General features: G+C 38.4%; 4 protein-coding genes and 1 long non-coding RNA gene across 5 annotated transcripts; 1 reads left to right on the top strand and 4 right to left on the bottom strand.

The window, feature by feature from the left end:
• Positions 1 to 752: 752 nt before the first annotated feature.
• Positions 753 to 4886, bottom strand: LOC121864228. Its single transcript, XR_006088568.1, has 3 exons — positions 4793 to 4886; positions 2036 to 2250; positions 753 to 1663 (listed from the first exon to the last, which is right to left on the bottom strand). It is a non-coding gene; the product is annotated as an uncharacterized LOC121864228 (long non-coding RNA).
• Positions 4887 to 14679: 9793 nt separating this feature from the next.
• Positions 14680 to 93986, bottom strand: LOC121864227 (eIF-2-alpha kinase activator GCN1-like). Its single transcript, XM_042363272.1, has 44 exons — positions 93860 to 93986; positions 93660 to 93762; positions 89911 to 90106; positions 87891 to 88125; positions 86222 to 86377; positions 85164 to 85365; positions 83853 to 84031; positions 82075 to 82272; positions 78123 to 78278; positions 77283 to 77448; positions 76887 to 77125; positions 73090 to 73255; positions 72322 to 72458; positions 70373 to 70539; positions 69226 to 69423; positions 67696 to 67904; positions 65510 to 65645; positions 63428 to 63672; positions 60574 to 60740; positions 59165 to 59317; positions 57868 to 58032; positions 55716 to 55949; positions 55361 to 55555; positions 53258 to 53476; positions 50711 to 50975; positions 47528 to 47707; positions 46232 to 46395; positions 44341 to 44466; positions 41175 to 41324; positions 40099 to 40284; positions 38621 to 38769; positions 38067 to 38178; positions 35707 to 35922; positions 35222 to 35424; positions 34253 to 34472; positions 32412 to 32644; positions 30394 to 30574; positions 29980 to 30094; positions 29197 to 29426; positions 26722 to 26915; positions 25392 to 25603; positions 23595 to 23848; positions 20100 to 20330; positions 14680 to 16591 (listed from the first exon to the last, which is right to left on the bottom strand). The coding sequence occupies exons 1-44, from the start codon at positions 93872 to 93874 to the stop codon at positions 16466 to 16468; spliced, it is 7983 nt and encodes a 2660-aa protein (XP_042219206.1). The 5' UTR covers positions 93875 to 93986; the 3' UTR covers positions 14680 to 16465.
• Positions 93987 to 95011: 1025 nt separating this feature from the next.
• On the top strand, positions 95012 to 103741 carry LOC121864226 (26S proteasome non-ATPase regulatory subunit 14). Its single transcript, XM_042363271.1, has 8 exons — positions 95012 to 95119; positions 96493 to 96591; positions 96752 to 96901; positions 97897 to 98113; positions 98743 to 98855; positions 100102 to 100166; positions 101761 to 101896; positions 103147 to 103741. The coding sequence occupies exons 2-8, from the start codon at positions 96499 to 96501 to the stop codon at positions 103306 to 103308; spliced, it is 936 nt and encodes a 311-aa protein (XP_042219205.1). The 5' UTR covers positions 95012 to 95119; positions 96493 to 96498; the 3' UTR covers positions 103309 to 103741.
• Positions 103742 to 111106: 7365 nt separating this feature from the next.
• LOC121864225 lies at positions 111107 to 149803 on the bottom strand. The gene is made up of 11 exons (XM_042363270.1): positions 149715 to 149803; positions 145606 to 145681; positions 143184 to 143296; positions 137687 to 138966; positions 133308 to 133922; positions 132075 to 132170; positions 127769 to 127897; positions 125456 to 125537; positions 119803 to 120922; positions 116404 to 116583; positions 111107 to 115659 (listed from the first exon to the last, which is right to left on the bottom strand). The coding sequence occupies exons 2-11, from the start codon at positions 145648 to 145650 to the stop codon at positions 113983 to 113985; spliced, it is 5337 nt and encodes a 1778-aa protein (XP_042219204.1). The 5' UTR covers positions 145651 to 145681; positions 149715 to 149803; the 3' UTR covers positions 111107 to 113982.
• Positions 149804 to 157684: 7881 nt separating this feature from the next.
• On the bottom strand, positions 157685 to 240228 carry LOC121864224 (complement factor H-like). The gene is made up of 30 exons (XM_042363269.1): positions 239902 to 240228; positions 225516 to 225656; positions 224966 to 225169; positions 224462 to 224580; positions 216590 to 216740; positions 216196 to 216257; positions 210527 to 210635; positions 209279 to 209379; positions 207375 to 207462; positions 201785 to 201881; positions 201398 to 201496; positions 198104 to 198182; positions 195683 to 195782; positions 190442 to 190608; positions 189264 to 189322; positions 188545 to 188744; positions 183591 to 183678; positions 182730 to 182857; positions 181758 to 181976; positions 180202 to 180381; positions 176195 to 176377; positions 175512 to 175694; positions 172855 to 173031; positions 170292 to 170474; positions 166716 to 166913; positions 166053 to 166247; positions 163250 to 163447; positions 161388 to 161576; positions 158868 to 159047; positions 157685 to 158263 (listed from the first exon to the last, which is right to left on the bottom strand). Exons 1-30 carry the CDS (start codon positions 239960 to 239962, stop codon positions 158019 to 158021), a joined length of 4383 nt encoding a protein of 1460 aa, XP_042219203.1. The 5' UTR covers positions 239963 to 240228; the 3' UTR covers positions 157685 to 158018.
• Positions 240229 to 244825: the final 4597 nt, after the last annotated feature.

The raw sequence follows: 244825 nt of genomic DNA, 5'->3' as shown, positions 1-244825 counted from the left end.
ATGCCCCTAAACTTTCCTAGTCAGAAGACATACGGTAATAGGGGTGTAGGAAAAGCTGGAAATAAGTTATGTTAGGTGGGGAGAGGGGGGTAGAGGTCGTCCATACATTATTCTGATAAAGGACCAGCCCATTATCTTTTTCAAGAGATGAGCTGCTACAATCCTTGGTTGCATCAAATAACAAGCAAGACAGAAAAATGTATGCCAAGTCCAGGAACCAAAGCAATTCAGGTTGTAGAAGAGCATTTAAGGAGTTATGCAAAATTTGAATTGAACACATTTGTGGAGTATCAGATCTGGACATGAAGATGAAAACTGCGGGTTGGACCAGAAAAATTAGGCATGGGCACGAAATAAATTATTTTCCTCTGTGTTTATAAAATCCTGTAGGGTGCGAACTTCCATGTTTTTTATGAAAAACAGTTCAACACAACACTAGTGCATATTCAGTTCTCAGAAGAGTATGATAGGTTTAAATTGTCTGAGGTCTAAGCTCTGTCCATGATAATGTACGCGAACAGTATATCCAAAGTAGTTGACCCTCTGTTAGAGTGACAGGCTTGCAGAACTGCATAAAATCCTGCGAACACCACAACATGAACAACTATAGGCCGGTGAGTTAAGAATATAAGAACCTAAGATTGAAGGAAACTACAGTGACCCTATTGATCCATACTAGGCTAACCAGCTGATCTGTGGTTTAAGAAGATAAGTAAGGTATAAACTGACTGGATAAAAATCAAAACCAGAGAAAGGCAGAATATTAATTTATTCTAAAAAATGTGCAACTTGTAAAACTACGCATTATTTACATCTAATACAACTTAAATGAGTACAACTTACAGGGTATTTACAAAGAGCAGCAGCACTTAAAACTAATATATTACCAGATTCCTAAAGAATATTACTTATATCCTGTGATAGTTGGACTAAAAAAAGTGACAAGAGGAATATTGTCATTTATATCTAAGAATTAATACCAAAAATTACTAAAATACCAACACGAAATAACTGAAATAATCAACAGGCCATGGGAAGACCTAATATTACACTCTCCTAGTAACACAGAAACCATCAAAAAACTCTCAGGTTAGTTCTCTGAAGCATATGAGAAAACTCAAATTTCCTACTCTGTGAACCTGCAGTCAGGCTAGTGCAGAATAAAGTCATCTACCGATGATAAAAGTGATGGAAGCAGTCAATCTTTTAGATTTGAAGCTGATACTCTAGTTACTGCTAGTGGGCCTGGCGGAGTATGGCCTTAATGACATTAGTAGGATTAGTGATGGATGTATATTTTTCATAACCATAGTGGACTGTGGCCCCAGTGATGGTACCTAGGTTTCATGGTGATTGATACAGATAGTGACCTAGCCTAGAGGATGGTTAGGTGTGGAGTGACCTAGCCTAGGGGGGTTGTGGGTGATGAGTTGGTGCAATGTAGTTGTTGTTGAGATGGTGCAGAGTGGTTTAACCTTGGTAGTGAGTAGTAGGGGTGGTTCGGAGTGAGCAGCGCGTGACAAATGAGGATTGGAAGGCGAAGGATGTTTGGGTAACGAATTCGTCCTCAACACTGGTGTGGGTGTAGGTCTCATACACCACATACTGGGAGGTGACCGTCCGGGTCAAGTAGTATGGCACACGCTCAGTCTGGGTCACATATCTGCATGAGGAAATCCAGATGATTGAAATAGATTCAGCTGATGGTGTAAAAATTTATGATTAATCAAAGCTCATTAGCCTGGATATGCATCCATATCTGTTTTGAACAGTATTTACTGTAAATAATCCATCTTTGAGTTGCTCCGATTGTTATAAATGAGAAACTGTATTAATTTTGTGACATTAAAGTGGGACCAAAACCAAGGTAGACTTGTTGTCTATAAAATCTGAGTGAGTTTGTAGTAAGAATTTTACCATTAAGATACAGTAATACAGTGGCAAAAGCCAGCAATGTCCTAAGGCAAAATTGGAGAAAAATAATTGGGAATTTACTTCTGATAAAATTTGGGATGATTGAAGATGGAAAACTCACTGATACTTGGTGGCGGTAACTACGAAAGTGTCTCTCTGGAGATGGGTGGATGTGAGGGTGGCAGTGACGGTGTATAGAGACGTGACTGGGCGGGTCCTGGTAGCATAGTCCGTGACAACTGCTGTGTCCGTATATGTCTTCGACTCTGTTTTCGTTATGTATTTTGTTTCTGTCTGGAACTGCATCTGTGTGACATACCTGGTGCCTGTCAGCTTCTGAGGAAGGCACCGAAGGAGATGTGGTCTCAGTACAGAAGACTGAAAAAACTTATTTATATTCCTTAACTAAGCATATGTAGCTGCTTTGAATGGTTAGTTTTGTTTATACTGTTAAAAAAAAGCAAATGTTAAACCTATTCAAATTTTTCTAAGGAACCAGAGTGAATGAACCAGTAAAAGAACAGTTGAAGGAGAGAGGGAGAGAACAAACTAGTACAACCCATGAGGGAGAAAACTGGTAGAATCAGAGGCAGAGAACTAGTAGATTCAAAGGAAGAGGGGCTGACAGGAAGTTTGAGGGCCTGTCATTAGCTGGCAAGCAGATGTTCGAAGGTTCTGCTAAAAAGTTCCAGTCCCCTTAAAATGACAGAAACCGAGCATGCACTTCAAGCGACACCCCAAGCTAAACTCTCTGAAATGGCAGTTGTTAGCAGGATGAAAACTGTACAACATAATGTCCTACACTGGTCCCTTAAAAAATGCAATGAACTGTCTAACCTATACTATCAATTAGACCCAGACATTATCATGCTAAACAGTACTGGCATAAAGGACGAAAGTAAGCTGAAGATTTTTGGCAATACTATACCAGAGGAACAAGACAGGTGAACTGAGTGATGGTGTCGGTGCAGCCGTTTGGTCGCGGTTGAGTCGCAGTGTGTTGCTGGACTTCGAGGACTCCATTCTAGGAGTGCAGGTGGAGACCACAAGAGGACCCATCATCATATGCATGATGTACCTACCTCCCAGATGTCCTTACTTACCCGAACAAGACCTCAACCAGCTACTGCGCCATAAAAAACTAACATACATCATAGGGGACTTAAATGGGCGCCACGTCATACTCAGACAAGGTAATGAGAACAACGTTGGTGCAGCAGGGGAAAACTACAACACCTTGAGCCAGATTTCTAGACACTGATCAGACGTGCCAGTGCCACAACACCCGATATAATCCTCTCTAACAAAGAGGTCTTCCAGAACAGGCACATAACAGCTGGACCCATCCGTACCAGCGACCACCTGCCAGTCACCATGACATTCTCATTCAATCCTATTATGCGCTCCACCAAAGTCAGGTAAAACTTCAAATGGGCAGACTGGGACTCCTTCAAGGAATCTCTCAGTCTCAAGAAGGGGAGGAACCTGAAAGAGGACAGCTGCAATGACATCGACGACAAGGTCGAGCAATGATACACCACCCACAGGACCATTCCCCACCCTCACACGGCTGAAGTAGGTAATCACAAGAAACAGCTAGCCAGTATCCACAGATGGACACAAGAGCTGAGGGACCTGTACCGAGAGCTACAGACGGACATCCAGCACAAGAGCAAAAGTCTACATGAACAAAGCTGGGCCACCTTGGTGTGGGAAGCAGCCAACAACTACCTCGACTCTGCCGCCTTCAGGAAAGGGATCAAGTGACTCAGACTCACTGCTTGGGCAATAGAGGATATCTTAGAGTATGAAAAGAAAAGGAAGATAAAACAAACAAAACAAAATTTGAGATCATAACTATAACTATAGCTAAATTCAAGCCGGCCCCATTGATGATTGACGATGAACAGATTGGTACTCTAAACAAGGCAGGTTGCTAGGCCTCACCATCTCTCGGACGGGCATCACGTCCCACATCAGGGACCAACTAAAGAAAGACAAAGTCGCCACCGCCAAATTACAAATTTTAAACTGTTGCCTGAGAAGATACAAATCCACTTGTGCAAGGCGTTGGTGAGGCCAAAGTTGGAGTGCCCACACATCCCACTCGTCACGCTTGGGAAGACCAGAACTTTCAAAACAAGTGTCAGCCAGTGGCCAAGTGCCACGATTCACCTTAAATTAAAACTCAGATGATATAAGATCATATTTAACAAGTCACAATCTTGTGAGTCCATAACGTAATACAATAGTAGGACTTTCATAAGCGTGTAATTTGTAAAATCCAACTTGTCATTGCCAACCAAAGTAGCCTTAAGTGCAACCTCATCCCAAATCCTAGGTTAGCCAACAAACTGTAATATGTAAAACAAGGGGCGTCGTCCCCCTCTATTTATTTCATTGAATTTATTTTCCAACCTTTCCCCCCACAACTATCTGTCGTGACTTCTCTACCCTTCAAGTTTGGGTGTGCCTTGAGCCTCAGCATGCCGGCATGCCTTACATCCCTTTTCCCACTTTAACGTAAAAGAACAAAAAGAAAACTAGTAGAACCAGTGAGGAAAAGATCAAGTAGAACCAGTGAAGGTGAGAACCAATAGTAGCATTACAGTAACAAACATTATAACTAATTGAGGGAAGAATCAGTGTGAGAAAGAACCAATAGAAGCAGTGAGGAAGAAAACCAGTAAAATGAGATAGAACCAATGAGAAATCTCGTAGAACAAGTAGAGAAATTATGTAGGAGTACAAGTGATAAAAAGTCCGGTACCTTATAGAACCAGTATGAAATATAAGGAGCAGAATTAAGAGAATTCATAAACATAAGTGAAGAAAACCCATTGTGGCCAGAAAGAGCGGGCGGGAACCAATAGAATACCTGCGTTGTGGTGATGAGGTGTGGTGTCGGGTAGGATGTGACGGTCTGCGTTACCAGCACAGTGGACGACTTAACTTGCCATTGAGTCACGTCCTGTAACACAAAAACAGAAACTAGTGTTATTTACTGTTGTGTTGCACTATCTCATCACTTTCACTGAAAAAATATCTACTATTGCACATCACTGCTACAGTGCTACTGTAATACATCACCTGTAATGCACCACTCTTGCTGTAATGCATCACCGTTACTATGTATCGCATCGCGTTACAATATATGTAAACTTTGAATTAGTGTTTGAACATACGTATGTACAGTCCCCTTCACTAGCACGTATACAGGGGCTCATCAGGTTTTGTGCAGTGTGGCAGGCTGGAAGCCCTGTGTTTTGCATTCGACGGAAGGAAACTCGCAATAGTAAATATACTGTGGAATCAGAGTAAAACAACTTTAAAACAAATATCTCAATGTAATTATTTATGGAGTGTTTATATGACGAGCCCCTGTAAGCGCACTATTAAAACTGAAAGGAGCTGTACATAGCACGTATGTGTAACTCGCTCCAAAATGTATCGTTACGATTTTGTGACATAATATGACACAACGGACAAAGAATCTTGACAACACCTCCGTATAGATACCTTTAGGGGCGAAAATAGAACGTGTGTGCATTGTATGTGTTTTCGTTTACATATGTATGCGAGTAAATATATAAGGGGTGGGTATATTTGTGTATAACCCTTTAGTTCCCAAAATGTAACTTTGTACAAGTAAGTAGCAATAAAGGTTTTATGCAAGTGTGTGTACAGTATGTTGTGTACAGTGAGCTTGGGATGAGGTGTAGCACCTGGATGATGGTGGTAGGGATGTTGAGGATGGAGGTGCCATAAAGGGTGGATGGGAGGACTCTGGTGGAGGTAAGAGTGATAAAGTGGGTGCTGGGAAGACACACGCTCCCCTGTCTTGTTCCACCTATCTCCACCCCCAGAGACGACAGTAGCTTTCCTCCTGGGAAGTGGATTTCAGTACCATGAACGCCTAGAGTCACGCTCACACACACCAGCACCACTACCATCAAGGACGAAGACATCCTGTAAGGAAGAAGGAAAGAATTAACAAATAAATTATGAATACAGGTACAGCTTGATCCCACAAATTATTAATCATTGAGATGACAAATACAGTAGGATACAACATTCAGCAAGAAAGGGGCATTTGAAAAAATAATTTATTTCATAGTACAGGCATTATATACACACAAACACGTGGATTCGAGTAGGTAACTAGGTACATATGGTAATGCATATTTTGTTTACTCTGGTTTGTATTTGCATGTGCGCTCTTGGGCAGAATCAAACAAGCAATTAAAGATTACCTAGATTGTAATACAAATATGCGGTTCAACTAAGAGTGTGGAAAGCACAAAATGTTGAAATCTATATCAGTTAACATGTGTAGCAACACTCCACTGCCGTCAACAACAATAGGTTACTTTATCAGTGCCTTCTTTTGCGCAATATCTCCTGATTTTTTCTTCCTGCTTCCACATTCATCAATCTCCGCCTATACACACTCTCAGTGTACCTTTTTTTTTAGATTTATTTCTCTGCTAGAATTCTACACTGTCTGGTTATCTTTTTACCCAGCTTCAAAGCCTTCTAGCCATATATTTTTCTCTACCTACAAGGGCGGGTCCAGGGGGGGGGGGTCTGGACTCTCCTTTTCATCAGAAATTCCAATACTCAGACGTTTTGTTATAGTAAAGAGTAATTACTATTGATCTCATAATGTCTCCTAATATCAAGTGAACATGCCTTCAAAATGGCTTCAAAATGCCCCTGATATTGGTCAGCTTTCAAAAGTATTCTGGAGGGCTTACAGCGCCCCCCCAAAAAACCCCCATATATATATATATATATATATATATATATATATATATATATATATATATATATATATATATCCCTAGCTGGGTGGGCTTGCTGTGCTCGCTATGTTCCCTCACCCACACAGGAGCGGATCCAGGGTGGGAGGGGGCCCTGGGGGTCCAGATCTCCCATTTTCACCAGAAAATTCCAATACTTTTTCTTTAATGTACTACTGCACTCAGGCGTCTTTGTATAGCAAAAAGTAATTACTACTAACCTCAGAATATTTCCTAATAGCAAGTGCGCATGGCTTCAAACTGGCCTCAAAATGCCCATGATATTGGCCAGTTTTACATATTTTCGGAAGGGGGGGGGGGGGCTTACAGCGCCACTCCAAAAAAAACCAGCTGGGCTCGCCATGTTCCCCCCACCCACAACTTCTTGGGTCCTCCTTTTGATATTCCTGGATCCGCCCCTGACCTATACTGTATCTCAATCTACACAACCATTTATCTCACTCTTCACATCTTTTCTACTGGTCTAGTTTATTACATTTCTATACCTCTCATTTCATAACTCTTCACTCGTCACTTTCACGCCCGCCTATCTCTCCTTCCCCTTTAATATTTCACTATTTTTCCTTCTATTTCTCTTTTCGTCAGCGAGGCCCCATCATCGTGTAATCATGAGGAGGGTTCAATCTGTTCAAAACACTGAGCGGGAAGGTCTACTAAACAACAACGAAAACCAGGTCAAGGAGGTAATTGGTCCAACAGGCTCCAGTCGTAATAAGCACTAACCAAACCAAGCCATAAGGACTAGAAGACAGTCACGTGGTCAGGAGATTAAATTAATTTTGAAATCTAATATTCATCTAGAACAGAAATATGAAAATACTTTGAACTTAATGAAGTTGACTGACATGAGCCAAGTTACAGTAATTACCAAGTTTTAGGGTTCGGACCTTCATTTCTTTATATGTATTAAATTGAAAATTATACATGAGCCTAAGTGCGAAAAAAATGTTAGCGTAAACAATGGCCATAAAATGTGTGGTGACGTGTTATGTCACAAGCTGTGGCCGATCTTGATCACACGAAACCTAATACATTAATAGTCACTAATGTCTAAGGCAGAAACATCATTAGCAGTCCATCATGAAGCGCCAACTCACACCTGAAAGGGTGTGCATATTTTTTTTTCATTAGGCCATTCATTAGTATTGTATTCATATCGTGAACCCAGTTTCATATACAGTAATTATATCGAAATGTGAGGCTCAAAGATCGAAAAAGAAAAGAAAAGCGGAGAACGACCACAACGCTTTGTGGACGTTTTCAAACTAACTAGGTGAAATTGCATTTTGGGCTTTACCCATGCTTAATGTAACCTAACCTAACCTAATGAGACCAAACCTAATCTAACTAAACCAAACTATACCCAATCTAAACCAAACCAAACCCAATTGAACTTAACCTATTTTAACCAAACTTAAACTAATCTAGTCAAACCTAATCTAACTCAGTCCAAACTAACGTAAACAAAGGATGCACCTGGGGCGTACTAACGGTAAGGAGGCGTATCATATGTCCCAACGGGATGAAGAAACTGCACTATTTGAGACTGAATGTGAGGACCTAGGTGTGTATGTTGACAATGAGCTGAAGTTTTCGGGCCATTGCGAGAAGAAGGTAAATCAGGCAAATAAATTATTGCGTCTTTTAAGAAGGTCGTTCAGATGTCTAGACGGTCCGTCCCTCGTAACGATCTTCAAGAGTGAAGTGCTTCCTCATCTGGAGTACTGTCACCCCATCAGGTCCCCGAGATATGCTAGGGACTGTCAGTTGGTTGAAAATGTTCAAAGGAGGGTCACCAGACTGGTACCTGCACTTCGGCACCCTAACTACCCTAAGGGATTTGAGCACCTGAACTTGCCTAGCTTATACTACAGACGGGCAAGGGGTGACCTAGTTGAGGTGTATAAGCATCTCAAGGGGCACTACTCAGTCGAGTCCTTACTTGGAGCTGGCGGACGTTCGCCCCACAAGGGGTCACAGCTCAAGATTGAAGAAGCCGCAAGTCCAGAAAACTGTGAGGGCAAACTTTTTCGTAGTGAGAGTTGTGAACTCTTGGAACAATCTACCAGAAAGTGTTGTGACGGCACCGAGTGTGAGCTCTTTCTAGACAAGACTTGACCAACACTGGAGCGGGTTCAGGTACATTCAGGAGCCGGTGCATGACCAGTACTTGCCAACAGTGCGTAACTGAGACGTGACCGATCGCCCGGGCGGCTAACGAGCCGATCAGTGATGAAGAGGATAAAAGTAAAAGTAAAAGCAAACCTATTCTAACCTAACCTATAATGAAATTTTTGCCTTCTGGTTATTTTCCAAACAACCTCAACGCAGTGTGGTATTTTTTTTTTATCTTTGAGCCTAACGGACATAATAGTGGATACTTAATTTAGTTACAATAGTTCACACTATATTAAACTACGTTGTATTAAGTAAAGTCATGCTGTGAAGTTTAATTGATAATGTAAGGCTGCTTAATTGAACCTATAGTTCCGGTTGGTTAATGAGTTAGGTAGTGATAGTTAAACACAATTAAGTTCACCCTACATATGAGGTTAGACTGGTGAGATAAGGTTACGTATTTAGATCCGAATTTTTTGTAGTAAACGTGTAATATTAGTACAGACGTGTGGTACCAGTGCTACAATGATAGTGCAAGTGTTTCATTAAACATGAAGAATGTATACCACACCTAGCCAAGTAATGTCTACCATACATAACAAGTAATTCCTATCACTAGTTTAGTAATGCTTAACCTCACTCGATTACATAGTGCACCGTGATAACTTTTACACAATATAAGAGACAACATTAGCAGCTTCTTACGAATGTGTTTTCATATGAAAAGAACAAAGGTACTTGTACTCCCATTCCTTACCTGCAAAAGGTGTGACCTGCAGTTCTAGGTAACGATCACTGACCCAGGATGTCCTCAGCAGGCCCTTATATTCCTCCACCGCGGCTACTTTCACCCATGACCCCGTTATCAGCACAGGTCAATCCAGGTTAGACGCGATTAGGGAAAATGCTTTCATGAAGCACCTTAAACTTCGTTTTCACCGAACAGAAGATGTTTAAACAGTGAAAGTGAAATGCTCTTGGATATTTTCCAAGAGCATTTCAGTCCTCGTTTATAGTTTACTTACAGTAAATTGTGTGGACAAACTGTTTGTCACAAACACAAACCCGGAAACAAGAGACGGATTCCTTAAGTTACCCCCCCCCTCCTCCATTTACTCCCAGTGTATCCGTTATCACCCTCGGGCTGACGTCCACAACAACACCAGGATGACGCTCCTCCCTCCCCTTTCTTCCTCCTTTGAGGGTAGAGGCAGTCTTTGGTAAAGGTGTCTACCCTGTATATGCGCCACCCTACCAGGAGACAGTGAAAACCATCCACCAAAGAAATAAAACAGAGGCCCTCAACGTCAGGTTCCATCGCCTAGGGAAGAAGGTTTGTGACAAGCTCCTGGACGACCCTCACAGCCCAGACCACCTACGCGGGGAAGTTGCCTCTGAAGATGTCTTGAATAAAGACGAAAGCTAAGGTGCTCCGTTGTTTCCCTTTATCTTATCCACGTTTTCATTGTGGATCTACATGAAATATATATATATATATATATATATATATATATATATATATATATATATATATATATATATATATATATATATATATATATATATATATATATATATTTATTTATTTTTTTATTTTTTTTTTCACGGGGATTAGCCCACCTGGGCACAGGTCACTGACCCACACCGAAGCCTAGGGGGCGAAAAGATGATGATGATGATGATAATAATAATAATAATAATAATAACACTGGAGCACGTTCCGATATATTCAGAAGCCAGTGCATGCCCAGGATTTGCCAACAGTGCGTATCAAAGATGTGAACAACTGCCCAAGTGGCTAATGAGCCAATCAGTGGCAAAGAAGATAAAAGTAAAAGTACAGGTAGGTACGGGGTTGTCGTGGGATTTAAAGGTCTTTATCACCTGTACACTGGATATCGTACACCTTGAAGGTCCTCAGTCAATCAAGAGTACCGCCCTCATATCTGAGGGTTGGTGACCACAGTCCTCCACTCAAACATTCTTGGGCTGTTTTTACCAATCCTCTAAGGTGTTTTATCTCGCTGGGGACCCAGTTTTTAATTTCTTTCATCCATCCCAGCCTCTGCCTTTCCCTGGCCCTTCTACCCTATATTATCACAAATACTCGAGAATGACTGTAGCACATCAGGATTTGTAACAAAGCGAGGAAAACTCCTATAGATGGTAGAGCCTTGACTCAGAGAAAGCAATGAAAGGTACACTTAAAATCTCAATTTGCGCATCTAACACTGTCCGCTTCACACAAATGTTTCAATGAGATCTGCCCTATTTTGCCTTGTCTAGAGGATTGTCACTTGGATAATTGAGATAACATAGTTCAGGAATCATATTAGCTGCTGTGATGAACCTTTTCTAGGAATGTAAGGTCTTTCTGGAGATAGGATACTGACAGAAGCTGCAGAAGAACAAGATATTTATACAGTTTACCTCAATGAATTAAGGGGGTAAAGAAACATAACATAACCTATCATTTTTTTTTACCGGATTAGATAACCTGTCATCCCAAAGACCCAACTTACCTCAATCCATTTCAGCTTGATGTTGCCCATTTGTACATTTTTTTTTGAGCATTAGTAAATCAATTCTGGGTAATGTTCATTGCAATTTATTGAATATTAAAAAGATATTAGACAATTTACCTTCCAGTTAGTAGACTATTTCCACCAACCCCTTCACTATGGGGATGCCACTTTGAATATTTTGTTTTGCTAATGCCAGATGATTTTATTCAGCTCAAGAGGGGCCCAGTATACAAAGGGATAAAGTAAAGACTTTGAATGTGAATCTAAGATAAACGTGGATGGACCAGATAAATAGGCAAAATAAAAATCTTGCACAATAACCCTCATATAAAGGAATCTTTATATACAGTACAGGTATCCCACTATTTACAATGTGGTTATGTTTATGAAAAATCCATAGCAGGTCGAAATATTGTAAATCAAGATCATTATAGCATGGGTTCAATGGGATAAGTTCCTTGCCACATATATCAAAGAAAATAAAATACCTACAACATAATTAAACAATACTCACCACATTATTATGAACAAGGCTGGTCATCATTACATGTCTCCTTTGAGGCTAAGAGGACTCTTGAAGGTGGAGTGGAGATGACACTCTCATTCCCACACAGCCTCTGGGTAATCTGGGGAGTCGGGAGACAAAGTGGGGACTGGAGGTGTAGGCTTCGGCCTGGCCTTAAAGAAGGTGAAGTTATTGGGTGGGACTGGAGGTGTCAAGATGAAGAGGGCTCTGCATGGCTGGTGACCCAAGGAGTCAGAGGTTGTGACTGTGACAGGGGCTTGAAAAAGGAGGTAATTGTTGTTTAGCATGCCTTCTTCTCCAGGTACATCTCCCTGTAGCAAAGCATGACCTTCTCCAAAATTGTCCTCGGACACAAACTCTTGTTGAAGTTGTGGTCACTTAGCCAGCAATCCATGGCAGAGCTCACACCATCAATGGCAGTGCTCAACACCTTCAGTCAGAATCATGGGTGCAGGGTTTTCCTCACTGACTGACTTCTCCACTGCCTGCTGCTGTTTTTGGAGCAGTAGGTCCTCAGTACTGAGCTCCTCAGAGTGGCTCTCAAAGACCTTAGCCACATTCCCTTCGGCAACCTCCTCAAAGCCGGCCTCCTTGGAGATGCTGGGGATGTCGGGGTGATTCCACCAAATTCGTTCACTCATTTAAGCCACACTTTCCTCCACATGTTGTTCTTGCAGCTGTGTAACCTCTTTCCAAGACTGCTTGATGTTGTAAATGAAAATGTACGTAAGTTCTTGATGTGGCATCATGGTTATATAACGAGTGTATGAGAGACGAGCAGTCATTTTTTTATTTGCCTTCCTCGCATACCAGGCACTACTGTACATGTGTTATTGCTAATACTGACATTCTTTGACAAGAGAGTGGAGTTTGAAACACTACTGATGGTACATCAACCAAAGTATAGTTGGTCTTGTAGAACTATTGTACAAAAACAGGAGAATCGAACCAGAGAAATGTGAGTTCAATATAGATGGGTATGACTCATTTATGAACCTTTCCCAAGAAACTTGCAAGAAGGGTGTGGTTATCTATGCTAGGCAAGATCTTAGAACGAACCAGGTGAGGATGTGGAAAGAGGATGTTTTCGAAGAATCAAAGTGGTGCAAAATTAAACTGAAGGGAAGAGACTAACTCATTGTAGGACATATCTACAGATCCCAAAACTGTAGCGCATTGAACCAGAGGAACTTGAGAGCCTTAATTGAAATTGGAATGGCACTAAACCCTAGCCACCTCCTTGTCATGGGGGACTTTAATTATGGCGACATGGACTAGAGAAATGAATACATGCTAAACGACCTAAATAATCCAGCCATTCTTTATGTAGAAACTCTTGAAAGACAATATCCTATACCAACATGTTAAAAATCCGACTCACTCCAGAGGGTAGGAAACACCTAAACCGCTGGACCTCATCATAATAACTTATGAGGAGGGTATGGAGGCAAATCTGGAACACCTATCCCCAGTTGGCATCAGTCACCATATAAAGCTGTCTATCAGATTTAACTGTTACAGTACTTGGTTCATGACAAAACCAGGTCTAGTTCCGGAGCATATGACCTCAACTGATGTGACACCATTACCCACACTGCCCTGAACCTGTTTTTTTTTTATTGAACCCGTAACCGCCCCACAAGAATTACTCCACGGGTACTTGCACACTCCTCACAAGTAGATCGCTCAAACCTTTGCTCTGTACCCAGTGCATGGCACATGATAGGTCAGCCAACACAAGTATCTAGCAAGTCACGAGACAATCGGCAACTCTTGAACCTCTAATTCAGGCATGGGCAACCTTTCCTGTCATGGGCTGTATTACGATTAGGTATTTTTCTGCGGGCATACTCACCAAAATATATTGTATTACCACAGACAGCTAAACAGTCTATCGCTACATCCACCTTATGATATTTTCAGTTTACAATCACAGTTTTTTTCCCATTTGTGAAACAAATCCATCATTATTATTTTTTAAGTAATATGTTAATGTTTCTTGGTATTTAACAGAAGATGAGTGAAACAGTCTTATTTATGAGACACCCACCAGAATAATGTAAAGAATAAATAGAAAGAACAGACAGCCATGCATGAAGGATGAGGTACCATGGAGACAGACAGTCTGTCAACAAGGAAGAGACCTTTACCTTTGACCTGTATGACCACTGCCTATGATCCCACTTGGACTTACCCAACCTTAGTTAATTCCCAAGTGACCCACTACCACATAGCAGCTGATTCATCAAACAGACCGCACTGAACTTGGTATGTAAACTCACACAAGTTAAAATGCTTATATTGTTGACAATTTATACTTGTTTCATTGTTACATTTTTGTAGTTACTTATTCTTAGGTGATGAAGCAGTAATGAATTGTGTGTGTGTAGATTATTCTTTATATAAATATTGCTTTACTCACCAAAAGCTAGACACGTTAAATGGATTTCCTCAATCACTCTGCGGGCTGCACTAAGACTTGGTTTGCACTGGCGGTTGCCCATGCCTGCTCTAATTAATCAGTCACATTTCCGGTAACAGTAGTCGGGGAATACAGGGATTCCAGATATGCTGATTAATGTTGGTGGTTAAATTTGAGGTATCAAGTGAGGTGTTACAGATATTCAATTACATTACACAGGCCTTCGGTTATGTGCACTTCTCTTGTACACATAAATGACATAGAAGTGCACAAAACCATCTAGTGTAGCCAAGGCCCCATATGAACACAAAAAACAAACACATACACAGCTTAGGATAATGAAAGACTAACTCAAGAATTCTTTTTTTTTTTTTTTTACTTTTCCTAAGAAACATCTTTTACCTGATATAAAACAAGGAAAAGTATTTTTTATTTATTTTTCCTTCAAACCCTTTATGGGGAGGGGAAACTGTTATTTTACTTGTCTTATACTTAAAATATCACTAGTATGTGGTTCTAAATAATAATAATAAAAAAAGTTTAAGACTGGGAAAAATCTTACATGTGTGACCTGGACCAAGAAATGGGATACAAGTGTCAATACTACTGTAAGTCTAAAAGGATGTTCAAGTAAAATACAATGAACTCAAATGAAATTATACTAACTTACCTATATCATGACCATACTAACAATCAACATTTTTATTAACCGATTTTGGGCCAAGCCTTAGCAGTTAATGACCCCTGATTTCGAGCCTTGGTATACAGTATTTAAAGACTGAGAGGATATAAGAGTAATATTAATTAAACTCCAAAGGAAAAAGACGCACACTTACTAGTTCTGCGGCCTTACTGATCATCACGGATTTAGCTCATAATAACTTGACATTTCGGACCACCTTTCTTCGATCAGGTCACCAGCTAACCTTATAATGCAGATTAAAGTCCTTGAAAATTCCTCATGCCAAATAGCATAAAATTATAATAGCTTGATAGTCAAAATTTGGCCTCAACCATCTTTTCTCTAGTTAAAGAGGAGAGAAAGAAGAAAATTGAGAATGAAGAAAATTGTGAGACTGAAAGAGAGAGATTAATGATGTACTGCTAATCTGCATCAATATTAATCAGTTACAATCCAACAACAATGATACAAAATAAATGATGGTAAGACAAGTAAAACAACAATTTTTTTTTCACTTCCATGGTTTCTTGTGCAGTATACCCTCGTGCACTCACCCTCCTTAAGAATTACTTGGAAAATATAGCGCTTACTAAGTGAATTTAACTTTCTTCTGTGTTGATGACGCTCAAGGTACACATCATATTTCTTGACCAAAATCTTAACTCAGGACCAACTGGGCACATAAACAAGGTCTGACTTCACTCATGAATTGAATTAAACTCTTTTGTTTGAGAGAAATGGCTAGCGATTACTGCATGATGGACTCTTTTTACAGAATTAAAGACTGGGGAGGCAAATCAAGCAAATATATATATATATCAATGTGTGCTATATAAACTACATATTTACCTAAATGTGCCCTTAAATGAACGTATTACGATATTAGGCTGAGAAAATAAAATACGGCTGCATTAAGAGTTGTGTCAAACAGTATTCCTTGGCACACACATACACACACAAAACCTATGTTTGGTTAGATTCTTGGCAATGTGCTGTAAACATCACAAAAATATTTTTGTTCCAAATAAATATACCTAAATCCAGTCCATAGTTATATTCAGAATAAAGACCAAGTTAGTCAAAACACTACTGAAGCACCATCATAACTGATGCTCACCAGAAATCATGGGTCCCCAAACTATTATTATTACTGTATTATTATAATTTTTATGATGCAGGTGAAGATACAGTATCAAACTAGTTGGTCTTTTTTTATGTGTTAGGATTACTGACCCCCAATCTTTTCGGAAGAAACAACAAAAATGGACGAAGGAGAAAAAACATGGCGTGGAACCTTTGTAGAATTCCAGAACCAGAGTTCAGAGCACCAACAAGGATGTGTGCATCCAGTGAGTTAACCAACATGAATGCATCTCCTGAATACAACTGTTTGTCTCTGGTGAAGTTGTAATAAGCACCAGCAGAAACCTCTCTATACCAGGAGCAGCTGATGAATCAAGTAAGAAGAGTTGGGTCTATTTCTGCAGGAGTCACTGGTATGTATGTGGCACGGCGCAGAGACTTATTGATCACCTCATTTAGAGAATCTCTCCCACCTCCTTCTAGTGCACCCAGCATTACCTGAAATTTCATTGCAGAAATAATAATTAAATGAACTTAAGAGCAGGATTTACATACAGTACTTCAGATTTAAGCAACTGTCTATACAACACTGCAGTATGTATTTAACCTATTTTTTAACCATTTATTATCCTTAAAAGATTAAAAAATCCCTTTAATTTTGATGTACAACTGTTATTGTGACTTTTGATTTCTTAATTTCTTGGGAACATTCAAATTCATTCAGAAAATAAACTATTTTTTGTTGTAGATTTCTTGGTGCCACACTTCCAAATTAATCTTCATATTCATTAAAGTTTTTAAGGCAGTATTCATCCTCTACACATCCTACATGTTATGGATGCTGCCCTTACACAAATGAATACAGTAGGATCTCAAGTTTCGCGAGTTTTAGATTCGCGACATTTTTTAAATTTCCAGCCTCTCAAGAATAGTGATTTTCATTACCAGTTTCGCGAGTCATTGTTGAGTGAACAGCGCGCATTGTTCTGGTCTTTTGTTATCCGTCGACCCGCCGAGTGTTTTTTGTTTACGGCTTAACAGCAGTTAGTTTGAATGAGCGAGCGGTGCAGTGACCTTGGATTATATCACCCATTGTGCTTATGTTCGTGAGATTCTTGTTTAACTATTAACAATTCTTGTGTATTAACAATTCCTGTGTAATAACAATTCTTGTGTATTAGCAATTATTGTATATTAGCGACTCTTGTGTATTAACAATGAGTGAGGTGCGTAATGTAAATGTCGGGAGCGGTTCTGGTGGTAATGATGGCCATTGAGAAGGTCAACAAGTAAAGCCCCCCAAGCCAAGTGTGACTACCGTAAGGGGGTCTAGAAGAGGAAATACACCCTTGAAATGAAACGAGAGATGTTTGAAATGATCAAGTGGTGCTCGTACCTGTGAAATCATGCGAAGGTTCAACTGTCCCGAATCAACCATACGTTCCCTTAAGAAGAACAAGGAAGCCTTAACTGCTGCTGTGAATGTATTCTCAAGATTTTCTAGTAACAGGACATTCTCCAATACTTCACAACGACACCTACTGCTTGTTATCACAAAACATTACCTTCACAAGTGGGTCGAAAGAAGAAACCGTGAGCAAGGCGACCTGTCTAGGCCACAGATAAGGCATCAAGCACATGTTTATTACGCTGCTGTTGCACAGAAGAAACGTGTTGACTCTCCATCACCGTTCAATGCTTCTGTTGGTTGGTTGGCTGCCTTAAGAAGTGTTATGAAGTCAAGTTTGCCCATTACCACGGGGAGAGTGCATCGGCTGATGTCATAGCAGCAGAAAAATATCTACTGTACTTGTCTTTCAAGCTCTTGTGAAAGAGGGTGGTTATTGCTGAGACCAATCTTCAATTATGACAAAACTGGCATTTTCTGGAAGCACTCACCTAAGACCACTTTCATTGCCAAGGATGAAAAACAGGTAAGGGGAGTAAAGACTTAAAAGGACAGGATTACAGTTTATTCACAGATAATGCAAGTGGAGATTTCTTGATGAAACCCCTGGCGGTTAACTGTGCTGCCCGTTCCAGAGCCTACCGTCATGCCAATATGTCGCAGCTCAATGTTTATTGGACGTATAATAAGAAAACTTGGGTTAAGTCTTTATGCACCGATTGGTTTGACAAGCACTTTGTTCCTGACGCCCAACAGTACTGTCGGAGGAAGAACATTGACTTCAAAGTGATCCTGGTGATGGATAATGCTCCTGGGCACTCTTAAGTTTCTAATTGCACTTCACCCTGATGTACAAGTTATTTTCCTTCCTCTAACCACATTGCTTCTGCAGCCACTTGACCATGAATTCATCAGTAATGTTAAACTGTTCTACTATCCGTCACTCTTTGAAGACTTTCGTCAACAGACTCATTAGTTGAGTTACAGCAAATCAAGGCAGAACTCTCTAACAGTGACTAGGCTTTACCAGCTAACCAGGAAGAGGAGGAGGAGATGGTAGATGACCCGACTCCTAGCACCACCCCACAACCACGAAGTGTTATCAGTTTGTGAATTTTGAAAGAAATATAATATTAAAAATGCAGTGGAGAGAATTGTTGAGACATGGCATAAGATTAATGTTGCAACAGTGCTACATGCATGGAAGCCTTTATTCACTAACTCTGAGATATGTGAGGCAGAGCAGACCAAGGGAAGAAGGGAGAGGAAGTCCGTGGCGGCAACATTTATAAACACAGCGGAGGCAGCGCACTCAGTCCCAGCACTGGGATTTTCAGATGTTCAGGTTGAAAATTTGCAAGAATCGTTGGTCAACATCAGCAGCAACCAGCAATTAAAGAAATGTTGGAGGAGGATGAAAAACAGGAAGAACAGCAACCAACACAAGAGGATGACATTAAGCCTGGTGAACCTACAACACGCCAGCTGACTGAGTTGCTAACAAACCTTGCACACGTCTGTGAACAGTTAGAAGAATACGATACCAGGCCTCATTCTAGGAACCTTATGTGCTCTTCCCTTGAGAAGGGTATGGAGGAACAGAAGGCTTTCTACATGTCCCTTGTTAATGATCGTCAGCAGGCCCTTATTATTTGGTACCTGTGCAAGACCCAGCCTGTTAATGCCTTGGCAAACATCACTTTAGGAGATGATAATGGCACCACCGATGATGATATTGAAGTGTTGGGTGACTTACTGGTGGAAGAGCTACCTCAAGACTTTGAGGGATTAGATGCTGAGTCTAGAGGAGGTGTAGAGGAGGGAGCAGGGAGAAGCAGTAACCAGCCCTCCCTGCCTTGGAACCCATCAACCAGCCCAGTCAAGCATTTCACCAATTCCATCAAGGTAAGTTATTCTACAGTATTAGTGTATATAAATATTGTTATTAACAATATTATATGAATGAATACATTACAGTAATATCATTTTCTTGGAGGGTTGTAGGTCATTATAGGGGGGAACTGATTAGGCTTATTTACATGTATTTCAATGTCACTCATTTCACGATTTTAAATTTCACGACGCTAAAATCGGTACCAATTAGTCGCGAAACATGAGATCCTTTTGTACTAATCCTTTCTCTTCTTTGATTTATGCTGCTTCCCTAAAATCTTTACAAAACAAAATTACTATGTACAGTTACCAGCAAAAGTCCTCCCACAACTTGCTACACAGGGCTGTGGGAGAACTCAGCATGATGTAAAATATTTCATCTTTACCACTCAGATAAATATTACATTACAACATCATTCTGATCCTAGTTATGTTGGAAAGTCTCCTCAATGATGGATGGCATGTTTACTTAATAGATATTAAGCATCCAGAATGACCCTTGACTTTCTTTGAAAACACATTCTTTTCCAAAACTATAAATTTGTTGCAGTAAACATACCACCTCCCTCCCCACTTTTGTAAATTCTGGATCCATACTGTTGTAGCAGTGTTAAACTTGAATATACTGTATTAACACTTATTTTGTACACTGACATTTCTCAGAATGTGGTTATGAAGTTATATGTACACAAACAACAACATTACCTGTGTTCCTTGGTCCCCTTCCTTTAAATGGAGCACAGCAATTAGAGCCATTTCTGCAGATGATCGCACTACTTGGTTCTTCTCCTTTGTGCCATTAACCAACATTGGTATAAGAGGGCGGGCTACTTCAGTGGGCAACAGGGAGCCTTTAGATGTTGCTAATGACTCGGCAGCATATTGACTGGCTCGGCACATGCCCTGTTTCACTTCATTACTACTGTGGTTGATTAGCTGATGAAAGAAAATAGTATATATATATATATATATATATATATATATATATATATATATATATATATATATATATATATATATATATATATATATATATATATATATATATATATATATATATATATATATATATATATATATATATATATATATATATATATATATATATAGTATCCCAAAATACATCCCTAAAGGAATTCACCAGGTTCCTAGCTCTTATAGATTTCAAGGATATTACTGCACTTGATAAATGTCAGGAAGCAAAAAGACATCTATATTAGGGATAGAGAGAATCAGGAGTTCCCAACCATTACAATTCAAAATACTGATATTTTGTTGGTTGCCAATTGATCCACATTCCCACATCACCAGGTGTGATTCAAATGCCAATCAGCAACCATTCAACTGTCACATGTTGTGATGGGTTCTACAGATGCCAAAAGTTGGAGGAACTGGAACTTTGTCAATAGGTTACTCAATTTTATTTTGCATAACCCTCATTAGTAAGATGTGAGTCCTTATCTTTGCTGTCAATGCTATATTAAGATATAGCACTATACATTTCACAAAGGTCTAAAAAAATGTTTTGAAGGAAGATTTTAAAGGCTAAGAACATTTCATATTAAAGGGGGTTACCCAAACTCTATCTCAACTCATAACATGTCAAAGAGCACAGTATGAACAAAAAATACATAGCATACTTGACATTACCATAAGATATACAGTAATGCTTTCCAACCTGAAGTGAATTATTTAAAGTCCTAATTATTTGCCATCCAGAAATGAAGACACCCCTAATAAACATATACTGGGTACAAAATGATTTCCCTCATGACCATCTGAGGCACTATTATCCCACTTAATACTTGAGATATTATGTAAGTGCTCCTCTACTTAAGAACATTCGACTTATAAACTTTCAGACAAACAAACATCATCATGGAGGGGGGTTACCTTCCACAGCAGGTGTTAAATGTGGATGAGACCGGATTATTTTGAAGGAAATTCCAGAAAGAACATGCATTACCTAAGAAGAGAAGAAGGAGCCAGGTTTTAAGGCTGTATTTTAGGGTATAGCTGTACTAAACAGCCATTAGCGTCTCATTTTTTAAAATATTTTGGTATCTACAGGAGTAAAGTTGGACTTCCAAACCTTAGGAACATAACTCGTTCGTAAGTAGGGGAGCACCTGTATTTTTGAGATGTTATTCATACATGAAAAGTGAAATAAGAAACTAAATACACTCCTCGCCATTGCATTATGCGAGAGGTGGCCAACGGGAAGTGATCTTTGCTGAAGTGTCTCACACCCCTCCACGCCAGCCAGCTGTGGCTGAGGCAGGTATTGTAAGTCTGGCAGCGAAGGGAGACAAGTCAACCAGCAATTATAACGTTCACCAGTTGCCTGAGTAAATTTTGTGATCGAAGATTCATGAGTTTACCCCCCGACATTGCCCCTATTTATTGCCACAACGCCCGTTGTTTCTTTGCTTTTTTTACCAAAATGGGCAAGAGGGAAGATTTAGCAATAGAACAGACAGCGTCAATTATTAGTCTGCATAAGGACAAGAAACCTGTAAAGGAAACTTCAAGAATTGTTGGTGTTAATGAACGATCAGTTCAGATTTGGATTAAAAAATTTTGAGATGACGGCGGGTTGGCAATACAGGTGCACAGCGGACGGCCAGGGAAGGCTCGAAAACTTCCCAACGCACGTTAACTGTTCTTAAGAGGAAACTTGATGCTAATCCACGTCTGTCAGCACGGAAATTGAAAGAAAAAACCATGTACTTCTAGGTGATGTTTCTGTAAGGACCATTCACCACCACATCCTTGACGACCTGCAGTTTCGCAGCCACCGCGCACGCAAGAAGCCACTCCTCACCCTTGTCCAGAGGCAGCGTAGGGTTGCTTTTGCCAAGGCTAACGCTCAGTGGGATATGACCAAGTGGCAGCATGTGCTGTGGGGTGACGAGGCAACGTTTTCTTTTACTTGAAGTCGTACTTTTAATGTGTACAGGCGCCCCGGGAGTGATTCGCTTGACCCCAAGTTCACTTTTAGCACAGTTAACCATCCTGAGTCACTAATGGTGTGGGATTGCTTCTCGTACTTTGGAACTGGTGACCTTGTTGTGCTACCTAGGAATGTGATGATGAACCAATTTAACTACAGTCTCTCCTCGACTTATGACATATTCGACTTACGACAACCTGGACATACGACGGCCATGGTCGTATAAAATATTTTTCACATTACATATTTTCAAGTCCCAACGTTAGTGATAGCGCTGTGGACTGACAAAATTTTTGTTTGTAATTCCCTTTAAAATGGCTGGCAAGCGTAAAAGTGAGTTCTCGTGGTGCTGAGAAGAAAAAGAGCCACCCATTTTAGAATTTCTATGTCTTATTTTTGCCTTTTTGACTTACGACCTGGTCATCGGGATGGAACCCCGTCGTAAGTTGAGGAGAGACTGTACTTGGAGCTGCTTTGTGATTATATGCCTGGGTCTTTTGAAAGATGCCACGCTAATGTGTTTATGCAGGATGGTAATCCATGTCACACAGGAAAATCTGTAATACAATGGCTTGTTGACTGTCAGGTAGACTTCATAAGTGATTGGCCAAGCAATTTGCCTGACCTTAACCCGATAGAAAATAATTGGAGCATTATCAAGCTTTGTCTACAGGGCAAGAACACAAATACCGTCCCCAAGCTGGAGGCAGCCATTTGTGAGGAGTGGAATAATTTAGACCCACAAATAATCCACAACTTGGCAGAACTCAGTTCCTTCATGCCTGCAGGAGTGTATCAGGAGAAAGGGGAGGCCTATAGACTACCGGAAGTTTGTTAACTTCTCGGATTAATTTTGTATTAATATTTCACCTTGTTGTTTATGTCCGTCACGACCCCGCGCATAATGCAATGGTGAGGAATGTAAACTGAGCAAAAACTAATTGAAATCTCCCAACAAGCGATTCCTAAAAACAGCTACAGCTGGAGGAAGTTTAGGGAGGTGCAACATGTTCTAAATGTAGAAGGAGGAGAACCAGGGGTAGCCTGTCAAAAATTACAAAGGGAAAGGTTGTAAGCAATAATATAAGAGTTGAGAACCTTGCAAGAGTAGTTGCTAGAGACTGCACAGCATGGAGAGTTGCCATCAGACAGTCATGGGTAACCCACACAAGTATGGAAAGTGGCCATTAAACATTATTGATGCTGATGAAAGTCCACAACTATAAGAGTACAGTACATGAACTCACCTTAGCAAAAGTTTGAATAAGGGATATAGGCACAGTATCACCATTGATTAGTTGATAACTAACGAAGAAGGAAACACCAGACATGGCATTCTCCACTAGGGCCAAACGATCAGAAGATAAATAGGAGAGCAGCGTTGAAGATATCTGATCTGCAGTGGCCACCTCTAAAACTTTTGTGGGTGCAGATTTCAAAGCTGAGAAGAGCGCTGCAGATCTTCCATGGCGAATAGTCCAATCTGCATTGGAATTATCCTCTGAAAAACAATGAAATACTTATTTAGTTTCATTGCAATGGTAAATTCATCCTGGAATCCTGCTGTACAACTGATTTGGAATTGAGCAGCTCCATATTCCAGGCAAATCTTGGAGTTTTATCCCTCGGCCTCAGGGCCCTGACTTGTGTTACCAAGATCTAAAATTCAAATAAGTTTGAAATACTACACCTTCTTACCCGAATCCTGAGGAATAACCACTTAGCACAAAGGTACCTTAAAATCGAAGAAGGCTGGAAATGTTTCCCTCAATGCATAAATATTTATACTCCACTCCCTACATGTCAGAAACATACCGGTATATTTTTAAATCTTTCATTACCTTTCATCTGATTTTTTTATCTTTTTGTACTTTATACACATATAAATATTAAAAGCAAATTATAAATCTTAAAAAATAATTCTAAATAACATACAAAATAAAGCAAAAAATCAAAGGAAGAAAGAAATCTTGATCCCCAACCAATACAACATTTTTACTTAATCAGAACATTCAATTGAGAGCGAGAGAGAGAAGAGGGGTCTTTCCCTTTTTTTACTTTACTCCTTCCTTGAGTGAAAGGAAGACTGTCTCACACCCTCTTCTTTATTCTTCTGGGAGATGGGCAACAAGAGGGAGAAAAGAAAATAAGTTACTTTTTCTTTTTTCTCAATTTCCCCCCCCCCCTCTCTACCCCTACCTCCTCTCTTTTCTTGAGAAAAGTGCACTGAAGAGTCATGTCAGTCATATTAAAATAAAACATGACAATTCAGCTGATACACCCAGAAAAAGATGGGGCTGGTGGTGCTCCACACATCTCAAGGGGGTCATGGGATATATATCATGTCCTTGTACCCGATGAATTTATAGAAATATTTTTAATGCAATTTATTCCCAGTGTATTTCTAAAAGAACACGTTGAGTGAAAATAGCAATTATCCGGAGAAATGATGTGAATTCTAGGATAATATTTTGGGACTTGATTTAGAATTCACAATGTCTGCAATCTCTGGTGTCTATTGAAACCTAACCCTACAGTTAAGATCGGATTTACTATACAGTATATACTCAACAGAAAATTCTTTACTGTCTCAACCATATTCAAGAAAGCTTTTTGAAATTTGGTCAAGAAAAATATGAGCATTAGGTAAACTAGTTTCAGTCTATGATGATAATAGTCTTACTCCACACACATACAGTATACTAAAGTCATCCATAAATTCTGATCTTTTATTAGGAACAAGTTTTATTGCTGAATAAATTACCTCTAACATATTAACAAGAAAATTTTAAAAATCCACAAGTAATCCTTTGCAATGCTTCTAAGAGTAACAGTGCTTTAGGAAGTTATTCATAATATTTTCTACAATATAAATTACAAATGATACTAATGTAAGAGCAATGACATCAAGTAATAGAATTGCATGCAGTTACAATGGCAAGCTTTGTCATTAAATATGAAAGTTTTGTTTATTTTTTTTAATTCTGAAATGAAATACAGCCAATTATTATCATCATATACTGCTGTTTATCACCTTCCCTTACCTAAAACATGATGAGTAAGAATTGAGCGTAGTTCATCAGTAGGTAACCAAGGTAGAAGAACACCCAAGGCCCCAGCAGCACAGAGGCGTGTGGAGTCATCATCATGTGTAAGAAGACCCCCAAGTGTTGTAACCAAACCTCGCCTAACACCTTCACTCATCTTATTTCCAGCAGGTTTCACAACACACCTCAAGGCTTGGATCATTGTGTCCCTGAGAAACAGAGATGTTTTGTCAAAACAAAATGAAACTGCAAGGAAGAAAGTTTACAGTAATACAAATAATTAGGTAGGTAGTACAGGAAGTAATATTTTGTAAATCTCATATCCCCCTGGAAGTAGCAGGGTTGACAACCCCTTATCCTTAATCCTTGGGGCCAGATGTGTTTCAGATTTTGGAATATTTTGGATTTCAGAATGGTTAGGTTAATTTATTATTATTTTTTTTAAACAGGGATTAGCCCACCCGGGCACAGGTCACTAACCCACATCGGGGCCTGGGGGGGGGGGCGAAAATGTAATAATAATAATAACAATAATAATAATAATTATTCACAGGTCTAGGTTGTGTTTCTTACTTTAGGTTTTTTTCATTTTTGTATTTCTCTATTATTATTGTTATTATTTTCATTATTATTTTATTATTATTATTATTAATGTTGTTATTGTTATTTTTGTTATTATTATCATCATCATCATTATTTTATTACAGTATTATTATCTTCATTATAATTCTATTATTATTATTATTATTATTATTATTATTATTATTATTATTATTATTAATGTTGTTGTTATTACTTTTGTTATTATTATTATTATTATTATAATTATTATTTTATTTTTGCATACAGGTATTTTTATTATAAATATGTGATGCTCTACGAAAAAACTTTCGGTTTTCAGAGGTTTTCGGTTTTCAGAATTTTGGATAAGGGATTATCAACCTGTACCTTCCTGTAGACCTTTCTTTTGTTCATGGTTTCCTTTGGCTTCACTTAATCCACCATACTCTGACACTTCACCACAATCTATACTTCATATCTTTTATATTTTACTTTATTTTCTCTTCCCACACATTTTCCTGCACTTACTTATCCCATTCTATCCAGTTCCAAGACTATTTGGTTCTTTGGCTCTGTATAATACCCACCTGCTAGTACAAAACCTGAACTTAAACTAACATATCAAGAGGCTGTCTAATAAGCAGGTACACAATCCTAAGATGTTAGTAAATCTAGCTATTGTAAGCTGTTGCTAATGACCAGCATAACTTTGATTTTGGCAAGTAATGTCATTCATAAAATAACTTACATTAGGGTAACAAATTACCTGATGGAGGTGTCATCAGCAACCTTTACTGCATTATGAAGCTCAGTAAAAAGTGGGTCTGGTTTAGTATGGATTGTGATAAGATGAGCCAGTGCCTCACCAGCCCGTAATCTAACACCTCGATGGGGATCATGCACTGCTTTAACAAATGTTGTCTGCAGTTGTGGCAGGAAAGGTTTCAGCATAACACCAGTCTATGGAAAGATAAATAATAACATAGTAATTAAGTTTTGGATACGAGGAAAGTATCTGTTGTACTGTATATGTGAGAGAAAATGTGATCAAACTGAATATACTTAAGTTTAGGAATATTTTTACTTCATAATGTGCATGGAAGACTGCTGAATGTTATCATAATTTTGCACCAAAAAATAATGCAAGTGGGAGCAGACGGTATATAAAAGAATTATGAAAAATATCAAGGTTATGAAATGTTACTTTGGTTCAATAAATATATGGATGGGGCAATGTATGATGAGAGTGAGACTGGATGACTAAATCATGATGATGATGCAAAATGAAATTTATAATGGTTTCTATATATACTGATAATGTCATTATATAAAATGATAACTATGTTATTGAAGCTACCTGGTTTTGATGAAGTTTATCAAAGGAAGATATTGTAGGTGACTGTTATCTTAGTGTAATGTTTGTCTGAGTAGGCTGGAACTAAGAGTGGTAGATGAATTTGCAGATTTACTGTCATTTCAGTAAGACCATTGGTAGGACAGTAACTGCTGAAAATGGAGCACAGTATTTCAAGGAAGAGTTTAGGTACCAAGTGAGCCTTAGTAAACAGGAAAATGTTACATGTAGGATGTGCTCTCATGGATAAACTTTTTAAAAATAATATCTACATCAAGATTATGAGCAGTTGATATAACTTCTGCAGCAATGCTGGAGTTATGAGAATTAATTGAATAATGGGTGAAGATGTGGGAAATAATGAGTTGGAATTGGAATGTGGAGTGGATGATGAATGAAAAAGGATATCACAGAAAATAGAAGGGAAAAATAGACTACAAAAAGCAGCCAGGAAAATTGAGCAGATCCCTTGCTATATAAAAATTATGAGAGACAACTGGACAATAACAACAGAAAAAAATTATTAAAATTTATAAGATCATCTTCTCATACATCCACATAACATGTTTAGTTAAAATCCATTGCTATTTGTTCAAGTTATTGTGTTTACAACTCTCATCATCAATGTTTAACAGCTATTTTCAACTCTGCGATTATCTGATGGCAGCTGTTGGATAAAACCAGAACAGGAGGCCTCCCACTCACCACTGAAAATCCAGGGCTACCAGCCCAGAAAATACAGCAGAGACCAGGGGATGAGCACAGCTCTTGTGACCTGGTTGCCATAAAGCATGTTGAAGCAAAATTTTAAAGCTGGATGTCCTCTTAACACCAACCCACAAGGTAAGGACAGCTGGCAAGACAGGATTGGAACTCCCTGAGGTAATCAAAGACTACCCACCTACATGTACCATAAACAGATAAAATGAACAGAGCAAAAATTCCCAAGTCCTCCTTCTGGTATGGTAATTAATAGATAAAAGTAAAGCAACTGAGTTGTTAAAGTGTAAGTGTTAGTTACTAGAGTATATTATGAGAGTGTCTTGACACTGACACAAGTGTAAGAATTGTGTATGAAACTGGAAGAGTGAATGATGACAGAATGATGTACTTCAACTCAATCAATGCAGATTGAAGACAGTTATTTATGCTTACTTCTTTCTAGTAAACTGTATACTATACTCTTTTCAAGACAAATTCCACACCGTATATCTGGTAATGATGCATGGATGGCAGCCAAAGATAGGTCATGCATCAATTTCAAATTTACAGTTACAGCTAGCAAGCAAAATATCTATTCAACATGTATATCCATTTAGCGTTTACATCAATTCCACGTCACCACCCTTCTCTTAAGCTCCTCTACGTGTGTGTGTTGGTGTGGGGATTAGTGGATGTCATCATTATGACCTGACCTCATGTTTTTAAGGTCACCCTGTATATTTAAGCCTCTCTCTGTCCATGTAATCCAGTTGCCTCTGAAGATGTCTTGAATAAAGACGAAAGCTAAGGTACTCGTTGTTTCCATTTTCCGTGTGATTTTATCAAGATTTATCTTATCCACGTTTTCATTGTGGATTTACATGATATATATATATATATATATATATATATATATATATATATATATATATATATATATATATATATATATATATATATATATATATATATATATATATATATATATATATATATATATATATATATATATATATATATATATATATATATATATATATATATATATATATATATATATATATATATATATATATATATATATATATATATATAATATATATATATATATATATATATATATATATATATATATATATATATATATATATATAGATAATATTTCTTCACTTCCCTCATTCTCACCTTGGCCAACAGGAGAGCCAATGTATCTAGAACAGCCACCTTCACATTCCAAGCAAATCTGTCACCTAAGATGCGAATAAGAGGTCCAGTGACATGTACAACTGAGGGTTTGAGAGCATCAGAGCTGGTGAGGCGAATGACTTCTGTAAGGCCATTGGATGCTGCCTCCTTTAGCTCAGGTTCCCCATTCAACACAGCCTCACGGAAGATGGGTAAAATTGGTTGGATGCCTGTAAATAAAATACACATTATTTTCATTATGAGGATTAAATTTCCTCTAAACTTATTAAAAATTCATTAATAACATTAAAATAGAGTGTATCAAGAAATTTGGGGATGGATGTACCTGTATCGGTAAATGGAATGGTGAGTGATCAACTGAACCAGAGAGAAATGACATGTTAAACTTAAATTTAGATTGCCTAAAATGAGAAAAAATTGCCACTGTAGCTATCCCCATCATAGAGTCAACACCTAACCTGTTTCTCTTGAGACTTTCAACACGTAAGTTTAACCTGTACTTAAGTTTACACAGGTAGACTGTGTCCATTGCATCGGTTATCATTGTGACAACATGGAAATATGGCAAATTAAGTACTCATTATAAGTGTTAAGATTATACTAATTACATAGCTATGATTGTTATGTTACAAATATGCTGAATACTTATGTGAATGATGTTAAAATTATGCTATATACATATTTAAGTAGTTAAGTAGGTGAACAAGCAGAGATTAATAAAATCTTGACAAATATCATTAAACACAGGCTCTCAATCAGTACCTTTAGGTAGACAGAAACCAGGCATCAAGTCTTCACCCTTCAAATCAGAAGCAGCAAATTTCACAGCTTGACGAACATCAGCCACTAGAGAACGTTGATCAGCTGCATCTAAACTCTGTAAAATTTCACCACTGAGTATCACTAAACATATCTAAGAAGAGTAATATTAGAAATATATTAACTAATTTAGTTTCACAAAGTAAGAAAATAAAGGAGGAAGAAGAGGAGACGGATGCTCTAACTTTGAAGATGGGTCTTAATTACAAAGATAACTATTACAGTACAGTCAAAACACAAGTCTACTTCTTAAAATAATGAAAAATAAAAAAAGATTTCTAAAATTACTAGAAAATCTTCATTAATATAACACAAATTAACACAAATACCATAAAGAGTGCAGCACCTATAACCCACCTTAGTAACGGCATTTAATGCAAGCCAGGAAGTTTTGAGTATTTCTTCGTCTTTGTGAGTGAAAAGGTGGATAAGGCCACGCAGCAGTTGGGGTACATAATCACTGTAGTCTGCCCGTGTGTTGGAGCAGAAGGCCAGCAATAGAGCAACAGCTGCTTGAGCTACACCCAAGTTACTTCCCCTACAAAAATTCACACAAGAAATGTTTTTTTAAAAAATTAAATAAAGCTAGTATCATCCTTAGAACATATAATTTTACTAGCATCAATTAGTTCCATGAATAATAATCCTGAGATTGATTTGGTCACTCCTGTTTAATACTAGAAGCTAAATGTTAAGCACAAATAATCCTGGCAAGATTCAATTTAAGTTTGGCCACCCTGCATTACAACAGAAAAAGGTTGAAAACTTGGGAGAGGGGGGCAAATAGAAAACTAAAATAGCACACCTCCTTCTAACTGGACATTTCAAAAGTTTCTGATTTTTCCCACAAAAGAGCATGGACATAATACTGGTTAGTTACAGTCTAGGTTTGTAGGGATTTATTGTGTTTAGCTCATAATGCATATAAATATTAAACAGATAAGCATCTTCCTTTAGCTTTCATCTTCCTGCAAATAGTTCTAAAATGAGCTACATTTATACTAGAAATAAAAGACTTATGACTCTCATTGAAACCATTAAGCATTTCATTGTTCTTGGTTCAGTTTAGTGCACCGTGATCCAACATACAGAGATTAGATAAGTGTCACTGATAACTCTATTAACTGAGCAATCCCCTTGCAAAAGATTTAAAATATTTGAAGGAGGGCATTATTTTGGAGTACATTGATGTTATATGAAATATGAAAAAGAGCCTGTGGGAGAGTCCCACATAGTGGTAGTGTGGAGTATAAATAACCTTTGGATGGCAGGAAGTTAAGCAAAATTTAATTTCAGAAGACAAGGCATGGGCCTTCCTAAATGCCCATGGAGGGTGTGTGGTGAATGCACTAATGGGTACAACTTACAAGAAAAGTGACTTGAGAAGTATCTATTTCACAAAGTGTTGAGATATCCCTAAGAACTGTGCAATACTGGATGATTTTCTGGTGAGATTATTATTATTTTTTTTCTTCAATACTGGTCCTATGAGGCAAAGTACCCCAACACCACATCTAACCCGCAGATGACTGTAGTATTCCATCTGGTAGCTTACATGGTTTACATAAATGACTGTGAAGTAGGGATTGGCTCTGAAAATGAATTCATGCTTCAGTGAAGTAGTTTTGGCCAAAACTCTGAAGAACTTGAGGTATGGATGATGCCTAAAATCTTAATGTTTTTGTAAGGATGGGATAATAATGTTGTCAAAATTTAAGACAAATTGTAAAAGAAATATGAGAAAGTAGACTGGCCTCCTCTTCAGAATTGAAGATCACAAAACTATCTTGTCAATTGAGAAGATGAATGGCTAAATACCTACTGAAGATTGAGATGATTGTATTATAGGCAGACCAGAATAGTTTGCTACTATTTAGGTTGTTCAGCAATCTTGATGATTCTTGTGAAGCATGATTCATTTGGATAACATAACTGCTTTAGCATGATTTGTTGCAATAGGACTGGATTTGTGATTATGCAATTTTCCTTTTTATTCACAGTAGTGGCACAAGAGTATTTGAAAAGTTTAGAGGAGTTTTGACATCTTTGAAACATCACAGTGGGTAAGATTTCCTTCACCCCAACCTAGATCATACCAGTGATGTCTTCAGCAGTAGTGAAAGGATTCTCAGGAAAGATGGAAAGCTAAGGAAGTGATAAACAGGAATCCAGAGGATCATTCCAATCTACACAATCACTATTCCTGATGTAAACTTAAAAATTTCATTGGTTGAGCTTTAAGACATAAAAGTTGGCTATAGAGATGAGGTAATGGTCAGAAGCTCCATAAGGAGCTAAAAATTTTAGACACTAAGAATTATAGCAATTAAAAAGGTAAGCCATTCCTTTCCATCTAATCACACCCAATAACCTACTTTGAGTGCTGAAGGAGTTCATCCACAATTGTAGTCACTCCAGCCTCATCAGTAACAGCAAGAACAACACCCTGACAGTGACTGAGTGCCTCATCATATTCTGGAGTGCCAGCTGTATCACTCAAGGCACCAAGCAAGGCCACAAGTATCTTGCTTAGGTGTCGTGTAAGTGTGTCACCAGCAACTGAGGCGAGGATACAGAGGGCTTGGGTGTTAACTGGTGGTGAAGTCAGCTGTAGGTGAACAAACAAAGACTTCATCAATTGAGCATATGTAAACACACACAAATAGTAACCTCATCCATTTATACGTCCAATACAGGTATCCCTCATTTAACGATAGTTCACTCTTAGCAATTTTTCAGTCAATTTAAATTTTTTAAAACCCAATGTTTAATGATCTGCAATTTTCAGTTCAGTGATCTTTGACTCACAGGGAAAAATTCCTGCCAATTTTGTAAAGAGTCATTATTTTAGGGTACAGTATCAGCACAACATAGTGGAGTGGCAGGATTGTGACAGCATATATGAAGTAAAGCTTTACAATAGCTATAAATTTGTGCTTTGTCTGATAGCATATGTCAAGTACTGACTCCTAAAAAGTGTCTCAATGAATAATACAGTACAATCCCAGTTATCTGGTATCTGGGCAACTAGTAGATTCAACTAACCGGGACCAAAATAAAATAATAATAATAAAAATAAAAATTCCTCCAAAATCAGTTAGAATCGTAAGTTTAAATACCGCGCACATCAGGGATGAGCTGCCATATTTATTATTTGTTATGATAAAAAAAGGATACATGGCACATATTTTATGTAAAAAAAATAAATAAAAAAGCTTCTTCCACACTCAAACCATCCTTTGGGCAATGCATTCCAGTTGAGACAGTCAACCAGCTGACTCAGATGTGTGGCTGCCGTGCTATCTGTGTGTATGCCATGATGTCACATCGAGAAGGAGCACAGCCATGCAGTTATACCCCATTAACCCACCTATTTCTAAGCAAAATTAGAGTACTGTAATGATATTTTGACAACTTTTATAGTTTCATTACTATTAACAATAAACACAGAAGCTGGGCTGGCGAGTCGGTAAGAAGTTATAGTGTAGTGGATACTCTCCCCTACAACTGCTAGTTGATCACTTGCCGTCCGCTTACCAGCCAGCCAGCGGCGAGTTCCTAATGTGATGGGCCTCACCTTCGGACTGCGCGGTGATTGGCCAGTTATCGCCTGGGAACCGTCTTCACCTCAGCCAATCAGCAGCGCCGCTCACTTCACACTTCTCAACCCGATCTGGCAAAATCATATAAATACCCACCAGCCTCACCGTGAAGCTCATTCTACTCAACGCTCTCAAACAAACAAGACCTCCTCACCACACAGCAACTCCCTAGCACTGCATTGTACATACAATATATATATATATATAATATATATCGAAAATGCCATTGTGAGTTTCCCTTATCACCCCAATCCTTAAGTGCGAGATCTCCTACGTGTACGTATGTGTGTGAGCCTAACAAAGAGAAAATAGACAAACACAGAGAAATTTGACAACTGGCCACATACTATACACTACATTAACTTACCACCTCCACACATGTTCACTACTCACACATACAAACCCATACTCTTCATTTTTTTTTTTTTTTTTTAAGCTACCGTAGAGTTCTGCATCGCAATGATGATCACTTGGAGCACAGAATCCCCAGTTTTCCGACTTCCCTCCCCAATTTTTTCCAGTGAGTCAAAGATCGCTAAACAACAAACGAGAGATCCCTGTACCAATACAGTACACAATATACGCCTATGAAGAAAATTGATGTAAAACATTACCTGTGGAACCAGGTAAGGTAGGACAACTCTGCTTTTGATGGCCATGACCTGCTTGAGGCCATCCAATGCATATTCTCGTGTTTCATCTTCATTTTCTAGCTCTGCTAATAGGGGCGGGAGGATATCTTCTAGGGCTCTAAAACCAACAGTTCCATGTAAGGAGTCAAAGGTTTGAGCAGCAGCTTGACGCACAGATGATAGAGGATCACACAGAGCCCGCCTATAAATAGTAAAATGAAAATAATTATATATATTTTTTGAGTAATAGATTATAATGTCATACAGTGGAATATACAACAAGAGTGAACAGCAAATGACACTCTTTTTCCCGGGCCGGTGGAAGTTGTTTGGCCATACTTCCTAGCCCCCATTAGTCCCTGTTCACCTAGCAGTAAAGTAGGTACCTGTTGTAAATCAAAAGTTGCGAATTCGTATTCAGGGAGTTGTTGGAGCTTCCAATAACTTGATGACATAAAAACCATTGATTCTTCAGGATTCTACGCCCTTAACTCATGAGACATAAAGGCAAGCATGAACTTGGCATGCTTCCCTGTTGGGAGCTGTAAAACGCTTCTGCGCTTCACCTTACACAAAAATGACTAAGTACAAGCTCAAGTATTAAATATTCATGAAGATTATACGGTTTACTCTAATTGCAGTTCTCAAAAAGGATGTTGTACAATTTGTTTCCACTTTAAACATTATATAACTGATATTTTTGACGAAGGAAGGGGTAGATATATAAGATATGGAATCTTAATTATGAATAAAGTTTAAAAAATTATTACAATAACTATTAGAAAATTTTTAAAGAGTGGCTGACACATATAATAGCTGTGTACAGATGCAGTGTTAGACAATTTTCAAAGGAAATTTCTGTTACAATGGGAAAAGGGTTATAGGAATGAAAACTCCTCCTCTGATACCCATTAGCAAAATTCATATTTCATAATATTTTCAAAATCTTACCTTACAGTAGGAACAAGATTGTCAGCAAAGCAAAGAACCATATCCTTGCTGGTAGATGCCATTATCTCGGAGAGACCAATACAGACACCCTGTCGCTGATCAGCCTCAGGTGACCCTAAGCCAGCCTCTAAGATTGGAATGATTTCTGGGAGTACACGCTCACCTAATTTACGAACCAAATCTCCGAGAGTGCGTGCTGCAACCTTTACAAAATAAGAAAAGGGAGTCATGTCCAGTGAAATTAAATATACTGATGATATAAACTACAAGGATTTCAAATGGATCACTGAAAATGCTGTCACATTGCAAGAATGATGGGAAAAATCACAATTAAATTTGGTGCTCAATCACAACTGGGCAGACTTAAGGTGCTCTGGGCATAAACCCTTTGATCAGGGGGCAAGTTTTGTATCCACTCAGCTACACATATGCAAAAGGGCAGTGAAAATACACAAAACTCAACTTGGTGAATATATGAATCTTACCTGTCTTTTATCATAGCTGGTAGAGGCCAAGTGCCCCAACAGAAGAGAGAAAAGTGTGGGAAGTATCTCTCTTAGAGTCTTGGGAGTGTTAGTTACCACAACCTTCCACACATGGAGAGCTGCTTGTCTCACTAGCACAGCAACATCTGAACGTCCCATATACAGTCCGGCTAACACACGGTTACGTCTTTCTTCACCAAGGATGTCAATGATGGCCTAACAATTATAATACAAAGTTAATGAAAAAATATAGACAACATGATGATATCCCCTTCCTTTCCTATTTGGTGTTATTTATTCCTGGGGATACACAACCACTGTTTGTCAAAGAACTTCAACATTTTTTTTTTGTGAGACAAAGTTCTAAGATCTACATCTACTCATAAAATATTTATTGCACAATTCACCAGAAATAAACAGCATATGAAATTGCTAACTTCAATACTTGAAAAAGAAAAAAAATCAAGATTGTCATTAAAATGTAGTGGCAGTAACTTAACAACTACTCTCTATACTCAGATACCAGCCAGCTGACTTGACCCTACCTGAACATCTTGCAACACTTAAGCTACAAGTTAACTAGGATATACGAATTAAGATTAAGAAGATGGAATAATACTGCTGCATTTTGTTTTCCAAATAAATATTCAAAATAAATAAGAACACTGGGCTATCTGAGTGCTTCATTGATGGAGTGACTGCCATTGTTTACATGACTACCACTCACTGGATGTTTGTAATTACAACACTTGTGAGTATTTAGAGAAAATACTGCTAATTAACCATTTGTCCTGTGGCAACAGGTGTCTATGCACTAAAAGTGAGTTTAGGCAGTCCCATTATTTACTCAAGCAGATGATGTAAAGGCATAACATTCACCTTTAAATGTTCTATGTCATGGTAAACAGAAGTGCAATGAAAAACTTTTTTTGGCAGTGATGCTCAATTGTGCTTCCCACCTGTGACCGATCACGGGTCACACTTTATTGAAATATAACTTCATGAATTTTATTACCTAAATAAGTATGGGTTCCAGAAGTAGATACATCAAATTTCCATAACTATCTACTTTCCAAAAGCCTTTTGGTCACAAGCATTTGGGATTCCTGAGACTCAAGTGTATTAGCAATTGGTGCCTATAAATTAACTTTCTAATTGAATAAACTGTAATGGCTTCCAGTACTTTTATTCTTTAAGACATAAGTATCATGATACACAGAACTTTAATTCTGTAAGCCTTTATTTTAATGATGTTTTTCAAGTTACTTTAATTTTCAAAGAAACTTTTGAAAGCAATACAATATAATAAGTCATGCATAAACAGAGACTTATCTATCACTAAAAAATAAGTAAGGAAATATCTTGAAACTTTTTTACATAAAAGCCACAATACAGTGAACCCTCGACCAATGCTAGTTTATCCAACGAGATTTTGACTATACGCGTTTAAATATGTGACCAAATAATTTGACCGACACGGAAAATTTGAATATAAGGGGGTTAACAACGCGCTGCCTCCACCTTGCTCCTTTCCCCTCTGCTCTGCCTCACCCACGTGCCAGTTGGAGATGCCCGCCAGTCTTGCTTGCATACTAGTACTGTAACATCAACATTGTACTAAAGCTGCTTTGGAACTTTGTGTTTTTGCATTACTTTGTGTGTTTTCCCTTGCAATATGGCTCCCAAACACCGAGGTGATGCTTGTGATGGTAGCAAACCCAAGAAAAGTAGAAAAGTGACGACATTAGCCAAGAAAATAAAGATTATAGATCGGCTACGTAATGGAAGGCGTGTAACAACGCTTGCCCATGAGAACTTTGCAAATGAATCCACTATACACACAATTCATAGTTGTGAGGAAAAAATATGTGCAAGTGTGGAAGTATCTGCTTCTCTTAGTGCTAAGGTGACCTAACGTCCAAGGGGGGATCGATACTTAGAAAAAATGTTAAACTATTAGTTGTTTGGATCAGTGGACAAGTGAATGAGAAGGTACCTGTTGCTGCTAGAATAGCAATATGTGAGCATGCTCATGTTGTGAAAACTGAGGGGGGCAGGGAATGATGCTGTGACTGATTTCCATACGCAGCCACAATCACGCCATTACATTTTTTCCGTAAGAAGTTAAGTTTGCCCCAAGTGATTTTGCCCAAAATGCAGTTTTCGAGGAACCTAACCCCTGCGTAGGGTGAGGGTTTACTGTACACAAGGAAATACCGTAAATCACAGACAAAGTATTCTAAACAATTTGATGAAGTATGAAACTAGAAGAGGATATTAAGGCATGAGCTACAGAAAATTGGCTTTAGATATTCCCCTCCATAATGACCAAACAAGTGGTAAGAGTTCATGCTACCTACCCTTTGAGAATGTTCTGTACCAAAGTTGTCATCCTCATGAGCAGTGTCAGTAGTCATTTTACCAGAGACCCCTGATACCTTAAACAACAGATCACCCAGCAGTTGTACAGAACTGGAAAAGCACACATATGCATAAGGTTTTAAATATTGCAAAACATTAGCACTTTGGATGCCTGCCTATCAAAATAAGAGAAGTCCATAAAGTGATGTAAGAAAGCTAATTAGCTTGATCGTTCATCAAGGACATGTGAAAGATCCTGCAAACTTCAGTGTCTGTACCTTGGAAAGTACCTCATCAATACTTAAAACTAATTTTATTTTCCAAAATAGAAATAGCTATGTTCCATATGATCAAAGACAGAAGATACTCCTAGAAAAAGATTGATGAAACAGACACAAATACAAGATACTCCCAATATAAAATAGAGTTTGGTAACTTCAGTAGTTTCATTCTTGAGTGAATAATTTTCTCTTTAGTTAGCTTATTATGGATAAAATAGGAATACATTCCTAGACTGCAAAATTATTCCATATCCCTTTTAAAGCACTCTTACCTGTATCTGATTCGCCAGTTATCGTGGAAGAGTCCAGCCTCTAGTTCAGGTAGGAGTAAAGTAATGGCTGATTCTGCATATGTATTAACTATTCTCTGACCAGCCTTCAGTGCAGTTTCTCTGACAAATTCATTTTCATCTGCAAGAGCCTGAAAGAGATTGGACATGAAAAATGGTATTATTATTTGCTTGATTTCTAGTGGGTGGGGCAGTGGTAATCCTCTAGCTTATAGAGTTGTATGCATTTCCTTCTATCTACTTTGCACTTGGTATGACAAGCCAAATTGTCACTCCTTAGTGGGTTCTAACAAGGAACAAAACTCCCAATAATCATTGAACTTCCTTAATGATCCCCTACTGCACCTGGAAATAAGGTTATAAACAAGTCATGTTGAATAATGAAGTTTCATTGAAGGAATTATGCTTTGAAAAATCTGAAAAAAAATATTACATATTTTTTACACTGGATGTGAATGTCTCATAAGATTTTGGTTACTAAATACAAGTATGGGACCATTTATCTGGCATCCTGGTATCTGGAACACACACACACACACACACAAAAAAAAAGAAAAAAAGAAAAAACATATAAATTAACCCCTACGCCCCGGGCTAGGGTGCCGCTGGCTGTACTCCCCACGCGGGGTAAATTGAGAAAAATCAACTTTTCCAAAAATGATTTTTAACCCTTTTAAAAGACAAAACAATAAAAAAGAAGTACAGTACAGTACACCTTCCAGTTTGGTGACTTTTTGTTTGGCAAAATCAAAATTGGCGGTTAAAATTCAAAGCACCCTGCCCTCCATTTTGGCAACCAAACCCTCACCTTTGGCGAGTTTAAATTTATATGCAATCACAACTTCCATAATAAATCCGTATAGATTGCGAAGCTATGTATGATATGTGTTAATGAAGATCATAATGTTTTATATTATCATATTATTATACCTCTTCAAGTGAGATATGCATACGCTGGAAAACAGTTCACTGCTAAGTTACGAGTTCAAGTTGAAGTAAAAAGTCATCAAATATATTGTATACACAAAAATCATTTCAGTAGCCAGTAAGCTCCTGTACTGCAGATCTACATTCTGTTTACACTGAAGTTTATTGTACTTATGTATTTGTGTATATTTCTGTGATTAATAAGTGTTTAATGTTTATTAATAAACATTAGCACAATGTGCGCTTACAGACTGTGAGGAGTGGCGGCTGGCAGTGAGCTCTTGCCAATCAAAAGATAGCTGCCACGTGGCTGACAGGCTTCACTCACTTGAACGGTCTACATCGCTCATGCCGCCTCCACCCTATACCTCCACGATTAGAACCCCTACTGTTTACCTAAAAATTTGGTCTTAAATCTCAACCTATACAGTACTTGAATATAAATTTTAAGTCTTTAGCAAATATTGGAAATTATTTATTGTTAATGAGGTCTGAATGTAGACACACAAAGATACTACGGAATGAAGACTGACCTTAAGTATTGGTGGGATGATCTGCCCAATATAGGGAGTGAATTCATCTTGGAAAACTGTAGGAAGGAATATGAACATCATGATGTAACCATCCTTTACATGAGGGGCGATGTCAGAACGCTCAGCCGTGGCAATGATGTCTGGCATGAGGCGGTGAAGTTTCTCTGGACCAAGACCCCCAACCACCTAGGATAGAATCATCATCTTAATCCTGTATTGTATAACATAAAATAAGTGGATTGTACTCAGTGAAATCATTTATACACAAAATTGTCAACACCAAGGTACATGATACATGAGAAGTGGGGTAATAGGAGTGACAGTAAGAATGACTGAGACAAGACCAGGTGTAATTAAAAGGGATAAGAGTTGCAAAAGGGAGATGATTTTGATGCTACATGCAGATGGCATTTGAGTGGGTAATTACAATAAAATCAGCTCAAATGTACACAAGAGTGAGAGAGATGTTTCAGATAACTGAGTGGATATGCCAATGATTGGAATGAGGGTTAAACTACAAGTAGATGAGGAAATGCAGGTAATAGTGCACTGAATAATATGAGGAGAGTGAGATCTGTGCTCAATGAAGGGAAATACAGTATAGGAATAATAGACTATATGATCTGACATTACTGTATGGATGCAAGTCACAGGCTCTTGATGTAAGAGGAAGTGGTAAGTTAGAAATGATGGAAATGGTTTGCTTTAGCTGTATTATGTAGGAGACTACGGAAAAAAAAAGATGTGGACGTGAAAGGTTTATCAATCAGAGGGCTGATCAGGGTTTGCTGAAGGGGTGGTATGGGCACATAGAGAGAATGGGGAAAAAACATTAAAAGGCGTGTTTGATTCTGAAGTACATGGTTAGAGAGTGAGAGGAACATTGAAGCAGGTGGTTAAAGGGTGAAGTGAATTAAATACTGGATAGGACAGAGATGAACAAGCAGGGATAGGAGAGATGGAAATCTTGGGGTTTGTGTTGTGTAGTGGGAGTGCCATTGCTGAATACAAGGTGTTACTGGAGTTGAGGGTCATAATGTATTTTTTGTTAAGAGAGAGAGAGATAGAAAACTGACCTCAGCAAGTCCCTGGGCAGCACCTGAGCGGTCGACACTGGATGATTCAGAGGTAAGTGTCTGCATGAGCCATGGAAGGAGGTCATCAAAGCTGGATTCACCCATACCTTTAACCATGGCTCCTAGTGCTCGAGAGGACACAGAGCGAACCTGGAGAGAAAAAAATAAATAAATAAAAATATATTAAAACTTAAAAAATATGATCTAATTCTTAACTTTCTTTTTGACCATGGTAAGATACCCTGAAATTCAGACAGGAAAGGCATGAAATATCAATCAATATATCTACATAAGGGTCCTCAGTATATGTTGCACCGATTTACAGTACATCATTTCACACATACTTTGCTAATAAATATAGGAAGAAATCTTCATTATATATCAATTGTTTCGCATATACATTGTCTGCATCATCCCTGTTTTATACTATGTCTGCGTTTACCCAAATATGATGCATAAATACAGTGATCCCTCGGTTAACGAACGCCTCGATTAACGAAATTTTGGTTAATGAATTACCTGCCATAAGATTCTTCACTTCGGTTAATGAATTCCTTACGAATTTTTCCAAACATGTTTTTGTCTGCTTTTGCCTGCTCACCAGCTGTAGTATTAGTCCGCCAATACAGTAATCGGTTTTAGGGCTTAAATTCGTTACCATTTGAGTAAATATCAAGAAGGTTGTACTATTCAATAATTTTCCAAGTCTTATATTGAAGTTTTTAGTCATTTTAACAATTATTTAACATAATTGAAGTACAGGGAACTAGTTTTTAGCACGCCAAACAGCCGCTTGACTCCCCCCAGAATGGCGTCATTTTGTGTGTCTGCTCAGTGGAGGAAGCATCTTGCTTGACTCTCTCTTGAACATAAACTATTTTTACATTTTTACAGTACAATTATTGGTCATTCTGAAGTTTATATTACATATTGACAATATATAATGCAGTGCAGTGTTGATTTAAAGAAAATAATCTTGAATTACACCGAGTGAACTAAAATTTTATGGGTGAAATGGCAGCATGGGGTGACTTCTCTTCCACCCTAATGCCTTCTCTTCTCCCTTCTCCTCCACCCCCATTTTAATTCCCATCATCATCATCATCATCAACCAGGAGCCTTCTACATGCACACCTCAAAGTAAGTGTACTTTACTGCATTTATTTTTAGTTTGTATGTAATTTTTGGTGAGCTGGAACCAATTACCCAAAATCCCATTGAAACAATAGTTTCAGTTAACGAACGACCTTCTGGAACGAATTGTGTTCGTTAACCGAGGGACCACTGTAGTGCTAAAGGTACATAATATAATGTAAAAATAACCATAATAAGTAATAAAGGTGCCCTACAAGTGTTAAGATTCTACCACACCAAAATAAATCAGTCACCTCTCACATGACTGAACACTAATGCCATTGTTATGTGTTGCTTAACCACAGAATTTATGGAAAAGTAATTTCAGTGTATTAGTGTGCTTTAAGAATAAAGAAAATACTGTATGCTGTACAGTAAAATATAGATATAAGGTAAGGAAATAAATAAAAAAAAGTGTGTGTGTGTGTTACTTACTCTCTCTCACACACACATATCCAAAGTGAGCCTTGCTGTTTAACTGTATGGTGGCGAATTAAAGATCAGCTGTTGCGGAGCGCTTGGCAACGAGGGTTTATGTTGCCACTCCTTCCCACTCCGTGTCTCTAATTACTCACACCTTTCCACTTTCTCACTCCATATTTTAAAATGTTATGTAATGTAATGTTGAAGGGATACAACTTTGCTCATTTATACTTTATACTTATCACAATCTCCCTAAAAATACTTTAGGGAGACAGGAAAGCACTCCCCCTCCTCCCATGGACACACAGAGCGTTTATTCTTTGTTTTTTACCTTATGTTAATCTTTTTTCTTTTTTTTTTGCACATTCTGTATGAATGATTGTGTGCATGAAACAGTAAAAAAAAAAAAGAAAAAAATAAGAAAATCACATATATCTACCTGAAAATACTGTATGAATTAAAAAATAACAATAACACAGCTCATGAAGCTAGGCCTGGTAGGGGGAGAGCTAGGGGGATGTAGCTACAGGGACAGTCTAACTTGGTGACATGCCAAGCCCACACACATGTTCACTTCACATACATACACACCAATGCTCTTTATTTTTCTTATTTTATAGCAACATGCCATCTCCACAGAGATGTACTGTAAAATCTATATTCCTACAGTAAGCCCTCAAAGATCTGGACCCGGTAAATCGGATTTCAAAAGATTCGGACAAAAAATTTGGGGATTCTGGGCTAAGAAGCTTCCCTAAGAAGCATTCCCAAAACAGGGTGAAGGTAGTTTTAGGCTTAAAGTTTTTATTTTATGAAATGTCACAGACTAAACCTAGCAGAATATAACTTGCATTGCTGGAATTCTTGCAAGATAGCAAATAATTTGAATATAGACATCATATATTTTGCACAGGCGATAAAATTTTAGTCCTTTAGTGTAGTACATTTGAGTACAAAGTGAATACAGGAATGCATTGCTCAAAATTATGGCTTTTTCACAGGAAAAAGTCTGTATAACTAACCCCAGTGATCAGGATAATATTTACTGTATTTTTGGTGTATTTTCATATCATTATCTATCGGTTTTATACATTTAGTACATTCACCGGAAGATTCGGACAGGTGGTCCCCCCCTTTTAGTCCAGATCTTCGAGGGTTCACTGTATTCAATTTATATTTAACTACCTGTATTTATACGTATTTGACAAATTTTATTAAATAAACAATACAGAACAGTAAAGGAACAGGCAACTTCGGCTTTGATGAAGGTTTTCTATGGCCATGAAACCTAACCCCCTATTTCCCATAAGCCTTTAGTCTTGCCAACTGTGGATTTGCCAACCACAGGGTTTTTCAAGAACATAACCCCTGTGGTTGGCGAGGAACTACTTATATGTTACAATGACCCCATTGGGAGGTGATCTGCTGAGATTTCAAGGGGTATTACTGTACTGTACATGTTGGAATGCATATACAGTACCCCTGATTAGATTAATTCTTATGGGGAAAAATTCATTATAAAACATTTAATTATGTAAATTTTCTCTGAAACACATATAATGAGGGCCCCTGTAAAATAAAATTTTAGACATCAAATACTTATGCATACCTTAGGAACAGGATCAAGCAGAGATGCCTTGAGGCCTGGAATGATACCTGGCAAGTAAGGTTGGAGGTCCTTCTGGTCTGTCAGCGAGTACATGTTTCCGATGATCTGAGCTGCCATCTTTCGCACCTGGAATAAAAATAAATTTCCAAAATTATACCTAACTATATCAATTTAAATATAAACATCAAGTTATATACTAATGTACAATACTGGAGCTGGTAAAATGTTAAAACAAATGCTGTAATTTTCAATAACTTCTCAAGTACTGTACCAGGCTTGGAAGTCCTACATATAATGCCGAGCTTCCACTCTGTATGTGAGTTGGTGATAGGAAGGGCATCCAGCCGAAAATCTTGTTTCAACTCTGTCTGACTGTAATCAGGACACCACACCATGAAGTAACAAGAGGTATGGAATAAATCAGCTGGCCAAGATAGTATGTAGAAGAATTCGGGAGTTTTCATATGGAAATAGCAGGAGGTTGACTTCTTCATTGGGTATAACTAGTTTAATAGTAATGTTGGCTTTAAAAGGACCTTTATACATTAATGATGTGCAAATAAACCTTTACTTGTGCAGTGGATTGTATAAAACTTTGATGATACTCTGGTTTAGGATCGTAACCTTATCAGAGAAGGTCCGATACTGTGCAATGTAGCTTTTGGAAGCATTAATCAAAATTATATATTCCAGTCCTAGACAATCCATAAACTAAATCTAACAATAAAATACCTAATTATCCCATTACATGAAGCTTTTTGAGCATTCAGACTATGTTAGGAGCATACCAAATGAGACGTTGTTGCCTCCCCACCACTACTTTTGAGGATTGGCTTGATTTTAAGATCAATCATCATTATAACAGATACAGTATTATGGCTAAGGTGACTCGAGTATGGTCAAACCAGCAACTGATAGTACAACGAGAAGATGGACACACAATCCAAATAATATAGTGACTTAACTCTTTATCCTGGGAATCATAGTAGAGCTTACACTATTGGTTTGGTTCCCATGTGCCAAGCAGTCCAACTATGTAACACAATCTTTCAGATACCTTAAGGTGAACACTGTCTCTCCATGTCAATACTCCTTTCCAGAAGACTGACTTCAGAGAAGCACCCATTTGGAAGGTGAAAGAAGATACAATCCCCTGAGGTATGCATGCAACAGATGCAACCTGGTTGAGTTTATCACCCCTCACCATACCACTGGAGAAAAGTTCTAAAGGTTCCACACTCATACTGATGTTTCAAAATCAAAGCCTGTAAATTAAACCCATCTTCCAACTAAATGTCACTATGAATCCCATAACTGGGCAAATGGAGCAATGAGATTCCCATCCAGATTTCATGCCCGAAAGACTTTTTTCAGGCTAAACTCAGGAAGTCAGGTTGTTGAAAAAACTTATGACTTGGTTGAAGTTTGACCCAAAACAATGATGAAATTTGAAAAACAAATTTATGGCTCTTCTCTAAGCGTGAAACTCAAGAAACCCTACCAAAGACAGAAGTAACAGTGTTCATGTACAAAAGCTCCAGCCCTCGATGTACTGTACGCTGCCAACCCCCCCCCCCATTATGTCTCCAGGTGCAATAAGAAGCTGTAGTGAGACACTCAGTGATTACTCTATTTGTTTGTCATTTTGAGTGTTTTGTTGTCCAGGTGATATCTCAAGACACTTTTTGAGCTACGAAGTTGAAAAATGGACACAATAATGACCAGGTGCATTGACCCCAATTCTTTTATTTATTTTTTAATTTGCCCCCTGGTATAGTACAAAGTTCAAGGCGATGTACACCGAATGTATCGCTACTTGTGTTCATAAATAAATTTGGAGAGGTTATCAGCCCTAGAGGGAAGAAAATTACCAACATCATTCTTGACATACCTCAGTTGAGCGGTCCTGGAATGCTCTTTGTACTACAGGCATGATGAGGGCCAGGGATGGAGCATCAATAAAATGTACAAACTTGGTCTCCAGTAAAGTCTGCAAACACATTGATGTGTTTTTGGTTGGGTCCTGGAGAGCTGCTAACAGCACTGGCACAATGGCTGGAAGAACAACAACAATAAGCATTAAAAAAGTCCACCCTTACAAGCCCTCTCCCCAAGGCTCTGCTGTATGATGTACAGTTGTGAACAAAAAGAATTTGGTAGACAGGGAGTGGGGAAGGTGATGAATGGGAGGGTAGGTGGAAACTTGGCACTGTCACATAGAAGTGGCAATTAAAGGTCTGTGATGTTTTTTTCACACCACAAATATATATATTTTTTTTAAGTTTAATTGTGTGGCAAACACTGCTTACACAAACAATATGCTGTAAATAAAACAATACATCAAAACAACCACAAAAATTACACAAAAGTTGATTGTTTGAGAAGACTTTTCACCATCACCCCAATGTGTCAGTACCAAGTCTCCATCTATGTGCCATACCCTCCAATATACCACCATTACCACCTCCCTCCCTGCTGAATTCCTTTTGTCCAAAGCTGTACAGTCCCAGACAAAAGTTCTCGACACAGTCAAGGTGGAGGGTGCAAAGTCAGCCCCCACCCTTACTTGACATAAAGCTGATAAATTATAACACTTGATTACAGCCTACCAACAATCTCAATTAATCAATGACATAATTAACCATAGGAGCTTGAATTAATCTGATCAAACTTGTTTCTGCAACAAAATTTGCATGTAAAAATAACTGTCATTTTAACTTCTTGGTAAGATGAACAAAAAGCAAGCCTTTTAAACACTAACATTCCTTAGAAGTGGTTTACCTGTTAAATTTTCTATTGATTATGTTTCAGTTGAATGAGAAACACTTCAACACTTGAAGGACAATTTTATTAATCATTATGGTTATTCTTACATTATATTAGATGCTTGACACTATTTATGCATCATATTCAGATCACCTACACTTAGTCTAAAACAGTGGATGATGCAGATGTGGAACATAAGAAAGAAATGAAGTACAGTACTGTATAATGAAAATTTCTTCCCATATCTCTTTGCGACATACATAAATTTCAATTATTGGTATAAAAAAAATAAAAAATAAAATAAAATATTTGAATCATGATTTTTTGCTGAGACATATCCATTAAAATCACAACAACCCTGAAATTGAATTTATACATTTAAAAAGTTTTAATGAGAAAACAAAGAAAAGTGTACAGTTACCTTGGATCTCTGGGTTCCTTATAACAGAGCCAATTAATCTTAGCGCCTGACCACCTGCTTTCTGCACCTTCATATGAGAATCGCTCAGAACTTCAATAAGCCTAGGCACAATAGATGGAAGGCACGAGGAGAGCTGCTTTGGGGCACAAAATGCCATGTTTCCCAACAGCTCTACTGATCCTGAAATATAATAAGAAGTTAATTGCTAAAATTAGTTTACTACACATTTAAAATTGTATGGAGTGTGGCTCTAGGAACACACACACAAACTCGCACGTACAGAGTACCTTGAAGCAGGACACTTATTGGGGGGAGACCCATCTGGAGAATTTTTAAGTCTGAAAAAAGTTAATATATTGGGGGAACATACCACTGCTTGTCTGGACTGTTTCAAGGAAATCAGCTGTTGTTATAATTTATTACTGCTTTTCAACAACTAAGGTCTTTAAGTGCATAAAAAGTTAGTAAAACAGCATTACATCAACAATAAAAAATTGAGATAGATCTCTCTGGGTTGAAAGTCAGATTAAGTCTGATTGTTGATCACTATTTTCACTGAGAAGATTGTTTCATAAAGTGTTATAAAATATGTAAGTAACCACAGATTTTGTTTTATGAATAAAGAGAAAATTGTATACTGATAGTACTATAAAGATAAAAATAAGAAAAAAGTGTAGGGGTAAATTCTGTGTGGGACATGAGAGCATCTGGGAACAGCAAGTGGGAGGGGCTTCCCCCTTTCCCAGGATCCATTTAACAGAACTTTACACAATTTCACCATAATTCTCATATTATTTATGTTCACTTGGTGCCAGGTTGATTAAAAATTATAGTAAAATAATTAACCTTCACCTAAAAAGAATCCGACACTCAACACCACGAGTCACTGCATCTTATTAAATTCCCCGTCATTGTTTACAAAGTGCTAACAGCTGATCGTCCTATCTAGCTAGCTACCTCCCTCTCATGCTTACCACAGCATCTGTCTTCAGCACTTAGTAAACAGTACTGTACAGTACGTAGTGTATTTATCCGCACTTAGTACAGGAGTAAATAATATTGTAGTAAATTAGGCATCTGCATATTCCTTGGTTTATTCATTAATCAGTTGTTTTAAGTGTACAAGTAGCCAAGTCGAGCAACGATGTATCACTCAAAAGTAAGAAACAATGTTGTTTGGAAAGTATCTTTATATCAAATGCCATACACCTTATTTACGGCATATAAGACACATTTGTTTGTCTGAAAAATGGCTAAAAAGATCAGCCAGCATCCTAGATGTGAAGTTGAGGTCTCCCGTAAGCTAATGAATCCCACAGTTGCTGCTTCCGGAAGCTAAATTCTACTTAACCCAGCTCCAGAATTAAAAATATGTTATTTCTTACTTAAACACAATATTATTTTTAATTAATTAAAAAATAATTATTGTAAATATAAAAGCTCGAATTATAGCTACTGGACTGATGATGATAAAGTGAGACAATTAACATCTGTACCTAGTTACATGCACACACCATCCTACATACATATTGTGAAAAATGTAAAAGAAATAATTGTCCTAAGGGCAAACACAAAGGAAATATACATTTCTTTGCACATGAGTTAGCTGACTTAGTGGCGGAGCGGGTGGAGGCGAGGTGAGGCGTGTGTTGGGGGGCGCTGCTAGGTAATCTGCAGAGGCAGCATCTGCATTGCTATGGTAAACCAAGGAGTATATGCAAATGGCCACTGTGTTATTCTTTAATTTAGCTTTTATTTACTGGCTTGGCAATACTACAGTACCGTATTTTTTTGTAACTTATTTATTGGTATTATTTTTATTTATTCCTCACATTTACTGATACTGTATACTGTATATATTATTAAAAAAGAAAAAGAAAATATGGCTACAGGAGGAAAATACACACACAAGTTCTTTCTTAAATACTCCCTGCTAAAATGTGTGGTACTGTAAGCTGATTTACTGAAACCTCTCACTCCAGGAATGCGTCCTGAATGAACACCTTGCATTACAGCTTATCCTTTTATTTTCAAGTAAGATTACAAATTATATATTGTATTTTTTTCTATTATCAAAATTTTATATCAATAATGATGAATCACACACCATAAGAGGCTGATCATCAATCGATCAGAGTACCGTCCTCATTTCTGAGAGATGGCAACCACAGTCCTCCACTCTAAATATTCTTGGCCTGTGTTTACCAATCCTCCAAGGTTTTGTATCTCTCCCTGGACCGAGGTTTTCATTTCATTCATCTGACCCAATCTCTGATTTTCACTGATCCTCCTACCCTCAACTTTGCCCATTAATATTTATGTTATTATCCCCTCATCCCTAATTATATGACCAAAGTATTTAATTTTTCTTTTTCTGTGCATTACAAATATTTCTCTTGAAGTTTTTGCTAATCGTAGTACTTCATTTATTTTCCTGTCAGTGTAGTTTATTCTTAGCATTCATCTATAACACCACATTTCAAAGGCATCCAACCACTTTGTGGTGTCTGCTGATTGTACGAGACAATAATACTGAATAAATAAATAAACCAGGTGAATAGAGCAACACCTGATCAACCCCACCTGCAACCCCCAACTTTCGTTAGGTCTACACCACTATTAAGTATTCAGTGAACAAGAGTTGTTCCTTCCATCCAATTTTTTTTCTATTTTTACCCATTTCTTAAAATACATACTCTACATTATTTTACCAATTTCTTAAAGCCCGGGTACCCTGTAGCACAATGGTATCGCAGTCAGCTCACAACCGAATGATCTCGGGTTCGATCCCCAGGCACGGTGAGAAACTAGGCTGGTCTTTTTATACCTGTTGCCTCTGTTCACCCAGCAGTGAGTAGGAACCTGGTTATAAGACGGCTGTTGTGGGTCGCATCCTGGGGAATGGTGTAATGCAATAACATCTAAGGAACACAGAAGCAAGTAAGACAGGTGTCCTACCTGGGTGTATGCCTAAACCACGGAGAAGTAGCCCCATTAAAGATAATATGTACTTGACATAAAAAGTTCACATAAGTGAGTGTAGGTAACGAGGTGCAATACACTGATATGACAGATATGAATGCAGGACTCGACTGAGACATGTGAGTCTGTATTAAAGAAAGTATTCCATCCTGTTATCATGTTAATACTGCACTGTACTGAACATCAGCTCAAATTTCTGACCTGTCTTAGTTCTCCAAGAATCTTCTTCGAGAGCAGCAAGAAGAGATGGAAGTACCAGCTTGACACCATGGGCAGATAGTTTACTCATGACAGCCTTAGCCGTGTCATCGGTGGCCTCTCTTACATATTGGTTGGTGTCACCAAAGCAGAGAAGCAAATGGGGAAGAATATGCACAATATATGGCTCAAACAGCTTTCCCAACATGTTGCATAATTGTTCCAGGGCAAAGAGAGCCCCTTCCCGGTACCTGTAGTTCTTCTTGTCCTGAAAAACAAAAGTATAGTCTTCTTTACTGCAAATATTAGTTTCTGTGAAAGGTATATAGTAAATAAAAATGGCGATTAACACCCAAAAACAATATTTACATTGTCTTATGTCATACCTACAGTCCAGCAGGGATTAATTTTCATGTAGATATGAAACATCAAACCAATATCAAGTGGAAAATTTTAACAAGTTACAGTTCAAAAACAAAAAAGTCTAGCAAGAACAACAATGGCATGGACAGGCATTGAATTTATGAAAATATTTTGAATGAGTTTTGCAGACTTGTATCTTGGAAAAATCAACGAGTCCTGCCTCATAATCCAATTTTAATCGTTTTTTTACCCGGAAATACATAACGTACAGTACAATAAAGGGATTTGAGAAGAGATACAGGCATTAACCCAAGACTGTCACACCCCAGTTCAATCACAACAATGTCTGACAAATACTAATAACTTATTCAGGATCACAAAAAAAGTAATCTCTCTGTTAGCCAGAACCCCAGATCCCCGGAACTTTCCAATAGCCGGAACCGAAATTGGTCCGGAAATTTTCCAGAAAAATTATCTCAATTCCAGGTCTGGGGATGAAAATCATAATTTTCTCGCAAATTCAGAGAAAATCTCCAAACCCCTCTGTTTTGGGCCTGGGAACAAATTTCCGAGATTGCATCATAATCCAACGCGATCCCAAGTGCCAGGCACATGAGTGGCCTAGCTGCATGGATCCTTAGTTATTGATATTGAAACAGTTTATTTAGCCAGAAAAATACAGATACAGTGTGGATAATATTAACAATATTGACATGGCTAAGCCAATTGAGAGCCTGTGCTCTCTTAGTGGCACCTGATATATACCCTGTACTGTACATTTAACTCAAGGAAGTATTATGTAACATTTAGTACACATAACATGGTGTTAGTAAGAATCATATGGCAATGTATCCATGATCATCACTTCGTTATTTATTTAATTTAATTTTTTTTCATTTATATTATAAGTACAGTATACAGTAAACCCTTGCTATTCACAGGGGTTAGGTTCCAAGGAATGGCATGAACTGGCAAAACCGTGAATAGCAACTTATACTACCTTATCCGTGGATTTTTACTTTGCAGATGACATCCTGGATGTGCCCAAGAAAGTGTGTGGGTAGTTTTAAAGTTGCCGGCATTTTTGCGGCTGAGACAGGGAGCCATTCGTTCTAGAGACAGTAATTTCCTTTACCTGTATTGTAAAAGTGTGTGTGTGTGTGTGTGTGTGTGTAGACACACACACAAAACATACAAATAAATCATAATTGGAAAATCCTCTCACAAATAATCAGAAACAAATTTATTCAAAATGTGAGTCTACCCTCAAGTCTGTTCTTTATTACAGTACTTTATTAATAGAGCACGGACTTGGGGGTAGACTGTCAAATTTTTAATAAATTTGTTTCTGATTATTTATGGGAGGATTTTTCAATTATTATTTATTTGCATGTGTTTTGTGTGTGTGTATTTGAATACACGCACACACATACATATACAGTGGTCCCTCGGTTAACGAACGGTTCGATTAACGAATTACCTCCAATTAGGTTAACAAACAAAACTTCGATTAACGAAATCCTTACGAACATCACGTTTTGTTGTGAGCATCAGCTGATCAGGTGATGGGCTAGTCTGCCAATTCAGTAATCTGTTCTATGTTTACATTCGTTTCCAGTGGGGTAAATATCAAGAAAGTTGTGCTCTTTAATATTTTTGCATTTTTATATTAAAATTATTAGTCAGTTTTAACATTTAACATATTGATAATATATGCAGTACAGGGAACTATTTTTTTGTGCACCCATCAGACGCTTGACTCAGCCAACAGGCGTCAGTTGGGCTTTGTTAACAGTGGAGTGAACATCTATTTTGTTGGTGTCTTGAATATTTTGCATTTTTCATTGAAATTATTGGTCATTCTGAAATTTAGTTAACATAATGAAAATATTTAGTGCAGTGCAGTGTTGATTTAAATAAAATAATCTTGAACTACACCTAGTGAACTTAAATTTTATGGGTGAAATGACGGCATCAAGCATGGGTCCCCTGAAAGGTGATTTCTCCTCCATCCCCACTTCCTCCTCCTCCACCCCCACTTCTAATTCCCATCATCATCATCAACAAGGAACCATCTACATACACACATCAAAGTAAGTGTACTTTACTGCATTATAAAGATTAAAATAAAATATAGTCACCTTTTTGCTTAATGTTTTGTTAAGCCCAAAAAATTTTTTCTCATACCTGTATAGCATTTGTCAGCTGATTCATGATATCCAACTGCTTCAAGGCTAGAATACCCATACCCTTTACAAGGGAAGCCAACCCGTAAGCAGCACCCTTGCGTTCTCCATAATTCTCAGATTCCAAAAGCACAGTCATGAGTTTGGAGACCAATTTGGGGCACTCATCACGGATTGCTGGCACTAAAGGATGCAGGCAGTTGGCCACTGCTTCTTGAACCTGGAGAATCAGAAATAAAAAATGAGCTCATGCAATAAAAAATACTGTACAAATTTTTGGTATAGTTACTTATAATACTTCCCCTTTAACTGACACTATTTCATCATCATAATTCAATTACTGAATTGAGGTGGGACAGTTATTTTTCAAATACTTTATGAGACTTATTACAGCTATTCAATAATGCATCTTTATATTAAAATACAATACTTACCATAATGATACACTCATATCCTATCACTGCATTACAATGAACAATATCTAAAGAACTTTGAATTCATTATTGTTTTCCTAAAGCCTAAGCAGTTATATGTGCAGTGCAGCTAAATGCCATAAGATTAATGAAAATTTTAACCAGGGTTCTATTGAAATAAGAATGTTCCCTTAACAAGTGTAAGATACTGAAGTTATAAAAGACGAGAGAAATTAAATGTTCTCTAATCAGTGGGTGCATGATGGTGACAAGGTCCCTTACAAAAGTGCTAGGACAGATAAAGCTAGTAAGGTTTGGGTGAATTTAGTTGAATTTATTCTATGAATATCTTACTAGAATAAAAAGGTCAATTGCAAAAAACTAAATTTTTCTTCATTACAGAGTGACTAGGTCAGTCCCCATCACTATATTGATGACAAATGATAAACTCTTTTAGAAATGAAAGAGGAATAAATGACTTTCAAGACATATAAATGCTAAATTCATAGTCTTATTCTAAAAAGACGCACCAAGACAAGGAAATCTTGATGATGGATTAAACACAACATTCACATATTGACATTAGATTTTCTTTTACGCTCTAAAATCAAATTTGCAAATTAAATTTATTAATTTACTGCTGACAGAAAAACAACTGCTCAACTTATAACAAATGACAGAAAACTATAGACTTAGGCTGACAAGTTAAAAGGTGCTTCAATAGTTTCAAGTTAATTATTATACCTCCATATAAATATCATCCCATCCTAGTTACTGCAAATTCCTTCATGTCTTCACTGCAATGCTAAAATTATTAAATAAAATTGTAAACATACTGTATTCTTTTCTGAAAACTGAACCAACTCTAGACCAAATAATATTACAGCTTAAACTTGAAATAGCAAACTCAAACAAATATTTTCTAAAAACACATTTCATCTCTTGCCTTTTCCCACTAAGTGACAATGTGGCTGGATGTAAGGGCATAGACATACCATGTTTCCCAGCATATCAGACGCACTGCCATGGAAGATGCACTTTTCCCTAAAATGTCTCCAATATTTACCCTGCATCTTACATGATGAAGGTTAACTCTTAGAGGGAGGAAGACCCTGACTAAAACCAGGATTCTAATATTTAAAGACAGTAGCCAAGGTTAACCAGCTGCCATTCAGTCACCCAGACTGCTGGTACACCCCAGTAAACCATTCAACTAAATACCCTCTAATCATTCATGTGTTCTGCTTTTTTCCTGGATGTCCATTCTATCACCACTTACATTTCTTTCATCCCAATTACCATCCATAAGAATGTATGGTAGATCCATTCCTGTTTTACCAATCAGAGTTTGGTGGTAAGTTACCAAGGAAATCCAATTAGATGGGAGGATATAGTGAGCGAAGAACTAGAAGTGAAGGGGAGGGACATCAACGAGGCAGCAGATGTGAGAATGATAGAAGAGTAGAGTATGATTTCAGGTGTTAATGGCTAAATCATAGCAACTAGATCTAATGGAAGAAGGCATGAGAAAGGAAAGTCAATCTTGTTCACGATTCCTGCCAGTTTGCTCAAGAGCAGTTAAAGGATTGAAAAAAATTAAAAAATCTTCTTAGCTTACAGACATTAATACAAAACAAGGCTATGTTCCATCTGGAGTTACATTACAAAAAGTGATCAAGAAAATTAATTACCTGTTGTGAGGGTGTGTGCAGTGCCTCAACCAGTTTGACAACAATGGGCTTAATTTTACGATCACTGTGCTCCAGATGTTTTGCTAGAGAACCCATTAGAATGATAACACTCTGTCGCACAGCATCACAGCTTGCATGATTGGGTGCAGTGTTAAGGAACTTCTCAAATACAGGTAGGAGGCTGTTCACAGTTTCCTTGATAAATAATAAACACAGATATATTGATAATTTTTTTTATAAAAGGATCAATATCACATATTTTGCAATAAATATTATTTGACCATTATAAAATTCTCAAATTCAACAATTGCCAGAAAATACGTAGTAAAAAGTACAACTCCTGATACGTCCTCACCTTTCCATGTGAATTGACGACAGCCATGGCAGCTTCAAGCATCTTGTTTCTAACTTCAGTATTACGATCACCAAGGGCATCAGGTACAAAGAAGTTGGCAAGTGTGACAACAGTGTCAGCTTGTAATAGGGGTGCTAGTTGCTTTAAAGCCAACGCTACTCCAGCACGACCTTCCCATAGGTCAATAGCTTCCATAACAACACGGTCATACTGGTCCTTCACGGCTGGAGTCATCTGGAGAAATACATAATTCATTAAATAACTTTTAAAATGAATGGGAAAGTTTTCCAAATTAAAAACAAAAAATTGGTATCAAAGTTCTTTAGGAATAAATCCCTTTCAATAAATAAAAGGACCAAGTTAATTAGAGAAAACCTTCATTATTGGTACAGTACCCTACTCTGAGAAGTTCACCTGACTGGCAAATTTGTGGTTATGTGGCATGGACGACAACAACAATAACATTAATAATAATAATAATAATAATAATAATAATAATAATAATAATAATAATAATAATAATAATACCGTAATAATAGTAATAATAATAATAATACAGGTTGGACCCCGCTAATCCGGCAGCTTCGATGGTTCGGGACGCATATAGTGAATACTTAATCTTATGGGGAATATTAAGATACGTTCCACAACTACTAAAAGTCAACAGTAATGCTATAAATGTGTGGAAAAATTATTACAATTATCACAACCTGTACTCAAATTTATGAAGTTAATTACTAAAAAGCCAAAATTTTAGCAACATATTACTGTACTCACTTTGTACTCAAATGTACTAAGTTGAAGGACTAAAATTTTTATCTCTAGTGAAAACTATGGGATGTTTATACTCAAATCAGTAGCTATGTTGCAAAATTTTAGCAATGCAATGCAAGTTTGCTAAGTTAAGTCAGTGCCATTTTATAAACAAAAAAATTGAACTCCCTCTATTGTATAATCCCGAATCTCCGACCACCGCCACTGAAAACTACACACTTGGTTATCTCTCTGCCTGGCTGTCAACACCTCACCTCCCCCCCCCCCCTTCTCTCAGCCAGAAGGCAATAAGGACTTAGAGGGTGATAGTAGTTTTAGGCTTAAAGTTTCTCTCTTATAAAATGTCACTGATTTGACTTAGCAGAATATAACTTGCATTACTGGTATCCTTGCAAGATAGCAATTAATTTGATTATAAACATCAAATAGTTTGCACAAGATAAAAATTTTAGTCCTTTAGCTTAGTACATTTGAGTACAAAGTGAGTACAGTAATATGTTGCTCAAAATTATGGCTTTTTCACAGGGAAAAGTCTGTATAATTAACCCCAGTGGTAATGATATTATGGCATTGAATGTTACAGAATATTTCAGATAAATTCTCTGTTTAGTTCTGTACATATATGCAAATTCCCTTATCATGAATGTGCATAAAGCAAGGGTACAGTGTACATTAAGTTTGTGCCATAAAAATAACACTTTGTCATAAAGAGGTCCAGTTAGCCTGCGCTAGATGTAAGTTGTATTGGTACCAGTAATACAGCATGCTCTTCAAATTCACGGGGGTTAGGTTCTCAAACTGGTCTCGAATAACCAAATCCTCAAATAAAATTTGCTGAAAGGGGGGGGGGTACAATTGTACTTGTGTACAAAGAAATGTATATTTCTTTAATGTGTTTGCTCTTAGGACAATTATTTCTTTTACGCGCGCGCGCACACACACACACACACAAATAATAATGGGAAAATCCTCTCACAACTATTCAGAATTAAATGTAGTATTAAAAATGTTGAGTCTACCCTCAAGTCTACTCTATGCTTTGTTATCAATAAAGCACGGAGTAGACTTGAGGGTACACTCAACATTTTTAATACAGTAGAACGTCGATTAAAAGCGATTCAATGCTTTTGGGGCTGAAGAAAAACATCTACTCGGTATGCTATTACAGAAATGTGATATGAAATTGGCAAAATTTAAATTTTCATATATATCAAAGGTAATATCACTGTCCCTTTCTGCAGCAAATTCTACTCGTGTACATTAAAATTAAACAGGTATCAGTAGAAAAATATAAAGTAGGACGATTTTCATTATACTTTTTTTTTAAACTCAAAGCTCATACTGCACAATTCATGAGATTTAGTGAAGAATATTTTACCTCGGTCTTTTCCTTGAATATCTCAATTAGCTGGAGTGTGATAGGTGCTACCAGGTCTGGGTTATCCTCAGCTAATGCAGCAAGAGCAGCTGCACCAGCTGCCCGTACAGCACTCACTGGGTGTACCACATCTCCTAAAATGCCTTCACTCAGTGCTCCATCTGCCTGAAATATAACACAATTTGTGAGACTATTATTAACTTACTTTTAGAAAACTTGTCAGGGAAATCTTTATTATAAAAAATTCAAAATCATTACAAGTCAATACCAGTATGCTATGATTAGACAAGTCATATCTACATTAGTTGCTTAATGTTCCTCACTAAACATGGAGCAAGGGAGGTTAAATGCCGAGTGTTATCTTTCTGAATATTTGCACATCAATGCTTACAGCAAGATGAATCTTTCTATTCAGCTTGCTAATGAAAAGTTTACCATCATCTTTTACGAGATAAAGAGAAAGATGTTGTGGTCACAGGCAAATATTACACTTTCAAGCGCTGATGAAAATGGGATGCTTGAATTATACACATTTCTCATTTATTATTTCATCTATTATTATATATTTTTAAATATTATTGTTACACTACTAGTTTATCAAACTTATTTATTATGCTGCATCAAATGTGTATGCAAAGAAACCCATAACATTACAGAGCACTAGGCTAATATACCATTAATTTATCAACCGTCTACTTAACGGGAAAATATATTTTCTAGCATGGCCCTGGTCTCAAGTTTGCCAAATAAGAGAGGGTAAAACTGCACTTGGTGTGACTTTGGGGTGTACAGTATATACATATACTGTACATATAACCAGTAAAGATTTCTTAACTATTTACACAGAATCAGATTAATTTATCTTTTCTTTTCTCACTGGAATAACACAATTCACAGAAATAACCATTTCGAACACAAAAACTTGATTATCTGTGAACCTTCAGCAAATTCTTAGATCTGAAATATGAACAGTTTAATGTACAACACTGTACAGCTGTTCATAAAATGTTAGGAAAGATCTATTTGGAGAGTTTATACCTAGGAAAATGAAACAAGGAACTTTTTTCTTAAACCCTTATTCTTTAGACTCCCTTCCTCTCAATTATACAAATTATTTATGTTCTACTGCAAAACTATTCTATTAGAACCTGTCTGTGATGTGTGATTCCAGGGTCCCTTGGATGATATTATGGTTGGAAAATGTCCAATGTAGGAGGCTATGTTATCATAATGGGCAATTCCTTATTTTTCAATCCAACCTAAAAAGCAGTGCAATGTCTTGAAATAAATTACTTACCTCCAAATTGGCAGCTGTCCACAACTCAGATGCCAGGTGAGCAACTTCCTCAGCTACATCATGTTTTGCTACCCAAAGTCTGTGGGCTACACGTAGCCATCCCTCGATATCAGTTTCAATTTTGGGTAGTGACTTCACAACAACAGACAGTCCCTGTTGCAACGAGGAAAATCTTTCATCAACTTTATTTATTTTATTTTATTTTATTTTATTTTATATATATATATATATATATATATATATATATATATATATATATATATATATATATATATATATATATATATATATATATATATATATATATATATATATATATATATGCAAATAAATCACTGTAGGTGCGTGTGATCCAAGTATATGCTGATAACCACAAGGAAAGAAGAAAACACGAAGTTCCCAAGCGCTTTCACATCTTCAGGGGGGAGTACAGACTAAGGAGAAATACATAACAAGGCTTATATATACAGTAGAGGAAGGTGAGATCAAGTCCACAATGGTCCGGTCACTAGGTAGTGACCCTACTAATCTTCAAAAGCACCGCAGCAGTTCGTAGTCAGGTCAGAGGGTAAGATGGCCCAACCTTCTCACCTGGTAACAAATCTTCTTAATTACGAAATTATCCAGTTTGTACATACCATTACTCAAATTCATGTTGATGGATTCTGTATGTTTAATGAGACTGGATTCTATAATATTCCTACTGTCAATTGAATTACAAGGTAATATTGAGGAGGCATTATCCCAGTCAATGCAATGCTTATTATCCCTCAAATGTACAAACAGAGCATTGGATTCCTGGCCTGTCCTAACACTATATTTATGTTGTTTAAGTCTAGTTACAAGATCTTTACCTGTCTGGCCTAAGTAAAACATATTACATTCCTTGCAAGGAACCTTATAAATGCAGCCACCTGTGTTGTTGGGGAGTTCTTGATTAACATTTGTTTAACAGTGCATGAGTTTTTAAATGCACATTAATTTCCAGGTTTTTAGTTGTAAAGAAATTTGAGAAATTTTTGTGAAATGGTAATTAAGAGATTCTTATGGTCATGGGTGGGCTTGGGATCAGTTCTATAAAAAAAAGCGCTTGGGAACTTAGTGTTTTTTTATATATATATATATATATATATATATATATATATATACTCTTATATATATATATATATATATATATATATATATATGTATATATATATATATATATATATATATATATATATATACATAAGATTTCCAATAGCTTTAGTGTTCAATACCTCTCTGCACTTTCAGTGTTAATATTTTTTTAATTCCCTCTACATTTTCAGGATTTTTCATGTTTTAAAAACATCAACACAATTTTTTTTTAAACCTCAGTCCAATTCCACACATTCACCTCAAACATGTTAAACATTACTGTTCCTTACCCTCAATGCAGCATCCCTGACAGACTGTGCTGGAGCCTGAAGTGTGTCAAGAAGAACAGAAATCTCTTCTGGTGAGGCAGTATCACAGCCAATTTCACCTGAGCCACATCGACACACCTCCTGTAGGACAGCACAGGCATTCTGTTGTGTTCGGCCAGTACTTTCACCTGAAGAAAAATTTGGATGTGTTAAAAGTTATGATTTAAATGAGAGAGCTGTCTGAGGACAATGAAGCTTACCTACTGGTACATTTGTTTCACCTTGTACAGTACTTTCTTTCTGAAAGGTGACATTAGCTGATCATGCACATGAAGTCTGTTGTCAGTAGCAAGTTACAATAATGTAGAACTGTAGTTGACAAAATTAAATGTGACTTATATATAGTACCCAAATGGAAAGTTACTAAGACAGTTTTTAATCAAGGTAATTAAATGTTACTATATCATACATATGTAGTTACCATATATACTCGAGTACAGGTATAGTGCAGTCTCATATATAGTTCAACCCCTGATATTTTGGTAAAAATACTTGAGTTTTTCATATACCTGTTGAGTAATTCAACCCTAACTTCTGAAAAATACTAGGTATAATCATACAGCAAGCATGTACTGTACTTGGTAGCTATTGTTCACCATAAATGATCCATGAAAATGCATGAATTCTAACCCCTTAAAAAATACAGTTCAAATCCCTACTTAAAAAAAAAACAAAAAATCACTATACTTGTGTATAGTACAGTAAACCCTTGCGATTTGCGATTTTGACTATTTGCGGTAAGCAGATGGTGGCTAGCTTGCGAGCCTTTCCCGCAGTACATGAATCACCCCACGCCCCGCAGCGTTTCCTCTCCCTTTGTTCGCGCTCAACCATTGCCTGTGATGCAGCACCTCGTGTTGTTTTCGCAAAACTTTAGTGTTTCTGTGTGAAAATGGCCCCTAAAAGACTGCCTAGTGTCAGTGCTAATGGAGTGAAATATAAAATGTAGAAGTCAGTGATGACCCTGACAAAGAAAGTTGAATTATTAGACAAGTTAAAGAAGGGGATGAGTACTGCCATAGCTGGTCAGTTGTTTGGTCTGAGAAATCAACCAGGCATTGGTTCCCTATCAGGAAATGCTTGAAGATCTTACAGCCAAGAGGAAGCAACTACCAATCACGATATTTTTCAAGAAAGAACCAGTCGCTCGCTCAGCTGATTCGTCTCCCTCTCTCCCTCACTCAGTCAGCTGATGCCACCGCTCCACCACCCTCCTCCCAGCCACCTGCCACCTCACCTACCACCTCCCCGCCATGCGCCACCTCCTGGCCATACGCCTCTCCACCAACCGCCTCTCCACCAACCACCACACCACCACCCACTTTGCCACCAACCACCACTCCACCAACCACCACTGCCTCACCCTCTTCCAACAGTGATCCTGATGATACCCCTATGCTTCAATAACCAGTCTTCTACCTATGTACAGTACACCACCTCATCAAGCTCCAAACTTCCACATACGAATATAAGTAATATCGGTGATATAAGTTTTTCATACACAGTACTGTATAGGTATACAGTCGTACATTAAGGTAGTATAAGTTGCTATTTGCGGTTTTGCCAATTCGCACCATCCCTTGAAACATAACCCTTGCAAATAGCAAGGGTTTACCGTGTATGATAAGTAAATGTAGCATATTGCAATGGTGTAGAGCTATGGTTGGCCATCTGGTGGGCTGTAAGATCTGGCAGTGCTGAAGAACCAATGTTGTTCATAAAACTGTTAAGATAGGGTGGAATCAAAGGCATTTCGTCTTATTAACTCTCCTCCTTTACTTGATAATCTCTCTTCCCTTTCTCTTCGCCGCAATGTTGCTTCACTCTCTCTCTTTTACAGGTACTTTAACGGGCAATGTTCGGTGGATTTGGCACCGTGTACCGCCGGCAAGGCAGCGGGCTCGTAACACTCGTCTTGTCCACTGTGCCCATTGTTTCTGTGTGGAAGTCGGTCACACTAGAATAACCCATTATAGTACATCCTTCTTTCCTCACACAGCCAAACTGTGAAATGTTCTGCCTTCTTCTGTGTTTCCATACTCTCACAATGTCTCGCTTCAAAAAGCTGGTTTTCCGGCATCTTCATGATGTATATTAATACTGTTTAGTCTTTTTCTCTTATATTTTTAATATCTTTTTATTCTTATTCCCTCCCCCCCCTCCCTCATTGTGGGTCGATGACCTGTGCCCAGGTGGGCTATTCCTAAAAAAAATATATATATATATATATATATATAAAAACGTAACAGCAAAAAACCATACAACCTGTCAGGGGAGATGCAGACCCAAACATACTGAGGGCTATGTTTTTTTTTTGTGTGTTTTTTACACACAAAGAGGCAGTACGGCCAAATCAGGTATCCATTCACAGCTGGGTGGACTTGTATTTTACAGAGCATTAACCGGTGACCTGGACTGGAGGTTAATGCTGAATTCACGTACCTCCCATACCCTTCCTACTAGCAAGTTAAAAATTACTTTACATGATTAACAAACTTTCATCCATTTCCAATTATCATTTACTCAAAACTGTTTTTTTTAATTTGCCATTTTTTAATGTTATAGCAGCAATTAAATACATAAGTCTGTCCTTACTACCTACATAATACAGATGAGATCAGTCTGTCAATAATTCAGTTTCGTATTTGTCCACAAATATGTCAAATTTGAGAGCATTAGCAAGAAAAACGATACTAAAAAGACTTTTTAAGAATATAAAGAAGGATGAAAAGAACAGAGAGATTCAGGTAGAACAAAAATAATATATAAGCATACATTTTAAAGGTTCTTTACATACACCTGAAATCTAACTTACTAATAACATTTATGACGAGAGAAAGAAGCTGTTTGCGTGGCAGGAAGCGTGGATGGAAAAGATCATTGTCATCAGCTCCTCTCATAGCCATATGTTCACTAATCACTTGTAATGCCTGACTTGCCACTGCTTCAAACTTGTCATCACCTCCCAGTCGTTTCTTCAACACCCACTCCAGGAATGGGAAACAATAAACAAAGCCAGGAGCACAGTAGTACTTTTCCTCATCATCATCTTGAGCGGACCTGTTTGGTAAAATTGAATCAGTAAATTTGTGCGGCTTTTCTGAACAAAGCTATGTATATACAGTAAACCCTTGCTATTTGTGGGTTTGCGATTCGCAATTTTGACTATTCGCGGTGAGCAGATGGTGGCTAGCTTACGAGCCTCTCCTGCAGCATGAGTCAGTCCCACGTGCCCCCAGCGTCTCCTCTCCCTTTGTTTGCGCTCAACCATTGTCTGTGATGCAGCATCTCTTGTGTTACACTCAAAATTTTAGTATTTGTGTGTGAAATAGCCCCTAAAAGATTGCCTAGTGTCAGTGTTATCTGCCCCCCCCCCCCCAAAAAAAAAGAGGGTGGCATTTCAAATACTTAAAATTTACTCTGCTCGGGCTCGTTCGTTGAGCTGTCGAGCAATGGCATTGTATTTATGGTATTATATTGCCCTCACTAAAACCCAATTATGTTAAGTTTAAATTCAGTTAAAAATATTATACTGTATTGTAGTTTATAATTATCATAATTATTTTATTTGTTGCTTAGTGATATTATTAGGGTTTTTTTAATAAAGAAGTTAACCAAAAATTTTATTCACCTGAAATGGCTCTGGTTCCAAGCATTTTGTATTTTTAAAGTACAACCTGTATTATGCGGTTAAAATTGGAAATTGTAATTGATAATTAAAAACATATTACATTCAAAAGTTACCATTTTACTCATATAGTGTCATTCAGCTCACTTTTTAACAAAAGTATGATAATTCATTTCCTAAGAATCACAATGCAGTAAGACAACTCCTTATATCAAACATTAACTCTGGCACTATATTGAGTGTGCAGGGGTAACCAAAACTTAGGTAGTTATCAATGCCCTGCCACACAGGATCTTCACAGTTTTACATGATATAACAGAGAAATGTATATAGTAACCTCTTAAAAGAGAATACTATACTATATACCATCTGATCAATTATCTAGCAGGAATAACAAATATTAACATCCCCTCCAGTGTGAATCCCACTATACTGACTAAAGTACTAAACCACTCCAGAATTCCACTTCATTGACAGGTGCAGGTTCTACACAACCCAAGATACAATGTATCAAAACTACTTAAATAAAAGCAGCACTGAGATTTGCACCATGGTTCTGGAATGTAATCTACACTATGCAATGGTTAGCTCATGACTTACTTAATCATTATACCTGGTCTGACTGATTTGCTTGTCAATTAAGTAACACTTGCAATATAGATGGTAAAATACTGTATATTCTTACCAAAAATGCAACATATCATCAACTATTAATGCCCCAAACACTCTTAAGAGGTTAGCATGTATCATTCTAGTTTAGTGGAGAGCCGAGATCTTTTTATTGTTGTGGTGCCTAGGGAAATGACTTATGAGGTCACATACCTTTAGTTTCTTTCTTATCTCTTCTTAAGGGCTAGAGTTGGTTGTCGGGAAAATGTCTAATCTTTGAATTATTGCCCCAGTCATCAGATCAGAGTTTCCCTTGGTCTTAAGCCCAAAGTCTTAGTGGTCACATTCACATGTTCATGGCAAGCTTAAAGCATCGGGTTAAAACACTGAAATTTACTTTGTTTTGTTCAAAAGATTAGATATGAAGTATACTAGTGTCTCGAGAGCTGCACCTATTGCACCCAATCACCTGGGAATGATATAGGGCTGGCAGAGTGTTTACCACCTTAAAAGACATCCTCAGATTTCCAGATTTCCACTCTTTCTGCTAAGTTCAGATAACACTCACCCTTAAAGAAGCAGCCTAACTAACAACTTCAAAAAATATATATACATAAGTCAAGGAATGGATTAAAATACACTATCAAACAAAATACAAACTTCTTTGGTACAGTAGCAGTATGGATCATCTTTAATGTTCTTAGGACTGCATCATCCAGAGGTTCTCCAAGCCAGTCCTCTGGCAACTTCATGGCTGGCTCACACACTCTCACTGTGGTGCGGGCCAGGGTGTGTGCTGTAAGATAGACATGACTTTACTAAACTTCAACATCAAATCATAATTCTAGTGTACAGTAAGATACCCATTAAAAAAAAAAATGATCCAGACATCCCATTTTATGATTGAGCCTGGAAAACTTTTGACTTTATTAACTCCTGAAAGATAGGACAACCTGCTCATAGCTGGGTATTGAGAGTACAGTGGTCCCTCCGTTAACAAATGCCTTGGTTAACAAAATTTTGGTTAACGAATTACCTTCCATAAGAATGTTAATTCGGTTAATGAACAAAAATTTGATTAACGAAATCCTTACGAATATCACGTTTTGTTGTGAGCATCAGCTGGTCAGCTGATGGCCCAGTCTGCCAATTCAGCAATCTGTTCTAAGTTTAAATTCGTTTCCAATGGATTAAATATAAATAAATTTGAGTTTTTTAATATTTTTTAATGTTTTATATTAAAATTATTAGTCATTTTAACATTTATTTAACATATTGATAATATATGCAGTACAGACAACTAGTTAGCTGTGCACTCATCAGATGCGTGGGTCGGTCACCAGGCATCAGTCTGGCTTTGTTTTCTGTGGAGAGAGCATCTATTTTGTTGGTGTCTTGAATATTTTTGTATTTTTCATTGAAATTATTGGTCATTCTGAACTTTAGTTAACATATTGATAATATATAGCACAGTGCAGTGTTGATTTAAAGAAAATAATCTTGAATTACACCTTGTGAACTTAAAATTTTATTGGTGAAATGAGGCATCAGGCATGGGTCCACTGAAGGTGATTTTTCCTCCATACCACTTCCTTCTCTTTACCCTTCTCGTCCACCCCACTTATAATTCCCATCATCATCATCATCAACCAGGAGCCTTCTTCATACACACCTCAAAGTAAGTGTACTTTACTGCATTTTTTTTTACTTTGTATGTACTTTTGGTGAGCTGGAACCAATTATCCAATATCCCATTGAATCAATGGATTCGGTTAACAAACGACCTTCTGGAACAAATTGCACGCACGCACGCACGCGCACACACACACACACATATATATATATATAGTGATTTAAGGGCAATTTAGGAGTGGTGTAAAGCATAAACACCAGTTCATATCGATACAAGATACGGTGGAACACTTGAGAAAACTTGACCGTGGAGTTTCGGTGCGACAGGTGTGTGACCAGTATGGTATTGGTTTGTCAACTGTGTATGATATAAAGTAGCAAAGAGAAAAAGTATTGAGATTCTATGCAGAAAGTGATTCCAAGAAGCAAATGTGCATTAGGAAAGCAGTGAAGATGCTAAGAGTACTGAACATATTTGTTTAATTTAAGTTTCTAGAGGCCATGGTGCTTTAAAGATACTGGGAGGTGTATAGCTAGTGGGTCAGAGGTGTATTGCTTAATCCGGCAAGGCTCAGAAACCAAAGGTGCCGGAAAATCGGTGGTGTACCTGTACATACATACAGTAAAGAGCAAATGTGGTCTTGGGAAGCAGAACAACTGATGAGGTTACTGATTAGGACCAACATATTTCAATGATGGCAATCAAGCTCCTACGTTATAAATAACATGATAATGACCATACTATAGTGTACAAAAATTTTCTGCATTTTATGGTTTTTCTTGCTATAATGAAGGTGGCCAATAGCAAGTGCATATGCTTACTCTTCTTTTTACTGCCGTAATAGATATACCCTGTACTGTATATATCTTGTTTTGGTGTTCCCATTCTATAGCAAAGTTCCAAGATAATCCATATGTTTTATCCTATTTGTTTCATTTAGCCAATTGTAACCATAAGGAGGGTTTCTTCACCAAAAAATCTTTTATCGATTTTTTACCAGTTACCCAACCTACCCTTCAAATTATTAAAACACTTTTGTATTCAACATATGGTACCGAAATCTTATGTCATAAAGTATTTATTGCCCACTCAAATTACTGGGTAGTTTATATGAAAAAATTGCTCTCCTCCAATCTATGCTCTTATACCTTTTCTAAGTTTTTGGAAGAAATAATACTAAATTTGAAATGTAAAAACTGAGATGACAACTTACCATAAACTTCATCCTCTGAATCGAAGACTGCAGAGCGTAGGCTAACATATAAATTGCACATCTGTGGAGCTATTAGGGTAGAGCTAAGAGCCCAAGTGAGGAGTGGAATTAAGGTTGTGAAGTGTGGAGACAGTTCCTCTACGTTACCCACTACTGCTGCCTCCAGTAGTGAAACTGAACTTGTTACACTTTCCAACAAATCTTTGACTCTGGAAAAGAAATTTTAATTTCATTCAAAATTATGCTGTATCTCACGCATCATGAAAATATGTAATACTTTTGTATTCACTAATTCCTTGATGAGTTCTAAATATTTCTCAACTAAGAACAACACATACATAAAAATTTAGCCGAACAGGCATGTTACACTATAATTACTATGCTATTAAAACAGGACTACTTTTCCCTGAAAATCAAATGTGGGTTACATTTTGTATCTCTACATTCAGAGGAGGATAGAGGGGAGAGACAAAGATCAAGGACATCCAAGAAGCAGAGGTGTGTGTGAAATAAGAACAGTGGTGTAGTTGGTGGTACAGAGGGTTAGTAGTGTACAGGTGGTGGTGCATATGGTTAATGGTGTACAGTTAATGGTGCAGATGGTTAGTAGTGTACAGTTAATGGTGCAGATGGTTAGTAGTGTACAGTTAATGGTGCAGATGGTTAGTAGTGTACAGTTAATGGTGCAGATGGTTAGTGGTGTACAGTTGATGGTGCAGATGGTTAGTAGTGTACAGTTAATGGTGCAGATGGTTAGTGGTGTACAGTTAATGGTACAAATGATAAGCAGTGTACAGTTGGTGGTACAGATGGTTGTACAAGACAAAAATCATGAGGAATAAAGAATTAACATAATACTTACATAGTAAACAGGGTAACATCACAGGATCATAGAAAAAAACTGGCAGCCAGCAATGGATCCATGGCTACCAATGCATACCCAACCCATGTGACACCTGAACATACCCAACCCATGTGACACCTGAACATACCCAACCCATGTGACACCTGAACATACCCAACCCATGTGACACCTGAACATACCCAACCCATGTGACACCTGAACATACCCAACCCATGTGACACCTGAACATAGCCAACCCACGTGACACCTGAACATACCCAACCCACGTGACACCTGAACATACCCAACCCACGTGACACCTGAACATACCCAACCCACGTGACACCTGAACATAGCCAACCCATGTGACACCTGAACATACCCAACCCATGTGACACCTGAACATACCCAACCCATGTGACACCTGAACATACCCAACCCATGTGACACCTGAACATACCCAACCCATGTGACACCTGAACATACCCAACCCATGTGACACCTGAACATAGCCAACCCACGTGACACCTGAACATAGCCAACCCATGTGACACCTGAACATCGCCAACACATCTGTAACATCCAAAAATGCCCCACCCAACCCAACCCATTATTCTTGGCTGAAAAAAAAAGAATAAATACTGTATACTATTCTTGGGAGAGAAACTCATGAGGCAATCTCTTACCTATTCCGAATGGCATTTTCTTTCTCTGTCTGTGCCTTCAATACTTCTTTTTGCTTGGGTGTTAATTCCAATCTTCCTTCTTTCCTTTTCTTCTCTAATTCCTTCTTCCGTTCTTCTAGCATCATTATCTGTTCTTTGTGGCTATATACCTTGTTGGATTTTTTAACATTCTTAATGTTAAGATGATCTTCAAATGCTCTGTAAAGTAAGGAATTGTAATACTTTTTAAGAAATTATAGGATATTAAAAAATGGAGGCTGAAAAAAATAATTCTATAAAAGGTCTAATGTTAAAAATATCAGGTTTGTGGAATAACATAAAGAAAGTAAATTTTTCTTGGCTCTCTTTTAACAACAGGACAATGACACGTGAAGTCCACTAAGTCTGTCTTCTTAAATACTGTACAGTACTGCACTTGAGGATATATCGAACTTCAGACAAACTCCCTTTGTTTCTTGACAAAATAAAGACAGTACCAACAGTTACGTTGGATAAATGACCAGTTCTTTCTACAGTGCTTAACAGTATACTTATTTGTATGTTCTTATTCACAAAGAATGCCGCCAATTATGCAGAGCATAAAGATACATTACTGTCTACCCAATGAGAAACTAAGCATAAAATGTTATCTTAAGGACAGGAATTCAAGCAAGCAGTTACCCCTTGTGGAGGAATCTTTATATACTGTATGTTATTTTCTTAAAGATCTTGATAAATATGTTTATTTATTGGCTGAGAAGACAATATCTTAGAACCCTCATGAATGAATCTTAAGTTACTTTTCAGTAAAGTTAAAATCTTTAGTTTTCTCCATCTAATACCTGTACTGTAATTAATTAGGACATACTCCTGTTCTTATGATAGTCTCTGCTTCACAGATACAAAGCCAGTGGACCTCAGGTAATGAGTGATAACCACTGATTACTCCAAGAGATATTTTGTGAAAGTTATCCAGGAGGATGGTAAATGTCAAGCATGTGTGGCAGGACTGCAAAATAAACAAGAGTGAATTTGGGATGATTTAAATATGGCAGTTTAAAGATGGGTGGGAAACCACATTTATAGATAAGATAATTGCCTATTTAAGTTCTTCCTTAAAACAAGTAACAAAATCTAATTCATACTTAAAAAATACATTTCAACTCACTTTTCAACAACTGACTGATTGTATAATGTTCCCTCCGGGGTCATATATATGGCGTAATCCACATCAGTCACCTGCACTAGCTTGGTATTATTTAATCGACTAAAAACGAAGTCCACAACAGGGGGTAATATGACTCGACCCGCAAGACGACAAAGCCCCGAGAATATCTGGAAGAAAGACAAATGAGGCAACAGTAAATTAATGATCTTGCTCCACACCTCTCATTTGTGTGGTCGACTAAGCTCCAATCACCCTGAAAAAATCCTTTTAATTTGTAAAAGTTCACAAGTTGATGGTTGTCAAGTGAGTCAGGATACCATAATGACAAATTGAATCTGTAGATTTGGTTTCACGAGTCAATCAGCAAGCAGTAACCCCTACAAAACTAAGAACTGTAAAGCTTACTAAAGAAGCATGTGGTGGGTGAATACTCAATAATGAAATAGGAATATAAAAATTAAATAATATATGATCATTAATCTTTCCTTTTTTGACTCAAGAAATAAGGGAGTGATCTTGAAATCCCATTTTATACCTGAACATAGATTGGGTAACTCAAACAATGCATCAATAAGCTTGCAGGTTTGACCCCACGGTTTTCGTACCACTTATGTTACGGAAACTGCATTTCATAAAACGTGTATGATAAGCATATAATTTAAAGTACAGTACAGTAATACCCCAATTAGCTCTCAAGATACGTTCCTGGAAAATGGAGTGCTATCTGAAACAGTGCTCTACAGGGTCATTATATCATTGCATATACAGTATGGAGATGGGTTCCTGATGTCGTTATTTTTTACCAATGATATATACACAGTATTGTATATGGAAGGTACAGGTATTAATAAAAACAGATTATTACAGTAGTATCTTTACTAATTAGTGAATAACAAATGAACAATGAATGACAGTCATAAAAGAACGAGAGAGAGAGAGAGAGAGAGGCAGCATGCTGGCGAGACGCAATGGATATCGTACGGATTTGCTCTGGCTGAAGCTAATCCATCACTGCATTATCTGAAGATAATGAATTTTCCCGACAAAAAATCCCACACTCAACCCTAGATGAGTAATGTGTCATATTAAATTCCCGGTGGCTTTGTTTACATTGCACAAAGAACTGATCGCCTGCCGTCTCTCACCATATTGTAAAGTTTACCACAACATGTCTTCAACACTTATTAAAGAATATTGTAGAGTATTTATCAGCACTTAACAAATAATATTTTAGTGTACCTGTATTATGCATCTCCATATACCTTGGTATATTTATTTATCAGTTGTCTTATTATACAAGTAGCCAAACTGAACCATCTATCACTCAAAGATATCAAATAATCTTGTTAGGAATGTATCTCCATATCAAATATTATCCAATACAGTACAGTATGTTATAATGCTCTCATTGTAAGCTGATTTGCCAAAAGCTCTCTCTTGGAACATATCCTGAGCTTTCAAGGGGTATTACTGTACAATGTGGAATGCATATACAGTACCCTATTACATTAATTCTTATGGGAAAAAATTCCTTATTATAAAATGTTTCACTATAAGTTGCATTTCTCTGGAAAACATCCCTGACAGATAATGAAGACCCCTCGTAACCCTGTGCATGTAGCTCTGTGTTATGAATAAGGCAGTGCCAGTGGACGTGTTAATGCAGTACAATACTTGAGTTGTCACACCTACAGCAACAGTTATAAAACAAACTAAAAATTGGTCCAGCTCTGTAAAATAACTTGTGAAGTAAAGGTAATCATAGAAGTAGTTAAGGATAAGGACTTTTTATAGAAAGACATTTTAAGAATGACCCAAAAAAGATTGCTATTAGTTAGAAAATACTGTACAATTTAAAAATAAATAACATGGTCATTGGTTACTCAAAACAGCTGACACTAACTAACTTCTTTATCAACAAACTTAAACATCTACAGTACCAACATTACCTCTTCATTAATTGGTGATGGACTGTAGTCTGTTGTGAATTGCTGTACAAGTTTATCCTTTTGACTGGCTATCACATCTTCTGCTTTTAATCCTTGAGAGCGACACACTTGCTCCCATAGATTTGGGTTTTCACGAACTATTCATTGGGGAAAAAAATTATGAGTCAGTTAAAACAATAAATGTCTTAACCATTTCTCTTAATCCACTGAACTGCAGCACCATATGTAAACAGTTATGGAGATACAGAAGATTTTGTTTCTATGTAGCTCTGGTATGTTACATGCCAGCAAGAACATTATATACTCGTTAGAAACACAGTAAGGATTTAATGGATTTTGCATGTGAGGGCAAGGGGTGAAGATGGCAAACAAAGTCTACATTATTTATAGAGTGTTCACATGTCAGACACCATAGCCATTGTGTATTCACCTTCTGTATTAGGGTCTCTGTTTTTGTTACTCTTTGCTTCTTTTTGGGGGGGGGGGGCCTCTGTATAGATAAATGTAATAAATTTTTTGGGAGAAAAAAGTTTCTAATTGGATAATCAAATCACTGACCAGCATCTCAACATATTTATCAAAAACAACTGGCCTTAACAAAGACCCTCTTTCCTGACACTAAATTATCTTCTTTCAAAGTGGACTTGTTTTTCTGGAAATTTCATGTACCCATTCATAAAATTTTTATGCAATACAAAAAATACCTGGTATCAGGAAAAACCCTTGTCAACTCAAAACTTTAATCCTTGTGTTTATGTTGTAACTTACCAAGGGATGGGTGGAAGGCTGTAGGGAGGGCTAAGAGGGCCAACTGTTCCTTCTGTTGCTTGTCATGACTGCTGGGAGAATTAATGGTGGTGAGAGCTTGAGCCACCCCAGCCGGGCTCAGCTCTCCCCCTCCACTTCCTCCCCCAGCATCCTGTTCCTCTGTTTTCTGCAATGAAAATGTCCTTCTTTAGAAATTTTTTAAAGGCCATAATAACAAACCCGTGAATAGTAGTCTCACCCAAAAGTTCATTAACTCTCCCAGCCAGCTATTACTGCACTGCCTGCTTCAGATGTTTGAAACTGTCTCCGTACCAACCAAAACATGAAACCGATACGAATGAATTTAACGGTTCAAGGTAACAGACTCAACTTCATACATCTGAAGTGGGCAGTGCAGCAATAGCTGGCTGGGAGAGTTAACGAACTTTAGGGTGAGACTGTACCATGTAGCAATGCGCACACCGAGAACCTCAATGATCTGACTTGCATAGGAAAAAGGGTAAGTGAGATACACTGAAAATCCGGACAATAGAAGGGGGAAACCACATACAGTAGAACCTCTATACAGTAGAATTCGTTTTTGCTTTGTTTTTTTCAGACTCTGAGATGCTCTAGACTGCCCCTCTATTCACCATAAATATTTTTATTAAGTCCAGAAAATCCAGCTTCAGTCCAGACAATTTGTGTGTTCGCGTGTGCAGTTGAACGTCTGTGCATAGGTGTCGCACTGCACATCTCATTCTAAGCCACAAGCAGATGCAATCACCATGGAACAAAGCCTGGGACTGTAGAGCACCGGGTGGCCGCAGGCGGGTCGATGAAGCTGCGGCTGACAAGTACAGCCATATGATGACCATCATTCATGCAAAAAAAAAATTATCATATATATAGGGAGGTGGTCTTTAAACATCAACATAATTAAAGTGAAATACCATAAATTGGGTGATACCTGTACTTGCTACCTCTTGGTGGCACACTGCCCACCAGCACGTTTATTGTATCTGTCCAGGATTGTTTAACGACAAGAAATGATAGTCATGAGAATGGACGAGTTGATGGTTCTGGGTAAACACAAGAAATAAACTATGCCATGTTCGTAGAGTGATACAGTACAAATAATTTGTAATAAAAGTTTAAAGTCCTGCTATAATAGTCGAGATAAGTTATTTCTCTAAAAACAGGGTCGCCATTTGCAATGACGTCACTACCTTCAAACTCACCGCTGCAGTCAGAGGTAGTAGAAAGGATGGCCTCTTCAGACCCCAAATGCCACGTTCAGGTAAGTTTTAAGGATTTTTTTTTTTTAGGGTCTAAGTCATGGACATTTCGTAAGTGAAGAAATGTGCCGTGAAGAGCAGCTTCAAACATAGGTTGGATGGATACATATGAGCGATAGGGGTTGGGTGTAAATGGGACTGCCCAGAGGCCCTCTGCAGTTTCCTCCATTCTTATGTTCTTTTGTTGGACATAAAAAACTCCCATGTTTACACCAAATCAGCTGTCATGTACTCTTACCTGGTAGACTTCCTCATTTTTTTCAGTGCATCAACAGAGTATATCAGTACTAGATGGCGATACGACTAAATTTAGAAATACAGTCTCTCCTCGACTTACGACGGGGTTCCGTCCCGATGACCAGGTCATACGTCGAAAAGGCGAAAATAATACATAGAAATTCTAAAATGGGTGTCTCTTTTTCTTCTCGGCACCACGAGAACTCTCACTTTTATGCTTTCCAGCCATTTTAAAGGGAATTACAAAAGAAAATTTTGTCAGTACACAGCGCGATCACTAACGTTGGGACTCGAAAATACGTAATGTGAAAAATATTTTATACAACCATGGCCGTCGTATGTCCGGGTTGTCGTAAGTCGAGGAGACTGTAACAAAATTGTCTGGACTTTGTTTTGAGAATACCTGTACCTGATGCTAGGTAAACATGACAACATAGTACTGTTATTGTTTTGATGATTCGCTAATGAACCACTGGGATATATCATCATTTATATTAATTTATGGGTAAAACTTTACTTTAATTACCATAAGTATTTTGATGTTTAAATTTGAGATAGGCTATATTGGGTACATTTTAAGCTTTGGTCATCCCTGTACTTAGACATGCAGACTGGTTTTTTCTGATGGTTTTCAATGTGTTATAAACGATTTGGATCTTCATTTCTATCATAAATCACTAGTTTTGAGTTACTACCGCCCCTTACTGATGTATGTTAAGCTAACCTTATAACTCATCATACCCTCACCTAACCTAACATATGATCTGTATTTTCTTATGCGATCGAAAATATTTTGCGACAGAAATCCTGTAGAGATAATGTGTCTTATTGTTTAAAGGACTTAATCCCATAGTTAGAATCTTAAGGTTCCCCAGATGACTAAAATCAAAATAAAACCACTATTGTGTGTAATGTTTATACTATGAAATTTGTTGTATGGGCAGATAATATCCATTGATTTAGTTTATGTGCCTAGTAATATTTATATATTCAAAATAGTATTACTGTGTTGTACAGTAAAGCACAACTAATTATCTAATACAGTGTAATATTTATTTACAGAGCCGATCAGCCAAGAAGGTTGGACAACTACAGCTGGATGCCTCCCGCTCTGCGGCTCGCCCCAGCCAGTGACATCACAACCAATCACAGAGCTTTTTGCAATCACATGACTTTTTAGCAACTTTAACCCTTATTTTTTACACTTTTTGTCCCAATTTATTAAAAAATACCATTACCATAGTTAATTTAAGCATTTTCTTTACCCATTGACCTGCCATCTTACAAAAAAATTCTGACTGTAAACTCGTCCATCATGGCCCGAGTAGACACTTGTCAAGTGAAGTGAATATTTCTCCATCCCAAATGACATTTTTCATTGTTTTTAGTAAAAACTGCTATTGACTTTAAGAAGGTTCGTGCTGCCCATCTTGATGACTAGCAATTGTGGGGACAAAGCATTTCCATTGCCCTTAAATATTACATATATATTTTTGTTCTCTTTCCTTAGTTTTTACAGATTTTTGAGAGAAAATAGCTCCGAATTTTTTCAAGAGATTAATGTTTGAATGTGTTCTGTAAAATGTAATTTGAATATAAAGTAACCTCAGAGTTCCAATGTTGTTAGATTTGGAACTTTGTACCGTATATGTTTGAAGCTGCTCTTCACTGCATATTTCTTCACTTACGAAATGTCCATAAAAACACCCTTAAAACTTACCTGAACGTGGCATTTGGGGTCTGAAGAGGCCATCCTTTCAACTACCTCCGACTGCACAAGTGAGTTTGAAGGTAGCGACGTCATTGCAAATGGAAGCCCTGTTTCTAGAGAAATAAACTTATCTCGACTATTATAGCAGGATATTAAATTTTTATTACAAATTATATATACTGTATCACTCTACGAACGTGACAGAGTGTATTTCTTGTGTTTACCCAGAACTGTCAACTCTTCCATTGTTGAATTTGTTTGGTTATAGGTAATTTTTACTGATGAATTGCCAATTCAAATGCGATGAAAAAAATTTCCTTAAAGTCAAAATAAAACCATTCTGTCATATCACATAGTATACCTTACTTCAACATGAGAAATGTCAAAACGAAAAAAAATAATCAAAATTTTGAACAATTCATCGACCTGGCAATTTAAAAAAAATAAAAAATAAAAAAATAAAATAAATAAATGGAATGAAAAAAGGTAGACATATTTTTCAAACAACTTTACAAAAGCATTTCACTACCCCAATTAACATTACCAGAACCAACAAAATGTCCATTACTCACTTGAATTTTGAAGTTGACAGTCATGGCTGACAGAGTCTTCAAAAGATCTGCAGCTAACTTTGCTCCTCCCAAAGATGAAACAAGTTTCTTCGTAGATACCTGAGCTGATATTCGGACTTTTGAATGAGAACATACAAGGCACCACACAATTGCCTGATGGATGGCATGACTTTCATTGCCAAGTCGACCAGTATGTTGAGAGAGAAGGAGTTCGCACCACATTACCAGCTGTAGCAAACCTGGTGAAAGCCAATGCTATATATATATATATATATATATAGGTTCAAGAGAAGGCATAAAGTCAAAGTGATGAAGTTTTCAATAAACAACACGAATTAAATATAACTTTCGGTTGCTGTGGTAGGGAAAGCAAATACTGACTAGATTCCAACTCACCATCCTCTGGAGATTGTGTGAAGAACTTTTCTCCTGTGAAGTAACCCTTTTGAAGATCAAGGGCAGTATTCCACACTGGAGCAACTTTCTCTTCCAAGCTAATATCAGCAGCACTTAACTTCAGCAGCAGCACTGATGAAGTTAGGACTTCAACTAACATCAAAATCTGGTTTCCATCAAATAGAGAGAGAGAACAAAAAAAAAAAGAAATCAATAAATATCACCATGTACATTATAATATATATTTAATCATTGGGATATAAATATGGAATTACCATATTCCAATTACAATATGTACAGTCTCGTTCAAGATTCTTCGAACACTGCTGGAGACAGCTGGCAACTCAAGGCCATTTGTTTACTATAGTAAGTAGTATAATATACTGTAATACGAAAAAACAAAGCTCAACCATTAATTAAGCAACGGGGAACTAAGTAACCAGTCACTGATCACTTTTACATTCATTCATAATTTTTACTATGTACTATAGTAAACAAACAGGCCTTGAGTTGCCAGCTGTCTTCAGCAGTGTTCGAAGAATCTTGAACGATACTGTACGTTGTGGGAGTTCACAGTTTTACATTTTGTAAATTTATTTCTAGTTCCATTTTTCAGGCTGACAAGTTAAAAAGCTATGGATTCTTAAGGTGTCATGACCATGAAGGTGATGATGTATCTAACAATTGTGTGAAGCAAGCTTTATATTTTTGTGATATCAAATTCCTCCACAAATACATACAAGAAACATGAAAAACTGTTTACAGTAATACCAGATGACTTCATAAATGAGAAAGAGAATGTTTCTTACCTGTGTATCGGTAAGGCAGTGTGTTACTTACCTGTGTACTCTGGCCTAGAGCTTTATCAATGCCTGTCAACAAGTGGGGAATGATGCATGCAGCTTTAAAAGCATTTGAAGGGGTCACACATCCTAGCATACATCGGAGGTATGCAGCTCGTACACTGGTTGTAGACGTCTTTAACATCAACCCTTTCTGTGGGATAACCAGTTGTTAACCCTAATATCTGGGAACTAAATATAAAAATCTTTCTCAAACTAAACAGCTTATCCTCTCTCTTGGCTTATATTCTATCCATGCCTTACCCATTACCGGAAAGACATGTAAATACAGCAGAGCCTCAATGTAAAGCAAGAGGGCAGAGAACTGTCGCACATCATCAAACCTTGTTATATCATCTATGTATTTCACTAGGAAATATAGGACCGTAGCCCCAAAACATAACACTTTAACACTAACACAATCATTTCAAAAGAATTTTTAACAAATGAAATTAATCTAAAGTCTAAACAATTACTTCCTGGACTGAAGTAGTTCAAACTCAAGATGAGACAGAGCAATAAAACTTGGGGTGTAATGAGTCATACGTGATCTGCATCGATGCTGCAGGCCAGTACTGTACAGTAAAGCCTCCGATAACAACAGTTCAACCAACAACTTTTCATATTTAAGACCCTAGTTAATGTAGGACCCAATTCAATTTACGTCCTTATTTCATTCGTATTTACGGCCAAAATATAATACAGGTTGACAACCCTTTGTCCGAAATTCCGAAAACCGAAAAGCTCTGAAAACCGAAAGTTTTTTTTGTGGGGCTTTTTTTTTTTTTTTTTTAACAGGGATTAGCCCACCCCGGCATAGATCACTGACCCACATCAGGCCTGGGGGGCGAAAATGTAATAGTAATAATAATTATAATAATAATAATTATTCATAGTAAATAAAAATTTTAATAAAAATACACCAAAATAAAATAATATGATAAATAATAATAATAATAATAATAATAATAATATATAATAATAAAATTAATAAAAATAACAATAATACAGGAGTACTGTAATAATAATAATAATAATAATAATAATAATAAAGAAATACAAGAATGAAAAAAAGATCAAAAGTGAGAAACACGACCTAGACCTATGAATTATTATTATTATTATAATTTTTATTATATTTTCGCCCCCCCCCAGGCCCTGATGTGGGTCAGTGATCTATGCCCGGGTGGACTAAAAAAAAAAAAAAAAAAAAATTCAAATACGAAATTCCTCTGGCCCCAAGGATTTCGGATAAGGGATTGTTAACCTGTAAAAATAAAATAAAATTATATTTTCATATTAATAATTGCTAAATCCCGATATGTAATAGAAAAAATAAATAAAATGAATAAAATACTGTAAAAAAAATGAAGAGCACCTTGCGTAAAGAAGGTACCTGGCAAATGAGTGGTAATGCGCTTCCCCAGTAAACAACAGTCAGAGCTTGGCGGTCCATTTGTTTTCAAGCATTTGAACAGGTACAGGAGAAAAACTTTCTCAGGTTTCTTACAACACATTTGCATCCCTATTCAACATGAGCAAGAGAGCAAGTGATGGTAGTGCTGTTTCAAAAGCTATTAGAAAGTGCATAAGCTTAGCTGAGAAACTAGATGTGTTAAAACGATATGAAAAGGGTGAGAAGTCTGTGGATATTATATGGAGGAAGCAATGAACATATTTTCTGAAGTGGATCCATTAACAGAACAAAGCATTAAAATTTAAATAATTGCAAATGACCTCTACATAAAGATGTTTAATGAGAAAAGACAGCAGCTGTGTAAGGTTCTTTTTACAGCTTTATTATTCAAAGGCCTAAACCATCAACTTCAGCTACATCAAATTCAGCATCATCATAAGCAGCTTCAACATCAACTTCAGGTTCAGTAACAGTTTCACTAACAGCTTTATGGAAAGCTACAGCTTCAGCCAGAGTTGAACCTGATGACTTCGTCATCTAAGTAAAAACTCGCACAATATTCATTGGCTGTCCATATGTTTTAGCCTTTACCACCATTGGTGAGTAGAATTTTTTTTTACATTCGTAAATATTATTCAAAACATATATGAACAGTAAATGTGTTGCTTTCATATTCATATGTAGAGAAATGACAATATGTTTTCACATGTACGCACTTACTCTTCATACATTGGCGTTCCCAATCGTCTCACTTTATTTATTTACCATTACTTAAAACATAGAGTATATACAAGTATTAATTTTTTTTTAAATTAAGTTCACTACAGCTACAACCAGGGTTTTATTTTCTTCAGTTTCTTATGTAGAACCATCGTCACTCACGAAAACAGTGCCGTCTTGTCTCCTCATTTGTGTTTTAATATTCTACGTATTATTAATGAATTGCATTGTTCACTTCACATATATAAACATTAATTCAATTAAATACATATTCAGTAATAAACAATAATGAATCTTTTGTACATATTCTTAAGATAAATGACTGTTTCCTTGAGTGCGCACGTATTCATTGGCGTTCCACTATCAGTATCACGTTTTTCTCTAATATCAGTGGTTACTTCTACTGTACATTAAATAACATGAATTAAAACATACATAGTTTTTACATTAATTTTACTACAACAACAACCAGGGTCTTATTTTCTTCAGTATCAGGTGGATAACTGACATTATGGGTGTAAACACTGACAACAATGCCGTCTCTTATCCTCTTGTGTGTTTTAATATTCTAAGTAATATTAATGAATTGTATTGTTCATTTCGCATATACAATATAAAGAATAATTCAATAAAATATATATTCAGTAATAAACAATAATGAATCTTTTGTGTATATTCTTAGAGAGATAAATGATGCGGTATCCTTAAATGCGCACGTATACGTTGGCGTTCCCAATCTATCTCTTTTTTGTGGCCATTTGTGGTTAACTACTTCTATTGTTCCATTTATTAACATTAAATAACATTACTTAAAACATGTATATTATTTTTTTACATTAGTTTTACTACAGCTACAACCAGGGTCTTTGTAAACACAAAAAAAAACAATGGCGTCCCATCTCCTCTTGTGTGACCATATTATTATTCATTTATATTGTATAAGGTGCATTCAGAAACATTATTTAAAGAATATAGTTTACAATTTTCATTAATTGTATCGTTTTGGGGGGAAAAGAGGGTAAAAAGTCACACAAAAGATATGAAACCGTCACACTTGGGAACGCATCTCATTATTATTGCTTTATTTTAATGGTAATTAATGATTCGGGATACGATGATTCATCTTACACTGCAATATTGGAGGACACATTACCGTCGTTATTCGAGGCGTTACTGTACTAGAAAACAATGCTCCCATGCTGCCATCTAATAAGGACAGGGGAAAATTTAGGCCTTTATTAATTCATCAATTGATGTCATTTGATATAAAAAAAAAATGTGCTTCTGTAAAACATGAAAAATTAAAAAAATATTTGAGAGATTTCTCACCCCAAGGGTCACATCCTCATCTTAAAGAAGTCACAAGTACAGACAAGTATCTTCAGCATGGGAGTTGTGAACTGCTGTAATAACCAACCAGAGAATGGTAAGACAGTAAGAGTTGTGATCCATTGTAAACACCTGTCAGAGAATGTTGCAACAGTAAGAAATGTGAATTGTTGTAATAGCATGCCAGAACATTTTGTGATAATAATGCCTGTAAACTGTTTGAATAACCAACCAGAGAATGTTGTGACAGCACTGAGTGTGAGCTCCTTTAAGACCAGACTTTACCAACACTTGCACATATTCTGGTACATGGAATTGTGTAAGGATTGGGATATACAGCATACTAAGAGACTATAAAAGCCATTCCAGTGAAAGTAGATGAACATAAATTAGTGTTTGTAACTCACCAGCTTCAACAAAATATTCATCACAATACAATTGTACTTAAGTACAGTACTACAAAATAAAATAAATATAAACTCACTGGTAAAAAGTCAAGAAGTTTCTGAGGAATATCTGTTGTAAACTTGGTTGACCATGCTGTAAGGGCTGCAAGTGCCTGCACTAGTGTTCCTTCGTGGCTTTCAGTCTCCAAAACCTTAACCATTTTTTCCAATACAGTCATCGATAATATATATGCACTGCTTCCTGTAACACTGTGCTCACTGACTGCTTCCACACCCTGGAAATCATATACAGGTACTGAAATCAGAAACTTCAGAAGAAATTAATAGGTAGGGAAAGTTCAAGATATAAAGATGTAAGATTTCTATCCAGCTGTCAGTCAATATAGGTTGAAGAGAATGATAGCATCCCATAACCAAATCTTGAAACTAATAATGATATACAGTAGTTCTGTAGAAAAACTAAATGAAATCATAGTCGGCTGACTGTCTGAAACTACTAATTTCTCAGCAATTGATGAAGTTTTATCCTTCCAACAGGACAGAACACTCCCTAAGAAGAAACAAACAAGCAAGCTTCAGAGTAAGAGATCTCATTTGTTACTCTGGCCTCAGCTACCGGTATATGTTTCTTAAAGAAGAACTGGAGACATTTGCACAATAAAGTCATATGAAGTCACTTACAGTTTACACAGGTAATCATTTCTGTACATGTTTAGTTTTCATGCTGTTTTCCCATGTTTTTTTTTTACTACAAGGAATAAATGGTATAATTCTTGAGTGTGGATAAACTATGGCTAGTGAAGGTACGTATATATGATTTGGGATAAAAATTTGACAACGTAATTTGAGATAAGAAAACTTTACCCTTTGAAGGATGAAAGACGTTTTATACCATTATGATTAGAGAAGGATATCAAGTTGCATCCACATCAAAGCTTATATGTACAGTAAAACCTCATTAAGGCAGACCCTGCTTAAGCCAGACAAAATTATTTGCCAAAAAATAATTAATTAAAAAAAGTGGGGGGGGGGATTTTCCTCAGCTGACATGTCCATGGTTCACCCACGTCCCCCATGCTGGTAAACAAAGAGATATGGTCAGTCATAAATTAGCATCGCTCGTGATAGCATCTCTTCCGCTCTCTCGCTCTGTTGATTGTGTTTTATTGCCATTTAGACGCCCTGAACTTTATTTTAAAATTTATTTGACACTGCCAATAATGTGATTATGTAGCATTCATATTGAAATATTAGACAATAACCATGGCCCCTAAGCGAGTGCTTGGTGTCTGTAAAGGTGGTGAGAAGATTAAGCCTAAGACCTTATCAGTGACTGAAAAGTAAGTGTACAGTACTTCAGGTATATTACCTTTTTTAATTTAGGTTGATTAAAAACCATGTATTTCTTTCAGTAAAATAGGATACATTGGTGTTGTACTCATTTCTTTTTTTAAAAATAGATGTCTTTTTGAAAAAAAAATGCTTTAAAGTAGACAACCTCTTACCCTGGACACCCCTTCTCCCAATTAATCCACCTTAGCGAGGTTTTACTGTACTTATTTTACTCCGACAATCCAAAGGACTCCTTCAAGATATCTGTCTCAGTTTTCTCCAAGAGATTCACAAAACAAATTACTCTGAGTGTAAATTAAGGATGTGGCTTTTAGATTTATATCTTCAATGTCAATGAGTTGTAATTGAGTTTTTATATGAATTTTAGAATTAGCAACAGAAGGATTTACCTTCACTCTGATTCTGGATCTATTATGACACAAGCTAAGCAAACTAAGTCACAATGGTCTGGTTAGGTATTCCTTTCAAATTATCAAAATAACAGCAAAAAAAGGTTACTCACCTGAAGAACTGACACCTTATGTGTTGCAACAGTAAGTTTTCCATCAGAACCAAAAAAGACATCAAACAGAAGCTTCACAAAGCCTTCAACAGCAGAAACATCACTACATTGTTTTGCCAGTTGCCGACAAACTTCAACTGTATCATCTCGAACTTGGTCCTCCTTTGCATGAAGTGGGCCTAAGGAAGTAAATTTTGTTAAAAATATAATGTATAATTTAGCAAATTTTAAATTTGAGATGACTAGCTTTTAATCATAAAGTTATACCAATCTATTAACACTCTTGGGGTTTTCATATGCCGAGTTTTATGAAATTCCGAGTTATCAAATGCCGAGTTATCGAGGGTTTAAAGTATTAATTTTTCACGACTTTTTAGTAAATATGTATGCTTTATAATGGAATAAGGTTCATACTGCAATCACATGAAATAACAAAGGTATAAAGTGATGTATAAACATTTTCATAAAGCATAAACAAAAATTTTGTGTTCTACTCACACATACATAAAGAAATACTTATAGTAATTATTTTATCGTGATTAATCATATACAGTGGCCCCTCGGTTAACGAACACAATTTGTTCCAGAAGGTTGTTCGTTAACCGAATCCATTGTTTCAATGGGATATTGGGTAATTGGTTCCAGCTCACCAAAAGTAAATACAAAGTAAATAAAAAAAAAAAAAAATGCAGTAAAGTACACTTACTTTGAGGTGTATATGTAGAAGGTGCCTGGTTGATGATGATGGTGGGAATTAGAAGTGGGAGTGGAGGAGAAGGGAGAAGAGAAGGAAGTGGGGATGGAGGAGAAATCACCTTTCAGGGGACCCATGCTTGATGCAGTAATTTCACCAATAAAATTTTAAGTTCACTAGGTGTAATTCAAGATTATTTTCTTTAAATCAACACTGCACTGGGCTATATATATATATATGTTAACTAAAGTCCATTTTTTGCGAGGTCAGCCTGTAGCACTGTACATCATAGGATTTATTGGAGGATCTTAAGAGTGAAATTCAACTAACCGGTAAATCTCTTTATCCGGGACCTCTCAATTCCCATTGGTGCTGGATAACCAAGATTCTATTGTACCACCACCGAAGGACATAATCACCCAAAAACCATGTCTTGCCTAATGGTAGCACAACATATTTCAGATCCAAAAAACATTTCAGGTGTCCACCTAGCAGCAACCTCATCCCACAATAATACAACATACAGTACTGTACTAGATGTCCCAAAGACTCGAATCATGTGTACCAGAAAGTTATCTTATTTAATAAAAATTCAAACCAGTGATAACTGAACTCACTTGCCAGTGTCTTGGTAATGTCAACCACATATTTGCTAAGATCAAGATTAAGTCCAGAGCAGAGGTAAGCCACAGCCTGGAGAGTGACCTCTGGGTTACGCAGAAGAGACTTCTTAGCAGCTGGCAGTACCATGTCTGAGAATTCTTGGTGTGTCAGTTGTCGCAGAAGGGGTCGTGTATGTTCCAGTATGAATGGCCATGGCTATAAAAGAAAATTCATTCTAATTATCATATTAACGAGCATCTTAACAATATTCAGTGTGAGATGATAGGGGTCTACACTAGGACTAATTATTATTGATAAAGCAAATTAAAATTATCAGTTAAGATATATTGGGACTGCCATTTTCCTAATTAAAGGTTATAATCTGAGAGCAGTCACAATTCAGTATTACTTGGTGGTCTGAAATTCATTTTAAATTTCTTGATTCTAAACTTACATTTGCCAAATTCTTGCTTTCTATCTTAAATCTGCCCTCACTAATACCTATATTCTAACAGTAATCAATATATTTTACTTCCTCCTTTGTGTTTATCTGGTCGGCGACACTCAATTTTTTACAGTAATCAAGAGGCGATTACTGGACTTCATGTATGTGATGACAACTTCTTTAGATTGAAGACTTCAGCAAGCATTTCTGGCTCAACACTTGATGTGTAAGACAGGAAGACACCTAAATGTTCTGTAAGATTTTGTAAACTCTCTAAAATGTAAAATAGAGTTAGCATAAAAATAAGACACAAAGAAGCCCTTATTGATAGATAAAATTGCTGGATAAGACTGTATCCTAATCCCACGCACATCATTTATCAATTGGCTAATTAGGAATCAGTAAACAAGGAGAATAAAGTTTGTGCAAGTAATTACGATACTTCTCTTTCAAACTGCTTATGACAGATACAATAAAATCAGCCTTAAGTCTTAATATTTCCCTTCTCCACAGGGATGTCAACCAAAAACTAAAAATAACAAACTGTACTAGAAAATACAAAAATACCACTCTTGTTTGGCTGCATATCATTTAATTCAACCAAAAGTTTAAAAAACAAAATCTTACTTTATTTCTTGATTGCAGAACATGTTTGACATAGGCTTCTGTTAGAGCTTGCTTGAAGTTGTCAATTGGAGGCATTAGTTTAGCCTCAGCCATTATTTGCAACAAGTGGCCACCCAAGATAACTCGATGAATGGTAACTTCACCGCTTATTATAGCCTGAGGATCAAGAAATATTTTAATTTAGTAAAGAGTACTATACAGGTAGTTCTGCTATAACGCGATAATTGTGTTCTTGTAAAATATCGTGTTATAGAAAATCGCGTAATAGAAATAACAGGGCTTATGGAGAAAATAGGGTTAGGTGCAGATTACTCGAAATCGAAAAAATTTAGTAGTTAGCCTAACACAAAGGATACCACAGTCTAAATAAATGTTACATTCATATCTAATAATGAAATCATACGGTAAATGTAACACTACCTTGAAAAAATATGAATGTAACTTGATGGGGGAGAAGGGTGATTTTGAGGTTGATAACATCGAGCTTCTCCAAGTGTTATATCCTTTCTTTTACGATCATCACCGGAAATTCTATTACCAGAACGCTTCTTGGAGATATTCTTCTTTACCATATTCACAATTAATACCACAAAATTGGAGAAATAGTAAGCAAAAATCGCGTTATAGCAAACAAGCGTTCGCGTTATACAAATATCGTTCCTAATTCATAAATCGCGTGAGAGCAAATTCGCGTTATCAAAACACGCGTTATAGCAGAACTCACTGTATACTAAAGGTATTTCAACCATGCACCCTTAGTGTAAACTTAGAATTGAAACATACTTGCTACTGTCTTCCGCTTTTGTATAAATAATTTTTGTTATTCATACTAAGCAAAGCTAAGCAAAACTACAACATAAAACACTTGATATTTGTCATGGTCATCAAGCAGTCATTCACAGTGTACCAAACAATAAAAGCTTCTATGAGTACAGTACAACTAATATACAATGGATTAACTGGAGAAGACCCCAGTCCAGAAAAAGCAAATCTATGGGGGAGGGGGAAAGAACACTGCTTATCTGGACTGTTTCAAGAAAATAAGTTGTTGTTATAATGTTATTACTGAACTACAACAACTTAGGTCTTTACACCCATAACAAGGTTAGTAAAACATTACAGTATTACAGAAAAAATTAAAAATTATGAGAAAAAGAACTCTCTGGGTTGAAAATCAGACTGTCAGGTAATCAACAACTGTTTTCACTGATGTGATTGTTTTGTACTGTTGAGTATTATATAATTATAAATTATTATATGATTAAGGCGACTTACCATCTATTGTATGATATATGCGACACCTGCATTATCTCTTTGAATCAAACTTATATTATTGTAAAAAAAAGTAAAGTAAAAAACTGACAAACCAGTTACATAAAAAAAAAGACAAATTTTAATAGATGAGTACAAAATAGTAAACAAATTCTTGGTCACTCAAGGATCTGTATGGATATAACACATTGGATACTAAACCTTCAGCATTTAAGGAGGCACCATGGCCAGCACTGCACTTCACTTCCCCAACTTTTAAAGTTATGTGCCCATTTACAGCTGGGTAGACTTGGCATGCCCAGGATTGAATCGGCAGCCTTTAGAACAGGTGAAAAGTGCTGTAACAGATGCGAAAAGTGTAATAAAAGAAGTCAAAATTCACTTGTAAGTTACATACTTGGCATACAGCCTTCAGAAGTGCCTCATCCTCCAAGAAAAAACCAACTGCTTTGTTGGCTCTTCGGGTGAAGATCACATCATTGGCAGCAACTGTCAGAGCAAAGTGGACAGCTAAGGCTTCTGTCAGTGCTGTTGCTTCTTTAGTGCTGAGAGGATGTTTGGCACTCACTGCTATACACCAAACTTTGGCAGCCACTTCCATTGGGGATATATGGACACGAGCAAGAGCACGGCTGAAGTTAAGAAAAAATATACATTAAAAGCATACTGCCTCACCACTGGGGAGAAAGCCTTCTATACAATGAGAAAACTGATAATAAAAAATAAGCAGGAAGTCTTTACAGACATTCAATACAGATAATATACCTTAGACATCAGAGTTTTAAGTTGAGGTACTAATTACTTGTCACAAAGTTTATCTTAAATAACAAAAAAGTTCAACTACCAAAGGGATTTAAACTAGGCACCCATCACCATTTAACTTCACTGGTCAATGATAAAAAAAATATTAAATATGCAAGTTTAGTTTATCAATTCATATTGAAAGAGCCAGAATGATAAAACCAAAGCATCAAGAGAGAGATCCAATGAATCTGGAGACAGCAAGCCCCAGCTATATGGTTATCATAATACAGCAGGCACTCAGAGTAAATATACAGTAAACCCTCGCACTTCCAAACAATTAGGAGGGAGAGGGTGTCCGGATGTGGCAAATGTCCGGATGAACTGAGGGATGAAGGCACATTAACGATAATCATAATACAGTACTGTACATGGACTATTGACTTGGGTAATAGCAATAATAATGCAGTACTGTATTAATAATAATAGTAAAAACAGTATTAAATAATAATAGTCATAATAATACAGCAATAACAACAACAATAAAAATAATTATACTGTACAGTATTAGTGTATTATTCTATTGACAGTATTGTTGTTATTACTGTATATCAATAAGGAATTATTTTAACGTACCTGCTTTGAGTTTTAATACAGCTTGCGGTCTCCAAAGCTGTCTTAGAGGTCTAAGAATCAGGATTATATTTCATTGCAAATGCTGTAGGGAATTCTTAGCCTTTTGTATATCAGACTCTATTTGCTTAGCAATGCCATATTCACTACAGCATCTCACTATAAACCAACCACTCTCTAACTTCTGTGGCAACTCCAGCTTCTGAGCCACAGTAAGCTGCATGCACTTCCTTTTGGGTGCCATCACTACACAACAGTCACAGGGCACAAGAAATCAGGCACAAAAAACGTCACAAGGCACAAAAGACATGAGGAACAACAAAAGGGCGTGATCAAGAGGTAGCATGATGGTGTGTACACACCGAAACTACAAGCGAAACTGAGGAGGGACACGCTCTGTGACTAGTGGCAGGAGATGCGGGCTGAGTCCATTTTAGCAGCGGGGGAATTAACGCAGTATTCTGGCTGAGAGAGAGAGAGACCGAATAGGAATTTGCCACATCCAGAAGTTGTCTGGACCAACCGAAATCCGAATCTGAGAAGTCTGGAAGCATGAGGGTTTACTGTATGTATGGGTAAAATTAATGAAAGCAAACATGGTGACCTGATAGAGATCTGAGCCTACATTGATATTACTTTCCAAATTTAGGATTCTATTTTTGCCCATTGAACAATATGACCCATTTTCATCTCTGAAAATAAAGCCCCTTTGAACTCTGATTCAGAACCCAAAGAACTGACCTGGATTTTTAAACAAAGGGTACAGTACTTTGAATACAATTATTCCAATACATAACCAAATGTATTAGATATCACAGTGCAACCCAGAGCCTAAAAGAATGGCATTCCATTATAAAGGGCCATTAAAAATTGACCGTGCTATTTAAATACAAATCTATATGGCAAAATTTATGTCAATGTACACATCAAAAAATGATTTAAGATAATATCTTAAAGTACAGCACAGTATACAATTTCTATCTATCTATCATTGGTACAAGTCTATCAATTCTTTAACGTCTCTCTCATTCTGAATCACTTACGATGAATGAGGAGCACATGCATGTTGTTGGGCCTGATGCTGCAGTGAGAGAGCCAGCGCTGGGATGGCTGCCGCATGCTTCTTGGCTAAAGTGTAGATCAACTCCCGCAGTTTGCTTCGTAATGGACCATCAGTGTAATTTTGTACAACCTGCACAGCCAGCCGGGAAACTCCTTTCACCACTACCTCGGGCAACTCTAACAAAGAGAAGATATTCCTTTGAGTACTCCAACAACACAGTTAAACTTAATCATGTGATACCCAACTTCAGATCACCTGAAGATTTCCCCCTCCCCCGTTTACTATACCTGAAGATTAACCAATCTACTGCAACCTAAGGAGTTAGGTTATGCTAAATTAGGTTAGTATTAAATTGGTTAATCTTCTGGTGAAATAAGTTAGGGGGCAAATCTTAAGGTGATCTCCAACTTCTTTCTTAAGTCAACTAATTTATACTGTGTAATGCCATACAAATATACAGCAACAAGCACAACTGGATCATCAACATACTGTACTAGCATCTCTTTGAAATAGCACCTTGTTAATACGCTAACATTTAATCTTATCTTTATATCATCTTTCATATATAGTACACCTGACCCTCAGTTTATGCTTGGATTATGTTCTATGAAAACCTCACATAACTCGAAATCACATCAAGTGAATTCTTAATCTCATGGGGTAAAAAAATTTTGTGTTCCACAACCATTTCTGCAGCTCCCCCAACCTTAATTCTGGCACTTTTTCCTAACAAAGACACTAAAAGACAACAGTAATGTTACAAAAGTTGTAGAAAAAATTACAATACTCTAATGTGTATTAGAAATAAAGAAATTATATAATAAAACTATAAAATAAGAAATATAGCAACATGCAATCTCACAGACCACCTCATCCCGTTTTTTCCCTTCCCATATCCTGGCACAGACCGCATAACAGCAATTTTTTCGCATCAAGTGAATTGTGGGTAGAAGTAGGGTCCTCGCATAATTGTGAATTCACATTTGGGGGGTCAGGTGTACTGTACACTACAGTGATCAAGTCCATCATTAAATAGATATAATAGACCTGTATTCTTCAACTAGCCAATTAAAATTTATATTCATCAAGGTAATCATGGATCCTCATTTATTATACAATGAACCAAAATCTTGCATATACACAGTTGGATGAATAATTATCAACAATGGTACTCAAGTATAGATCCTCAAACTCAGGACCCTTGAGACCAAGATTGAACCAGTTTTGGGGATTTTTCTGGCTTCCTGGGTCATCCATGTTACCCTGGACCAGTCACTGATTCCCAGCCAGTAGACCATGGCAAATATTTGAGTGGGCCATAGAGGTTTGACATCTGTATGATATACGATAGCATATGAACACCTATCCATTAATGTAAGAGTTTTTGATACTGTACCTGTACTTCATCAAAGTGATGTGATAACTTCAAACCTAACCCAGTACCACCTTCCCAGTGTTCTATTGAACGTGATAATTGCTTGTCTTTTATCATTATGTTGACAATTCGCTGATTAACCCAATAACTGTGGTATTTGGGAAATCGAGGGTATCCCAAATACAGTACCTCTCTACAGTATTCCAAAATAACTGGAGGGCAGCCAGTTTGGTAGAGTGAGTTTTTCAGAATAAAACTAATCTGAAAATCTCGTCCAATACCAACTTGAACACCATAAATTTTTGCAGGAAATGCTACAATGTTTTTTTTTCTCTATATCCCAACATAAAAATACATACACTGTACAGTAGTGTACTGCAGAATTCTGTGCATGGCAACTATGGATTGTAGTTCTATTCTCCTCATATTTGTCCAGTTTATCACGGCTCCCTTTACAGTATAATTGCATTTCCAGCTAAGTTGTTCACCTACTTCTTCTTCTGTAAGAATTCTTATATCAGTTCTGGATTATGATACCTGCACTCATATACAGTGTTCACATTCGAAAACCTTATCTTTATTTTTAACTATTAATGCATACTTCCCACATTTCCTGTTAGTTTCTTCATTCTTATCTTGTCCCTTCATAAAAGTATTTCTTGCTTTAGCAGTGGCCCCTTCTCTGTCACCTAGACTGCCATGTTGGATGCAGCTGAAATCCAGCTGTTTCTCTTTTGTTTTAGGCTTAAATGTCTGTGTAATACAGCTGTAAACCCTCTCCTTTGTGTGCCAGCTTGGGTATTTCCTCAATGTATCACTGCAGATTCACTGATTAAACAAAATTTGAGAGCACCAAAAGACATGTTCGACCACAACATTGATTGTCATCTATAGTCTGCTCAATTGAATTTTGCAACTGAGGCCTCGGGTCAGTTTGTATCAAGGCAGCTGATTGGCTGGTAGATGGATAGAGATGAGTCATGACAGTTATTTAGTATTTAATCAATCATATTTCCATTGTAATATTTTAAGGGGCAAATAACTTTTCTGTGTTGATCTCTGATAATTTCAACACTTGGGAAAGCAAAATAACCAAATTTTACCGGGGGGAGGCTGAATATTAATCCTGGCATCTTAGATACTTTTTGGTGCAATGTATAGCACCTTATACATATTACACCACAAATGTATAACACCTGATACCAAAAATATGGTGACCTGTGGTGCAATGGTCAGCATGTTCGCCTCACAAACGAGCGAACCGGGTTCGATCCCCAGGCAGGGTGTAACTATGGGCAAGTTTCTTTACACCATTTGCCTCTGTCTATCCAGCAGTAATTGGGAACCTGGATGTTAATCGGTTTGCAGATCGTGTTCTGGGGTAATGGTTCGTCAATGCAGTTGGCGAGTTGTCTGGTCTTCTCGGACTATTCCTTGACGCTCGCAGCTCATTAACTTAGGGTGTGGTTGTTGTGTTGGCGACAATTTCTACACCTTAAACAATTTCACGTCTTGGTGGCCCTTGGGCCGGCCATCCTCGTTACACGAGGGGCAATCATTATTATTATTATCCTACCAATAATATTGGGGTTCTGTAGCACCCCCTTCCTGTGCCCATGAAAAATTAGCATGTGAAACGCACTGGTAATAAACATAAACAAATACAGAGACATAAACTGCACCTCGCCCTGTGATATTGTTGAGGATTATCCACTACAATATCATGCATGCAGTGAAGGATGTTAAAAAAAATTTTAATCATCCTTTTCTCTGTAAGATATTTTTAGGTAATTGTGGAGCAGATGGTTAGCACCAGAATGCATTTATATATTCCGTTAATATTTTCCATAGTTATACTTTGGATGATATCAACTAATAACGATACAACTTTTTATTTTCATTATATATATATTTTTTTTTTTTTATTCTATCTACAATCATAAATCACCTGTAATGGGCAGGGCATGAAGTATGAGGTTTTTATTTTTGCCATAAAGAGCAGTAGATATTGTGCAACACTGTGAAAACCAAATTCATGAAATGAGAGTACATAAAGATGATTTTGTTTACTTTTACTTAATTTTTTTGGTATTTGCCATTATAAAAGGTCCATAACCTGTAATATAACTAATAAAACATCACCTTACTCTCGATCCTTCTAACAAATTTGCATAACCCACAAAAATCTGGATCCTTAAATAGAACATCCCATATGACACACACCACTAAGAGTCACGGAGCATAAGCAATCAGAGCTTCTATCACCCTAATAAATGGGATAAACGTACAAACCTACAAAACTAAATGTTAAGTAATACTGTAGATTGTTATTAATAATGACTGTATAAACTAACCTTCTCTGTTGACAACCTCTAGTGCTGTGTTGATGCCGGCAGCTCTACTCGACCTCTTTGTGGCCGCTAGGAGCTGTGGCACCCCTTTTAGCTTCTCTATCACCTGAGGAGTGTTACATATTATTAATTTAAGTTTGATTCATCCATCATCTGCAGTGAGTGAAACAGAATCTTGTAACGAGATAAGTCACACTCCTTACCTCAGTATCGCCCATGTTGTCACCACACTCCTTGGTCACTTCGCCGCTACTTCACAAACACTAAACTCTTCTCCTGCAAGTCGAAAAAAAAAATGCAAGTGTTAAATAAAATAAACACTAAGAAAGAGACCAAATTAACTTGAATATTAATATTTATCGAATGTAAATTTCTATTGTGTAAGCAAATTTAAGCTTCGTATCTAATTGTTATCCTTCTTTCTGAGGATTATATACACTAAAACAATTTGATACACAAGATAATTGTTGTTCATTGTGTATGGTGGTTAGTTGTTTAGCAGTTTAGACCAAACTTGTTGTCTCTAAAATGACAGTTCATTTTTTTTTCAATTTCAATATTTATTCCTTGATAGAGGAAGCGGGATCCTAGTGCTGTCACTGGGTACCCCTGTACAAGTATATATAAATATTATAAAGGTGTTTACTAAAGCCTAATGAAGGAAGTGACAGTTAACATTTAAGTATCCTGAAAATTCTATAACATGTCGCCTTAAATTCTAAGTATAATTTCTTATCAATGAGGACGATTGGTTTAGTTTTCTCGACTGAAATAATAAATACAATTATATTAGTTGCAGTTACAAAAGCTTGCCTGAAGTACATTTTTCTCTATTTGAGTTAAAAGAAAATACAAATATTCATTTTAGATTAACATAAAGGACAAATTTGCATTGTGTAATATTCCACTTACTTCATATATAAAAATTATTGTTATTTTTTCGACTTCTATGCAGCACTTTAAATTGAAAATAATATTACATACATCAAATAAGAAAAGTTTAATATGTGATAATGAACAATAAGTTGCACCAGTGTCATAAATGATTAACATTGAAAGTCAACAAATAGTTTCAGATAAAATGAAAGACAGCTGACGTACAATATATGAATTAATGTATGTCAGGTGTCTTACTATATCCAGAAATAAATGTTAATTATTCTTAACTTGAATTAAACACCTATGGCTATATTATAAACATATTAATTCATCTTAACTATTTACTTGCATCAGGTCGACTTAATATATTCTATATTATTTTATAATATTTATAGGAAATTTTATTTAGCAGTTGTGTATTTCATATATAAGAAAGGTTAAATACATGCTTTATTAAATATAAATAATTGTCTAAAAGGACTAGCATACCAAGTCGAAGTTTGGTCAATGTTGACAGATTTTGAGAACTCGGGGTGAACTGAGTCGTGCGGCAGAGGCAGTGTTCATCTCCACATCGGTGTACTGTAAGTAACTTGGCAGGGGCGTATATTTTGTGGGAGATTTGGCATACTTTCGGAAGTCGAGAGTTTTCATCAGATAATAAACATTACTTCACATGCATTTGCAATGATTTGCTTGCCCAGAATCAAAAGACGAGTTTTACCTTGTAAATTTTCAAAAGGCCACCATCGTATATCCCCAAATTAAAATCCTCATGACCACGTAATAACAGGCAATACTTTATAGTATTGGTTACTATGGAAAAAAAACATCGTCTCATCCACCCAGCAATGGGATGGGGTGATGCAAAACGCTCTTGTATCTTTTGTACGTAGTGGATATTTTGCCGTGATCAGCTAAGTTCCTGCAAACGCTATTTTACCGTGAGTGCGCTCTGATTGGCTAAATACTTTGTTTAATATAAAAGGGGGTCCACCCCTCCTGGCTAAGAAGTTAGGTAAGGTTCAGTAGGTTTCTTTGGTTGGTTAGGTCAGGTTCTAGTAAATGTCACCGCTTTTATAGCAATAAGAACATCTGGAAAAAATTAACAAAATCGAACAACTCCTGGTTAAGTATGTTTTTAGCTACACATTGATCAAGTCATGGTGAAATAAATGCCAAATGCTGCCAGTCTCAGTGATATATAGTTCTCATGTTCGCTGGTAATGTATAATTAGCCAACCAGAGTGCACTCAAGGTAAAATAGCGTTAATAGGAACTAAGCCGTTCACGACAAAATATCCACTGCCTTTATCTTTAACAAAGTGGTCATTTGACTGTGCTAACCAGCCAAATGACCACCAAGACTCATGGAGATTGTGTGTGATTTTAATAGGATTCTGGTAAGGATGGTTATGGGTATTCACTAGTCATCTCACTATTATTTAAAGGTTGAATGCTCTGCTATCACCATCTTCTTTAATTGTCTTCTGATACTCCGAGATGTTTTTTATTGGTCTGGATTATAACTTGGAAGAAAGGTGTTCTTTATCTTGCAAAGAAGCCTAGGGAATCTGTATTGGTATATTTTTTTTTGTAAGCTTAAGGGTGTAATACAAGACAATGGTTGGGTACTTAAACCACCAACTTGGGAATACTGTACAGTACATCTTTACAGAAAATAACAAAAAGTGGGTGAGGAATACATTCTATGTACAAGTATCGATCCTCAAAACCAGATCTCAGAAAACTGGAGATTCTTGAAAATTTGACATTTTCTTCCCTGGCTTTCAGTTTTACTTCCACACTCACACAAATTCAGTTGAAAGTTTGTTTTACAAATTAAATAACAAAATAAAGAAAGATGTCTTTGAATTTTAAATAAAAAATAAATAGTCTATAAAATTTATTAGTTGAGTGTTGCTTGATGAATGTACTTTTGATGTAATATTTACAGTAAAACATGGATCGCTTGCTACGACTTGGAGGTGGTCTGCCAGCCCTTGGTCAGGGACCACCACCCAATGATGCCCCAGTTCCTGATACTGCTGAACAAGTTAGTAAATACTTGGACCATTCTTCAAGAGAGTAGTACAAAAGTTTGTTATTTGTGATCAAAACATTACAGGGTAGGTACATTACATAGCTATCAAAGTGGAAAAGTATCACAGCTTTTCTTATTGTTGTATACTGAACTTGCACCATTTTTCCATCAGGTTTACATTTCATCCCTGGCACTGCTAAAAATGCTGAAGCATGGACGAGCTGGGGTGCCAATGGAGGTTATGGGCCTCATGTTGGGGGAGTTTGTTGATGATTACACTGTTCGAGTAATTGACGTTTTTGCCATGCCTCAGAGTGGAACTGTAAGTATTGTATTAATTAGAAAATTTTAGATACTTCAGTTATATCTCTCTTTCCATTATTAGTACTGTAATTTGTAACGTAGTGCTGGTCTTAGGTGATTTATGTACAGCCAGCAAGTCTATGAGTGGGATGAAAAAAAGTTTCCCAGGACCCTAAATTTTGACTGAAATCTAAAAGTTGAGTTTGATTGGAAATGGTAAAACTGGATGTGCTGAGATTTCAAATATATACCAAGCACCTACAGGGTACTGGGGAAATGTCGCTTGGAAAATGGATATACAGTATTTGCTAAAAAAAAATTTAACATTGCTATTCCAGTAATAACTGGATCAGCACTTGGACTCCCAAATTAGTACTCTACTATTGAATCATAGATTTTAGTGTCCTCAATCTAAATAGATGAACTTACATTGTCTTGCCTTTCTTCATCCTAGAGGAAGTGGAAAGAAAAAATTACATAATGGAACCATTCATGCCAAAAGTGTTACCAGTGAATCCACAAAGTGAAACCTATTCTCTGATAAACTCTTCGATATAATAGAGAGATTCTCCTGCCAGAGGCAAAAACCAAAGAGGAAGTGAATTTCATAAAAGCTGGTTTCAAAATCTTTCCTAAAGCATTTTTTGTGGAGTTGAGGAACTGTAAGACCAGTTAAAGAGACTCACTTCCACAGGTTTCAAAGTCTCTTAAAAAAAAAGATTGCTCAATACCCATGAAGATAAGTCAGTAGCTCAGGCCTCTTTTGGGGATCTAACAAGAACACAAAAGACATTAATGTATTAGCTGAAACTGAATCAGAATTTGGCTTTAGGGATGATTCTTTTACCGTCTCTAAATGAAAAGTATCTATTGAAAGATCATAACTTTTTTTTTTTTTTGTATTTACTGTACAGTACTGGTAGACTTAATTTGAGCAAGCCAAATTGTTTTGGTATACATGTACATGATATGTACTGAATTTGTATTATTATTACTGTTATTTATATTTTTCAGGGAGTGTCTGTTGAAGCTGTGGATCCAGTTTTCCAAGCAAAAATGTTGGATATGTTGAAGCAAGTTGGACGGCCAGAGATGGTAGTTGGGTGGTACCACTCGCATCCTGGTTTTGGCTGCTGGCTCTCTGGGGTGGATATAAATACACAGCAGAGTTTTGAGGCACTGTCAGAACGTGCAGTCGCTGTTGTGGTTGATCCTATCCAGTCTGTTAAAGGTAATCTCATGAAAATGTTAGATTGTTATAGGTGATCCAGTGAATTTTGAATGCCCAATGTGGCAAGTTGTCACTTAGGTGTGAGCATGTGGGCGATGATGAATATATTGTCATTGGTTTGCATGCATAACCTTTTTCGATGATGGTACTGTCTACAGTATATTCGTCATTGGTTCACAAGAGTATTGAAGACACTAGCTACTTATAATCACAACCTTGTTTAAAAAGGCCTATTATTAAAATTGTCCAAGCTCTTCTGGGGGAAACTTTCTTCAAATTTCAAGATAACCTGTCTAATCCTTCAAGAACTATCACATTTACATGAAGGATAGGTCACATGAACTCCTTCAGGGACATAATAGTAGTTGGCAGTAAAAACTGTACAGCCCCCCCCCCCTTTGCACAGCAGGTAAAAATGTCATCCCTGAACATAAAAGTATACTGTAGTCTGTTGAGCATAGGAAGTTCAACAGTGATATGTTACTAATGATTTCATAATTGATGACTGAGAATTTTTGTATTTTTATTCCGTAAATGATGTTTGAGGCAATGCTAGAATAAAGTGAATGATTATACTCAATTGTGTCTATACATATACAGTATAATTTTTGTTTTATTTTCATAATTAGGTAAAGTGGTGATTGATGCCTTCCGTCTAATCAACCCAAACATGATGGTCTTGGGGCAGGAACCAAGACAGACAACTTCAAATCTTGGCCACTTACAGAAGCCCTCAATCCAGGTACTTGCCCTCTCTCTCTCTTTGGGAGAGCATTAAATCTTTTTAAGACTTTGCCTGGATTATCATTAATACCTGATCATATTGTGTTTCCCCAGTTCAGTTCCTCAAGAAACCAACAACTTCCACTGGTTGCTCCCAGAGATCTCTTGAGAGGTTGTGTTGAAGAGTTGTCTGTGTTGTTAGAGGTTGGCAAGAATCTTATCAGGTAGTTTCCAGTAAGAGAGATAAAGTTGTATTTGGGTCTTAGAAGGTTTTGTGCTCTAATGATCATGGAAGGTTGCTGCAGCACCATCTATATAGGTGAACTTGTTTCCCATGGAAGCTGGAGCCTTCATAATGGGAGATAGTTGTAGTTTATTGATTGAGGAGGATGTTATTGGGGTATAGATGTGATTGTGGGATGTTGATTTAGCAGGAGAGTGTTTGACGTAGGTTGTTTGGAGATCAGTGTAGTACTGTATTTTGTTGTCCCTCTTGTTTGTGTTTCTATGGAGGAGGGTGGTTGTTTTGCTCAATTGATGCTAGAAATTGAATACAGTATACTTCTTTTATGTTGAGGTGATCCTGTATGGATATCATCTTTGTTAGGGAGGAGTAATTTGTTGACAAAAAGCTGTTTTCTGAAGAACTTTAAGTGTTTTGCTTTTGTGTGATTTTTGCGTCAATATTTGTGTAGTGTGAGAAATCACCTGATCATTGTGAAGTCCAGGATTTGTTGGTGCCTTTTGAAGGAAAGTTGTTTGAAAATATTATATCCTTCCAAACAGAAGGACCTTTCCTTTCTTGAAAACTAGACAATTGTCTGTTCATGTATAAGTCTGCACTTAGGTGTTTCAAGCCCAGGAGCTGGCAGAACAACTTCAAAATGTTACTTTTTTTTTTATAAATTTTTTATTTGAATATCTCCCCATATCACAGATTTAGTTGCACATAGAATTTTTCAAGAAATGGCAGAAAAGGGGTCTATGCATGTATGGTTGAACATATGCAACATAAGAACAGCTCCCCAAACTGTATGTTTTAATGTCAGTCTCATGGAAAGATCCTGTTTCAATATATCCAGCAAATAAATTCATATGTTTACATATACACCAAACCTAATCTTAAATGCATTTATATCAGTTATGCTTCTTCAAAAATTTTTGCATCATTGGGCCTGTTAGTATAAATTTGAACATGTACAGATACAATATATTTCTTTGTGATAATTTATTAAAATTTTTAATTTACTGCTCCCATCTTTCAGGCATTGATTCATGGACTTAACCGTCACTACTACTCGATCCCAATTAAATATCGCATGAATGAAAGGTGAGATGGAAGATCAAACTGTATGTACAGTTATGATCAAGTTGTATTGCACCACATTAAAATTAAAGTGTATTTTATTCATTAGTGATTACAGTACTCCCTAATTATTTCTTCCACATTTGATGTGGCCTCAGCGTAGACGTAAGTATATAGGTGCTCCTCTACTTCCGAATGAGTTACGTTCCTGAGGCTTGTTTGCAAGTCCATCTTTACTCTTGTAGATACCAAACATATTGTAAAAAATTAAAAGATTATGGATATTTAATACAGCTATACCCTTTAATACAGCCTTAAAACCTGGCTCACTCTTTTCCTCTTAGGTAATGTTTGTTCTATCTGTAATTTTCTTCAAAATAATCCATTTTTATCCACATTAAACACCTGTTCTGGCAGGTAACCCCCCTCAGTGATGATGTTTATATCTCTGAAAGTTTGTAAGTTGAACGTTCTTAAGTAGAGGAGCACCTGTATACAGTATTCTTATTCTATCGCAACTTCGAGAATATTTTTATGTAATATACTGTAGTAATTTATCTCTCGGTTAGCTTGAATCTTCGCTCTCCAGTAGCCAGGTTTATTTATTTATTTATTTTTTATTTTTTTTTCGTTTAGTGAAATTCTGGGCATAGAAATTAATTTTTGAGGATTGAATCATGTGCATTTCTGGAAAATCCAAGAATGAATTTTTGAGATTGCATCATGTTTACAACTCGGAGACGCGTGCTGGGCTCATGGGTGGGTAGGCTGAAAGTGTCCGTGAACTATGATTGTCATGTGACTGCACAGGATGCCTATGATTGGCTGATATATCTCGAAGCCTATATCCTCAAACTCTTGCATCATGACACTCTTAATTCATTGTCTGCTGCCATTGTACAATTTAGTTCACTCACTGCTGTTTTTGCATACGATCTATATTACTGTACCAGCATATGATCAGCCAAGAATACTGATAAAGCAGTGCTAAGACATAAAAAGTGATTATAGTTAAATATACTGTACTGTATATTCAATGAGTGTGAAAGTACCAGATGTACAGTACTGGACAATACATAGCAGAGTGGACAGTGTATGCTAGTGTAGAGGGTGCATTTATAGTATACAGTACATGTACAATCCCTCCTTCGTGGAGGGAGAGGAGAGTTAGCAACACCTGCTACAGATGGTACAGGACAAAGGCAGGCCATTCTGTATCATCATACAGTATCACCATTTGACCTGACTGTATTGCAAGCTCGAGATGACAGCATCTGCTGGTTAGTACAGTATAATGTATACAGTTTTGTTTGCATCACTAATAACAGCTCCGTGTCTGTTCATGCGAGTTGCATAGTTTTGACTTTAAAAACTTTCCCCAATATCCGGAAAAAAATTCTAGGGGTGAGAAAATTTGTCTTCATACCAGGGACTCTCTCAATCTTGGAACCACTCTGCACCACTTATTCTGGCTAACGGGGATATCACTACAGTATTATCAAATCATGTTACATAGCCCTAATATAAAAATACAGTATATCTCTTATGTGATTATTAATGCACGTCTCGTTTAATCCTTACAAAACTATTAATTAACATGTTCTTGTATATCTACCAGAGAACAACAGATGCTCTTAAATCTACATAAGAAATCATGGATGGAAGGGCTGACACTGCAGAATTACAATGAGCACAGCAGTCTCAATGAGGACACAGTTAAAGAGATCCTTAACCTAGCAACTGCATATAATAAGGTTGGTTGCTGTGAGCTGAGAATAAAGCACCTGACCTGTACAGTACTTGCATTTTCTATTAAGAGTAACAATTCAGTAGGTGATTAAGAAATGGTCTTGGGCTTTATCAACATGGGCTGGAAGTTACAAGTAGAGCAAAAAGTTCTCTCAATATTTGAATCAGTCAGCCAATTTAGGTATTCTTAGAACTGATTGATGTAGCCAGAATGTGTGATTTTACTTAAGTACTGAATGTTCAGAATGTTAAAAGTTCACAAGTTCATGAGTAGTTAATATAAGACTGGATTATTAGTAAGAAACTTAAGTTTTACTTTCATAATCAGATTTTGTAGCTATGACTGATTGGTAGCAAAGGAAGTAGGTAGGTGATTGGTAGTGTTGATGCTGGGAAGGACCTTTGTGTGCATAATTTTTGGCATTTTGCAACTGTACATTTGATTTATATTTTATTTTGAAAATGAACGCATGAGGTGATAATGCGCATCTTGGATATGGTTAGTGGATAGGGAAGAAGACCACTGGTTAGTACAGTAAGAGAGGGTGGATAGTGGTGGAACCAGTTGTAGATTTCCCATAAAACATCAGGAAATAACGTTCATGGGGTCTTCAGGAATCTAACCCTATGACTTTGTAATTTATATATTTTCTTTGCTCTGAAGAATGTTTCCTATCTGTCAGTGCGATGTGACACTTAAGAATAGGGAACTCTGTTTTGAGCTTAAAGGGTGGCTAGGTATTGAGCCAAGGTAGACTGACCTGATGAAATGGGCATGTAAAGTGAATGGAGGAGACCAATTGGAATAAGAGGTGTACAAGTTTGGAGGGGAGGAGAGCTAGGCATAGGCCAAGAATGACATGTGGAGTGGATGCAGGAAATGACTTTGAGTTAAGAAAATGAGAGATTGCACTGCATGGAGAACTGTCACTAGATAATCATGGCTAACCAGCGTGAGCATAAAAATGGCCATATAACATTGATGATAGCAGTTTTATATACATATATATATATAATATTTATTTATTTTAGTGTACGTTTTACTGTTCCAATTTATCTATAGTTAAAAAAAAAAATGTTAGATCATGGTACAATATATGCCAATTTCAAAACAAATAGTATAAATATGAAAAACTCTTATATTTATGAGAATCTTGAAGTAAGTTGTAACCATAGAAATTAAGGTTCCAGTTTTAGATAACATTAAATTCCCTCATATGATTAATTCACCATATTTATATTCATGTTTTTTCAGAGTTTGGAAGAGGAGGAAAAAATGACTCCAGAGCAACTTGCCATCAAAAATGTTGGTAAACTGGACCCTAAGCGGCACCTGGAGGACAAAGTAGAAGTTCTTATGACGTCGAATATTGTCCAGTGTCTTGGTGCTATGCTTGATACAGTAATTTTCAAATGAGTAGTTTTATTTTGAGGTTATAGAATAATGATTGGACATATACTTGAGGTTTAATGTAAAGGAAATATTCTAGTATGTTTTTTAAATCAAGTTTTGTATTTTCGATTAAATATTTTCCAAACTTGTTGGATTTTTGCTGAATACCAATATTTCTTAACACCGATTGTCCCAGTTGACAACATATTTAATCAGTTTTATTTATTTAGCCTCCATTTTGAACTAGACAACTGTTATCCCCTCAACAGTGCTCAGTTTTTTAAATAACAATTGAAAATTTCTAACTTCTAAATTATGTAACTTCTTTTACATCTGTTGTTTATCAGAAGTTATAAGTAACCATGTTTTGATTATACAGGACATTGCTGGTGAAACAAAAAGATAAGTTTCTTTTTAATCTTATTGTGTAATCATAATTAAACAAAATTAAAGTACAGATTTTCTTTTATTACATTATACACCTCTTTTTAAATGTTGAATATTTTTCTGCTGTCTTGCAAACTTTTATAACTGCTGCTAGGTGGCTGGAGTACTGTATGGCAAACTCGCTCTCCCTTCCCTTGCTGTCATAGATATACTCTAACTACTGTAATGTTCATATAAACCCTGTTATGTCGTCCTATCTTTAATATGCAATTTTGCTTCCTTAACATTGTCCTTCAAGTGTCATGGTTGAAAGGTGAGGTGAAAGACATACTAGAAATGATGTGGGGAATTAAGGAGTGATAGCAACATTTATGCTATATTTTTTGAAGCAGACATTAATTTCAAATCCTTGAAGATACTGATAGGCCATGTTGCTTTATACACTCATATAACACCAGCCTTTCCTCATGCAGAACACAACAGACTATCCTTGAGGAGAGTATAGGTGTTTATAATATTAAATAAAATTAATGTAGTTATTAAATTGCTATTCGTGTTTGCATGAAAGCTTCATATAGTAAGCTCTGCATTAGAGCATTATGTTCCTGGAACCTCACATACAGTATGTACAATTTGTGAATGCTATTACAGTAATATCCCCATTAGCAGGAATAATTGGTGCACAGCTCTTCTGGGGATGATAGATTTCTGGGTAACAAGAGGACTCTCTCAAACTCTGAAAAATCCCACATTCCCAGAATTTTTCCGGTTGCTGGGAAAAGTTTCCAAGAGTAAACTATGTATCTCCCACGGATAGACACTATCGCACATCCCTGGAATGTTTCTGGGCTCTGGGGAAAGTTTTCCGAGATTCTAAACTTCGCACCAGTGCTGGGGAATGCTTTCCAAGAATCTAAACTACTGTACACATCTCGCACAGACAGACATGAGCTGTATTTATTTATGCAAACATCACTGTACAAGTACAATATATTGTAAATACTGTAAACATAAAACATTACACAATATAAATAAACAAAATAAAATGTATAGGGTACTCACCAGTAGATACTGTCACTTTGAGATTGTGATGCAGGCAGGCTGAATGGTGATAAGATGAAACAGGATGGCCTGTCACTGTCCTCTCCCTCCATGAAGGACTGGTAAATCAGGAGTGAAACATATTACACTGTATTCTTGGCTGATTATTTTTTGGTACAGAAATGTATGGTATACAAACACTGTCCACTGCCATAGCATATGTATGGTTCTCACACAAAATATGTAAATTTACAGTAAAATTACACACTGTAATCACTGTTTGCATCTTAATACTCCTTAAACACTGTATTATTGGTTGATTGTGTCCTAGTACAGGAAAGTACACTCACTAAAAGATTATTCTGCACCTTCACAGGGTTATACAATATGACACACCGGACCAATAAATCTGATAACACCCATCACGGCTTCTGTTGCAGTGATCATTGCGAATGGTTTCAGAGCCAAGGGTGCAGAATATTTTTTAAATGAGTGTACAGTACTGAACAACACAAATTGTATGCAAACACAGCAGCGAGTGAGAAGTCAACCTTGTAGAATGGCTGCGGACAATGAATTAAGCGTGCTCTGAAACTTGCCTTGAGGGGAGGGGGGGATAATCTGGGAGATGCATCAGCCTTTCACAGGCATCCCATGTGGTCACATGACAGCATTAGCCAATTGCAGTGTTACCCAAGTGGTCTTCTCACCTATGTACCTAGCACTGAGAACCCAGGAGCATGATGCAATCTTTTGTCACTCTCCAGGAACCTTTGTGCCTAGGCCAGGAGCAGAAAAATTTGGAGAGATTTTCTCCGGAAATTGTGCATTATTTCATCCTCGAAACTTGTCCCAAACCCAGAAAAAAGAAGTTGGAGTTTCTGGAAGTTTTCTAGGAAATTTCCAGAAAATACGGCTGATTTTTCAACCTCAGAGTCTTGTTTACATACCCAAAAGGGAGAGAGTTTTCCCGGAAAAATTCCAGATCTTGGAGAGGTTTGGCTGATGGAGATATTACTTTTGTTTCATTGAGGATGTCATATGATAGACTGAGCTAAGCTTATACAGGCATGTCCTTTAACATAGTGCTGGGTTGTGTGCTCCTGCATATCAACATGTTGACTAACCTCAAACTGGGTTGTTAGGCACTTTAAATATTTTACAACATGAAATTAGCAAACACAACAATGCTTTTCACCAATATAGCAAGGCACCACTTAGCTCAACTCTGAATAAAATGCTAAAATGATGAGGGGTTCAACTTAGCTCTTAACAGGAGATGTAAGACAATCAAGAATGTCATGTGCTCATGGAATGATGTTTTATAACTGAGTTAAATAACAGTTAAGAAACACACAGCATGTGATAGTGACATGACTCTCAGCATTGAGCCTAATAGCAGCCTTCATATCCATCAGGTTTATTTTTAGATACAGTCCCAAGATATGATCATATGGGAAGGTATAAACTAATTAGCTTAAGATACAAATGGTTTTCCATCCAAGACTTAATTAGTACCGCATGAGTTACACAAGATAGGAGTTAGGTTACAAAGGTTATTAATATGATTAGAAAATGTGTTTACAACCTGGCTCTAAGGAGCAGACAGCAGCAGATGATGTTGATATGTCATAAATAATGGAAATGGAATTACCAGTTGTACAAAGAATTTAATTACAAATGACAAGCAAAGTAGTTTCGTGAACTCTATACTGTAATCTAATCACTTCAAACATGAACAGTTTGATTTGACTGCAGTTCTTAGAATCCAATAACAGGATGACTCAGTCTACAGGGCTTGGGTTGCTATGTACCAAAGTACAGTTCCATAAGACTACAGGGAACATAGGAAGTGTGACATAAAACGAATATAAAACAACTAATAAATTTGAAAATAAAAAGCTGCATAAGAAAAAATAATAATAATTTTATCTTTTGTAAAACCAAAGTAAAGAGATCAAGGTGGAATAAACGATGAGAAGGAAGGAGGTGATATGTCTGAAACATTAAAAACAAAACTTGGTGGTTGATAAAGGAAATACAGAAGTAAAGCATCTCATAGACTGGCAGTTCCTAACTCATTTCAACATCAAAATGGTATATAAGTACTGTCAATATATCTAAGTATAAACACATTATTTTGTCGCATTATTAATGTTAAAACATTGTGCACATGAAACTGGGAGGTAATTTAAGTGACAATCTCTTTAAAAAACTTTGATACAAAATGCTAAAATTACAAAAATGATACATAAAAACATATAATACAGTACGTATATGAATACAATAATAAAAAGCTTTCTGGTTTATATGGTAAATGATATATACACAGTAGTATGTCATCTAGGTAACTTACTGAAACCAGCATATGTACTTAACAATTTTTGCCTATTTCTTTAGATAAGGATCCAGAAGGAATTAAATAAAGACATGAACAATGTTTATTTCTGAAACTGGGTGTGGTAGTGAGGTAAAGATTTTGATATTCGACTAGTTAACATTTGAGAATAATAGAAGGAAGACACATGATACGGTACTTATAAACTGGATAAAGAAAAGCATCACAGTTGATAATGATTACCGAGTGTGAAAAATACTTGAGAATACTGTACTCAAGATAGATGTTAAACAAATGAGTATAATACTCATGTACTATATTAGAGCAGCTTTAGAATTAACTCGGCAAAAAATAAATAAAAAGCTGTCCAGATGGGTTCGATGAATGTCAAAATGATCAATATGATTTGTGTTGTCTTGGCAAGTTTGTCAAAATTCTCCGTCCAAGGTGTCATATTGTTTCACACACAGTGTGGATAGATACTTTTTTTTTTTACCATGAGTACAGTACTTGGGTGGTCCTTATTTTTCGAAGTAGGAACTTTTCAGGTCTACCCTTGCAAAATCTTCCATTTGTCACAAAAACACTGTGTGCAAAGTTCATAAAATAATAATAATAATATTTAAAGGTTGCACAATGACTTGAAAATTCACCCTTATAACACTGCTGTGAGCCATCAATTCGGTATGGCCTACACACCCTTTGACTTTTGTTGGGGACAAATATCAGACATAAATATTTAAAATATATAGGTGTACATATTTTTTCCCAATACAGTATAAGGACCACCTTAATATGTACCTGTACACAGTACTGTTCCTCAGATCTCTACTTACCACTTCACAATGACTGGTCAAAGTACCTGAGTACCAAACATATAATCAACTTAACACTGTAAATTCAATGTAGTTTTTTTGTCACATCTTGACTAACAGTACTGTATTGTCAAAATCATTTAAAATCAGTGACCACTAGAGAAGTTATCTGAAGCAATGCAATAGCTACTCTCATCATTTCTCATGGTTGCCTATAGCCAAAGGCTTATATACCAGATAGATGGGTATTCCTTCCCATCCCCCTCTGTATGCCCAGGATAACCAATACAGTATATTTTAGTTATGTGAGAATACAGTACCACAAAGTGAAGGGTCTTGTGAGAATGAACTATGGCCAAAAGAATGCTTGAAGAGGAACCAGAATATTGTATGTTTATGATTCAATAATGGTACCAGTGAAGTTAAGAAATGATTATGAAGTGATGGTGAATTTGTGATGAATATGGAAAAATAAGGGCTTTATCCACAAATCCAATTTGTTAAACAAACCTATAAAGAACTTATGAATATTTCTGCTCAGCTTTAAAGCTTTAGGATCCAGGAAGTTCCTAAATTTGGGTAGCCCCCAACAGCTCTATCCCTTAACAGTAGGTCTAAAGAGTCGAAGTTGTTGATTCGGTCTGGGAACTAATGAACCATGTGATTATACTTGTCATGCTCAATTATAGAGTAGGAGGCAGGCTCATCCTCACAACCTGTTAACTTCCAAGGAAAACCCGAGAGAGGAAGGTGGGATCCAAGTCAATTTCCCATCTGTAACCTGATGCCTGTCATGAATGACCCTTTATACAGGAACTAGCTTTAATAACCTGAGTAGGATAGCCCAATACAGTATAAAAATCCTCTAATGCCTCTCTCCTTTCTTTCTTGCCTCACACTTTATACTGTGATGGAATCTGGAAGCCAGAAGTATTCTTGTTAAGGATTTAGGGCTTAAAAGTTTCAATTACAACAAAACTTCTAATGACTGGATATAAAATAAAGACATAAGCATAATGAAAAATTAGCTCCATTAGGCTGTAAAAGAAGACAATCACATGGTGTGGTGAGCTAGTCAGCATCTCTCACAAGTGTAAGGGAGTATTGATGAAGGGGTTAAAAGTTCTTCCAAACTTATAATAGAATAGCAGCTTCAAGGGGTGAATTATTAAAGAAAAATCACCAATGAAATGATTAATGAATTGCAAACATTTACATGTACTGTACCTTCAAATTTACCTCACAAAGGATACTCTTTTGTTACAATGCAAAGACATTTCACCCCCTGAGCTTATAAGTTAAAATAGCACTCTAGTAGAGAAGAATTATGTGCTGGACACACAATGTACAATTATTAGAACATGAAGAGCACATTACAGGAGCACCATTAATTCACAGGCATACATCATGATGATGTGTTGGGAAGTTTATGATAATTAAGAAATCCATCATTCTATAAACTGTTCAAGAGACTTGGTTATAAAACTTGTCATTAATAAGCTCATGACATAAGGCATCCAAGGAAAAGAACATGATTCTGAGGTTGAAAATAAGTCCTAAGCTATGAAGTACTGTATTATATATCAAAGAGAAATGTGAACTGGAAAAAATGGAGGATTGATTCCGAAATCCTTTTTTCTGGCCAAAACAGTTTGTATCAAAGCCTGCTGGGTCAAGACAGAGATTACCCAATAAATATCACTAGGAAATGATTGTACAATCATGTATCCTTCCCCAATTGAAGTTAACCCTCAAGACGAAGGATGTCTAAGAGTATCATGTCTACCTAGCTGGTACAAAGGCTAACACAACTGACACAGCCACCACCTTGGACCAATATTGACCCTCCATGTTAAGTTCCTGGCTGACTACCCATCCATCCAAGAGAGGAGGGAAGGTATTAGAACTGCCTGGCTATGGGATTAACCAGAAACTGAGATTTCAGGACTAATCCTCAATTTCTGGGCAGCTGCCCTTTGCCAGGCAACCCATGACTGCAGCCAGCCAGAAAATAAGAAGAATGTTGTACAATCAGCATGCACTATGTACATTCACAGACATGCACTTTTTATAATGGTACCATATGTCCAATTGTATATACCTGTACTGTACTGTACTGTACATATGTTTGCACATATACTATGCAAATTGCACTTGTGCTGGACCTAACAAGTTCCACATACTGTACACACTTGCAGACACTCTTCGCTTGTTGCTTGAGCTTTGTTGTTTTGATAGCTATGCACAGGCAACAGTAAAAGCTGGCTATGTGTACAGAAACTGTACAGTATTTTGCATTGGGAACGAGTATTTGTTATACACTTCAGTATACTGTACTATAGGCAAAAAGTCAACCTAACCAATTTCTTTGGATTAATTCTCTAAAAACGTGGAAAGACCTCCTACAACTCCTCAAATACTACATTCACCAATGTCACAGTTACCTGCAGCAGCTGCAACTACAGTATATCTCCACCTAAATCCCTTGAGATCTGCACCACTATCTCCAAGCAATAATTTCTCTTATCATCAGTAACTACTACTCAAGTTCAGTGTACAAGTGAATATGATAATCTAAAGTAAGACATTTGTTCACTGTTTTAAGTTTTTATGTTCATATCTCGCCATTCTGTCATTATCGAGACAATTCGGGGTAAAATATTTTCAGTGAAAATGTTCTGGAACTCACCTAAATTTAGAGCATAACATGCACCTCTGCAGAGGGATTATCCCACTTACTAATGCAAAGCCCCCAAGAAAGTTTTTTTTTTTTTTTTTGACAGGGAATAGCCCACCCGGGCACAGGTCATCGACCCACAACGCTAGGGAGCAAAAAATAAAGAGTAAAAAGAAATTGAAAATAGAAAAGAAAAAGATTATATTAATGTAAACCACAAAGATGCTCAAAAACAAGCTTTTTGAAGTGAGACAGATTGTATGAGTATGGAAACACAGAAGAAGGCAGAGCATTCCACAGCTTGGCTGTGTGAGGAAAGAAGGAGGTACCATAACGGGTTATTCTAGTGTGACTGACAACCACAGAGAAACGGTGGGCACTGCAGGCAAGACGAGTGTTATGAGCCCACGGCCTTGCCGGCGGTACACAGGACACCAAATCCACCGAACATTGCCCGTTAAAGTACCTGTAAAAGAGAGAGAGTGAAGCAACATTGGAGTGAAGAGAGATTATCATCTAAAGGAGGAGAGTTAATAAGACGAAATGCCTTTGATTCCACCCTATCTAATAGTTGGACAGAAGAAGAGCCACCCCAGAAATGAGAGCAGTACTCCAAGTTAGGATTAATGAATCCCTTATAAACTTAAAGCAACTGCTTAGGAGTGAAGTAGCTACAGCACCTGTATAGCATCCCCAGCAATTCTTTGGTAGTATCCTTGGACATCAGAGTGAATATTACCAACCAACAGTTGAAAAAATTTAAGAAGAAAGAAATCCAAAAGGGGAATTCCACTCACTTTAGAGAAGAAAAAAAATAAAAAAATAAATAAATAAAAATTAAGAAAACAGAAGAATACCTAAATCTAAAATAAAACACATACCAGTACCTGGAGCTAGAAAATTGAGCACAGGAACAGAGATGAGTTTTAGCACAAGTATCCCTTGCTGTCCAAATGATCACTATCCAAATATTCTATTCTTACACCTCTTTCTCACTATCTGAAAGTGATACAATACTGTATTTTCTTACCCAAATGTTGATCCAATCAAAAATTCAAATCCTGCGCCGAGCGTGGCCCAAGTTTCAGCCAGGACAGCTATTTTGCCCGCCCAAATGCACAGGAACATACTTTCGCTGAAGGTGCATGATGTCACCCTCCCCTCCCACATCCTTCTATAGCACTCCATTTACTGTGTTCAGTGCAAGTGAAGTGCTCTCTCCCTATCCATCTATATTTGTGCTGTCCTTTCGTGAATCTTTATGCAATAGCATCCAAGAGCAGTGGTGACTTCTCTGCTGTCCCACCATCACCAAGAGATCCTACAAACCTGCGATAATATGAACCAAGCATCACAAACGATAGGGGGGGAGGGGGGGGGATCCCAACTTAAGGTAATGTACTGCACCAATTGTATACAGTATGTATTTTATTTAGTAAATAATTTTCTTTTTGGTATAAAACCTTAATTACCTGTACAGTACTGTACTGTATAATGTTTTGGTAAATGTAAATTCCTGGAATGGAGCTAACCTACAGAAATTAGCACAGAAGGCATTATTTTATGGCTAAAACATGCCTCTGTATTTAACTTAATTGTGAAAATTCAGTTGTGAATGTTCTGTATTTTAACCATATTTTAAGTTTTATAAGTTGTATTCATAAAAAATTAAATCTGTCATTTCTTATGAACCACTCATGGTAGTTTGCAATAAGCACTCTAGAGATGACTGGATAAGCAAGTGGCAGAGCTCTGAATACACTTATGAACACCACTTGCCCAGAGTATAGTATATCTAGCAGCATCAGTAGCCTGCCTGATTCTATACCAATAATTATTGTTCAGCAAGTAGATAAGATCTGGATACACAGGCCTGTCACCTTTGACCAGAATATACATTAATAAGAAAAATAACTGGAACTGCCTTTGTATGCAAATATATCATAGTAATTTGATGAATAAATATTCAATAATATGTTTCAAACAGACCCTGCCTTTTAATTAAAAATATTAATCCTGGGCACTTTTTAAGTATTTAATTCATATCCAGAAAATCATAGATCAAGCCCTGCCATTTGAGAAACTAGCTCTCAATTGTTCAAAATGGAAGGGAGGGAGAGGTGGAGATGAGAGGGGGAGGTAAAGTGGGAAGGAGGAAAGGTGGATGAGGTGAGCGGGAAAGGTGAAGAAGTGGAACTGAGACCAGCTAACCAACTCTAAGCGAGGCACTCATCTACATTTTTTTAAATCTGGCTCACCTGCATTTGCTAAATAGCAGATTATGATCCACAAGACAATCCATTAATTTCTAATTCGTACAAGTAGATCATCTATTTGGAATGTGTGATTGTGTTGTAAAGGAAAATGAGTCAATTGCTAAACATACTAATAAATAAACTTTCTATTAGATAAATGTGGCCCACGTTCCCTTTATATCATAGCCAGAAATGGATAATACAGTACAATAGTGGAAGGTGTCCCTCAGATTTGTGAAAAATAGGGAAGGAGCCATTGCAACACCCCCAATCAAATGTGCACTCAATGAACTAAGTGCACCTATGATTTATCCACGAGTTTTATAAGGAGGCACATAAAATTCCCCAAGATAGAATGGGACAGGGAATACAGTATTGTATGTGGGTGTGCTTAAACCCACAGGGATTTTTTAACATGCTATCTGTCACCATGATCAACCTTCATAGGGCATGGGTAGGCCCCAATAAAGCAAATCAATAAAATAACTAAACTGGGGACCTTGCCTGTTACTATCCTGTAGGCCCTTAAAAATGTCCGCACTAAAGCTAACACACCATTAGTAGGTCAACCTGGACTCAAAAAATGTCAGAACAACCTATGAACAACCTGCTGGGAAAGATATGAATAAAGGTAAATTTCACTCTTACCTTCATGATAACACCTAGAAGTGAGGGAAATTCCCCTAACTACTCTCAAGTGTACAGAGATGAGAGCTGGAGGGAGCACACTAACAAGAAGAGTTATTTCTCATCCAAGGCAGCAGCACTATTAGTTGTGGTGTGTGTGTGTCATCTAAGTACACAAAGCTCTATTAAACCTTCCACCTCTAGAGATCAACCTTTGCTTCTAATCTCCCTTTTTTTAATAGTAATAGTGACTGGGTCTGCTGGGCAATGAACCAAAATGCTTTGGTATGCAGTTACAAGAGCCACCTGGTGGAAAGTAGCTGATCAGAAAATAAGCTTCCTCTTGAATGTAAACTATGACAAGTGGATCAAAACATATTCAGTTGTTCATTGGATTATTTTGACTAATACATTTACTTCCTTCATATGTTCATATGGAAGTTAACCAAAATGCAATTCACTAGTTCCCACTTAACTGCACAATGAATAAAATAGCTTTGTACTATATTAATTAAAGCAATTTTTACATATATGTTGTCCTGTTGGGAAGTAAAGCAATTATTTCAAGGAAAAGTTTGCAGCTAGTCTACTTCGAAATTTTTTAGATTTCTTTTGTGAAACTACACTGTGGGAATCTGTGGCTGCCTTTCGTAAGTCAACTGATGATCCACTACTACTGGAAGTACAACTGCCATTAGATCCTTGATTGTGTTGCATAGTCTGTTGCTTTGATTCAATATATGAAACACATGGAGAATCACAGCCTGATGTTTGATTCATCCATGAAAAAGCCATGATTAAATCAGTCTTATTCTTGTCACGCAAGGAAGGATTACCATAACTGGACACAGCATTGAGGGTCTTACTGCCTTGAACACTAACAGTTGTTGTTACAATTTGAGTATCCCCTTCCCTGCAAGGAACAACCTGCAAATCAGATTCTTCTAACGTCATTGAGTGGGAGGATACTTGATCCCGAGACACCACTCCCTTACTGGCTTCCTTTTCCATGGTACTTTGTATATTAGAATCTAAAACTGAATCGTGGTTAGAGGCTTGGGGTGTCCTAGAGAGTTGTGTTAACTGATACCTTCTGTTTGCCCTATCTTGGGAATAGTGGACTGCACTAGCTGTGTCATTGCTTTGGTGATGAACTAATTTGTGTGCAAATGTTACATGTTTTGCCCTTAGTGATGGACTACCAGGCACCTTCAGACAAGAACTCGGTTTGTTTTCCGATATAGTCATTGGTGGTTGGTTATCACTGGGAAGGTAATCTCTGCTTGCACTTGAAGGAGTGGCTTTTTTATTTGAATCTATTGTACTAACAAGACTTGTATTACTTGAAATTATTTCTTCTTTGCCTTTATCTTCTTTAGACTGTTCCTTTTTTTTCTGCATCTGAAAATGAGACACAATTATGGAATCCTTAATCATTCTCCCATTCTCTCTCTCTGATGGATGTTTACATGAATTAAAATTACTAGTGTCCTTCAAAGGCTTTTCCATTTGATGAGATGCTTCATTAGATTCAGGAGTTGTCCCTTTGACAATAATTGATCCTTTATGCCTGGAATATCCCTGATTAACAACCGACACATTTGGACACAAACTTTCTTGTTCTTTATACACTACATCCGGCAAGACACTAGTGGACTTTGGTTTATCATTATCATGACTTGGCATCTTTAATGAATTTCTTCCGTGAGAGAAGACTGGAATGTTGGATGTTTTTCTGTTCAAGTGGTGGGTCTGGTCACCAGTGGTAGTAACTCCTACATATAAATGAGATACTTCACTGTTGGAATTTGAGTTATTACTACCTATATGTTTATCACTAACAGATCCAGAACACATCACAGAAGGAGAGCTAGAATATGAGGAAGATTCAAGATTTTGTTTTGATAAGCTACTAATTTCCAAGGCAGTGTGGTCTTGAACACTGTGTGCAGTTTGGCTATAATTTTTTCTACGGGTCCTTGGAGAAAGCTGTGAGGCAGTACTTGTAGATCTTCCCAAAGAGGACAGAGTGGAGCTTCTGATGTCATTTCTTGCATGAAGATGTTGAAGGTCTGAATATAATTCTCCAGCATGAGTTGTGTGTTGTGGGTAAGAATGCCTCGATTGGCTTGGGCTTGATGGTGGGTAGTAATTGGCATGCTCCTGCAGACTGACTGAAAACCAGTGACTTGTTGGTGTTATAGTCTGTGGAGGCTCATGCGGAGTAAGTGAAACCTGTTGGTAGAAAAAAATAGTCTCTACAACTGGATTTTCTAATACTCTCTACTCCTGATTAACTACAATATGCAGTACTGTACTGTAATCTTCAAACTACTTGTAAATGAATATGTCAGGAATGATGTTATGAAAACCACTCCCAATTGAAGAGGTGGTATCAGTTGACAGCCAATTTCCTCTTGGCAATTGCATACAGTATAGTAAACCCATGATACAGTAAAATTCCAAATCCCAAAATGAAATAATAACAATAAAAATAGAAATTCCTCCAAAATCAGCTAGAATCATAAGTTTGAATATCACACACATCAGGGAGGAGCTGCCATATTTATTGCTATGATAAACAATAAAACTGATGCACAGAATATCATCACATACAACAGTAAAAAGCTCCTTCCACACCCCAACTATCCTCTGGGTGACATGACACAGTTGAGTCAGCTGACTTACAGACTTGTAGCTGCTTGCGCTGTGTGTATGCCATGACATCACATCAGGAGGGAATGTGGCCATGCAGTTATAGCCCACTGCCTCCATACACATTCACTTCTAACACTTAATAAGTAGATAAATATATAGCATAGAAAATTAATAAACAAAATGACTAATCAATTCTTTAAACCTCTATTCTTTACAGATTGAATTCGAAGACATCAAGCCTTCCATACAGAAGAGGCAGGGTGTTAAACTAAAATCATTACAGTTCATCTGTAATCTACAGTAGTACTGTACATTACTAACCTTTACATGACCCCTGGCAGCACCTCGAAGATCAAGCAAAGGGTACCAGCCACAGAGAGAGACATGGCCGCTCCAGATGGAGGTAGCATCAACACAAACAAAGCCCAGCAGGAGATCATCAACTGATGTCCTCTGAGTAATAGGGGTGTGGTGGACCTTCAGGATCAGGCTACCATCAGTCTGATAATTAAAAACAAGTTAATCATGCAACATCTCAATGATATACTGTACCTACAATAAAGAGTATGAAGTGGATAAAATATAGTATAACCTTGATGATTCGGACCCGGTAAATCCGGATTTTTGAAGATATGGACAAAATATGGGGGTTCCGGCAGTGAAGAAGCCTCCCTAAGAAGCATTCCCAAAACAGAGCAATAATCGTCTTAGGCCCATGTAACTAAGATGTCAGTGCACGACAGGAAACATAAACAGATCTGTCAATTGTTTTTTGTGGGAATATTATTTCATTCACTCTAGTAATGATGCAATGTTTCTTATTAGGTCATCGTAGGTAAATGCATGGTTTATATAATTTGTTTATCACTGTGTCCGTTACCGTTTTCAAATTAGACTACAAGATATGTATATACAGTATTTCTCTCATACACATTCCAATCGTACGCCTGGCAATGGGAGTGAGAAGGCTAGTAAGTGACTGCTAGTTAGCGTGCCATTTGCTGTTGTAACTGTCCTCGCTCCCTGCCATATTTCACTGGATTTACTGTTATTATTAGTGTTTACTGATATAATAGTGCTTAATAATTATTAATCATGGCATTACAGCCCAGTTAGACTCGTCACTATAACCACCAGGGCCAGTATACACAAAACTTTCTGCTAACGACAAAATAGTTCTGTTCACTAGCAGTAAAATTTAAAAGTGTATACACAAAGATTAACTAGCAAACTTTTACCGCACAAACAGTTGTTTGTTAAGTACCGGTACCGCTAAACAGCGCTAAGGGTAGCAGGAGTTCATCATATAAAATGGTCTTATGGCTGAATACAGTATCCTCAATAAAATTATGAAGATTAATTTCAATATTTACATTTATTTACATTTTGATCATTAAAATAAAAAAATATAATCTATGCAGTTTGAAGGAGGATATATTAACCAAAGATAGTGATCGGTGGCTTGGTCTTGCCGTGCTGTTTGTAAACAAACCCTCACACATGTGTTATTGAGGAGAGGACAAGATGAACATCACAGAAATGGAAGCCTTAACCTCACGAAAGAAAAGGAAGCCCAACTGGATCTTGACATGCCGGCAGTTCTATGTCGGCTTCACCTTACACATCCACGTCATCAACATGTAATGGTATGTTGTGATCAAATAAAAATTTCAAGCTAGATTCGTCCAAAATTTGTGCATCATGCACTGAACCGGGCCACCTTGCCACAATGTCCATTATTTGATATGCAGCATCAAACACTACTTGAACATTTATGCTATGGTAGCATTTCTTGTTAACATATAAATGTTTATTTACACTAAAAGCCACAATTTTTATTGTATGCCATCAATCGCACCCACAACACTGGGAAACCCACCAATTTCAATGAATTCAGCTTGCTTTCTTTGAATTTCTCTCTGGGTGAGTGGGAACTTCACAAACTGACAAAAAAATTTCAATTCAGTTCGTGCATTCAGTATCTGAGTTATAATAGGCTGAGTGGTTCCAAAATCATCACTGCTACACAATTGCATTCTTCCATTCTCTAAATAAAGCAAGGTTATGGCCATTTTCATCTCTGGGGCTAGAGCCCTATTCCTCCCAGTTGTAATGTGTAGTGTTTCCCTCACTAAATCAGTCACTGCCATGATACCTGTACGGTCCAGTCAGTATCGCATGATGAGTTCAGAATCAGTAAATATATCTCTCCTTTCTCGATAAATGCGTTGCCGCCGCTGATGTTGTTGTTGGTTCGCCATGGTATCAACTAACATGACTATTACAGGACTTAAAAGTGCTCCAGGAGCCTTTTAACTTAACAGTATTATTAAGGCTCTTAAAACTTTTGTGTACTGTATGTACTATTAGAGCTTAACAGGAAAATGTCAACCTTAACAACCAACTCTTTGCTAGCACTTAAAAGTTTTGTGTATACTAGCCCAGGTTACTGGGCCAAGCTCTGAGGTGTTATGGTTCTCTTTCAACTCATACTTTTGGGAAATTATACATAACTTTCTTCATTTATTTTTACTCAGTTACATGCACACACCATCCTACATACATCTAGTGAAAAAAAGTTAAAGAAATAATTGTCCCCAGGGCAAACCCATAAAGGGAACATACATTTCTTTGCATATGCGTCAGCTGGCCCAGTGAGGGAGTGGGAGGAGGGTGAGGAGCGTTGCTAGGGAGTCAGTGGAGGTAGTGTCTCAGCTGGTCTCTGTTGCTATGATGAAGCAGGGAGTGCATGCAAATGGCAACTGTGTTAAACTTTCATTTGGCTTTTATTTACTGGTTTGGCAATACAGGTAACTCGTATTTAATTTAAGTGTTTTTGGAATAACGCAATTGTTTAATTAATACCAAAAGCTAATTTATGCGCACCTATTTTTTTAATAATACGGTCAAGACAGTTTAAATTTTCCGCGCGTATTCGCCTGGCAGTTGATTCGCGTGTGATGCCTGGTGAGGTGTTTGTAAGTTACAGTAGAACGTCGATTTAAAGCGATTCAATTTAAGATTATTGATTTAAAGTGACATCCACAATTAAAGATAATAATTTAATTTAAAGCGAATCTTTCCAATTTTGCGCGAGCCAATCTGGTGCATCATATTTAAAATTTTGCGCCAAATGTTTCTCTGGGCACGCTACACTGTCCTAAGGGAAAAGCTGTACTGTACAGTACATGTACTCAAAATAATGTACTAAATAATTACTAAAATTTTTGTCTAGTTTTCAACTCATAGTAACCAATGTGTTTACTCCCTGCCAATCTTACTTTGCACTGTTACTAAGTTGAAATTCCCTATTGAATGACCTTCTTCCTCCTCTGTTATTATATACCATATTTGTACCACCTATGTTTCTTGTACTGTATAGTGTGTGTCATCAAGTGACCCATTCCCTAATTCAGTAACTGTATATTTTCAGCCTTTTGACAGCCTGTTCTTTCAATAAACCATTATTTATTATTACCTGGTATTATTACACACATACAGATATAACTTCAGCTTACATATAAGTATGCAAAATGAAACCCACAATGAAAAAAAGGTTATGCAAGCCAATTACTGAAGAACATATGAAGACAGCTGGACAACAAAAGATTTTGAAGTTTATCCTAAATGCAAAATCCAGCAAAAGGAAAATTATGTTTAACATAAATGAATTAACTTACTGTGTCTTTACTAATCCTTAAAAAAGATACTAAGACTCACCTGAGTTAGCTGAGAATATGGTAGAAGTACATCAGTAGCAAATCTCCAAACAGGATTATCGGATTCCTGACACACATTGGTGAGGATATTAATAGATCCTATGGTGGTTCTTACATAGGAATTTGGTGGTCTTGGAGTGCCATCCGGTCCTTCCAGCAATGGCAAATTTCTTCCTTTAAGAATCTCTAAGTGTATCCTACATGTTCCTCCCCGTTCCTCACGTCTTACTTCAATACCACCAGGTCTCTGGTTCAGTGTGTCATAATTTACAAAATCAGCAGTAAAATCAGATGCAGTTCTTATACAAGGAGATTCACCACCACTCTCAATAGGCTGATTATTGGAACTTTCATATCCATTAATGCCAGCAAGGAATGATGCATGGTAACCATGAAACCCTGAATCACTGGAATTTACAATTTTAGTTTCAAGAGGAGTTCCAAGTATGCTTTCAACAATATCAACCCTCCCTTGGTTCATAGGATGCTGCCATATGCCCTTCAATGCTTTCTCGCATGGGCTAATGTGTGCTGGGGCATAGATAGAGTTAAAAGCAGATGATTCTGTTTCATGATCATCAGCTACTATTATTCTTGGCTTTTGAGAATGATGCACTGGTTGTCTTATGTCTGAAATGGAATATCTGGCATCACTGAGGTCAGAGCTAGATGATGAATCAAGAGATCTGAGAGCATTTTCTCTCTCTGCTAATTTTTCTGAGTATAAGCTCTCTCCTAAGGACTTTGAAATCACATGAACTTTTCCACACAAACGGTCAGTTAGAGGCTCGTTTGAATGCAATGAATCAATTTTTGAAGGCATATTCATTTGTTTTGTTGGTATATTCAAACAAATTCCATCTTCGTCTTTTTTACCTACAGCCAATCCTAACTTTGCAATTAAAGTAAGCTGAGCAAGTGACTGTTCTTTATATTCTTCTTCTCTTTTCCTATTTTTTTTTCCTTGTCTTCTAGTGAGAGAATCTTGGCCATTCTGAACCTGTGGCCTGAAGAGTGAAACATGTACCTCTGAACCATTTAGCTTCCATAAGTCCATGAGGCTGATATTAGCACTGCCCACATCCTCACTGTCTTTCTCTCCCAGTCGACGACACACACATCTGAAGTACAATCATTTAATTATCTTAATTACATAACTACAATCAATTATTTTAACTTCTGTCCCACTAATGTATGGGGTGGATCAAGGGTACAGAAATATTAAAGAAATGAGATACAGCTATTCGAGTACAGGGCGTCCTCGCTTAACGTCGGGGGTTACGTTCCTGAACACGCGACTTTATGTGAAACGTTAAGCGGATCAATTTTCCCCATAAGAAATAGATAAAATACTGGAGTTATGTTCTTGAGCCTCCCTTTGCCCCATGAAAAAAGTTACATATACAGAAAATCACTGCCATTTCTATAAAGAATAGTATATAGAACTACAGTATTAAGTTTGTATTGGTACTCACCGATGGGCGGAGGTGGAAGAGCGAGTGTGTGGTGGGTAGTGGAGCGAAGGAGGAGGATGGCGGGAGCAGAGGAGGAGGGTGGTGAGTCACTAAGACTCAGCAGATGCCTCCTCCTCCTCCTGCTCTGACTGGAGTTCCTCTTCCGTTGTTTGCTCCTCCTCGGCTGCCGGCTGTTGTGAAGAAGCTCCTTCTGCCGTCCCGCGATGAAAAAATTAATCCACTGTTGACTGCTTAGTGCTACTCATCTTCTCCTTATAGATCTCGGTGTAGCAACCAAGAACGTCCTCAATGCTGTGTTGAACTTTTGAGCTACGTTCTGTTTTGGTCGTCATCTGGAAGCATTTGCAATGCTTTCTGGAACATGTTGAACGATTCTGCCAACCTCTTGGAAGTTAGCGTTCGTTAAGGTTCTTCTTCATCGTCGTCGTCATCGTCTTCAATGGGACTGTGTTCTGTTAATTGTTGCAGATCTTCATTGGTGAGCTCTTCTGCATGGGATGCCAGGATGTCCTCAATATCCTCTGACTCCAGCTCAACAAAGCCTGTCTGTCTAGCTAAGCTGAGGATATCCCTATTCACAGCTGGGACTAAATCTGTGAATCCAGCAAAACTGTTGACGTAATCAGGCCACAATTTACGCCACACACCATTCAGGCAACTTTCTGAAACCTTTTCCCATGCCTTGCCAATGTTGTCAATTGCATGAAGAATGTTGAAGTCGCAACAATATTCTCGGATCGTTGGTTTATTTTCTCTGTCCGTAGCTTCGAGCAGCTGGGCCATGGTATGGTGTAAATAATGTGTGTTGAATGCAGCGATGACGTCTTCGTCCATAGGCTGCATCAGTGCTGTCGTGTTGGGAGGCAGGGATACAACTTTTACACTGTCATGCAAGTCGTCAAGATTGGGAGGATGAGCTGGAGCATTGTCAAGGATCAGAAGAATTTTGAAGTCAAGGTTCTCCTTGGCATAGTAATCCTTCATTGCAGAGAGTACGTACACGTTTTAACCACTGGCTAAATATGGCGCCGGTTATCCATGCCTTTTTGTTTACCTTGTAAATGACAGGAAGGTGATACCTTATAGTAACCTTTCAGGGCCCGTGGGTTAGCAGCGCGAGAAATCAGCATAGGCTTCAGCTTGAAATCGCCAACAGCGTTTGCGCCAAGCAGCAGCGTCAAGCAGTCTTTTGCCACTTTAAAACCTAGCGCTCTTTTCTTCTCCTTGGAGATAAAGGTCCTCTCAGGCATCCTCTTCCAAAAGAGACCAGTCTCATCCACATTGAAGACTTGCTTCAAAGAGTAGCCTCCTTGCTGGATAATCCGTTTGAATTCTGGCAGGAATTTCTCAGCAGCAACCGTATCTGAACTGGGAGCTTCATCAGTCATCTAATATTGTGGAAGTTATACCTGCGCTTAAATCGTTGAAACCAGCCTCGGCTGGTCGTAAAGATCTCTTCCTTCGATCTTTCACCCTCTTCGGCCTTCAAATCGTCAAACAAGGATCTGGCCTTATGCTGGATAACCATAAGGCTCACAGGGACATTGTGTTGATTCTGGTCCTCCATCCACATTGCCAGCATCTTTTCCACTTTTTCTATCACAGTGCTTCTAGTACGAGTTGTCTTAGTAGCACCCAGGGAAGAACCACTTCCAACACTAACCTTATTCTTGTCAGCGTTGGTCTGGATAGTACGCACCGTTGCGGGGGTTAGACCAAGCATAAAGCGGCTATTTCCACAGCACGTTCCCCCTTTTCAAATCGGGTTAATACATCCATTTTCGTAGCAAGGGTAATGGTCTTATGTTGCCTCTTCACTACACTAGCATCAGTAGCACTTGATGGGCGCTTGGAAGCCATTTCGAATGGTTAGAGTACAGTTTTAGACCAAAAGCACACATGAATGATGTGAAATCGTAACAGAGACTGGCATGGCGTCGCTTGGGGACACTGTGACCTTTCACGAGTGAGGGCAGCACGCCTGCCGAGAGAGGGTAGTGCAGCCAGACAAGAGCAGGAGATGCTCCATAGAAAGTAGTCTGTGATGACGCAAAACGACGTAGCATCGGATCACCGGGATGTTAAACGAATTTTTGGTCTCTAAAATTCAGCGATGTAGTACCGAAACAGTGTTAAGCAAGACGACGTTAAGCGAGGACTTACTGTAGAAGAGTCATGGAAATTTTTTTTTAGAAAGATACAATATGACTTAGGCCCATTCCAGAACACATCTTTGGTTGACAGCCATGCTGATCATACTTTTCACAATCTATTCCTAAACAAATCACATTCAATGTCATTTCTGTTGCATCTAATTATTTGTTCCTTGATGATGATGATGGTTTATTAATATTATAGGTATGTATTTGTGCCAAATATATACTGTACAGTACAAATGAAGAGACTAAATCAGGGGTGCTCCAACCTCTTCTGGAAAAGAACTGAACTTTACATATAGGAGTACAGTCATCCCGTGTTTTTTGCGTTTTTTTTTTCACGGTTTTGACCATTCGCGATTTTTTTTACTAAAAAATTATATACAGTATACTGTATATATAAAATATCCTTTAAATTATTGTTTTAAATTTCACACCATTTTTTATATTCCCCTGTGCGGTGCGGCACACAGACGCCACCCATTCACGCCTCAGACACCCGCTGCTCCGAGAAGCCTCAGTCCAAAAATGCCTACCGTACTGTGAACCCTACTGTGATTACCTCTTCTGTTTGTCCTCCCACATGCATTCCACATGGCTCCGGGATGTAAGCCAGCCTCATCAAAGGCAAATATTACTAGCAAAGACTCTAAAGTGACTAAGAGATCAAGAATAGTGATGACCTTAACGGAAAAAGCTGTTTCATTGGACAAACTCAGAGGTGGTATGAGCTATGGCTCAAGATGTGGTGAAGACTGACAATTCATTTGTGTCTTTTGTCATAATACAGTGGGGTATGCTATAACGAATGGATTCTACTACGAATATTCCTATAATGAACGGTTTTACCTATAAAATTGAGAATGCTACAACGAACGAAATTCCTACAACGAACAATTTTTTTTTTTTAACTAATTTATTGTTTTTTTATTACAAGTATTAATGATATTCTTTATTTCAGGGGTTTAGATGCATATTCATGCACTTTTTTAAAATTTTTACAAATTTATATTATATTTTTCAGTGTTAAGTGGTTGTATTTGGGGGCCTGGAACGGATTAATCCTATAACGAACGAATGCTATAACGAACAAGGTTCTAGAACCAATTAGATTCGTTATAGACTTCAAGTGGAGGAATGTGGGTGGAAGAGGACTGGCTGGCTGGCGTGACTGCATGAGGGCAGGCAGATGCCAGGACAGCAAGGAGAGGCTGGCAATGCGGGTGTTGCCGACCTCAGCGAAATGTAAATTTTTTATTTACTTGTAAATAATTTTGTTTGTATATAACTGTGTTTACATTTTTCCATTATTATATAATATGATTAGTTTCAAATAATGATGTTAGTAAATGCCGGTACAGTGCATCAGCGATCAGTGTGACCACTGGGCCGTGAGTGGAGAGCATGGCGTGGTTAAGTGCATGACCTGCCTGAGCTGTTTGGTGGCCACAGGTACAGTAATTCCTAAAAGAGTATTCGCGGTTTTGGCTTTTCGCGGGGGTTTCAGGAATGTAATTCCTGCGAAAAACACGGGATTTCTGTACTAGGGTTGGAGGCCAATGACATAATCAATGGTGGATAAATTTACTAGATTCAGTGGGAAAACAGTTAAAATGGCAACACTGGTAGCATTTTCTGCAAGTAACAAAAGCTTAAAGGCCTGTCCAAGAACTGTGTAGCTCATGTTCTGTTGCATTGCTAGCCTACCCATAATCAGTTATTGAATCCTGGTTGATCTTAACAACAATAATGAAGTGTGAATCATTACACATTACTGGCTAAACTTTACATACCTGCATCTCTGAAAACCATACACATATTGTAGGGGCCATATAGAAATTGATGGAGGGTCAAGTTTGGTCCACAGGCTGCTAGTTGGGCATACCTGGACTAAACCAATCAGAAAAACTTGTGCTATTGACATCACTAGTGACTCTTAGTGAGGGAAAAATAAAAAGACTATATTTTGAGCTCGTGCTGCAACAAAATACTGTAATGTAAAACAGTCATATAAAAAACTTACCTAACTACCAGCTGACCTCTTAGTATATCAAGCGCTGATGCGGGTGGTAACCTTATCACTTCTCGAGCATTATAATGAATTTCTGAAATAAGATATAAAATTTACACACAAAAAGTTAGAGAGTGAAAAATAAAACAATAATGAGCCATGTCAGGGAGAGGTGTGATGAAGTGATCTTCAAACACCCTTTTATAACAGAGAGCAGGCAAAGGGATGTGTTTCATTACACCAGTTACATAATGAGTGATCAATAATCATAAGACTGCTAATATCTTTCTTTTATAATCAAACTACTGTACTGAAAAATGGTTCTTTGGACATAAGAGCTATCATTTGAAGCAGAAGGCTGTCAGATCATGTCAGTATCCTTTCCTGTATCAAAAACATCACACTGGATGTTTCAAGATACACTAGGCCCCCACGTTACGGAAAGGACATGTTCTTGAAAAAATGACCATATCGCCAACCATTTTTTCCCATATACAGTACTCCCATGTCAAAAGTAAAGATGTGTTCACACTTATAAATAGAGATATTCATTTTTTAACACATTCCTGTATTAATTATGTTTTAGAAATATTTTAATTTTACTTATCACAAATAATAGTAAATACTGTACATAAGGTTTAGCAATGACGTTAAGTGATTCCCCAGCATTAAACCTCCACAAAACATCGAGTTTTATCAGTGTAATTCCTTTACATACTAATTTTAGAGTATTACATGCACTTGAACTTGCTGGCCTTTTTTCAGATATCTTGAGGGGAAATATACTTCAGGATGAGGAAAAATCTTGAAAGAGCAACAGCTATATGTGGAGGCAAACTGTAATCGATGCACTCCCAGATTCAAAACAAAGCCTGTCACCAATGTCATCGACACATACAAATGAGATTTGAATTTCTTATAATATAAAGTTTCGGTAATTGTCTTTTTATTGCATTTAATAATTTAAATTTTTTTGTACTTATTGCAAAATTTCCGAAGGTGGAATTTACATTCCATATCCTGATTTTTAGTGGTAGTGATATACAATGTCCATAAGAGCAAATTTCTGTAACACAGGGTCCAGTGTATGTTTAACCCTTACCCCATGGAATACTTAATTGGCTTTCTGGATCCAACTTACAATTTTTCATGTACCATAAATGATGATTGAGCTTTTATATTCCCTTTTACAGTAGGAAAAGGTCAGTTCTAGATTAAATTTTCCTGTTTAAGATGGAGTATTTTAAAGAAACTGTTTGAAATGTACAGGCAACCGCCGAGATACGATGGTGAAATATCATAAATAAGGAGCATTATAACATGGGGTTTAATGGGATACGTTCCCAGCCAGACCCCAAACACACATGTATCACCAACAAAAAATTTCCTACACTACTATTATCAGTAAAGAACAAGTAAACAACACTCACCACATCATATTTAACAAGTCTGGTCATCATCACATGTCCCCTACGAGGCTAAGGGGACTCATGCAGGTGGAGTGGAGACGTCACTCTGATTTGACTCTCACACAGCCTCTGGGGAGTGTCATGCTGCTTAGCAATGTAAAGCTTCTGGGATGCCTTGGCCTTCCCAGATATTTTCAAAGTTACACTGCCCACTTCAGTCACAAAACAGAGCAAAAGCACTTGTCACACAAACAGAGCAAACAATGATAACAAAAACAATGATAGTGGCCGACACCTCTCACATTTTCAAAACAACAAAGTTGACACACTTTACAATCACAAAAATACAGAAACTGTCACTTCACAGTCACCCTCTCACAATATAAAAAAAAAAAAAAAAAAATGTATGATGCTCGCCAATAATCATGGAGCCATGCGATGGTGGGTTTTACAATCGACAAAGAACCAGACAGAGGGCTGTAGTGCGCGGTTTGGTCGTGGGTAGGTTGACAAGTGAAGGTAGAGATGCTTGGTGTATAGGGTTAAATATTGTTTCCTTAACACATGTCACTGACTTGATGTAGAAAATATATAACTTGCATTGCTGGAATCCTTGCAAGAGGGCAATTATTTTGAGTATAAACAACCCATAGTTTGCACTTGAAAAAAAAAAATCTGACCAATGGCTATCGATAGCTATTCGATGGATATCGTTAAAGCGAGTTGTTTTGATCGAATTCTATATAGGGAGATGATGTTAATTTATAACCATCCTTAAAGTGAAATATAGCATCTAGGGATATCGTATCTCGGGGTTTACCTGCATAGCCTACTTTAACTTGCACATATAAAATACTTCTCTGAGGATCTTAATTCTTATGGTCATCTGTAAGAGATTCCTGTTTAAAAGACTTACCGTGATCAACAAGCTGTCGTGAAGCAAATGTCTGAGACAATTCCAACTCTGCAGGAATGTCTAGCTCAGGCAGATTTATGTCCAAGGTTGTTAAGTAACACACACGGCTGCGATGCATCACCCGAACACCTAACAAATACATTATTTAGTTTAAAATGCATAACCTATACAGCATAAAAATAAATGCCAGTTGAAACCATTACAATTTAACAGTAAGAACTCATCTGCTTACCTGGAATTTCTTCATGATTCCATCTATAATGCTAGAAATGCAACTGAATAGTTGGAACAAACTGTACTATTATTCTTCCTTGTCTCATGAGTAGCTAGGCAATTTTGTAATAAGCCGTGCACCCCACCCGCCAATTTTTTTTTTTTTTTTTTACAGGGAATAGCTTACCTGGGCACAGGTCATTGACCCACAATGGGGCCTAGGGGACAAAAAATAAAGAATAAAAAGAAATTAAAATAGAAAAGAAAAAATTATATTAATCTACACCACACAGACGCCGGAAAACCAGCTTTTTGAAGCGAGACATTGTATGAGTATGGAAACACAAAAGAAAGCAGTTTGGTTGTGTGAGGAAAAAAGGATGTACTATAACAGGTTATTCTAGTGTGACTGACATCCACAGAGAAACGGTGGGCACCGCGATACACAGGATGCCAAATCCACCGAACATTGCCCGTTAAAGTACCCGTAAAAGAGAGAGTGAAGCAGCATTGCGGCAAAGATAAAAGGAAGAAAGATTATCAACTAAAGGAGGAGAGTTAATAAGACGAAATGCCTTTGATTCCACCCTATCTAACAGTTGGACAGAAGAAGAGCAGTACTCCAAGTACTGTAGTAGGTAGCTATCAAACAGGGAGGTGCTACCGCCTGGGAAGATATTGGAAGCATAATGTGTTTTCTAATGGTAGACCCTGCTGCCATATGGCATCACAAAAATTGTGACCAAGTCCAAGGTTTCTGATCTGACTTTCTGCCTCATTTACACACAATTGCAGGGTTTCAATTGTTTCTCTTATTATTGACAACACAATATGCTGTATATCATTTCCCACTCTTGATTTATTTTTTCGTTTGTCTATTTATTTATGGTGATTATTCGTATTTTTATTTTGGGGTTATAATTTTTATCTATTTTTATTAATTATTATTAACTACTATTATTATTATTATTATTATTATTATAATATTTTTGCCCCCTAGGCCTTGATGTGGGTCAGTGACCTGTGCTCGGGTGGGCTAATCCCCATTAAAAAAAAAGTTAGGACAAATGAATCCCTTATAAAGTTGAAGCAACTGCTCTGGAGTGAAGTAACTACGGCATCTGTACAGCATTCCCAGCTTTCGGAAGGCAGTTTTAGCAATGTTGCGGATGTGTGGTTTCCATGACTTTTTAGAGGAAATGGTGAGGCCTTGCGTATATATTTTAAAATTTGGCAGAATGATTGCATCCTAAAATGTGATCGATGGGAGATAATCTAATTTGGAAAGTGTAATTGGTAAACACCGAGTTTTATTACTATCAAATTTAATCAAGTTTCTACCTCCCCATTTGGAGATGCTGCATAGATCCGCATTGATAGATGAAATGATATCAGCTCTAGAAACAGATCTAGTTTGAGAATTAAGGGGAAGGGAAAAATGTGAAGAGTGAAGAGTAGAATCATCAACGTAAGAATGGATAGAATTAGTCGTAGTGTGAAGGAAATCATTGATAAAAAGAAGGAAGAGAGCAGGTAAAAGAACAGAACCCTGTGGAACACAGCTATTGGTAGAGAAAGAGTGAGATCGGTCCCTTGACAACAACTGGCATGGATAGGTTCTCAAGAAAGCTAGAAATTGGAGAACAAAGTGAGGGAGAGAAACCATAAGAGGGAAGTTTGGAAAGCAAAAACAAGTGCCATACCCTGTCATATACTTTGAGATGTCGAGGGCAATGGCGAAAGTTCCCATAATCCCTAAGTGAGGATGACCAGAGATGGGTGCAGTAGGAGAGCAGATCACTAGTAGATCTTGCCTGGTGAAAGCTAAACTGGTGATCCGACAAAGGAGAAAGGTGTTCAAGGTGACGGAGAAAATGAGAGTTTAGGATAGTTTCGAAAATCTTAGAGACGGATGACGTTAGGGCAATGGGGCGATAGTTAGAAGGATCAGAATGGCCACCTTTCTTCAGGATGGGGTGAACCGAGATATGCTTCCAAGAAGAAGGAAAAGTTTGGGTTTTGAGGCAAAGGCAAAAGAGGCGAGCAAGCACAGGGGCTAATCATTAGACAACTAATTCTAATGTAAAAAGGTAATTTTTCCTTTCATTCTACAGAATTTCTATTGTAATACTGGATTTATTCTTTAACCACTTTATTTCATGTTTAAAACTTGTGTGTTCAGCATATATATTGTATCCATAAATTACTTGTATATACACAAGCAAATGCTGTGGAGACATCTGGATACAATATCTGTAAAAATAACCATTCCAAAAGGCATCAGGAACAGGGATAATACAGTACAGTGAGTTTTTCCTAGAAATAGATAAAATTTAATCTACAATATAATGAAGTACCATCACAGCATTTCTTGAGCCAACATATAGCAAGGAGAAACCTTAGGGTATGCTATATATTGTAGAGCATTCCATGTACAATTATCAGAAATTTTACTACAACCTAAAACGAAGGTAAATTATTTCTTCACTAAATGGATTCAACAACCATGAGAAAAATTTATGAAGAGACCTTGTACAGTAGGTCTGCCAAGAGTAGCAAATATTGTGACTACAATATTACAAAGGTACCTGTACTTAAATGGGAAAGTGTGAAATGGTTAATGATCTGGATGTGTGTAAGAAATTCTGAATAGGAAACTGAGAAATCTCTAGCCAACCACGTTTTGAGTACAGTTTAATACTGTATATGTGTTTTACATTTTGTACACCATTTTACCAATCAAAGTACAGTATCTAGTGTTAACCCATTCCCGACTGGAAGTCACTTTTTAATATTTTATTTGGCTAACATTGGATGGTTTTATTCAGCGCAGAGAGACCCAACATACCCAAGGAGTTAAGTATCCACGGAATTTAAAGGCCAGCGCAAGAGATTTCTAGCCAAGTGCAGCGAGAATGTTTGCTGAATCAATTCTATCAAGTACCGGGTATTTCATATTGTTCACTTCACCATATATCATCTACCATACCCAGGTCCTCTTCTTTCTCTAACCCCTTTAAATCAATTTCCTTATTTTCATCCTTCAATTACACCTGAGTATATTATCAGAAATCCGAAAATCTATTTTTTTTTTAAATAAATATTTTCCATACAGTACTAGTATTTTCCAAATAAAAATTACCCCTAAATCTCATCAGCTGAACTAGCCTGGGCTGGTGAGCTGATGGCAAGATGCTGCCCTTAAAGTGTCTTAAGACAACCAAAAAGTGCTAAGTGCAGAAGTGCATCAAGAAAACATTAGGAACCAATCAGAAAGTAAACTTTGACCTTTGTGGCCAATATGGTGTAAGAATCTTAACAATTCATGGCTTACATATGTTTTATGCTGATAGCGAGTCAGATAAACCATGTGCAAACGAAAAACTTCATTGATGCCAAATCAGTTTACATGAATAAATTACAGTATGTATTATACAAGTATGGTTATTCAAACAAGAATCACCAAAATTGGTCTGCCTCCAAGATGCTCTTAGCTGCCAGCTGACTCGATCCTCCGCTTTTTCATCCTAATGTTGCATTTTGTTTTCCATACAAAACTTCATATGAAATAAGGGAAAACTGGGTTTTGGGTGCTAAGTGGACTAGCAGTGCATGGTAAAGCAAGTGACACACTCACTGGATGACTGTATAATTACAGCACTATAAATTAACCTCTTGTACTGTGACAATACATGTCTATATGGTACAGAACTTACCATGCATGCCCTCACTTGCACTTACACATCTGTTCTTAAACATTTTACATTGTCTGAGCTTTGCTGTGGGCAATTATGGCCACCAACTGTTTCTTTCAAAGCCAGCATGTCATCTGGTTGGAGCGGGGTCTTACTGACTTGGGCATCAGTGATATTCTTCTGTCTATTGAAACAAGAGAGAAAGAAAAGTACTGTAACTGCTTTCAAAATGATCTGATTTGGAAGATAGCACTGAAAGTGAAGAGCCTTGGAATGATTCAGACAAAACATATTATGAGAGAAGGTATCAAAAAGTTCCCTTTGGAGGCTCCACTAAGAATTCCATTATAAAAAAGCTGATATCAAGCCACTCAACAAATACTTTCAACCTGACTTACCAGACATGTTTTCTGTTTTATTTGGGGGCTTGGCAGGTAGCAATGGAGGTGCCAGAGTCAGGGTTCTGACGTCAACCACCAGTACTGACCCTTCATCTGTAAATTGAGTTAATAAGCCGAGTATCAAGTATATAATATAAACAACAAGAAAAAAATCCACTGAGCCTTCACAATTTGAAATTTAGGGATAATTCAAATCATCTTGTTGAGGTAGAATTTGCAAGATTTTGTGATTTTGGGAAAAATATCCAAATACCTGTAGTCTGAAAATCTCATGACTTCCATCATATAATGGGAGATACACTCCTATGGGAAGGGGGTGTAAGGTCCAGCCAAGTCATATCATATAAGTATAAAGGGTGTCCAGCAGCAGGTCAATGGTCACTATAGTTTTGCTGGTGACAAGGACTGGTAGTGTGATTCAGTGCATACAGTACAGTATTTTACTTGGTATTTATCCATAAAATCATAATGACAGGACAGCCATTTGATATTGTTCAGTCTGATTATGTTTCAATTTTGTCTATCAAAATGAGTAAAGTTAGTAATGAGTTTACATTACCTCCTGAATTGATTGTACAGCTCCTCCCCGACTTACGATGGGGTTAGGGACCCAAATCCAGGTCGTAAGTCGAAATGGTCGTAAGTCGAAAATGCTTAAATAATACATAGATTATCTAAAATGGGGGTCTCTTTTTCTTCTCAGCACCACAAAACTCTCAATTTTAAGCTTGCCAGCCATTTTAAAGTGAATTACAAAAAAAATTTTGTCTGTGTACTGACGTTGGGACTCGAAAATACGTAATTTGAAAAAATTTTGGTGCGACTGAGGCAGGTCGTAAGTCGGGGAGGAGCTGTATATACAATGTTGTTCAAAATTTAATTAGTGGATGACAGCTTGAATATACAGGGACAATAATTCTTCAAGAAAACCCCCATTTGATGCCACTACTTACTGTCCAATCTACCATTATATTTGGAAGATGTGACTAACAGGCAGAAAAGCGAGATTTTTTTTTTAATTTCATGATTAGTACAATAAATACATTACTAAGGATTAACCTGAAAATTCTTTTGTAATTATTTCAAATATCAGCAAAACCATAAAAATATATTAATGGTATGTATAATATTTGTCAAGCAATACAGGATATAGATATTCTACAGATCAGAATTTGTCTCCTAGTACAGTGTAGAAAATCATAAAAGTTAAGGATGAATTAATGTACATACCTTCTAATCCATATTTACTTGGAATTGTCTTCTCAGTCTTTAAACTTTCCTCACTTTCATTTAGATTTGCAGATGAATCCTTAACTGGGGAAGGAGGTTTCTTCTCTGACACTGTACGTGAGGAGAGTGTTCGACAGGCTTTCGTAGGAGTTCTACCAGCTTGTGACATTGGAATTTTTGTGCGAACATTTATCCCTTGCTGACCTCTTCGGGGAGAATCAAACTTTTGGTTATCATGGCAAGGTATCTTATCTATAGCTGTTATGGAATCTAGAATTCTGTTTTTTTCTTCAGTTTTTCTTTCCTGCAATGGCCATACTCCTGAAGTCATAGATACTCCTGAAAAATCAATACTGTCCTTTTGAATACCCTTTAAGACACTATACGTGGGTTTTTTTGCTTTTCCTGATGTGCTTTCGGTGCCAGACTCCCGAATGTGTGTTATGCTTTTTCCTGAAGGATCAATATTTATACCGGAGAAGCTCATGGAGAGATCAAGGCCATCAAGAAGCTTCTGGGTCTCAGGGTCTAAGTTAGAGAGATCAAGGTTTGGTGATCGTCCTTCTAAGACTTGCAAAAAGATAGGAAGGTCCTCAGCCTTGACTGCACCTGAATCTGTTAATTATTAAAAAAGTATTTCGTAACTGACTCTGGATCGAGCAACTCCTATTACCATCTAAAGGGAACAGATTAAAAAAACCCAAGTCCCATGATCATAGTAGATGGAACTATCAGAATACTAAAATTAAATCCTTCCTGTCATAAATAAGATCCTTCAAAATAGGGGTATTAGAGGTGACAGATGCCACTGAAGGGTGAAGAATTTTCCATCACACTAGCTCCACTGGTTTGCTTGCAAACTGTCACCACTGTGTCAATACCTAGGCATTACTCAATGAGGAAAAGGATGGGTAGCTGAGCTGCTCAGTCTGGATTCAGTTTTACATGAAGAAATGATATTGGAATTCCATTTTTAACAATCATGAGTGAACAAATCTAAATAGCCAACAAGTCTATGGGTAAAAATCCAAGATCTTCGAGCCATAATTTGTGCAACTGAGATCCAAAACTGAGAAAATTAGAGATAATATATATACTGTATCACCTTCATAACAGGCCTTTGAAGGGAATGAAAAAGAAAGAGGGATCCAAGTACTGTACTATAACAGTACAGTGGTCCCTCGGTTAACGAACACAATTCGTTCCAGAGTCGTTCGTGAACCGAATCTATTATTTCAATGGGATATTGGGTAATTCGTTCCAACTCACAGAAAAATTACATACAAAGCACTGTATACCAGTAATAGAATTAACAAAACATTAAATATAAACTAAATACAGTACTGTACAGTATAATGTACAATACAGTAATAAATAAAAAACAATAGAATACTGTATTTTAACTTACTTTGAGGTGTGTATGTCGTATTACCGGCAGCTTTATTTACATATCACAGTTGATTGTAGAGGCAATTCAATGATGATGCCATTCTTTACAGAGTGCATTGGTTCTAATGCCTTCTTCATGTTTCATAATAATTTCTGCGCTGTATATTATCAATATCTTAACTAAATTTCAGAATGACCAATGATTTTAATGTAAAAATGCAAAAATATTCAAGAGACCAAATTTCTTGATATTTGCTTCACTTGAAACGAATGTAAACATTGAACCAATTACTGTATTGGCGGACTAACCGATCAGCTGATGAAAACAACAAAACGTGTTTGTCGTAAGGATTTCGTTAATCGAAGTTTTGTTCGTTAATCGAACCGAAAATCCTTATGGGAGCTAATTCGTTAACCAAACTTTCGTTAATCAAACCGTTCAATAACCAAGGGACCACTGTAGTACAGTACTTCCCTGTGTGAATGCCTATAGTCTGCTGCTTACCATTACTTTGTGGGTTACAGACTAATATTGTAAACTTAAATACTTTCATTGAATGAACCAATCCTGCATCAGCTGGCTATCAGACTCCCAGATAAGTTTCTATAATCTCGAAACAGAAAATGTTATGAGCAGGACCAACTTTCCCTCAACAAACTTCCCAACAAAGATCTGAAACGGAACCTCCCTAATAATCCACATCACAAAACATCAGAGTATCTCCTTCTGAGCCTGGACCAGACACTAGTATTTGGTACAAAAAGTGCTATCATACAACCGACTCAGCTACACATTGTGAAATAACTAGTTTTCCTTGACATTGCATTGAGTTGTGTGGTCCTGCATACCCATATGCTAGTTAACCTCAAACAAACATGCAATGTAATATAGTGAACCCTCGAATATGCAGATTAAAAGAGGGGACCACCTGTCCGGATTTTCCGGCGAATAATGAATATAAGAAACACCAAAAATACAGTACTAGTGTAGTGATAAACAAATTACTGCATGTAAAACATGCATTTATCTATGATAAAATAATAAGAAACATTGTGTCATTACTAGAGTGAATGAAATAATATTCCCACAAACAACAATTGTCAACTTTGTTTATGTTTCCCACCTCCTCGGGCACATGTGTCCAAGCAACTGACAACTGATGGGTCAAGCAGCGTCCACGGGCCTAAAATGTTCTTTGCTCTGGATTGGGAACGATTCTTAGGGAAACTTCTAGGAGGCTTCTTAGCCCAGAACCCCCAAATTTTTTGTCCGGATCTTCTGAAATCCGGATTTCCCGGGTCCAGATCTTCGAGGGTTTACTGTATCATTTTTGTTTTCAAAAAGCTTTTGAAATTACGGTAATATTGGTTATGTTAAATAAAAATTTTTTTAGTAACTTATACCAGATGCTGCCTATTCTCATATGGATCACGTGACAACTAGTAGCATTTTTGGAGCTATTTACATAATAATTACAAATTCAGCTCTATCTTAAAAAATGTTACAATGCATAGCAAAAAAAAAAAAAAAAAAGAAAAATAGATGTGTTTTTAATGAAAAAGTTCCACCTTTTGGGGTAGTGGCCAACCACCGGGATCAAGTGCTAAAATTTCATCATTGTAACACTTCTGGGGGAGCTGAAACACATGACACAAAGAAGTGATTCTCAGAAGATTATACAATAAATATTCCTTGTAACTGTAGGTATAAGAATACACTTAACTAACTGACTTTAGCTGAAACACAATAACAATATTCAAGTGAATTTGTCTGGTATTTCAGTGAGTGTCTGTATAATAACTTCTATTTTGTTTGTTTTTCCAGTGTTTTTATGGTTGTTTATCTGTTTTTTAATGCTATTTGGATTATATTGTTATTTTGTGAAAGTTTTAACTCGCAATGGGATTTGGGCCAACTCCCTAAAATTCCACCTTCTGGGGTGTGTGGGCATTTCCATGCCAACTTAAGCTCTCTGTTGTCAAAACTGCAGCCATGCACAGCAAACAAAAGGACACTATGTCTTACCGTATATAGTTGATTCAATGGCAGCTTCATGGTCCCTAATTCTCATACCAAGATCTCTACCAGTTTGATCCATGGTAAAACTATGTTACCACACTCAGATTAGATTACTACCATGCAGAGTCAGACTGACCATTGTGCCTTTGTGCCATAGCACTGTATAAGTGATATGAACCAAAAGTAAGTCATACATTCATGGCATATAATATAAATCTATAAAATAAGAAAACTGTGGAGTGGGAAGTTAATTGTGTGGGAGAGAAGGTAGGAAAGGCTGGACTAAGCAGAAAATTTCAACCTCTGGTCCCACAAACCCCTTAAAGCAACAATATCCAGCTTCACCATAATTCCCACATTGTTTAGGTTCATTTTATGCTGGGTTAATAAAAAATTATCATAAAGCAATTAGTTTTCCCCCAAAATGAAAATACACCTGTAGTCACATTAAATTCCTGTTTATGTAATACTATGTAACTACTTTTTGTTCAATATTTATGTGTTACTGTAATTTCTGATGTATTCTGTATGATATTTAGTGTCAATATTAAAGTCATGCATTCCCAAACTACATTTTATAAAGTGTATATATAAAAAAAAAAAAAATCCGGTATTGTGTCAATTCATCTGGACTAAAAATACAGAACTTTTTCATACACTGAACAAAGTTAAGTATTGGACAAGTTTTTCGGATTTATTCTATACCGAATAACTCCCTTTACAAAAGCGGCTGCTCACCCATTATTTCAGTATAGAGGTAATACTGTATTAAGGGACCCTTTTATTTCTCTACTCTCATGTCCATGATGGGCATAAAGAATAATGTACATATAAATTATTATACTACAAACTGTGTTATGATGATTTGAATACAGTACTATAATTGGGGAATTAAGGCAATAGATTATAACATAAGTAAAGACCTTTAACCATTTGAAAAGAAATGAAGAACTAAAACCAATGGACGTACCAATTAAAGAATGTGGATCAGTTCTGTTTAACATTGGATACAGGCCCCAGCTTGCAGGTCGTTCTCTGTTGTAACTACCATCTTGGGGTTTTCTTTCTCGGTGTACTATCTGTGGGCTGTCTTGCTGTATCATCTGTGAATTCTTCTGAGGAGTTAACTGCGGTATACCCCGACGTCCTACCCGAGGGCTATCATGTGGCCCCACTTGCAAATTTTTTTGATGTCCAGCTTCTGAATGAACTTGCTGCCTCAACTGCGAAGCTTGATCATGGCCCACTTGAAAACTTTCTAGTCGGGTCCCTTGAAAACTTTGTTGACTCCATGGAAAACTTTCTGTCTGATTCTCTTGAAAACTTTCTTCCAGATTCACTTGAATACTTTCTGACCTATTCTCTTGAAAACTTTCACGCCGGCTCCCTGGAGAACTTTCTTGCTGTCCACAGTGAGAATTTTCTCTTTGTCTAAATTGTGGGCTACCTTGATGCCTAACTTGCAGGAAATCATGTCTCCTAGCCTGCTGTTTATCATGCTGCACTGACACATCTCTTCCCAGCTGAGAAAAGCTACCAGCTCTCTTCCTCTGTGGAGCTTGGTTTTCTTTCTCCTGAGCTGCAATATCAATAGCGCTCTGTTGCTGCTTCTTCGGAGATTTTAGTCTGTCACACTTTTGTTTGAGTGACTCCCTGAAGCTACTACTACGGCTTCTTGGTCTATAACCTTCTTGTGGTGGAGTTTTCAGTGACTTACTACCATGTGACCCCAAAACTGGAATCCCAGACATACGATGTTTGGACCTGTTTTCATCTGCCTTTTCATGTGCATTGTTTTCATGCTGAAAAGTTTGTTCTTCCCTTTGAATCTTTATTTGTTGAAAAGCTTCAAGGGTACCCTCCATGAAGACCATGGTAACAATAACTGTGCCTATTATGTCAGCTGAAGTGTCAATTATTCGTCCCTCATGAACATATTCACCTCGTGAATTTAGTTTTAAATCTGGGAGTATTAATGTCCCTATTGTGTCACCATCTTGCCAACCTTTCTTAAGCCTTAACTGCCGTCTGAGTAACTTTTGCCGAGGTGTATCACCTTCTATTCTTCTTGGGCTTTGTATCTGTCTCCCAAATAATGTTCTATCATCCTCTGTTATTTCCATATTCTCTCCCCCACCTATCTTGATATTAATATGTAAACTTTTGCTGTCACACAGATACTGTCGAAATGACTGTGAACTGCAGGTGACATAGTAAGTGATTCTTGCTTCACTCTTCTCTGGTGGAAGCCTGTAACAAAAAATTATATCTTAATACTCTCACAGAAGACCTTACAAGACACTTTACCTGTGTTACTAATAATAAAGTTTATCAAATCTTGAACCAGGAAAAATTTTAAAATTATGTACTGTATTCAGTAGACCCTTCCCATTTGCGGGTTTACGATTCGTGATTTCAACGATTCACGGTAAGCAGCTGGTGGCTCGGGTGGCTAGCATGCGAGCCTTCTCCCGCAGCACAACAAGTCACCCCACGCACCCGCAGCGTCTCATCCCGCTCTGTTTGCCCTTACCCAGTACCCGTGACCTAGCATCCCGTGTCATACTCTCAAAACCTTTGTGTTTCTTCGTGAAAATGGCCCCAAAAAGACTGCCTAGTGTCAATGCTAGTGATGCTAGTGGATTGAAACATAAAAGGCAAAAGTCAATGATGACCCTGGCAAGGAATATTGAATTATTAGACAAGTTAAAAGAGGGAATGAGTGATGCCGTGGTTGGTCAGTTGTTAGGTGTGAACGAATCCACAGTGTGGTACATAAGAAAGAATGAACAAGCAATTCGTCATTCTGTTCAAGCAAGTACTCCTGCAAGTGCTAAAGTGACGCAGGTTGTTCATAACAAGAAAAGAGTGAAAGCTGTAAAAGCAATGAACATTTGGATTGAGGACCAGCACCGCAAAAATGTTCCCAACGATAGTAACGTGATTCGTGAAAAGGCGAAAAGTCTTTATGCTCATTTTTACGAGTCAACAGGTGGTGAAAGGTGCTAGTGCAGTGACTGAACCAAGTTTTAGTGCCAGGTTGATTCGAGAATTTTAAGAAAAGATTCTCGCTCTATAATGTGAAGCTGACTGGGGAGGCCGCATCAGCTGACCACACAGCCGCAGGTGCATTTCCCGCCAAGATAAAGAAAACAATAGAAGAGAAAGGCTATGAACCAGAACAAGTGTTTAATGCTGATGAAACTGGTCTATATTGGAAAAAATGCCTGGTAGAACATACATAAACAGACAGGAGAGGCATGCCTCTGGGTTCAAGGCAGCCAAGGACAGAGTGACGCTCATCTGTGGCAAAGCGGTTGGCCACATGAACAAACCTGGCTCGCTTTACCGCTCAGCAAACCCCAGGGCTTTAAAGGGAAAAAACAAGAACCTTTTGCCAGTGTTTTGGCAGTCCAACAAAAAGGCATGGGTAACTGTGCAAGCAATCCTGGACTGGTTCCATAAATACTTCGCCGTGGAAGTGGAAAAATACCTTGCTTCCAAGTACTATACCTGTAGATGGAATTAAAGGTGTTATTATTGATTGACAATGCACCAGGTCGCCCAGAAAGTTTACAGTATAGCCATCCAGGTGTAAAGGTGGTGTTCCTACCCTCTAACACCACTGCTCTTATCCAGTGCCATGGACGAAGACCCTGACCTTGATGTTAGCAAGTGTTGGAAGGAGTACAGTATTGCGGACTGCTTTACCAACATCAGTGAAGCATTCAATGAACTCAAACCAGAGACAGTGAATGCCTGTTGGCACACCTTATGGCCTGAGTGTGTGAATAACTTTCAGGGATTTCCGTCCATAGTAAAGTATGTGAATGAAATTGTGAGTGTTGCATGGCAGTTGGGTGGTGAGGGGTTTGTGGACATGGCTGCTGAAGATGTGGAAAAGCTGATTGATGGGCATGGAGAGTAACTTACAGAAGAAAATTTGGAAGAGTTGGTAACAAGTGCTGAGGAAGAGGAGGACATTATGGAATTACAAAAAGGTTGGAACTTGGAAAATTTTGGTGAACTACTTCGTCAGGTAAAGATGGTGAATGGTTTCATTGTTGACCATGACCCTTCCAAGAGGAAACAACTACCAAACACCATGTTTTTCAAGAAAGAACCAGCTACTACTGCTGCCGCTCCACCCTCCTCCTCCCAGCCACCCGCCACCTCACCACGCTCTACCTCCCGGTCGCGCGTCACTTCACCACCTGCCTCTCCACCAACCACCACTGATTCACCCTCTTCCACCAGTGATCCTGATGATCCATCTCTGCTTCAGTAACCAGATGTCTCCTTATGTACAGTGCACCACTTCATCAAGCTCCAGACTTTCACATACGAATGTAAGTACAGCATTGTGACTTAAGATTCTCATACACAGTACAATATAGGTATACAGTACCTGTATATTAGTGCACTAAGTGGCTATTCACGGTTTTGCCAATTCGAGCCATTTCTTGGAACCTATCCCTCGCGAATGGCAAGGGTCTACTGTACAATATTTGTTAATTTAGAGGAAAAAATATGAAAATGTAAGATAGGTGAAAGTCATGGAAGATTTAGAAGAGGTATGGGTATATACAGTACACAATATTCTTAATAAGATTGCTTGCATAAAAATGCATTTGTAAAATCTGGAACTGTATAAAGCATTTAAGAGCCTGGAAAAAGTAAATGCCAATGTAGATCAAAAGGCACTGTGCGAGGTGAAGAAGATCACTGTAATGGAGTTGGAGGAATACTACCTGATGCAGTGAAAGTATTCTTCAAGAGCAGTGAAGCGTGTGTGAGAGCAAAAATAGAGTACTAAATGAGTTCTGACATGAAAATTGGATTAAAGCAGGATGTGAGATGTCCCCATAGAGTGATAAGGGAAATGAAGGTAAGATGATTAGAACAGGAACAAAACCAGAGTTGGGAGATATGAAGTAGTCACTAGTAACATGTCTACACAAGAGATGCAGCGATTTTTGTGTTCGATAAACATGAAATGAACAAATTGGTGCAAGACTTTGACAGAATGTGTGATAGAAAGAAATTGAAAGTACAGTATACTGTATATTAGGTGGAGTACAGTAAAGGTTTTCAGGAGGAAGGAGTTTTACTTAGTGGATTCTGGTAAACCAGAGAGAACAGACACTAAAGAAAATTATTTGTTAAAATTATGATGACGAATGAGATACTGGTAAAGTCAAAGGATTTCAAGTGCTTTGAAATAAATATGTAAGACTAGTAAAATAGAGAGTAACTTTACGGAGAGACCAATACATGGAAGGAAGGTAACCTGAGAACTGCAAAACATCACCAAACGAAGGAATGTTAGCCTGAAGGTAAAGGAAATCAGGGATAGCCTAATGCTTCCTACCTTAACTTTCAGCAGAGAAACATAGACTTGAAATGGAATATTTTAAAATTAAATCCACAAAGGCAAATTACAGTACCTGAGGACTGTATCTGGGGTTACCAGAATGAAAGAGATAAAAAAAAAGTGTAAGGGGTATTTGAAAAGTCAGAAAAGAAATAAGGTGTAAACTGTAATGAAATTGGTTAAAAGGCTTCATGAAAAGGATAGAGGAGAGAAAACACAGTGGGTGGATTGAGGAAATGTAGGTAGCACACTAGGTAGAAGGACCCCACTCACATTAAGAGAAGGAAAAGTGGAACAGTACATTAAGTATATAATGGCAAAGGATATGGGGATTAGAGGCAAAAAAATCTTCCATTATAATCATCCCCTCTGAGGGAAGCTCCCTGATAGAGTGAATGTTGTGAACAGGGAGGTTGAGTAAGTGTATGATTGTCTACCTTACTACAGTTAATGTTTTCCTCTCTTATTCCTGTATTCTTCTATTGTCTTTTGTTTTTTATAATTCTAAAAAAAAATAATAAAACCCAGTACAATCATAACTTCTTCCAATGTTCACTTCCATAACCATATAAATAATATTCATAACTAAACATTAACATACCTGTATACATAAATCATATTGTTCTACTAATTCTGAAATGTAATAATACCATACTAGAGCTCTGGTGCCTAAATTCCTTCAGGTTCTGCCATTGTGGGGATAATCAATACAAAAAAGCAATTACACCACTCTATGTGCATATGGTATATCTCTTGCCTACGTCATTTTGAGTACACTTGGAAGACACCTTTCCCTTGAGTATGCACCCATTTGTATCAAGGCCAAAAATATCTAAATACCTGTAATGCATTTCAGACACAGCTGATGTATGGTACACATCAATTATTCATTCATTTTCCACTGACACCCTAATTTCCCAAATTGAAATTTCTCCATTTCTCAGAAGAACTACTGAATTTAGAGTAAAATGCAATGATCTTTCTGCTCTCCTATAAGAATTGATAATCGTGTAATAATATATAATTCCTTCATACTTTCAAGTACTGTACCTGTTTTCATATTTCCTGTGAACTATAGTAATGAGTTTATTACCTTAGAAGACAAGGTCGTATATCGCCCCACCAACGGAATGTGAAGATGAATGACTGTGTAGCTTTGGCAGGTGGGAACAAAACAGGACGCCCAAAAATGAGATCAAGACGGCCCTGTGAAGGAATTTTTTTTAGTTACAGTATATTGAAAATATAATAACAACAACAACAATAATTATAATAATAATAATAACAATAATAATAAAAAATGCTTTTGTATCTCAAAAGTACCAGTTCTTCTAAAAAATTAACTAACGCTCGAAACACTAAAGAGTCAAAGACTTGACAATAAAAAGAAATACTGTACTTCAATAAAACATCACAAAAAGTGAAAGTTCAACTTCTATCATTCAAATACCCTAAAGCTTTAATATTTCCTAAACCCTGTAATTCTTCAGAATCAAAAGCTATAAAAAAGTAAGGCCTTAAGTTGTTTTTTAAAGGCCTTCACAGAAGTCAGCTGCTTCATGGATGCAGGCAACCAATTGTACAATCTGGGTGCTGCACAGGAAAAGGATCGGGCAGCAAAAGAACATTCCCGTACTGCTCTAGGCTCCTCAAGGCGTGAAGGATCATCACTACTATGCAAAATCATTTCAGAATGTGTAGTCAGAGGAATTAGTAGGTTGGCCAGATACTTAGGCTCACCAAATAAAAGTCATTAGACAGTTTGAACTCTATCCTCGCTTTAATTGGAAGCCAATGTAATTCGATCAAGACTTGGGTAGTCGGAGTCCTTGATGGAAGAGCAAAAATAAGCCTGGCAACCATGTTCAACACTGTTTGAACTTTCTTCAGTAGATAATTAGGAAGGCAAACCCATTAAGTTACAATAGTGAACCCAAGACAAAATTAGTGAATGTAAGTGTCACAAGACAATGTCTATCCAAAAACTGTTTAACTTGCACAGCTAAAGCTTTTGAATATAAAAGTTGCAACTCTTAACTAGAATTTATATGTTCTTAACCATTAAATTTTAAGTCTAAGTACTATACACTCCAAAATTACAAACAGAATAGACCAGACTGAGCTGTACTTCCCCGAAGTTTAAAGAGCAGGGATGTAATTGAGTCTTGAAAAAAATAAAATAATAATAATAAATAAATAAAGCAAATTTGAGCTAGGGGGTTTGGGGAAACACCTACCTGGGAAGTTTTCACCGTATTTAACTTAATTTCTCACATTGTTACTCATTTTGCGGGACACACACATGCCCTACAGCCCTGACCTCCTGGGGGACACACACACATGCCTTACAGCCCTGACTTCCTGGGGGACACACACATGCCCTACAGCCCTGACCTCCTGGGGGACACACACATGCCCTACAGCCCTGACCTCCTGGGGGACACACACATGCCCTACAGCCCTGACCTCCTGGGGGACACACACATGCCCTACAGCCCTGACCTCCTGGTGGACACACACATGCCCTACAGCTCTGACCTCCTAAGGGACACACACACACACATAGCCTACAGCCCTGACTTCCTGGGGGACACACACATGCCCTACTGAGTTGTCTATACAACTATGAAATATTGCATGGATTATAGAATAAATTATGATCATCAGAAAGTGTAAAATGATTATTGAAACTTAGTTATAGTGAAAAATCCTTAGCCCTTCCCCCGCATCAAGTGGATAGGTTGGAGAGGCATATTATAAAGCTTCTAACAGTGGCGCTGTATGACGTCATTGATCTTTGGTCAATGAAATACTAAAGAATCGAAGAATGGAAAGCAAAACAAGCAATACTGTACTTAGCCAAAGAGACCTAGAGTATATGATGTAATGCATGAAGATGTACAGTGTGGCCACTATACTCAGTATACTGGCTCATCGTCCTCGCAAGACAGACCCATCAACCCTTGAGGGTCAATTACGTATTGTTATTTATTGTTGCCTAAAACGATGGAAAAAAAACGGAAAACCAGAAAAAATGGAGAAATCACATCCCTGAAAGAGCCAAAATTATTTATGCCGTCTCCCCTCCTATTTCTTTGGATGTCAATATTCTCGGTTTTGCCGTCATTCAATTTTCTCCTAGCTATCCAAATCTTATTATTCATACTGACACTTGACAAATGAATAAGGTTACAATTAAATATGAAATGATTCATCTATAATTTTCAACTACCCTGATGTGTGTTAAATTCATCATGGTCATTTACAATACTGTACATTACTATAAAAAATCTTTTTGCCTTCGGGATCAAGTTCTGGAAATAAAGTTGATTATTACAAGTACTGTACTACTGTATTACCAGTACTGTTATCACCAATATCAATCTTAACAAAATATTATTAACTCATGTGAAAATAAAGAGCATGTTATGAGTGTTACACAGAACTGTACTAAGTCCAGCACAAATACTTTTAAGAATTTTGTGTGTAAAATTTGCAAAGAGTACTGTACACACCTGTGGATGTCCATCCACCTGCGGAGGTAGACTTCGGTCGCCCATGGTCAGTCAAGTTTTCTTGCCACTACGAAATCTGTCAAATATTTTTATCATACAGCCATACAGTATATATCATATGACAAATACATGTACAGTGCACTCTTTTTCTGGGTATTAAATGACTGAAATACTAGGTGGTATGAGAAGCACTGTAAACACAAAATTTAAAATTGTACCTGTAACATAAATTGTCATAGTAAGCAGAGGGAAAGCACCACCACAAGTAGGTCCATATGAGTTGAAGAATAGAAGTGAAAGGGGAGAAATTTTAGCTAACTTTTAAAAACAAAATGATGACAATGGCAGATATATTGTTCACCATCGCTTGAAACACTATCATATGATAATAAAGGTGTCAGAACCAAAAAGAGATTACATCTCAAGAAATTTACAAGAATTAAAAAATCATGTGGTAGAGATTTCTTGGCAATAAATGAGTTGTGGATTAGTAAAAAAATCTGCAGATTCCTTCGTAGGCTGAGTGCAGGTGTTGGTGGCCCTATTGAATGTAGCTCCCAAAAACAGTTACTGGGTACTGGACACACTTTTTTTTTAAATGTAATCTTAAATAGCTACTACAGTACAATACTGTATTTGCATGATGTATGGTACTTCAAGAAAAAAATTATAATTACTGTACACAAGCACAAAGTACACCACTGTATGTACCCAATATTGCATTGTATCTCACTATACAGTACAGTATTACTGTACTTTCACTCTGAAATATTTTAACTAATCTACTATATCTTCTAAATTTTTTAAATGTTCACCTATTTAGCAAAGTTAAGTGGATTTTTTAAAAATAAATATAATCTTCCAAGTTGTACAGTTTTTTGTTACAGCACAGTACCTGGATATAGTCCATCGTTTATTACAAAGTTGTCAGGTATTATTCCCCTTATTCAAACAGTACATTATTAAAGGTCAGGGGAAAAATTCCAGAGGAACTCTCTCAACCTGCTAATTTCCTAAGAAAATTACCATAAAGGAAGTTATTCATAATTGTTTAAGCTATTCACAATTGTTTTAACCCATTTACTATGGGGATGCCACTTTTAATATTTTATTTGGCTACCATCAAATGATTTTATTCAGCAAAGAGTGGAACACATACAGAAGGGGTTAAAAGTCTATTTATGCCGGCAATCTGGCATAGATGGAATCATACAAATACACTGTACAGTACGAATAATTGGATCACTTGAAGATTAAGCACCCTGAATTATTTCACCTGATGATTAAACATGAATACCAACCCTTCGTAATCTTGGTTAGGTTGTTTAGTCATCAGGTAAAATATGCTGGATGCATAATCTTCACATGATCAAAATAATTCGTTATTTTCCTTCACATGACTATAGAGGTCTGGTGATTTAAATAAATTAGTGAACTACTGTATGCCAGTTCTCAGAGGTACATTTGAGCTCAAGTCAGACATATTGTAAACCACTTATTCTTTTTCATAATACTGGATGATGTTATTGCATGCTAAACAGGAACATTAGGAATTTATTTTTACAAAAGGTAAATGCTTTCTTACCTTGTGAAAATCCCACAAAATGACAGGAATTTACAATATGTCAAACATTATTCTTGCAATTATTTTTCATTTTTAACATTTCCCGGTACTGTATGGTACAGTACAGTACAGTACAGTATACAGTCTTTTCCCGAGTTATAAATGCCTAACTTATAAACATGAACCTATTCTTATTGTTCTCCATCAAGAGGGCGCTTAATCTCTTACGCTATTATGGCACCATTTTCCATTAGTTATAGCACCCCTCGCCACGCCGCTTCCCGCCAATGGTCAAGAATGGACCGCGTGAGTAAAAAATGGCGCGGCGTGTCTGGACCTCTCCAGCCGCTCGCCGCGTAAATGATGAAATTTGCCGCATAATTAAAACATTTCATTCTGGCAAGGCACCGCGCAAATGACCAAACGCGTAAACAAAACCGCATAAATCCAGAATATACTGTACGTACTTGAATTTAGTGGGGCATTCCAAAAATAAACGCGATATTCGCGATTTATTTGTTGCAATAATAAAACAATTTTCTAAGTCCCAATTTGATGTTATGGTGATACGCAACGTCGCTCCCTTTCATTCGTTTGTGTGTTAGCATGCCTTGATGCGTGGGTGGATGGAAATTTCATAATACTGCGCAGCCGTCATTTTTATTTTGAAAACACACTGGCAGTGACTTCATCCCCATGGCTAAGGAACACAGCATCACTGGGGGCCGTTAGGTTAGGTTAGGATGTGCCTGTTAGGTTAGGTCAGGTAAGGTTAGGTTAGTACGGGTTAGGGTCATTTCGTACCCAAGACAACTCGTACCCAACTCACGAAATAAGTCGTACACTAGATAACTTACACCCAATTCAAGAGATAATTCATACCTATTAGTATATGTACCATGCAATTCGGCTTTATCTATGATTACAAAAAAAAGATTATGTAAATCTTGGAGGAAAGTGCAGTGAAATAGGGAAATGTAATGCAGGCTTTAAAATGGTTGCATCTCATTAATTAAGTATTCCGTCACACATACATTGCACTACAAGTACCTATTTCACACTATGTGATTTAGAATAACTTTATTGCAATTTACATATTTCAGGCGGATAGATATGGCAGTTTCAATTTATAAACTGGGCGATGTAAACGTTTAAAATGGTCATAAGTCAACAAAATATAGACATGCATAAAAACAGACTGATTTTCCAGGTCCAGCTTTTGTAAACAAATCAGTTAGCATACAGCATATAATTCGGGACTCCTCTCTGGTACTTCTTCTGGTATAACGAGTTTGTTCTATGGAGTGGCTGACATCGTGACATCGTCAGGAATTTTTTCTTCTGACATGTCAACGTCAAGAATAAAATATAGTAGTAATAAGGATATAAAAGAACGAAGAGTGAGGATATTGGCCAACGCATATACAATTAGTTATGTTATTGTATGTTAATCATTCTCTGGATAGATTTGTTTAAAAATTCCCGACCACACGGAACAAGACCAGTATGAGTAACGTAACTACTTGATTATGTGTCACCCGATATTCACACTCTTCCTATTTAGAGAGAGAGAGAGAGAGAGCAGACGTATTTACTCTTAATTTGTTAAAGTTAAGGTCAAATAAACACTTTTTTAAAAACACATTGCTACCGGTATTCATATACAGTATTAAAATCTCGTAATTGGGTATGAGTTGACATGTTCTTATGTGGGTACGATTTGCCTGGGTATGAGTAGTCCACCACCAGGTTAGTACGTAGACCTAGTTTAGTTTTAACCTTTCTTCCCATGAAAATGTTATTTTTTTGCTAGTTTTCTTGGAGTTTTAGATAATTCTGACATTTATTTTTGGTGAAAAGCAATCGTTTTCAACCTCCAGCCCCCCCCACTCAAAACCCCACATTCCCACCATGGCCCACTATGTTGTTGGGGTGGCAGGGATAGGGGGGGGGGGGGATAACTATATAAAAAAAAGTGATTTGCCCCAAAGATAAATGTCAGAATCATGTAAAGCAGCAAGAAAACTAACGAAAAAATATATTTTCATATGAAGAAAGGTGATAGGTGGTTAACGAAAAATGACCAGGTTAGGTTAGGTTAAGTTAGGAACAGCACATTTCCACAAGAAACAAATGTTAAATCGATTAAAAACACCAAACTACACAAGGAAAATGTCATACTAGTTGGGAAGATTGGGATAATATATAGTATTATACTAAACCTTTTTCCGGAAATAAGGTTGTCCTTGAAGTATCATTAGAATAAAACTGAAGTTCTAAAATACGTGTCAAGAATGCCAAACGTGTTTATATTTATCTCTTCTTAAAAAAAATATACAGTCAGTTTCACCTGTTTTAAAAGGGAGATGAACAATAATCGAACACAAATACATGCACCATAAAACGCCACACCCGTTTCCTCTTCAAATCGTTAATCCTTCAAAGAGGTCAAATCCACAAATCCATATTTTACCTGAACAAACATTTCTTTCACACACTGTAATACCTTCAATGGGTAATAACTTGTCCCAATCAAAGTACTAACCAGGTACTCGTGTGAAGGGTCAGCTGGGGTCAGTAGTTGATGGGTCATGTTAGGTTGCGTTCAAAACCTGCGCGGGTGTAGCCTTTGTTTACATCTATAGTTGCCATGTCACCCGCTAGGTGTCTCCTCGGTACAGCTCCCTCTCCGGGTTCTCGAAGACTCATTCAAATTTTCCCCCAATGAAATTTGAAAAACGCATGCAATGATGTTTCAATTGTAGGAACAAATAAATAAATAATAATAATAATAATAATAATAAATTAAAGGCAGACATTATAGTTTGAACACTAGTCTAGCTTTAATGGAAAGCCAATGTAATTCCATCACGATTAGGGTAGTGCACTCCAGAGGATCAGGACAAAATCATGCACTTTTTATACAAGTATGGGACTGACCCACAAGGGTGAATTTGAAGATTGTACTCCAAGTCCCCAACTGAATTGAGGTGTGGACAGCGGTGGCGGCCATTTTTCAAAATGGCCACTTCGCCCAAATGTAATTGGCAATATCTCGCTTAATATGTGAGCTACAGACAACAGAGTCGAGGAGGAACGGGGACGGGTGTACATGGGTTATATTCAGGGGGAGGATAGTGGAAGCAAGTGTGCCGACACAGGCAGGGCCGGATTCAGGAGCGGGCAAAGTGGGCAGCTGCCCAGGGACTTCCACATATTACAATTTGTACACTATCAATAAATATACAGTTAATTAAAAATTTCTCAATGTTCTAATTTCCTCAATATAACTGCATATGGCTTCAAAATTCTCCAAAGAAGTGTTCAAATTTCAAAATTTTCCCGGGGGGCTTACAGCGCCCCCCGGAACTCCCAGATGTTTAGGCTCCCTTCACTAGCCACCCCACCCTCTTGGGTAGTTATAATGAGGGGGGCCTCCACAAAGAGGCTGCCCATGGCCTCCACAGGTCTAAATCCAGCACTGCTGACACGTTCCTTGATAAGAGAGAGGAGTTTGAAATACTACGGAAGGTCCACCAACCAGACATTGTAGGAGTTGTAGAACTGTTGTACAAGAACAGGAGAATCGACCCAGAGGAACGAGTTCAGTATTGCTGGATATGACTCATTTTCGAACCTTTCTCAAGAAACTTGCAAGAGGGATGTGGTTATCTATGCTAGGCAAGACCTTAGAGCCAGCCAGGCGTTTGAGGACAGACTGTTCGACACAGCACTGACCCACATTGTGTTCACAGAAGAGGGTATTAGAAATAAACTGTCAAAGCTAAAGGTCCATAAGTGTCCCGGCCCTAACATGGTGCATCCTAGAGTGCTAAGAGAGTTGAGCAACGAGCTTGCAGAGCCTCTGAAGATCCTGTTTTGTAAATGCCTTGATGAACAAAAGGTCCCCAGTGAATGGAAAGTGGCTCATGTGAGCCCTATTTTCAAGAAGGGCAATCGTCACTCCACATATAACTATAGACGGATGAGATGCCGCAATGGAACATCTACTATGAAACAACCTTGTAAAGGATCGCCTAGATTTTGCCAAAGCCTTCGACAGTGTACCCCACGAAAGGCTGAAAATCAAACTGGAAGGGTACGGAATTCGGGGAAATGTCCTAGCGTGGATAGAAGACTTTCTACATGACCGCAAGCAGTGTGTGGTGATTAATGGCACGAAATCCTCATCCGTACCTGTCACAAGCGGGATACCACAGGGCAGTCTATTGGGCTCGCTGTTGTTTGCTTGTTTCATAAATGACATGCCTGATTTTGTACACTCCTCCATACAAATGTTTGCTCATGACGCCAAGTTATTTCTGGAAATCAAGAACCAAGCGGACTGTGAAAAGCTGTAGAAGGACCTCTATGGGCTTCAAGAATTGTCGAAGAAATGGCTGCTGAAATTTAATGTCACGAAGTATAAGAGGATGCACCTGGTGCATACCAATGGTAAGGAGGCGTAGCATATGTCCCAACGGGATGAAGAAACTGCACTATTTGAGACTGAATGTGAGAAGGGCCTAGGTGTGTATGTTGACAATGAGCTGAAGTTCTCGGGCCATTACGAGAAGAAGGTAAATCAGACATATAAATTATTGGGTCTTATAACCCTCATAACGATCTTCAAGAGTGAAGTGCTTCCCCATCTGGAGTACTATCACCCATCTGGTCCCCGAGATATGCTAGGGACTGTCAGTTGGTTGAAAATGTTCAAAGGAGGGCCACCAGACTGGTGCCTGCACTTCGGCACCTCAGCTACCCAGAGAGATTGGAGCGCCTGAACTTGCCTTGCTTATACTACAGACGGGCAAGGGGTGACCTAATTGAGGTGTATAAGCATCTCAAGGGGCACTACTCAGTCGCGTGTCCTTACTTGGAGCTGGCGGACGCTCGCCCCACAAGGGGTCACAGCTCAAGATTGAAGAAGCAGCAGGTCCAGAAAACTGTGAGGGCAAACTTTTTCGGAGTGAGAGCTGTGAACTCTTGGAACAATCTACCAGAAAGTGTTGTGATGGCACCGAGTGTGAACTCTTTCAAGATAAGACTTGACCAACACTGGAGCAGGTACAGGTACATTCAGGAGCCGGTGCATGCACGGGTACTTGTCAACAATGCGTAACAGAGACATGACCGATCGCCCAAACGGCTCATGAGCCAATCATTTGGTGAAGAGGATAAAAGAAAAGGAAAAGTAACAGAGACGTGACCAATCGCCCAAGTGGCTAACGAGCCGATCAGTGGTGAAGAGAATAAAAGTAAAAATAAGTTGAACTGCCAGCTGCCACCACTTAAAAAAAAAATTCACATTGCACCTTCAGGTATTTGTCTTTTCTTTAGCTTTTGCAGACGTCTTACTTGCTTTAGCAATTGAACAACTATAGCACAATCCTGCAAGGCCTCATCTGTGGTGATGGGATCCATGGCAAACCTCATCTAGACGCTTTGTTGTTGTTTTCGTTGCATTGGGCAGATGTGCTTACAAAACATCCCAGTGTGATGCAAAAGTCTCTATATTTTGCTGGCCGGACTGTTTGCCAAACATATTTGGAGGAAAGTGCCCAGTTTGCTGCCGCCTCTAGTTTCAAACGGCTTGAGAGTTGTGACCACCCTGCAGGTCATAACTTTGAACCACTTTTAAGTATCCAATGCCTGGTCTGCAGATGCATGGATAAGCAAATGGTCCCCAGCAACATTACCAACACGGTTTTATGCTTAGATGCTCCAGCTTGACACAATTACTTAAGATGCGGGATGTATGGACTCAGGTTCTGAAGCTTGGTGGAAATATTGGCAATACTGCATATGCCTTGACTTTGCTAAGCCTTTCAGCAGCGTACCTAATGAATGGCTGAAAATTAAACTGAAAGGGTACTAAACTTAGGAGAACGTCCTGGCATAAATCAGAGATTTTCTTCATGACCACAAATTGCAATGTGTGGTGAATGGCACGAAATCGTCATATGTACCTGTGACAAGCGAGGTACCATAGGACAGTGTCACTGTGACTGTTGTTTGTTTGTTTCATAAATTAAATGCCAGAGGCTATAAAATCCTCCATACAAATGTTTGCGAATGACGATAAGTTTTTCAAGGAAATTAAGGTTCAAATGGACTGTGAAGTGCTACAGGAAGATCCCTACCAGCTTCAAGAGTGGGCAACAGAATGGCTGTATCAATAGCAAGGAGGCGAATTACATATTCCAATATGATGAAGAAACATTAACCGAGACCAAATATGTAAAGGACATGGATGTGCATGTTCGACCTTCATAATACAGTTATCTTCAAAAATGAGGTGCCTCCCAATTTGGAGTATTGTCAACCCATCTGGTCCCTAAGATATGCTAGATTCGGTTGACTAAGAATGTCCACAGGAGGGCCACCAGATCAGTGCCTGCACTCCCCTCAGGTACCTAAAGATTAGAACACCTGCAGTTGCCTAGCTGATACTAATGTATAGATAGACAAGGGATGACTTAAAGTAAGTCTATAAGCACCTTAGAGGGCATTACTCATTCGAGTAGTCTTACCTGGAACTAGCGCATGCCCGCCACACTAGAGTGAGAGTTGTGAAGTCTTTGAATAATCTGCCAGAGCATGTTGTGACAGCATCGAGTGTTAGCACATTCAAGACCAGACTGTAGATACACCTGAAGCCAGTACATACCCAGTACTTGCCAACAGTGTGTAACAGAGACATGGCCAATCAGTGGGGAACAGGATAAAGTAAAGTAAAGTACACTAGCTGTGGGATATTTGTGAGGCAGTGCCGGAGTCATTGGACATCATGAGGCAGTGCCGGAGACGTAAGATGTTGGTAACTTCAGAGCTAGAATTGTGGACATGGAGATCTGGGAGATGTCCGGACGTGGAATTACAAGATTGCTTTTGTAAAGGTAACCACTATAGGAGTTTTTGAGAATCCAGTAATTGCAGTTTGGTATGAGCCTAATCTCTTTCTTTAAACGATATACAGTAGCAACAAATTATGTGAAGGATCATAGCAACCAAAACAGTGAGCCATACATTTTCCTGTATAACTTGGACATCAAGGAACTGTACAGTATCTCAAAAGAGTATCTGCCAGGATGGGTCCGATGACTTTCGAAAGGCTACATACAACTCGTGATGTCCTGGGAGGGTTGGTATGCGTGGCTCTGTGTCATACTGATCCCACTACGTTTGGAAATCAAACATCATATTAATGATGCCAAATTAAATACAGATTGCATTACTTGTTAATATATATATAACAAAGTATACTAAATACATGTCCTAATATCTATCATCTGTGGTCTCATAATGTTTCACACAGAGTATGGACAGATACTTTTGTGAGTTACTGTATATTGATGTACAGTATGTACAAATAGGAAAATAATAAAAAGCAGATTTTTCGAAAATCAATTTATGATACAAAACAAATTTTAAGAGATTATATTATAATATTAATTAAACAAGATTAACTGTTAATTTTTTTATATTTAAACAAGATTTGCATCCAAGATTGCAAACATTTCTGTATACACTCTGTACTGTATATAAATGACTCATCCTATTATTCAGAGTAAATAATTCTATTAATAAACAAGATTCACAATGCACAACCTCATGAAAAATATATTAAACATTATTACAGTACAGTAGTTACAAAAAGAACTTAAATCCAAGAACTCACAGTAAACAATTACATATTTTAACAGGATTCAGTCATACACTCAATAGTCAACAACTTAATTAAAATTCAATGTACACATTCAAGCTTTCACAGTAAACAATCATTTACTTTTACTTTTTTACTTTTATCCTCTTCGCCACTGATCGGCTTGTTAGCCGCTTGGGCGATCGGTCACGTCTCTTTTCATTTACAGTATTATTATTTTTCGTTACTTAAAAACAATAATCAAGGAGTCAGTTCAGTCTATCCTGTGGATGAAGGATGGTGTGAAATGACAACATAATGGAGCCCTTTAAATGCATTGCTTCATTTGATGCACTATTGGATACATGCAGTGTATGTAAAGGTGTGGGACATTATATTTGTCAATGTAAAATTTCTTGTAAAGTGTTTGTATAGCCTCAAGGAAAATGCTCTTAGAATTTAAAAATTTTCCAGGTGGAGATGAAAATTTTAATTTGAAGGGAGATACACGACTTAATAATGCACAAGAGAGAGTACTGTACTGTACAGATATGGCAACATTAAAAAAAGAAGTTCCAAACATGAGCAGACAGTATATCAGTGTGGGATGTGATGATAGGTGTGGGAAGGATGATGGTTAGCTTTTACATTTGGTTAGGTTAGGTTCACTTTGAACGTAGGAGTGAGGATATTTGTCCCTTGGAAGTTGTTGGGTGGTAATGTCGAGATAGAGAGGCAGATATTTTATTTTACATGCACTTTCGTAGGAAAGTTTTATTCATCCATTTCAGTGGTATACGTACTTCAAGGACTATGTTGTCACATAAATGTACAACCAAAAAGAGACAATGTTTTCCAAGTTTGTATGTGAGTGACCTACTAATCTTTTTTTTTAATTCATTTACATTTAGAACTTTGGATGAAGTGTATGATGTTGTTTTTTTAGCTGTTCACATCAGCTTCCATCCACAAGATCTCATCCACATCAACATAAAATAATATCCATAAGAGTCTATCCACATGAGAACACATCCTCCATTCCTTCCAAAACCCAAGAGAGAAAAGATAGAGAGAGAAATTCTGAGAAGCATGAAACATATGGGTAAGGTTAAGTAAATTAGAAACAAAAGGACAAATTAATACAGTATTATGTTGTCTGGCACATCAAGCTGCAGTGAGAGAAGTGTTAGTGACACATTAATACAGTATATCAAATGGATAAATCTTGTAAGATATTCTTTGACAAATTACTTAGATTTAAACTTCAAGGATCAGCAGGCAAAACTGGTAACAAATATCCTGAAAGGAAGTCACATAATGTAGAGTTAAAAATATAGAAAAGTTTTATAATACTTAAATTATGATATGGTATACTGTATTGTAGTATATAGTATTAAGAGATTAATTAATTTAACTGTTAAATGTACTGTACTTTTCATTTCTTAATTATAAAACATTAAAGACCATAAATTCATTTGCAAAATTTAATTACTCTGTTGACTTTCATTCAATTATGAAGGCAGAAAGTATGCAAATATTTACAGATACAGTACTGTATATGGAAAGGTTGCAGTGGAGCATTTTATGATTAAGTGAAGTAAGATGGACATGTTCAAATAACAAAATTGATGAAGAATATCACCACATATTATAGTGGTGAAAAGTATGAGAAGCGAATATATTCTCATACAGCAAAGTTGGGTAGCAATGTAAATGTACAGTACAGTATACTGAACAATGGGTAGTTAAGTAAAAGTAGTAATAAGGCATTACAAAAAACAATTCAACACATTCATGAAAAAAGTGGAGTCTATCAACTTAAAAGAGTTGACCCAGTAAAAACGGATGTAATGGTTATTTCTTAATTAAATAATATATCCAAAAGTAAAATTTTAGTGGGCAACAAGAAATTTAAACAGGTGTAAAATCTGCGATGCTTGACATAGAAATTAAAACAGTCAAGAAAATACAGTACTGTACTGTATACAACATTCAATAATCTTAAAGTCCTGTTAAAATTAGATTTTAATTTTGGTTAAAGGAAAATACTACTGAAATGTAACGTATGATCAGTTTTATTCTACGGGTCTGAGGTGTGGACGCTCAAACACACCAGTCGGAGGCGAGACCTTCATAATGTGGTGCTACAAGAAAATGCTGAAGGTAAGTCAAACATATTATTAAAATCATATGAAAAGCAAGAAAAGATGAAAAATTAGAGACAGGTATTTTGGTTATATATTCAGACAGGAGGGGAAAATAGTTTTGATTTTAATGGGTAAAACTGAGTGTAGGAGGCTAGGGATGGGCAGAGACTATTATGAATGAATGAAATTAAAATCTGGGTCCTCAAATAGAAGTAAAATGTGGGAGAATTAGTAAAGATATCCCCAAAACGTTAGGAAGGGAGAGCCACGGTTGCCAACCCTAAGACAGGAGAATAGCATCTTGCTTGATTGATTGTTACATTAAATAATAATTAAAGGACTGAAATTAATTGAAAATTTAAATTATACTGTCTATTTGTTGAATTAAGTATGCATAGTATGTTTAAAAAAAAATCACTGAATTTGATTGCATAATGAAATTACTGTAGTGGATTTCTCCCCTACAAATGCTTTTGTCGCTGAGTAGCCGACCCCGTGAATTCCCCAGTGTATGCCTCGTGGTCTGGGTCAACCAGCGCCGCCTTACACGACAGAGGTCAACTACTAAGCCACGCCTACCTCCGCTATTTAAGACCTGACCTCGTGGTGACCACTCTCTCTTTTCTACCTACACCAACCAGCAAGCAACACCACCTCCTCCGCCGCTGCCTGGCAGCCCTCGCTCCCGACGGCAAGCATGGCGACCCACAAGCTGTCCTCCTCTGAGCATCCTCACCAACCAGCTCTCTCTACTCAACGCTTGCAACCAACCCACCCCACATTACTATACAGGTATTCACTTTTTTATTTAATGTCAATGTAAAAATTAATAAAAGGAATTCATTCAATTATAAACTAAGAATCCAAGTCTAGCATATTAACTCCTGCTGTCAAATGGAGAATTTATGAAGAATTATTGTACAACATAAATGTATGAGGTTACTCGAGACAACTGTCATCGTAAAAAAACAATATTATACGTTTGAAAATACTGTAGCTCATAATTTTGATCTACTTTACCTGATCTGGAATACTTTGAAAATTTGATATTTATTTACTTACTGAGGCAAGCATTCTTTTTATGAGAAAATAACTGTACGATATTGTATATATACTTACAGAAAACACAGGTGGTGGAGTTATCCCAGCCCTCACTGGTACAGGGGATAGTATAGGAGATAGTGCCCCAGTGGACGTGGTGTTGTTCATTACAAATGGCAGTTACCTTCTCCCCTTCCAGCCATATCCCTTCTACCCAGCTCACGTTAGCATTCACCACACTTGGATTTCCTTCACAGGCTGACAAAAACACATGCACAAATGAAAGAACATGTATGTGTGTGTGTGTGTGTGTGTCATCATCATACATACTGTACTTTCTCTTAAAAGTATTACTTGTGAGCTCTCACTACTAACCTAAATGAAGATGATGTCTTAAATCCTAAAGTTGCCAAAAAGCAGGTAAAATAAAACTAGATACTGTTTACAATGGATGTCTTGGCTGTGTGTATAATTCCCACCTACTTTTGTAAAGTACCAATAACCAACTTTGGCAAAATGTCATAACCATACATCAACAACAATTGGTTGAGAACATAAAATGTGAGAAGTTTTAGCTTAAATCGTTTAGAAGAAAATGTTAGTTCAGGAAAACTAATTAATTATTGGAGATTTAGAACAAGAACTAGAGGCCATAACACACATACCCCCCCCCCCCCAGTAATTAGTATACATGTACTGTACAATAACCATAATACAGTACTGTACTGCAAAACCTTGAGTAATATCTTACTCCTTCAAGAACCCACAACATCACACACTATCAAGTAATATCATACACTCAATAATCCACAACAACACATACCATTAAGTACAAAGTAACATGCTATACATTTTAACTCACCTTTAATGCAAGGATAGTCAATCACCCAGCCATCTGAGGTGCATGTGAAGCTTGTGTTTTCCAATCTGTCTCTGGTAAAATGTTGGTCAGGGCAGGAGACCGTCACATTCTCATTTGTCTTCCATGCCTTTGCTACCCAGTTTGAGGTAACATTACCAAAGTCGGGCTTATCTACACACCCTAGGATAGTGGTAAATGATTGAGGTTGGTTAAATGTACATGATAACAACCAACTTTTCTATGAGACTTTACTGAAGATCAAAATACTTTGGGTGATCTTTAATTCTCCTTGGTCCATCACTACTTACCTTCTTGGATTAACTCAAAAATGCTTTTGTTGAATATAGCGCATCATTTCAAAGCAAGGTAAAAATTCAATCCTACATTTTAGAACCACTTGCCAAATTTTGAATACATGGGTCTCATAAATATGGTAGAGAGAATAACTGTAATGAATAATGGATGGGAATCTGGATGACATATTCTGTAATACGTATTACCAGACCCAAAAATATAAATCTTAACATTCATTTTTCTTGTTACACTCTTGCACAAACTAAAGAAATTAACACTCTTGTGACTAAAGAAAAATATATTTATTTCTTATAAGAAACTGAAGGAATGATAAATTGATATTGCATTTTCTGGCAAAGTCATAAGTTAGGTGGCTTAAGTACAGTATAATGTGGATATAAGCTCGCCCCTCCGTTTAGGTTCAATCTGATTTTCCAGCTCTGGCAATCCTTCTCACTAACACACAGAAGGAGGGAGAATTTCTGAGCGGCTAAGTTCTAGGTTTGGCCATAAAATGGGATGTTAAAATAACTTATGTATAAATGGCCAGCCATCCTTCACTAGGTAACCTGAGTGTGTGAAGGCAGTGGAGAAAAGAGAGATGGTACAGTACGTACTTTTAATGTTATCACCATGGCAAGGTACAAGGATACAGTGTAGTGGATTTCTCCCCTACAAACGCTGTTTGTCGCTGAGTAGCCGACCCCGCGAATTCCCCCAGTGTATGCCTCGTGGTCTAGGTCAACCAGCGCCGCCCACGGAGCGGGGGTCAACTATATACCCACGCCTACCTCCGCTATAAAAGACCTGACCTCGTGGTGACCACTCTCTTTTCTACCTACACCAACCAGCGAGCAACACCTCCTCCTCCTCCTCCGCCACTGCCTGGCGGTCCTCACTCCCGCCGGCGAGCATGGCGACCCACAAGCTGTCCTTCTCTGAGCATCCTCACCAACCAGCTTCTCTCTACATCACGCTTGTAACCACGCTGCCACTTCCCAGCACCAAGCTGCATTGTACATCCAATACAACATGTATACAGAGAGCACATTGTGAGTTTCCTTTTTCATCCCATCCTGAGTGTGAACCCAAACATAACATACCCCACAACAGTACTAACCTTATAAACTTTCTAATATGGAAAATCTTAACGGAAAGATGAAGTGTGATAGTGTGCTCATTCAGATCGCTGCTCTGTACTGACTGTGAGAAAACTTGTATATACTGTACTCCCCATTCTCAGGGTGATGGTATACATTACACATATACTCAAGCTGCCTGTAATATATCCACACTAATCTGGCTCGTAAACCATGCCCCTTTTCTATACGGGACAAATAGCTGATTGGTTCATAGAAAATTTAAACTAAATGTGTTCACAATTGGTAAGTAGACCTGTTATTATCTACTTTTTTCACTTTTTGTGCTCTTCACCACTGATCAGCTCGTTAGCCGCTTGGGCAATCGGTCAAGTCTCTGTTACGCACTGTTGGCAAGTATTGGGCATGCGCTGGCTCCTGAATGTATCTGAACCTGCTCCAGTGCTTGTCAAGTCTGGTCTTGAAAGAGCTCACACTATGTGCTATCACAACACTCTCTGGCAGATTGTTCCAAGAATTCACAACTCTCACTCCGAAAAAGTTACACCTCACAGTTTTCTGGGCTTGTGGCTTCTTCAACCTTGAGCTGTGACTCTTTGTGGGGCGAACGTCCACCAGCTCCAGGTAAGGGTACTCGACTGAATAGTGCCCTTTGAGATGTTTATACAGTACTGTACACCTCTATTAGGCCCCCCTTGCCTATAAAGTAATGTTAAATAATTATCTGAACTATGAAAATGGAAATGATTTCAAGGCATTAGCACTTCAAAGAGAATGTTAGAAAATTTTTAATATTTATCAGAAAAGATAAATATAAATACGCAATTGTACAAGTGCAGTCCGGGGGGAGGTAAGACACTCAGGGGAACCAATCAGCTATTTGTAGCTATAGATGGGGCTTATGGCCAGGTTAGAGTAGAAAGGGTATAGTGATGGGTGGCTAGCCATAAAAGATGCCATTAAAGTTAGATGAATGAAATGTTTACTCTATGAGACAATAAACAGTCAACAAAGTATGATTAGGATTATTTGGTAAAAAACATCTGATTTTCTTAACAATCATGTCAGGGAATCCGACGATTACATGTTTCTTCTTTCAAAATGCAAATAACAAGCACATTCTCACCTTCCATACAGGCTGTTGTGCCATTATCCCAGCCATCATCAGTACACTGTATGATCTGCACTTGGTCGCCAGAGGGTATTAAGTAGTGGCCTGAGATACAGGTGGCATTAACAATGGTTCCCACCATCCACACCCCTGACAATGACCAGTCTGTAGTGGCTCCTTCTACAGTCGGTTCTCCTTCACATACTGCAACATACCAACTTCTTTAAAAAAAAAATTACACAAAGAATTTCCCAAGTTAGTAACAGTCACTGTAGCACAAGATTTAAAAAATAAGAGGTAGTAAGTGTTGGAGAATGGAGATAAAACCCATCATAGAAAATCTCAACAATGACACAACTGAACTACAGCACTGTACAGGTATATTAGGTTAGATTTTAGGTTTAGGTGAAAAAAAAAAGTAAATTTGAGTTCACATTAAACTGGGGTTAAAGTTCATAGTTCATAAAATCACATTATGATGAAAGTCTATACAGGGTAAGCCACAATATCACATTGGGATGCAAGTCTGAAGTTCACAATATCACACTAGGATGGACGTTTGTACTTCAAACTTCACTTTCGGATGAAATTTTGATTTTTACAGCAAAACACTGAAAAGAATATGCGAAGATTTGAAGCTCACATGGTTTATATGGGGAAGAAAACTAAAAAGGGCATAGGGAGATAATGAGACAATGGTTCGAATCTCAAACCGAAAAACAAGATAGAGATTTACTTTTACTTTTTTTACTTTTATACTTTTATTCTCTTCGCCACTGATCGGCTTGTTAGTCGCTAGGCGAACGGTCACGTCTCTGATTACTTTTCCTTTTCATTTATCTTCTTCACAAAAAGATCGGCTCGCTAGCCGCCCGGGCGATCGGTCACGTCTCTGTCACGCACTGTTGGCAAGTACTGGGCATGCACCGGCTCCTGAATGTACCTGAACCCGCTCCAGTGTTGGTCAAGTCTTGTCATGAAAGAGCTCACACTCGGTGCCGTCACAACACTCTCTGGTAGATTGTTCCAAGAGTTTACAACCCTCACTCCGAAAAAGTTTGCCCTCACGGTTTTCTGGACTTGCGGCTTCTTCAATCTTGATCTGTGACCCCTTGTGGGACGAGCGTCCGCCATCTCCAAGTAAGGACACTTGACTGAGTAGTGCCCCCTGAGATGCTTATACACCTCAATTAGGTCACCCCTTGCCCGTCTCTAGTATAAGCTAGGCAAGTTCAGGCGCTCCACTCTCTCAGGGTAGCTGAGGTGCCGAAGTGCAGGCACCAGTCTGGTGGCCCTCCTTTGAACATTTTCAACCAACTGACAGTCCCTAGCATATCTCGGGGACCAGATGGGGTGACAGTACTCCAGATGGGGAAGCACTTCACCACTGATCGGCTCGTTAGCAGCTTGGGCGATCGGTCACGTCTCTGTTAGGCACTGTTGGCAAGTACTGGGCATGCACCGGCTCCTGAATGTACCTGAACCTGCTCCAGTGTTGGTCAAGTCTTGTCATGAAAGAGCTCACACTCGGTGCCATCACAACACTTTCTGGTAGATTGTCCCAAGAGTTCACAACTCTCACTCCAAAAAAGTGGACATACCCACGCCATGAAAATACTATACAAGGTTTTGTTCGATGTGACGTCCATTCTGCTGCCCATAATGTCCCACACTATTTTTGGATCCAGTTCTAGGTATATCTCGTCGTTTCTAAAAACCTTTCCTAGTAACATTTCCGTCGAAAATGATTAATTTTTGAGAATATCGCATTAATTTGTTAGATCATGGGGTGTAAAAATTTACTGAAAGAACTTGTAAGAGTGGAAAGGAAATACATTTAGTTTTCATACATTTGCAGGAATACTGGAACATCTCACCTTTCTCACATGCAGTTACATTCTCCCAGCCATAGTCAGTGCATACAACATGGCGCTCTGTTGCATTTTCTGCAACAAATATATGCTGAGGGGAGCAGGTAGCTACCACAGTCTCCCTCACGAGCCATGTCCGGTTCACCCAGGCGCTGTTTCCATTTTCTATGACAGGTGGTACATAGCAGTTTTCACCTATATTATCTGTAAATGGTATAAACAAAAATTCTTTAAAAGATATCAGCCTGCAACTTCTAGGTCACATAGTGAAAGATCTCCCTAAACCATATGGATGAACTAAGGAGAAGCATTTTAATGAAAAACTGTTTTTGAGAGAGTAATAATCATCTATTATAGTATAGTCTCGGTTTACGCGGATTTTTTATACGCGGTTGATCATTTACGCGGCACCTGTCCAGATGCGTCAATTATTAGTTACGCAATACATTCAGGGCAATACACTCCTGAATTTACGCGGGAAGCGGCGCGGACAAGCTGCGTGCCTGTCAGTATTAGTGTACTGTACATGATATTTAAGCCGGAATTTGTTCCCGGTAACGTCTCTGCTCTAAGTAGTAACTCCACCCCCCCCCCATTCTCAGAAGCTGCAGCATTTCATAAGTACACTGTATTTTGCAGGGTGTGGTTGGAAATGTCATTGTTTACACGGCGCTCGCCTCCTTCCTGCTGGTAGGCAGAACTGGTGCCACCTCCCGGGTGGGGGGTAGAGCGGGTGGAGGGTGTGCTGCTGCCCCCTGGCTCTGTATAGGCACACTTGCTTCCACTATCCCCCCCCTGAATATAACCCATGTACACCCATCCCCGTTCCTCCTCGACTCCTCCCTCCTCTGCTTCAAGCCCTGCATGAGCTTCTTGTGCTGTTGCCTCTGCATTACCGTGTGATCTGGGTGAATGAATACACTGCGAGATGCCTCGTTCCTTGCTAAGTTTTTTGCCTGCCGAATAACCTCCTATTTCTCCTCCTCACTCACTAGTGTGATCCTGAGGGGGCGAGGCTTATCCCTCTGCTTTTGTCCTGGCCTCCTCACATCCTGAGGAGTTGATGGCATCTTTAGAACCTCTGTACAAATATTCTTAAACTGCATCTTATCATGTGTTATCCTACTCTCAGTTCCTCTGCCTGGCTCTCAGGGACTCCCAAAACTAATATACTGTTCCTGCTCTGGAAACGTTCCCGTTGTTCCTCCTCTCCCCTAACAGTATGTCCGCTAATTGTTATTTCTTCGACACACTTTTTCAGAGTCCCTAGCTGCTGTAGAACCTGTTCTGATCCTGCATTACTCTCCGCCACCTCCCGTGGCCTCAGCATAACTCCTCGGCTACTTCCTCAGTCTTAGCAAGGATTTCTTTCCCAACTTGTTCTAGTTTGGCAACCAGCAAGGATCCAGCTTCATCTATTTTCGTCCTTAGGGAACTCATTCCACTATGGCTTGCAATCGCCTCTTTCACCTTGACTATGCAGTCAGGGCAATACCAGCAACAGCCTTCATGCTTTACGGCAACTTGCATCGTCCTAAACGTTGCATTGGTCTGGCCTGTACCATCTATATCCGTCGCCCCCCTGCAGTAATCACATATCATACTCTTCATGGTTGTTGCTGTTGTGTGTGTGTGTGGGTGGTGGTGGTGGGGGGGGGGTGCAGACTGTGCATAGATCTACACTTATTTAAAAATTAAGAAAAAAACAGTACTTAGCTGCCCTCTGCTGGTTTTAACCTCCCCAGTTGCCTTTAGAGTTGTCTTCTGTATTCTTCTCTTTTTTTTCATTCACTTTGGCAATTTGTCAGTATTTATGTGCTCTCTCTATGTACACTGCATTTTGCTATGAATAACGGATTTTATACACCCACTCAGTCCTTTAGAAACACAGAAAAATAAAATAAAACTTTCTTTCGGGCGATAATAGAATGCCTTTTAGGATAGCCAAGCTTGTTGATTATTTTTTTTTAACTATTATTTCTTTATACTTCCTATTCCTGTTCTCATCAACGACTATGTCTCTTTGTGCTATCACTGTGTACACTGTATCTCCCTGTGAATGGTGTATTGTAGGCACAGTTTCAGTCCTTGAGAAAGAACACAAACAAAATAAAATTAAAAGTCTCTGTGGCACCTATAACACGACTTGGTTTCTGCTGGCAGTGGTGCCTTACCAGCTTGCTTTCCAATTTGTATTCACTATAAGTTATTTACATGTAGCTTTAGATTCTAAGTGAACTGTATGTTCGTATACTTATTGCTCATCTCCAATGAGTGAAAAAGTAGCCATTTTGTATTTTAAGTACAGTATGTAGTAGGTGTTCTGTGCAGGTTGTTTCTTGTCTTAACGCAAGTTATCCATTCTTGCATGTAGAGGATGGCAGTGAACAAGAAATATGTGTTTTAGTGCAAGAGTCGATTATTGTCTGACGTCCATAAATAACATAAAACTACACCATGCCTCTTCAAGAAAATGCTTTCATTGGTACACTACCTGATATCAAAATAAGTTCTTTCTGCTTAATATGCCAGGGTCCATCGTTTCCATTTTCTTGTTTAGTATCATGCAAACAGTATCTCAGAAATTTTGGTGCAATTCCATTAGTAATTTCTACTACTACCAACCGTCTCATTCATCATTAACAAAAATAACATTGAAAAACAGAAAAGTTATCAAGCTTACTACAATTAGGTCAATAGCCCCCGAGACATCCAGAGTGTGCTGGATGGATTCTCATTAGATAATTGAAGCAATACTGTGCTTATTACACTCTTCGCTGACATATGACAAGCACTACATGGTACTCACATTCCTGGCAGCCAGTCATGTTGTCCCAACCGTCCTCACTACACTCCATCAGCTGGTTGTAAGTGTCCTCAGGGATGAACTTGTGATCTGAGTTACATGTGATGTTGATCTCCTCCCCCACCCACCAGGTTCTGTTCACCCAGGTGGTAGTGGCATTCACCACCAATGGCTCCTCATTACATGCTACACTGAGGACTGGTATGTGCAATTAATAATGTAGTGTGCTGAAGTGATATATCACTCTTTTATCAGTAATACAGTATACCATTCATTAATGTATTCAGTGGTGTATAAAAAAAAGGCTCAGTTTAGGAATTGTGACTTATTTCTCACATAACTTGAGTTTGAAGAACATATCTTGTTAATAAAGTCTCATTCTAATTCCAAAGCCAACTTAGTCAAAATTAAGTAAGCCAGTTAGAAGCTTTTCTTAATCTGGACGAAAATAATACATAGATCTATAATAGTCCAAGATGAAAAGGCTTTCGTTTCTCAAGAATGGTCAGATGTGTGCCCACACATCCAATTAAGATGATAATATTACGTACTTACAAATCTTTGAGAAGCAAAGTGGTTTTCTTTTTTTACCTACAGATGAACAATTTCATTTCCAGCTAAAATGAACATTAAATGCATCAACCTTTCAAAATCAAAGATGTTTACTTTTCTCACAGCCGGTTATGTTTTCCCAGCCTTGGGTGGTGCATGTGAGTTGTGTCTCCTTTGTGGAGCCGTTGAGGAAGTAGTGGAGGTGGTCACAGGTGGCTGTTATAACCCCACCCACCCACCAGGTAATGTTATCCCAGGTGGTGCTAGCATTGCCCACCTGTGGTTGCAAACTGCACAATACACTTGGTATTTCTGGAAAGAAACGATCATAGGTAATTATCTTTGCATCTATGTGAACTGATGAATAATCTGTTCACTTTACTTACCAGAACTATTAGTAAATACAGTAGAAAACCATTCAAATATGGGTCAAGGTTATAATGTTTTTACTGTGCTTCAGCAACGAAGGTCTTTAAGCACATAACAATGTTAGTAATTACACTACACTATTTTAATAATTAAAACATTATGAGAGAGAGAACTCTCTGTTATGGGTAAAAGCATACTGTATTGTACTAACTAAGCATGTGTTGATATTTATTCAATTGAACTATGTGTTAATATTTTGGTAATTACTGTATATATTTTTAATATACATAGGAAATGGCCCTTTCTTAACTTGTTTTTCTTTTTATATACAAAACATTACTTAATCATATTTAACATTTTAAAAGTATCATATTCATCTTAATTCATTTTTATTACTACTTTTATAATTTGTTATATTTATTCTATTTTCCCAATTTTAGTTTATTTATAGGTCCATGTCTAATGAATCCCCCTTTTTCATTCATTTATTAATATACAGTTGTACCCCACTTAACGCGGTCAATTGAACCCAGAGGGTCCCGCGTTAAGTGAAAACCGCGTTAAGTGAATAACAGAACATATGGGATTAATTCCAATAGAACCCAGCCCGACCCCCAAACTCCACTTTTTGACGACAAATAACTATGTTGTAGTAAAAATTCTATCTTAACTTTATGGTGGCATGAAAAACAAGTAATATAGAAGAGGTTAGGTTAGGAAAGATAAAGGTTAACATAGGAAAAATAAAGAATAGGTTAAAAAACGAAAATTTTTGAGGAACACTCACGGTAGTAGAAGAGATGGGTCGGCATACGGGGATGGAGGCTGGTTCCGAGGCAGAGGGCAGATTACTGCCCCTCAGGTGAATCACCATTACTAGGTGAATCACCATTACTAGGTGAATCAATATCACTGTCACTTACAGTTGTTATGGCTTCCCTGACAAATCCCTCAAAATCAACTTCACTATCACTATCACTGGCTTGGGCTGGCTGTGGTGGGTTGCGGGCGAAGAACTCGGTTATGCTTTGCTGACGGCTGGCTTTGATGTTGTCATGATACACCGTGATGTACGGCTCCATAGCCTGCACCAGTCGGGTATGGAAGACGTCATGGCGTTCATCGTCAGTGTCGCGGGAAACGATGGACTTAATTTTTTCTGTTAACTCTATGACACACTTAATATCACTATGACTTAAACTAGGTTCTTCGGAGAATGACGCACCTTCTTCCTCCTCTTCACTGGCGGGTTCTTCTTCCAACATCTCGTCGGCAGTCACTTCAGGATCTCTGATCACCTCCATGATGTCTTCGTTGGTGGTCTCGGAGAAGCCTTCAGCTGTAATACTGAGCGCAGCTTCTCTGGCAAGGTCCACTGCTACTGCAACAGTCTGAACCTGACCAGTCACAGGTTCACTCCTCCTCTCACCTGGTATGCCATGCAACACATGTCTCCATGCGTGACGAATCGTAGCAATAGACAGCAGATCCCATGCCTCCACCAAGAAGTCTACAGCTTGTTTGACGTTAAACTTCTTCCAAAATTGTTTGACGAGAAGTTCTTGAGTCGCCGCCTCTTGTTCCTTGTCCTCGTCGCTTTTACTCTCGCTGTCGGTGTCACCCAGCTTACGCAACTCATCCTTGGTGTTGGTAGAGTCGTTCAGGAGCTTGAATTTCTTTGCCGAGTATGCAGCTTTAACATTGCAGATTAACTCCTGGTCCATGGGCTGGATTAATGACGTAGTGTTGGGAGGAAGGAAGACCACTTTTACGTTGGGGTGACGATCCATAAGTAGGGGCGAGTGTCCAGGTGCGTTGTCAAGGAGCAACAAAATATTGAAAGGAACATTCTGTTGCTCGCAGAATTTCTGCACGTCAGGAACAAAAAAGTTGTCAAACCAGAAGAGGGACAGAGAAGAGGACATCCACGCCTTACGTGCGGTTAGCCAGTGGACATTAAGCTTGTTCATGTCCATATTCTTGTAGGCGTGCGGCTTGCGGGCTTTGTGAATCACCGATAACTTTGGTTTACAGGTACCGGAGGCATTGGTGGTAAACAGGACGGTGATGCGTTCCTTCTGCATCTTCCGACCCCTTACCTTGCTCGCAGACTGGACAACGAAGGTCTTGGAAGGTAACTTTTTCCAGAAAAGACCAGATTCGTCCATGTTAAACACCTGGTCGTCACTGTACTGTCCTTCCTCCATAATCTCACGTAAAAACGGAGGAAAATCTCTAGCCGCCGCACGGTCAGCACTCGCTTCCTCACCAACAATGCTGATGTTGGTGACCTTGTTCCTCCTCTTAAACCTATGCAGCCAACCATGGGAAGCATTGAAGGGTTTGGGCTCTGCAATTCCCAGTTTACGTGTCACTGCTGCGTATAGCTCACGTGCGTACTCCTGCACTGAGCGCGTGTCCACCGCCATGTTGCGTCGCGCCTGACGCACCAAATAACTCACCAGCAAAGTTTCCACTTTTGCCAGCACCCTGTTCTGGCAATACCTGATAGATGAAGCACCTGCAGACTTTGTGATCTTCATGTGCTCCTTTATCTTGGCTGCATCCTTCTTTATTGTACGAATCGTAGATTCGTTGACGCCATGCTGGCGCGCGAGATCAACTTGGCGTCTTCCTTTCTCCAAATCTTGAACAATTTGGTACTTCAGCTCGTAGCTTAATGAACGTCGTGTCTTCTTTGGTTTAGTGCCGCTGGGTCCAGGTAAGGAAAGGTTTCTCTCTGGGGGTGGTGGTCCGGCGGAAGCCATTTTACGGAACAATGGATGCGCGTTAACCCGGCGTGGCCTTGAGGGATGAAACTGCCGCGGCTAGGTCAAGCGTCGTCTCTCCTCCCTCCCTCCCTCCCCGGGGTAGTCACGTCATAATACTTTAAGCCAATTACAGCTAGCAGCAGAGGGGGGTAGGGCTGCATGGCCAATCACAGTCCGAGACGTCATATGACGTCAGTGATAACGCAACAAAGGCACACACTGCGCAACCTTACCGCGCCGCTTACCCAAGCGGAGGGAGGAGGAGGGAGAGGCAGGCAGGCAGGTGGGCGGGTGGGTGGCGAGTGGCGCGTGGTCAAAATCTAAAAATAGCATCTGAGCCGGACACTCACCGCGTAGCTGTGGAAAAACCCGCGTTAAGTGAAAGTTCAGCTTTGGCAAGGCACCGCGTATATGCGAAAACGCGTTAAGTGAAAGCGCGTTAAGCGGGGTAAAACTGTAGTACTACATACATTTTTTTCAGAGCAAAGGACTACAGTATTGCATAGTAAGTCGATCCAACAACAAACTTTCAAGGGGAAATTAGTCTTACTTTCCTCGCAGGCTGGTTCATTCTCCCAGCCGGTATCAGTACAGAAGACCGGGCGGATGTTGGATCTGTCTCCAACGAAGATGAGATCGCCTTCACACGCAGCATTGACTGCTGTGCCCACAGGCCAGAGGTCGTCCTGCCAGTCCGTGGTGGCATTAATCACTTCCGGCTCAAGCTGACACACTTGAGGGAAGGGAACATATTAATCATAAGCAATCAGAATAGTGACTGAGGACGGTTCATAAACTGCCTTAGTAAATGCTGATCAATAAGCTCTCTCACTTGTCAGTTCGCTAAGGACTGGTATTTACAGATCTGACTGATGAAGCTAAATATTTATCTTAGTCTGTCGGTTATAGGTAATCATGGAGTTGTTTGATGTAACCAATACTGTACTTAAAAAATTAGTACTATTAGACATAAAGGCTACCTAGAAATACTTTCTGTAAAGCGGTTGGAATAAGGAGTATACTGTAGTTCACATCTGACTATAAGGCCATTCTACATAAAAATCCAGAACCACAATCTAGATCTCTGAATAAGAATTCTCCGTACATATGGCACAAAATACAGTACTGTACGTAACTCCAGGAGAATGGGCAATGCCAATTTTCTCATGAGGTACTAAATGAGGCAGCTACCCCAGGTCCTCCACAAAGTAGTGATCTTATATATATATATATATATATATATATACAGTATATATATATATATATATATATATATATATATATATATATATATATATATATATATATATATATATATATATATATATATATATATATATATATATATATATAATATATATATATATATATATGCACACATGGTGATCCAATTAAAGTGAACCAGTTTTAGGTTGGTAACACTGGGTAGGGGTTTGAGTGGGAGGAGGAATCGGGGTGGCACCGTGGCAGTTGGTGGCGCATGGCCTTGGATTCAGTGACATTGGATCGTTGGCCGGTGCAGTATCGTGTCTGCCTGAAGGCCAGAATTCGCCAGGAGGTTGATGCCATTTCTCCAGATGTGCTTCGTAGAGTATTGCACAGCTGTCGCCTACGACTGCAGCAGTGTATTGCGAAGAGGGGTGCAAATTTTGATGACAACTTTCAAACATTAATAAAGATTGTTTTCAAAGGTTTTCAGAAACTTGCGAACTGCTTAAATACAGATTTTATGCTGTAGTGGATACCTCCCTTACAAACGTTGTTTGTCGCTGAGTAGCCGACCCCGCCAATTCCCCAGTGTATGCCTCGTGGTCTAGGTCAACCAGCGTCGCCTTACATGACGGAGGTCAACTACTAAGCCACGCCTACCTCCACTATATAAGACCTGACCTCGTGGTGACCTATCTCTCTCTTCTTCTAGCTACAGCCGCAGCAAGCTACACCACCTCCTCTGCCGCTGCCTGGCGGCCCTCGCTCCCGCCGGCGAGCATGGCGACCCACAAGCTGGTCCTCCTCTAAGCATCCTCATTAACCAGCTCTCTCTACATCACGCTTGTAACCATGATGCCTTCCCAGCACCAAGCTGCATTGTACATCCAATACAATATGTATACAGAGAGCACATTGTGAGTTTCCTTTCTCCATCCCATCCTGAGTGTGAACAAAACATCATAACCCCACAGTGCATTTCATGAATTTTTATTTCATTTTCAACATGGTTCACTTTAATTGGACCAACCTGTATATATAATAGATAATGTAGGTCAATAGAAGGTTTGACAAAGATATGATCATGTGTAATGATCCCAAATGGAAAACTAATTAATGTGTCAGTTCGAGCATCAGTCCCTGGACATATTGGCTAAGATTATCATAAACACATGAAGGATTCCCCCAAAATATTGCCAAAAGTTTTGATATTTGATTTTATCTGTTTAATATTTTTTTTTATTAAATTTGATGGTACAGTACAAGAATCTTAATAAGCACACGCAAATAATTTAGCAGTAAATCTGATGTTAAATTATAATATTTTACTAATTTTTTTATTTATTTTTTAATAATTCAATATACAACTGCTAATGATAGAAAAAATCCTTAAAACTAGACAATCACAGAAGGTTATATTATGTGTCCCGGGAAAATTTTCAAGTGAAACAGGGCCGATAACTCTAGTAAATGAAGTAGGAAGTCACTGAATATTGACACTGTTGCAGGTATTCATGATGTGATGCTACATAACATATTCAATTTTAATCCTCAAATAACTGAACTGGAAAGTCACATCATGGAACTATAGATGCTATTATGTCAAAGTCAAGGGACATTATAATACCCCAAAAGTTTAGGTAATCACACTCAAGATGCTCAGTAAGTGTACTCAGAGTGCATATAATCTGACTAAAGAGACTCAGTACTACCTGTATTCTGAGGGATAGATTATCATACAGTATGAAAGGGGTTAAACAGATATCCTAAAAATAAGTGTCAGAAATTAAAGTTAAGTATCATCCAAAACTGCAAATAAAAATATTATATACAAGGGGTTAAGATATCTAATTCTAGTGGCTGTATATTGAACAATGCCAGGTTAACCAGTAAAATGCACTCACGTTTCTGACAAGGCTCTGACTTCCACCCATCATCAGCACACAATACTTGCTGGACTGTATCTCCGGAAGGTATAAGGGAGTAGCCTGAGCTGCAGGTGAAATTAACTCTGACCCCCACCGGCCACATCTCTGATGGCCCACTCATGATGGCACCCTCTACTTCCGGGTTCTCACACACTGTGACATATTAATATTATTTTTGAAAGCCGGTCATGAAATATTTTGACAGTTTTGTAAAAGTAATGCAATAAAAGTATGTAATACTCATAACATCAATGTTTAAAAAATTTTCATGAACAGGTTAGTGTGCTAGAAAAACTTGTGTTGCAGTAAGAAACTGACCCTATATTAACAACCTGGCTGCCACCAACCACATTATAACATGTTCTTTCACCATAACAGCATTGTCACATGTTTGGTGATCGTCATAGTTGAAGACACAAAGTTCTTGAATTTACTAGCTTCTTATTGAGATAAACCATCTCATATTAGTTATATATTCTCAAATCATTAAAAAATCTATATTATTAAAATGCTAAAAATGCTGACTAATTCACACACATTTGAATAATGCAATATCTTCAGTAGAGGTTTGGGAGCATACACTGAGACACCTGGAGATACCAAGCTGGAAAAGAATGCTCATAACCAGATAAGAGAAGCTCATTTATCTGTAACTCTATAAGAATCACTTTATACTTTCACCTTTATCCTCTTCACCACTGATCGGCTTGTTAGCCACTTGGGTGATCGGTCACGTCTCTGTTATGCAATCTTGGCAAGTACTGGGCATGAACTGGTTCCTGAATGTACCTGAACCCGCTCCAGTGCTTATCAAGTCTGGTCTTGAAAGAGCTCACACTCGGTGCCGTCACAACACTACCTGGCAGATTGTTCCAAGAGTTCACAACTCTCACTCCGAAAAAGTTACCCCTCACAGTTTTCTGGGCTAGCAGCTTCATCAACCTTGAGCCGTGACTCGATTAAATAGTGCCCTTTGAGATGCCTATACACCTCAATTAGGGCCCCCCTTGCCCGTCTGTAGTATAAGCTAGGCAAGTTCAGGCTCTCTAATCTCTGGGACCAGACGGGCTGACATTACCTCAGACGAGGAAGCACTTCACTCTTGAAGATCGTTACGAGGAACGGCCGTCTAGATATCTGAACGACCTTCTTAAAGATCTAATGATTTAGTTGCCTGATTCACCTTCTTCTAGCAATGGCCCGAGAACTTGTGCTCATTGTCAACGTACATGCCTAGGTCTTTTTCACATTCAGTCTCAATTAATGCAGTTTTTTCATCTTATTGGGACATATGATACGCCAAGAGTGAGGTTGCTGTAAGTCTCCACTGATGGTTCAAGTGAGTCATTGTAAGAAAGTGAATCAAGTAACTAAACTACGGTGAACCCTCAAAGATCCGGACTAAAACGGGGACCACCTGTCCAAAAAACCGATTGTCTGTATCTTCCGGCGAATGTACTAAATGTATAAAAACGAGAAATAATGATATAAAAAACACCCAAAATACAGTACCATATTTTACAGCATATAAGACGCAACCCTTATTTTAGCAGGAAGTATTTCAGAAAAAACTTTTGTGTGTATTTTCCTCCTGTAGCCATAGTTTTCCTAAAATAATATACTGTATACTGTTATACTGTATAGTACCAGGAAATGCAAGGAATAAAAAAATAATACCAATCAATAAGTTACAACAAAAAATACTGTACTATATTGCCAAATAGGTTAATAAACACGAAATGAAAGCCTAACACGGTCACCATTTGCATACACTCCCTGCTTCATCATAGCACTGGAAACCAGCTGGGACCAGGGACGCCGATTCCAGGGCAACGCTCCCCACCCCTACACTCTGCGCTCTCCTTCCGCTCTCTCACTGAGCCAGCTAACTCATGTGCAAAGAAATATATATTCCCCACATGTTTGCCCTCAGGACAATTATTGCTTTTACTTTTTTCACAGTATTGTATGTATGTAGGATGGTGTGTGCATGTAACTGAGTAAAAATAAATGAAGAAAGTTATGTATATCTACCGATCGCCCAAGCGGCTAACGAGCCCATCAGTGGTGAAGAGGATAAAAGTAAAGTACCCAAGCGGCAAATGAGCCAATCAGTGGTAAAGAGGATAAAAGTAAAAATGTAAAAATAATTCAAGGACAACATTCTGACAATTACCAACATGAGAAAATAAGAGCATTTCTCATAAAAAATACTGTATACAGTATAAGAAAAACTATAACATCAATTCCTTTCAGTACTTCAAAGAAGATATGTTGAGAAATTCATTACACTGCAGCCCTACAAAACCAAGGCTATCAAATGAACGTGACAAAAAATATACAGTAAGTAGATAACTGGAGCCCAAATCCTAAAAGGCTAGATGTAATAGACCCTAACCTGCCCAAAGCTTAATGAAAAATCAGTTAATCTTAATTGGCTCCAATCATAATGATTAGGATTGGTTAGGTTGAAGCTAGTTAGGACGAGGGTACATTTGATTTGTAATTACTGTACAATAAACTTTTAACAGAAAAAACATTCTCACTTCTGACCTTCAACCACAATACAGATTTAGCTGCAAGACATTCTTCCCTGAACTTCAACTAAAATAAACTTAACTAATCATCCTCACCTTTGTCACAACCAGTCACCTGTTGCCAGCCCTGACTGGTACAGGGGAGCGGCTTTGTGTTAGACTTCTCTGCGATGAACATGTGTTGTGAGTTACAGGTGGCCATGGGCGCCGAACCCACTACCCACATCTTGTCCTCCAAGTTCACTGTCGCATTTGCCACATATGGGGTGTCCAAGCAGACTGATAAAGAACAATATCAACACTACTGTGACAATATTACCCAAAATAAACCTTGTTAATACCCCTCAGGCCATAATCTGTCTCAATTCTCTTCAGAATACAATCCTGACTAATTTTCTCCCCCCATGACAATCTGGATTCATCTCATTGATGAATTTCTGAATTTATCCCATCCATTGCACCGTGACACATTATGAATTAACTTGTAGGAAAATATGGATTAATACCCTTGAAGATAAACTGGCCAAATCCCCTTCTCAACATTCTGGATTAATTTCTTCCATCAATAGCCTCCAGATCACAACATGGATTCATTGTCTATCCTTCAAAATATGAATCGATCTCCTCCATGACACAATCAAGATTAATTTCCCAGGACAGCCTAGATTGATCCCCTCAATAACAGTCTGAATTAATCCCTTCACTAACAGTCTACATTAGCCCCTTCCAAAAATCTGAATTAATGCTTTCTATAACACTAACTGGATCAATTGTCTCACCTTGTTGACAGTACGGGTCAGAGGACCAGCCGCTGTCTGTGCACTTGACATGATGGGTCTGAGACTTAAGAATGGCGAAGTATAAATCATCCTTACAGGTAGCTTTAACCGTCTCTCCTACAGTCCACATGTTGTCCTCCCAGTCTGTGGTGGCGTTGATCACCACCGGTTCCAACAAACACACTGATAGCATAAAGCTGTCATCATACGGAAATTACTGTATCTGTAGTACATACCTAAATGATCAGGTTAAGAAGTTTTAGATACACTGATATTGACAGCTTTGTAATGCTATCACCACGTGAATTACCTATACTATACTGTACCTGTACTTGTACTAAATACCTACAGTAGCTATACTATACTTATACTAAACACCAAAGTATACTATACTGTACTATACTTGTACACTATTTGTAAGTGTTTTATACTTTTATTGTATACCTAAGTTACTATACTAACTAGGTTTTAGGAAATCTTTTTCCACATTTAAGCATTTTCCCATTTAATGCAGAGTGATTGAAAAAATAAAACAAATGAGCATTGACAATTTCTCTCCATTCGATGTCATTTGTTCATTTATTGTTACCGATGTCATAGATTTATTCAACTGTCTAATTATCTTTCATTTCACCACGTATCAGCCACGTATAACTTAAAAGAATCGTCCCTAATCTGATCCTTCCAATTAGAACCAGGGTCCATGCTTTACTTTATACAGTACGTACCCAGATAAAAATGCTGACTTAACAGATCACCTGAATACAGTATCCTTATCTTTTCCTTCTTTGATTTCCTTTTTCCTCTCCATACATTTCTCCATGAAGGTATTAATTTCTTTCCTTCCAGTAATTGTGGTTCAATTCATATCGTTTCATCCTCATGCATCCATTGTTACAGTTCAGAAACACTCCAATTTCTCCATTTTTTACCTGTCTTCCTTCTTCAAATTTTCAATACCAATTTTGTTCACATTTATTATATCAAATTTCTTCACATACAACCTATTCTAAACTCATCCGCTAACAATTGTAGCTCTTCTTCTGAATCATTCACTAGAGGTGCATCATCTACAAACAGCAGTTAACCCACTTTCCATTTGTTTCATATTTCATTATTCACCAAACTTACACCCCCTCTACATCACTCTTGCTTTCACCTCTCCATGAAAATATTAAACAATCATGGCGACAAAGCATATCGTTAAAGTACTTCTATGTTCCGTGAAAATACGGTAAGACCCCCAATTAGCGACACATCCTGACACCTGCTTCACCCTCCATATAAAGGTTCTGGACAGCATTTAAGTATTTCCCATTTATTCCAAACATTTTCTAGACTTCGCCCATCACTTTTCTATCTCTTGTATAATATGCATTTTCTAGAATCATAAATATCAGACAACTTTTCTTCTTCACTAAAAACCTTTCATGCCATTACTGCAATCAACTGGTTCATACACCTGCCTTTTCTTCTGAACCCACACAGCTCTTCTCTTATACAGTATACAGTACTAAAACCCACACTGCTCTTTCATTATATAGAATACAGTGCTATGTTTAGCTGCAATGGACGAGTTGATGGTTCTGGGTAAACACAAGAAATAAACTCTGCCATGTTCGTAGAGTGATACAGTATATATAATTTGTATTAAAATTTTAAAGTCCTGCTATAATAGTCGAGATTAGTTTATTTCTCTAGAAACAGGACCGCCATTTGAAATGACGTCGCTACCTTCAAACTCATCGCTGCAGTCACAGGTAGTAGAAAGGACCCCAAATGCCAAGTTCAGGTAAGTTTTAAGGGTGTTTTTATATGGTCTAAGTCATGGGCATTTTGTAAGTGAAGAAATGTGCCGTGAAGAGCAGCTTCAAACAAAGGTTGGATGGATATATATATGAGCAATAGGGGTTAGATCTAAATGGGACTGCCCAGAGGCCCTCTGCAGTTTCCTCCATTCTTATGTTCTTTTGGTCATAAAAACTCCAATGTTCACACCAGCTCAGCTGTCATGTACTCTTACCTGGTAGACTTTCTCTTTTTTTCAGTGCATTAACTTTTTATATCAGTACTAGATGGAGATACTAGTAAATTTAGAAGTAATTACATTGTCTGGACTTTGTTTTGAGAATACAGTACCTGTACCTGATGCTAGGTAAACATGACAACATAGTACTGGTATTGTTTTGATGATTCACTAATGAACCACTGGGATATATCATCATTTATATTAATTTATGGGTATTTTGATGTTTAGATGGGTAAATTCTAAGTTTTGGTCATCCCTGTGCTTAGACGTGCAGACTATGGTTTTTTCTGATGGTTTCCGATGTGTTATGAACGATTTAGATCTTCATTTCTATCATAAATCACTAGTTTTGAGTTACTACCCCCCCTTACTGATGTATGTTAAGCTAACCTTATAACTCATCATACCCTCACCTAACCTAACATATGATCTGTATTTTCTTATGCGATCGAAAATTTTTTGGGACAGACATCCCGTAGAGATAATGTGTCTTATTGTTTAAAGGACTTAATCCCATAGTTAGAATCTTAAGGTTCCCCAGATGACCAAAACTAAAATAATACCAATATTGTTTGTAATGTTTATACTGTACTATGAAATTTGTTGTATGGGCAGATAATATCCATTGATTTAGTTTATGTACCTAGTAATATTTATATATTCAAAATAGCATAACGTACTGTGTTGTACGGTAAAGCACAATTAATTATCTAATAATATTTATTTGCAGAGCCGATCAGCTGAGAAGGTTGGACAACTACAGCTGGCTGCCTCCCTCTAGGAAGCTTGCCCAAACCAGTGACGTCACAACCAATCACAAAGCTTTTCGCAGTCATGTGACTTTTTAGCAACTTTAACCCTTATTTTTGACATTTTTGGCCCACTTCATTTTAAAATATCATTACCAAAGTGAATTTAAGAGTTTTCTTTACCCATTGACCTGCCATCTTAGGAAAAATTTCCGACCGTCAACTCGTCCATTCTCCCAATATTAGTCCGCCTTTGGACTCTTCTTCGCTTTCTCAACAGACCTGTATTTCAGAATGTTTTAAGTTCACTCTTTCACCTATCAAGCAGATACAGTGCTCACCTCCTGTTCCAGGGATTGAAAGTTTGATTCCCAGGTATTCCCAGTTCACCCAGATGTAAATGGGTACCTACGTTTACAACTTGGGTTAGTGAATACGGTCGAGAGCAGTACTGACCATGCTGCCTCCTTAGTATACAGTGTGGTGTATCTACAATGTCCCTAATGGGCAGCCATGCCTATAGAACCCACTTTCACTTGTATAGATATCTTCACTCAGCAACACCGAATACTTTCTTGCATTCATAGTATTTCAGAAAATCATGACTTTATTCCCTGTATTTGATCCACATTCATCTCTCCTTTCCCCCTCAGCTTCATTTAACACAAAACAGACATCCAAGTTCTTTTTACTCATTATAATTTTAATCACTATCTCCCTATCGCTCAGATTACACTATGAACAGTATTGGTGGTACCAGTATCATTAAAATTTTTATGAACTACAGAAAAATGGCTGCATTTACTGGTCAAAATTCCTTTAGCTTATCCTAATATGATGAATATGAAATTTTAAATTAAATATAAATACAGGTAACTCGAAAATACCAATGAATCATCCAATGCTCATTCAAGGTCTGCCTAAAACTGTACAGCATAGATGTGGACTTGAATCGATGAAGTCTACAGGTAATTTTAATTCATAATAAACAAGCATTGTACAAGAAATGATATGTATGTACTCAAAGAATTATAAATAAAAAATGGGTGACAGGGATAAACTAAATGTTTATCTTAGGACCTTGTTGAAAGGGAACACTAGAGCGAAGCACATCTGACAGTGAAGTGTGTTACTCTTTATTTAGGCCACCCGGAACCATGGTGGGAAAGGTGGAGCAAGACTTAATTAAAAAGTACCATTTTTAGAAGTAGAAAGTGTGTGAATAATACCTTTTTGACAGGGCAACTTTTGCCAGCCATTATTAGTGCAGTTGACCACCTGAGTATCAACTTGGTGGGCCACTCGGTGACTATAGTCGCAGGTGGCTATTAGGGTGTCACCTATCAGATACATGGTTTGAGTTGAAAAGTTAGTGACAGCATTGCGGACATCTGGGTTCCTGAAGCATCCTGTAACATGAAAAGTTATTCATATCTTCCTCTGTAAAAGTAAATTGAAATTCAAATACAGTACAGGTATATTTTTTTCAGCAATAGTCTCCTCTTATATACTAGATTTATTTATATATTTACAAACTTTTATCAAGATATTGTATTTAAGTATAGAAGGATAAGTTACATGTCTACTTCAGTGAGGGTCAATAAAAAGGGGGTGTACCATCTGTTAGGAGAGAGGAGGAACAATGGAAACGTTTCCAAAACAGGGACAATGTAATAGTTTTTGGAGTCCCTGAGAGCCAGGAGGAGGAAACTGAGAGTAGGATAACAATTGATCTATACGTAGCTTTCTTAACAAGTGTTACATATCATAAGTGATTGGTTGCTGGTTACAGAGTGGGTGGCAAATTAACAGCTAATTTTTCTCATTAGTCTTCAATATATAGCACATGAATTTTTTCTTGCATCAAAAGTGGGCAGGGCTTAGTTGATAGATCAATTACATCTGCCTCTGTCTTATTTAAGAGTCAGTCTTAACTAAACTTGCATCTTTGCCTGATCAACACAGCTACTAATGAACCAATAAGGAGTGAATCTGGGACTGCCACACTTGATCTTTATTCCATCGTGTTTGCATTTTCTAGTGAGCCATGTCTTGATATCGATAAGGCATTGGTAAAAAAAATATACTGTATATTCATTTTGCAACTTTTTGTGGGTGAAATTATGATAATTATTGCACTTCTAATTACTGCATATCGATATTTACAAGGTATGAGCCTCCATGACAGTTTATCGAATACTATATGTGCAACTTTGTACAGTACTCTTGTTTATACATGTTGTCATGGGGATGCTTACATTACGAATTGGATGTAGTGTATACATTTCATCTGAAATTTTCTCTTGTGAGTGACAAGCTCAGGTACAAAACCGAAAGTCTCTGACCTCCTGTTTCTTTTTGTTTATAATGTGTGTTTCCATGATCCTAAGATTATACTCTGCTGAAGATTAGCATCCTTTGAGATGTAGTCACTCTTATTGTTAAGATGTTTGACTTACTGTTAAGATGTTTGTCTAACTGGAGAAGTAAATGTTATTGTGAAGCCTGCGTCTTTCCTTTTACAGTACTTCTAAACTTTAGAACGTTTTACCCCATGTCCTAAAAGTAACTATGAGAAGTCCCTCATTTAAAAGCAAGTCTTCCATTATCTAAAAAACTCATTAGCATATTCTGTTCTTTTTATATTCCCAAACACGGCCTGGCCTCAATGAAGACATCTGTCTATGAATGGAACCTGATTTATGACAAGCAATGCACTTGTCTTATTTCAACGTGGTAATCAATCACTGATATATTCAATCATGGCAAAGCAAAAAATACTTACTGTCACACACGGTTACATTGTCAGGGACATAGCGGTGGGTGCTGTTGAATTCAGTGCCATTGTATGGGGTGCAGGTGAGAATTTGGTCTCTCAGTCCAGCCTGGTTTGTCATGTCTGGGTATTTGCACTGATACTTCAGGGTGTGAGTCTCATAGCGCGGATTCCGCTGTTCATTTAAATCCATGTCTGCAAGCTTCGGTGGGAAGTCCTCGTTGCATACTGTGGGAATTGTACAAGGAGTCAAGAATGGATGGATTGCTAGGTATACATGAATTACGGAATGTTAGGTACAGTATACATGGATGGATTCATGGATTGCTAAGTATACATAGATGGGTGAATTACTAAGCATACTGTACAGGTGTGGATTGTAAGGTATACAGGGATGGATTGATAAGTATACTTACTGTAGATAGATGGCTTGCTAGACAGACATGGGTGGATTATTAGGATTACATGGATTGATTGCCAGTTATACGTGGATGGATTTATGGGTGGATGGATATACTGCTATACTGCTAGGTACTGTATACAGTTCATGGATAGATCTTTAAGCATAAATGGATGGATGGATGGATGGATATATTGCTAGGTATACAAGTATATATGGATGGATAAAATGCAAGATATACATGGACAGATGGATTGCAAGGTACAGGGGTACTTATGGATGGAGAGATTACTTAACCCTTAGGCCTCGGGTGATGTTCCAGAACGACCCCCTATTCCATATTTTTATTTTTTATTATTTTTGGAAAGATTGATTTTTTCTTGATTTATCCCCGTGTGTAGGGGGGGGGGGGTACTGCCAGCAGCACCCTAACCCGGGGCTTAAGGGTATACATGGATGCATAAATTACCAGGTATATATGGATGGATAAATTGCTAGGTATGCAAGGAAAAATATAAAGTTTTCAGAGAGAGAGAGAGAGAGAGAGAGAGAAAATCATTATCAAGCAGAGACAGACTGACCATCAACACCAATGCAGGGTACCAGAGCTTGGTCTCTGGGCATCCAACCGCCAAGTTGACCATGACAATAGCGATACTGTGGTGTATTGTTCCCCACCTGGCCATTGACGAAGTACCCAGGTGTGCAGCTGAAACAGAAACCATTTATAAACTTTAATGTATTGAATTATCGCTGAACCTCAGTCAACTCCTTTGAATCTTGTTGCTGATGAAAGCTCGTATATAGCACTACTGAAAACATATACTGTACAGTATTATGATTAAAAATTTTCTAATTAATAATTTACTGGATTTGATTATCAAAGAAAGGCTAATAGTTCGGTACCTTTCTGGTGTAAATCTTACTTAGGTGAAGGTAATTCTAGTGTAGATCTTACTTAGGTGAAGGTAACTCTGCTGTAGATCTTACTTAGGTGAAGGTAACTCTGGTGTAGATCTTACTTAGGTGAAGGTAATTCTAGTATAGATCTTACTTAGGTGAAGGTAATGCTATTGTAGATCTTACTTAGGTGAAGGTAACTCTGATGTAGATCTTACTTAGGTGAAGGTAATTCTAGTGTAGATCTTACTTAGGTGAAGGTAACTCTGCTGTAGATCTTACTTAGGTGAAGGTAACTTTGATGTAGATCTTACTTAGGTGAAGGTAACTCTGGTGTAGATCTTACTTAAGTGAAGGTAATGCTATTGTAGATCTTACTTAGGTGAAGGTAACTCTGATGTAGATCTTACTTAGGTGAAGGTAATTCTAGTGTAGATCTTACTTAGGTGAAGGTAACTCTGGTGTAGATCTTACTTAAATGAAGGTAATGCTATTGTAGATCTTACTTAGGTGAAGGTAATGCTAGTGTAGATCTTACTTACGTGTATGTAACTTTCTGGTTTATCCTATTGGCATTCAGTGAATAGGTGACCGACATGTTTAGAGGAGTTGGGATATCATTCCAACATCCTGTCAATAGAGAAGCACAGTTACTAATGATGTATAATTTATGTTTTTCCTTCCATTCACCTGTATTTGTTTATATGCAGGTGCATGTGCAATATAATGTTAAGTTTCACTCTTTCAAGGTTTTTCTTTTTTAGTACAGGGGGCCCCAAATTCGCTGGGGTTAGGTTCTCAAAATGACCGTGAATCGCGAAATTATTTCTTTTACCTGTACTGTACTGTATATATGTACGTGTGTGTGTAGACACACAAACACAAAACAAATACAAACAAATAATAAGGGGAATATACTGTCACAAATAATCAGAAGCAAATTTATTAAAAATGTGACATACCCAGAGTGACACCGAACATTACCAGATGCGGCCAAAGCTTGACCCACGCAGGTGTGAGGCGTCAGTTGTGTCTCAGAAGAATATAACTTGCATTGCTGAAATCCTTGCAAGACAGCGAATAATTTGAATATATACATCATATATTTTGCACAAGAGATAAAAAAAATTAGTCCTATAGTGTACAATAGTACATTTAAGTACACGTTTTTCAACTCATATTTTTGGGTAGATATATGTAACTTTCTTCATATATTTTTACTAATTTAAATGCACACACCATCCTAAATACATATTGTGAGAAAAGTAAAAGAAATAATTGGCAAACCTGTACTGTACTCAAATGTACTAAATAATTACTAAAAATTTGTCTTCTGCAAACTATAGCATATTTATATTCAATTTAATCACTATCTTACAAGAATTCCAGCAATGTAAGTTATATTCTCTCAAGTCAATTCATTAACATTTTATCAGCGAAAAACTTAAACTCCCTCTGTATGACTGATAAATACACAATAAAGGCATTTATTGTAAAGCGTTTTAAGATTCAGAGAATAGCTAACGCATTAGCTAATCCGCTGCCGTCTGTCAAAGAGCCTCACCTCCTACATCCTACCAGCCAGGGTGAAGGTGGTTTTAGGCTTAAAGTTTTTCTTATAAAATGGCACAACTAAAGTTAGCAGAATATAAGTTGCATTACTGGAATCCTTGCAAGACAGCAAATAATTTGAATATATACATCATATATTTTGCACAAGCGATAAATATTTTAGTTTTATAGTGTAGTACATTTCAGTAAATGTTTTTCAACTCGTATTTTTGGGTAGATATAAGTAACTATCTTCATTTATTTTTGCTCATTTACATGCACACACCATCCTAAATACATATTGTGAGAAAAGTAAAAGATATAATTGTCCTAAGGGCAAAATGGTACTGTACTCAAATGTACTAGATAATTACTACAATTTTTATGTCTAGTGCAAACTATAGTATATTTATAGCCAATTTAATCAATATCTAAAAAGAATTCCAGCAATGTAAGTTATATTCTCCCAAGTCAATTCATAGACATTTTATAAACTAAAAACTTAAACTCCCTCTGTGTGACTGATAACAACGTCTGGGTCAGTAATCTCCCTCTGGCTGGTCAATGCCTCACCTCACCCCCCTCCTCCCCCCTGCCCTCAACCACTGACTCACCCATACTCTTGCCTCTGCTTCTGTAGCCTCCCTCCTCAACCCACCACTATGCCACCTTAGGTAAGCAAAAGTTGCCAGTTGTCAATGTAACTTACTGTACATTGACAACTGGCGACAATATTTACCTAGATTTTGCTAAGGCTTTCGACAGGGTACCCCACGAAAGGCTGAAAATCAAACTGGAAGTGTACGGAATTTGGGGAAATGTCCTAGCGTGGATAGAAGACTTTCTACATGACCGCAAGCAGTGTATGGTGATTAATGGCACGAAATCATCGTCCGTACCTGTCACAAGTGGGGTGCCACAGGGCAGTGTATTGGGCCCGCTGTTGTTTGTTTGTTTCATAAATGACATGCCTGACGTTGTACACTCCTCCATACAAATGTTTGCCGACGACGCCAAGTTACTTCGGGAAATTAAGAACCAAGCAGGCTGTGAAGAGCTCCAGGAGGATCTCTGTGAGCCCCAAGAATGGTCGAAGAAATGGCTGCTGAGATTCAATGTCATGAAGTGTAAGAGGATGCACCTGGGCCGTAACGATCTTCAAGAGTGAAGTGCTGTCACCCCGTCTGGTCCCCGAGATATGCTCGGGACTGTCAGTTGCTTGAAAATGTTCAAAGGAGGGCCACCAGACTGGTGCCTGCCCATCGGCACCTCAGCTACCCTGAGAGAGTGGAGCGCCTGAACTTGCCTAGCTTATACTAGAGACGGGCAAGGGGTGACCTAATTGAGGTGTATAAGCATCTCAGGGGGCACTACTCAGTCAAGTGTCCTTACTTGGAGATGGCAGACGCTCGTCCCACAAGGGGTCACAGATCAAGATTGAAGAAGCCGCAAGTCCAGAAAACTGTGAGGGCAAACTTTTTCGGAGTGAGAGTTGTGAACGCTTGGAACAATCTACCAGAAAGTGTTGTGACGGCACCGAGTGTGAGCTCTTTCAAGACCAGACTTGACCAACACTGGAGCGGGTTCAGGTACATTCAGGAGCAGGTGCATGCTCAGTACTTGCCAACAGTGTGTATCAGAGACATGACCGATCGCCCATGCAGCAAACGAGCCGATCTTTTGATGAAGAGGATAAAAGAAAAGGAAAAGTAATCAGAGACGTGACCGATCGCCCAAGCGGCTAACAAGCCGATCAGTGGTGAAGAGGATAAAAGAAAAAAAAAAGCCACAGGACCTGATAGAATCCTAGCTGAGGTATAAAAAGCAGGACGCCCCACTGATCAAACATCTTCACTCTCTCCAGGAGAATATTTGAGAGCAGGAGGAAATCCTCTAAGACCTTAGATGGCAAGATTGTTGCTCAAGTCCTCCTAAACAGATCCTGACTGAGGAGGAAAATCTCCACCCAGAGACACAATGTGATTTTAAACCTCCTTGCGATACCACTGACATAGTCCTTGCTGCCCACTACATACAGAAGAAATACAGAGAACAGAGCTGTGACCTGGACATGGCCTTCAATGACCTTACTAAGGTTTTTGACTCACTACAGTGAGACAACTTCATGATGGCATGAGCAGCATCCTACATAATGGCATGCAGTAGGAGTTCTTTCTCATCCTAACATCCAAATCTCTTTTCCATTTTCTTGGCTGCTTTCCTTGCCCGTGCCAATCTTGCTGGTGGGATGGACTTCCAATACCTGATGAAGGGAATTTTCAACACAAGACATCTTTAGGTAAGGACAAAGGTGTTGGCCACTTCCATCACTGAACTTCAATTTGCAGAGGACTTCCCCCTCATTACTAACACCGAATACGACCTACAGGATATCATGAGCACCATATTTTTATATTTATTTATTTTTTATCATATTCGCCACTGATCAGCTTGCTAGCCGTTTTGGTGGTTTATCCAGTGTTAGCACAGGAGGAAACCGGGGACAGGTAAACCTGTGGTGTTTGGTAGGGTCACACTGAATAACACCCTTCTCACGTGTGTCCGGGCCGAGGCTCGAACCCTTGACATATTGGTGAGAGTTATGAGCGTTACCGCTGTACCACGTAAGACAAAGATCCTCTCCCAGCCCACACCTTCACTGCAGAACTGCATAACCTTGTCTTCAGCTGTAAGGAGATGAAAGTATATACGAGTATAAGGCTGCAAATCAAGTGGAGGTCCTCCCCAACTTGTTGTATGGTAACGAGACATGGGCCACATACAAGAGACATTTCAAGGCACATGAAAATTTTCTCCAACATAGTCTAGGTTCCACCCTCCAAGTTAGCTGGAAAGACACGAAGACAAATGCCAGTATTCTTGCCGACACCAACTATAGGAGCACCAAGGGTGACATTACCCAAGACCAACTATGCTAGTAGGTAGTAGGAAGTAGGCAGCTACCAAACAGGGAGGTACTACTGCCTGGGAAGATATTGGAAGCATAATGTGTTGTGTAATGGTAGACCCTGCTGCCATATGGCATCACGAAAATTGTGACCAAGTCCCAGGTTGCTGATCTGACTTTCTGCTTCATTTACACACAATTGCAGGGTCTCAATTGTTTCTCTTACCATTGACACACAACATACATATATCATTTCTCACTTTTGATCTTTTTTCATTTTTGTATTTATAGTTCTTTATTATTAAAATTATTATTATTATTACAGTTACTGTATTATTATCATCATTATTTTATTATTTTATTTTTGTTTGTTTTATCATAAATTTTATTTATTATGAATTATTATGACTATTATTATTATTATTATTATTATTATTATTACATTTTCGCCCCCCAGGCCCCGATGTGGGTCAGTGACCTGTGTCCGGGTGGGCTAATCCCCGTAAAAAAAAAAAAAAAAAACACCGGCCACATTACCTGCATGGATGAAAGCAGACTACAAAAGCAGCTACTCTACAGTCACCTAAAAGATGGCAAATGGAATGCTGTCGGGTAACGAAAAGGTACAAAGATAGTCTTAAGTAAAATTGTCTTCTGCACATGGTAGCCGATCACTGTGCACTGTAACATTTAGAAAAGCACCAGACAAGAAGGTGCTAAAACCTTCGAGTTAGCTCAACTAAATGCTGAGGTGGACAAGATCTAACTAATGGCACTGCGGCTGCCCCTCCCACACTAGATGTAGTCCTCCACACCTGCAGCATCTGCGGATTATTCAGACTGTGTGTGTGTGTGTGTGTGTGTGAACAAGTGTCAAAATTAAAATATCACAGGGCCATGAAATCATTTATACAGTATTGTAATACTGTCTACTAAGAGACAACTCTCTCAGGGAGTTACCAAGTGGACCCCAAAAGTTACGGAGATTACTGAGTAAGGCCTAAACACCTCTTTCTAGCATGTGTCAGGGAACTTACCAAGGGGGCCCCTAAATTCACAGATGGCATAGGAGGTGGTGTCTGCATCACTGGCCTGGATCAGATTCCAATTTAGACTATCCAGTTGCAAGTTGAGGAAGGTGTAGTCATAGCCTGGGGTGCGCGTCACACTGTTCATCAGAGTGTTCACCTCTGTTGTCACGGATGTGTACATGTTATCTATCGTCATGTTTTCCCACCTGTGGCATAGGTCACTATTAACAACACCTCTAGTGATTTATAACTTAAAAATATATATAAATACAAATACATTTTTAAGAATAAGGAATAGGAATAGTAATTCCCAGTGTTAAGAAGTTGGTGTCTAGAACTAGAAATTAACATAAATGTATCTAAAACCACTTAACCTAGTCAATTAGGGATAAGAACAGGTACAATAACTTTCAGGTGATAAATGTACTGTATAGTATTATCAAATTGGTGCTTTAACCTAGACATGAAAAGAAATATACTATACCAAAAAATTACTGAAACCCAGTCAAATACTCCAAGCAATGTAATCAGCATGCCTCATATATAAGCTCGGCCTAATTTCTTAAATGTTTATGATGGTGTGTATAAGACTTTGATGGTATGTGATGGTATGTAAGACATTGATGGTTTATAAGACTTGGGAATTTTGAGAATTTGTGGAAGGTTTGTTAAGGCAGAAGCTTCAAGGTGAGTAAGACAACATATTTTTACCAGGTCTCACTTACACAGTGTTGTAGCCTAGGGCTAGGTTGACTGTACCACCGAGGGATGAATTCACTTGCATCTGTGTCGATGAGTAAAAGGAATCCAAATAACTGTTATATAGAATAATAATAATAATAATAATAATAATAATAATAATAATAATAATAACAACAACAATAATGATAATAATTAATTGTAATAATAATAATAATAATAATAATAATAATAATAATAATAATAATAATAACAACAACAATAATGATAATAATTAATTGTAATAATAATAATAATAATAATAATAATAATAATAATAATAATAATAATAACAACAATAATAATAATAATTAATTGTAATAATAATAATGATAACATAATTATAATATTGTAATACTAATACAGAATTATCATTATAATTATTACTATTTATACTTTGAGTAAGATGAATTTATCCAGAACACAATGTCATCTTACATAAAGAATTGTTCACCTTTTTAAATGGACTAAGTCAGTGTACTGTACTAGGGGAGCTGGTATCATTTTCAAGGGGTTAAACTTTAAAAATAGAAAGCATTACCACATGAACAATTATGAATCTTAATTATCTTAGGACTGTTTACTTGTTATTTGACAAACTACCACATACAGACTGTTATTAGTAGTCATAAGTAATTGCATATAATTTGCAGGTATTTAGCAAATTACCATTTTTTTTAAACCTGAAACTATTCATGGATGAATAAGAGGTTTTAATGAAATTTAAATTAATAAAGATATTGGTTATTAAATAACTAACAAATATCTACTGTATATCAACATGGTAATCTCAACATGCTTATGGATTATTTAAGGTTATCAAGTGCTGTAAATTACAGCTATTACCAAGAAAACAAAAATGATTGAAGAATAATTGAGAACTGTTGAAAATTTTTGAGAACTGTATTTCAAAAATAATGATCAAATATGGATAATCAACAACAATTTAATACTGTACAAGAGAACAAAATATTGATGCTTATCTGAAGTATGACTGAACAGGCCAGCCCACAATGTACAGGGACTCCTGGAAAGAGACCTGAACACATCATACACTACGACATAGCAGTTTCGGCTCTAAAATGGGAGCTGGACTGCCGTATTAACTTTGTTAAAAAAATTGCACGTGAGTTTACGGAACAAAAGACACCTGCAAGTACTTCACCTTGACTAGCTGGGTTATGAAGTTAAAAATGTTTTCGTCCTGAGGGTAGGCCAAAGCTGCACCATCAAAGTTACAGGAGTCCAGAGCATTCAGGAAGGTGGAGTTAGACATCTCCATGACCTTGTAACAACGAGACTTGTGGGCCGTGTAGTCAGGAGGGCACATCACTGACCAACACACATGCATTAGCCATAGGATAAAAAATAAATAGGAAAGCCAGAATAAGCTATAGTAATGATGGCTACAAGAATGAAAGCAGTCATTAACACTTGGAAATCTCTGGGTTTGCTTTGCCTGCCATTTTGGTACTCTTATTTGCTTTAAAGTCCATTTTTTCTCTGCGAGCAAGCTACCCTTAACCTATCGAAACCACACTTTAACCTAACTTAAAGAAACCATCCTAAACCTAACTTTAACCAATCTTAATCAAATCTGATTGTAACAAATCATGATCAAACTTTAACCTACCCTAAATTTAACCAATTCAAAGTCAGACCTCAAAGAATCTACCATGAGTTAACCTTAACTCTGAGCTGCCTAAATAGCGTTATCTTAATGGGAATTTAGTTTATTTTCTTCTTTTTAATTCAAAACAGTAGATAACACATGAAAAATATCACTAAACACTTTCAAAGAGTCATATCATACAAGTGATACATTGAGAAAAAATAATTGGGTTCTGGGAAAATCACTCCTGGCAACTTGACTCCCAGTATTTTTACACTGGTATAGCATTTAATAATATAAAAGACCTAATAAAAAGAGAAAATTAATTAAAATTTGAGAAAAATGCTGCTGAAAGGCAATACAGTAGTCAGAACTGATGTATAAGTCAGAAGTGTGGACTCTTCAGCAGACACCAGAAAGGGTTATAGGCTTTTTAAATGTGGCGTTACAAGCGAATGTGAAAAATAAGTTATATTGACAGGAAAACAATTAAAGAACTTCAAGATAAATACTTGAAACTCACAGAAAAAGAAAAATTTGATAATTTGGTCATATTATTAGGGATGAGGGGATAATAACAGAAATATTAATGGACAAAGTTGAGAGTAGGAGGGCCAGCGGTAGACAGACTTGGGACGAATGAATATTTTTTTTATTTTTTTTTATTTATTGAGCACCCCCCTACATCCTTGTGTAAGGTGAAGCGCAGAAGCGTTTACAGCGCCTTACAGGGAAGCATGCTAAGTTCATGCTTGCCTTTATGTCTCATGAGTTAAGGGCATAGAAGCCTGAGGAATCAAGGGCGTAGAAGCCTGAAGAGTCAATGGTTTTATGTCATCAAGTTATTGGAAGCTCCAACAACTCCCTGAATACAAATTCGCAACTTTCGACTTACACCAGGTACCTACTTTACTGCTAGGTGAACAGGGACTAATGGCGGCTAGGAAGTATGTTCAAACAACTTCCACCGGCCCGGGAATCGAACCCGTGACATCTTGCTTGCAAGGCAAGAGCGGTACCGCTTCTACCACTGGCCCTCCTTAAATGAATAAAATGTAAAACTGGGTCCCAAGAGGAATACAAAACCTTGGGGGATAGGTAATAACAGTTTAAAAACGTTAGAGTGGGAAACTGTGGTCCCCAACCCTCAGATATGAGGACGGTACTTTGATTAATATTCATTCCGCCATCCATTTCACTCCTGGTAAAATCACTTCCTGGAATAATCTACTATTATGGTAAAAAAGAAAAAAAATTAAAATGACATTTGCTTAAAAGAAAGTAAACATTAAAAGTGCTGTAATATTTACTTTAAAAAATGATAATCAATGTTAAAAGTGAAATTTTATTTTTAAAAAGTATCAACTTTAAAACTGACAATTATCAAAAAATATTAAAAACTATGCAATATAATTTTGCTATTCATATCACGGGTCCCCAACCTTTTTTTCACTGCGGACCGGAGCGTACAGTCTACTGTACTGTACTTCCAATATTTTTGGAGACCGGTAAGTGTGTATGTGGTGTGGTTGGGGGGATAATTAACAGATTTGGGTTAGAATTAAATGCACAGTGCAGCTTTTTTGCAACAACAATATTGCATTTCAAGTGTTATATATATATATATACAGGTATATATATATATATATATATATATATATATATATATATATATATATATATATATATATATATATATATATATATATATATATATATATATATATATATATATATATATATATATATATATATATATATATATATATATATATATATATATATATATATATATATATATATATATATATATATATATATATATATATATATAGTAAGTATGCTATAACGAATCTAATTGTTTTAGAATCTTGTTCAAGAGCATTTGTTCGTTATAGGATTAATCCGTTCCAGGCCCCCAAATACAACCACTTTACACTGAAAAATTTAATATAAAATTGTAAAAATTGTAAAAAAGTGCATAAATATGCATCTAAGCCCCTGAAATAAAGAATATCATTAATACTTGTAATAAAAAAACCAATAAATTAGTAAAAATAAAAAAAATAATAATAATGTTCGTTGTAGGAGTTTCGTTCGTTAAAGCATTCTCAATTTTATAGGTAAAACCGTTCGTTATAGGAATATTCGTAGTAGTATCCATTCGTTATAGCATACTCCACTGTATATATATATATATATATATATATATATATATATATATATATATATATATATATATATATATATATATATATATATATATATATATATATATATATATATATATATATATATATATATATATATATATATATATATATATATATATATATATATATATATATATATATACACACACACACGGGGTTTTTATTACTAAGCTATCAAAATTTCAGTTTTCCTCTCAACAATTTTTGAGCCCCGGTATGGACCAGTGAACCTGTGGTTTAGAACCCCTAATCTAAATAATATTTATTAAGATGGCCCTGCAGCCAATTATTCACATCTTTATAATTCTTGTTGTTGTCACCCTGATAAAACTGACCTGTCTTCAGTTGTGCAAACATTCCTCTTTTTCAAAGTTGAAATTAAGTTCCACATTGGGATGTATGTACAGTAGTATGACGCCGAGCTCTGAAATGCATTATGGTAACCTTCCAAACTGTCATTGGTATGAGGCATATCTTGCTCTGTTCTGTTATGGAAATTCTAGGTGTCAGTAGGAAGTGTTGAATAATTCTTGGTCTTTGATTAGCTCGACCTCTTTCATATCCAGTATAGAACATTAAGACACAAGTTATTGAGGGAGATCATCATCATCGACAAACTCCTCGAAACCATCAATTACATCATCGATTTGAAGAAATGCAAGAGATGAATAGCATCTTACCTTGAAGCTACTGTAATCTCATATCTTGATGATATTTATCTTTCAAACCTTCTCAACTATTTTATGATAAATAGTCTGAGAAAGGTGAAACAGACACAAATCACACGATGAAACAGAAGCATTGGAAAGGTTGATAAGAAGCAATTGATATAAGACTGTTCAAAATCCACCATGAAACATTCATCGTCCAATCCTGGATGTAGTTCTAACAACTTTTTAAAAGTCAAGAGTACAGTTGGTCAAAAAAGTCCGGTAACCTTCCCTAGGCTGCCTAAACCGAAACAGTTTTGACCTGAATGTTGTACCATTAATGCATTACAGGAGCAAAGAAGGCTCTTCCTGTGTACACAACTCAAATATGAAAATAAAAGGCATCATAGGCAGGTTTAAAGCAAATGCCAATATGACAGGAAAAGCATTGATAGCTCTAATTCCTGGCACACCAGTGCTAAGGCTTCGACCACATACTGTACCTGTAACTTTAAAACGTTTTAATTTGGCTGCGGCGACTTTGGCTTTATTTAGTCTGTCCTTCATTCCCTACGTGAAGGACAGACTAAATAAAGCCAAAGTCACCGCAGCCAAATTAAAACGTTTTAAATTGATGCCTGAGAAGATACAAGTTCACCTGTACAAGGCGCTGGTGAGGCCTGTGTTAGAGTACCCATCTATACCACTCGTCACAATCGGGAAGACTAGACTACAACAACTACAGAGCTTCCAAAACAAGTGTTTCAGGTCAGCCAGTGGCCAAGCGTCACCCTACCAGGAGACAGTGGAACCATCCACCTAAGAAATAAAACAAGAGGCCCTCAACTTCAGGTTCCATCGCCTAGGGAAGAAGGTTTGGGACAAGCTCCTGGACGACCCTCACAGCCCAGGCCACCTACGCGGGGAAGACATCAACGGAGGGAGACCCCACGCCTGGTGGCCCCGGAGTCTGCCCGCACTACAACAATCCAACCCGCGATCCATCTATGTCCGCCACAGTGATCCACCTTAGATTAAAACTTAGATGATATAAATTCACATTTAACAAGTCACAATCAAATGAGTCCATAACGTAATACAGTATAAGATGTTAATACAATAAACTTGTAATTGTAAAATCAATCTAGTCATTGTCTACTAAAATAACCATTGTGCAACCTCATTCTAAATCCTAGGTTAGCTTAGTAAGCCAACAAACTCTGTAATATGTAAAACAAGGGGTGTCGTCCCCCTCTGTTTAAAAAAAAAAAAAAAAAAAAAAACTGTAACTACTTCCTGATAATAATGATAATGAAACAAAGTTAAATAGTATGAATATAATAATAATTAAGTAAAGACCCATTCCGATAAGGCTTAAAACGTAAATTTGCACATCACAGTAAAACTTGGCAAAATAATATCAACATTTATAAGTTATAGCAAAAACCAAAATTAAAATTCAATTCCTATTCAACTTTCTTTACTTCCAAGTGATGAGCAACTGTTTTGAGGTTCGTATAGTACAGTATCTTATGGCCCCTTGAATCAGGGGGTAGAAAAGAGACATCATGGGCATTGATGTTTCTTTTCCACCAAAAGTGAAATTTCCAGAAATTTTGGCTATCATAATTTTGCATGAATTATCTGAACCTAAATTTATATTTAACATAATGTAGCATTAAGATCAAATAATAATACCAGGCCCGGCCTTCCATAATTTTCCTAGCCTCTCATAACTTACCTGGCCTCCCATAACTCCTCTGGCCTCTCACAACTTACCTGTCCTCCCGCAACTCTCCTGGCCTCTCAAAATTTACCAGGACTCCCACAACTCCCCTAGCCTCTCACAACTTACCCAGCCTCCCACAACTCCCCTGACCTCTCACAGCTTACGTGGCCTCCCACAACTCTCCTGACCTCTCACAACTTACCTGGCATCTGACAGGCGAAGTATCGTGAGTCCAAGTTACACCATGCTTCACTGTAGAAACCTCCATCACGCAATAATACACACATTTCTCGTTTCTTCGTCTGTAACATGGTTAAAATTAGTGAGTATTTGTTATTCTTTATTTTTTATTCATTCAAGCATTTTCTGAGGGCTGGATTAAGGTCCTTGTAGGCCCTAGGCAATTCTGTTTCGTAGGTCCTTTGATGGAAAAAATTTTGGTATTGTATATCGATTTTTATGAGTACAGTATGGGGGAGATTAAAATAAGCTAAGATTGAGTAATGGTATGTGCAAGTTGGATAATTTTGTCATTAAGAAAATTTTTGATCAGGCAAAAGAGTTGAGTAGCTACATACTGACTTGAATATGGTGGACACCTACTATCCCTAGGGACTTCATCTCACTTACTTTTACTATATATACATACACACACACACACACACACATATATATATATATATATATATATATATATATATATATATATATATATATATATATATATATATATATATATATATATATATATATATATATATACTCGTACTGTATATATGTGTGTGTGTGTGGCTCAACTCGGGGCAGCTCCTTGTAATAGGGTACAACAATTATAATGATTGGAGCAATGAGAGTACACCGAATAATCTTAATAACATTGCAACTCTTTCTGAAGCACTAAGAAACAATTCCCTTCATATGAAAGATCTAACTCACTACAGAAGTGAACAGCCAGCAAAATAACTGCATCTCATCATAACTGACAAGGGTATGGTTGTCAAGTTGAAAAATTTAGCCCCCACTGGCACTAGCTATCAATGATGTGACACTGACCTTCAGATTTAACTGTTACCTCATACATGACGAGCACCAAGATTGTTAGTTAGGACAATTAGGAGTCCATGTATGAAAGTTTATGAACCATGTGGCCCTTGACAAAGTTAAGAAAATATCTAAGCTCCGAGAGATGGGTTGCTACTGTACTTGGCTGCTATCAATGATGAGCAGGACAGAAAGATGTATGCTAGGTTCAGAAGCTAAGTCAAATTAGAGGGTAGAATGACATAAAGGGAATTCCAGAGGTACTGTATATTGCAATCGAGGCCTAGTCAAACTCCAAGTGTTTTTATCGTTTCCCAAAAATTTCATTAAGTACAGTACACGTATAGGCGTATCAGATTTGAGACTTGAAGATGGTAGCTAGGAGTTCTCAGACCAGGACAAGGGGGAGGCATTAAATAATTTAAAGTATTTTTTTGTGTTTACAAGAGGTTGCAAACAAACTACCTGCTTTTGAAGAAAAACATTTCACTACAGCACTAGCACATTTTGAGCTTTCAGAAGAATTTATTAGAACGATATCATCTAAGCTCAAAGTTAATAAGAGCCCTGACCATAATAGTGTGCATCGTAAGTGTTCAGAAAGTTGTATAATGAACTTTCAGAATCGCATAAAATCTTATTCTGCAGAAGTATGGATGAACAAAAGATCCCCAAATGCCTGGAATTGGCATATGTGAGTCCATACTCAAAAAAAGATGATCACTGCTTCATGAACAATTACAGGCCGGTGAATTTGACCAACAGATTGTGTAACATGCTTGAGAGTATTATACCCTACTGTACGCAGTGCCATGATGCATCATCTGCAACGGAATAACATCATGAAGGAATGAATGCTAGCACGGGTTTACACCCGGGTGCTCCTGCTTCACACAGTTGCTTTAAGTGCTAGCTTTGTGGACATATGTGGACACTTCCTGGAGCATAGTGGCAAAATTGACAAAATATATTGTGCCTTCACTTTGCCAAGGCATTCGATAGCATACCTTGAAAACAACAATTGTGAGTTATTTTAAGACCAAACCTGACAGACACTGGCACATATATAGTAATGTTCAGGTATACATTCAAGAGCCCATACTGTGCATGCCCAGTACTTACCAACAGTACATAGCAGAGACCTTACCGACTGCCTAAACGGCTAATGAGCTGACCACGGGGAAAGAGGATAAAGTAAAGTGAAAGATTTGTGAGTCAATACTGGTGTGTAATCCTTAACTGGTGAGCAAGTATCAGTTATGTGTTGTGTGGAAGGTAACAGCTAACACAGAAAAAGAGGAAGAATCACTCATGTCTTATATGGAGGTAACAGTTAATATATATGTTGACAAGCAGTACTCATTTGTTTGTTGAAGAAAGACAACCCAATTAATACAAATGTTAGGGTTGGCCCTATAAAGTGGTAACAAGGCAGGTGGGCAAGTAAGTGTGTGTGTGTGTGTGTGTGTGTGTGTGTGTGTGTGTATGTGTGTGTGTGTGTGTGTGTGTGTGTGTGTGTGTGTGTGTGTGTGTGTGTGTGTGTGTGTGTGTGTATGTGTGTGTAAAGCAACAGTTGACTTACTGGACATCTGTCGTCATTACAGGCAAAGTTATGGTCGCTAAAAGATCCAATGATGGATGGGTAAACGTCTCCGTCCCTCCTGAGGAAAGAAAATAATCTTTAATAAAATTGTTTTGTATCCTAGTCAACATGAACGAACACAACATTTCAATGTGCACGGTGTAATCTTATGAGGCATTGAGAGGTTATGTGGAGGTTGGAGATTGACTTTGTGTACTATGTATGTTGAGGATGTGAGCTAAAGTATGTGGTTCTTTCTATGTAACCTTTTACTGTTGATCTCTGTTGATGAAGTAATAAACAGAACTGGTTTAACTTATTACAGTCTGCACCACTAAATATATAAAAATAATTTTGTTTATCACACTGGTTACCGTGTTAAAAATTATATAATCTTTATTTTCTATAATTTCCACCATAAGACAAAACCAGAATAAGCCATCGCAGTAATCCACCACTAATCCAACATCTACACTAATCCACCGAAGGCCCAATACTGACACTCTACAATGGACACTTGCTGTGAACCACTATTGTGATCCACTGCTATGAACCGCCACTAATCCCTCAATGTGATCCACCAGTGACTCATTATGATGATCCACTACTCATATCCACCAATGATCCGCCACATCACTGATTTAACACCCTCATCCAAAAATGATCCACCACATTGACCCAACTCTGTAACCCACCACACAGACCCAACACATGACCCACTACTGTGATGCACCACTATGACCCACCACTGTAACCTATCACTATGACCCACTACTGTAACCTACCATTATGACCCACCACTATTGCAACTATATCTTGCGCTAGTCAGGCCGCACCTCGATTATGCTGTTCAGTTCTGGTGCTCTTATTATAGAATGGATATCAATTCACTGGAGTTGGAGCAGCGAAGAATGACGAAAATTATTCAGGGACTTAGAAACCTTCCATATCAAGATAGATTAAAGAAACTAAACTTGCATTCCCCAGAAAGACGAAGAGTGGGGGGAGATATGATAGAAGTATTTAAGTGGGTGAAAGGAATCAATGAAGGAGATATAGATAAAGTTCTTATATCTGAGCAGGATAGGACTCGAAGCAACGGATTTAAGTTGGATAAGTTTAGGTTTAGGAGAGAGACAGGAAGGAACTGGTTCACAAATAGGGTGGTAGACGAGTGGAACAAGCTTAGTAACTTTGTATTAAGTGCTGGAATGCTGGAAAGTTTTAAAAGGAGGCTAGATAGATTCATGGATGATAGAGAGTGGTTGTAACTCTAGACAGGAGCTGCCATGCACAGGCCAACTGGCCTATTGCACTCCTTATTTTCTTATGTTCTTATGACCTACCACTATAACCCACCACTATGACCCTCCACTGTAACCTACCACTATAACCCACCACTGTGACCCACCACTGTAACCTATCACTATAACCCACCACTGCAACCCACCACTATGATCCACCACTGTGACCCACCACAGTAATCTACCATTATGACCCACCACCAGAGCATGTGGTACGGTATGGTACGGTTATGTGGGTGATAAAAGTTCAGTTCGATATTATGGTTCGATATTTTTTTCAAAGTTCGTTACGGTACAGAAGTATGAATAATTTGGTGTACTTTTATCATACCATTTCGAACCAAGCCACTCTCTTGAAATGTTGGCTGGTCACATGACCAGGATAATAGCTTGGGGCAATGCAGGTGTGCTCCAGGCTTCAGGTCAGGTGAAGCCGTGAGGTCAGGACGGTCCGAGAGAGCAAAAAGAGGAGGAAAAGAAGATCGTCAACTTCAAGCTAACAAGAAGACCAAGATATTTCCATCAAACAAGCAAACAACACCAAGAAAACACCACACCCAATCAAGCCGACCAAGTACTGAGAAACCATTGCCCAACCTGACACGCACCTGACGTTTGACCTGACATTCACCTGACTCATGGTCCCGCCCCCTCCCTGCCTCATCCAGGCAAGTTGCTGCTACCTCAAACCTACAACCCCACACCACGCAAGCTGTGTTAAGCCACGGCATCTGTTCTCTCCCGCTAAAATTCCCTTCCATCCTCTCTAAACTTCTACTGAACCTCCTTCCCCACTGTCACTAGCCTTTAGTCTAGTCTAGTCAGGTCAAGCGAAGCCGTGAGGTGAGGTCAGGTCAGATCCGGCCACACTCAATGGCCTGGTAAACTGTCCAAGTCACGCCCTACTGCCGACCAAAGCGTTGCTTCAAATGCTACAACTGCGGACACACCGTCAACAAGTGCAAGGTGCAGGAGGATGTATGCTCCCTGTGTGGTACCTCCGGGCACCGCTACACCTCCTGTCCCAACGCCGAGAAAAAGTGCGCTGCCTGCGGCGGCCCACACTCCTCTGCCGGCTGGACCTGCCCCAAATGGAAGGAGGAATGCAGGATAGCCTTTATACATGCATCCACACTCAGTGAACCAGAGAGACCCACAAAATTACTTTGCCTCAGGGGGGATGCCCCTGCCAGGCTTTGACACACACACACATTCTCACTCCAGAGTCTTTGTGGGCTAGGGACAAAATATTAAGTAAAATATGTACTTTTATATCAATATGTTAGAATATTAAATATCATTAAGTTAAGAATAAAAAAAAAGTTAATAATATAATTATTCTTGTTTTGTTACACCTTAAATTGGGCTACATTTTGTCGGGGGGGGGCGTACGAAATCAGGTACGATAATCTATCGCACTAGTACGGTACGAAGGTATATCTAAGGTACGGTACGAAATTACGGTACTGTCTTTTTCCTTTGGTACGAATTATGATAAATCAATCGTACAGTACTGAACTGCATGCTCTGCCCACCACTATGACCAACCAATATAACCCACCACTGTAACCTATCATTATGACCCACCACTATGACTCATTACTATGACCCACCATTGTGACCCACCACTATGACCCATTACTATGACCCACCACTATGACTCATTACTATGACCCACCATTGTGACCCACCACTATGACTCACTACTATAACCCACCAATTGGACCCATTACTATAACTAAGCAATATAACCCACCATTGTGACCCACCACTATGACTCGCTACTATAACCCACCACTGTGACCCACCAATTTGACCCATTACTATAACCAACCACTGTGACTCACCACTATAACCCACTCCTGTGACTCACCGCTATAACCCACCACTATGACCCAATACTGTGACCCACCACTATAACCAACCACTGTTACCCACCACTATGACCTACCACTATAACCCACTACTGTGACCCAGCAATATTACCCACCTGAGGATGTGGCCCGTCAAGTAGAACTTCTGATTATCTGACTCCTTCAAATCGTCGACGTTACTAATGAAGGCCAGCGAGGAGTCCATCTCTTCACAGCTGACCGGGAGAGATTGCATAGTGAGAGAACATATGACAGGTGAGAAAAGGTATGGCAGGGCGGAGATAGCATGGCAGGTGGGAATGGAAGAACGTTGTACTGGTATGACAGGCAGGAGCACAAAATATGAAAGTCAATAGAATATATTATAACATGTGGCAGAAAGTTCGACAGGTGACAGCATTTGGCAGTGGAAAACACTTAGCAGGTGGAAAAACACTTGCGAGGAAAGAGAGAGAATGTGTGTGTGTGTGTGTGTGTGTGTGTTCTTTGAAGTAAACTCTTACCGTGCCAGAGCATCCATATGATTAGTGGCCGGTACATCGGAGAAGTAAAAGCAGACGGTTCCGCCTACAGCCATCACATAGTCATCCGGACAATGGACTGTAATAAGAGTCAGAATTATCACAATTGACACTCACTGGCCTATATATTAATGAGTCAAACTGATATAAGTACGGTACTCAAATATAACCTAAGACATCCCACACTTTGGTATATAAAATAAACATAATTTTTTCATGTGATATTTCACTGATACCCCGAGCTACTTTATTCACAAGATATTCATAAACTATATTTCAGTAGTTGTTTCTATCGAGATTCTAAAATCTCTAACGTGGCTCAGTCTTGAGCCTTTCGTGTTATTAATTCCTCAAATAACTCTCAGTGACTTAATTTTACACTTCAGCACTGAAGCTCTGATAGGAACTGTAGGATGTCAAAACTTAAGTTACTTGGCCGACGACCACCATCATGTGATACACCCCATCTAAGGTGGTTGGGTCTCAGTAAAAAAAAATGTGTGACAGTCAGGGGTTTACAGAATGATTGAAACTGATCAGTGAAATCATTAAGTCATCAAGGTCTCTCTAGTGTAGCAAATGAGTTACAGTGGTGCTGTACTTTACTGAAATTTGTATATAAAGAAAATCAACTTTGTAGGAATGAAGCACAACCAATATTTGGGGTGTTACCTTCCATTTACCTGTTGTAATCACACCTGAAGAGCCTGTAGAGTCAGTATTAAAGGTGCACTAGAAGTAACATTCATAAATGTTTATGGGTTAAGTTCTCAAACCCAAGTGGTCTTTTCTCCATTTTTTAAGACAATAAACTATTGCACAATAACTAAAAAATCACAGTAATTAATGCTATGAGCTGTGAGCATTAATAAGGGATGAAGCGTATGTGTACCGAGCTTCATGAACACACGTCTTGCGAGGCTGAGAGACGGGATACAGACTACCAGAAGCCGGCTACTAATTGCTGATCCACGCAGTCAAGGTGCGGATTGAAGAGTGGAAAAACACTGTCACGTACTGTTTATGACTACTTACTGCTCATAGGCTAGTTACCATGGGTGATGTAATTATATAAACATAATGTATCTAGCCCACATTTATATAAGTATTACTGTCTGTTTGACAGGGGCTAATACAGAGGCTTCCAGCAGAAAAATTGGTGCCACAAAGTACGATACATAGAAGAACTAAAACTGATTGTGACCGTGACTGAACCATTATCCAGGAATAAAGATCAGAAAGTGTGGTGATAAAATATCCTAAGGCAGCACATAGTGATCCCAGTAACTGAGGAAAAAAAAAGAGAAGAAAACAGTGAACTTTTAAGGGAGCAACAGGGAACGTGGAGACAAACTAACAATGAACAGACCAACAGCCTGAACATGAAGTAAATTGATAAGTGGTGGAAGCATAAATTACCCGGTAAAAATTATAACTTCACAAAACAGAAACGGCTTACTCGTACTTTAAATTAGTATTATATAATCACAAGGGACAAAAAGCTTCTCAGCTCCCCCTGCCCAAAGTTACATCCCATTAGCAAAGAAACTCTTCCTCAGAATAAAGATAAAGATTACATAAGTTGGCATTATCAACTCAGGGATAACACAGAGAACAACTTCAAGTTTCGATTTCAACGTCCCCTAAGCATCCCTTCGCACGACCCCCAGCAGCAGCATGAGTGACCTCATCATTGAGCTTGTCATTAGTGCCCTCTGACAATTGTTCATACTACGTATCGTGCAAGTAAAATTATGCAAAGTTCATACACAGTACATAGCAGAAGGTAAAGTATTTAGAAGTGAAGTCCTGAGTGCAGGACCTCCAAGGACGACAACAAGCGGTTTGCTGGCATGCAATTAATATGAGAAGGTATTTTGTAAAGACGGCAAGTACAGAATGTGTATATAAATGTATCTAATTGTAAATTATGTCGCTGGTATTGTTCTGACTTTGTGACCGATACCAATTAGGTTATTGCATATCATTTAAGATCTGCACACAGACCTAACAAGATCTTTGGTGGTTAACAAACTAAAGGAACTTGAAAATACTTCCTTAATAATGCTGAGTAAACATTTGATAAGATAAAAAATTTTCAGAAGAAGCTACGTTCAGGTTGCGGCATGAACACAAAGGCAGCTGAGAGAGATACATAACTAGAATAGGTAATGAACAGTTAAGGGCTCTGCAAAAGAATGTCAAGAAGGTAGGTTATGGCCAGTACTGATATTGGAGAAAAACTCCAGGATTGCCACGAACACAAGAAAAATATTATCATGTTTGGAGTTCCTAACAGTCAGTCAGTTAAAGCTCAAAATAGGAATACGCACAAGAAAATGAACTTTCAGACTCTTTATGCAGTAGGTCTGAATATGAAAGTTGGCTCCAATGAAATGGGTATGTTAGGGAAGAAGCAGAAAATAAAAATCAGCCACACTCCTTCAGGACCATATTGTGATAGACTTATGGAACAATCTATCAGCCCAAGCTGTGGAATCAAGAACAGTCTTGGGCTTCAAAGTAGCCCTAAACAAAACTATCAACAACAATGGAGGGATCCTACACAGGTCACTGGCCTCCTTCCCTCAGCATGGCCACCAATAGTTTGGGTGGCCATTATGTAAATAAAGCAAACAGTAGATAATGAGAAAAATGGGATATTATTCGACAAGCAAAACACTTATTAAAGTGCTTGAATCCAACATTTCGGAATATTTTCATTAGTCCAAATCACACAGTAATGCAGAGAGAAGAGCACAAGAACTCTTGAGCTTGTAGCAGAAGAGAGGGGATTCCAGGAACAACAGGAACAGTCATTGGTGGGTTACACGTAAGGAGAAAACAGTGTGAGCAATTGCAACCACGGAAAATCCAAGAGATGGGCACGGGGGATTAATGACTCAACCCACAACCCCACAGCCGTTTGCTCTGGCGAAAGCAGTCAGTGTATATACAAATACATCTGATCACATCCCAAATACAGTAATATGGTGAAGAGAGTAAAAGAGATAGCTGCTGCTGAGAATGTAAAGGGGCCAGACTCATTTCCATATCTTTAAACTTTATTAAAGATCTATCAACATGATATAGTAGTTGTAGTTATAAAAGAACAAGAGGATACAACCGGATATTTATGGCTATGACTCATTTACGAAACTCTTGGAGGCAACATGTAAGAGGCGTGTGGTTATTTTATGCCAGGATGGATCTTAAGAGTCTGTCAGGTGAAAGTGTACGGGGAAGATGTTTATGACAAATCAAAATGGCGTAGGAATACACTCCATACAAATAATAAAACGGCATATTACATATCCCAACGAGATGAGGAAGCATCACCAACTGAAACCAAATGCAAAAGACGACCTGTTTATGTTCACAACGAACTGAAGTTCTTGAATCATTATAAGATGAAGGTGAATCCTGCAAATAAGCTAGCAGGGCTTATCTAAAGATCTTACACACGCCAAGGCCCTTCACTAGTATAGTGCTCCCCCACTTGGAGTACCATCATTCGGTTTGGTCCCCAAGATGTACTAAAGACTGCCAGTTGATTAAGAACATTCAATGGGGGCCGCTAAACTGTTGTTTATATTTAAGGACCTCTCATACTATGATAGGTTAGAACACCCCAACTGCTTAGTTTAAAATTTAGATGGGCAAAGGATAATTTTAAGAAAGTTGTAAACCGGTCAGATTTTTACTTTTACTTTTATCCTCTTCGCCACTGATTGACTCGTTAGTCGCTTGGTTGGTCGGTCACACCTCTGTTACGCACTGCTGGTAGTTCTGGGAAGGCACTGGCTCCTGAATGTATCTGAACCTGTTCCAGTGTTGGTCAAGTCCCACTCCAAAAAGTTTGCACTCGCAGTTTTCTGAACTTGTGGCCTCTTCAATCTTGAGCTGTGACCCCTTGTGGGGCGGGCATAAGGAAGTACAGTACCCTGTACTTATATTCACAAGGGAACTTTCTGTCCCATGAGGGAAGACCTCCACTGGTGGTGGAGGCCACATACGTCACAACCCCCCCTCTATTGCCATTGGGACTGTAGAGCTTCCCGCCATCATCATATCTTCAGGACACTTGTAGGGAACAGTGGTACCAGGGGAGTGGCTCACTGGCACCCTAGACTCCTTCACGAAATGGATTTATGTTTTTTTTCTTAACTTTGTCGACTGCCGCATGGTTCATGTGTAGGGGTCTCCTTGTACTCCTAGAGGCACTGGGTTTGTCTTGGGTATATATTTATCGATCAAATGGTTCACTTGACTAACTATGATATTCAGCGTAGTGTCTGCGTTCTTATGCCTTAATGAGTAAGGCCAGTGGATACCCCTCATCTCCTCCCTCTTCCCATTGTAAATTCCCTTGTAATATTTGCACCTTGGCCTATTTTTGTTATGAAATGAATAAAAATTAAATCTGAAGGAAACATTACATGGTGGCTGGTGCCAACTGGGGCTAGATGTTCCAGTTTGGCCACCATATCTTCCTCGTTTGTTATGATGAGGTCCAGTGGCTTGGGTGTTTGCTCCTCTCTGTAATGCGTCGGGTCTTTAACATGTTGGAACAGAAAGTTATATCTCAAAGTTTTTACAAAAAGAGTAGCGGGGTTATTCAAGTTATTTGGGGTTAACTCGCTTCTCCAGTCGATGTCGCCATAGTTAAAGTCCCCCATGATAAGGAAGTGGCTAGGGTTGAGCATCGCTGCGTTGTCTATTAAGGCTCTTAAGTTCCTTTGGTTTAGTAAGCTACAATTTGGGGATCTGTAGATACACTCGACAACAAGTAAGTCCCCTCCCTTTAATTTAATTTTACACCACTTGGATTCTTCAAAAACATCATCTCCCTGTACCCTCGCCTGGCTGGCACCAAGGCCTTTCCTAGTAAAAATAACCACACGCATTTTGCAAGTTTCTTGAGAGAGATTCGTAAATAAGTCATATCCAGCAATACTCAACTCACATTCCTCTGGGTCGATTCCCCTGTTCTTGTACAACAGTTCTACAACTCCTAAAATATCGGGTTGGTGTACCTTCATTAGTGCTTCAAACTGCTCTCTCTTATCAAGGAACGTGTCAGTATTAGTGTACACAACATTCAAGCCTGAGTTTGTTCTCGGTAACGTCTCTGCTCTCGGCTAGTAACTACGGCCTCCTTCTATTCACAGAAGCTGCAGCATTTGCTAAGTACACTGTATTTTGCAGGGTGGTTAGAAATGTCATTGTTTACACGGCGCTCGCCTCCTCCTGGGTGGGATGAAGGGCGGGTGGAGGGTGTACCACTGCTCCCTGCCTCTGTGTCGGTGCTCTTGCTTCCACAACCCTCCCCCTGGATATCACCCGTGTACACTCGTCCCCTTTCGTCCTCGACTCTTCCTTTCTCTGCTTCAAGCCCTGCAGGAGCTTCTTATGCTGTTCCCTCTGCATTACTGTACCCACATTAAAAGATGCAGTTATATTCTAAAGGGTAAACTAATATTTAATTGTAGAAACTTTGATTTATATACTCCATAGTCATGTCTTGGGGCTACCTACGAATTATTAAGGACATATCATTTGGTTAAATTACCTTCGTCGCAATACTTTGGACGGACCCACACAGTCACAGAGATGAGATTCGTTGTTCCCCAGATGGGTGTAGCGCTTGTCAGGAAGCTCTGTACAAGAAAAAATCAACAGGAATTAGATTATCGAGTCCAGTGTGTGTGTGTGTGTGTGTGTGTGTGTGTGTGAAAATACTTACACATGCATCAATGCAATGGACAAATGAATGGGACCTACTGCATAACCTACACCATGGGACCTACTGCATAACCTACACCATGGGACCTACTGCATAACCTACACCATGGGACCTACTGCATAACCTACACCATATGACCTACTGTATGTTGTATTGTAATACATACTATCTGACCCACTATTTGACTTATGCATAATATATAACCCACAGTTATGGCCTTCTGTATGACTGCTAAATGGCAGTATAACCTACAGTATGACTATGACCTACTGTATTACTGTATGACCTACAGTATGACCTAACCGTGGTTGTATGGTCCCTTCTATGATCTATGCATAGTCTACTGATTGGCCTATTGTATAATTCACTGTTTTACCTGCTGAATGACCTATTGTTTGACTGTTTGTATGATCTACTGTATAACCTACTACAGTATATGAATCACTGTACTGTATGACTACCGTCTGGCCTGTGATTGTATACTATGTACCTATTTTGTAATTGTGTGACCTGCATAACTGTGATCTACAGTATGGCTGTATAACCATGATCTACCGTATGAATGTATGACCTACTGTACGACTGTATGACGCACTGTCTAACTGTATGACTGTATGACCTACTGTCTAACTGTATTTTACTTTTACTTTTATTCCCTTTGCCACTGATCGGCTTGTTAGCCGCTTGTGCGGTCAGTCACGACTCTGTTATGCACTGTTGGCAAGTACTGGGCATGTACTGGCTCCGGAATATATTGGAACCTGCTCTAATGATGGTCAAGTCTGGCCTTAAAAGAGCTCATTCTTGGTGCCGTCAGAACACTCTCTGGCAGGTTGTTCCAAGAGTTCACTATTCTCATTCCGAAAAAAGTTTACCCTCACAGTTTTCTGGAATTATGGCTTCTTCAACCTTGAGCTGTGACCCCTTGTGGGGTGGGCATCCGTCAGCTTCAGGTATGTACATTCGACCAAGCAGCGCCCCCTGAGATGTTTATCACTTCAATTCGGTCGCCCCTCGCCCGTCTGTAACATAAGCTAGGCAGTTTTCGGCATTCTAATCTCTCTGGGTAACTGAGGTTCTGTAAATCAGGCACCAGTCTGGTGGCCCTTCTTTGGACATTTTCAATCAGTTGAGTCTCTAGCATGTCTTAGGGACCAAACGGGGTGACAGTACTCCAGACGGGGAAGGCACTCACTCTTGAAGATCGTGACGATGGATGGACCATCCAGATATTTAAAAGACCTTCTTATAAGACCTACTAGTTTTGTTATTTGATTCGCCTTCTTCTCACAATGGCCCGAGATCTTAAGTTCATTGTTGACATACACACCTAGGGCCTTTTCACATTTGGTATCAATTAATGCTGTTTTTTCGTCCCGTTGCGACCCAGGTGCATCCTCTTGCACTTCATGACATTGAATCTTAGCAGCCATTTCTTCGACTATTCTTGAAGCTCACAGAGATCTTTCTGCAGCTCTTCACAGTCTGTTTCACTCTTAATTTCCTTAACTAACTTAGTATCGTAAGCAAACATTTGTATAGAGATTATTGCTTGGCATGCCTTACTGTATGAATGTATACCCTATTGCATGACTGTATGATTTCATGACCAACTGCATGACTTAGTGTATGCCTGTATAACCCACTTTATGCCTGTATGACCTACTTTATGCCCTACTGTATGACTGTATGATCTACTTCATGCCCTACTGTAAGTCTGTTTGACCTACGTTACGCCCGGTATCTTCGCCGCCCCACCAACAAGGGTCAGTGTCGTTTGGTCCAACACCCTCACAAAATTTCTTGCCAATGCTGTCTGCCAGATTATCACCTGCAAGCAACGATAGGAATTATCTTTAAGGGCAGATGGGAATTACCTTTATGGATTAATGAGTATTATTTTTTAAGGATAAATGAGAATTACAATTAAGGATACATGTATATTTAAAGACAGGATGGATGAGAATTACCCTTTAAGGAGAAGTGAGAATTAACCTTAAAGATAGCTGGGTACTGCATTACTTTTAAAAATACCTAAAGCTACCCCCAAAAATATATGAAACTTGATTTTAACAATAGATGAGAATTATTCTTAAAGAAAAACGAAAATTATAAATTAGCTTTGAAGATGGATAAAAATTATCCTTAAGAACAGATAAGTTACTATAACGAATAGATGAGAATTACCTTTAAGGAAAACAAGAAATACCGTTAAAAATAAACAAGAAGTCACCATAAGGAGAAATACCCCATGAAACAGTTAACAGATGAGAAATACTTTAAAGGAAAAGAAGTAACTTTACGGCATTACCTATTAGACCATAATTACCTTATTGTTGGATGGACACAATACAAAACAGACTGGTTTATTCAGTATATTACATCAATTACCAGTGGCGGACTGGCCCACCGGGATACCGGGAAATTTCCCGGTGGGCCCCAAAGTGATGGTTCCTTTGACTGCGTTTTGAGATTAAGTGGGCCCTTTTGGACCCTTTTGAGTGGGCCCTTTTACAAGTTTTCCCGGTAGAAATTTTTGACCCAGTCCGCCACTGTCAATTACCATTTCTTATAGATGACTGGAAGATTAGCCCCCCCCCCCTGCCCAGCTTATTTCAACTGATGATCAAACACACTAACACTACCTGGGGGGAGGGGGAGGGAGGTCAGGTAATGTTAGGTTGTTTGAGGTTATGTAGGATTTTATTAATTAGATTAGGTTAGGGTTAGGTTAGGTTAAGTTAGGTTAGCTTAGGTTAAGTTATATTAGATTTTTTTGATTAGGTTGAATTAAGTTAAGTTAGGTTAGGCTGGTTTAGGTTAGGTTTCATTATGTTAAGTCAGGTTAGCTTTAAGATGTTAATTCATCACGTGAAATAAGCTGAGGTGCCTAATCTTGTTCTGATCTTTTATCGTTTTTTCTTTATTTTTTCCCATACAGCAGAGAACTTATGGGGGGAAATAAAGTTGTAAGTCACCTGCGTTGCCATGGTAGGTGCCGAGCCTCTGCAAGGTGAAGGTGTCCTTGGTGATTACCACATCCCCGTAGGAGGCGTACAGGTTAGCAGAGGACGCCTCCATCATGAGCTGTGGAAAGACAACAAGTGAACTGAGGATAAACAACAGGTGAACTGAGGGTAAACAACAAGTAAACTGAGGATAAACAACTGGTACTGGGGCGGATCCAGGAAGTTGTGGGTGGGGGGAAGGGTAACATGGCTAGCACAGCAGCCCACCCAGCTGGGAGGTTTTGATCGATAAATATATACCCACGATCAAACACAGTGCCTCTAGGAATACAAGGAGACCCCTTCACATCAACCATACGGTGGTCAACAAAGTTAAGAAGAAAACACAGAAAATCAAGGCGTGGGTTAGGTCAAACGATGAGCAGGACAAGGAGATGTATGCTAGAGCCAGGAACCAAGCAAAGGTAGAGTGTAGAAGGGCTGAAAAGGAGTTCCAGAGGCTGGTTGCCAGCGAGGTCAAGTCAAACCCAAAGGCGTTTTACCGCTATGCAAAGTCGAAATTAAAAAAACGAGTAGGAGTATCGGACCTGAGGCTTGAAGATGGTAGTTCCGCAGATTCTGACCAGGACAGACGGTTTGACACAGCACTGACCTACATTGTGTTCACAGAAGAGGTTATAAGAAATAAACTGTCAAAGCTAAACGTTCATAAGAGTCCTGACCCTGACATGGTGCATCCCAGAGTGCTAAGAGAGTTGTGCATCGAGCTTGCTGAGCCCTTGAAGATCCTGTTCTGTAAATGCCTGGATGAGCAAAAGGTCCCCAGTGATTGGAAAGTGGCTTATGTGAGTCCAATCTTCAAGAAGGGCGATCGTCACTCCACAAATAACTATAGACCGGTGAGCCTAACCAGCATAGTAAGTAAAGTATTTGAGAGCATTATAAGAGATGCCATGAGGGAACATCTACAACGAAATGACATTGTAAAGGATTGCCAACACGGTTTTATGGCGGGGCGCTCCTGCTTAACACAGTTACTCAAAGCACTGGATATTTCGACCCAAATTTTGGAACAGGGTGGTAATATCGACAATATATACCGTACCTAGATTTGCCAAGGGTGGTAAATATCGATAATATATACCTAGATTTGGCAAGGCTTTCGACAGTGTACCCCATGAAAGGCTGAAAATTAAACTGGAAGGGTATGGGATTCGGGGAAACATCCTAGCGTGGATTGGAGACTTTCTCCAAGACCGCAAGCATTGTGTGGTGATTAATGGCACGAAATCATCAGGTGTACCTGTCACAAGTGGGGTACCACAGGGCAGTGTATTAGGCCCGCTATTGTGTGTTTGCTTCATAAATGACATGCATGACGCTGTACACTCCTCCATAGATATGTTTACAGATGACGCAAAGTTATTTGGGGAAATCAAGAACCATGCGGACTGTGCAGAGCTGCAGAAGGACCTCTGTGGGCTCCAAGAATGGTCGAAGAAATGGCTGCTGAGATTCAATGACAAGAAGTGTAAGAGGATGCACCTGGGGCGTACCAACGGTAAGGAGGCGTATCATATGTCCCAACGGGATGAAGAAACTGCACTATTTGAGACTGAATGTGTGAAGGACCTAGGTGTGTATGTTGACAATGAGCTGAAGTACTCGGACCATTGCGAGAAGAAGGTAAATCAGGCAAATAAATTATTGGGTCTTATAAGAAGGTCGTTCAGATATCTAGACGGTCCGTCCCTCAACGATCTTCAAGAGTGAAGTGCTTCTCCATCTGGAGTACTGTCACCCCGTCTGGTCCCCGAGATATGCTAGGGACTGTCAGTTGGTTGAAAATGTTCAAAGGAGGGCCATCAGACTGGTGCCTGCACTTCGGCACCTCAACTACCCTGAGAGACTGGAGCGCCTGAACTTACCTAGCTTATACTACTACTTGGAGCTGGCAGACGCTCGCCCCACAAGGGGTCACAGCTCAAGACTGAAGAAGCAGCAGGTCCAGAAAACTGTGAGGGCAAACCTTTTCGGAGTGAGAGCTGTGAACTTTTGGAACAATCTACCAGAAAGTGTTGTGACGGCACCGAGTGTGAGCTCTTTCAAGACCAGACTTGACCAACACTGGAGCGGGTTCAGGTACATTCAGGAGCCGGTGCATGCCCAGTACTTGCCAACAGTGCGTAACAGAGACGTGTCCAATCGCCCAAGAGGCTAACGAGCCGATCAGCGGTGAAGAGGATAAAAGTAAAAAGTAAAAAACTATCTCCTAGTATCAAGTGCATATGACTTCAACAGGGCTTCAAAATGCCCATGATATTTTTTTTTTTTTTTGTCCTCTTCACCACTGATCGGCTCGTTAGCCGCCCGGGCGATTGGTCACGTCTCTGTCACGCACTGTTGGCAAGTACTGGGCATGCACCGGCTCCTGAATGTACCTGAACCCGCTCCAGTGTTGGTCAAGCCTTGTTGTGCTCACCAGGTTCCTCAACAGATATTCCTGATCTCTGCTTCCTTAACAACACGAACTCTTGTCAACAAACACAACTATAGAGCACAAACAGACACGATGGAACGACTAGGAGAGAACATTTTATATTTCTCCTTGACAGGTATGATGAATGGCCAAAATCAACTGAAAGGACTGGGATTAGACAGCAAACACACGGGAATGCAGAGCTGTGTGTTTACAGGTCATCGCAAGGCTTTTCATTTAATTTGTACTATTCAACATGGCTGTCACGCCTCATTTGAGGGAGAAGGATATATTGTAAAGCAATATACACTTCAAATAAAGACTAAACCGATGGCTATATACAGTACCGCTTTTTGATAATTTTTATCAACACTTGCCAACCTGCAGACGTCACAGGGAAATTTAAATATGCCTGAATGTCACTTACTTACATGCAGTAGTGTGGCTCAAACTGACACTTGTCAGAAAAAGTCAGATTGCACACAGCTATTCAAAGATCTCGAAAAGTTCTGGTAAAATTGTAGATCTTGCATCATTACATACGGATCACGTGAAGATTACCCCCTCGAGCTTAATTCACCTTAAAATTAACCACCCTATACCTGCGGGTTGGGATAGGTTAGGTTTGGTTAAGTCAGGTTAGACTAGGCCTGGCTAACGTTAGGGTGGTTGGTTAATCTTAAGGCTAGCTTAGGTTAGTAGGAGAGAGGTTAGGGAAGGTTATGTTACTTTTGGTAAGTGTTATGTTTTGTTAGGTTTGGTTATATTAGGCTAAATAATGTTAGGTTGGCTTTATGGTGGTTAATTATAAGATGAAATAAGCTGGATTGCCTAACATTGACGCGATCCGTACTTAACGCAGTATTAATTCACGTGTGTTCATGGGGCGAGGCCATATTAAATGATGGCCATACAAGTACTCACCACACCACACTGTGCCACCATGGTCATTGGAGTGTTCGCACGGACATACTGTGGTCTTATGGCCATACTCCGTCTTGATGGACACTATAGCTATGACTACAGTGTACTTTCGTGGTCACAATTTGCTGCCATGGCCCTTTAATATTACCAAGACCATAATTTATGGCCATCGTGCCACCATGATCAATCTGTAAAGCCACACGAAATATGGCCACTCAGCATAATGGCCACAAAATATGGCCAGTGTTCTAATGACCATACTATCTCCATACAACAGTACTGACATAGCTACTACATTAATCAAGTGGGCGCCAGGCGATAATTTCTACAGGTGAACACTAGCACATTTAACGAGGTGGTGAGGCCCAGCGGGGAGTGAACCTACAGTACTGTACTGTACATGCATAAGTAAAAAGGTCGGACGATACCACGAACGCCCCGCTAAGAGCAGCTCTCTAGGGAAGCGGTAACACAAACACCTCACTGAGAGAAACAATTAAGCGAGACAGGAACAAATCAGTTAACTGGAAGCGACAATTTAGCGAGACAGGAACAAAATGGCCAACTGGGAGAGACATATTAGCGAGACAGGAACAAATTCAGTTAACTGGAAGCGACAATTTAGCGAGACAGTAACAAACTAAAAAGTGATAAAACTAGAGAGACAGTAACAAACGAGCCAACACTGAGGGACACAACCAGGCCAGACAGTAACAAACGAACCTGGTAAACTTTTACACAACATAATCCCCAAATCGATTTTTTTTCGTCTCAAAATTTGCCAATGTGAATTCTCGGTTCAGAAACCAACTAACTTACTTCTACGCACATGCTACGATTGTCAGGGAAGGCTGGTGGCTTGAACCGGGCATGATGACTTATAAGCCAAGTAAATCAATAACACCCGCTTACTGTCAGCATATTAATCCTAGTGGTTTGTCTAGCTTTATATATACAGGTGTGTATATATATATAGAGAGAGAGAGAGAGAGGAGAGAGAGAGGAGAGAGAGAGAGAGAGAGAGAGAGAGAGAGAGAGAGAGAGAGAGAGAGAGAGAGAGAGAGAGAGAGAGAGAGAGAGAGAGAGAGAGAGAGAGAGAGAGAGAGAGAGAGAGAGAGAGAGAGAGAGAGAGAGAGAGAGAGAGAGAGAGAGAGAGAGAGAGAGAGAGAGAGAGAGAGAGAGAGAGAGAGAGAGAGAGAGAGAGAGAGAGAGAGAGAGAGAGAGAGAGAGAGAGAGAGAGAGAGAGAGAGAGAGAGAGAGAGAGAGAGAGAGAGAGAGAGAGAGAGAGAGAGAGAGAGAGAGAGAGAGAGAGAGAGAGAGAGAGAGAGAGAGAGAGAGAGAGAGAGAGAGAGAGAGAGAGAGAGAGAGAGAGAGAGAGAGAGAGAGAGAGAGAGAGAGAGAGAGAGAGAGAGAGAGAGAGAGAGAGAGAGAGAGAGGAGAGAGAGAGAGAGAGAGAGAGAGAGAGAGAGAGAGAGAGAGAGAGAGAGAGAGAGAGAGAGAGAGAGAGAGAGAGAGAGAGAGAGAGAGAGAGAGAGAGAGAGAGAGAGAGAGAGAGAGAGAGAGAGAGAGAGAGAGAGAGAGAGAGAGAGAGAGAGAGAGAGAGAGAGAGAGAGAGAGAGAGAGAGAGAGAGAGGAGAGAGAGAGAGAGAGAGAGAGAGAGAGAGAGAGAGAGAGAGAGAGAGAGAGAGAGAGAGAGAGAGAGAGAGAGAGAGAGAGAGAGAGAGAGAGAGAGAGAGAGAGAGAGAGAGAGAGAGAGAGAGAGAGAGAGAGAGAGAGAGAGAGAGAGAGAGAGAGAGAGAGAGAGAGAGAGAGAGAGAGAGAGAGAGAGAGAGAGAGAGAGAGAGAGAGAGAGAGAGAGAGAGAGAGAGGAGAGAGAGAGAGAGAGAGAGAGAGAGAGAGAGAGAGAGAGAGAGAGAGAGAGAGAGAGAGAGAGAGAGAGAGAGAGAGAGAGAGAGAGAGAGAGAGAGAGAGAGAGAGAGAGAGAGAGAGAGAGAGAGAGAGAGAGAGAGAGAGAGAGAGAGAGAGAGAGAGAGAGTTTTCAGTCTCCCAATGCACCCTGACCCAAGGTAGGTAGATAACTACCTTGCCCTGACCCAACTGAACACAGTCATCAGGGTATGGAAATGGGCCCAGTAAGAGCTCCCAAGACTGGGCGGGGGGGGACATATCTTAGTGCTGAGGTTACAGAGAGATCTATCCGAACCAATGTTTACGCTGTGGTTACCTTGAGGCCAAGCTTGACTAATCAGGTGACGAGGTACGGTACAGTACTTACCTTCATAACGAGAGGTCGTTCGGTGCTGTCGTCCCAGTTGAAAGCCACCAGGTTCTTAAGTCCTGTGGAAAAACCAGCACACAGTTAAATTAATAGCTCAGTTGCTCGACTTGCCTGAGTCAGTCTGCTCAGTATGACATGAAAATCGTATCGTCCATAAGACACTAATGTACAGAGTTGAGTAAAGAGAGAGCGAGAGAGAAAACTCAATACACGATTATTTGGGAACCTGGGAACAGAACTAATAGTCTGAGAATCCCACAACCCACAAGGACACAGAGAGCAGGATGAAGTCATATGATTGATAATAATCTCACAAGGACTTCTGGTTAAGGCGCCAGAAAAGCACCCAAAGAATCATAGCCTAGGTCTAGGATGTGGTCACTTCACCTACCGATGAAATAAGACCCTGTGTCGCTGGGGTTGCCGTGGCCATCGATGTACTGCTGGAGGGTGAGGTGGAGATTCGAGGATGCATAATGTTGGAGTACTAACGTCCAGCTTCCATCAGGGGAGTCGGGTGTGTCCCCTAAATCACACTTGACCTACAAATGAACAGTAAGACGCCACTGTAGCTACCAGTTAAACTTATCCGGATAATTGCAGGGACGGATCCAGGAGTACCAAAAGGGAGTTTCAAGAAGTTTTGGATGGGGGAACTTGGCGAGCAAAGCGAGCCCACCCAGCTGGGTTTTTTGGGGGTTAGGTTAGGTTAGGTTGTAAGGGTGTAACTGTGCAAGTTCTGTTATTTATCTTTCTCTCTATATTAAATTTTGGTCTCTATTTTTGTTTTCTATTTTCTATTTATATTATTATTGATATTATTATATTTTCTGTGTTGTTTCTTTTCTATGTATATATACTGTATTTATGTATTTATTTTCTATCTTCTATTATCATATTATTTTAGTTCCTCCAAATTCATTCTTCTTATGGCTTAGTTATATTCTAAACCATGGATTAGTCTGGGAAACGATGTCATTCTTACTGTAAAAAGACTTATTATACTTACAACGGTAGCCTGTCACCACCCAGACTTTTATTAGAATATAACATACCTCATTGAGCTGTTCGGTAGCATGGTAGCGAGCTTAGGCATGTGAGTTACAATAGTTATTTTCAGAGCAATTAATTATCAGCAGGAAATGAACGGTAATACTCGTAGTTTACTAATTAAATACTTATTAACATAAGGAGTGAACACGATGTTAATTAAACACACTCAGACAAGACTGGACCACTTAGGGTTGACTTTACAATTGACAAATAGATCTTCAATTACTTGTTACATCATTAAACAACCGGTATATTATTTCTATGACAAATAAAATGGTTATTTTACACGCCCAGATAGGACTGGACCCTTAGGTCTTCTTTATAAGTAGCAAAATAGATCTTCAATCCTTGGCTACAACATTAAACAATCATTATATTATTTCGTTGTCAATACAGATGGTTATTTGACACACTTGACAATATCCCAAATTAACATATTATTTATAACATCATGTTATTTCGGAAAGAACAACATGGCACTTTTACTAAAACTCAGTTGGTAGTACATATGAATTATGTACTCACAACCCACATAACACACGTTATTACTGGTAATATCAATAATTATGGGTTCACTACTCAACATGGGATAACTATATTTCGGCTAGTTATCCCCAATCATACACAACAATAATGGGTTGGACTCAGTTGGTATTACAAGGTTAGGTTATGTAAGGTCTCCCATTGTATATACTGTACAGTATTCTCTCTCAGTCCCTGTGAATTCAGTTGCCTCTGAAGATGTCTTGAATAAAGACGAATGCTAAGGTGCTTTTCCTGTGTGGTTTTTATCAAAGGCTCTCAAGGTAAATATGCATCTTATTTTGAAATCGTCTTATTTTGGCTCGCCTGAATTCTATTAGCTGTCATCAACTGTCACACACAGATATCTAGATGGTCCGTCCCTCGTAACGATCTTCAAGAGTGAAGTGCTTCCCCATCTGGAGTACTGTCACCCCGTCTGGTCCCCGAGATATGCTAGGGACGGTTAGTTGGTTGAAAATGTTCAAAGGAGGGCCATCAGACTGGTGCCTGCACTTCGGCACCTCAGCTACCCTGAGAGATTGGAGCGCCTGAACTTGCCCAGCTTATATTACAGACAGGCAAGGGGTGACCGAGTTGAGGTGTATAAAAATCTCAGGGGGCACTACTCAGTCGAGTGTCCTTACTTGGAGCTGGCGGACGCTCGCCCCTCAAGGGGTCACAGCTCAAGATTGAAGAAGCCGCAAGTCCAGAAAACTGTGAGGGCAAACTTTTTCGAAGTGAGAGTTGTGAACTCTTGGAACAATCTGCCAGAGAGTGTTGTGACGGCACCGAGTGTGAGCTCTTTCAAGACAAGACTTGACCAACACTGGAGCGGGTTCAGGTACATTCAGGAGCTGGTGCATGCCCAGTACTTGCCAACAGTGCGTGACAGAGACGTGACCGATCGCCCGGGCGGCTAACGAGCCGATCTTTTGGTGAAGAATATAAATGAAACGGAAAAGTAATCAGAGACGGGAATAATTTTTACCCTCATACATTACAGACAATGAATAAAAAAGAAAATAATAAAATATTACACTGTACATGATTAACTCCTGGGATACCGACAACCACGACTACCAGAATGACAGATAATTCAGACAAAGCTGACATTGGCTATCACACGCTACAGAATATCATCCTCTAAAGAATGTATCATAATTATCGGCTCCCATAAGTTCGTCTGGTGACTTTTAGGGTCTAGACTCTATTATATTAAGACAACCACCAGCTGGGGTGAAGGTAGTCACTGCCAGAAGCCACACTCTATCTAATATATGACATCGTATATCACGACCCTCATTTGGGCGCCGGGAATAAAAAATCATGTGCTCACAACCCGACAGGTAATTACAGATACATTTATGAACTTTAGAACATATAATTAGGGATGAAGGGATAATAACAGAAATATTAATGTGCAAAGTTGAGGATAAGGGGGCCAGGGAAGGCAGAGACTGGGGTGATGAATGAAATAAAAAACTGGGTCGCCAGAGAGATACAATACCTTGGAGGATTGGTGAAAACAGCCCGAGAACGTTTAGTGGAGAGGACTGTGGCCGCCAACCCTGAGATATGAGGACGGTACTCTTGGTTGATTGTGTCCGAAAAAATGTAGGCCTATGTGTAGTGTTTATCTACTGTACACCTCTCTTTCCTTTTAAGAAGAATAGTCAACATAATACAGTGCTCCTCACTCCTGGCCTTCACTGATCATTTAATAATGACACAACACCATGATGTCACTCCATTTGGTAATTGTAATTAGAACCTTACTTTCCTCCTTACATCGTCACTGTCAAAATGTGTAAATCGAGTAAATTCACGCGCCAGTTTATTTGTCTAAGAACGACAGTCATGCACTTAGCGAGAGACCAAGTATTACAACGGGAGCTACTGCCAGTATGTTCAGAAGGTTACGTTAGAGTAGATCTTCGAACAAGTGAACAGTCGGGCTTTAGCGGCATAACCACCACTATTTGTAGTATTTCCGCAAATCCGCTTGTATGTGGATCATTTACCATGATAAATAATATGACCAAGATCTGGTTGCAAGAGGAGACTGGCTTGAGTGGGGTTAGGCCTAGGAGAAAATCTTTCATAGTGGGTCACTCAAATAAAGAGTTCACATACTTAAGTGATGTAGCTAAAATAAACCTTGTCAAATTACATATTGAAAATGTCCATCTTCCACCATAGTGATTTCGTTTTTTGTAAAAAATATGGTAAATGCCGTTTAACTTTCCTCTTTCGTCAGGGAGAGTCCATACTTTTTATACTGAAATTCGATTTTGCAGACTCATTTAGTGCCGGAACTCGCGCTCTCTGTAAAATTCCCCGCCACGCAGTGTTTTTTGTTTTGTTTTTGCGGGGCACAGGTCATCGACCCGCAACGGGGCCTAGGGGGCGAAAAAATAAGATAAAATGAAATTGAAAATAGAAGAGAAAAAGACTATTAATCTACACCACGAAGATGCCGGAAGACCATCTTTTTTACGTGAGACATTGTATAAGTATGGAAACACAGAAGAAGGCAGAGCATTCAACAGTTTGGCTGTGTAAGGAAAGGATGTACTATAACGGGTTATTCTAGTGTGACCGATATCCACTGAGAAACGGTGGGCACCGCAGGCAAGACGAGTGTTACAAACCCACCGAACATTACCCGTTAAAGTACCTGTAAAAGAGAGTGAAGCAACATTTGCGGCGAAGAGAAAGGGAAGAGAGATTATCAACTAAAGAAGGAGAGTTAATAAGACGAAATGCCTTTGATTCCACCCTATCTAACAGTTGGACAGAAGAAGAGCTACCCCAGATATAAGAGCAGCACTCCAAGTTAGTTTAAAACCTCTTGCTTCAAGTCTCTTTAGCTAAGGCCGCAGTGAAGAGATGACAACGACTTTTGTTTGATCTCTACTCGCACTTTTTGTGTTTTACGTCTTTACAGTTGACTAGAGACCCCAACACTCAGGGTAGTGCCGTACAGTAATACTTGTTGCTTTGAAAGCAATCGACATGGATACACAACCCGAGCCACCCGTACGGTACATTAGCTGATTCTGAACTTAAGTACGGAGTCTGTTTGTAATGACCACGGTCGTACATGTTAGTTGACGTAAAATCAAACGATTCATATTACGCTCAATAGCCCATAAAACATGTAGCTAAGGCTCTTTTATTGAGTCCTCCAGAGGCACCCGTTTTCTTATCCCTTCAGGACGCCTGAGTCCTCCGTTTTCTCTCAATCCTGGATTGCACCCGAGACTCAGATATTCCTTAGTCTCTCATGGCACGACACGAGATTTGAAATTGCAACTGTAGTTGTATATGTTAAGTCAAATTACATATGTCAGATTACAGATGAAACACTAAGGATCCCTTGTGAATGATGTTGAAAGCTTCAACTGTATTTACTGTTTGTGAAAATTGTTAAATAAGTGAATGTTGAGTCTGCTAGTAAGAATGGCATATCCTAATATCGCCCTTAGGGAGAGCCATGATTTTCCAAGTACTAATGAAATTAGATAATTTTAATGCCCAAACCTCATAGAATCTGATGTTTGTGGTTTAGTTATTGTCAGTTGTCTATTTAAAAAAATCATTTATCTCCCTGAAAAGAATATTTCAAGCTCCTTATCTCCAGGATCAAAACGTATACCCATAGAGGGTCCTTGTCTAAAATCCCACCGCTGCTACCATTGTAATGGGGGGTTAGAAGTGAGCATAACTTTAATGGCCTCGTCATAATCAATCACATACTGTTCAAATTCTTTCTATGCCCTCTCTAAAAATCACTCCTCTCACTCTGAACGGGATGTGATCACCTTTAATTACTGAGTACACAGCCAGATACATAGCTCCTGGCCTGAGGCGAAATGACACCCTATTTTTTTCAGGTACATTCAGGAGCCGGTGCATGCCCAGTACTTGCCAACAGTGCGTAACAGAGACGTGACCGATCGCCTAAGCGGCTAACGAGCCGATCAGTGGTGAAGACGATAAAAGTAAAAAGTATTACCCCCTCCTCCCCCCATTACATGGTTATAATACAGCCAACAGAGCTTTAGTTGCTGGTACTATGGGGAACAATTTGTTACCAAACAGGACAGTCAGCACCATAATATAAAATAAGAAAATTAATAGTACATATTTGTGTTGGATCACTGTATCTCAAGACTACTGCAGAAAATACAATTACCAAATGTGATTTAAATTTTATTAATAAACTGTCTAACTAGTCTCATGTCTTTCAATATTCCATACGCTAGAATATGCACTTCAAACAAATAAAAATGGATGTAAAATAGATCATCAAAACTGCCAACTGTTTCAGGCTGTCAACCGTTCCATGGCTCATAGTTAGTTCACCGATATCGTGATTCTCTCCACTGAGGGAATATGCGATTGAGGTTTGGTTGTACGTTATACACTTTAATCCATGTTGGCAGCAGGTGGCGACACACGCGCACACACACACACACACACACACACACACACACACACACACACACACACACACACACACACACACTAGGTTCCAACACCACAAGAAAAAAAATAAAGCGAAAATCCGACGCAGTAATCATGTGGGGTGAGGAACGACTGAAGACTACAGGAATAAACACAAAAAACTCTGTAATTCAAGAACAGATTATTGTTATTTACTGGAGAACACACTTTCAACGTCCGCCTGTAAGTCACTGTTTCTTAAGAGTATGACGCACTTACACACACACACACACACACACACATGCTTATCAATGATGGCCGGAGATAAAATCCTGACCACACCGCCCTCCAGAATATATTGAACAGTCTCCAAAATTGGTCCACCAGCAGCGATGTCACCATCACCCATTCCAAGACCCTGGTTATGCACATCAACCTCTCCTCTGACCATTTCCCACCTCCCTCCATTACACTGAGCCCCAACACACTCCAGGTTGTGGACTCCACAACCTGGGTACTATCATCCTGTCAAAGAGGTGGGTTAACCCACTAGCTGCTGAATGCTAAGAATCAGGATATCAGACTGACTAAATCCTGGTGGGCGAACTCGCTCACCAACAGCCACAGAAGTCTAAATAAGTAATGCTACACCAACTCAGCAAGTCATCGACCCAAGTGTGGTAATTAATAGTACTTTATTAATGCTCAAATTGCAGCTCATATTCTGAAGAAAAAAAATGGCTGGCACAGACGTCAGAGGGGTGTGGTCATCCTCACACGTCAGAGGGGAGGGGTCATCCTCACACGTCAGAGGGGAGGGGTCATCCTCACACGTCAGAGGGGAGGGGTCATCCTCACACGTCAGGGGATGGGGTCATCCTCATGTCAGGGGGGTCATCATCACGTCAGGGGATGGGGTCATCATCACGTCAGGGGTGGGGTCATCATCACACGTCAGGGGGTGGGGTCATCATCACACGTCAGGGGGTGGGGTCATCATCACACGTCAGGGGGTGGGGTCATCATCACACGTCAGGGGGGTGGGGTCATCACCACACGTCAGGGGATGGGGTCATCATCACGCCACCCGCGCAATCCTCATTTGACATTCTCACACACTGGTTATAATGGGCTGCTGTCTTGAGTTGCTGCTACTGTCAAGGTTGTTACTGTCTAGAGTTGCTGCTACTGTCAAGGTTGTTACTGTCTAGAGTTTCCGCTACTGTCAAGGTGGTCATAAAACACAGTATTTTACTCCATCTTGTAAGCAGGAATTTGCTAGGAAATTTTCTCAACATAATTTCATTGAATATATTGGCGGACTTATGACTAACTTTGCATTAATGTACTTAAAGCTTTAATCACTTCCTGGTCAGCCATGTTTTCTTCACATTTACCGAAACGGAATTTTTACAAATAGTCTCCGAAAAAAATAAATAAAACAAAATATAACAAATGAATTGAGAGCGACATGAAAAAAAGGGAGAGACTTTAAAAAACAAAACAATGTACGAACGCATAAATTACTGTACAGCATAATTAGAATATACACACTATGTCTCTCCGTCCGGCACGCTGATGTTTCAAAAGCTTCGAGAAGAATACACGCTACTGTCAGGACCCAAGTAACACAATGAATTAATGCTAAAAAGATTCAAAAAAAAAAAAAAAACATAATATACTGTACATAAATCTTGAGGAAAACAACTTACTCACCTCTGAACCTTGTCATCAATCATCCCAGGTCGAAGGTACCTAATGAATACCTGAATACAAGAACACCAAATATATGATACTACAATGACAAAAAAAAGGTGCCGATTAATGTGATTGATGTTCTAGACGCAGGTAAATCAAGTTAATTTTCGTTACTGAGGAATTTTGAAAGCCAGGATCAGATTCGGGTATAACTTGAGATAGGTTAGGTTAGGTTAGGTTAGGTTAGGTTACGTTAGGTAGAGTAAGATTTATTAGGTATGGTTAAGAGTGCTCAGGTTAAAGTGAAGAGTAAGTTAGAATAGGGTAAGTTATAGGTTAGGTGAGAGTAGGTGTTGTTAGGCTACGTTTGGTTAGATAAATTGGGGAATATATTTTGTTTTGTTAGGTTGTGGCGTGTACAGTACTTTCCGTGGTGTTCGTAGTGAGATTGTGTGTGTACTTGCCATGGTAACTACTAGTCAGGTTGCAGTACTTACCACAGTAACTACTAGTCAGGTTGTATATGTACAGTACTTACCGTGATATCATCATCATCATCTGTGTTGTTAGATGGCGACACCAAATACTCCTGGCCATCGGAGTTGCTGAAGCCGTATTTTTCGGCCACTGCGCAACAATCACGAGGCAGATCACAATCTAAGGGAGTGAAAATAAAACACTAAAGCGATATTGTTTTAGTATTTTTTCAACATAAAACCAGGCAGGATTTTAGGCTGACATAAATATGATTGATCTAACGGCAAATGTATCTGATACTCAACTTCTTGTTCATATCGTGAAGATTAACATCCCTGTGACTTACGCTTTCGCTATTTTTTTTAACTAATTGAACAAAAAACAAAGTCACATTTATACAAAACATGTACTCCACTGGTTACACACTGAATACATTTTGCTTAACACGATTTACAAATGAATGTGAGAATAACAGACATACACCGTGGTAATCATACATATCCACTTCAATACAAACAGTGGGGGAATAAAAAATGGTAGGGGGGGGGGATAGCTGGTACCTCACCTTCCAAACAGATATCGTCGATAGTAGTCCAGGATCCCGCCACACACTGCGTCAGGCGGCCAGGGTTGCCCGACAGGAAGGAGAGGCCTGAGTTACACTCGTAGTACACCCCGTACTTATCGGCATCGTTGTAGGTGAAGGTGTGGACCTGCTGAGCATCCAACAGTGTTGGTAGATCAGAGCAAACTGCGGTATCGCTGGTGTCTGTGGGGAAACAAGATTGTAGGAGTGAATGGTTGTATACTGTCAGAGTGGTTGTATGTATGAATGTATGGATGGTTGGCTGTATGAGTGTATGGCTGTATGACAGTAAGAGTGGTTGCATGCATGAATGAATGTATTATTGGCGCATTGCATGTATGAGTGAATAAACTGTAAGAGTGTCTACATGAATAAATGTGACGTCGCCTTTAGAGTAGCTGCATGCATTTATGTAATGGAACCTGGATTCCTACTCTCCCGAATCTGCTCCAAACTTTTGAATTCGACTTCACTGAACCTCCAGTTGCCCATGTCAGTCAGCGGCAGGACCGGGTGTAGCATTACTCACCGTCACAGTTGCCGGGGTCGTCCCAATCAGCATCACCGAAGAGGACTATTCGCATCCTGTGGTCGGTCGTTAGCCCCTTGTCCACGTCATCGCAGTACCACACCCTCACCTTGCTACCACGCTTCCACAGTGTGCTCGAATCTGAAATAAAACCCAACACAGATCAGTTAGTTGGTGTTCCCGATAAAGATCACACAAAGTACTGTACCTTATTCACCAGACATTTTTAAACGGAAACTACAGAAACTCTCCTCCAAGATGGCTAATTTACCTGAGCAAGAATTGGAAGGTATGAAATAGAATTTATATCATTATATGAATTAAGCAAACATCGCGCGTGCTGCACAATGTTTGTTTATTCAGTGTCAGGCCATGTGTAGTCCCGTGTGCATTGAATGGTAAAATTTACCAACATACATTTTTTACATTAAGCAGAACTTCCAGTTAAAAATATATGTTAGGAATTTTACTTTTCATGTACGGTATGAGGGTAGTAGTACAAAAACTAAATTTTCCTTTCGTTAGCTATGGTTACTGTCATAAAGAAACCCATATTTTGGATAAATTGTTATATATCACACACAGTGACGTCTGAAATAAAATATATATTTATAAATTTCATGAGCATATAAAACAGATTTATGATTTAGCCATACACTATGTGATAATTTAAGGTAGATAAATTCATTATTTCATTAAGCATCACTTTGATCATTTGAAACTGGAACATGATTGTCTTCCAGAGTGTTTTAAGTACATTGATATTTTCTCCACATGTGCACATCTGTGTACAATGCAACTGCTCCCTACATGGACACCTATTTTCGCATTGGGATTCGCTACACTGTCAGAATCATTTGGTGTAGAGAACCTCTCGTTGGAGGGAACTTTTCACCCTCAGCCGGGCTTCAGCTTATATCTTGCAGAAAAGTCTCCACCGAGAAGAAGGTAAATCAGGCAAATAAATTATTGGGTCTCATAAGAAGGTCGTTCAGATGTCTAGACGGTCCGTCCCTCGTAACGATCTTCAGGAGTGAAGTGCTTCCTCATCTGGAGTACTGTCACCCCGTCTGGTACCCAAGATATGCTAGGGACTGTCAGTTGATTGAAAATGTTCAAAGGAGGGCCACCAGACTGGTGCCTGCACTTCGGCACCTCAGCTACCCTGAGAGATTGGAGCGCCTGAACTTGCCTAGCTTATACTACAGAGGGGCAAGGGGGGACCTAGTTGAGGTATATAGGCATCTCAAGGGGCACTACTCAGTCGAGTGTTCTTACTTGGAGCTGGCGGACGCTCGCCCCTCAAGGGGTCACAGCTCAAGATTGAAGAAGCTGCAAGTCCAGAAAACTGTGAAGGCAAACTTTTTCGGAGTGAGGATTGTAAACTCTTGGAACAATCTACCAGAAAGTGTTGTGACGGCACCGAGTGTGAGCTCTTTCTAGACAAGACTTGACCAACACTGGAGCGGGTTCAGGTACATTCAGGGGCCGGTGCATGCCCAGTACTTGCCAACAGTGCGTGACAGAGACGTGACCGATCGCCCGGGCGGCTATGGAGCCGATCATTTGGTGAAGAGGATAAAAGAAAAGGAAAAGTAATCAGAGACGTGTATAGCAGGTGTCATTTGGCTGTGTCATTTGGAAGATGTGTCACAAGGCGATTACACAACATGGTGTCAACCAATTATTACATATTAACTGTACTGTCCCTCACCTTGGGTTCATCAGGTCGTTCCACGCAGAAAATACATCTTGGTCCCATTAATATGGCAGATGGCTGTATTGACCCCGCACGTCAGCTACCCTCAGTTGAGCAATGTAGAGCCTTGACTAACATACAGCATGGAACAACAGGACACAGCGTTTCTCTAATGTTTAAGACCGTGTAGTTCCAGACAAAACAAGATCAAAATGTTAATAAGGAGAGGTGATTGTACTTGGCTCTTAACAGATAACAGGGGGCAAGGAGGTAGAAAAGCCATTGGTTCAGTGAAGTGGGTGAATTTAGTTGGGTTGACGCCTAAATCCAAGACAGCAGATCGGTAACAGATGAAGGTGTAGGTGCGTATAAACTATTGTAGCGTTAACGACTCGTGACCTTAGCTTCCAGATCGTCCTTTTTAACCCCTTGTGTGCTATACGGTCTTCCCTAAATCGTTTCCGTTGGCCATATAAAATATTAAAAGTGGCGTCCCCGTAGTGAAGGGTTAGCGTGTACTAAGAAAGGCAGTAGTAACGGGGAGTTAAGACTTGTATTGCTTAGCTTTATTTTCAGATACATATAAAACCCACAGTAATTACGGTCGCTGTACACGTGACAACTTGTGATACACAGGGACTAAAATTGTGAGAGAAATAAGCCGCGTCACTTTTATAAGTAGATCAATACACAATGGCCGTATTACGAAACATGACACTTGATAAATTATTACAAGTCAATATGATAGCTAACTTAGACATACAATAACCGTAATCATATATCTCTGTCACCTTTCACTATTGTGGAGGGGTAATAACTCTAGAGGCATGGACGGATCTTCATTATATTTACCAGCCCCCCTCCCCCAATAGTCTGATGAAAGATCCTCTCATATTAACCACTTGATTGAGAGTTCAGAGACATACCATGTGTTCGATTTAAGGGAGAGCTTGTACACGCGACGACGGATCAGACACCATTTTATAGGCGACGACATGAAATGTATAGGACAACAAAAAGGAATGTGAATAGACGGCCGACTTTACTAATAAATATATGGCTTTATTTATGAGTGAATAAACGACTCTCTGATTTTCTCACCTTGTCCGATGTGTACCTGACCTCCTCCTCCTCTCTCTGTTGTGTGTGTGTGTGTGTGTGTGTGTGTGTGTGTGTGTGTGTGTGTGTGTGTGTGTGTGTGTGTGTGTGTTATAGTATTATGGTAAACGACATCTTAAATATAAGAGAGCAGGTTTAACCATAAGCAAATTAATATCAATTAGTTTATGGCAACATTTCGAGTAAAGGCTTAAAGAAGAAGTCAACAGTTCCAACACAATGTACTGTATGTAAAGTTTCTTCGTCACATGGAGACAACAGTACACAACAGAGACGCGCCCAACTGTCCAAGCTGCTGACGAGTCGATTAGTAGCGAAGGTGATAAAGATAAGTACAGTAATTAGAGTCACACTGAATAACACCCTTCTCACATCTGCCCCAGGCCTGTGATTGATCCCAGGGAACATGCGAGAGGTGAACGGGTAACTGTTGTACCGCCAATACTATTCTCGAATACTGTACAATGAGAGGCCGAGTTTGTAACCCTTACCCTTGTGTCCCAAAATTGCTAAAATTAGAAACACTCAAGAAAAACTAAGAACATTTTAGCATTAAATCTACCCAATATTAATGTCAGTGACTAGAGAAAGAAGTACAAAGTTCGAGTTAAAATATATATTATATAAAAGAAAGCCTTTTATTAACTTGTCAATAACATCACTTCTAAGACTGAAAACTATAAGCAAGCGTTGTCATTACACACGACTTCAGGAAGCGCAATGCTCATGCTGTATTACCTGAAGATGTAAATATCCCGAAAATGCTTGAATCTTCTCGTGTTTCTGTGTCCCTGTGTTACCTTCATTATTAACACAGTCAGCACAGGTAATACAAAGACTACACGTATCGACGCCTATTCCTCGCGCCAGTAGAACAAGACAAACAAAGTGACTGATCTTATAGCTTTCTCGGCCTATTCCTCGCGCCAGTAGAACAAGACAAACAAAGTGACTGATCTTATAGCTTTCTCGGTCTATTCCTCGCGCCAGTAGAACAAGACAAAGTGACTGATCTTATAGCTTTCTCGGCCTATTCCTCGCGCCAGTAGAACAAGACAAACAAAGTGACTGATCTTATAGCTTTCTCGGCCTTCTTTAGTATCTTACGTAATACTTTTGATAAATATGTTTTAAAGTTCTCCTTGAAACAGGACATCGTGGTACAGTTAATGTTTCAGACGGAGGTGCAGAGCAAGCATTATATCCTGCCGGTGTGAAGCTGTAGCGAGTGTAGAACCTTCAACTAACACCAAACCCAACCAACCCAACCAACCCAACCAACCCACCCAACCAACCCAACCAAACCAACCAACCCACCCAACCAACCCAACCAAACCCAACCAACCCAACCAACCCAACCAAACCCAATCATGTCAACTCAATCCAAATAACCAAACTTAACCCAATTTTCCATAAACTAATTACAAGACACTTAGCCAAAGTCAAAATAACAAATCAATTCAAATAACTTAACTTAAATCAAATTATCTTAACCGGACAAAAATATGACCAAAAGAATAAGAAATTTAAGTTATGATCAGAAAAAGAAGAAATATTTCCTTTATATTACGGACCGAAATGAAGACAATGGCGAGGGAGTAATGAGGCACGCACAGTGATGTCCATACAATTAATTACTCCTTCAACACCGCTCTGAATATTATACAATAAATGTCCTTAATAACTCAAGAGAAATGATTAAGAAGTCCTCCATTAAACTAATTACTGAGATTTTCTAGTACATAGTCTGAGATGAGATTGCTAAATAATCTTGTCTTACAAAACTAACATGTCCCATTCTTTAAAGGTAAATTGATGAAGAGGAAGCATTTGGTTATTAACTTACATAGTACTGACAATTTAATATGTATTCAGTTATTGCACTAGAGTGGTATCATGCAAGGACATCTTAACTGTACTCAGGTCCTGAAGCTAATTTTATTTTTGGCCTCTTCTATAGATTTTGTTAACAATTCATGTACTGTACATGTAAAGTACATAATACATTTATACATATTACAGGCACAGTGTTCAGGCCAACTGAGAAAAAAATCTTTAAAATAAAAGAGTTGTTTGCAGTGTATGTAGCTACTGTAGTACACTAGTGGAAGATGAGTACTAAATTCTTGGAAATTAGTATTTTAAGGAGAAACGAGTATTTTTTGCACCCTGGAATTGGGTCCCTCTCAAGAATGGGGCATGAGGCTTCAGCCTCAGTAGCCACAATGATAATCCGCCGACGGTATTATGCCAAGGTTTACTCTATCTGTAAAAAGCACCATATTGTGAGAATTATCCACCGGAGTGTACCATTAGCCGCTGGATACATGCACGAGCCATAATCCTTAATTACAGAAAGTAAAAAACACTCACTAGTTGCATTTTGAGCGACGGCCTCCTGTAGTAGCAGCAACAAGCATCCCAACAACACCTTCATCTTCATTGTCACTGGCGCCCTTTCAATATCAGCTGTAGTAGCATGAGTTGACTGAAAATCTGTTTTGAGTTCTTACTAAAGATGTCCTTCATAAGCTTTCTTATAGTGTCTCAGGAATTACTGTGTCGTGTGTGATGGCGAGCAGCGGGAGGAGAACGGCAAGAGTCCACCCTGCTGTCTGCCTACAGCTGGACTGGCGATAATGACCATTGACTGCTTCGTCTTCCCAGTAACGTCTCAACATTATCTTGGCGCCGTACTAAAACTGCGTAGTGACTGTGACTTTGAGCATTTGTGTTATCATACTCTTCCACGATGCGCATACTGTATATTTGTGGTATTTTTTTTTTTGTAAATATGTAAATTATGTCCACGATTATCAGTAGACAGTGCAGATAAATGTATTTATTTATTTATTTATTTATTTATTTATTTTTTAATACTGGGATTAGCCCACCCAGGCACAGGTCACTGACCCACAGCAGGGCCTGGGGGGCAAAAATGTAATACTGTGATACTGTAATAATAATAATTCAGATAAGTAAATTTTTTTATAAAAATACAAAAATAAAAATAAAATAATATTGACAACAATAATAATAACAACACTGCAATTATAATAATAATATTAATAATAATAAAAAACCATAACAAAACACAAAAATAAAAAGAGATCGAGTAAGAAACAATATATGTACAGTATGTTGTGTTGTCAATAGTAATAGAAACAATTAAGACCCTGCAATTGTGTGTAAATGAAGCAGAAAGTCAGATCAGCAACCTGGGACTTGGTCACAATTTTCGTGATGCCATATGGCAGCAGGGTCTACCATTAGACAACACATTATGCTTCCAATATCTTCCCAGGCGGTAGTACCTCCCTGTTTGGTAGCTGCCTACTACCTACAGATCATCCTAGAGCTTTACTGTATCTAGTCGGCACTAAAACAAGGATTGAAAGGAGTCATTGTTTAGATGATGATTGCATTTAAAACATTAAAATCGCTGAATTTTGTCGCGCATATGTAGACCTTTTATGTATATAGAGTCCCGTCCATAAACAAAAGTTAATATGTGGCATCATAAAATCAAGGGCAATAAGGTTTATAGTTTGTACAAGCATGTAGCATGGATAGGAGGATTTCTTACCAGAGAAGACTGGTTACTCGCGCAGTGTTGCGCCATGCCAATCACAGAAAGGTTTTCTTTCTCTACCCCAGTTAGTGAGCAACACTGCCGACCAGTGACGAGCTGCACCTCAAGTTTATTTAGATGAGTTTAGCTGAACGGTTTTTAATAAACGCTGTTGTCGTTGTATTTCATAACCGACTTCCATTACGAAAGTATTATTATCAATGCGAGATCAGGATTAATATTAAATTAGTGATAAAAAGGGACACACTGTTTCGTTAAACTTTGTCAAAAAAGTAAACCGGTGTGCAATATTTTGCTAAATAGGCAGGATTTAAAAATAATAATAATGGTATTTAGAGCTGTGTCTCATATTCGTTATGAACTGTTGCATTATCAACGAAACGGTAATGAATGTAGACTTTACCAAGAAAGCCTGTCGGCCTAGTATATAAAACTTTATTTCCTCGTTCACATGAATGTTGGTACAACACTTTCTTAAAATTAAATTATTAAGTATATAAAGTGTCAGTATCTCCATGTACTGATAATCATGGCTATTAACTTATATGTACAGTCAATCAAAACAGCAATGACTTCTTAGCGAACAACTGTTTTTTCTATATAGACGGGTCAATATACTATCAGACCCCAAAAAAATTCTAACAAAAGATCTGTCAACGGTTTTTGGCCCTACTGGGTGTAGTGAACGACAGAAAAAGTCTACCAAAACTGGGTCAGTTCCAAGATGGTCGCCGCTGACCCTGAAAATCAGGAAGGCGGCTGTAACTTCCTTATTAGGTGTAGAGCAGTAATTTTTGTATCTAACCGAGGGTTTTTAGGGTCAAGGAATTCATTGGTGCCAATAAATTTCAATCCGACTACTCAGACTCTTAAATCAAAGATTTCGGCCAACAATCATGACTGAAGGCACCAATACCAATAACTCCCATATTATTTCACCTGAAAAGCAGTTTAGGGCCAAAGAATACAAATATACGTTTTTTTAGAGTAAATTTTATTGACATGTTTCAGAATACTGTAATGTATTTCAGAGAGTAACACTGAAGGATTCAGTGAAAAACCTTATACATACTAAATGCAATAGTAAAAAAAATAACTCGCTCTTTCACCGTCTCAGTTTAGTCCTCAAAACTGTTCTCTAGTTCCTCTGTAAGCTGGTTGTGCGGATTTCCACAGGACGTAAGTTGGCATGATCCACATGCAGAAGTACAAAGAAGCCCATATCTTCTGCAACTGCAACGGGGGGTACTGCAACCAGTTGCGCAATTGCAATGTACCATTTTCAATAGTGTCAGTTGCAGCATTCATATCAGACATTATGGGTACAAGTTGATTTTCTTCAAGCCTCCAATCCCAGTTCAAAGGATCAATATCACTCTCCATCCCCATCCATGTCATGGTCTGAAAGTACACCCTGAGACAATGGAATTTGGTGGTAGACTCGGTTGGGGGGAAGACGTTCAGGCATAATAAATGATTTTGCAGAGACGACTGTCTTAGTGAGTAAGTCATAACGCAAGGCTGCCAGAGAACATGTGTTTTTCCCACCAAACATAACAGCCATCACTTGGCTGCCGAGGTTTTCTATGTCAGTGCGGTTCTTGCCTGGTAAAGTGAATGCATTTGCACAGGATTGGAGGACTGGATCACCTTTCACGATTTTTGGAAGGCTGATTTCTTTCCAACACCATAAACACGGGACGTTGAATCGCATCCTGTAAAAGCATTAAGAAATAACAATTGTGTACACATCTCACTGCCAAGAACACGCTTTATGCAATTGATGTTGTACACTTTTGGAATGCCTCTTGACTGACTGGCCGATCTTAAAATACAGTGGTTTGCCATCTGCTGTGGCGTAATGGAGAAGAAGAATTAACAAGTCAGTGTCCTCTCCAATCAGCGTGGTGGAATGTGCATATGCAGTGTTAACTGCGGCCTTAGTGATGTCCACATCAGCGTCCCCTTCTGCCTGAATGACCGTACACCTCCTCAGTTCATCACTTATTAAGCTGATTAGTTGTTGCTTGTTAGTTCCCCTTGAAAGGAATGCTTCCCGCTTCCCTTCAAATTCGGCTTCACTGGTGAAGTTCACAACCGGATAATTGATGGTTTGTTCCCGTCTCTGGTGTGCGTTATCCTTTATCGAGGGACCTGCCCCATACCCGTCAAACACAGCAGTTACTGCCCTATAATGCTTACTTGTAAAGTCAGTACATAACTTGGCTATTTTACCATAGGTATCTCCCCTCCTCCACTTCAGCTTGATTTGTAAGGAGCCTCCGCCAAGCACATATCTTTCAATCTTCGGGATAGCATCTGAGTCGCTTCACTTGATGGTATCTTGTTACAATGGTCATCGATGGCTCATATCCCATCACCTTTAGAGACAGATGTCATGTCCTGGACACTACAAGGAATCGCTGGAACAGTAGGCCAGGATCAATGGTTCTGTCAGGAGCAACCTTGACAGCAGACGAATTTCCCAGGGCCTTGGCTTTGTCTTTCCTCTTGAAAGAGAAGGAAAATACAGGCTGTCCAATCATTCTGTCGATAATGTTCCTTCCAACGGATTCGTAATCATGCACATTGACGCCTTCTTTCGCCACCATACCATTGATGATATTTCTCAATGAGGGGTCAGAGGAGAAAGGTGAACATGAAATCAGCTTTGTGCTTATCTTAGAAAGGCCTGATGCGTCTCTTTCAATTCTGACGTCAGTTGAATCTTTGTGATGTTTACTTGTGGTGTATGTGAAATCATTGAACTCCTGCATGGTAGTGTTGAACTCAGACATTATGGGGGCTAACATTGTCCACAATGCTCGCTGTTCTTCCGTCATCTTGTTGCCATGAGTCAAGCCGCCTGTGCTTTTCAGTGACTTCATAAGTTTTTGCTCGATGACTAGGTCATAACCGAGGCCTGCCCAAAACTGATTTGTTTGACGAATTACATGGAAGCCTTCTTGAAACTTCCTGTAGACATCTGGGTGTTTGCTCTCCAGTTCACTCATTTCTTGGATGTAGAGATAGGCAGACTTCAGGTAGTTGTAGTGTCCTGCTGCAGCAAATATTGGCAAGGCGTTGAAACAGCACGCAAGTGATTCAGCCAAGACCCAGTGCGATCTGCTTTGATCAGCGCTCGTGCAGTATGAAGCATCCGCTGATATCCCAGCCACAACTGACTCGTTTTAGATTGAAATAGAGATAAAAACCTTCAATACTAAAGAAAATAACACTGAAAGAAGGTCAAAATAACTATATCTAATGAAGAAGAAAAATGAAGCAAAAACCACTGTCCTGTATCAAATAGTTTGGAGTGTTGGCCGCCATCTTGGATTTACGAATTCGATGGACCAAGTCACAAATCCATTGGCACCAATGAATTCCCTGACCCTTAAAACCCTCGGTTAGATACAAAAGTATTGTTTAACACCTAATAATAAGGAAGTTACAGCCGCCTTCCAGATTTTCAGGGTCAGCGGCGACCATCTTGGAACTGACCCAGTTTTAACCCACTTCCGGTGGTCAGATTTTGGTAGACTTTTTTCTGTCATTTGCAAAACCCAGTAGGGGATTTAATTTTATAATTTGACCCGCCTAATAAGCGAAGAGTTGAGTATCGTTCTATCTGAGCCAGGAACAGTAAGTAAAGGGAGGCACGTATGACCCATCCCGCTGAACTCCCACATACTGTACACCCAAACTAGGGAGGCGTATCTCCCTTTGAGAGATGAAATTTGGTAGAAAAGTGCGGGTGGCCGAGACTAGTACAATATAAGGGATGGTCGTGTACTATCCCCAGTCCCTCCACACGGGTGAATCAGGGTAACAATACATGAGAACATTTATAATTGGATTACATCGTATTGAACTGAACGAAGTTATCATTATCCATTAACTATAGGAAAATATAGAAAATTAGAGATGGATTACTTGGTATTATTCCATCAACACCCGAATGTTCATCCACAATAATGAAATCACACTGATTAATGGCGTGTTTAGCATTAAATAATTTATTGATACTAACATGGGCATATATTAATTTATATAATTGATTTTATTAAAAAAATTGATTTAAATCATAATTTATATCAAGTTGAAATTATCCAGCCCCGAGTCATTAATTCTTTCATATTTTTGGCAATCAAGCCAAAAAACTTGTTTCCTTCATATTATTTTTAATTAATATTTAAGTTATTACTAATAATACTAACATTACCAATGTTCTTTTTGTTGCGACTTATAAACGGCAATACAGCCTTAATAGTTGAAACCCCTGAAAAAAAAATACTATTGTACTTACTAGAATGAAATGAACAGCTCAATACAGCATCATCGATTTTATTTTTTTACGGGGAATAGCCCACCCAGGCACAGATCATCGACCCACAACGGGGCCTGGGGGGAGAAAAAATAAGAGTAAAGATAAATTTAAAATAGAAGAGAAAAAGATTATATTAATCAACGCGAAGGTCACTCAGATAGTCACGATGCACGGAGCGGAGACACGATTTTCGTCCCTGTGGATGTTATTAGACACCCGCCCGCTAGTGTAAAATTATCATCTCAAAAATAAATAAATTATTTTATTTTCATGTAATGGAAAAACATAAAATAAAAATTGAAAAATTTAAAAGTTTGAGTCAACGTTTCCTTTTCTTGTGGGAACAAAATCACAAAGAAACAGGTATCTTTACCACAAACCTCGTTTCAAGTTGTCAGAATTACCAACATTGGCACAAATCTCATTTAAACAGAGGTCAGGAGTTCCAACATTATCACAATTCTCGTTTAAAGTCTGCTTCAATGTTTGTTGATAAATGTTGCCATACCAACACATTCCTTGGGTACACTGAATGATTCTGTCTTCTAAATAACAGACAAAAATAATTCAATGTCAAGGATACATCAATAACCTGAAGATAATTTTTTAATATGAAGACACAAAGCCTTCAAACACGTGAACCATTTTGAGGTGAATTTGGTGGGAACAACAATATATAGCTGCAGCATAAAACAGTAGATAAATGTGTAGTGTCAAGCGCCTCGTTATTAGTGATCTATACAGTACCCACAGGTTCAGAAGATTGCATTCCACTGACACTTTATGATCATTCCTTATTCTTGACCTCTTGTGAAATGTCTTCCCAGAGCAAATCTAAATATGTTCTCTTCTATAAGTAAGACAAGTATCATGCTTGTATTATTAAAGTGTATGAGTCTTGTGGTAATTTGCCTTGATACTATTATGAGACGTTACAGGTACTTACTTATCCTCTTCGCACCTGGTTAGTTTAGCGGTCGGTCGGTCATTTCTTTATTAAGCACAGTTTATAAGTACAGTACTGGGCTCTTGAATGTATCTAAGGATGTGCCAGTGTTGGTAAAGTCTAGTCTAGTCTTAAAGGAACTCACACTTGGTGTTGCCACAACATTCTTTGGCAAGGAAACATTCTCCGGCCGATAAACATTTCCGGCGGGGCATACAGGGCCGGTGAGCGCGACCGCCAGCGGGGCATACATGACAGGTGGGCACACCACCGGCGGGGCATACAGGGCAGGTAAGAGCAACCGATGGCTAGGCATACAGGACAGGTAAGCGCGACCGCCGACGGAGCATACGGGGCAGGTAAGCGCGACTGCCGACGGGGCATACGGGGCAGGTAAGCGCGACTGCCGGTTGGGCATGCAGGGCATGTGAGCACGACCGCCGGCAGAACATACAAGGAGGGTGAACATTTAACATTTAATATATCCACACACACACAAGGCTCAATAGTTCACACCAGCATTGTAACTCATGCAGGACCAAAGACGACGCCTCCATACACAATTGGGTTGAGAAAATATGACGCAACGGACGAAGGATTTTGACAACACTACCGAGACAACAGAAGTGGCAGTGTTCATTCTGAAATTCATCGACGCCCCACGTAAAGATATATTTTTTTTTTTAGGACCATAAGGTAAACACGGCGGGATAACACCGTAGATTATGAAGCAGACTTTTGTTGCTTAATATTACACAGAGAGGAAGCGAGAATGCCGAAGTTAAAATAGAATAGGGAGGGACAATATGAGCAAAAAAACATGTACAGTATAAATACAAAAACAAAATTTGTGCAATAAACAAGATTTTGACTTGACCTTCAGCTGTAACTTTAACTTCTGAAACGTAGAGTTATGCTCACGCCCAGGTTATCACACTCACACTAAAAGGTTTGTCCCTTAATATCGCCAATATCAATGTGCCTCCCTCCACCCCCACCTACCACAGCACAGGTCCCCAGCCATCACCAACACCCCTTCCTCCTGACCAAATATCCCTCCTCCTACAGACAGGCCTGGTGGCACATGACTTATTAGGCCCTTGCCACATCTTGGGGTAAACAGATGTATTGTATCAGGTTTTCTCCCCCACACGCTCATCCTGTCACCATATGTAACTCGCCTACATAATCCATGGTCCTTCAAGCACTTACGCCCTTAAATACATGAGTCAAGAAGGCAAGCATGAACTCCACATACTTCCCTGTTGGGCGCTGTAAACGCTTTTGTGCTTCGCCTTGCACAGGATGCAAGGGAGTGCCCAATAAACTAGCCCCCTCGCGGGAAAATCTAAATAGCAAAAGGATGTCTACTGATAATACAACTGTGAGGTATCATCAAAATGTTTGTCTCAAACTGGCTGGGATGCTCGGGTTTGTTTTTAACGAAGTCAACCAGAATTGGTGCAGTCACATAGGTTTTGTAAATCCTTGGCGAAATTTAAGTAAAAATGACCACAAAAGATAACCGTACCAAATTTCATACTTTTAAATTAAACACTTTGGTCGTTCTTTGGTTGGTTGGTTGGTTGGTTGCTTCAAGGCAGATCCCCCTTTCAATTAAAAAAAATCCGAGAATTTTCGGAACTAATTACACAAGCAACGAAACTTCAGATCTATCATAAAAACCGTGGCTGCATATAACAAAGACACAGAAATATAAATGTTAGGGGTTTTCATCTTTGGGGCTGGGGGCGGATCACTGGAGCCAACCCCTAAAAATTCCACTTTCGTGACAAATTGCTTAGTAAAGGTAGACGAAACATTCAACTTTAAAAAGGAATTTTGGGCAAAAGGCGAGAACTACAACTAAGATGAAGAATCTCTCAATATAAAAAATAAATAAACGAAGACGAACCCCAAAATATGGAACAAATTAAGAGAATAATGAAAGATGAGGCAGATGACAAAATACAGAAGGAAACTAACATGTGTGATGAGCCTCCCTGGAACAGAAAAAACCCTACACTGACGTACAGCAATGTAAAAATATGATATAGAAAGAAATACAAAAGAAAGAAAGAACCTACAAGACCAATATATTAAACGAATGAAAGAAAAAAGAAGAAATTATGATAAGAAAAATATATAAGTATGAAAAAACAAATGAAATCAAACAAAACAATGACAAGAGTAAAAAGATGTGGGATTATATAAAAAAATAAATAAATTATCAGAAAATAGCAGAGATCCAGGTGTAATGGGAGAGAGGGAACATAACTACAGTACTTTAGAATAACAGGTAGGAGAGGAACAGGCAAGATTCAAGGAGAAAAACATATATACATATAAAACATGAGGCCAATATTGTGAAGTAGGCAATGGGACGAAGATACCAGTATTTAAAAAAAGTCGATATTTGAAAATTAAGTCCATAAACATTTTTTTCTGTAATTAGAGATGCAAAAACGCATTTACTGTAAATGACCCATAAAGCTCCAGAACAAGTTGACGGCCAAAATAAAGAAGAAACCAGAGTGAGACTTCAGCAACTCGCTGCCGTGTTAAGGCTCACTGTGGACCAAAATTTCATCACACGATACAATCTTTTAGAACTTGAACCCTTAACCATTACCAAATATTAGTAGCTGGGTCTTGTGAGTATGAGCAGTCATTTTCCCTATAACAGAAACATATTCTTACTATCAACAACGAGGACTTGGGTGAGCAGCAGGCAGTACACCAACACCACCGTCCACTCCATTGCCTTGTGATCCGTTCGAGGGTTGTCTGAACCACCGCCTTTTCTTCTTACAATTACTCTAACAGCCTAAGTTCCGAGGAATTTGCCTTCGTGCCAGGTCTCTCTGGGGCTGGGTTTGGTGGATTACTTAAGCACTTCAGCTCTTGATTCCAGGCTTACTTCAGCTTTAGCAGCAATGATTCCTTCCTCCCGTATTTTTCCGCTTCAAGAATGATTCGTGTCGTGGTTGTGTTGAGTGACAGGTAGAGAGCCCCTCCTCCCTCACCTCCTCACTCTGGTCTAGTGATTGGCGTGATTCAACTCCCTGTTGCACAGCCAACAGTAAACTGACGCGCAGTAGCCACAAAACAGGTGTTTGTTTATTATTTTTAACATAATATAAGTGCTCTACCGTGTGTTTCTTCATAGTTTACCCAACTGTAGTGATAAGTATTTCATAAGCTTGTTATGAGTATCGGTATTTCCTGAATGTATAGTTTTATGTATTAGTGGGAAGGGCAGTTGGGTGGAGTTTCGAGACGGGTCGAGAAAGCTCAATTGTTTACCAATTTTTTTTACACACACACACACACACACACACACACACACACACACACACACACACATATACATATATGTATATGTGTGTGTGTGTGTGTGTGTGTGTGTGTGTGTGTGTAAATTAACTTGGTGAACTGTGAAAGGATATTGGGAATAACTGAGTCTAATCATTGTCATTCACACCTAAATCAGGTTTATCTTGTTATAACCACGAGTGTTTGGGTGTATAAAGTGCAACTACTCTTGGATCATTGCTTTTCTTAAGTTTTAGATATACTGTACAGTATTAGTCTGTACGGAAGCCATGTCATAACAGCGGGCGGGTTAGTGGTTACACTGAATTATGTTTTGAGGCTTTGTAGTCAAACGTGACCTCTTGATCTACATTACAAAGAGTTAATGAATTATTATACAGTTTAGGCCAAAACTGATACTGATCAGCTCTCCCTTACTGTATGTATTCTACGACCCCCCCCCACCCCACCCCACACCCCACCCCACACCACACTATATGCAAAGAAAATGTAATCCGACGTCGTTTTAATTAATGAGTTTTTTCCTTTTTTTTTATTATCATTCATAGTCATGGAATTATTCGTTCCCATGTGTTTCGTTCGTCCGTCTGCCTGTCTCTCCGTGCTCTCTTATTCCTATGTCGCTGTAACCTAAGGATAAAAATGAACTTTCACCTTGATAGTTACACAGTACTTTCTGCTGTCAACTGGGTGTACCTATGGGGAAAAAACCTATTTCGCTTATGTCCGTGAACCAATCAGAGCCGCACCTCGTCTTGTGTCCGTGAACCAATCAATGCCGCACCTCGTCTTGTGTCCGTGAACCAATCAGAGCCGCACCTCGTCTTGTGTCCGTGAACCAATCAATGCCGCACCTCGTCTTATGTCTGTGAACCAATCAATGCCGCACTCGTCTTATGTCTCAGAACCAATCAATGCCGCACCTCGTCTTTATGTCTGTGAACCAATCAATGCCGCACCTCGTCTTGTGTCCGTGAACCAATCAATGCCGCACCTCGTCTTTATGTTCAGAACCAATCAATGCCGCACCTCGTCTTATGTCTGTGAACCAATCAATGCGCACCTAGTCTTATGTTCAGAACCAATCAATGCCGCACTGTCTCGTTCAGAACCAATCAATGCCGCATCGTCTCCGTGAACCAATCAATGCGCACCTCGTCTTATGTCTGTGAACCAATCAATGCTGCACTCGTCTATGTCTAGCAATGTGCACCTCGTCTTATGTCTGTGAACTATCCGTGAATCAGTGCCGCACATCTTGTTTCTAGAACCAATCAGAGCCGCACCTCATCTTATGTCCGTGAACCAATCAATGCGCACCTCGTCTTATGTCTGTGAACCAATCAATGCCGCACCTCGTCTTGTTCAGAACAATCCGTGCCGCACATCGTCTCGTGCCCGTGAACCAATCAGTGAATCAGTGCCGCACATCTTGTTTCTGTGAACCAACTGTGAGCCGCACCTCATCTTATGTCCGTGAACCAATCAGTGCTGCACCTCGTCTTGTGTCCATGAACCAATCAGAGCTGAACTCGTCTGTCCTGTGAACCAACAGTGACCGCACTATTTTTATCCGTGAATAATCAGAGCCGCACCTCATTTTATCCGTGAACCAATCAGTGGCGTACCTTGTCTTTTTAACCAATCAGTCCGTAGTCAATCCGTACCGTCTTTTAACCAATCAGTCCCGTACCTCGCTTTTTTAACCAATCAATCCCGTACCTCGCTTTCTTAACCAATCAGTGCCGCACTTCGTCTTTTTTAACCAATCAATCCCATACCTCGCTTTCTTAACCAATCAGTGCCACACCTCGTCTTTTTTAACCAATCAGTGCCGCACCTCCTCTTTTTTAACCAATCAGTGCCGCACCTCGTCTTTTTTAACCAATCAGTGCCGCACCTCGTCTTTTTTAACCAATCAGTGCCGCACCTCTTTTCTTAACCAATCAGTGCCGCACCTCCTCTTTTTAACCAATCAGTGCCGCACTCGTCTTTTCAGTGCCGCACCTCCTCTTTTCAACCAATCAGTGCCGCACCTCTTTTTAACCAATCAGTGCCACACCCGTCTTTTTTAACCAATCAGTGCCGCACCTCCTCTTTTTTAACCAATCGTGCTGCACCTCCTCTTTTAACCAATCAGTGCCGCATAACCAATCAGTGCCGCACCTCCTATTTTTAACCAATCAGTGCCTCACCTCGTCTTTTTTAACCAATCAGTGCCGCACCTCGTCTTTTTTAACCAATCAGTGCCGCACCTCGTCTTTTTAACCAATCAGTGCCGCACCTCGTCTTTTTTAACCAATCAGTGCCGCACCTCCTCTTTTTTAACCAATCAGTGCACTGTGTGAAATCGTGCAATACCTACCTTGACCTAGAGTGTGGTAGCTTGGCGTTCTTAAGGTTAGGTTAATTTTGTCTCACTTTATTTTTAATTTTTCTTAATAAATTTTTTTAACTACTGAATAAGTAATATGAACTATATCTCTTTTTGTAAGTCTTGTTACTGTAGGGGAATGTTTGGTATTCATATTTAATTCTAGTTTCACTATCTCTGTTCGTTATGATTTTTCACTCCATTTAATACGCTGATAAATCTTCTCTATTGGGTTGTACCGAGCGATGGATAATTATAACAATACTATACTAATAATTGTGGATCAGCCAAGTCGTCGTTTAAATAGTAGTTACATCCCATCTGAGTACAGTATCATGACTATTAATTATGACAACAGGGGAACCTGTTAAGTGTCAATGCGCAAGTACTGTCCACGGGCATTGAAGTCTCTTATCAGAGAAAATAGGTCCTAAATACTGTTTGGTAACTTGAGGTAAAACAAACATCTTAATATACAGTATGTCTGTAAACAATAAAACAAAGTAAGGTTGGTGCAATAAAATATCAGACAAATCGGTGGCAGTACGGTAGTCCAGTCTTGCTCAATGGTATAGTCGTGTTCTGTTCAGTGTTGGTCTCACGTGAGAATGTCACGCTATATGTGAGACTCAAACACAGTAGAAAATAGAAAAATTGGATCACAAAAAGGTTAGACTAAAAAATGGATCACGTGAAGATTAAACACCCTAGATTTCACTGGATGATTTAACACCGTAACGCGAACCAACCCAATCGTATTTGATCACCAGGTGAAATAAGTTAGGCTGGTTAATCTTCAGGTAATCCAAAAAATGTCTGGATTATATACATATATTCATATCTTAAATTCTCTCTCCGTATTATATATATTTTATTCTTCTCCACCCGTCTTACTTTTCCCTTCCCCTGTCTCCTTTTAGTTTGTGTCTCATTGATTCTATGATAGAGTTATTCCTTTTGTTTTCTAATTATCTCATTCACCTTCCCCATTTCTACATCAGATTTCGACAGTGTATCGCAGCCTATTTCATAACACCTCCCTAACCCGTTATTAGTCATTCCAATTTTACGTTGGTCGTGATCGATTCTTCACGCACGCACAAACAAACAAACACACACACACACACACGAAGTAAGGAAATCCTCGTCCAACATTAACTAGAGCAATTCGTGTTTTTTTTTTCGACACTTCCCAACTTATGTGGCAATATATCTGAGAAAGTTTTTGCAGGCTGGACGTGTTTGGTTAATATTCTGCCAACGCGTGTCTTCTTTCCACCTTATTTATTATTATTGTTTTTGTTTCTATAATTACAGTACTTCTTTTCGCAACTGCTGGTCGCTTTTTGTCAGCAATTTCTTCTTAGACTAATTAACCAGGAACTTTTAACCTCCTTGCCTTGAGACATATCCTACACTAACCTCACCTGGTTTAACCTTAGTTAACCTTACTTAATATTACCTGACTTTAGTAATCTAATTTAACCGGGCCCAACTTAGCCTAACTTAACCTGACTTATCTTACCCAACCTAACTTGACAACAAATTTCCCCAAAAGATAAATACATAGACGTTATCACTAATCTGCAAATATCTTTATTTAGCTTACGCAATTTAGGCTTTGTTTTAATCCACACAAAGCCAGTTCATTTGTTTTTGTTAAGCAGCGTGAACCTCCACTGGTGATTGTCCGTGCCAACTATGTGGTCTGAGTAGCATTTTACCGAATCCAGCTAGGAAACACGAGGCTATATATATATCTCATCAATCCGTATAGCACGCGGACTTCCATATACAAACAATACCTCACTAGTCGGGAATCGAACCCTGGACCTCTGCGTGTGAACTGGGATCGCTACCACCGTGCCACAAGGACAACGTTGACACGGGCAATCCCCAATGGAGGTTCACGTT

This window comes from Homarus americanus, unplaced genomic scaffold, assembly GCF_018991925.1.
Source record: "Homarus americanus isolate GMGI-L3 unplaced genomic scaffold, GMGI_Hamer_2.0 scaffold26351, whole genome shotgun sequence".
Lineage (NCBI taxonomy): Eukaryota > Metazoa > Arthropoda > Malacostraca > Decapoda > Nephropidae > Homarus > Homarus americanus.
The sequence above is the reverse complement of the archived record's forward strand: the minus strand, read 5'-3'. Positions and strand labels throughout refer to the sequence as shown.

Bases quoted from the DNA above. Each gene is read 5' to 3' on its own strand.
- LOC121864225 (XM_042363270.1), bottom strand. From the start codon at position 145,650: ATGGGCGACCGAAGTCTACCTCCGCAGGTGGATGGACATCCACAG. The intron at 116,584-119,802 runs GTGAGTCTTAGT...TTTAATTATCAG, and splicing joins CATATTCTCAGCTAACTCAG to ACTGATGGTAGCCTGATCCT. The intron at 115,660-116,403 runs GTTAGTAATGTA...TTCTACCAACAG, and splicing joins CTGCCAGGGGTCATGTAAAG to GTTTCACTTACTCCGCATGA.
- LOC121864226 (XM_042363271.1), top strand. From the start codon at position 96,499: ATGGATCGCTTGCTACGACTTGGAGGTGGTCTGCCAGCCCTTGGTCAG. The intron at 98,114-98,742 runs GTAATCTCATGA...TTTCATAATTAG, and splicing joins TCCTATCCAGTCTGTTAAAG to GTAAAGTGGTGATTGATGCC. The intron at 101,897-103,146 runs GTTGGTTGCTGT...ATGTTTTTTCAG, and splicing joins TAGCAACTGCATATAATAAG to AGTTTGGAAGAGGAGGAAAA.
- LOC121864227 (XM_042363272.1), bottom strand. The intron at 72,459-73,089 runs GTAAGTTACAAC...CCCAATGAATAG, and splicing joins AGCCTTCCACCCATCCCTTG to TTCGTGAAAACCCAAATCTA. The intron at 65,646-67,695 runs GTAAGTTGTCAT...TCTATCTTACAG, and splicing joins TTCAGAGGATGAAGTTTATG to CACACACCCTGGCCCGCACC.
- LOC121864224 (XM_042363269.1), bottom strand. From the start codon at position 239,962: ATGGAGTGGACGGTGGTGTTGGTGTACTGCCTGCTGCTCACCCAAGTC. The intron at 216,741-224,461 runs GTAAGTACTGTA...GTTCATTTGTAG, and splicing joins ATGATGATGATGATATCACG to GTCAAGTGTGATTTAGGGGA. The intron at 188,745-189,263 runs GTAAGTGAGACC...CCTATGCCACAG, and splicing joins GCCCTAGGCTACAACACTGT to GTGGGAAAACATGACGATAG.